At 46.3% G+C, this 283,660-nt stretch overlaps 1 protein-coding gene across 2 annotated transcripts; it reads left to right on the top strand.

Moving 5' to 3' along the window:
• Positions 1-53,582: 53,582 nt before the first annotated feature.
• ATXN10 (ataxin 10) lies at positions 53,583-226,618 on the top strand. Of its 2 annotated transcripts, XM_036906593.2 has the most exons (12): positions 53,585-53,818; positions 75,136-75,327; positions 79,756-79,838; positions 91,846-91,942; positions 94,422-94,580; positions 109,629-109,709; positions 125,461-125,626; positions 131,487-131,595; positions 133,036-133,205; positions 197,785-197,848; positions 225,641-225,828; positions 226,285-226,618. In XM_036906593.2, exons 1-12 carry the CDS (start codon positions 53,703-53,705, stop codon positions 226,285-226,287), a joined length of 1,428 nt encoding a protein of 475 aa, XP_036762488.1. In that variant the 5' UTR covers positions 53,585-53,702; the 3' UTR covers positions 226,288-226,618. The 2 variants fall into 2 exon arrangements, with proteins under 2 accessions (XP_057342272.1, XP_036762488.1); XM_057486289.1 differs by lacking the exon at positions 109,629-109,709 and having other exon boundaries at positions 53,583-53,818.
• The last annotated feature ends 57,042 nt before the right edge of the window (positions 226,619-283,660 follow it).

Here is a 283,660-nt window from a genome sequence, read left to right as displayed (position 1 = left end):
ATTACCATTTGGCAAAGGACAAGCCTGCGCCTCTGAAATGAAGGGACTCGCTGACTCGCACTCTTCCCCTGGAGCCCTCCTACATGCTTTCCACTACAAACAGAAAGGGAGGCCGTCTTCCATCCGGTTCTTGTAGACTCTGGCATTGCAGAACCAATCTTTACTCTTTGCAAACAATGAGTCAGTCATAATTCAACTTTACTAATAAAATCACTATATGCTTTTAGAATCCTAAGAATTAGCATATCCCTTCTTACTTTGGCTACTAGGAAGCTCAAATCTAAATTTAATAATGAATTGAATAGCACCCTATGGGACATTTAAAGTTTAACTTCTTGCCTTGTTTCGGATCTCCATTTTCTTACTCTATACTGTTCTAAAGCATGTTTTTTAAGGGAAGTCATCTCATATCCTTTTTTAAAATGAGGCACACATTAGAAATAATTTTGTAAAGGATGAAGAGAATATCATAACAGAAATCACCTGACACAATCACCAAACAGAGGAAGCAACCCCAGTGTCTATCAACAGATGAATGGGTAAGTGAAATGTGGTCTGTACATACAAGGCATAGTATTTAGCCTTGAAAAGGAAGGGCTTTCTGACACCTGCTACCTTGAGAACATCATGCTTGGAGAAACAAGCCAGTCAAAAAAAAATACTCTATGATGCCACTTATCTGGGGCATTATGCTCGAGGGGTCAGAGTCATAGAGGCAGGAAGCAGAAAGGTGGGTGCCAGGAGGTGGGGGAGGGGCAAGGAGGGCTGTTTGGGGGGACGGAATTTCAGTTTGGGAAGATGAGAGTCATGGAGATGGGCAGCAGTGACGGCCGCGCACGGTGTGAATGTACTGCACACCATTGAATCCCACACTTAACAGTGGCTAAAGCGTTGTTTTATATTATATGTATTTTGCCACAATAAAACAATTTGGCTAATAAAAAAAGAAATCACCTGAAAACGAACATCGTAAAACTTTTGTCTTAGCATGCTCTAGGCCAATTTCTGCTATATTTTTCTCAGTAGAGGGATAGGCTTCCCATTTTGATTTATCTACCCTCCAACCGAAGTTAATCGGGTTCCAGACCGCGCCAAGGAGGCGATGTCGTACAAGCGCTGGCCGGCCCCCAGGAGCAGCTAACACCATCCCGCCGTGGCCTGACGCGCACGCACCCCGGCCTTTGTCAGCAGCGCTGGGGCAGCGCTGGGGCGGTGCGGCCCCTCCCCGGCCCGCCGGCCTCGCCGGGAAGGAGCGCCGGGAAGGCAGGCTTTCAGGGGCAGCAGTAACTGTCATCGCTGTTTTATTTTATCTCTGGCCTCTGGGTATTCACACCGCTTCCCCGTTACTAGTCATATTATATCATCAGCCACAATTTTGCTTGTCAACGGCTGGGGGAGGGAGGTACCATAATAATATGGGGGCAGTGAGAAAGAAAAAACAGCGATCTCTCTCTGGGAGAGGAGGAAGACGGGGTGGGGGTGGGGGTGATTGTGTGCGCCCTGTGCTTTCACCCTGGCTGGTGACGGACGGGCCTGGAGAAAGGCTTCCTCTGGCCAAGGCCTCGGGGGGCCGTCCGTCGGCCTTCTGGGGGACCCTCCACACCCTTTTACTAAAGGTTGGCCGTTGACTTCGGAGCCTGCAGGTGCTTGAGCCTGACTTGGGGGCTCTTGTGGGCTGCTCCCTGAGTCGGGGGTTGAAGGTGGTCAGCCTGAAGCACAGCAGGGTCACCGTTTCCTTGGCTACTGACTCCAAAGCACAGCGGTGAAGAGCTCAGACTGTGGAGCCCCATTTCAGCCAGATGGCCTGGATTTCTGCCCGCTGCCACCGACAAGCTGTGTGATGTGGGTGAAGTTGCTAAACTCCTCTGGGACTGACATGGGCACCTTGATGCTATGTGTGAAAGCTCCTAGCATGGGACCTGGTACTTGGTCCCCTACCCCCTCCTGCCTCCCTACCAGCATGTGGTGGATATGGTCCTGCCGGTTTCCGTGACAAGACTCCTGACACCCTCCTGCGTGCTCGGCTCATCCCCAGACTTCCCTGCACCATGGAGGGCAGACCCTGAGGGACAGTGGCCCAGCCCCATCTCATAACTATCGGGCTGGTGTTCTGCAGAGTCAGATGGGCCAATTCCCAAGGGCTCAATGTGGATGTTCTGCTGTCCAGTCTCTGCTGGACTGCAGGCTGCAACCCAAAAAAGCAGGTGGAGGTGATAACAACGAGAAGAACAGATAAGTAATCAAGTCCCAAAGAAGCAGAGGCATGTGTGACGAGGCCATTCAGCTACATGTGTACTGCTTATGGCGGCGCCGAGCACACGGCCTGCAGTAAATACCAGATCCCTTCTGGGCCCCTTCTCTTCTTCTGGAATATGAATGACCACTTCCTACACATAAGAATTGGTGAGCACAGAGCAAGGAGAGGCCAAGGCCCAGCAGAACCAGCAGTGAGGAACAATGGGCCCTTTGGGGTTTGGACGGTTTATTACTGACGTAGACAGAGAAGGTAGAGTAGCCACAGGTACAAGCAACAACAAAAGAGGCTGGGTGCCTGCCACACAGATGAGAGGATGCCCTGTTGCTGGGGAGCCAGCTCTGGACGGCAGCTAAGGGTGTTGGAGCCTGCAGCTGTCCCCTGGGGGTCAAGGCAGGAAGTCTCAGAACATGGGAGGTAGGGAGAAAAACTGGATATCCAATTGCTTCACCAGCTGTCTCACAAGAGTCTCTTTGGCGGACGGGGTAGAGAGTGAGAAATGGTCTTGTATATCTCCACACAAACCTCCCATGCTCTTATGGTCCAGGAGGACCACAAGACGAAGACAAAGACCAAGCTGTGTCAAGTGCCTTGTCCATGTGACTTATGTTGGGTACGTTCTGAAGCTAGAATGGAGCTGTTGCCCTACAAAAATAAAGTAATATTACTAAAAACATACTTCATCAGGCTCATAGAATATCTTTTTTTTTTCCAACTTCAATAATTTCTTTGAAAGGTGATTTCCACACTTGGGTTGTTTTTTAAAGTGAGGTTTAAAGTACAGTGAAGTGCATAAATCTTAAGTGTGCAGCCTAAAGAATGTTTACATTTCTATACACTCATGTAATCATCACCCAGATATAGAACATTTCCAGTATCCAGAAAACTCCCCTATGGCCATTCCCTGTCAGTGCCCAGCCCCCCAGAGGTATCTGGGCTTCCGTCACAACTTGCTTATTCTTGAACTTAATATAAATGGAATTATGTAGTATGTACTCTTCTGTATCTGGCTCCGTTTATTCAATATTATGTCTGTGAGATCATCCACGTTACCGGGTGTATCAGGAGTTCATTCTTTTTTATTACTATGTAGTATTCCATGGTCTGAATAAACTGTAATTGATTTATTGTGCCCTCTAGGGGACACAAGCAACAATTTTTATTGCGCGTATATACAGGAGTGGAATTACTGGCTCAGTGTAGGCCAGATGGTTGGACCAGTTCACAGTGTTGTATGAGGGTGTCACTTACTCCACAGCCCCACTCCATGGCCATTTTCATTTCAGCCATTCAACTTGGCTGTATGACTTTGACTGCTTTCTTAACCAACCGAGTTGCATCTCATTGTAGTTTTAACTTGAATTTTTTTTTATGACTAATGATGTTCAGCTCCTTTTATTTACTTTCTGGTTGTTTTGATACATTTTTGGTGAGGTGCTTCTTCAAGTCTTTTGCTCATTTTTCATTGAATTGCTTATCTTTTTCTTATTGCTTTGCAAAGGTTCTTTATATATTCTGGAGATGAGTCCTCTATTGGATATATATTTACATTTTCTCTCAGTCCACAGCTTGTATTTTTCACTCTCTTTAATGGGTACTCTTAATGAACAGAAGTTCTTAGTTTGATGAAGCCCAATTTATCAGTCTTCTCTTTTACAGTGAATAGCTTTTATGTCCTGTTAAAGAAATCTTTGCTTACCTGAGAGTCATGCTGATATTCTCCTTTTTCCTCTGGAAGCTTTGTTGCTTTACCTTTCTTGTTAGGAACATAGATCATCTTGAATTTATATTTGTGCATGCTACGAGGTAGGGGTCAAGATTTACTTTTTTCCACATGGACATCTAATTCAGCATCATTTGTTGACAAGGCCATCCTTTCCTTTGCTGTTCTAAGTACTTTTATTGTACATTAAGTGGCCATATATGTGTGGGTCTATTTGTATTCCCAAAATATATCCCACTGTTTAATTATTGTAGCTTAATTATGGTTGCTTTACAGAAGAACCTGCTATTTGCTAAGGTAAGTCTTCCAACTTCTTGTTCTTCAAAATTGTCCCAGTTATTCTAGGTTCTTTCCAATATAAATATATTGCATATCTATCATGTAAATCAGTTTGTCAATATCCATTACAAAAACACCTCTGGGATTTTGGATGAGATTACATTGAATCTATGGATCAGTTTGGAAGATTGACATCATAACAGTAGTGAGCTTTCCAATCCATGAATGTGGTATAGCTCACCATTTATTTAGGTCTTCCTTAATTTCTCTTAGAAATATTTATAGTTTTCAGTGTAGGTCTTACACATCTTTCAAAAGATTTATTCCAAAGTATTTTATATTGTACTCCCATAATAAATTGTTTTAAATTTCATTTTCTAGTCATTTGTTTCCAGCACATAGAAATAAACTACATTTCATATATTGACATTTTATCCAGTGATCTGGCTAAATTCTTTATTAATTCTAATAGTTTGTAGATTCTTTTGGATTTTCTATGTACAAAATTATGTCATTAAAAATAAAAACAGTTTTAGTTTCTTCCTTTTCACTCTTTATCCTTTTTTTTTTTTAGCCTTATTGTACTGGCTAGGACTTCTAGTATCATATTGTACAGAAGTGGTATAGCAGATAAGAGGAAAGTGCTTGAAAGTTTCATTTATATTCATAGTGGGGCTTTTAATATATCTTCTTTATCAGATTAAATACATTTCTTTTTATTATTAATTGGTGGACAGTTTTTATCATGAATAAGTTGAATTTTATCAAATGTTTTTCTGTATCAGTGGGCATGATCATATGTTTTTTCTCCTTTATTCTGTTAGTATGACAAAAACATCAATTGATTTTCAAATGTTAAACCAACCTTGCTTTTCTGGAATAAGTTCTATTTGGTCATGAAATATTATCCTCTTAACATATCTCTGGATTTGATCTACCAATGTTTTGGTTAGGATTTTTCATGTATATTCATGGGACATATAAGCCTGTAAATTTCTTTTATTATAATGCCCTTGTCAAATTTTAATATCAGGATTTGGGTGGCCCCATAAAATGAGTTGGAAGGTATTCTCTTTTTCTCTGTTCTCAGTAAGAGTGTGTATAAAATTGATATGATTTTCACCTTAAATGTTTGGGAAATTACCAGTGAAGCCAACCTGAATCTGGCATTTTGTTTGTGAGGAGCTTTTTAATTACAGATTTCATTGTTTTTAACAGTACAGGATTATTTTGATTTTCTATTTCTTTTTGTACTAGTTTTGGTAAATCATGATTTTTACTGAATGTGTCCATTTCTTCCGGGTTGTCTTTTTTATTGGCATAAAATTGTTCATAATATCCTATCATCCCATTTAAAATGTCATCAGGATCTATAGTGATGGCCTTTTGTTATTTCTGAGATTGGGATGAAAAAATGTGTTTCCCTTGGTCAGCCCTGATGCGATCATCAATTTTATTAATCTTTCCAAACACCTAACTTGGCTTTGGTTATTTTTTCTGTTGTCTGGTCCCTAGTTCATTGATTTCTACTCTTGTCTTGATTACAATTTTCTTCCCATTTTCTTTCGGTTTGATTTACTGGGGGGTTTTCTAGTTTCATGAGACAGAAGCTCATCATTGATTTTCAACCTTCTTGTTTTCTAATGACTGCATTTATGAGTAAACATTTTCACTCACATCCTTCGTCAGCTGCTTCTCACAAGTTTGATTTGTTTATTTTCATTATCATTTCATTCAAAATATTTTTCAGTTTCCATTGTGATTTCCTTTTCTGACCCATGAGTTATTCAGAAGTGCGTTGCTTAATTTCCAAACACTTGGGGATTCTCTGATTATCTTTCTGTTGTTAATTTCTTGTTTAATTGTGCTGTGGTCAGAGAGCACACTCGGTGTGATTTCAGCCTTTGAAATCTGTTGGGACTCGCTCTGGGGCCCAGCACATGGTCTGTTTTGCTAAATGTTCCACGGCTCCCTGGTGCCATTGATACCATGCATTAGCATTTGGTCATTTATTATTGCTTTACAGGTTAATATCGCCCTATATTTACCCTTGTAAGTGTTCTTCATCTCTTCCTGCAGTTTGGTGCTTCCCTCCTGGAAGATAAAGGACCAGCTGCAGGGTTTCTCTTAGTGCTGATTGGCCGGTGACTAGTTCTCCGTAGCTTTTGTTTGAAGACCTTTTTGTTTAGTCTCCATTTCTGAAGAGTATCTTCTTCAAAAAGGTTGGCAGGGTTTGTTTTTCTTCTTTCAACAATTTAAAGAGGTTATTCCATGGTCTCCTTGATTCTGACAACGTGAAATGCTGCACACGCCTGCGTGTCTCCCTGGGGGGCCATGCCATCTTCTCACGCGGCATTCCGCCTCAGTGTAGACAGTGCCGGAACAGGCACGCAGCACAGTTTTCCAGACATTTATTTTTTTTTTATTTTATTATTTTTTTTAATAATTATTTTTTATTGAAGGGTAGTTGACACACAGTATTACATTACATGAGTTTCAAGTGTACAACACAGTGGTAGAACATTTATATACATAATTCTAGGTTCCAGCTATCACCCTATCAGGCTGTTACAATATCTTGACTATATTCCTTATGCTCTACATTACATCCCGGTTACTAATTTATTTTACCATTGGAAGTCTGTCCTTTTTTTTTTTTTTTTTTTGTGAGGGCATCTCTCATATTTATTGATCAAATGGTTGTTAACGACAATAAAATTCTGTATAGGGGAGTCAATTCTCAATGCACAATCATTATTCCACCCCAAGCCTAATTTTTGTCAGTCTCCAATCTTCTGAGGCATAACAAACAAGTTTTTACATGTAGAACAAATTCTTACATAATGAATAAGTTACATAGTGAACAGTACAAGGGCAGTCATCACAGAAACTTTCGGTTTTGCTCATGCATTATGAACTATAAACAGTCAGTTCAAATATGAATACTCATTTGGTTTTTATACTTGATTTATATGTGGATACCACATTTCTCTCTTTATTATTATTATTTTTAATAAAATGCTGAAGTGGTAGGTAGATACAAGATAAAGGTAGAAAACATAGTTTAGTGTTGTAAGAGAGCACATGTAGATGATCAGGTGTGTGCCTGTAGACTATGTGTTAATCCAAGCTAGACCAGGGCAATAAAACATCCACGTATGCAGAAGATTTCTCTCAGAACGGGGGGGTGAGGTTCTAAGCCTCACCTCTGTTGATCCCCAATTTCTCACCTGATGGCCCCCCTGCGACTGTGCCTGTCTTAGGTTGTTCCTCCCTTGAGGAATCTTACCCGTCTCTGGCTAACCAGTCATCTTCCGGGGCCATACAGGGAAATGTGAAGTTGGTAAGTGAGAGAGAAGCCTTATTGTTTGAAAAAGTTAGCTTTTTACTTCTTTGCATATTTATGCCCTGTGGCTTCTATGCCCAGCATTTGTCTTGAGGTATCTTTACCACTTGGAAGAATTATGATACTCGGTAAATTTGATATGAGGCACGAATTCTATTTAAGGGTTGTAATTAGGAAGGAAGAAGAAAAGCTATAGAAGTAGCAGGCGGAAGAAAACATGGGAAGATTGATTATTTCTTTGATATATCTTCTTGTAGAGTAACTTCAGCATGTATAGGTTTTAAGCTACTACTTAAATTGCACACACACCTTAACATAATAGGAGTATAGTTACATAACCAAAGCATATCTGTAATTACCAGCCATCTGCAGTGAAACCAAGAAAACCAGTTAGGCACCTTAGGCATTTGTGAAAACTTATCTATGATATGGTGGATATTGTCCAACTGAACTTGAACAGTCTGAGAGAAATCAGACAAATTAAAACAACCCATTCCTGGGGACTGTTCACATGCCATATGTTCTTTTAACAGTAAATAGTTTTTAGTTGTAAGACTTTGGAGCGCTACAATTTGCACTTCTCCAAATTCTTGGTTGAGTTCCAACAGTATAGATCCAGTCCAATTTTGTTGTTTTACTGTATGCACAGGCCAGCTTAGATATCTCCTTCCTCATTCCCATGGCAAGTCCAGGAACTGGTGGGATGAGTGCATCTACAGCTGTAGCAGTGCGTGGATCTTTGTTGGGGTTTTTTGATGATCATCTTCTGGCATGAGTCTTCCAGAGAGTGCAGATGTTGGAAGTTCTTTTTCATATCGTATCTTAGTTCATTTTCGGGGTAGCCCAATTAGGCTTTGATCCTCTGTATAAACACAAACAGACCCTTTGCCTACACTTTTATATGCCCTTTATACCCTTGTGTAGAACTCGTTGGAGGTTACCACACAGGAACTGCCCTTTTTTTTTTTTTTTTTTTTTTTGCTATCACTAATCTACACTTACATGACGAATATTATGTTTACTAGGCTCTCCCCTATACCAGGTCTCCCCTATAAACCCCTTTACAGTCACTGTCCATCAGCATAGCAAAATGTTGTAGAATCACTACTTGCCTTCTCTGTGTTGTACAGCCCTCCCTTTTCTCCTACCCCCCCATGCATGTTAATCTTAATACCCCCCTACTTCTCCCCCCCTTATCCCTCCCTACCCACCCATCCTCCCCAGTCCCTTTCCCTTTGGTACCTGTTAGTCCATTCTTGAGTTCTGTGATTCTGCTGCTGTTTTGTTCCTTCAGTTTTTCCTTTGTTCTTATATTCCACAGATAAGTGAAATCATTTGGTATTTCTCTTTCTCCGCTTGGCTTGTTTCACTGAGCATAATACCCTCCAGCTCCATCCATGTTGCTGCAAATGATTGGATTTGCCCTTTTCTTATAGCTGAGTAGTATTCCATTGTGTATATGTACCACATCTTCTTTATCCATTCATCTATTGATGGACATTTAGGTTGCTTCCAATTCTTGGCTATTGTAAATAGTGCTGCGATAAACATAGGGGTGCATCTGTCTTTCTCAAACTTGATTGCTGCATTCTTAGGGTAAATTCCTAGGAGTGCAATTCCTGGGTCAAATGGTAAGTCTGTTTTGAGCATTTTGATGTACCTCCATACTGCTTTCCACAATGGTTGAACTAACTTACATCCCCACCAGCAGTGTAGGAGGGTTCCCCTTTCTCCACAGCCTCGCCAACATTTGTTGTTGTTTGTCTTTTGGATGGCAGCCATCCTTACTGGTGTGAGGTGATACCTCATTGTAGTTTTAATTTGCATTTCTCTGATAATTAGCGATGTGGAGCATCTTTTCATGTGTCTGTTGGCCATCTGTATTTCTTTTTTGGAGAACTGTCTGTTCAGTTCCTCTGCCCATTTTTTAATTGGGTTATTTGTTTTTTGTTTGTTGAGGCGTGAGAGCTCCTTATATATTCTGGACGTCAAGCCTTTATCGGATGTGTCATTTTCAAATATATTCTCCCATACTGTAGGGATCCTTCTTGTTCTATTGATGGTGTCTTTTGCTGTACAGAAGCTTTTCAGCTTAATATAGTCCCACTTACTCATTTTTGCTGTTGTTTTCCTTGCCCGGGGAGATATGCTCAAGAAGAGGTCACTCATGTTTATGTCTAAGAGGTTTTCGCCTATGTTTTCTTCCAAGAGTTTAATGGTTTCATGGCTTACATTCAGGTCTTTGATCCATTTTGAGTTTACTTTTGTATATGGGGTTAGACAATGGTCCAGTTTCATTCTCCTACATGTAGCTGTCCAGTTTTGCCAGCACCACCTGTTGAAGAGACTGTCATTTCGCCATTGTATGTCCATGGCTCCTTTATCAAATATTAATTGACCATATATGTCTGGGTTAATATCTGGATTCTCCAGTCTGTTCCATTGGTCTGTGGCTCTGCTCTTGTGCCAGTACCAAATTGTCTTGATTACTATGGCTTTATAGTAGAGCTTGAAGTTGGGGAGTGAGATCCCCCCTACTCTATTCTTCTTTCTCAGGATTGCTTTGGCTATTCGGGGTCTTTGGTGTTTCCATATGAATTTTTGAATTATTTGTTCCAGTTCATTGAAGAATGTTGCTGGTAGTTTCATAGGGATTGCATCAAATCTGTATATTGCTTTGGGCAGGATGGCCATTTTGACGATATTAATTCTTCCTAGCCACGAGCATGGGATGAGTTTCCATCTGTTAGTGTCCCCTTTAATTTCTCTTAAGAGTGACTTGTAGTTTTCAGAGTATAAGTCTTTCACTTCTTTGGTTAGGTTTATTCCTAGGTATTTTATTTTTTTTGATGCAATTGTGAATGGAGTTGTTTTCCTGATTTCTCTCTCTGTTGGTTCATTGTTAGTATATAGGAAAGCCACAGATTTCTGTGTGTTGATTTTGTATCCTGCAACTTTGCTGTATTCCGATATCAGTTCTAGTAATTTTGGGGTGGAGTCTTTAGGGTTTTTTATGTACAGTATCATGTCATCTGCAAATAGTGACAGTTTAACTTCTTCTTTACCAATCTGGATTCCTTGTATTTCTTTATTTTGTCTGATTGCCGTGGCTAGGACCTCTAGTACAATGTTAAATAACAGTGGAGAGAGTGGGCATCCCTGTCTAGTTCCCGATCTCAGAGGAAATGCTTTCAGCTTCTCGCTGTTCAATATAATGTTGGCTGTGGGTTTATCATAGATGGCCTTTATTATGTTGAGGTACTTGCCCTCTATTCCCAGTTTGCTGAGAGTTTTTAACATGAATGGATGTTGAACTTTGTCAAATGCTTTTTCAGCATCTATGGAGATGATCATGTGGTTTTTGTCTTTCTTTTTGTTGATGTGGTGGATGATGTTGATGGACTTTCGAATGTTGTACCATCCTTGCATCCCTGGAATGAATCCCACTTGGTCATGGTGTATGATCCTTTTGATGTATTTTTGAATTCGGTTTGCTAATATTTTGTTGAGTATTTTTGCACCTACGTTCATCAGGGATATTGGTCTGTAGTTTTCTTTTTTGGTGGGGTCTTTGCCTGGTTTTGGTATTAGGGTGATGTTAGCTTCATAGAATGAGTTTGGGAGTATCCCCTCCTCCTCTATTTTTTGGAAAACTTTAAGGAGAATGGGTATTATGTCTTCCCTGTATGTCTGATAAAATTCCGAGGTAAATCCATCTGGCCCGGGGGTTTTGTTCTTTGGTAGTTTTTTGATTACCTCTTCAATTTCGTTGCTGGTAATTGGTCTGTTTAGATTTTCTGTTTCTTCCTGGGTCAATCTTGGAAGGTTATATTTTTCTAGGAAGTTGTCCATTTCTCCTAGGTTTCCCAGCTTGTTAGCATATAGGTTTTCATAGTATTCTCCAATAATTCTTTGCATTTCCGTGGGGTCCATCGTGATTTTTCCTTTCTCGTTTCTGATACTGTTGATTTGTGTTGATTCTCTTTTCTTCTTAATAAGTCTGGCTAGAGGCTTATCTATTTTGTTTATTTTCTCGAAGAACCAGCTCTTGGTTTCATTGATTTTTGCTATTGTTTTATTCTTCTCAATTTTATTTATTTCTTCTCTGATCTTTATTATGTCCCTCCTTCTGCTGACCTTAGGCCTCATCTGTTCTTCTTTTTCCGATTTCGATAATTGTGACATTAGACCATTCATTTGGGATTGCTCTTCCTTTTTTAAATATGCTTGGATTGCTATATACTTTCCTCTTAAGACTGCTTTTGCTGTGTCCCACAGAAGTTGGGGCTTAGTGTTGTTGTTGTCATTTGTTTCCATATATTGCTGGATCTCCATTTTGATTTGGTCATTGATCCATTGATTATTTAGGAGCGTGTTGTTAAGCCTCCATGTGTTCGTGAGCCTCTTGGCTTTCTTTGTACAGTTTATTTCTAGTTTTATGCCTTTGTGGTCTGAAAAGTTGGTTGGTAGGATTTCAATCTTTTGGAATTTTCTGAGGCTCTTTTTGTGGCCTAGTATGTGGTCTATTCTGGAGAATGTTCCATGTGCACTTGAGAAGAATGTATATCCCGCTGCTTTTGGATGTAGAGTTCTATAGATGTCTATTAGGTCCATCTGCTCTACTGTGTTGTTCAGTGCTTCCGTGTCCTTACTTATTTTCTGCCCAGTGGATCTATCCTTTGGGGTGAGTGGTGTGTTGAAGTCTCCTAGAATGAATGCATTGCAGTCTATATCCCCCTTTAGTTCTGTTAGTATTTGTTTCACATATGCTGGTGCTCCTGTGTTGGGTGCATATATATTTAGAATGGTTATATCCTCTTGTTTGACTGAGCCCTTTATCATTATGTAGTGTCCTTCTTTATCTCTTGTTACTTTCTTTGTTTTGAAGTCTATTTTGTCTGATATTAGTACTGCAACCCCTGCTTTCTTCTCACTGTTGTTTGCTTGAAATATGTTTTTCCATCCCTTGACTTTTAGTCTGTACATGTCTTTGGGTTTGAGGTGAGTTTCTTGTAAGCAGCATATAGATGGGTCTTGCTTTTTTATCCATTCTGTTACTCTGTGTCTTTTGATTGGTGCATTCAACCCATTAACATTTAGGGTGACTATTGAAAGATATGTACTTATTGCCATTGCAGGCTTTAAATTCGTGGTTACCAAAGGTTCAAGGTTAGCCTCTTTAGTATCTTACTGCCTAACTTAGCTCGCTTATTGAGCTGTTATATACACTGTCTGGAGATTCTTTTCTTCTCTCCCTTCTTGTTCCTCCTCCTCGATTCTTCATATGTTGCGTGTTTTGTGCTGTGCTCTTTCTAGGAGTGCTCCCATCTAGAGCAGTCCCTGTAAGATGTTCTGTAGAGGTGGTTTGTGGAAAGCAAATTCCCTCAGCTTTTGTTTGTCTGGGAATTGTTTAATCCCACCGTCATATTTGAATGATAGTCGTGCTGGATACAGTATCCTTGGTTCAAGGCCCTTCTGTTTCATTGTATTAAATATATCATGCCATTCTCTTCTGGCCTGTAGGGTTTCTGTTGAGAAATCTGACGTTAGCCTGATGGGTTTCCCTTTATAGGTGACCTTTTTCTCTCTAGCTGCCTTTAACACTCTTTCCTTGTCCTTGATCTTTGCCATTTTAATTATTATGTGTCTTGGTGTTGCCCTTCTTGGATCCTTTCTGTTGGGGGTTCTGTGTATTTCCGTGGTCTGTTCGATTACTTCCTCCCCCAGTGTGGGGAAGTTTTCAGCAATTATTTCTTCTAAGATACTTTCCATCTCTTTTCCTCTCTCTTCTTCTTCTGGGACCCCTATAATACGGATATTGCTCCTTTTAGATTGGTCACACAGTTCTCTTAATATTGTTTCATTCCTGGAGATCCTTTTGTCTCTCTCTATGTCAGCTTCTATGCGTTCCTGTTCTCTGATTTCAATTCCATCAATGGCCTCTTGCATTCTATCCATTCTGCTTATAAACCCTTCCAGAGTTTGTTTCATTTCTGCGATCTCCTTTCTGGCATCTGTGATCTCTTTCCGGACTTCATCCCATTTTTCTTGCGTATTTCTCTGCATCTCTGTCAGCATGTTTATGATTCTTATTTTGAATTCTTTGTCAGGAAGACTGGTTAGGTCTGTCTCCTTCTCTGGTGTTGTCTCTGTGATCTTTGTCTGCCTGTAGCTTTGCCTTTTCATGGTGATAGGAATAGTCTGCAGAACTGGGACGAGTGACGGCTGGAAGGACTTCCTTTCTTGTTGGTTTGTGGCCCTCCTCTCCTGGGAGAACAGCGGCCTCTAGTGGCTTGTGCTGCGCAGCTGCGCGCAGACAGGGTTTCTGCTTCCTGCCCGGCTGCTATGGAGTTAATCTCCGCTGTTGCTGTGGGCGTGGCCTGGCTCGGGCAGCTGCTCCAAAATGGTGGAGTCGCGTTGGAGCAGGAGCTGCTGGGAGGCTATTTATCTCCGTAAGGGGCCTCCCTGCTCCCTGCAGCCCAGGAGTTAGGGTGCCCTGAGATCCCGGGTTCCCTACCTCTGGATTAAGTGACCCGCCCTGCCCCTTTAAGACTTCCAAAAAGCACCCGCCAAAACAAAACAACGACCACAAAAAAAAACAAGAAAAAAAATTTTTTTAATTAAAAAAAAGGTGGTCGTTCGTTTTTCTTTATTCTCCGGTGCCAGCCTCAGGCCTCTGCTCACCGGTCTTTCTGCCCTGTTTCCCTAATATTGGGGTCCCTGTCCCTTTAAGACTTCCAAAAAGCGCTCGCCAAAACAAAGCAGCAAAAAAGCAAAAAAAAAAAAAATGGTCGCGCGCTTTTCTTATGTCCTCTGGCGCCCAGCCTCCAGTGCCTGCTCACTGTTCTTGCTGCCCTGTTTTCCTAGTATCGAGCGCCCTGCACTCTGGCCCGGATGGCGGGGGCTGGGTGCTCGGCAGTCCTGGGCTCCGTCTCCCTCCCGCTCTGCCTGCTCTTCTCCCGCCGGGAGCTGGGGGGAGGGGCGCTCGGCTCCCGCGGGGCCGGGGCTTGTATCTCACCCACTTCGCGAGGCGCTGGGTTCTCTCAGGTGCGGATGTGGTCTGGATATTGTCCTGTGTCCTCTGGTCTTTATTCTAGGAAGGGTTGTCTTTGTTATATTTTCATAGATATATGTTGTTTTGGGAGGAGATTTCCGCTGCTCTACTCACGCCGCCATCTTCCGCCCCCTCTCAGTTTTCCAGACATTTATACTCGTCCTCATAAACAGGACAAAACAGCCTTTCTTCAGCTTCTCTGTTAACTCCCTCCTTTAAATGAGGGGCAGGTAGAGTCCCCCACTCACCCTGGGTGCTTTTGTGTTTGTTGGGGGGGGCGGTTCCAGAAGGGCCACAATAATAATGCCCTCTTCCCTCACCCAGCTCCCCAGGAAGCTAAGTGGCGATCATTACTAAGCAGCCCTTTTAGTCTGGACACAGTGGCCCCAAGCTGAGGCAGGAGGGGGCTATTTGGAGCAGGGACACTAGGTCCCATCTAAGGAGAGCCCACCACATGCCCCGTACCATACCAGGCACATCCCACACACTTTCTCAGCCATCTCAGAACCCCCTCCCCTGAGGCCAGAACTACTATCTCCACACTGCAGACAGGAGACCAAAGTTCTAAGAATGAAGCAAAGGTTCCTGTCAAGGCATGTAAGTAGCCAGGCCGGGATTCAAATCCTGACCAGTCACAACTGCACAAAGTTTTAAAAACAGAATCGATTCTCAGTTCCCAACACAGGATTCACCACGTGGTGGGTCTGTTCAACGGAGAATATATGTTTACGTATACGAAATTATGGCATCAGGCTACCCTCTCCCTTGCTCACAGTACTGTAGCTACTCTGGCCTCTTTTCAGTTCCCCAGACACCCCAAGCTCTTGGCCTTGGACTCCTTCATGCTGTTCCCTCGGTTAGTGTGCTTGGCCTGGCCCTCTTCACCTGGCTGCTCCAACTCCTGAAGTCTTCCTTTAAATGTTCCTTGCAAAGCTGTCTATTTTGACCCATCTCCCAACTACAATCAGGTCCCTTTATAACTATATCATACCCCTTCATTTTGTTCTTTCTAGAACTTACCATACTTTGTAATCATATCGTAAGTCTTGTTATTTACATAACCTTGTAATCTGTACATGTTGCTTCTTTAAGACCATAGCTCCTGGAAGGAATGGGCGCACCGATTTTGTCCCTGGCCGTCTTCCCAGCCCCCACCCGAGTATTTGGCACTGCTCATATTTGCTCATGCCTGCCGGTCCTCCTCTGCCTCCATCCTCCACGCACATCCTCCTGGAGTTGGGGGGCAGGATGTAAGCCCTTTGCTTCTTTCCTTCTCTTCCGTCTCCTGATTCCCATGGAGACAAGCCAGGGAACTTCCTGGGAGCTGCACAGGTGAGTAGGGATGGGTGCCTGGCCTGACACCCAGCAGCCTGATAACACGTTTACCTGAGTCATCTTTGGCAATGCTTGCCAGGCTCCAGGATGGAACATGTGTGGGAAAAATACTTCTTCGGTGGCACACCCACCCCTCTTTAAGGTCAGACAGGGGAGGTGGGCGTGGACACCAGGTAAAGAAGCCTGGAGAGGTGAGGAATGCATGTGCCAACTGTGGGATGGGTTTCATTTTCAAGCAGCTTATAAGAAACCCCTGTTCAGGGTAGAATACCTCTTCCATATTCGTACTGTTTGATTTGTCTTAAGCTATGTCTTCAAAATTGGTTTCAGCTCCTTCCGAGGAAGGATTCTGTTATTTTTCTCTTCTGTGTCCCGCAAAACACCCGGGCCAGTGCCAGGCGGGTGAGTGCGCAGTGGAACAGGCCCTTCTCACACCCCGAGCGCTCCAGGGCGAGGGCGGTCACACGAATAACAGCAGCCGCTCTGAGCCGGGCGCTGCAGACATCCACGGACATAGCCTCTCATCCTCAGGACAGGTCCTGTTTTTTAATTTCTACTTGACAAGTGAGGAAACTGAGGCCCAGCCCTTGCCACATTCACACCTTTAGGGAGAGAAGACCCTGGACCCTGACCAGGTCTGAGCACAGCCCAGCTCCCCTGATTTACGGTGGAGGTATATAAATCGGGGAAAAACAAAACAGAAAAGGCCAACAACCTCAGAGGGCATTGAAAACAATTACTGAAGATAGCGAAATGTGACAGTTTGAAATTCTGTACCCTTCCTCGCAATGCCCCAGGCCTGTGAGCAGGATGAGGTGAGGCCTTGTGTGCTCTGCCCTCCCACCCTGTTGACTCCCCTGGCACCCATCTCTTATCTGCAAGTGCATCGGCCACAAACATTTCGTGGTGAGGGAGTGGCATCAGAGGTTTGCTTATCTGGGTAGGTCTCGCCCTTGAATTCCTTTTCTGGGACAGTATAAAACAAAACAAACCCCCAGACCTCTGATGAAATGGGATATAGCAGATCAATGAAAATACTGCAGTGAGGCGTGTTTGCTTCTGTAAAATATTTCCAGACACCCAGGCAGCTCCGGATCCCAGTGGCTGGTGCACCGCCGAGGTGGGGACTACTAGGGTTTTGTCTCCTCTCCAGAACTAGCCTGAAAATGACTCAGGAGACACTCAAAAGAGATTCAAAGGTAAATTAACTCACTTCAGCAGAACAGATCTGTGGCAATCACACTGTGGCTGCTTCGAGTTCAGTGATCGTACTTCACGGCAGGAGTAATTCAATCAACAAAACACACAAAAATCAAATAACATGACGGGGCAGCATGAATTGCTGTGACAACAGCGTCTGGGCCTCGCTGCCAGCGCACCCTAAGGTGGACTTTTTGGCAGCCTTTTTTTTTTTTGGTGAAGCTAGCATAGCTGTCGGAGGCACGTGGAGTAAAACTCGCATCTCATTAGGGAGATACAGCTGCCGTTGTTTAAACACGGCTCTCAGCGGGTGAACGGCCAGAGTGAAAACACGGAGACGTCAGACAGGGCGAGGCAGATCTGAGATCAGGCAGCCACTTACTTGATGGCTGTGTGGGTCTGCACAAATCAATTCAACTTTCTGAGTGTATTTCCTGGTAGATAAAGTGGAAATAGTGATGCACGCTCTGCACTGTAGGTATTGGATGAACAGCACAGAGCCTGGCCCAGAGTCATTCCTAAGTATGAGCTGGCTGTCCTTATGTGTAATCACAGCCGTGGTTATAATTTATTATATGCTCTCTCCATTTGAACTATGGACGTGGGCCTAACCAGAATTTTTACTAAGAATCTGTTAGATTCTGGGCAAGAGGTGAGAAAATGACATCGTCAGGCTGTTAAATGACTTGACTAAGGTCACAAAGCTGGTGAGAAGCTGGGCTGGAATTAAAAGGCAGTTTCTTTTCCTCTCTTTGTTGCTTAAGTGTTTTGAAATGCAACCTTTTACTCCACATGCTGTGGGACTAGCTACACCTAATTAGTCTCTCCAGGTGAGAGTGAGCCAGAGTTTATACACTTGACCTCGAATTACTGCCTCATAGATGACATCCCCATGCACACTCTGTTAATTTCATAGCATTTTCACACCTTCTCTGAGGGGCCCATGGGGAAAGTTACGCCGTTTGGGCTACTTCCTAACTGTAGGGAAAAGTGTGGGACTCATGGCTCCACGTGGCCGGGGTTACTGACGGCTCATTGACTGAATTTTGTCCTTGGCCCTCTTTCTCCCAGTTAAGCTGTGACATAGCCTAAAAATTCACATCTCTGAAATCGATTGTAGGGTATGAAGGTGGTGGAGTGTGGCTCTTTGATTCATTGATTCACTGGGCAGAGTGTGCTGTGAACCAAGGACCCCAATTAAGCTGTAGTTCAGTTAGACCCACCTGAGTTTCCAATTTAAAAGCTGTCTCAAAGAGAGGAAGCAGAGGGATGGCGTGGAAGGAAGCATTTGCCTTCCCAGGCACAGACCGCTGATGGCTGGAGCGAGAAGGGACTGAGAGGCTATGAGAAGCAGCAACCACCTGAGACCAGGAGGCGGGTGGTCAGAGCTGGGGATTCAACAGACAGGCACTGGGTTCCGGGTGTGGACTGGACCCCCTGGAGCAGAACAGCAGGTACTGCTCTAACCCATCCAGCGGCAACGGTGTGCTCAGTGCCCCGTGCTTCACGCGCATTGTCTCATTTACCGTCATGCGACTCCCAGAGGCCGTCCCAGCTGGTGGGAAGGAGTGATAAGAACGGGGTTCACTTGTCACCGGAGGGGTGCGGGACTCCGAGCCAGCCAGGAGTCTGGGGCATGCATAAAGGTCGCCAAGACCTGGTGGAGAAGCAGACAAAACAAGCAGGAGGAAACCACAGACCGTGGCTTCTCAGGGGGCCCAAAGCACAGCTGGAGCCAGACCCAGAATGCCAGGGTCTCCCCAACAGCCAGTGAGCCCTCAGAGTGCAGTTGCCCTGGCAACACAGTCGCTTAGGTTCAGGGAATTAGAATGAAGAAGCCACATGCAAATGAGGTAAATTGCAATTAGGGAGAATCACACGCGGTCTGGCCTTGAGGAAGTGGTGGGGGGTGCGGATGTCTGGGAGGGACCTGTGCAGCAGACAAAGGATGAAACCAAGAAGGGAAGAAGCTGGCATTGTGTAAAAGCGGCACACGCACGTCAGGTGCCCACGGGTCCCCTGGGTCCTGCAGACCTGGTGTGTCTCCCCTTAACGTGGGTGGTGGTCAGACAGATGAACAGTGCGCGTGGCAGTGTGGTGCCTGCCTGCATGATGCTACACAGAGCAGAGGGAGCGGGGTCAGCCACTCAGCAACTAGAATGACCGCCTTACAGACGGGAAAACAGAGGCTTAGGAGGTTTGTGACTTGCCCAGGCTGTGCTGGTGGAAGCAGATTGAGTGTGGGTCTCTTGGGGATCAGTTCAAACGTCTAGAACAGCCAGCCCCCCCACTTACTGAGAACCCTAAGTGGTTAGGTATTTGCCCCATACTCTCCCCCTAAAAACTGGTCTTCTAAAGACCAACCTCCCATATTCTGACGTGCAGGGAGCCACGGCGCGCCTGGGCACTCGGCCCTGCAGCCCTCCGGTTCAGCCGCGCCACCCGCAGAGGGCTCCACATCCGCTCGAGAAGGCTTCCTTGGGAAGTGTAAGAACCAGGGGCCACGGACTTGGAGGACCACCTCTGACTTCCGAGACCAAAGTGAACAAATAGAATTCCTGATAACCAAGAAGGAAGGGAACGGGCAGGAGCCAAACAGCAACAGCCGGTCAACAGCAAGCTCTGGTTGGGCCCCTTAGAGAGATGGGGGAAGACACGGCATTCCCCAAACAAGAACAGGTCATGCTGAGAAGGGAATGTTCCAGGAACAGGAGAGAGGTCCTGCTCACAGAGACATAAAGGAGTATTGCTAAAAAGAAGGAGGCAAAGGGAAAGAGGAGGAGGAGGAGGAGGAGAAAGGTGTGTGCAGAAGGGGGCTCCACACAGAGGCAGAACAGGAGCCAGGACTCCTGGGCAGCCCGGGCCTGGCATCCTCCCCGCTCAACCCGAGCACACCAGTCCTGCAGCAGTGGCCCCGGGCCCACCCCCGCCTGAGAAGTGCCCACTCTGTCCCTTTCCCTGTGAGTCAAGGGGAAGTTGTCTATTTTCCTCTGGCTAATACCACCTTGAAAGTGATTCTACATCCCCCAGGAAAGGCAATGGAAAAAGAAAGGCGTTGTGCTCAGGTTCTCAGCCTGCATTCCCTTCCATGGGGGCCGGGGATTGGGTGGGCGGGGGCACCAGTGTTTATTTTCCTAACTGAATGATGGCCTGGGACTGTGACCTAACTTCAAACCACACAAGCAAGAATGTGTTTCTATTGTTTTGTCTCAAGAAGCGACCTTAGCATGTAGTTCAGGGTCGACCCTGGAAAATATTAGTCATGGAAACCAAGACGTGATGAGGGACTGGACTGATGAGTGCCCAGACCTGAGAAGGTGCCAGCCGATCACTGCGTCCCACGAGCAGTGGCTCTGACACCCACTGAGTGAGACTGCACTGGAGAAATGTTCACAGTAAGACCAGCCTTGCTGACCCGTGGACGCCAGCTCAGTGGCCTGAAGATGGGGAGAGCAGGGCAGAGAGCCAAGATCCTACAACACAGACAGCCAGCTGATGGGGAAACTGAAGCACAGAAAGGTGGCTTCATGGAGCTGAAGTCACACATCAGTAGCAGCAGCGCCAGAATTTTCAGGTGGGTGCACCGGGGCCAGACTCTGCCCTCTGCTCCCACGCTCTGGGGCCTCTTGGTATTTTTTAAAATGCATGCTCTCAGAAGGGGTTTAATCAAGACACTATATTCTCAAACCACCTGCTTCGTTTACACTGGATCCTTCATTTTTGAAATGTCCAGTGGAAATTTGCACAATAAAAGTCCTTAAGAAAAAAAGTGAGGGTCCCCAGGGAAAACCAGAGATAAATGACTGGAACTCATGCTGGGCGGCTGGGGGCTGGGCAGAGTTATCCCAGCCAGGCTCCTGCTGTGCTTTCAAAATATTCTGTTCAGTACTTAGTCCCAAGTAGGCACTGATGACAGCGCAAGCAGGCCACAGACAGGCTTTGCAGGACCACGGGTCCCCCGTGCCTGTGTCATATATAGAAATGTTGTAGATCCGCATTACACAGACTTCACCCAACCAGATGAACTGCAGGAAGCCAAGGCGAAGTTCATTTACTGAGGGGTTGTGAGCAGCTGTTTTTGACTCTTCTTTACAAGCCCTTCGGAATATGTTCAGATTAGCCCAGCCTTTTTAGAGGCGACAGAGATGTGGGGAGAATTCTGCAGAATCACAGTCGGGTGAGAAGCCAAAACGGTAGCTGAGGCCAGTCTCCAGCCTTCTAAGGCCTTGTTCTTTGCTCAGTGGCTGAAGGTCAGACAGGGAGAGAGTCAGGTAATGTTTGGTAGGAGTGGACAGTCACATTCCAGCTCCCCGCCGCCTGTAGCCAGCTACTCTTCCCTGCCCGTTTGCCTGGTTCCTCCAGGCAGGTAACCTGCCCTGTCATGGAAACAGTGTCTAAAAAGTATCGGTCACATTTTTACTGGAAAACCTGAGCGTGTGAGAGTCAGGTGGTCTCAGGTTCCCCTACAAACATTCAAGCAAGCTGGACTCACTCCCTCAAGACCTGGGTCAGATTGTAGGCAAGCGAGGGCCACGTTTGGTAAAAACAGTGGAAAATTTTAGTGGTTTCTCATGGTTCGGGCCCTGGGCCAACTTGATTCCCCTGGAGAGGTCCTAACCTTCCCAGGCCAAAACCTCAGACCCCCAGTTAATTTCAGGAAACCAGGACACCTGGTAGTCAGTGAAATGGGCCATGTGGGAAGAGCTGCTTTTTCCCATTTGAACTCCAATCAGGAGACTTGGAGCTACTCACCCTGAGTTTATATCCCAAATACCTACGACAGCTGACCCATGTAGGTAGGAAGCGAGGGCTTTGTTGACCTTTACAGCCGTCTGGAGAGCGGCACATGGGGCACTGGGGAGCTGTTTGCCTCTGCTGAATTTTGCTAATGTGGGAAGGGAAGTGATGGTTTTGGAATCAGACATTTGCCATGAAACAATGTCATCTCTCCTGACTTGTGCACCGCCAGGGCCTCGCTCAGCCTCTGTGATGTCTTTTCAAACCCCTTCAGGCCAAATGCATCTCCACCCTTGTGTGTTCCCATCTCGATAACAGCACCCCATTTCATCCGTGTCTGGGGACCCAGCCAACAAGACCAGGGGTTTCCCAAGGCCAAGGGCTCCATCTTACCCCCTAGGACACCCTCATTTTGGTGCAAGTAATGACTCCTTCCTTGAGCCCTCTTACCACTGAGGCTCACCTTGACTGTGACCAGGACAGGGCAGCTACTGCTGAAAAGGGGCATCTATCAGATGAGAATTCTCCGCTGATGTGGGGAAGCTGTTCTGGCCTCCTAGGCATCTGCTTGTTAATAACATCGACTTCCCCTTTTAGTCCCCTGCCCCAGCAAGTGGGCTTCCCCTTCCCTCTCTTCCATTTCTTTTACAGCCCGTCCCCCAAAAGGGAAAGTACAAAATCCTCTTACAAGAATATTCTCAGCAGCAGTGGCAGATCAAAGAACATGCCTTAAGTTGGGTGTGAACCTTAATCTATATTCATTCCATTCTTAGCCATCTGAATTTGTCTGTCTAACCAGATTCCTTTATAAGTATTTGCACCAAGGAAATCTGACTTGCTGACTTTTGAGTTATTGTGGATAAATAGGCTTTTTACTCAGCAAGTCCAGAACTTTCCATCCTCATCAACCAACCCTTTGTGAACACTTACTAAGTGTGCATCACGGTCCTGTACCTGGGCAATGAGATTACTAAAGCTTTAAAGTCAACTGAGAAAATAAATCAACATTCATGTTGGTAAGTTGATGGCATATACATGTATGTGTGTGCGCGCACATACACACATACAAATAAATGACACAGATTTATTTGAGAGCCATGATATTTGGTTAAGACTCAAGGCATTGTTGGGGAGGAAAGTGGGAGGCTTAGGTGTTGATACAGTAGGTGTTTCAAATGTCAGATTTCAATGGTAATGGGAAGGAAAGGAAAGAAGAAAAATGGCTCTTTGGAATATATCAATTCATCATTTTCCCTTTTGCAAACACAGAAAAAAGCGAGAGAAGCTGCATGCCTTTCCTTGAGAGGCGCCCTTTGGTTCTCAGAGATGAAGTTTGGTCTGATGTCAAGGTTACTAAGGAAACGATGTATGCTTGTGAATAGCAAAGCAAATAGACATAAAACTTGAGTAAATCATTAATTCATTAATATTATTACTGATGGGATCTGGAGAGACTTACATATTCCCTCTTTATTCTAAGTTCTCAAAAGTTTTCTTTCATCGCAAGGCAAACACTCGGACGGCCACTTCATGGAGAATCATCCCCTCTCGGCCCCACTCCAGAGGCGGAGGAGGGCTCGCTCCCGGATTTTAATGGATCAAAGAAACTGGCACACCAGGCCAGAGAAGCGTGCTTTGGGGGGCTTTGTTTTCCATTGGCGGCTGTGGTTTTTGTAGAGAATGGAAAATGCATTAAGAACAGTTTGACTTAAACACAAAAGCACCTTTTGGTTCAACAGATTTTAGTAGAGGCAAAGCCACACTGCTTGACCCACGGTTATGTTGGCTTAAATGGCGCCTTTCTCAGTGGCCAGAGTTCGTGGCCCAGTGGCAGGGCTCAAAGGAGGTGGTGTGAGTCGCCAGCGGCAGGTGCTGCTGGGAGCAGACCTGGAAAGGTCCACGCGCTGGTGGAAAACCAGGGGGCCCAGGCTGGGGCCAGCGCGAGGCCAGAACGCCCCGGGAGGCTGCGCTGTGACTTCCTATGATCCCAGGCCCCAGTGAGTCAGCATTTTCTCTCTGGTGCCCACCAGGCCTGGGGGGGTCACTGCAGAGGTCAGCAGGGGGTGAACTGTCCCAGCTGGGTTTTGCCTCGGCCTTCCTCTTGAATCCAGACCCCCTTCAGAAAACCCTCCCCTCAGGAACTGCCTCCTCTTTCTCTCAGGGTTGCAAGTGCCCAGCTGAACTGTGTTCATTCACATCACTGCCCCCCAGGGAGCGTGAGGCTGGAGACAGGCCCCCGTCTGCTCGGCCAAGCCTGGGGCAGCTGGGAGTTTGAACGGACAGCACCCGCCCGTGGGCGACTCCTGGAGCTGCACCTTCCCAGCTGTGTGACCTGAGCAGGCTGCTTCACCTCTCTGTGCCTCGGTGTCCTCCCCCACGAGCCAGGGAGACACGGCACGTCCCCTGAAGGGTTATTGAGAGCATGGCCTGGGTGGATCTGCGGGTACTGCTGACGTTACTACAGCAAGGGAAGCGGAGGCCCACAGAGCTGCGGCCTGGCGGGCAGCAGCCCCCACCTGCCGTTCTAGGTGCACACCGCCTTCAGGGCCTCCACAGAACTTTAACTGAGGAGGCACCTTAGGCCTCACCCAGTCCATCCCTTCCCTTTGGGCCAAGGAGGATACACCCTGGGTTTCACATCACCCAGCAGATTTGGGGCATCTCCTCTGTTCTGGGGGTGAGCTCGCATGACCGAGATGAGGACCACCCAGTGAGATGCCTGGCCGGGAGATCAAGCCCTAAGTGTCTATTGTTTGAAAGGAAACAGTCGTCGCAGGGAGGAGCCATTGTGGAAGACAGGAAAGCCACAGCCACGGGCATGCGAGAGCCAGAGGTGCCTGGAACACCAGGTGGGAGCAAGAGGCACAGGCAGTTCATGCTGATGGGGCATGAGGGGCAGGACCAGGGAAGGCTTCCTGGAGGAGGTGGCTTTTGAGGCGGGTCTCGAGGAGCAACGAGAAGTTCCGAGAGGCCTGGGAAGTCAAGGAAGCAAGGCTGTGGATGTGAGGGTGCCCAGGGCACTGGTTTCCCCAGGACCCGGGGGCTCGGTGGGATCAGCAGGAGGGAAAGAGGGGGCCTCTGCTTCCCCTTCCCCCTCCTCCCAGTCATACTGTGGGTCCTTGGAGGTCTTTTTAGGAGAAAGCCGTTGTCAGACCCTAAGGTCTCTGGGGACAAACCCCTGGAACTGGGCCTGGGACATCCTGTGGGTTTTCTCTTCTCAGGATGGTGGGGACAGTGGCCCTCGGTGCGCTCGTGAATGTGGACTCTCAGAGCTTACGGTCCGTGGCCAGGATGTTGTAATGGGGCCGGGCAGCGGCGTCGCTGGAGGCAGTCCTGGGCGTTGGGCGGGAAGGGCTGTGGGAGGGGTCCCTGTCTCAGACAAGGGGGCTTGGAAGCGCTGGTGAGAAGCAGCGTCCCAATTTCCCTCCTGAGCACACCGGCCCCTGCCCTGAGACACACACGTGTGGCTGCACCTTTGAAGGCCCATATGGGGCTTGCAAGCTGGGGAGGCCCAGAATGCGGGACCGTGTGGCCCATGGAGTCAGACGGGGGCTTTGTGTTTGTGGCCACACTCAGTTTTGATGGCAACCAGGCATCATGTCTCCCAAGACCCTGGGGCCCAATACCAGAATACTGTCTACACTCTCCCCATGCAGATTACTGTCTACACAGCCCATGCCCAGATGGGAGGAGGAGAGCAGGAGAGAGGGTCAGCACCGCCCTCCCCTTCCCGAGGCCCAGGCATGTTCAGAGCACTTTCACCCTTGAGAAGAGGCCGAGAGGTGCTCCTTTCCCTGCTTTGCAGATTGAGTTTCAGAGAGGTTAACCAACACGCCCAAAGCAACACAGCTAGGAAGAAGCTGCTTGGGCCCCAGAACCACGCTCTCTAGTGCCCTGTGTTCCTCCCACTCGTGCTCCCAGCCGACCTCACGTACCATCCTGATGTCCTTCTCCTCCAAGTAGCAGAAAAGTCTGGGCTTAGTGGACCTTGCACATTCCGGGGCCACACTGGGTGAGGCCGGAGGGGTAGCGGCCCTGGAACCGGCGGTGGGTGTGCGGTCTGACCCAGGCCCCGTCTGTGAGATGGCGCTGTGGCCTGTGGGCTCGGACAGAGGGGCCTTCAGCAGTAGGTGGAGGAGACAGGGCGGGGGTGAAGTCTGTAGGAACGTGGCAGAGGTGGGGCCTCATAGGCTCTGTTGTCCTGCTCATGTAAGTCACAGATTCCAATCTGTGTTCTAATCTGGCACAGTGGTGGCATGGAGCCCCATGGTGTGAGGGGCAGCCACGTGGGATGGCCACCCCTGGATGAGGCCGAGGTGTGGAAGGGAAGGCTGGCTCCCGATTTGGTGAATGGCAGGTCAGCCAGGCAATGGAGATCCTGACTCGGCAGTTCGGGGTGGGCCCAGAAGGTGTGATCTCAGCCAACCCTGCTGGCGACAGATCCTGAGGCTGGTGGTCTGCGGACAGCACCCCAGGCCTTGATCCAGGGCTGGTGCTGTCCCTGGCGGTGGCTGTGCTGAGCGCTGCTGGGCCCGGGGAACAGGCCAGTGGAGTTCAGTGTGGAGACCACGTCTGGGGCACTGAGGAAGCAGTGCTGGGCTGTGGGGCTAGACGCCTAGTGAGTGCAGTTATCTTTCCTCCCCAAAGAGTCATTATTAAGGATTAAATTCCTGTTCATTGGCTGCCTGCTAGGCCCTTTGGTGAACCCATTCACAGCACATTCTCAGAGCTCCAGACACTTCAGAATCATAAATCACAGGGTTCTGCTCAGCAATCAGATACAGAGATCAAATCAGATACAGAAGCAAAACCCACTCCTTCCCTCTATCCCAGGAAGGCCTGTCTAGTGTAGACCCAAACGTAGATAGATGGAAATGGGTCTGTCTGCATCCTCTCCTTTCCATGAAATGCTTTTTACTTTGACTATTGTTTTTAGATTCAATATTTCCATTGTCCTGTTCATAAAAGTAACAGGTTCAAATCTGTGTTGTAATTTTGTGTAGCAAAAGCTCCCCTGGGTGGGAGTCCTGTGTTTTGCGCGGTCCTGAGAAAGGCCCTGATGGGTGAAAAATTAAAGATGAAGGGGGTAAACTGAGGAAACACTGCAGACCGCTCTGCAGAGGTCCCACATTCCGCCTGTGTTACTACCCACGTCTGTGTGTTGACAGCTCCCGAACAGGTTCTCCCCCAGGGGGGTCAGCCCGCACACAACATGAATGGGCTCGTTTTATATCAGAAGGCTGAATTTTAACTGACAAATTGGACAGGTTCCCTAAGGCAAGGGTTACTAGGTTTTGTCATTCTCACTAAAAATGTGATTTATAATATATTCTTATTTGCTAGACACTCCTGTTCTCAGGAATGAAGGCCTAGCACAGAAACAGGAGGTCTACTTAATATCTTGACCCGAAATAACAGTCTGCTCCTCCAGTCTCTGCAAGCATATAAACAGATGTGCATAAATCAAGATTTGACAGAGCCAAGTGAGTTTGATTTCATTAAGTTTTAATGGTAGTTTAAGCAAACATTTAAAATACAGAACAGAGCAAGTGTAACCCACAATTTCCTTTAGAATTTTGTATTCTAAAGGAAAGACCTAAGAATCTGGTGAAAGAGATTCTATTTCCTCTGCTTCCCATTTATAAAAATAAAAACAGCATTTGTTCCTCTTTAAATACTGTGATTTTTATGAATCCAGAATAAGTCGGATATCAGAGATCCATCCACGCATTCAGCCGTGCCTCCTCAGAGGTCCTTTGTGAGAACAGCACACAAAACCATCAGGGCGAACCACCTGGCTCCTTGAAAGTCAGAGTTAAAAGTTGCAAACTCATTTTGCCCGAGATAACCAGAGCTGCTCTAAGCTGTCTAAGTGGGCAGGAATGGATTTGATCTCTGTATCTGATTGCTGAGCAGAAGTCAAGAAGCCAATTTTTCAACAATGTCTCCATATCATGAAACTTCCTAAAAATCTTCAAGGGGGTAACCTGAGCTTGTGAAAAATGATCCTGAATGTCAATAGGACAAAGCTTCCCTTCCAAGATGTAATTAGGGGAGCTTGGAGCACGCCTTTCATATTTTACTTGACAAGCATCTTTTCTCTTTGTTCTGCCTGCTCTGGAGGGCTTCGGCTGGGCTTCACCATTTCTTTGTTAAGTGGAAAGGTTTTTTGAAAAAGTATGTATAGGAGAGTAATCATTTAAAACTGAATCCATTGCATAGGAATGTTCATTTTACCCAATATTTTGGGGTGTGAAAATAATAGTGGTTTTTCTAGGTAATACATGTCTTTTTTTTAATGCATGTCTTTTATTGAATGTGTAAGTTCTTTGTTCAGAAACATTTAAGGACATACTGACCATGTAAGCAAAGGATTGCTAGGGAGGCTGATGTCTTGTCATCTTTAGGTTGCACTAAGAGACATCCGGGGCGTGGACCCCAAGAGCCCCGGTGGACCAGGGCTGGTCGGGAGTTCTGCACCACGTCACAGCAGAAACACAGCAGGACAGCGCCGAGGAGGGTCCGCAGAAGGGACCCTCACGCGGGGCTCCGCAGCCTCGGCACCAGCGCGCTTTGGGGGGACGGTTCTTTGGGCGTGCGCGGTGGGGGCGGGCTTTCCCGAGCACAGCGCAGGGCGAGGCATCGCGGCCTCTGCCCGCCAGGTGTCAGTAGTGGCCTCCCTCCTCCAGGTGTGACACCGCCCAAGTGCCCTGAGGGGCAAAATCGTCCTTGGTTGAGAAGCACTGCTCTAAAGAATGCAGGAAGTTGGGCACATTTAGGCCCAAACGACAATATTTACAGGAAACATGAAAGCTCTTTGCAGGCATCTCAAAAAAAAAAAAAAAAAAAAGGATACTCTGAATTGCTTCAGAAGGCTGAAGCAAGACAAATGGAGTAAAAGTGTAGAGGCCAATTTTGACTAAGGAACACGGAGAACCTTCTAGAACTGTTCAGCTCCCATCCCCAAGGGGCTTATGTTTAGACTGAGCTGGCATTCAGGGCTTTCTTCCAACAGATCTTTCTTGGAGCTCCACTGCCAGCAAAGCATTGCTCTGAGAGCTGGGCATCCTGACGGGATTTAGGCTTCTGCCAGGGGCAATATCAAGGCTTCTTTACGGTGGGCTTATGCCCAGGACTCGGCCCTTCCTCCGAGCTCACGCCAGTTGGCTGCGGGGGCCGGAACAGTGGAGGCAGGGGCTGTGCCTGGTGGGGCTGGGGGCGGGCAGAGGGTGGGAATCCCAGAACGCCAGAGCGGAAGAGGCCTGTCCCCCGCTTCCCGGCAGACACACAGCTCCTGGCCTATCTCTGGGCTGGTGTCTAGCCAGGACTGGCACCCAGAGCCCTCCAGCGCGGAGGGAGGCGCGCCCCGGGAGGTAAGCACCTGGCCCGGGGCTCCTTGCTCTTAGTGTCCCGAGCTCCACAGAAGCGCCTCCGTGAGCCTCGTCTGCAGGAAACAGTTCCCCAGGTGTCCACTAGGTGTCACTCTGAGGTCTCGGATGACTGCTTGCTGGTGCCCCAGACAGAGAGAAGCTTTTTCAGACTTTTGACATTTTCCTCTCCATCTCCTGCACCAACATGCCAGAATTCTCCATGACAGATAGTATTACTTTTCTGCTAAATGGTCTTCTCTCCTCTCAGTGACCTTCCTCCCCTTTCTGGGGACCTTCCATCGCCAGTGTCCTGCCACAGTGCTCACAACCCTACAGTATGGCCCCGTTAAAGCGCCTGGAGGGTGCTGTGGAAACGCCCCCTGCAAGAGCTGGCAGAGCAGGGGAGGCCAGCCTGGCCTCGTGAGCCTCCCGGGCATGCCCCTCTGGCAGCAGCGTGGCCCCCGACCCTTCAGGGTTGGCCCCGGAACTCCTGCCCCTTCTATCCAGGAACCCTGGGTAGCTCCCACCTCCTATTCCCGTCACCACACAGCAAAGCACATGGTAGGACGGCGGGTGTTTGTGGTCGATGTCATGGAAGGAAAAGCAGCAAAAGAAACAGTTTAAACATAGATAACTGAGACCAGGGGACACTTTCAAAACCAATAACAATTCTAATCAAAACAGCGTAGAAGGCAGGGAGGCGTGTGTCCGCATAGGGGATGAATTTGGGTTGGCAAGGGGCTGGCAAGGGGCTGGCTTGGACGGCCTTGATGGGCCATAAGGGGGCTTGGAAGGGGCATGGGGGCACCCCAGGTGTGGGAAAGGCGTCTGCTGTAGCCCGGAGGCAGAGACAAGAGATGCCTGTACAAAGCAAATAGGGCCTTTTGGCTGGAGAGGGGCGGCCAGGGATTCCTGTAAGTTACGGGAGCTGCTCCAAACCCCCGCCTGCCCTGGTCTCACTTCCCATCCCACACCGTGTACCCTTGTCTCCTCTTCCAGAAGCCCAGGTAAAACAAATGGCTAAACCATCAATTACTTAACAGTTTTTCTGGGCAGTACTGCCTGTGGTGGTGGGGTTTGTGTGCAGCATAAAAATAACCAAAAACAAAGTTGGGAAGCACAGGTGCAGTGGAGGTGGGGGTGGGCTCACTCTGTGGGTGGGTGTCCAGGCTCGGGGGTGTGCAGCCCAGACACCAAGCTGCGTGAACATTGTAAGAGAGCATCGTGAGGGAGACAGAGACCTCTGCGCATTTGGGGGGAATATGTGGACATTTTTTAGGTAGTGGGGTGAATATGTAAGAGGTCTGATAAAGATAGCTAACATTTATTGAGCACTTAGTATATGACAGACACTGTTCTAAGAGCTTCCGCACTCTCTCACTGGACGCTCACAGTTACCAGATGAGGTGGTCCTACACCATTGTCCTTGCCCGCCTTTCAGCTGTGGAAACGGAGTCACGTCGAGGTTACATTACACATCCAGGGCGTGCGGCCAGTGGTGCTGATGGCAGAGTCTGGGCACAGGAGCTTAGCTCCAGAGCTGCTCTCCCAACCACAGTCTCTAGTGACACGCTGCACTGTGAAGGTTCTGAGTGATATGCATAAAACAGCATTTAAGGAAGAGTTTTCTCCTTAGACCCAGACTGAACGGGGTACATGCCGGCAGTAGGTACAGATTAAGAAGCCTGGGACAACAGTTAGCCAGCTTACTGGAGACTAAACGTCACCGTTTGCAAAGCATCTTCACATATGTAACCATATCTGATTCTCCCAACAGCCTTGAGCCATGGGCAAGACAGACATCAGTAACCCCATTCTACAGATGAGGGGAGTGAGACAGGGAGGCTAGCTGGACAGCCAGTCAGGGAGGGAGCAGGGCTTGCGCTGGCCCAGAGCCTATCCCACCTTCCAGTGCCCTCTGGGTAAGGCTGCAGCTGGAGGTGTCTGACCAGAAGGAACCTTGATCGCATGCATCGTGTGCCTACTATGCTTCAGGTACGATAACAGCTTATCTCAACCAATATTTACAATATCCCCTGTGAGGTATTGTTTTTCTCGATTTACTGAGGCGGACAGGAGTGGCTTGTCTGAGGGCCTCCATGGGGCTGGCAGAACCACACCGGACCTAGAACCCCCTTCAGTCTGACTGCGAAGTTGTGCTGTTTCCACCCCATCTATCGGTTTCTTCCCGCTTGCGTCCTGTGTACCCCCACCCACCATGGATTCAGCCCTTTCTCAACCCTCACTTTTCAGATCTGTGCTACCATTCATGGCTCTGAAAATTGCAAGAAGGGGCTTAGCTTAGAACCAGTATGGACAAAATAATTCATGAGGATTCATAAGAGACTGGATGGTGGGAGCAGAGCCAGCAAAGAAGAGGAGGAAGTGAATGACATGAAAAGTGGAGGATTGGGAAGACACTGAGAGGGTGATCAAACAAGGGAAGGACTTGGTAGAAAGGAAGTAAGTTCCACTTGAGAAATACTTAGTTGTCAGTGCTGGTGGGACGTCGTTCGCATGCTAGTGGAAGGCAGGGCACCAAAGGCGGGCCTGAGGGTAAGAGGCGGGCAGAGATGCACATCTGTGAGTCATCTGCGGGGGGCAGTGCCCCAGGAACTGGGCACCGAGGTCCCCGGAGTGGGGGACGTGCCTGAGCAGAGGAGATGGGAGGGGCTGCTGGTCTGTGCATGGCCCGGTGGCCTCGACCTCGGCTTCCCTCTGGCCGCCCACACCCCGGGCCTTGTCGTCACGTGGACTGCACCCTGGGTCCCACTCCCTGACCGCAGCTTCCGACACTGCCCATCCTCTCGCTCCTCTGAGCCACCACACCCCCGCTGACCTCAGCCTCACCTCCACTCCCCGGCCTTTCCCTCGTGGGCCAGCACTGCCTGCACCCCATCTCCAGCCTCCAGCCCCCACAGGACATCCTCCCAGCCAGCCTCCTGCCAGCACCCTCTCCCCTGCCCCCGTGTCCTTCCTTCTGCCCGTCCGGCCAACCTCGCCAGGGGATTCGCACAGCACCTGTCTGCTCCAGCCCCCACCGGCTCCTGCACCCGATGGAGGAAGCCCCGCCGAGGATGTCGGGCCCACAAAGCCATGGGGAGCAGAGGCAGCTGCTGACACCACGCAGCTCCAGCTCCTCCTCTTCTCGGCGTCTGTTCCAAACCTGCAGCATCCACCCCCTGCCTTCGGTTCACGCAGGAAATAGGGGAGCTTAGAGGACGCCTTGCCCCTGGGTCCCCCGCCTGTCGGGGCCTCCGCTCTGTGTATGCACATGCTAGGTGCTTCATTACTGTGTTGTCTCGCTGACCCTCGTGACAGCCTCCCTCCGTTCTCATTTTACAGATTAGGAACCAGAGACTCCGTGACTGGCCTCCGTTCCACAGCCTGTACGTGGTTAAAGGAGGCCTTGTGTCTTCGAATGTGTGCTCTTCCCTCACAGAGCCAGGGCCTGTGCTAGATGCTAAAGACTGGGCGGCAACCAGGAGAGGCAGGGCTCCTGCCCTCATGAAGCTAACGTTTTAGGACAGGCAGACAACAAGTAAATGAATTCAGACCGTGTAAGTGCAACAAAGGAAGATGCAGAGTTCAATGACCAGAGCTGAGCAGACTGACTTAGACAGGGTGGGCAGCGGAGACCCCGAAGGGAAGGGGGTCGTGGCCCCCCGTCCTCACTCACTATCGGCTTGTCCTCCACCTCACCCGGGCTCTGCATGGACACCATTGCCAGCCAACCAGCCCCCTGACACCTGGAGCAGGTGTGCTCTGTGTGCTGATGAGCTCAGGGGGCTGAATTAGTGAGGCCCTCACGTGGGAGGGTGGTGGGATGTGTGTCTAGGAAACAGGTTCCTAGAGGCTGGGCTCAGTAGCTGCCTTCCTCTGTGATTGGTGGAAAGATGACCCTGACTGCGGTGGGGGCGGGTTAGTTCCAGCCCCTCCGAATACGACTGCTGCGCATCCTGTCCCGGGATGGGTCCCAAGGTGCTGGCAACAGCAATCTGGGCACAGGAGGCTTACTGGGAAGTGCTCCTGAGATCAACGCCTGCAGGGAGTGAAGGAAGCAGGACGGGGGGAGAGGAAGACCGAACATTTGAAGAGGTGGTAGGCAGGTCAGTTTCCGCGTGTGGTTGCCCATGCATGGCCTGGGCCCTGCCCCGGGGTGAAGCAGCATGTGACACATATGGGCATTAGCACGGGACACAAAGCTCTCTTTTCTTGGTGCCCATACTCTTAGGTCCATTCGCATCTTCTTCCGCAGATCTTGTTCCCAATTTTCCAGTATTTCTTCTCTCAGACTGTGACCAAGCCGACTTCAGCTCATTAGTCTCCATCTATTCTAACCGTGGGTCACTCCTCTCTCTGCCACTCTAAGCTCTGCCCCTTAAAATTTCATCTCCCTCTGTCTTTCAAAGGTGCCCCTGGATGGTGCTGCACTACAGACACGTTCCACTTTAGGCTTGCACCTACCGAAGGTGGTGAGCAGAATAATGGCCCCCAAAAGACAGCCCCGTCCTAATCCCTGGAACCTGTGAATATGTTAAATTATATGACAAGATGGAATTAGGGCTGTAGATGGAATTAAGATTACTAAGCAGTTGATCTTGAGATAGATTTTCCTGAATTATCCAAATGGGCCCAGTGTAATCACAGGGGTGGTTATAAGTGAAGGAGGGTGGCAGGAGTGTCACAAGCGGGGGGCGTGATGGAAGCAGAGGGCCTGAGGGATGGCACCGTGAGAAGGACACTAGCCTTCAGCCCTGTGCTGCTGGCTTTGGAGCTGGAGCAGAGGGCTGTGGGCCCAGGAACGTGGGCGGTCTCTAAAACTTTCCTTGGAAAAGCCAAGGAAACAGATGCTCCCCTGGAGTGTCCAGAAGAAATGCAGCCCCGTCCCTGTCAGCACCTCGATTTTAGCCCAGGGATCCGTTTCAGTCTTCTGAATGCCAGAACAGTAAGACACTAAATTTGTGTTGTTTCAAGCCACTCGATCTGTGATTTGTCACAGCAGCCACTGGAGGCTAGGACCACACCAGGAGATCCCATCTGTGAACCAAGGTGGCTATTTTCTCCTCTCCATCCAATCAAAAGGGCCTCCTTCCATGTGGACAGAGATGATGAAAGCTTAGGGACTTATGGACAACCATGGTTTTCTTATTGTTGAATTTTTTCACTCGCTATCATTATATACCTTTTAAAGTGTATAGTTTGAACAGTTGTGGTGACTGTGTTTAGACGGGAACCACCACCACAGCCCTGACAGAGGACAGCTCCCTTACGCTGACACGGTTCCTCAGGCCCCTTCACACGCCCCCCTCTCCCCTCTACTTGCCACTTCTGTTGCTGTAGTTTTGCCTTTTCTATAATTTTGAAATTATACGGTACACAGTCTTTTGTGTTTGAGGTCTGTCACTTAGCATGATGTGTCTGAGATTATCCACATTATTGCTTGTGTTAATAGTTTGTTTTTTTATTGCTGAGTAATATTCCTTGTGTGAGTATACTATCATTTGTTTATCTATCAATAAATGGACACTCGGGTTGCTTCCCAGTCTGGGGCTGTTATGAATGCTATCAATGAACATTTGTGTATACATCTTTGTGTCGAAAGACATATACATATACTTTGTGTATATGGAGATGCTGGGACATGTTGTAAGTGTATGTTTAATATTGCCCTGTTTCTGTAAAGTAGCCAAACCCATCTGTGGTCTCACAGCAACAAGTAAGAGTCCCAGTTGTTCCACATCATCAGTGACTTCTTTGAACTTTGGTCCTTCTAATTAATGGGTGCATTGAGGTAGTTGTTTCCCCTTTGTCCTAATTAATGTGTGCATATTGGTATCTCACTGTTTCCCCTTTGAAATACTTTGATGCTTTTGTCAAAAACCAGTTAATCACATAAGTGTGGGTGTATTTCTGTGTTCTCTATTCCATTCAATTTCTATTCTACGTACCTGTTCCACACTGTCTTGATGAATGTAGCTTTAAAGTAAGTCATGAAATCAAATAGTTTAAATCCATCGACTTTGGTCATAGTTCTCAAAATTGTTTTGGATATTCTAGGTCCTTCATCTTTTCATATAAATTTTAAAATCAACTTGCCAATGTCTTTTTAAAAGTCTATAAAATTTTAATTGGAATTGCATTGAATCGATAGATCAATTTGAGGAGGGCTGACGTCTTAACAATATTAAGCCTTCCAATCTATGAACATGTCACATCTATTCACTTAGTTAGGTCTTTTTCAATTTCCTTTTGTAATTTTTTGTCATTCTCATTGTACAAGTATATACATCTTTCATTAAATTTAGTCCTAAATAATTTTGGTGTTATCATAAGTGAAGTCATTTATTAAATTGAATGTAATTTTTCATTGCCACTATATAGAAATACAATTTATTTTCATATATTAATCTTGTATTTTATAACTTTGCTATATTCACTTCTTAGTTTTAGTAGTGTTTTGATAGATTCATTAGGTTTTTTTTTCTTTATTAAGGTATCATCGATACACACTCTTATGAAGGTTTCACAAGAAAAACATTGTGCTTACTACATTCACCCACATTATCAAGTCCCCCCCATACCCCAATGCAGTCACTGCCCATCAGTGTAGTAAGATGCCAGAGTCATTACTTGTCTTCTCTGTGCTACTTTCTTGCTCATGACCCCCTACACCATGGGTACTAATCATAATACCCCCCAGTCCCCTTCTCCCTCCCTCCCCACCCGCTCTCCCCCACCCCTCCCCTTGGGTAACCGCTAGTCCCTTCTTGGGTTCTATGAGTCTGCTGCTGTTTTGTTCCTTCAGTTTTGCTTCGTTGTTATGCTCCACAAATGAGGGAAATCATTTGGTATTTGTCTTTCTCCACCTGGTTTATTTCATTGAGCATAATACCCTCTAGCTCCATCCATGTTGCAAATGGTAGGATTTGTTTTCTTCTTATGGCTGAATAGTGTTCCATTGTGTTTATGTACTAGGGTTTTTTATATACATGATTAAGGAGTCTGCAAAAAGGGCTTTTTTTCCTTCTTTCTTAATTTGTATGTCTTTCATTTCTTTTTCTAGCCTTGGCTAAGACTGTCAGTAAAATGGTAAGTAGACATAGCAAGAGCAGACATCCTTGCCTTGTTCTTGATTTTATGTAGAAAGCAATGGGTCTTTTATCATTGAATTTGATGTTTTGTGTCTGTTTTTTGGTAGATGCTCTTAATCAGGTTTTGAAAGTTCCCTTCTATTATTAGCTTTTGAGGAGCTTTTGCCAAGGAAGTATATTGAATTTTATGTTTCTACCTGCATTTATTGAAATGATCATATGACTTTCTCTTTTATTCTATTAATATGGTGAATCATATTGATTGAGTTTTGGATGTTAAACTAATCTTATGTTCCCAGACTATGCCCCACTTGATCCTGATGTATTATTTTTATATATGGTTTGATTCATTAATATTTTATTAAGGACTTTTATATCTATGGTTATGAGGGATGTGGTCTGTAGTTCCTTCTTCTGTTGAGGTCTTTGTTTGGTTTTGGAATCAGGGTAATACTGGCCTCATAAAATAAGTTGGAAGTGTAACACTCTTATTTTCTGAAAGAGTTTGGGTAAGATTGATATTTCTTACTTAAATGCATGATAGTACTTACTGAAGCCATGTCACTCTGGGGTTTACTTAATGGGAAGATTTTTATTTATAAATTCAATTCCTTTAATTGATATTAGGTCATTCAAGTCTTATATTTTGTCTTGGATGAGTTTTTGTAATTTGAATCTTCCAGAGAATTTGTCCATTTCATGTAGGTGGTCACAGTTTATCGCCATAAAGTTGTTCATAACATGCCCTTATTATTCTTTTAATGTGTGTAGAACCTGTAGTAATGTCTCTTTTATTCCTAATATTGGACATTTGTGTCTTCCTCTTTTCTTAATCAGTCCAACTAGAAGCTTATCCATTTTATTACTCTTTTCAAAGAGCTAGATTTTTCTTTCATTGATATTCCACATTGTTTTTTTCTATTATTTCATTTATTTTTTCTCTTATCTTTATTATTTCCTTCCTTTTTCTTGCTTTGGGTTTGGTTTGGTCTTCTTTTACTAGTATCTTAAGGTGAAAGCTTAGCTAATGTATTTGAGACCTTTCTTTTTTTACCAATCTAGATATTTAAGACTACATTTTCTTCTAAACACTGCTTTCACTTTATTTCACATATTTTGATATGACATTTTCATTATCACTCAGTCCAAAACTTTTTTTAATGTTTGTAATTTATTTTTTAATCCAATGATTACTTAGACGTTTAAGTTTCTCAAATACTTGGAATATTTTCCAGGTTATTTTATTTTTACTGACTTCTAGCATAATTCCACTGCAGTCAGAGAACATACTCTGTATTATTTCAATCTTTATAAATGTATTATGACTTATTTTATGGCCCAGAATATGGTCCTACCCACATGCACTTGAAAAGAATGTACATTCTATCATTGATGTCATTGTATAATATTAAGTAAAAAATGTTGAGAGCATTGTTCATATATTCTATATCATTGTTAATTTTTCTTTATTTGTTCTAGCCATTGCTAAGGGAGGAGTGTTAAAATTTCCAGTTGTGATTGTGGGATTGTCTGTCTCCCTTTAACTCTGTCAATTTTTGCTCTGTGTATTTGAAACTTTCTTATTGGGCAAATACACATTTTTGACTTTTTGTCTTCCTGAAGAATTTGCTCTTTCCTCATTGTGAAGTGTCCCTCTTTATCACTGGTAAAAAATTCTGTTTTGAAATCCATTTTTATCTAATATTAATATGGTCATTCTGACCTTCTTATGCTTATGTTTGCATGGTTTATCTGTTTTCCATCCACTAACTTTCAACCTGTCTTTATATAGTTGTCTTTAAAAAAATCCATTCCAACAATCTTCAACCTTTAATTAGAGTGTTTATTTCATTATCTTTTACTGTAATTATTGATGTGGTTGGGCTGGGTCTATCATTTTATTTTTGTTTTGTTTATCTCATCTGTCTTTATCCCCTCTGTTGCTTTTTTTTCAGAATGGTTTTTAGAATTCCATTTCAGTTTTCCCGTTGGCATCTTACTATGCTTCTTTGCATTTTTCTCAATTGCTGCCCTAAAGAATGCAGACTACAATATACAATACAGGTCAATATCTCCTCTGTCTCTTTGTTTTTGTTGTTACAGTTAATACACCTACATTCGTTATAAACCTCACAAGAAAATGATATACTTTTTGCTATAAACCATTATGTGGTTTATAAAACAATTAGGAAGGAAAAGCAAAAAGGAAAAAAGTGGTCATTTGCATTCACCAGATATTTATCATTTGTAATACTCTTTTTTTTTTTTAATTTTCCTTGACTTTTACTTTGTTCTTACAAGAACAGTACATAGCTACTATTTAACAAAAAATTCTCATAGTATATCCTTTCAAAGTACTGGATTAAAGCATTTTTAAGTTCAAATATACATTAAAATTTAAATAATTTTCTTCTTTAGAGACTTACTCAAATGAAAAATAAGGGATAATGTTATCTTTTTTTTTTTTTTGTAGATAATTATTTTTTATTGAAGGGTAGTTGACGTACAGTATTACATTACATTAGTTTCAGGTGTACAACACAGTGATTCAACATTTATATACATGACAATTCTAGGTACCAGCTATCGCCCTACCAAGCTGTTACAATATCTTGACTATATTCCTTATGCTATACATTACATCCCGGTTACTTATTTATTTTACCATTGGAAGTCTGTACTTTTTTTTTTTTTTTTTGTGAGGGCATCTCTCATATTTATTGATCAAATGGTTCTTAACAACAATAAAATTCTGTATAGGGGAGTCAATGCTCAATGCACAATCATTAATCCACCCCAAGCCTAATTTTCGTCAGTCTCCAATCTTCTGAGGCATAACAAACAAGTTCTTACATGGAGAACAAATTCTTACATAATGAATAAGTTACATGGTGAACATTACAAGGGCAGTCATCACAGAAGCTTTCGGTTTTGCTCATGCATTATGAACTATAAACAGTCAGTTCAAATATGAATACTCATTTGATTTTTATACTTGATTTATATGTGGATACCACATTTCTCTCTTTATTATTACTATTTTTAATAAAATGCTGAAGTGGTACATAGATACAAGATAAAGGTAGAAAACATAGTTTAGTGTTGTAAGAGAGCAAATGTAGATGATCAGGTGTGTGCCTGTAGACTATGTGTTAATCCAAGCTAGACAAGGGCAATAAAACATCCACATATGCAGAAGATTTCTCTCAGAACAGGGGGGGTGAGGTTCTCAGCCTCACCTCTGTTGATCCCCAATTTCTCACCTGATGACCCCCCTGCAACTGTGCCTGTCTTAGGTTGTTCCTCCCTTGAGGAATCTTACCCGTCTCTGGCTAACCAGTCATCTTCCGGGGCCATACAGGAAAATGTAAAGTTGGTAAGTGAGAGAGAAGCCTTATTGTTTGAAAAGGTTAGCTTTTTACTTCTTTGCATATTTATGCCCTGTGGCTTCTATGCCCAGCATTTGTCTTGAGGTATTTTTACCACTTGGAAGAATTATGATACTCGGTAAATTTGATATGAGGCACGAATTCTATTTAAGGGTTGTAATTAGGAAGAAAGAAAAAAAGCTATAGAAGTAGCAGGCAGAAGAAAACATGGGAGGGTTGATTATTTCTTTGACATATCTTCTTGTAGAGTAACTTCAGCATGTATAGGTTTTAAGCTACTACTTAAATTGCGCACACACATTAACATAATAGGAGTATAGTTACATAACCAAAGCATACCTGTAATTACCAGCCATCTCCAGTGAAACCAAGAAAACCAGTTAGGCACCTTAGGCATTTGTGAAAACTTATCTATGATATGGTGGATATTGTCCAACTGAACTTGAACAGTCTGAGAGAAATCAGACAAATTAAAACAACCCATTCCTGGGGACTGTTCACATCCCATATGTTCTTTTAACAGTAAATAGTCTGTAGTTGTAAGATTTTGGAGCACTACAATTTGCACTTCTCCTAATTCTTGGTTGAGTTCCAACAGTATAGATCCAGTCAAATTTGTTGTTTTACTGTATGCACAGGCCAGCTTAGATATCTCCTTCATTCCCATGGCAAGTCCAGGAGCTGGTGGGATGAGTGCATCTACAGCTGTAGCAGTGCGTGGATCTTTGTTGGGGTTTTTTGATGATCATCTTCTGGCATGAGTCTTCCAGAGAGTGCTGATGTTGGAAGTTCTTTTTCATATCGTATCTTAGTTCATTTTTGGGGTAGCCCAATTAGGCTTTGATCCTCTGTATAAACACAAACAGACCCTTTGCCTACACTTTTATATGCCCTTTATACCCTTGTGTAGAACTCATTGGAGGTTACCACACAGGAACTGCCCTTTTTGTTTTTGTTTTTGTTTTTGGTATCACTAATCTACACTTACATGATGAATATTATGTTTACTAGGCTCTCCCCTATACCAGGTCTCCCTTATAAACCCCTTTACAGTCACTGTCCATCAGCATAGCAAAATGTTGTAGAATCACTACTTGCCTTCTCTGTGTTGTACAGCCCTCCCTTTTCTCCTACCCCCCCATGTATGTTAATCTTAATACCCCCCTACTTCTCCCCCCCTTATCCCTCCCTACCCACCCATCCTCCCCAGTCCCTTTCCCTTTGGTACCTGTTAGTCCATTCTTGAGTTCTGTGATTCTGCTGCTGTTTTGTTCCTTCAGTTTTTCCTTTGTTCTTATATTCCACAGATAAGTGAAATCATTTGGTATTTCTCTTTCTCTGCTTGGCTTGTTTCACTGAGCATAATACCCTCCAGCTCCATCCATGTTGCTGCCAATGGTAGGATTTGCCCTTTTCTTATGGCTGAGTAGTATTCCATTGTGTATATGTACCACATCTTCTTTATCCAACCATCTATCGATGGACATTTAGGTTGCTTCCAATTCTTGGCTATTGTAAATAGTGCTGCGATAAACATAGGGGTGCACTGATCTTTCTCATACTTGATTGCTGCATTCTTAGGGTAAATTCCTAGGAGTGCAATTCCTGGGTCAAATGGTAAGTCTGTTTTGAGCATTTTGATGTACCTCCATACTGCTTTCCACAATGGTTGAACTAATTTACATTCCCACCAGCAGTGTAGGAGGGTTCCCCTTTCTCCACAGCCTCGCCAACATTTGTTGTTGTTTGTCTTTTGGATGGCAGCCATCCTTACTGGTGTGAGGTGATACCTCATTGTAGTTTTAATTTGCATTTCTCTGATAATTAGCGATGTGGAGCATCTTTTCATGTGTCTGTTGGCCATCTGTATTTCTTTTTTGGAGAACTGTCTGTTCAGTTCCTCTGCCCCTTTTTTAATTGGGTTATTTGTTTTTTGTTTGTTGAGGCGTGAGAGCTCCTTATATATTCTGGACGTCAAGCCTTTATCGGATGTGTCATTTTCAAATATATTCTCCCATACTGTAGGGATCCTTCTTGTTCTATTGATGGTGTCTTTTGCTGTACAGAAGCTTTTCAGCTTAATATAGTCCCACTTACTCATTTTTGCTGTTGTTTTCCTTGCCCGGGGAGATATGTTCAAGAAGAGGTCACCCATGTTTATGTCTAAGAGGTTTTCGCCTGTTTTCTTCCAAGAATTTAATGGTTTCATGACTTACATTCAGGTCTTTGATCCATTTTGAGTTTACTTTTGTATATGGGGTTAGACAATGGTCCAGTTTCATTTTCCTACATGTAGCTGTCCAGTTTTGCCAGCACCATCTGTTGAAGAGACTGTCATTTCACCATTGTATGTCCATGGCTCCTTTATCAAATATTAATTGACCATATATGTCTGGGTTAATGTCTGGATTCTCTAGTCTGTTCCATTGGTCTGTGGCTCTGCTCTTGTGCCAGTACCAAATTGTCTTGATTACTATGGCTTTATAGTAGAGCTTGAAGTTGGGGAGTGAGATCCCCCCTACTTTATTCTTCTTTCTCAGGATTGCTTTGGCTATTTGGGGTCTTTGGTGTTTCCATATGAATTTTTGAATTATTTGTTCCAGTTCATTGAAGAATGTTGCTGGTAGTTTCATAGGGATTGCATCAAATCTGTATATTGCTTTGGGCAGGATGGCCATTTTGACGATATTAATTCTTCCTAGCCACGAGCATGGGATGAGTTTCCATCTGTTAGTGTCCCCTTTAATTTCTCTTAAGAGTGACTTGTAGTTTTCAGAGTATAAGTCTTTCACTTCTTTGGTTAGGTTTATTCCTAGGTATTTTATTTTCTTTGATGCAATTGTGAATGGAGTTGTTTTCCTGATTTCTCTTTCTGTTGGTTCATTGTTAGTATATGAACAGAAATCTGATTTCTCTTTCTGTTGGTTCATTGTTAGTATATGAATGTTTTCTTCTCTGTGTGTTGATTTTTTATCCTGCAACTTTGCTGTATTCCGATACCAGTTCTAGTAGTTTTGGGGTGGAGTCTTTAGGGTTTTTTATGTACAGTATCATGTCATCTGCAAATAGTGACAGTTTAACTTCTTCTTCACCAATCTGGATTCCTTGTATTTCTTTGTTTTGTCTGATTGCCGTGGCTAGGACCTCCAGTACTATGTTAAATAACAGTGTAGAGAGTGGGCATCCCTGTCTAGTTCCCGATCTCAGAGGAAATGCTTTCAGCTTCTCGCTGTTCAATATAATGTTGGCTGTGGGTTTATCATAGATGGCCTTTATTACGTTGAGGTACTTGCCCTCTATTCCCATTTTTGCTGAGAGTTTTTATCATGAATGGATGTTGAACTTTGTCAAATGCTTTTTCAGCATCTATGGAGATGATCATGTGGTTTTTGTCTTTCTTTTTGTTGATGTGGTGGATGATGTTGATGGACTTTCGAATGTTGTACCATCCTTGCATCCCTGGGATGAATCCCACTTGGTCATGGTGTACGATCCTTTTGATGTATTTTTGAATTCGGTTTGCTAATATTTTGTTGAGTATTTTTGCATCTACGTTCAACAGGGATATTGGTCTGTAGTTTTCTTTTTTGGTGGGGTCTTTGTCTGGTTTTGGTATTAGGGTGATGTTAGATTCATAGAATGAGTTTGGGAGTATCCCCTCCTCCTCTATTTTTTGGAAAACTTTAAGGAGAATGGGTATTATGTCTTCCCTGTATGTCTGATAAAATTCCGAGGTAAATCCATCTGGCCCGGGGGTTTTGTTCTTGGATAGTTTTTTGATTACCGCTTCAATTTCGTTGCTGGTAATTGGTCTGTTTATATTTTTGGTTTCTTTCTGGGTCAATCTTGGAAGGTTGTATTTTTCTAGGAAGTTGTCCATTTCTCCTAGGTTTCCCAGCTTGTTAGCATATAGGTTTTCATAGTATTCTCTAATAATTCTTTGTATTTCTGTGGGGTCCGTCGTGATTTTTCCTTTCTCATTTCTGATACTGTTGATTTGTGTTGACTCTCTTTTCTTCTTAATAAGTCTAGCTAGAGGCTTATCTATTTTGTTTATTTTCTCGAAGAACCAGCTCTTGGTTTCATTGATTTTTTCTATTGTTTTATTCTTCTCAATTTTATTTATTTCTTCTCTGATCTTTATTATGTCCCTCCTTCTGCTGACCTTAGGCCTCATCTGTTCTTCTTTTTCCAATTTCGATAATTGTGACATTAGACCATTCATTTGGGATTGCTCTTCCTTTTTTAAATATGCTTGGATTGCTATATTCTTTCCTCTTAAGACTGCTTTTGCTGTGTCCCACAGAAGTTGGGGCTTAGTGTTGCTGTTGTCATTTGTTTCCATATATTGCTGGATCTCCATTTTGATTTGGTCATTGATCCATTGATTATTTAGGAGTGTGTTGTTAAGCCTCCATGTGTTTGTGAGCCTCTTTGCTTTCTTTGTACAGTTTATTTCTAGTTTTATGCCTTTGTGTTCTGAAAAGTTGGTTGGTAGGATTTCAATCTTTTGGAATTTTCTGAGGCTCTTTTTGTGGCCTAGTATGTGGTCTATTCTGGAGAATGTTCCATGTGCACTTGAGAAGAATGTATATCCCGCTGCTTTTGGATGTAGAGTTCTATAGATGTCTATTAGGTCCATCTGCTCTACTGTGTTGTTCAGTGCTTCCGTGTCCTTACTTATTTTCTGCCCGGTGGATCTATCCTTTGGGGTGAGTGGTGTGTTGAAGTCTCCTAGAATGAATGCATTGCAGTCTATATCCCCCTTTAGTTCTGTTAGTATTTGTTTCACATATGCTGGTGCTCCTGTGTTGGGTGCATATATATTTAGAATGGTTATATCCTCTTGTTTGACTGAGCCCTTTATCATTATGTAGTGTCCTTCTTTATCTCTTGTTACTTTCTTTGTTTTGAAGTCTATTTTGTCTGATATTAGTACTGCAACCCCTGCTTTCTTCTCGCTGTTGTTTGCTTGAAATATGTTTTTCCATCCCTTGACTTTTAGTCTGTACATGTCTTTGGGTTTGAGGTGAGTTTCTTGTAAGCAGCATATAGATGGGTCTTGCTTTTTTATCCATTCCATTACTCTGTGTCTTTTGATTGGTGCATTCAGCCCATTAACATTTAGGGTGAGTATTGAAAGATATGTACTTATTGCCATTGCAGGCTTTAAATTCGTGGTTACCAAAGGTTCAAGGTTAGCCTCTTTAGTATCTTACTGCCTAACGTAGCTCGCTTATTGAGCTGTTATATACACTGTCTGGAGATTCTTTTCTTCTCTCCCTTCTTGTTCCTCCTCCTCGATTCTTCATATGTTGGGTGTTTTGTGCTGTGCTCTTTCTAGGAGTGCTCCCATCTAGAGCAGTCCCTGTAAGATGTTCTGTAGAGGTGGTTTGTGGAAAGCAAATTCCCTCAGCTTTTGTTTGTCTGGTAATTGTTTAATCCAACCGTCATATTTGAATGATAGTCGTGCTGGATACAGTATCCTTGGTTCAAGGCCCTTCTGTTTCATTGTATTAAATATATCATGCCATTCTCTTCTGGCCTGTAGGGTTTCTGTTGAGAAATCTGATGTTAGCCTGATGGGTTTTCCTTTATAGGTGACCTTTTTCTCTCTAGCTGCCTTTAAAACTCTTTCCTTGTCCTTGATCTTTGCCATTTTACTTATTATGTGTCTTGGTGTTGTCCTCCTTGGATCCTTTCTGTTGGGGGTTCTGTGTATTTCCGTGGTCTATTCGATTATTTCCTCCCCCAGTTTGGGGAAGTTTTCAGCAATTATTTCTTCTAAGATACTTTCCATCTCTTTTCCTCTCTCTTCTTCTTCTGGGACCCCTATAATACGGATATTGTTCCTTTGGATTGGTCACAGAGTTCTCTTAATATTGTTTCATTCCTGGGGATCCTTTTGTCTCTCTCTGTGTCAGCTTCTATGTGTTCCTGTTCTCTGGTTTCAGTTCCATCAATGGCCTCTTGCATCCTATCCATTCTGCTTATAAACCCTTCCAGAGTTTGTTTCATTTCTGTGATCTCCTTTCTGGCATCTGTGATCTCCCTCCGGACTTCATCCCATGTCTGTTGCGTATTTCTCTGCATCTCTGTCAGCATGTTTATGATTCTTATTTTGAATTCTTTTTCAGGAAGACTGGTTAGGTCTGTCTCCTTCTCTGGTGTTGTCTCTGTGATCTTTGTCTGCCTGTAGCTTTGCCTTTTCATGGTGATAGGAATAGTTTGCAGAGCTGGGACGAGTGACGGCTGGAAGAACTTCCCTTCTTGCTGGTTTGTGGCCCTCCTCTCCTGGGAGAACAGCGGCCTCTAGTGGCTTGTGCTGGGCAGCTGCGCGCAGACAGGGTTTCTGCTTCCTGCCCGGCTGCTATGGAGTTAATCTCCGCTGTTGCTGTGGGCGTGGCCTGGCTCGGGCAGCTGCTCCAAAATGGTGGAGTCGCGTTGGAGCAGGAGCTGCTGGGAGGCTATTTATCTCCGTAATGGGCCTCCCTGCTCCCTGCAGCCCAGGGGTTAGGGTGCCCAGAGATCCCTGGATTCCCTACCTCTGGATTAAGTGTCCTGCCCTGCCCCTTTAAGCCTTCCAAAAAGCACCTGCCAAAACAAAACCCACCAAAAAAAAAAAAAGGTGGCCGCTTGTTTTTCTTCATTCTCCGGCGCCAGCCTCAGGCCTGTGCTCACCGGTCTTGCTGCCCTGTTTCCCTAGTATCCAGGGCCCCCTGGGCATGTACTGTGTCTGGGCCCGGATGGCTGGGGCTGGGTGTTTGGCAGCCCTGGGCTCCGTCTCCCTCCCGCTCTGCCTGCTCTTCTCCCGCCGGGAGCTGGGGGGGAGGGGCGCTCGGCTCCCGCCGGGCCGGGGCTTGTATCTTACCCCCTTCGCGAGGCGCTGGGTTCTCTCAGGTGCGGATGTGGTCTGGATATTGTCCTGTGTCCTCTGGTCTTTATTCTAGGAAGGGTTGTCTTTGTTATATTTTCATAGATATATGTTGTTTTGGGAGGAGAGTTCCGCTGCTCTACTCCCGCCGCCATCTTCCGCCCCTTCTCCATTTCTAATACTCTTCAGTTTTTCTGAGGATTTGAGCTTCTATTTGCCATAATTTCCTCAGCCCACAGAAGTTTCTTTAGCATTTCTCAAGGTGAAGTTCTGGTGGAGAGGAATTCTTAGTCATATTTTATCTTAAAATATCTTTATTTTGTTTTCATTCTTGAATGATGTTTTTTCTGGATATAAAATTCCTCACTGACAGCTTTTCCTTCAGTGTTTTCAAGAAGTTGTTCCACCGTTTTCTAGCCTCCATGGTTTCTAATAATTCAACCATTATTCAGATCATTGTTTTTCTGTATGTTATTTTCCCCTTGACATTCAATGTGGGTTCTTTCTCTGTGATTTGCAATCATGTGCGGTGTCTCGGCATAGCCTTGTTTGTATTTATTTTGTTTGGTGTCAGTTTAACATTTATATTGCAAATTTCTATCTCATCAAATTTAGAAAAATTTGGCCATTTTTTCTTCAAAGACTTGTGTGTGTCCTGTTTTCTCTCCTCTGTCCTTCTGTTATTGCAATTACACTTATATGTGAACATCTGATATCTCCTTTCAGGTCCCTGAAATTCTGTTTATTGTTTTTTTCCTCAATGTTTTCTTTTTCTGTTATCTTTGGAAATGTTATTTCTCTGTCTATCATCAGTCTATCATTGATCTGTTGATCTATTTAATGATGTATCTATCAATCTATTTGTCTCTTCTCAATCTCATTCTCTCTTCTGTCAGTCTTTTTCAGACCTACAATTTCCATTGGTCCTTTTTTACTGTTCAAATTTCTCTGCTGAGACTGGCCACTTCTCTCGAGGTTTTTATTCACTAAAGTCATGTTCTGTTCCAACTCATTGAGTTTTGTTACATTCGCCTTAAAAGCTGTTTCTTTCCATTCTAACATCTAGCTCATTGCACGGATGATTCCGTTGATTTTCTTTCCTCTTGAGAATGTGTTCCATTTTCTTGTTCTCTGTATTTCAGGTAACTTTTGCAGTTCATCCTGCTATTATGAATATCGAGTTGTAGGGATTCTGGATTGCGTTATTTTTTCTCTATTGAGTGTTTGTTTTAGCAGGCAGTTTTCCTGTGTGGCTTGAACTGTTTATAATGAAGGGCTCAATACCAGACAATGTCAATTCCAATGGAGGAATTCCACATTTAAGCAAGAGGAATGAAAATAATATTTGAATATTGTTTGGTACTGATCCACTCAATAAAGCTCATTTCATATAAAGCAGTTCTGGCCTTGCAGGTTGTTCTCAAAAGATTTCTCTTCCTTTCTATCAGTGTTTTTTCTTTCTTTTCTGACCGTCAGGGTTCTGTGATCTTTGCTGTCGGGAAGTGTGAAGCAGGCAACGAGATCTCCCTGCGCCTGTGCCCACAGAGGTGGGTTTTTTTTCATTGTGGCAAAATACATGACATAAAATTGGCTATTTTAATAATTTTAAGTATAGAGTTCAGTGGTATTAAATGCATTTTCATAATGTACAAACATCACCATTATTCATCTCCATAATTCTTTTTATCTTGTATACCTGAAACTCTTAAAAACAACTTCTCATTCCTCCCTCGCTACAGCCCCTGGCACTCACCATTCTGCTTTCTGTCTCTATGATTTTGACTACTCTATGGACCTCATATAAGTATTTGTCTCCTTTGTGAATGGCTTATTTCATTGAATATCATGTCCTCAAGTCCTCGGGTGTCATCCATATTGTTGCATATCGTCGAATTTCCTTCCTGTTTAAGGCTGAATGATATTCTGCTGTATGGATATATCACATTTTGCTTATCCATTCACCCATCAATGGACACGTGGGTTGCTGACACCTTATACCTGTTGTGAATAATGCTGCTGTGGACATGGGTGCACAGACATCCTTTCAAGACCCTGCTTTCAATTCTTTCGGGTATATACTTAGAAGTGGAGTGGCTGAGCCATATGGTAATTTCATTTTTGATGTTTTGAGGAGCTGCCACACTGTTTTCCACAACAGCTGTACCATTTTACTTTCTGCTCAATAGTGCACAAGAGTTTTAATTTCTCCACACCAATATCAGTACTTGTCATTTTCTGTTTTTTTTTCTTTTTAATAGAATCCATCCTAATGGGTGTGAGGTGGTATCTCATTGTAGTTTTATTTGCATTTCCCTACTGATTAGTGATGTTGAGCACCTTTTCATGTGCTTTTTGGCCATTTGTATGTATCTTCTTCGGAGAAATGTCTATTCAAGTTCTTTGCCCATGTTTCAATCAGGTTGTTTTTGTTGTTGAGTTTTAGGAGCTCTTTATTTATTTTTTATATTAAAACCTTATCAGTTATGTAATTTGCGAATATGTTCTTCCATTCTGTGAGCTGACTTTTTACTCTGTAGGTAGAATCTTTTGATGCACAGAGTTTTAAAATTTTCATGAAGTTCAGTTTGTTTATTTTTTTTTCTCTTGTTGCCTGTGCAGAGGTAGCATTTTGAGAGATCTGGGAGCATGAGCTTGGGTACCACAGGGCAGAAAGTCCCTGGGTGCTGTCATGATGGTTTAGAGCACAGCCATATGATAAATATTTCATTCATTATTTTAACCTGTGACACATTGTTGACTCTTGCTTTATGTTTTGGATGTTTGTTTAGATGAAGCTAAATGTTGACCATCTGTATTGCTTTTCATTCCTCCCTGTGTCTCTTACTTTCCACTTGGGATTGTTTACTTCTCTTACTCACACTCTTGTATTTCCTGAGCATGGGTCTTTTAGCAGTTATTTATATTTTGCAGAACTTTGAAGATAGCATTCCACTATTTTAATGTTTATTGTTTCTGTAGAGAACCCAATGTCATCAGATCCTCATTCCCTTAAAAATAAGTCAGCTTTTCTTCCCTGTGGCTTATCAGATTTTGTCTTTTTCTGCAATTTCACTGTGATGTGTCTTTATATAGATTTCTTCTTATTTCTTCTGCTGTGTATTCGTTGAGCTTGAATTTGTGGTTTGGAATCTTTCATCAGTTTTGGCAAATTCTCAGCTATTAATATTGCTTCTGTCCCATTTCTCCTCTCCTTCTTAGGCTCCAGTGACATGTGTTAGATGTTCTCAACCTATTTTCTGTGTCTCCTAGCAATTCACAAGGAATAATTTCTTCTGATGTATCTTCCAGTTCATTTATTCTCTCTTTAGGTCTAACCTGCTGTTAAATCCATCAAGTTCTTACCATGCTATTCTCTTTTTTTAATTCCAGATTTTCTATTTCTTTCTTTTATAAATATGCTGTTTCACTTTTTATATTCCAGTTTTTTGCTGGGACTTTTGAATCGTGTCCTATTTCTTTGGACATAGCAAATATTGTTCTTTCATTGTGTACATCTGATCATGCCATTATCTTAAGTCTTTGTGGGTTAGTTTCTATTGTATGTTGCCCCTGCTGGTTCTTCTCATAATGTCTTGTTTCCTTATAGACCTACTTATCTTTGTGCTATTCACTATATTTGAGGGTTATTTATAGGAATAATTTGATACCTAAGATGCCACCTTTCTCCAAAGATGGTTTTCATTTGCTTCTTTCATTTGCCATGTATCTAAATGCACTACCATTCTGGGTACTGCAGGTAGATACCTACCTGCTCGCTAGTTTTCCTAATTTGCTCAACTACCTAACAGCTTTCTACATTCTTGTCCACTTTATTTCTCCTATTTACTCAATTTCGTTCCATACATAGTTCAATGCTAATATTTATTGAGCTGAGCTAAATATATGATAGACACTGGATTGACATGGACTATCTCATCAAGTCCAACCAACCACCTGATTAAGAAGGTATTATTACTACTCCACTTTACAAGTGAAAAACAAAAAGACTTAAAGAGCTGGTTACTTGTCCAAGGTCAGGTGCTAAGAGATGAAAGCAGGTTTGTCTGATGTCAGATCTCATGCTCTTTACCAGAGATTGGCAAACCTTTCCTGTAAAAGACAAGTAGTTAATATTTTAGGCTTCATAGGTCACACAGTCTCTGTCACAACTACTCAGCTCTGCCACTGTAGCAACAAAGAAACCATAGACAACATGTAAATGAAACAGTTGCCAGTAAAATGTATGGAAGTAGATGGTGGAAAAGATCTGGCTCACAGGCTGTACTTTAACCATCCCTGCTCTTAACTACACTATTCTGGTATTTTTTTCCTTCTCTCTCCAAAGTTTTCAGTTCACCAAATATTTATAGCATTGCTTCTAAGCACAAGGCACTGAGATTGGTCCTGGATGGAATGAGGAAGACAGAATCCCTGCCTTGAGGGACCTCAGACACAGGAAGATGGTACATAAACACATCTACAGTATACAAGGTTGACTATGGAAAGTCAGTGCCAAAAGAGGGGCGTGGGCTGAGCTTTTCCGACTGACACATGGTGGAGTAGGTGGCACTAGCATGAACTCTCCAGTGAGAGGATCAAAAGCAGAGATGGAAGGAGAAAGTGTTAGAGACAAGGGCCCCACAAGAAAGAGTTTTCCTACCCGTCTGTTACTCATCTTCTATTCTCTTTACAAGTATCCACCTATTTCCTCTCTCTTTTCCTTGCCCAAACCATATGCACTTGGTCCAAACTTTTTTTGCCTTGCAATATACCAACTATCTCCCTTGCTTTTCTTTTTACTCCTTCCCTTATTTCCTTTCTTTTTACTTCTTGATTACTGAATCATTGCTGATCCAGTTCTTCTGTGGGCAGTTTATATCACAAATTTCATCTGAAGCTTAAGTCATGTATATCAATGTGGTGGCATGTCCATCTATGGCAAACAATCACATAACATCAAAAAATGCCATTTAGCCCAAGTGAAATATTAACTTAGCTCCGTCAGGTCCGTCAAGGTTGAAAATCCTCTAGCCAATTCTGGGCATTGAATAGCACTCACTCTTTGACCAATTTCTATCTTTTTGTTCCTCATACTTGTCAATACTTAAGTCTGTCCTATTAATCTCCTTCCTTATGTGTTTTTTCCTCCCTTCCCTCTTTCTTCTTTCGTACTTTCTGGATTGCTGTACTTCTGGAGTCATGCCATTTCCTTTCTCCTTTCTGAACGTATCTTTTAAAAATATCATTTGTTCATTAATTCATCTAAAATGTATTGAGCAATCACCACATAGTGGGTCCTTTTCTAGGTGCTGGAATACATTCTCACAGTAAACAAAATAGACCAGTAACAATAAACAAAATGGATAAGTAAAGTATGATTTAGAAAGTGTTAAGTGCTATGGAGAAAGGTTCTTGAGGATCAGGTATTTGGGTGTGGGTTACAATTTTAAAGACTCAGTAAGAGATCACTGGGGCGGACAGTTGAAGGAAGGAAGGGAGCAAACCATGCAAGTGTCTGCTGGGAGAGTGTGGAAGGTGTTCCATGTACAAGGAGGACACGCATGAAGTCTTGAAGCAGGAGGGTACCTCCCCTGGCTGAGAACAAGCAGCCCATCGTGGTTCAGCACAAGGGAGGAGTAAGAGGCCAGATTATCAGAGGCTGGGGAGGAGGAGGGAGGCAGGCTATTTAGGAACTTTTCCATTGGGAGAATTTTGGCTTTTACCCTGAGTGAAATGGAAATCCTTTAGAGAGTTTTGGGCACAGTGATATTTTGACTGATATTTTTAAAGAATCTGAAGTGTAGGGAGGCAAGAGTAGAAACAAAGAAACCAATCAGGATGATACTGCAATATTCCAGGCAATAAACGTGAATATTAGGGAGAATGTTTACTGGAAGAATTGCAGTAGTTACTTTTGTTTTACAATTGAGGACAGAAAACCAAGGCTAAAGTCTCGATCTATGACAATATATCTTACTATCCCCTGTTCCTCAAGGAAAAATTTGGGGATTTTGCTGTTAGTCTAAGGATTGATTGTTAAACGTTTTTAATTATCTTGGGTGCTGCTTGGTGATTTGATGCTGGGCACACAGAACTATTTGCAAAATGAGTGACTATGTAGTCAGGTCAATGGGTAAGGCTGGATTACATATCCTCACTTGGTGTGCCTGATCCATTTCTCTAGCGTACTCTATTGGTATTCGATGTCTTTAAATTGTATTTAACAAAGAACATAAAAAATGGCACATTATAAACACCCTCCTAGTCTTCAAATCTACATAGTATGTGTTCGCACATTTTAAGTGGTCCCACAGCAGTTGCACAGTCCTCCGTCACAGCAATTGTCACCTCTTTCAACAGGGCCTGCGTCCCTTCTGGGTGGGGAGCATCTCGCGAGCACAGGACTTGGCAATAATGCTTGTTCAAAGTATACGTGAGTGATAATGGGCAGGGGAAAGAAAAATGTGAGTTACCACTACCAGCCAGAGAACCTTGTCTGATTCCTAGGAAATACATTCATTTCCCTTAGAAAAATATTCTTACCCTCCTGCTGCAGAATTTAGCTCCTTGACTACTAATTTTATTTTAAGCCCTCGATGAGTTGGAGCATCGCGTTCTCCCCTACGTGAAGCGCCTGGGACGTGACCTGGCGGCGGTACGTGGTCACTAAGTACCGGGAACTGGGCTTGCGGGCGGAGACTCGCAAGCTGGTGGCAGACGCCCCAGCTCCCAGGGTGCGTGTGGGGTCACCGGCCACCCCGCACCCGCAGCAGGGTGGGCGTCCCAGCCCTCGGCTCCCTGGAGGGCCCAGCTCCACGGCCGCACCCGCCGCGCAACGGGACTTCCGCCCGCGCCGCGCCCCGCAGGCGGGACTTCCGTCCGCGCCCCCGCCCGCGCCGCGCCGGCCTTCTCCCACGCGGGGCGTGTCCTCGGTCTTCCGCCGGCGAAGGGCGGCCGCGGCGCGGAGGCGTCTGCAGGCGCGCTGCTACCGCGCGCTTCTCCCGCCCCCTCGTCGTCGCCCGCTCGCCCCGAGCTACAGGCGGCAAGATGGCGGCGCCCAGGCCGCCCCCCGCCCGGCTGTCCGGCGTCATGGTGCCCGCGCCCATCCAGGACCTGGAGGCTCTCCGCGCGCTGACGGCGCTCTTCAAAGAGCAGCGGAATCGGTAACGGCCCGGCGGCGCGCGGCGCGGGGGATCGGGCCGCCCTCCTCCTAGGACCCCGGGGGCGGAGGCCTCCGCGGGCGGCCGAGGGCCCCGGGCCGCGCATCCGGTCCCGCGCCGGGGCCCGGGGGTCTGACACCTGCGGCCCGCCCGCCAGTGCGGGCGTGAAGACGGGCGCGGGATGGGGACCGTGACAAGGGACCCCTTGGCTGCTGTGCGCCCGGTGTGTCACTTGAGCGCGCGGGTGGCGCCCCTGTAACGCGAGCTGCTGCTCTAGGCGCTGCTGGGCGCGGACCGCCGAGGCTGCCCCCGAGTCCCGGAGCATCTATTACACTGGGGCGGGGGGAGGCGCGGTGCGGATGTGCGCGGTGGGCGGTCGCGTAAACACCGGTCACCAAGCCCGGGGGCTGGATCGGCGCTCCACTCCGCCTGCCTGTCGGCCCAGGCTTGGCCCTCCGTGGGCCAGAGCTTTGTGGAGTGCGGAGAGTCACCGCTCAGGTCCCGCCGGCCGCTGAGAGGCCAGGTAGCCAGGTGAAAAGGTGCGCAGCAGGCTTTGGTCCCTGGCCTTACCAGCTGTGCATGACTGGCCAGTTTCTCTAAGCCTTAGATTTCTTGCCTAAGAACGTAAATATAATCCGTAACTTCGTGCTGGATTGTACAGAGGAATACATGAAATAAAGCATGTGAAGATATAAAGTATGTGACGCCCTCAGTCAATGCATGTTTGATTTCTGGTGTTCTCTCGGCCTCAGTTTCCTCACCTGTTAAATGGGGTTGACCAGTACCTCCCTGGTAGGATTAAATGAGGTATATTAAGTCCTTGGTGCATACCTGACACATAGTGCTAAGTAAATGTTAGCTGATACTATTATCATTTAGTACATTTCTCGATGGTCCCCCAGGTGCCAGGTTTTGTGCTAGGGGATGAAGTAAACTACAGAGTCCTTTACTGGGAAGTCCTGTTCTGGGGAGCCTGCAGGCAATTTTGCAGTCATGGGGGTATGTACAGAGTAGAGGGAGCAAAGAAGAAAGGGACAGCTAGGCTTGGATTGGGCACAGTGGTCTCTAGAGGTCTTCTGGTCTTTAGGCTAGATAGACTCCTTCATCTGAGCACTTCTGCCTCAAATCCCCGTAGAAGTGTTGAACTATTGAAAGTGCTTTAAGTTAGGACTCAACCCCTTGGGCTTTTTGGGAGATAGGTTAGTCAACGTGATACTCCCACGAGATGTGTTTCAGTTACTACTTCAGCACATCTGTACCATGGTGGGCCCTTCTTTTGTGCAATAATCAGTCATCCACCGTTTGTTGAGCATCTACTCTGAAACGGGTTCTTCGCTAAGGGCTGAGGGTGCAAAGATGAACGTGACATGATCCTGTTTTTTCAAGCGTGTTAGGGAAATTGCTGTGTAAAGAAATTGTAATGGGGGTCTAGACAAGAGGTGGTGACACAGGGAGCTTGTGGATCTGCCGGATGGGTTGGCAGGCCACGAAAGGCTTCAGATTGCTTGGTTGTGTGGCTCACAGACAAGGGCTAATTGCTAAGATCAGTATATGCAAAAGGGCCATATGCTGTTTCTTTCTTTTTTTTTTTTTTGGTGGGGTCCCTGAGGATTAAGTGAAACAACACAGGTAAGGTGTCTTGTACAGAGGAGAAATTCAAACATCAGACCCCTGTTTATAACCTGTAGCATAAAGTCCCAAGACCCTGAGCCAGTTTACAGGCTTTGAAAGTCTTTTATGAGGGGAGTTGATGGGGAACCTTGGAAGTTTTTTTCAAGGGAACAGCATGTTAAGATCTACATATTAGGTCTCTGGCTGCCATGGTGAGGGATAAATTAGAGGCAGGGGACTTTTTAAAAGCTGATGTAGAAGCCCAAGTGAAAGAAATGCCAAATGAGGACATTGTCTATGGGGATGGATAGGAAAAATCCTGAAAAATTACCTGCAAGGTGGAATGGACAGGATTCAGGGACCCATTGAATTGCTGGGGGAGAACAGGAAATGAAGGCGGTTCCCACGTTGGGCTCAAGCTTTTCTGGGATAAGGCCCTTGTTCAGGCAGACCGTGGAGACCAGGGAAGGTGAACTGATGTGCAGGTCTTGGGATGGGGAGACATAGTTGTGTGGTGGTGCAGAGAGCTGTTGAGGGTTATTAAGGACTAGCTTCCAGTCCTGTCTGCTACTGCTTCTTTGTGTGTCTTTGGGCAGACCGCCTGCCGTCCCTCAGAAGGGTCTCCTGGGGCATCAGGCCAGAGTCCAGCGGCTCTGAGAGGACCCCGCCAAGGCAAATGGACGTAGACGGAGGGTGGGCCAAGACAGGAGCTGAATGGGGCCTAAAGTGAGGCAAAAGGAGGCCTCAGAGTGGCAGGCAGAAGACACCAGACAGCAAAAACAGACTAAGGAAGGTGAGAAAGTAGCTGATGGAACAGAAGATAAGCATCTTAGCTGAAGTAATGTATTTTGTAGTCCTTCCAGATGTTTGATGCTACAAAATCGGCTGCTCTCTGCAGTGGCTGGAGTAATAGGAGGAAGTGGCAGGGAGTGGAAGGAACAGTGGGCTCGGGAATCAGCTAGACTAGGACAGGAGTCCTGGTTTACCTCTCTGGACTTCTGATTTCTCATCTTGAAAGTGGGGATGAAGCTGCCCACTTGGCAGGATCATCGTGAGGATCTGTAATGTTATATGTACAGCCCTGTGTTTTATGCGTAGTAGATGCCATTGATTTAACACCTGCTGTTAAAAAGGAACAGGGCTGTAAGCGACCAAGAACCCAACTGTGTTTAATCTCCTGCCTACAGGAGGCAGTGGAATCTGTATCAGAAAGATGATGATTTATTCTTATATTTGGGTTTCCAGGGCAAGGGATCCCAGGATCTCATTACAATTTTTAGCAACCCCCAAGTGAGGGGAAATTCTCATACCCCGTTGTAGTGGTCTTAGATATGTCCCTAAATCCTCTGATACTCTGTCCTTTGAGAGGAGGAGGTTAATTCCTCTCCCCCAAGCGTGGGCTGAATTTAATGATCTGCTTTTAAATAGTAGATTTTGCCAGAAGGGACAGTGTGTGACTTCTGAGACTGGGTCCATTGAGGCGTTAACAGCTTCCTCTCTGCTCTCTCTGGGTCACTCACTCTTGCAAAGCCAGCTGCCATGTTGTGAGGACACTGAAGCATTCTTGTAGAGAGATCTGTGGTGAGGAACTGGGGCCTCCTGCAGCAGCCATGTGATGAATCGTCATGGAAGCGGATCCTCCCAGTCCCAGTCAAGCCGTCAGCCATGTGTGCAACCTCATGAGACCCTTTCCAGGACTGCCCCAGTCAGCCAATCCCAGTTTCCTGACCCTCAGACCTGTGTGAGACCACCAGTGGTATTACTTTAAACTGCTAAGTGTTGGCATAATTTGTAATATAGCTATAGATCATTACTTTACCGATCTAAATTCTTTGTGGTCTGGATCCTATAACGTACTTCTTGAATACTATCGTAATCATTAAAATCCGTAGAAAATTGCTTATGGTGATAAATTGTCAGTACTAAGATACTAAGCTATTTTTTTTTCCTGTGGAAGATAATTCTTTTAATTTTAAATGTGTTTAATTCTTTTTATTTAATGTACATATTTGCATCTTTAGCATTTATTTAACAAGTGATGTTTTTTCTTGCTGTGCTGTGAGTCTTTTCAGGTCATGTTAAATTCTTTCCAGACAAATATTACATTAAAAATCCTACTTTTGGCCTTTTCCTGTAGGTTTTTCAGCCCTTTAGTTACCTTTGTGATATGTCTCTCTGTCATGTCTTCATGTTATATCCAGACCTCCTGTTAAAGTGTAGAGCCGAGTGAGATGGTTGTCATACTGTATATCTCTGCTGTCCGTTAAGTAGCCACTAGCTACACATGGCTATTTAAATTAGAAATAAGTAAAATCAATAATTCTGTTCCTTACGTGCACCAGTCACGTTTTAGGTACTCAGCGGCCACATGGGGCTAGTGGCTACCTTACTGGACAGTGCAGAGATGGAATAGTTAACTGTAGAAAGCTCTTTTGGATAGCACTGCTCTGTAATTTATTTTTTTCTGTAGAGTGGATTATGTTCTGGTTCTTGAGTATTCATGAAATAATGCAATGCTTGGATGCAGCTCTCTATAAAGTCTTCTCATACTTACCCTGATATTGCCTCACTGCTCTTCCATCTGGTAAGCTTCCTTAATAAAGTGAGCTCAGCACATTCACTGTATCCCCAGCATCTAGCATAGTCTGATAATTGTGGGTGTTCAGCACATTCTTGTGGAATTGCTGTCTGTATAGCTCGTTGCTCATTTGCATGCTTGGTCTTTCTCTTCCATTCTCATGTAGGCAATAATTCTTTTCAGCTTCTGTCACTATGGTTTCTCCTTTAGTCTGTGTTTAGTCAAACCACGTTCTTCTGTTGACTTCTTTCAAGATTTTACTCATCTTAATAAATAGTGCAAATACTTCTCTTCATATTTCTGAACCCCTTTACCATGTAAACTTCAGTTTTGTTTTTTTAAAAAAACAGAGTACATTCCAACATCCTGTGTAGTTATTTATGTATAGTTCCAACATACGTTATTTATAGTGATTTCTTACTTATTTTCTGTCTCCTTCCAGAGTGGATTGCCCATGAAGACAAGAGATGTTTGGTTTTTTGTTTGGATTATTCTGTTTGGATAATCCTTACTGAATTTGATGTTTTTATCAGTTGGGGCAATTGTTAGCCAGTATTTCTTCAAATACGGCTTTGCTCCTATTCTTTCCTTCTAAGACTCCAATTACATGTGTGTTAAACCTTTCAGTACATTTATGTGTCTCAGAGGCTTCTTTCTGTATTTTACATTCTCTTTGACCTTGTTTGAAAAATTTCTACTCCTCTGCCTTCTAAGTCTCTAGTCCTCTTTTCTGCTAATCTACTCCATCATCTACTGTCATCCATTGTCAGTATCCATATGTCATCCGTTAGGTATTATATTTTTGAGGTAGTGTAGAATATCTGTTCAATTTAAAAAAATAGTTACTCTGTTGAAATTCATTTTGTATTTAGCATAATAGTGTTACTTTAAAGAATTTAAAAATATAGTTGCTCCAAAGACTATACCTGGTAATTTTCCATTGTCAGTTTTGTCCTCTGTATTTATTCACTTAGTCCTTGTGGGAATTATATGGAATTTATATATAAAGTATAAAAATCATATGTATAAGCACTTTTGCCTTGATGGTTTGTTTATGGTTCATGGTTGTAGTCAAGACAGAAACAGTAGCCAAGACAGAAAGAGTTTCTGTGTTCGTTCACCATGAGGATTTGTTTGTTATTCTTCAGAAGGTGAAACTGTTGAGAGTTGGACTTGATTAATGATTGTGCACGGAAACCCCAATATTGTTGTTAACAACCATTTCATCAATAAATATGAGAGATGCCTTCTCGGCATGACTCTTGCGCTGTCACGCCTTGAGTCCCCTGGCTGGTCCTTAAGATCTTCGATGAACAATCGCATTTCTTCCCTCATCTGCGGGTCAGAGACAGGGAAGGGACCCAACAAGCTTTCAGGTCCCTGTTCGGGTGCCACTTGTCGGGTTTAAAAATATAGTTGCTCCAAAGAATATACCTGGTAATTTTCTATTGTCAGTTTTGTCCTCTGTATTTATTCACTTAGTCCTAACTTTTTTATTGAATGCTGAATGTTGTGTATAAAAAATTGAGGCCATTTCCAGGTATCTTCCCTTTGCACAATATTTGTAAACTCAAAACCAAAATCAGTCTAAAAACTTTCACCAAATGATGGTAGAACAATTTGGTATCTAATTGGAATAAGAGAACCTTGACCCATACCTCACACCATTCACAAAAAAAATATTTCTACATGGATCATAAAGGCTAAAACTATAAAACTTTAGAAGAGAACATGGGAGAATATCTTTGTGACCTTGAGTGTAGTTAAATATCTTACATAACACCATTCAAGAAAAAATTGACTTTATCAAGCTAGACTTTATCAGAATTAAAAACTTTTGCTCATCAAAAGGCACTGGTAAGAAAATGAAAAGGCAAACCACAGACTGGAAGTATTAGCAATACATAATTTCACAAAGGACTTGTTTCAGAATATTTGAAGTGCTCCTACAACTCAAGAAGATAGCCCACTTTAAAACTTGGGCAAAAAACTATGTTTTACAAAGGAAGGTACAGTACATAAATGGTCAACAAACATCGGATAAAGTACTCAATATCTATAGCCATTAAGGAAATTCAAATTAAAATAGCAATGAGTTACTACTTCGTACTCTTTAGGATGCCTGTTACGAAAAAAGAAAAAGAAAAATAGTCATTGGTGATGATGTGGAGGAATTGGAACCCTTGTACGTTGCTGGTGGGAATGTAAAATGGTGCAGCTGCTATGGAAAACAGTTTGGTGGTTCTTCAAACAGCTGAGCATGGACTATACCGCAGCAACTCGACTCATAGGTGCGTACCCGAGAGAGCTGAAGCAGGGACTCCAGGTATGCCGTTGCTCACTGTAGCATTCACAGCAGCCAGAAGGTGGGAATAAGACAAGTGTTCAACAGATGAATGGAGAAACAAAATGTGTGTGTGTCTGTTTGGAGCACTATTTAGTCATAAAAAGGAGTGAAGTGCTGATACATACACAATATGGATGAACCTTGAAAACATGCTAGGTGAAAGGAGCCCGACATAAAAGGAAAAAACTTGTATGATCCCATTTGTATGAAGTATTTAGAATAAGCAAATGGAAAACAAAGTAAGTTAGTGATTACCAGGGGTTGGTGGGGGGTGGAGGGCAAGGGGTGGGAGTAGGGAGGGAGTTACTGTTTAATGGATACAGTATTTCTATTTCCAGTATCAAAAGAGTTTTGGGATTAGCTAGTGGTGATGGCTGTACAAATGTGGCAAAATTTGTTGAATATACACTAGTCCCCACTTATCAGCCAGGGATATGTTTTACTACCTGCAGTGGATGCATGGATCTGTAGATAATACTGAACCCTATATACTATTTTTTTTATACATATACCTCTGTGATAAAGTAATTCATACATTAGTCACAGTAAGAGATTATCATCAATAACAAGTAATAGAACAATTATAACAATTCTGTAATAAAAGTTATGTTAATGTGGTCTGTTTTTTCTCTCTCAAAATATCTTAACTGTACTCACCCTTGTGATGATGTGAAATCATACAGTGCCTGCATGATGAGAAGTGGGGTGAATGACGTCATGAGGTGTTAGCCTACTGTTGATCTGCTGATGATAGGTCAGAGGAGGACGTATCTGCTCCTGGACCTCAACTGACCATGGGTAACTGAAGCCCTGGAAAGCAAACAAAGGGGGACTACTGTGTTTACAACAATTTAAAGAATTAATAATGCAGTATATCAAAATCCATCAAATTATACACTTTAAGTGGTTAAATTGTGTACAATGTAATTATATCTCAAAGTTGTTAGAAATAAGAATATAATAATGAGCATATAAAGTAAATAATGGGATACCTCTACACATCCATTCAAATGGCTAAAATTAAAATGACTGACAGCACTGAATTTTGGCAAAGATGTGGAGCACCTGGAACTCTTACACTTGGCTGGTGGGAGTGTAAATGGTGCAGCTGCTTTGGGAAACACTTGGCAGTTTTATAAAGTTAAAACATACACCTGACTACGACTTCAGGTATTTACTCAAGAGAAACAAGAACATAGGTCCACAAAGACTTGTAAAGGAAGCTCAGAGCAGCTTTAATAACAGCCAGATCCTAGAAACAGTTCAAGTGTCCGTCAATGAGGGAATGGTCAAAACCACTCATGGATTAAAGTGAATGAACCACCAGTACACACAGCAACAGGGCTGTCTCAAAAGCATACTGAATGGAAGAAACCAGACACAGAAGTATGTATGATCTTACTGTTAAGAAGTTCCATAGTTGGCATAGCTAATTAATGGTGATACGGATCTGAATGGTGGTTGTCAAGGAGGTTGGGAATTGTTAAGAAGCAGGAGGGAATTTTCTGGAGTAAAGGAAATGAATCTAGATGGGAGCGCTGGTTGCCTGGGTGCATGCATCTGTTACAACTCCTTACATGTTTATGATACTGTGTCTTTATGTAAGTTACATCTCAATTTTCTGCATATAAATTATTACCCTTCTCACCTTACCCCCCAAAACTTCTTTCAACCAAATCTCACTAGCATGAGGAAATACCACTGGCCTTTTCTGCTCACTGTTTGAGTTATCACTCCTAAGACAATGTTTCGAATTGTAAAATTTTCTGTTAAGAGAGAATTAGGCTTTGCATTCTATAGGGAACTAAGTGGTTTTGTTTCCGCTTAATCTATGCCAGACAGTGCTGTCCATGTTTCCAGATCCTGAGATGAGCCAAGGTGAAATGTGAATGAATGAAATGTCTAAGACCAAATTAGGAAACAATGGAAGTAATCCAGGAAGGACGAGGGGAGCACATAGATGCGGCTGGTGGAATTTCAGTCCAGTCACTGAGGGGTGCAACTTAAGGGTGCTTTCGGGGTCTTGCATGGCAGGGATTGCCAGAGTATCTTGTCACCTGACTGGTTTGGGATCTGAGATCTTTCTCGGGGAATTTACTGCAGCTTTTTGTGACCTCTGAATAATACAGACCCCTGTGGGTTTCTTTTATAGAGTGACTGAAATAGTTTGTTTTTTTCTTTGAGCAATTTGTGTTTTGTGGGGATTCTTCCCCTTCTCCCTTTTTCCCTCGGAAACACACCAGTATGAAATACCGACACCTTTTTGGATTCAGGCAGTGAGTTTCAGGGGAAAAAGGCTTTTGTGAGGGAAGGCTTTTCTAGTTTCACATCCAAGTATGACAACTCTCTAGCTGTATGAACCGGCAAATACTTTAACTTTTCTGAGGCTCAGTTTTCGCATTGGTAAAATGGGTACCTTTTAGAGTTGATGTAGGTATAGAGTGTGCTGTGTATGTAGAGTCCAGAATGGTGCCTGGTAGATAGTCTGCCCGGCAAACAACAGTGTTATGTATGATTGCAGGCTCTAGTCAAGAGTCAGGAGTGAAAAGAAATGAAATGTGGATTGCCACATTTGTACAGCCATCACCACTAGCTAATCCCAAAACTCTTTTCACTCTGGAGTTTTGCATATTTTAAAATAGTGCTCATAGAGTTTTCAATTTCATCTCAGTTCCATGATCAGGTTCTTGTTTTAATAGCCTTTTGGAACTGTCTCTGGAATTTTGGGATAAAAACATTTAACTCAGTCGGTGTAAGAAAAATGGTTTTTCAGTAATTTCTTGCCAAAATTTTAATTCCTTGGTAGAAAGGTATCTTAGCAATATTAAATGATTTTAAAAAGCTACGAGTTTCCAATAAAAAAAGTGAATACTTGAAAATAAGTGTGTTGTGATTTGAGCAGAGGAATACAGATGACTTTGCATGAAATGACTGTTTTAGGAACTGACATTTTAAAAAACCCTGTTTGTACACTCTAAGGAAAAGGAAATTGAGGTTTTTCATTAGCTTTCATCCTAGTGTTTTTGTTGGCTTGTTTGCTTATTTTTAAACTTGACAAATCAAAACCACAAATATTTAGTAACGTTAATGCCTTTCCTGAGTATAACAGATGATCTCACAAGCACGGAGGTATTTCATAAAATCAACAAATGTTGAAGTTTTGTCTCGTTCTCTCAAAATCGAAACATTACTGATACTGTTAAAATCCTCTGTATTTGAACAGATTACCCCACAAGTTAGCAGCTTAAAGACACACACATTTATTATTTAACACAGTTTATGAGGGTGAGGAATCTGGAGTTGCTTAGCTGGGTGGACCTGATTAATGTCTTCCATGAGGTTGCTGTCATCTGAAGGCCTGACTGGGGCAGAAGGACTGATTCCAAGCTTGAGCATGTGGCTTTGGACGGCAAGCTTCAGTTCCTCACCCTGTGGACCCCTCCCTAGGGCTGCCCATGACACAGCAGATGGCTTGTTCCCAAGCGAGTGACCCAAAAGAACGCTCAAGATGAAAGCTGGAGTGTCTTTATAATCTTGGAAATGACACGCCATCCCTACTATGTGTTCCAGCGTCACGGGAGGGGAGACCCCAGGGGTCACACACAAGGGTGGGAATACTGGAGACAGGGATCATAGTGGGGGGCTCTTGTCACTTCCCGACCCCAGTCCTCCCTCCTCCATAAGTGCTGTGCTGTATGTTTTATGCCCTGTGCTCTGCAGTTTGCATTTTTTTATTTGCGTGGTGTTTTTGAGTGCTGCCAGTTTGCATGCATAGAGAGCCAGATCATTCACTAAAGCTGTTGTAAAGCACTTCGTTAACTTCAACTGTGAAGTACACCATCCTAAGCATACATCATCTTCCCCTTTTTCTTCCTGATGAATATTTGGATTGACTTGAATTTTTGGTGATTTGAACAGCACTGCAGAGACCATCTTTATACCCATCCCCTTGTATACCTGAGTGTTAAAGTTTGTTTTTTCCCCAAAAGTAGGATCTGAGATAAGGACTTGGGTGAAGTAATTTAGTTGGAGGTAACCCCAGCAGGAGAGGTGAAGGTTGGCACCAAGACCACCAACGTAAGGGTGCCCGAGTGAGCTAGTGACCACGGTGGGCACCTGGGACCCAGTTCCCATGGGTGTCCCTGAGGGGAGGGCCTCAGAATTATCTGAGCATAGGGACGCCCCAGGGGTTTGTTACAGTGCGCTCCTCTCGCCTGACCCTGTCCACTCTCCCTGGGCTCTTCAAGGTTGTAGCCAGTTGGAGTCTAAAAGAACAGACCCGGGCGGGAGTGTCAGGGCAGCAAGCCGTAGTCCCCACTGCGGCAGGCGTCCCGAGGCCGCACTTGGTAGTGATCGCCCCTGTTCTCCACCCTCCGTTCCAGATTTCCCTTACTCTGCCAGCACTCTAGGTGGGCTCTGACGCTAGGGCTTGTGAGCCGTTGGCTGCCTGTTTATGGTATGTCTTAACATGGAAGTACTGAGACATCCCCCTGATCCCCAAGTCCCAGATCACTCCTCCCTGTCCCCATCCTGCATGAACAGCCCTGGCTCCCCTTGGTGAGGGCCTCCTGCCAATGGAGTAATTCCTTTCTTTGCCTGCTGGTCACACGGGCTTGAGGCTCCCCAAGTGACCATCCTGTGGCCCCAGATCAAGGTACACCAGATCCCTTTCTGTGGTCCTGATGGGTACACTCTTCACCTCGGACCCAGGACTTAGTCCAGTGCAGTCCAGCGTTGTGGGGCTGGGAAGCGCGAGTTCTGCAGGTGGGGCCCTGGGAGTGGTGAGGAGAGGGGCCAGTTTTATAGGGTTAGTCTTTCTCTCTGAACCTTTACTTTGCTGGTTCTCCTTGAGTGAGAGATTTGTTGTATTTTCTCCTTCTCTGGGATCACTCCTGTATAATGGCTTTGCATTTTCCTCAGCCTGTCTCCCCAGTGACTAGCCTAGAATCAGCTCTGTTGGTGATTCACATCGGTGCTACTGGGAACATTTTGTGTCTGGTAGTTAGGCTGGCCAGTGTCTCAGACCAGGTCTGTCTGTGCTGCTGACTTGGCTTCCTGCTGACGCTGGGGACTCACAGTTTACGCAGAACCTGTACGCCCGCCTGCGCTGCGTGCAGCTCCTCCTTCAGGCGCGGGAGTCTGGTCCTAGCGGCGTTGTACGGAGCGGCCCTGACTGCCACTGGCTTCGCTGGGTTCCTGTCACCCTGGCAGAGTTGAACTGCAGGGGCCACTGCCCATGCTGAGCATGTCCCACTCTGGATTTCAGACCTGATTATAGCTGAGCTTCTCCATCCCATTCTTGGTGTATGGAGATATTTGCCTTGTTTTAAAGTTGAGCTGTATGTATTTATAATTTTTAACTGTAGTCATGTACTTGCATTGTTTGGAGTGGAGGGGAGGTGTGCAAGGTATGAACTCTTTCACCCCACTGCTATTTCACAGTGAAATAGCGCCTTGCATGTCTTTCCCTCTACTTGATGGTGACTTTGTGGAGCGATGGGGCTGTCTTCATGGCACTTTCTAGCACAACTTGTGGTGCACTTTGGGTGCTCAGGACACGTTGACCTGGATAGAGCCACCAGGAGCCGATGGCTGTAACGAGATCACCTCTTAGCACTGTGTGCTGTGCTCTGTGCTTAGTACTGCCGCTGTAGCTGATAAAAGTATATTTAGCACTAAAGTGGGAATAGTTCAGATGCTGTGGTATTAAACTCATAAGTGCCTCCTGCCTTCATTCCTTTGCTCATACACACACTCCTGGCTTTCCCTCAAGATTTAATACCATTTCACCTCCTCTGAAACCCTTTTTGGTCTTCTAGGTGCCTGCGCCCTGTATTCCCTCTGGCACTTTATGCTTACCCTGAAGTAGTGTAAGCACGGACCCACCTATCAGCCCCACTGGAATGAGAGCGACCGAGGATTCTTACTTACCTCAGTACTCTCAGTACCCGTTTAAGACCTAGCACGTAATGAGCACTTGATGATTATCTTATTTCCTTGAATACTTAATTTTCTTGAGTCATTAGATGTAAAGTGAAAGCATAGAGGAAAGACTCCAGTAAGGAAGGCATAGGAAAATTACCAGATATGACAGATGACTATGATTTTAAGAGGTAAAAAAGTCTTGGTATTCTTAATTGCTTATATGAATATATTGACTCACTTTCATAAAGAAAGGGAATAGATTGAGTACTGTAGAGGTCAATATACTGCAGAACTCAAAAATAAACCCATCCATCTTGTGTGTATACACATTCATCCAGGTTTTCCCCAAACATTACTGAGCTTCCGGCCAAGAAGTCTTTACACCAAAAACAAAACAAAAAATGAAAACGAAAATCCCCCAAAACCCACATGAGTTTTCAGCTTAGCTACGGGTGCCAAATGGCATCCTGACTCAACCATGATTCAGATCAACTTTGTTGAAGGAGAACATCAATTAAGTTAAAAAGTAACCTTTTAGAGTGTGATGATAGTTTCCTTTATTTTTACCTATGCTGTGAGCTGGAATACCACATGGAACTATTTGGTAAGGGGTCCTGACTCAGTTTTCAAGTACAGATGTGTGGTCAGTCAGTGTGAGCCTCCCCTCACATTCAATTAACTTAAAAGGACAAATAAGACAGGAACAAGTCTGAGCCAGCAAATGGAAAGAAGTAAGGTCAGAGCGCAGCCAGCAGCCCCCTCAGAGGGGTTTCTTGGCTCTCACTCTTGCAACCTTTTGTGGTGGCACCCAGACCCGGGGTGTGGCCACTGGACTGTGGGCGGGGAAACTCGATCAGAGGCCAGGGACCCCCGCACCCCACGAACTCTGGGCTGAGTCAGCTGCCTGGCGGTCGGAGCCTACACAAGTCATATCAAGGTTAGGACGTCCTGTAAGTAGGTGCTACTCCCATTACATTGCTTAGAAAGTGCCTTGCATGTCATAAGCACAATTTAAGTGTTAGTGGCTAACATTCAGAATATTATAAAACTTTATCAAACGATATTAAAGAAGACACCAATGGAAACCTCGATAGCATAAAGACATTAGTTCCCCCCCAAACTGACCTGTGCTTTCAGTGACATTCAAAATAAAATTTCAGCTGGGTCTTTGCTAGGAATTCACAAGTTGATTTTCTAATTTATGTGGTAAACTCCTTGGTTTTCTGTTATTTCCTGACTCCCTCAAGGCTTTGTAGGGGTCCTTTCCTGTCCCCTCCGCCCTTTGCCCTCAGCCAAATTCTCTATGTCCTCATCTTCTCTGACCGCTCACCTTGGTCCCAGTGAGACATGGCTCACTTCTGAGGTCACGCCTTTCCCAGGGCTGTACAGTGAAGGCTGTTTTCTGTCCTGCCTCTAACAGACTGCTTGGCTTAAAGCTCGGCCAGTCTTTTCCCTGATTGTCATCCCTGCTTCCAGACCTGTTCCCTCCAGCTCCTCGCCTGATGCTGTCCGTGTGCCACCTGCACCGGGTTTGCCATTCACAGCTCTGTGGGTCACTCCACCTCCGCCCTGAAGAATTTCATTCTAGTGTGCTGTGGACTCTGCATTACTTCTCCTGTCTTAAATCTTAGTTATTTCACTATCTACCTAAATTATCCTGCCAGTACTCTGCCTTTTAGCTCCTCAGCTTTCCCTCAGTGAGCTCGACCTCCACCCCATCTAATGGCACACGGCCACGTGCTCTCCAGACTTACCATTCATGATACCTGCTTTGCCTCCACCGTCTCAGTTCAGGAGTCCCACTCTGGCTACCTGTCCCATCTCCTCTCTCTCGGTCCCCTGCCTCCACCCAGGACCTACAGTCTAGTCACCCTGCCACTCCCTATTTACTGACCCTCCTATTCCTCATATTCACTTTTCCCTTTTAATCCAGTTTACATGTGGGGATCAGTAATGAAAGTATTTCCTTGTATACATCCTCAATTCTCTTGACCCTTAACTTTGTTATGCTTTCTGGGTAAAAACTCTAGTTAAATCCAACTTGCTGTTTCCTTTTTCCTGCCCCCAAACAACTGCACAAGGCTGAAGAAAAACTTTATAACCGTGCTGCTCGGTTTCACTGAAATTGATTACTGCACAGCCGCGCTGACTGGCCTTTCTTTAAATTGATCACTAACCTCGGGTAGGCATTTAGAGCTGCCTGGTGATCCTACTGTATTTCCCTGGTCCATTTAATCTCCTGCTTTCCTATCCACTATTCCATGCCCTTCTCTGTCCTTAAATCTCCATTGCTGCTCCCTCTTCCTTGCTTTCTGCTTCCGATTTTCCTGAGAAAATTGGAGCAGCCAGAAAATTTCCAGCAACTCCCATGACCCTCTTGACTCACCTACCTGATTCTGTGCTAATAACATGCCTTCCCTTCTCTTAGTGTGGACGAACCGTGTTGCCCTCCTTGGGTCTGTGCTAAATCCACTCCCTTTTGCATGCCTTGCTCCAAGAATTCTCTTTTTCCCCTCCCTCTCTTTTTTAAAACATGAAATTTACTCTTTCCATTGGATTATTCTCATCAGTTTATAGATCTGTAACTTTTCCCATCCTAAGAAAAATCTCTACCCGCATTTCCCTGAACCAGAATCCCTTTTTTCCTGTTCTGTTTTATAAAGCTTCTCCAAAGAGTTTTTCACACTCACTGACGAGGGCATCTGTCTTCTCCTAGCCCCCTCCCATATCGCCAAGCCCCGCGGCCTTCATCTCAAATCCTTGGCTTAGTTGACCTCTAGCTGAGTTTGATGTAGCTGATGCCTTCTTTCCCCTTGAAGCACGTTTCCCTTGGCTTCTAGAAAGCCGCCGCCTCTGACTCTCCTCTCTGATGGGCTGTTCCTTCTCGGGGTCCAGAGCTCATTCCTCAGACCTCGTCTCTCTTCTACCTGAAGAGATAACTTACTTAGCTATTTAGCCACTTAGCTGCTTTCATTTGGCATTCTTACTCCCGTGGTGACCTCGTTCAGCCTAGCGGCTTTACTACTTTCCATTTGCTGGTGATGGTTGTATTTTTTTCTGGCGGACTTTGCTTCTGAACTCCAGGCCTGTCTGTTCACTTCCACTGTTTCTGATAGGCGCCTCACATTGAACCAGCCCCCACTGAGCTCCTGACCCCCCAGGCAGTCCTCTGTTTCAGTAAATAGCAAGTACCCCTTTCCATTTATTGTTCAGGCCGAAGTTAGGGAGTCATCCTCAGTCCCCTTTCTCAGGCACCCACCATGACAGTTCATCATCAGATGTCATTGGCTGTATCTTCACCATGTGTTCAGAGTCCAGTCTCCGCTCACTATGTCTGCTGTTATCGCTCCAAGAATAGAGTCCCAGCTGGTCTCCTGCTGTCTTCTCTTCCAGCCCCTCTGGTCAGTTCTTTACAGAGCAGCCAGGGGATCCTTACAGAGGAAGTCAGAGGAGGTCACTTCTGTCCTTAGAACCCCCCCACCTCCTGCCCCCCAGAGGACACACACGCCTGGCCTGGCGTTGGGAGAAAGGTGAAGGCCTGTCAGCCTGTGCGGCTGGGCTCCGTCTCACCTGGCCAGGGGCTTCCAGGATAGTCCCCGTCATCTTGTGCCTTCCATCCAAGCTGTTCTCCCGGGAAGGTACAGTTTGCTTCATCGCCGCCTTTGGGTCTATGCTCCGATGTCGCCTTCTAAGTGAGGTTTTTAATAAGGTTCTTAATAAGGTGTAATATACAGAATCTTTCTCAACTTAAGAATTTTATAAAGACAGTCTCCATCTATTTTCTTCCAAAGTTCTATAGTTTTGGCTAACATATACTCCTAACCCATCTGGAGTTCTTTTCTTTGTGTGGTTATTATAAGTAAGGATCCAATTCAGTTTTTCCCATATGGATACCAGTTGCCATAGCACCGCTTATAGAACAGTCCAGCCTTCCTGTCATTCATCAGGTTTCTCTTCATACCCACTTCTGTTCCCAACACTTTCTAGTGGGTTATTTTTCTGCCTCTATGCCATTTTCACCTTTTCTTTGCTTCTTTCTTTTGGCATAATGCATTTGAGTCATTTATTTTGATGAGAGATAAATTTTGACCATGGAGGGGACAGTGGGAAAGGGGGATTATTTGGGAGTGGGGAGAGAACTAGTAGGTTTGGAACTCTTTAAGGGAGGGGTCCCCAAACCATGGTCCGTGGGCTAAATCTGGCCTGGCCACTCACCTTTTTGTTTTTTATGGCCTGTGAGTTAAGAATGGCTTTTACATTTTTAAATGGTTGAGAATGGTAAAAATTTTGTGGCACATGAAAATTACATGAACTTTAATTTTCAGTGTCCATAAATAGAGTTTTATTAGATGCGCCATGTTTGTTTGGTTCACCTTGTCTCTGGCTGCTTTTGTGCACGACAGCAGAGTTGAGAGGTTGTGACAGATTGTCAGGCCCTCAAAGCCCAAAATAGTCACTCGCTGGACCTTTACAGAAGTCTGCCGGCCCTGCAGATGGATCTGTCCGCCTGTTAGGGGCAGCTGGACGGTCTGGATGTGACAGGAGGGGAAGAGAGTGGAAGGAGTTCTGAGGTCTGCAAAGACGAATTTCAAAGTTTTGCCCTAGGCCATTTCTGGCAGGAGATGATAATGTGCGTATTTTCTGTTTTTGTTGAATCCAGCCCAGTCAAGTCTGTAAGCAGGGCTTATGGTTTTGAATAGCAACCAGTGATTGTTACTTTAATCTCCACACTTGTGTGTATTCTAATAGTTTTTCTTAGTGACAGTGGTTAAACTACTCTAAACCACAGATGCCAGTTTTTAATTAAATCTAAGGTATTAGAATAAATCTTTTAACAAGTATGAAAGTCTTAATTGTAGCATTACAATGGCTAGCATTTAGTTTCCTTTTCAGGAGGAGGTCCTACCTGATGAGTTAACTGTAAAATGTGTGTAGATGTTGTGTTCTTCTAACCTGTTACATATAATCACGGGTAGTTTAATTTTACTGAAATAGACCTGCCAAGATTAAACCTACAGATCTGTTCAAACTTGAAAGAAAAGAAATTCTACCTTTTGTATAATTCAAAGGCGCTTTTTTGTTGTTCTGCAATGTAACATTTCATCTATACGTTGTCTTCAGGGTATACATTCCTGTCTAATAGGAGTGTCTAACGGTTGAATTTTAATTGTCCTTGTAAGTACTTTCTGCCTTCCGTGAATGAAGTAGCTAAGCTTTTAAAGTCTTTGTGAATATTTTGTGTTAGTTTGGTTAAAGCAGAAATGACAGCGTTATTGTTAATAATAACATTTGTAACGTAGGAACAATTGACTGATCTTTACCAGCTATTTCACTGTTGTTAATCGTTACACATACGTATTTAGCTGCATAGCTGACAGTGAACATAGAATTTACAGACAGAGTGCATAGGACTCCTTCGGATCTTAATGCCAAGTAGCTTTCTTTCCCAGCTATGGGGAAGGTAGAGAAGTACAGAAGACAGTTAAATGCTTTCATAGTATTTACTGTTAGTAAGTTAAAGCCTTTTTGTCCTTAACTGATGATAGTTGTTAATGTGGTATATATAAATAACGTGAATGAATTCTGTATTTATTTATTATGTGGCTCTTGAGGAAAGGGTTTTTTTCTCCCACCCTTTATAGAGGGATTCAGACATCTAACAAATAGACTCTGCTCTCAAGAAATTTAAAACATGGTTAATTGGGTTACCCCCACCCCCCACAACCACTGCTTTTATCTTATCCATTGTGTCATTTAGTAGGGAAGGAGAAATTAGATGTTAAATGTCAATCATAAGATATCTACATCTTAAAATAGGACCACTTTTCAAGTTTCTGAGTCCAGGATATGTGGACTTGTCCGTGTAAGTGCCCAGGGTGCGCAGGTGGCTCGGTGTCTCCCTTTCTCCCGTTGCCACTGCACAGATAACTGCTTCGTGGCCCACATCAGGCCGGGCACCTGCTCAGGGCTGTGCTCAGGGTTCGGATTATGTAACGAGTACGTGAATAGTCCCATCACTGTTTTAAACTTGAATTGAATGAATACAGTTAGTGAATGCCAGTTCTAGACCCTAGAGGTAGAGTAAAAAATACATTTTTCCAGGGTTTTGTAGGCTAGCTGGGGAGATAGACGACATAGATGAGTATAATCTGATGTGGGTACGTGTTAGTTCAGTCTTACAGAGACGGACTTCCAGCATAGCACAGAGATGGGAACTGGCTTACCTTGGCTACTGGAGGAGTTTCATCAGGGCTGTGAGCTTTCAAAAGGCCTAAAGGGAGATGCAAATTCTCCAGGCAGAATCTTGGGTGGGGATGGTATGGAAAGGGCATTCTGATGGGAGATACACGTTTGAGCAGACACAGGATTGCAAATGCTTGATGTTCTCAGGAATCCAAGGGTATATGCAGTGTGGGGAGAGCAAATGACAGTGATCACAGTCCCAACTTATTTTCTCTTTGTTCCGCAAATGTGAACTGTGTGCCGAATAGATGCTGCCATGGTTACTCTTTAGTAGCTATTACTGGTTATTGGGATTTCAGGAATCTTGGTTGGCCTTAGCTCAGTCAAACATTTTTCTTTTGACCAAAGTGTGAGAAAGGAGAAATGCATAGTGCATACATATATGACAGATCAACAGGTAACGTTGGGCATTATTCACAGGGTGGTTCAGGAATTTGCTAATTGTTCAATGGCTGGAATATCAGTATCCAGTTTTCCTAAGAACAATGCTTTTCTTCTGTTTTGTTTAATCTACCCCATAGTTTGATTCCAAAGCTTTTGGTGTGTAGATGTTAATATTGAGTCAAACAGGTGTTAAGATTTCAACTAGTGACATCAGGGAAGGCCATTCACAGTGGGAAGATGCTGCCCTTGGGAGAGGTAGACTTCGAAGGGCCAACGGAAAGAAATCATAGAGGCATTCTTATCACAGGTGCAAATACACATGGTTTAGCCGTCCTCGAAAGAAGGGGCATTCCTGTAGATTATTCAAATTGTAGAGCTCTCCTTTTACTTGACTGTAGATTAAATAGTGTTATTAAAACTTCATGTGATGGGGCAGGTGGAGGTAATTAGATTTATTCTTTGTTGTAGAAATCTTCATTGTCACTCCTGGCACGCTTCAAAATGTTTTAAACTCTTGGATATTTTCTTAACGTATTACTGTCTGCGCTATATATAGTACTCCTTAACATTATCTTGGGTGTGTTGGTAGATGTCTTTTTTGTGGCATATTGTCACCAAAATGATGCACACTTGTTTCATCTGGTTATTGAGGCAGGATTAATGCTGTCCCCTTGAACTTTCACCTTTGTATGTGGTCACTCAATCACAGACACCGAGTCAAAGCTTCTTGATGCACATTTAGAGCTGGTTGGGGGAGATGGTCTAAGTTATTTTATCTTACGTGTGATTTCCCAATTTTATGGGATGAATTTATACTCTGCCTCTTTTCAAAGCCTAATTTGAAGCACCTTAAAAAATAAATGCAGTTAAATAGAATAAAAGATAAGGAAGGAAATTGGAGAGAAGGGAAAACAGTCAAATAGGAAAAATCAGGTTAGCGCTCAGAGTCAGGCTGTGGGTTCAGTGTTAAAGACAGGTCCTAGGTTTGACTCCAGACGGAGAGGAAAACGTGATGAAAGATGTGACTCACATAGTCTTTCCATAAGATAAAACCCCAGCACTTGGAGCGTGAGTACTCATGGTCCTGAAGTGCAAGGAGGGGAGGGGCGATGGGCAGTAACTCCCTGAGCAAGCACAGTAACTTGGGGTGACTCTGTCAGTAGTTCTGTGTAAACGGGAAGCTCCCTGCTGGTCTAATTTATTAAGCCAAGGATGGAATGTAGGTGCTTTGTTTCTGCAATGAGAGTAAAGGGAGAGCATTCATATTGTCAGAATTGATCTGTGAGAATCTCTTAATTGTCCAACATAGCAATTTTTCTTTTATCATTAAAACAGACTGCTGTTTCTTTAGGCGATTCACAGAATGAGGAAGTTGGCTTGCATTTAGGTGCCATGTTGCACAAAAAAATTCTTACCTTCACAGCTCTGGAATGATAGACAGTGAATGCCAGCCGCGCTCCTGGCATAGAGGTATGTGGGAACTGGGATGCCCGGAGGGAGCAGCCGCAGGTTCCTTTTCTCCCCTGGGCCTACATGTCGGTGGGAGAGGGCTCTCGCTCAGCCCCTCTCCCCCAAAGTCTCGCGCTGTCAGCCTCCCTGCCTCCTCTCTCTCTTGTCTATGTAGTTGGATATATATAAGCTCAGAGCACATGTTGCTGGCTTCTGTTTCTAGAGAATGGATAGTATATTTGCCTCTCCGGCAGTCTTTCATGAATATTATTTTTCATAATTGTACTTTAGATACATATTGGGTGACAGGGGACATGGTTATAGTCTCCATCTAGAACACGATTGCAGCTGTTCTGCTTTGATTAAGGACAGATCCATAAGCATAAACAGTCATCTGAAACTGGAACTTGGGTTGTTCTAGGGAGTGGCGGTACTAAAGTCAGACTGCTCGGTTGGAATTGGGGTCTGCCAGTTACCAGCCCAGTGATACGGGCAAGTTACTTAAACTCCTCTGCTTCAGTTATCTTTAAAATGGAGATGACAGAATGGGCTCCATAAGGCTAATGCAAAGATTAAATGAGATAATACGTGAAAAGATTGATAAGAAGTGTCTGGCTACATGCACAATATATGTAGCTCTTTTATTTGGTGTTGTGAATTAAGGAGCCAGAACAGACAGGCTAGCCTACCTCCCCACAGAAAAAGTGTAAGCGGTGTTCTGAACAGGCCATGGGGAAATTAGATTCTTTTTCTCTGGTGTGTAACAATTTTATCCTTTTTCAGAGAAACCGCGCCCAGGACTATCTTCCAAAGAGTCCTGGATATCTTAAAGAAGTCTTCTCATGCTGTTGAGCTGGCCTGCAGAGATCCATCCCAAGTGGAGCATCTGGCTTCCAGTCTGCAGTTAATAACAGAATGCTTCAGGTGTCTCCGAAATGCTTGCATAGAGTGTTCTGTGAACCAAAATTCAATCAGGTAGTGTTGTTTGTAGTTACAGATATACCTTTGATCCTGTTTCTTTGTGTATGTTCATGTGAGTTCCATCATGTAGTTGACCTGTTACAGATTGCTTTGGCATTATAGTAAGATCACCCATTTGTGTTACAAGACTTTAGGGATGTCTCCAGGTGAGAAGTTCTCTGCAGGTCTTCCACTGGAGAATCTTAGATGAATATCTAATGGCACAACATTTAATAGAGTCTGCTTAACATGAGGGGTTATTTAGGTTTGTATTTCTAAAATGTTTTGAGGTATTTGGTTTTCTATGTAACATGGCAATTTGAACTTAATTTTGATTCTGTGACCCTAGATTCTGCCTGCCTAAATGCGTATGCATTTCTGGACCTCACTTTTCTTAGCTGTAAAAGTTTTAGTTTTATTTTACTGTTTTAATTAGCTACCCTGTGTTTACTTTGAACAAAGAACATCTGTTTTAAATTTCTAAGATGATCTACCTCAAGATTTCCTTAAGATCGTGTAAAGTTGCAAGCTGTATTTCCACCTGTTTTATAATGTGCACATTTTTAAAGGTAGTTAAATATATGAGCAAGGGGGTTGCTAAGTGCTGTTCTTGTTCTTTTACATGTTACTCTCTTCTCCAGAACTGAGCACCTTTCCTTTTTGTCTTTATGGAATCTACTTCTCATTAAAAGTTTTAACTTGCGAAGTCAGAAGCCACAAAGAGCACGCTCGCTGTTCTTTCCTGGGCTTGGGTGGAGACAGAGCCTCTGGGCTTCGCGGTCACTCCTGTGATGGGTGAAGGGGGCCTGATCCAGAAGCCATCTGGGGGGGTCCCTGTGCCGCCTAGACAGTCTTATACCTGAGGTTTTGATATGATTAATGAGGTTTTTAAGATCAAAGGAGAGGGGGAAAAAGCTAGGGTTGTTTAATTTCAATAGTGAATGACCTGCCATCCATTTGCAGAAAAATGGACAGAAGCAATCTTTATCTTGATAATAATAGTTAACATGTAAAGAGCATTACTAGTTACGTGCTAGAAGCAGTGGGCCAGAGGCTAGTTTATTTTGTCCTTTTCCAGGCAGGGAGGCCCTTTAGAGTGGCGGGGGTGGGGAAGGAGAGCCTCAGCACGGAAGCCTTGCCCGTGGGCTGGCAGACTTAGCTCAGTGCTCTGCCAGCCTCCTGGGGAAGGAAGCGAGCATTCGGTGAGCCCACCCTACGCACCAGTCTTTGCCCCAAGAGCTTGACTTGTTGTATCTGGTTTAATGCTTAGAACAAACTCAAGACATAGCATGTCACAATTTTCCCATTTTCACAAAAGAAGACACTGGGATGCAGGTTCAAAGAGCTTGCCTGAGAGTCACTCATTCAGTAAGTGACAGAGCCTGGGGACACTGTCTCCCACTCCAGACTGCCGGGCTCTGCAGCTGGGCCCAGAAGCAGTCTCCATAACTACCCCCAGACCCACAGTGGCCCCGCTGAGTGTGACTTCCCCATCCCTGACATGTCATGCGGCCCCGTACACGGGCCTTAGCCTTTCCAGGTACCAGTTTTGTCTGTAAAACAGGGTAAGCGGTAACTTGCACACAGTATTGTTGTGGGTTTTAGATCAGGTCACCTGTGTGAGATGCCTGGCAGTTCCCGTGCGCAGTGCTCAGTGACGCTGACTGTCTCCGCCCTGCCTCAGGAATGATCGTGCAGTAAGGACTTACAATTTACTTTCTTTGAAAACAATTCACTTTTATTTTCTGTTCTGAGTGCAAAAATAAAATGTAAACTATAAAAATTGAAAGAGCACAAAATAAATCGTGGGAAAGAAAATACCAGCTATCTCCTGGTAGGGCCATCCATGTGAAGACTTTTTTGTGGTCAGGGCAGCTTTTTCTTGCACGCAACTTGGGCTGAAAGGAAAATGAACATTTAAAAGTGTTAGTTTTTCTCCCTCATACCTTCTACGATTGTTTTATTATTCACTGTTGATCTTAGGGAGAAATTCCAACCATTTGTTTTTTTGGCTCCTGGAAAAAGCATTTTTCTTGTCAGAAATACAACAGGGATTCTAGTGAGGACTTTGAGGCCAATCTTAACTGAAGCCAGTGTTTCTGAGCCTGTCAAGATTCAGATTGCAACCAATATGTATTTTTCTGGTGTTTTATTTTATGTTATTAAAGAGTTAGTCGGAAGGTAAGATGCTGTTAAGTCCTAGATCTTTTTACGTCTTGTGTCTGATCATTGCGCTCTGTGTGGACTGGGCTTACATTTTGCTGGGATGTATGAAACTGGGTATAATACTGCAAAGCAAACAGTCTGAGTCATAGGAGATTTCAGCAAATACTCCAAGTGCTCAGAGCCATCGCTCTGCATGCAAGCATAACCCTGTTGTGGGGGTCACTGTGCTTGTGCTGTAAAGAGCCAGACAGATGGCTCAGGCTGTGTGATCCCTGTCAGAATTCCTTCGTTCTCCTGTTGCAGTGTGGAAGCAGCCACAGATAATATGTGAGTGAACGTGTGTGGCTGTTTTCCAATGGATCTTCATTTGTGAAAGCGAAATTGGAATTTCCTAAAATTTTCATGCCATGAAATTACATTTTTCTCAAAAAGTTTGGCCATACAGAAATAGGCAGTGGCCCCATTTGCCTGGTAACCTGGTGATCTTGCCTGGGTAGAGGCAAGAGCAGGAAGAGAGGTGGGGTAGCCTCTTCTCTCCTGGGTAGCAGGTGCAGACACCAGTCTCATGCGAAGGCCACGCAAAGGCCATGCGAAGAGGAGCCGTGGCCCAGACCTCCACAACCCTGGCCCACTTTTTCTCTAGGAGTAATTATCTTGGCTTAATTCTGATTCATGTTGAGGGGAAGTAAAGTGAGTAGGGAGCTGGATTAGTATCCTTTGCTGTTACAACAAATTACTGCTCCCTTAGTGGCCTAAAACAACATAAATTTATTATCTCAGAGTTCTGGAGGTCAGAAGCCCAAAGTCAGTTGCACTGACCTAAAGTCGGAGTGTCAGCTGGGCTGGCTCCTTCTGGAGCCCCTAGTAGAGAATCTGTTCCCTTGCTTTTCTATCCCCTAGAGGCACCTGTGTCGCTTGTCTCCAAAGCGACACCATAGAATTTTCCAGTCTCTCTCTGACACTGACCATCCTGCATTCCCTTATAAAGACTTTTATGATTACCTGAGGCCCACCCTGATAATTCAGAATAATTCCCCTATCTCAAAATGGTGAACTTAATCACATAGAAAAAGTCTCTTGTATTTTCTGACCAGTTCTGATTCTCCCACACCAGCTGGGTGTCCAAAAATTCAATTCTGGAGCTAGCAGTGTTAGATTTCATAACTTAAAAGACTCAGTCCCACAAGGTAGCCCCACTTAAGATGCCAGCTGCAAATGGGGTGCCCAGGCTACCCTTCTGGCCATATGACTACAAATTCAGGGGTCTCCATGACACTGCTCGGGTTTGATAATTCAATAGAACAATTTCCAGAACTCAGGGAATCACCTGATGGTGAATATTCCAGTTTTAGCAACTTTAGCAATCTGGATAGACAGACTTTTACATATCAAGACTTGGTTCCTTTTTAATCACCTTTATCTCAGTTTCTTGCATTTTATTACATGCAGCAAGAAGAAATCAGGTCACACACCTTCATGTTGCTTAGAAAGCTAGTCAGCTAAGTATCCACATACATGGTTTTGCAGCACTTCTGCTACTATATACAAAGGGTATACTATATACCTGCCCTCTTGTCTCTTGTCTCTAGTAACATATCCCTCTGAGCCTCACCAGCAGTGCTTTCAATGTCCACATTTCTAACAGTCTGTTTAAGGCAATATAGGCTATTTCTATTACAGTCCTTGAAACCCATTGCCAAGTTCCAAAGCCAATTCCACACTTTTAGTGTTTGTTATAGCAGCACCCCACTTCTGCTACTCAAATCTCTATTAGTTTCCTCTTGCTGCTGTGACAAATTACCGAAAACTTAGTGGCTTAAACCAGTACACATGTTTTATAGTTCTGGAATTCAGAAGTCTTAAAATGGGATTAAGTGGTGGAATTCCTTTGGAGGCTCTAGGGCAGAATCATTTACCTTGCCTTTAAGAGTTTCTGGAAGCCACCTACTTTCCTGGGCTCATGGCCCCTTGCCTGGCTCTGAGCCTCTTACGTTTGTCCTAAAAGGACCTTTGTGAATACATTGGGCCCACCCAGTTAATCCAGGGAAGTCATCCCTTCTCAAGATCCTGAATTTCCTCAGGACCGTAAAGCCCCCTTTGCATGTGAGGTATATCCATCCACAGGTTTTGGGGATTAAATGGGGACCCCTTGGAGGGCCCTTGTTGTGTCCCCATGGGAACCAGTAGTTGAAGCACCACCCAGTGTGGCACCATTTGAAATGCAAGTTAAAAGGAAATAATGTGTCTCCCTTTTCTTGTTTCTACACCCTCATGCAGGAACTTGGATACAATTGGTGTGGCTGTTGACTTGATTCTTCTCTTTCGTGAACTTCGAGTGGAGCAGGAAGCCCTCTTGACAGGTAATTTACAGTGTGATTCATGGATTATTTGTATCTTTGAAAAGAGTTTAAGAACTAAGACTTTTGGTATTACATCATCATTAAAGCAGGTGTTCTGTATTTCATGATTCAGAGAAACTTCATTAGTGATATTAAAGAATTACTGTAAAAGGGAGTTGTCACAAGTTCCTTTCCTCCCTCTGCCGTGGGCTCAGTTTGTGCCCCCTCATCCATACACTGAGGTCCCAACCCCACCTACTCTAAATGGAACTGTATTTGGAGACAGGCCTTTAAAGGGACAGGATAAAATGAGGTTGTGTGGTGGGCTGTCTGTTATGACTGGTGTCCCTATAAAGGGATGAGATTAGGACACAGACAGGTACAGAGGGGAGACCACGTGAGGACAGAGGGGACAGCTGTCGGCAAGCCAAGGGGCGAGGCCTTCAAAACCAACCTGCAGACACCTTGGTCTCGCATTCAGCCTCCCAAACAGTGACAACAGAACTCTATTGTAGTACAGCATCGACGTGTGTGGGCGTGGCAGGCCCTGCTCCACGTGTTGGGTGTGGTCAGAGCAGTGACCCAAGCAGACGGGCACTGCCCTCAGGGTGTCTGCACTGCGGTGAGAGGAGCCTGAGACTGACCCTGTTAAGTGAGTCAAGTACACAGCGTGACCGGGTAAGCGACCTCTGATTGTTAATGGCTGTTGTAAGGGATTAAGAGAAAAAGTTTCTTAATTTAAAGATCAGGAATCTTTCCTAGACTTTTTTGAACATTTTTGCTTCTTGAACTCTTAGCACGAACCGTTTTCCTTTGGACAGAGGTTAATCGTAACATCATATTGAAAAAACATAGAATTCTAACATGATCTCTCTATCCAAGGAAAGGAATTGAAATATTTACAGATAAACTTAAGTCATTGAAGAAGAAAATCTTAATGTAACTATCCAACATACAAGAAGATGTACTAGATTATTGGTCAAAAAATTCTTTTTAATAATAATTCAGCAAATATTTCCCTTTAAATGAGAAATCCCCAGCTGTATTTAAAAATACGATTTGATTTATAAAATTGATTTATACACAGTTCTTAATGTGTAGACTTCTTATGTAAAGTGCGGCATCCTTGTCTAAGTGTTACTACATGCTGCTGTCAGAAGGCAGAAGGGTGGGTGGGGGTGATAGTCTCTGTTTACAGGCCGAGAACCAGGCTAAGTGAGCTGTTAGAGCTGTTGCCGCGCTCGGTTCAGTTCTCATTCTATCCTGTGACTTCTTAGTGTTTTCGCACACAGACTGCTCTGTTTTTTGTTTTTTTTTTTGAGAGGGCATCTCTCATATTTGTTGATCAAATGGTTGTTAACAACAATAAAATTCTGTATAGGGGACTCGATGCACAATCATTAATCCACCCCAAGCCTAATTCTCAACAGTCTCCAATCTTCTGAAGCATAACGAACAAGTTCTTACATGGAGAACAGTGCAAGGGCAGTCATATCACAGAAACTTTTGGTTTTGATCACCCATCATGAACTACAAACAATCAAGTCAGATATGATTATTCGTTTGATTTTTATACTTGATTTATATGTGGATCCCACATTTCTCCCGTATTATTATTGTTATTATTATTATTATTATTTTAAATAAAATGCTGAAGTGGTAGGTAGATGCAAGATAAAGGTAGAAAACATAGTTTAGTGCTGTAAGAGGGCAAATGTAGATGATCAGGTGTGTGCCTGTAGACTAAGTATTAATCCAAGCTAGACAAGGGCAACAAAACATCCACGGATGCAGAAGATTTCTCTCAGAACAGGGGGGGTGAGGTTCTAAGCCTCACCTCTGTTGATCCCCAATTTCTCACCTGATGGCCCCCCTGCGACTGTGCCTGTCTTAGGTTGTTCCTCCCTTGAGGAATCTTACCTGTCTCTGGCTAACCAGTCATCTTCCGGGGCCATACAGGGAAATGTAAAGTTGGTAAGTGAGAGAGAGGCAATATTCCTTGAAAAGGTTAGCTTTTTACTTCTTTGCAGATTTATGCCCTGTGGCTTCTATGCCCTGCATTTGTCTTGAGGTATCTTTACCACTTGGAAGAACTATGATACTCGGTAATTTCGATATGAGGCACGAATTCTACTTAAGGGTTGTAATTAGGAAGGAAGAAGAAAAGCTATAGAAGTAGCAGGCGGAAGAAAACATAGGAGGATTGATTATTTCTTTGACTATCTTCTTGTAGTGTAACATAAGCATGTATAGGTTTTAAACTACTAATTAAATTGCATGCACACATTAACATAATAGGAATACAGCTACATAACCAAAGCAGACCTACAATTACCAGCCATATCCAGTGAAACCAAAAAAACCAGTTAGGCACCCTAGGCATTTGTGAAAACTTATCAATGATATGTGGATATTGTCTAACTGAATTTGAATAGTTTGAGAAAAATCAGACAAATTAAAACAACACATTCCTGGAAACTGTTCACATCCCATATGTTTTTTTTAACAGTAGATAGTCTATAGTCGCAAGATTTTGGAGCGCTGCAACTTGCACTTCTCCCAATTCTTGGTTGAGTTCCAACAGTATATATCCAGTCAAATTTGTTGTTTTACTGTATGCACAGGCCAGCTTAGATATCTCCTTCTTCATTCCCATGGCAAGTCCAGGAACCGGTGGGATGAATGCAGCTACAACTGCAACAGCGCCAGGATCTTTGTTGAAGTTTTTTGATGATCATCTTCTGGAATGACTCTTCCAGAGAATGTTGATGTTGGAAGTTCTTCTTCATATCGTATCTTAATTCTTTTTCTGGGTAGCCAAATTAGGCTTTGATCCTCTGTATAAACACAAACAGACCCTTTGCCCACACTTTGATATGCCCTTTATACCATTGTGAAGAACTTATTGGAGATCACCACACAGGAACTGCTTTTTTTTTTTTTTAAGAGAAAGGAATATTATCAGAAAAATGTATTTCCATGGCTGATCATCTGACATCCTTTAAATGATCAAAATTAAGGATATTTAAAACATGCATTAATCGTTGATTTACAGTTAGTTTTATCCTATCAGGGAGTAATCCCCCTTTCCTTTCTTTTTCTTTTTCTTTTTTTTTTTTTTTTGTTATCATTAATCTACAATTACATGAAGAATATTATGTTTACTAGGCTCTCCCCTATACCAGGTCCCCCCCACAAAACCCTTTACAGTCACCATCCATCAGCATAGCAAAATGTATAATCACTACTTGTCTTCTCTGTGTTGTACAGTCCTCCCCTTCCCCCCCCATTATGCATGCTTATCATAATACCACCTTTCTTCTTCCCGCCCCTTATCCCTCCCTACCCACCCATCCTCCCCAGTCCCTTTCCCTTTGGTAACTGTTAGTCCATTCTTGGGTTCTGTGATTCTGCTGCTGTTTTGTTCCTTCAGTTTTTCCTTTGTTCTTATGCTCCACAGATAAGTGAAATCATTTGGTATTTCTCTTTCTCCGCTTGGCTTATTTCATTGAGCATAATACCCTCTAGCTCCATCCATGTTGTTGCAAATGGTAGGATTTGTTTTCTTCTTATTGTGTATATGTACCACATCTTCTTTATCCATTCATCTACTGATGGACACTTAGGTTGTCTCCAATTCTTGGCTGTTGTAAATAGTGCTGTGATAAACATAGGGGTGCACTGATCTTTCTCATACTTGACTGCTGCATTCTTAGGGTAAATTCCTAAGAGTCGAATTCCTGGGTCAAATGGTAAGTCTATTTTGAGCATTTTGAGGAACCTCCATACTGCTTTCCACAATGGTTGAACTAATTTGCATTCCCACCAGCAGTGTAGGAGGATTCCCCTCTCTGCTCACACCGCCATCTTGGCTCCACCCTCCAGACTGCTCTGTTTTTTGAACAGTAGTAATTTCTTGAGTATTCTCAAGAAATTGATAAGTGTAAGATTTAGTTGGAAAGTGTTTTTAAGGTGTTCTGTATTTAAAAATATTTTTTGTAGCTCCATTTTCTAATAAAACAGAAACCTCAGTTCTCCAATTAGGGGATCAAAATTCAGCAATAAAATAGCCAATTTCACTCTGTTGCATGGCAAGACAGCTGTTTTTGAAGTCTGTGTGTGGTATGGTAATTCTGAAAGAGTTCAGAATGTACTACCTTTTATACTGAAAAATACCGACATGGTGGATACTGTGTCCCTGGCAGAGCTGCAGGGCCGTGTGGGCAGAAGTTGGTTTCTCCGGTAATGATGGATTCCCAAATAAGATGCCAGAGGAAGTGCTGTGCAGACGCTGTGATTAAATGACTATCAGGGCAGAGCGGCCCTCCCCGTGGGCCCGAGTACCTCCCCCACGTGGCGGCTCAGAAATGCTCCGCCTGAAATTATCCTCTTCCTGTCGGGCAACATCACTTCTCCCTCTTGTCGTTTCGTCAGCATGTAGTATGTTCTCCTCTTTTCCACCGTAAGCATATCTTCCCTTGACTCCATGTCCCCCTCACTCCATCATCCCTTTGCTTTATCCCAATTCTACTATAAGAGATTTCTTACTTAGTGTTTACGATAGATGATAAAGAATATTTCATCCTTTCTTTTTCACAGGATTAATTTTTTTCTTCACTGAACCAAGCAGATGATCTAACAAATTTAAAGGAGCAGATTTCCAAAACTTTTATTCATCAGCTTGTCATTCGTGAACGAATTGGTTGGTGGCCTGACTATTCATCGGGCTCCACCAGTCAGAGGGTAGAGCGTTGTGGACCGCCTTTATGTTAGGTGTGTTAAGAGCTGTTCACAATATAGGTAGCTGCAACTGTATCAGTTTAATGTATATGTGTTTTTTTCTACATGAGATTGGTACAACATAAAATTAACCACTTCAAGGTGAACACTTGAGTGGCGTTTAGTTAGTGGCACTCACAGTATTGTGCAGACACCACCTCTGCCTAACTGTACATATCTTCACCCCAAAAGGAAACCCTGTACCCACTGCCCTGAACCCCTGGCTACCACCATCCCACCTCTGTCTGAGTGGATTTAGCTCTGCCGGATTTCTTATATAAATGGAGTCATAGAGCTAGTGATCTTTTGTGTCTCACTTCTTTCACTTAGCACGATTTTCAAGGTTCACCTGCCAGTAGCATGTATCACACTTCCTTTCTTTTTATGACCAATACTGTTCCCTCATGCACGCGCTGCATGTGGTCACCCCTCACCTGCTGATGGACATTTGGGTCATTTGCCCCCTTCGTCTGTTGTCCCACCATGTGGCCCTTTAGAATAGTGCTGCTGTGAGCATGTGTGCACATGTGCTTATCTGAGTGCCTGTACTCAGTTCTTTTGGGTGTATACCTCGCTGTGGAATGGCTGGGTCGGTTTTATATTTCAGCTTTTAAGGAACTGCTGAAATGTCCCACAGCAGCTGCGCAGTTTTGCCTTTTCTCCAGTCAGGCACACGGTTCCCGTTTTTCTGCATCCTTGCCGACATTTGTTTTCCTTCTTCTGGACTGTAGCTGTCCCAGTGGGTGGGAAATGGTATATCATTGTGCTTTTGTTTTTCATTTCCCTAATGACTGGTGATGTTGGCCGTCTCATGTGCTTGTTAACCACTTGTAAGTCATCTTTGGGGAAATGTCTAAGTCCTTTGTCTAGTTTTTAATTGGGTTGTTTTCTTTTTGTTGCTGGGTTGTAAGAGTTCTTTATATATGGTGGATGCTAAGGATTACGTTGAATCTGTAGATCGATTTTGGGGAGAATTGCCATCTTAGGGATATTGAATCTCCCAGTCCATGAATATGGAACATCTCTCTGTTTATTTAGGTCTCCTTTAATTTTCAGTTGTATCAATTTCAATTAGATGACTTGTATTTAGGCAGAGTTGGAAGGATACAACTGAGGCAAGAAGGAATATACACATTCTTCTCAATGTGTAGGTAGCTGCAATTGTATCAGTTTAATGTATATGTGTTTTTTTCTACATAAGATTGGCACAACATAAAATTAACCACTTCAAGGTTTTCTTGAGTGGCCACTTGAGTGGCATTTAGTTAGTGGCACTCACAGTATTGTGCAGACACCACCTCTGCCTAACTGCACATATCTTCATCCCAAAAGGAAACCCTGTACCCACTGCCCTGAACCCCTGGCTACCACCATCCCACCTCTGTCTGTGTGGACGTAGCTCTGCTGGATTTCTTATATAAGTGGAGTCGTAGAGCTAGTGATCTTTTGTGTCTCGCTTCTTTCACTTAGCACGATTTTCTCACGAGCTGCTTGAAAAAGGCAGTTGACGATGTTACTTAATTTTATGGAATTCAACAGTGAAACTTGGATTCAACAAAACAACTTAAAAAAATTTTATAGTCTGTTAGTTCAAACCTAATACCAATCTTTTAAAAAGCATTCTGGTTCCTAATAAAGTGCCTATATTGTGTTTTGACTGCTTCTCTGTGAGAACATTATTCTTGGTAGGTTTTTAGCAGGTATCTGTGCCAGCTTTTTGTTACCACTCTTGAGGTAAAAACTATAATTACATTGTCAAAATAATATTTAGAGTATTATTTTCAGAGAATAATTGCAGTGGTGTGACGAATATATTATACTCATCAAATTTTATGTAAACATAAGCATGAGTTATTTTAATTGAGTTATTGGTGTTGTTTTTGGCCTTTATTCTTTTTTATTCTGTAAAAATAAGGTTGGGATTTTTGAGGGGCTTTGTTACATTTGCAATATTTACATAAAGATCAGTCGATAAGCAGCTTGGTAAAAGTAAACTGTCATTTGTACTTGTCTGGAGTTTTCTTTTCTTGTGTCTCGAATGCTTCAAACCTTTTCCTTCCCAGAACTGTGCCCTGATTCAGAGTGCGAGCTTCTAGTTGCTTCATGAATTGTTGGGTGGGTCACTTGGTTTTCAGACCAGCTTATATTATATTGTTGCTTTTTTGTGTGTTAAATTAATTTAACAAGGATTTGCATGCTAATATTCAGTAACAATATAAATGTCATTTTAAACTGAATTAAAAGTGAAGGTTTTTTTATTAGAAACATTTTGTATAATTTCATTTTAGGGCAGTTTTTAAAAACTCAGAAAAGTGAATAGAAAAACAACATTGCCGTATGCAGTCTACATTAGATAAACACTTGACTTTTTTTAAGTCATTTTTCAATACTTGTATGTATAGGAATTCATGTGTACTTGCAGTTTTGTCTTCTTCTTTATTTTAGATTATAATATGAACTTAATTGAGTTTTGAGGTTCTTGGTTCATCATTTTCTTTGTATACTTTTTTTTATCTCAGTGTTTTGATTTTTGGCCACACCACTTGTTGAGCTGCTGTGAGTGAGTAGCAGAGGCGCATAACACGCTTGTCCTTTTTATCTTTACAGCCCCTGCCTCTGAGGCCTCGGAGCTGCAGCCTGCCCTGCACTCGGCCAGGGCTTGAAGGGACGGCCTAGATCCCGGGAAAGTCTGAGAATGGGGGACGGGACCTGGGGGCTGGATCTGAAGGCCACCCCTTTCCTTTAGCAAAGCAGAGGTCTAGAAAGTTTAGGGCTTCAGAAATCCTTTTGCCCTTACAAATGCCCCCGGGTCGCTGCCTGGTGGGACCTCCTTTAACGGAGCCAGAGCTTCCGTTTCATCTCTCTGGCCTGTGGCCTGCTTCCTGTCCCTGGGGAGGAGCTGCCACGTGTGTTTGCCAGCCTTTCTTCCACCACTGACAAGCTTTGTGCCTGGGGCGAGTTACGTGACCTTCGGAGCTTTGGTTCACTGCGGTGCCAGAGGAGAAATGCGTGCCTGCCTCGCGGGTTGTTGTGGGGATTAGATGAGCGAATGCAGTGATAACACAGTGCCAAGCACCTGGTAAGGTGTTTGAGCAACAAAACACTTTTGTCATTATTACCTCTGCCTCCTCTACGGTTCTCCGTGTGGGGTCCATGCCGGTGTTAATCCTCGGAAGTGTCTTGCTCTGTCCGCTCAGCATCTCATCGCATGCTCTTCCCTCTGCGTGGACTGCCTTGGCCCCAGCAGGACCACTTTAGAAAGAGTTAGCCAATGGTGGGGTGTAGGTACCGACCCCTCGGCGTGGACACCAGGCAGAGCTGGGGCAGGGCCCTGCAGGGCTGAGGCCTGGTCAGGCCCTGGCCTATTAGATGTGGGGTGTGTCCTGAGGAAGGGGCAGGGCCGGGGGTGGGCACGCCGGGATTCATGGCGGTTCTGTGTACCACGAAGTGCAGCAGTGTAGGAAGCGGTTTATGGGTCACGTCGCCGTCCGCGTGGGAACTGGCTGAGCACTGGCCCTCCTTCCAGTGTGCTGCAGCGGTCAGGAACCTTGCCCTCTTCCCTTTGGGCCCCGGTTCTAAGGGAGGGGGCTGTTTCCTGGAGCCTTAATCTCTGTGTCACTCAGCTCAGTGTTGCGTTTTTAGTTTAGCTGGTTATCATATTCAATTTTTTCTTTGGTTAAAATAACTAGTTTGGTTTCCATTTGCCTGATTTGGTGCTGATTAATCTAGCTATCATCATTTTCTAAGGCCTGTGCTTGGTGCCTTCTCTGGTTTTCTCTGCCTCCTCCCCCCTTCCCTTCTTTCCCTCTGCCCGCTCTGCCAGCTGGGGTGCAACCAGGAGCCGGAAACCACACTGTAGCCATTGTTACAGTGGTATTGGTGGAACTTGCTGGAAATCGATTCTAACCCCTTCTATCCTCAGATGACTAGTTTTTCTTTTTAATTACTAATGGGTGTTAAATCTTCTCAAATACATTTTCTACATTACTTGAGATGATCATATGATTTTGTCCTTTACAGGTTAATGTGGTCAGTTATAAATTTTGATTTTCTAATGTTAAAGCAGCTTTCAGTGCAGGTATAAATTCAACTTCATCAGGTTCTATATTACCGGATTCATTTAGTTAGCATATTTTTAGTGTTTTTCACGTGAGCGGTGTCGTTTTCCTTTCTCATACTGTTTGTATTCTGGCTTGGGTATCACAGCTATGCTAGCTTTGTAAAGCTGATTTAAGAGCCTGCTCTCTTTCTATTCCCCGGACAAGTTGTATAAACTGGAATTATTTCTTCCTTGAATGTGAACTGGCCGGTGAAGCCATCTGAATCTAGGATTTTCTTTGTAGGAATATTTTTGACTACCAATTTAGTTTCCTTAGTGTGTTACCTAAGTGGTTTACAGAGGTTTTACAGTCAGTTTTTGTTAGTTATTTTTTAGGGTTTTGTTCATTTCATTTAAATTTTGAAACACATGCTATTTTAGTATCTTCTTGTTTTCTTTTCTGATGTCTGTAACATGTTTTTTTTTCTGATGCCAGTATCCTCTCCTCATTTCTGAGAATTCAGTGTCTTTGTTATTGTGCCTTTTCTCATTTTTGATCAGTCTTTCCAAAGGTGGTCAGTATTGAGATTTTGGAAGACTGGAATGTGGGATTTGTTGAGAGTCTTCATTTTATATTGTTTTCAATATTAATAATTTCTTGCTCTTTATCTTTATTTTCTTCATTTTTTTGGGTGGTTTTGCTAGTGTTTTTGTAATTTGTTGAAGCAAATGCTACACATATTTATTTTCATTGTTCTACTTTCCCAACATATGCATTTTAAAGCTAAAAGTTTTCCTCTGTGTACTGTTTTAGCTGCATCTCAATAGTTTTGGCTTGTTACATTTCTGTTAACATTTGTTTTGAAATATTTAATTTCCATTATGTTTCTTTTTTTGTTCCTATGGGTTACTTAGAAGTATATCTTTTAGTTTTAAATGGTAGATTTGCTAGTTAATTTTAGAATTTATCTCCTCAAAATAATTGCATATAAGCATAATTGCAATCTGGTAAATGAACACTATCTGTATATCAGTCCTTTAAAATTTGTTGAGAGTTGTCTTTTGCTCCAATATCTGGTGAAATAATTGTTTTACAATATGCTCTATGTCCTTGAGAAGACTGGATGTTCTGGTTTTTAAAATAATTTTTTCCTTTTTTATTAATAACTTCATATATAATTACTAAGTAGATATTCTGATAAGCATGAGACAACACTCTTACCATATTGGATTGAGACAATCACAGGGGTAAATCCAGAATTGTGATACTTTATAAGTGTGTAACTTTGGTCAGATTACTTATAACTTTTGTGAGTTTTGATTTCTTGTGCTCTATCTAAGGACAAAAGTACCTGTCTCAATAGTAAGATTCTTAGTAAGGATTTATATAGTAAGCAGTCAAGGTTTCCATTTACTGTCTCTGACCACAGGAGCAAACACATATTTTCATTTAACATTTGGAAACCTGGCGTTTTAGATTAGTATTTATCAAGTCCATATTGTGTACTGTGCTGGTAAAGAGAGTGGCCAGAGGAGCATTTGTGTTCCCTGCCGCGTGCTCAGCCATGTTAGTGAGCTCACATTTCATCCCTGCAGTAACTCTGCAAAATAGATATTATCTGAATTTTATGGTGAGGAAATTGGATCTCACAAAGGTTAAATAACTTGCGCAGGTTCACACTAAGTTGGGAATTAGCTTAGATCTTTTTTGGGGGTCAATAAGCAGTTTTATTTTACTGTTGTATGTGTTTTTTAAACAGACTATTTCTTAGAGCAGTTGTAGGTTGATAGCAAAATTGAGAAGAAGGCATAGAGATTTCTCAGGTGTCTCCTACCCCCACATATGCACAGCCACACTGACTGCCAACCTCTGGTGCCAGCGCAGTGCATTTGTTACATCACAGTTGCCCGAAGTCCACAGTCTGCGGGTTTGGACAAATGTAATGACCTGTGTCCACTGCCCTGAAGCCGTCTGTGCTCTGCCTAGTCATCTCCTCCCCTGCTCCTGGCAACCGTGGGTCTTGTTTTAGCGTCTCTGCTGTTTTGTCTTCTCTGGAATGTCACCGAGTTGGAATCCCACAGTATGCAGCCCTTCAGTTTGGCTTCTTTCACTCAGTAATATGCGCACCTTCTTCCACGTCTTCTCATGGCTCGATAGCTCATTTCTTTTTAGTGCTAAATAATATTCCATTGTCTAGAGACCACAGTTTATCTGTTCACCTGCTGAAGGACATCTTAGTTGTTGCCAAGTTTTGGCAATTTCAGATAAAGCTGCTATAAACATTCACATGTAGGGTTTTGTGTGGACATAAGTTTTCAGTTACATTGGGTAAATACCAGGGAGTGTGACTGCTGGATTGTACGCTGAGAGTGTGAGCATTCCTGTTGTTCCACATCCTCGCATATAGCATTCTGTCAGCATTCTGGATGTTGCCCAATATTCTGCAGCTCTATTTGGTGAAATATTCCAAGTATGTCAATTATGTTGTCATTAAATCTTACTCAAGTCTTTTAAATGTACTGATATTTTTGTCTACTTGTTCTGGAAGTTACTGAGAGAGGTGTTATTACCGAATTTAATTGTGAATTTTTCTGTTTCCGCTACACTTCTGCCAGTTTTTCTCTTGTGTGTATTTGAGGCCATATTATTAGGTGATTCCAATTTTAAAAGGTTGTATCTTTCTGGTGAGTTAAGGTATTCTTAAATGACTTAAAAAAAATCTCCAATAATACTTTTTGCTTTAAGGTATATTTTGTCTGGTTTTAAGAGGGGTGTGACCTCCTTTTAGGCTGGTATTTGCCTAGTATACCTTCTTACATTCCTTAGTGTAGAATATTTCTATAGCCTTATGTTAGATACCTGTGTTAAATGGCATGTAGTTAGTTGGGTTTTTAAAAATCCAGTCAAAGAGGAATTCTCTTTCAATTGGAGCACATATTCCAGTTGTGAAATACGAATTACAGGCATATTCGTCTTTACATTTACAACCTTTTTAAGAAATTCTGTGTAGAACGCACTGATGTGGTAAGGCATTTTAAATTGAATGTCATGCCCAAAGTTTCATTGTGGAAAAAGACTTTTATAGTTAAAAGAAGATAATGGAAATGTCCTGCTTAATAAAACATGAAATAGTTCTTATTAAGATGCATTTCTTCAGTGTGTTAAAAACTGTTTTAATCAATGTCATTTTTGCTTTTGTGAACCCTCAGCTTTCCGTTGTGGCCTGCAGTTTGTAGGCAACATTGCCTCTCGGAATGAAGATTCCCAGTCTATTGTCTGGGTGCATGCTTTCCCAGAACTCTTCTTGTGAGTAAGAGTTTTTCTACCTTTTCTATCATGGTTATATCATGCCATTCATATCAAGTCCAAAACCAGGAAAAACTACCCTTTGGTACCAAAATTGAGGGTATTGGTTGTTCTTGGTGTGTCTAGGTTCAGTATTGGCTGGGAGAGGATGTGGGGGAGGCTCCCAGGGTTCTGGGAACGTTTTGTACCTTGATCTGGGTGGTGGTATATACATATCTAATAATTTATTGGGCTGTACACTTAAGATTTCTGCCCTTTGGTATATGTCAGTTTTACTTTAAGAAAATGAAAGTTTGGGTTAAAGTAAGAAATATTGTTAAGGACGTAAAAATTTATAAGAAAAAAGTTCCTAAGAAAAAAAGCTGCCTGTGCTTGAGCTACAAGGCTGTGGTTTAAAGCAGTTTAGACACAGATCTAGGTTCGTTTCCCTGCTTTCACACACATTAGATATGTTTGTTTACGTATGCAACTGATGTGTTAGTGCCATCATAAATTTATTAGGCTTTTTATTTTTGTGTACTAAGAGAGAAAACTAAAAAAGGACATAGGGTTAAAGTACATTATATTTTGTTCAAGACTGTGTTTGTAATGAAAAACAATTTCTCATTCAAAAACCATTTGTTGACTATAATAGAATAAAAGCATCCAGTTGACAAGAAAAAGCCATAAAACATTGAAGTCTGGGCAGTGAATTAATCATTATTTATTCACTGAGTACTTATATTCTCAGCACAGGGCTGCATGTTTTGGTAGATATGGAGAACTGTAAGATGTGGGCAGCCCATCTGTTTATCTACGTTGGTTCATTGTACTTTTCCCAGTGGTTTACTGCTTTGTTTTGACCACTCTGTTCGTTCATAAGAAATCGAGCATTGAGATTAAGGGTGAGCAAGCAGGTAGGTAGTAAGAAAGGCACTGTCTGGAAGGAGGAAGCCTGGCTTCTCCTTCAAGCCAGGCTCTGTTGCCAATGAATGGGGTGTCTCTGTTGGGGGCTACAATATAAGCAGCAGAGCAGGAGCTATTGTTTGAATGCCCTGAGCTGGGAATTTCTTGTATATTATCCCTGGCCTGTGCAGCAGCTCTGCAGGGCGGCGGTCCTGTCCCTGTTTGGAGAGATTACTGCCAGTAAATGGTGTAGCTAGAATATAAACCCCCTGCTGCTGTCTGGATCCAAAGTCCACACTCTTTTTAAATACCAGCTGCCTAAATTCTGTGCTGCCTTCCCTGGTTGTATAGGATTTCTGGGCTCACCTGTGAAGTATGGGTTAGGATCAGGTAAACTCTGATGTTACCTCTAGCTCACTGAGTCTGTAACTGACTCAAATTCCTGTACATAATTAGAGTTGAAGGGGTAAAATCTTTATGATTAACAATAAGAGCTTAAGTGGAAGGGAAGACTTGTGGAACTCAGGCTAAAGAAATAGAAATTACTCATTTTTGAGAATTAATTTCTTTAAAACATTTTGCACCCTGCTGTCTGTCAGGTCTGAGCTAGATGGGTGTGGAATATGGATCATTTAGATATATTCATCACTCCCCAAAAGCCCATGCTTTGGTGGGGAAATAAAGGAACAGGTAGGCACACTGTAGTGTAAGAACTGACCTGACTGGGATAAATTCAAGTGTCATGGAAACCAGAGGAGAGGCTTTGAGCAGGGCAGTCAGAGAGGTCAGGAGGGTTTGCATGGTAATTTTACATGCATTATCAAATCTGAGCCCCCAGAAGCCTGTGAGACAGGCTGAGGAGGTCTTGTAATTGTATTCCATTTTCATACCAGAAAATGCTGAAAGAGGTTATGTGACTTCACTCTATATGTGTTCATAAGACAAATATAACCAAATTTGAATTCCTGCTTTGGCAGGAACTGGCTTTTTGCCCTTGGCCAAGTAAAGTCAACACATTTTTATCTGTAATATAAGGATAATATGTACTCCAGAAGAGTATTATGAAGTATAAGTGGAAAAAAAGCAAGTCTAATTGACAGTCAGTGTATCAGTGGCCTTTCGAAGATGACACAGCTGATAGGTAGACAAGCTAGGACTTACCTTGAGGCTCTTGACTCCTGGTTCTATTTCTTGCCCTTAGGCATTCTGTCCCTTATAACTATTAAAGGAAAGAGGTATCATTTAATGCCTTTTGATTTTTCTTTTTTAACAAGAATGAACACTTTAACGCTTTATAAATATAATCATTTTATCTTTTTCTTTAATCAGATATTTGTTTTTTTGCTTCTGAGTCATATGTCAACTGTAACTTTAATACTGAATACTTTGTGTTGCAACTGACTTTAACTGACGTTATATTTGCTATTTTTACAGTAAATAATGTGCTTGTTTCAAAGTGTTCTACTTCTTCATTAGGTCCTTAAAAATATCTGTATGTGCTGAATTTGTTAAAGGGATTATTATTATTTATGTGTTATAATCATATTTTATTATGTTGCTAAATTGGGCTAATGCTCATTTCTTTATTTGGAAGGTCTTGCTTAAATCATCCAGACAAAAAAATTGTTGCCTACTCATCGATGATTTTGTTCACATCACTTAATTCTGAAAGAATGAAAGAACTGGAAGAAAACCTCAATATTGCAATTAATGTCATAGAAGCTCACCAAAAGCAGCCTGAGTCAGAATGGCCGTAAGTATTTTGCTAGAAATTTGATTGCTTAAGAACATCCTGACAGATCACTTTCCTGTGGAGGTTTTAAGTGAAAGATTGAACTATAATAATTGAGTGATATGTTAAAAGTTAACATATGTTGACACAATAAGAAGTGTTTCTCAGTTTTCTCCGCGGAACCTGGGGCCCTGTGGAAGAGGTGAAGTGAGGTTTGAGCTGGGCCTTGAAGGATCGGGAGTGTCCTTTAGGTGGGTGAGGAAAGGAGGGTATGCCTAGCGCAGGACACCGCACAGCATGAGAGCGCACAGGCACTTGTGGAGTTCACCGATCACACTGCCGCGGCTGCGGTAGGTGGGACGTTCACAATCTCAGATTGGTATGTGTCTTGTGGGCATCTGTTTGGAGGAGAAATTCCCCAATGTTCCAATTGTACACATTTACATTATGCATCATTTTTCTGTGGTTGCTTATAAGATTCTTCCCTGTCTGTTCAGAAGTTTAATTATGCTGTCTTGGCATGGATTTCTTTGGGTTTATCCTATTTGGGGTTCTTCAGCTTCTTGAATCTATCAGTTCATATCTCCACATTTGGGAAGTTTTTGGCCATTATTTGTTTTGAATACTTTTTCAGCCCACACTCCTTCTTCTCTCCTTCTGGGACTCCATGTCAGGCCACAGCAAGGCCAAGGCTGAGGGTGACTGTGATCATGAAGACACAGCAGGCTACTTTTAGACTTAGCCAGCTTGTCACTTACATGGACAGGGAAGAGAAGAGTAAGCCACGTCCCTGTGATCCTTGTGCCACACTCCAAAAAAGGGGCTGGATGAGTGGAATGATGTAAGATGCCCTATTGCTGAAGGGCCACTTCTTGATGCTTGGAGCTGGGGTGGGCTGGAAAGCCCCATGTCCCATCAGGCCTGTCTCAGGACAGCCTTCCAAGGGGCTAGGAGAGCCTCAGAAGCCTTAGAGCACCATCGTCTCGAGTTCCGGGAGGCTCACCAAGTGTGGAGCTCCTGCCTGGGTGGCCTGTGCAGTTGTGCGTGAGGTTGGCGGGACGTGGTGGAGCAGTGCCCTGTGCTCTGCTGGTATCAGGGCTGCTCTGCTGTTACCCCAGAGGTCCCTCAGGCTCTGCAGTTTGTTTGTTTGTTTGTTTGTTTTGCAGTCTGTTCTCCCTCTTACACCAGTACCACCTCACTGCCTTGATTACTATAGCTTTGTATAACTTTTGAAATTGTGAACTCTGTGTCTTTCAGTGTTGCTCTCTTCCAAGATTTTTTTTGGCTTTTCTGGGTCCCTTGCATTATGGACTAATTTTAGGTTCAGCTTTTCAGTTTGTTCAGAAAAGCAGCTGGAAGTTTGTTAGGGAGTACATGAAACTGTAGGTCAATTTGGGGGATATTGCCATTTTAACTAGATTAAATTTTCTAATTGATGAAAAGGGGATATCTTTCCATTTACTTAGGCCTTTAATTTCTTCAGTGATGTTTTGTAAATTTTTCTAGTGTTGTAAGTCTAGCATTTCTTTAGTTAAGTTTATTCTAAGTATTTTATTCTTTTTGGTGCTATTGTAAAATGGAACTATTTTCTTAATTTCATTTGTGGATGGCTAATTGCTAGTTTATAGAAATACAATTGATTTCTGTATATTGATTTTATATCCTGTAAGCTTGCTGAACTCTTTATTAGTTTTAATAGGTTTTTTTTAGGATTTTTTTTTGTATACAGGATCATGTCATCCGCAAATAGATATAGTTTTACTTTTTTCAGTCAAGTTGCCTTTTATTTCTTTTTCTTATCTAATTGCTTTGACTAGAAATTCTAGTACAATGTTGAATAGAAGTGGTGAGAGCAGAAATCTGTGTCTTATTCCAGTTCTTGAGGGCAAAGCTCTCAAGTCTTTCACCATAGAGTTTGATGATAGCTGTGGGTTTTTCATGGGTATCTTTTATCAGGAAAAAGAACGTTCCTTCTACTTTTAGTTGTTGAATGTTTTTATCCTGAAAGGGCATTAGATTTTATCAAGTGCTTTTTCTGCATCTATTGAGGTTTTTGTTCTTTATCCTATTACTGTAGTATATTACAGTGATTAATTTCGTTTTATTTTAAAACAACTTTTCATTCCCACTCTCTTATGGTATATAATCATTTTTATATATTTCTGAATTAGCCTCATATTTTGTTGGACATTTTTTTGTCTATGCTGATAAGAAATACTGATCTGGAGTTTTCTTTTTTTGAGATGTTTTTGTCAGGTTTTAGTATCAGGTTAATACTGGCCTTACAGAATGAGTTGAAAAGTGTGCCTTTCTCTTCTGTTTTGCCTTGTGTTACTTTTGGGAGGAGTTTTGAAAGATTGGTGTTAATTCTTTAAATATTTGGTAGGCTTTACCAGTAAAGCCATCTGGTCCTGGCATTTTCCTTGTGAAAGTTTCCTGATCACTAATTTAGTCTCTCCTTGTTCGGGGTCTGTGCAGATTTACTTCTTGGGTCAGTCTTGGTAGTTTGTGTCTTTCTAGGAGTCCATTTGGCCTATGAGTCTAATTGTTGGCACACAGTTATTTATAGTATTCCCTTAGAATCCTCCTTATTTATGTAAGGTTGGCAGAAACTTACGTAAGGCTGCACTCTTCATTCCTGATTTTAGTAATTTTAGTCTTCTGTTTTGGGGTGCTATAGCTAAAGATGTGTCAGTTTTCCTGCTCTTTTCAGAGAACCAATTTTTTATTTCATTGATTTTTTAAATTAATTTTTTATTCTGTATTTTACTTATTTCTGCTGTAATTCTCATATCGTTCCTTATACTTTGGGTTTAGTTTGCTATTTTTCTTGTTTCTTAAGAGGTCTTCCTTTTTTATATAGGTGTTTATAAATTTCTTTGTAAGAGCTGTTAGCAGTATCTCGTATTTTGGTATGTTGTGTTTTCATTTTTATTCATCTCAAATTATGTTCTAATTTCTCTGGTGATATTTTGTTTAATTCATTTAGGAGTTTGTTGTTTAGTTTCTCAGATTTGTGTATTTCCTAAATTGTCCTTTCGTTACTGGTTTCTAATTTCATTCCACTGTGGTTGGAGAACAGTAATTTCATTCTTCTCGAACACATTGAGGCTTATTTTATAGCCTGACATCTGGTCTCTAATGGAGAATGTTCCATGTGCACTTGAGAGCATTGTGTGTTCTGTTTTTGGTGGAGTGTCCTGTAGATGTCTGTTGGGTCCACTTGACTTATTGTGTTGTTCAAGTCTTCTATTTACCTGATGGTCTTCTGTCTAGTTGTCTAGACTTCATTACTGACAGTGGATTATTTTGTTTATCCCTTCAAGTCTATTAGTTTTTGCTTCACTTATTTCAGCTCTGTTGTTAGGTAATATATGTGTTTGTAATTGTTACAACTTCTTGAGGAACTGACCCTTTTATCATTATAAAATTCATCAAGAGTTTTGTTGTTTTTAATAATGCTTCTCTCCTGTTTTAGTTAAAATCTGTTTTTATGCATGTTTCCACATAGTGGTCAATGGGTTTAGGGCACAGATGGTCAACTGGGTGGGATTCACTTGCATTTCAAAGGCGAGGTAGGAGCTTTTAGTTTTGGCCTTTCAGTGTAAACTTTATTGTTCTGTTGAAATTATACCTGATTTTAAATAATTTATTTTCTAAACATTCATTTGTATTTGAATTACCACTTGCACACAAACAGAAGTTGGTACATGAAAATATGATAGCGTGCTTGATCTAGAAGACCTCCCTCAGTATGCAAATGTTTTGTAAATATGAGGGATGAATCAGAGTCAGCTTGCTTAGAGAAATTTTCTGTAAGTAGCAGAATTCTGTTTCATTCTGTTGAGTACCTTGGATGTATATTTTAACCATTTGCAATTTTTTAGCAGCAGCATTGTATAAAGGGTAAAAGGTCATAAAGGGCAGAATTTTCAATCTACTTCAGGATAGCTCAAGTTAAAATATCCAAGGTCACTAGATGGAATTAGACAGGAAAAGGGGTGGAGGGTAGTAATAGTCAGCTGATGTCTTCTGCAGGCAGGACCCTGAATACTTTGATTTATCTGAGAGGAACTCTACATTTGGCAAACAAAAACGGGGTCACAAAATATCTAGAGGCTGCCAACAAAATTGTTACCTTGCTAAATATGAACCCTTCCCTGAAAATTAGAGAAAGCCTACTTTTTGCCATCCCACTTCCTAACTTTACAGGGTAACTGTGACATCAGCACCTTGATTTGTAAGCGTTGCTTTTCTATAATCACATTTCAATGGTGAATTCCAAGATTAAACCGAGGCGCTCTGCCCCTGGCTGCTGGGGTGGGTCAGTTCTGGCCCCAGAGGTAGAAAGTAGTAGATGAAAAGCCAGACCTCCTGTGGCCTTCGCGAGGGGGCCGCGCGCACGTGAGACGCAGGATTTAGGGAAGTGCCATACTCCTCGGGTTTTCTTTTTGTAAAATAAATGTGTTTCTCTAACCCCCCTTCCACCCTGACTTCTGCCTTTGATAGATTCTATTTGCATCTCCCACAAACATTTTCTTCTATTTTCCATAAAGTTGGAGTATTATTTGAGTATTACTTATAGTCTCTAAATGTCCTTGTGGCATTTTAGGTTTCAGATTAGTGGAAGGAACCCCACCTTCCCCATATAATATTAGCACATAATTTCTGAGTTTACAGATTGTAGTTCTGCGAAAGAATTTAATCAATATTTGAAGTCTGTAATTTAGAGAATATTGAACATAATTGGGTCTCTTCTCCTTATAAATATCTTCATCTTTGGTTTACCTTGAGTAGATTTGGTAAGAAAGTAAATGCAATGAATTCTGTGTGAAAGTTGAGAATTTACTTGTAACTTTATGCAGCCCACTAGAATGGAGTGTATATTATATTTAGACAAACAATCCCAACAATTAGCACATAAAAACTTAGACATAATTGACAACATTTAAATTACCATCTAAAAGTTGCAAGAGGAAACCTACCTTCCATTGGCTGTCCATCATTATTGCTTCATGCGTGTAGTATTATTTGTTGTCAGTGTTACATATTAAATGTATGTTATAGGTCATCACACAAAGAAATCCAGTTGTTAGTATGGATATCTACACAGGACACCTTTTTCTGCCTGTGTTTGTAAAATGGATATGAGTGACAGTTGTTCTTATCCTCTAAATAGTTCTAAAGTTAATGTGAAAATGGCACTATCTTTACCCACTCAGCATTGTTCCCTATTTGCTAAATGAAAGGAAGAGTGAGGGAATTTTACCCCTCATCATTTTGAACTGAAGGCAACAAGCAGAGTCAGACCCTCACTCAGGTGTTAAGTCTGCCTGAAACTTCTTTCTAGAGAGGCTGCTTGCTCAAAGGGCAAACTTTAAATAGGGTAACATTCTAGGAGGAACCATGGAAGTCAGGAAACCGGGTGCTGGTTTTGGCTTTCAGGTTCCCTGGGCCCAGTGTGTGGGGTGGTGGGGAGAGAAGGGCAGGCAGGGGAGCTGTTTGGGTTTGAGGAGCCAGGTGGCGGGGCAGTGTGGGGCGCTGTGCTGGGGCCCTGCTCGGCTAAGGTGCCAGCGCACACCTGCACAGGAGCACCTGGTGGTGCAGCATGCCAGCGGCAGCGGGGGAGGCCTTCCTGGGACCGAAGGGGAGGGGGTAACCATGCCCGAAGGTGTTACCAGGAAGTCCAGCCGGGGGGATCTCCCTGTGCACGAGGTGAGGCCTTAGCCTGAGAGAGGGTTCTGAACTCTGACCAAGAAGGAATTCATGAGCAGGTACAGGCAGAGAGTAGTTCACTAAGGCAAAGTCTGCACTGAAGGAGGGAGTGTGGGCGTGCTCCAGAGGCGAGCAGCTGGTGGGGCCCGGGTTGGGTGGTCGAAAGCCAGAGTTTCAGTAGGGGTGGAATATTCATCAGGATGGATGGGGCTTTCTCAGAATAGGGAAGGGATTTCTGGGAAATAGGGTGATGCCCTCTTTTTGTCCTTAGATGCTCTGCCTTGGAACTGTCATAGTGCCAAGGGGTGTGATTTTTAGTATGGTAATGAGTATATAATGTATTCGGAGGTGAAGTCAAGGTCAGCTTCTCTGTATTGGAACCAGCCAATTTTGGCAGGTCTATTATCTACCCCCTCCCTCCCCACATCCCTCAGAACAGTTTACAGGGAATGGTTAGAATGTAAGTAAGCATCTAGCTCAATGTAAACACCAGCCAAAGTCCCCGGCCCCCTCTCTCTGCTCATGTCTGGTCATTTACCTGCTGTAACAAAGGGGCTGGGGTGGGAAGAGAGTATGAGGCAGGCCCGTGGGGAGGAGCCTCCCTTGGCAACGTTTAGTCTGTGACGTGATCTGAGGTGCTGGAGCCTGCATTGTAGGTTTTAGAGAACCTGCATTATTGGGTCCCTGAGTCGCCATGATAGATGGTGACATTAATTCATCTTTTGTTTCTATTTTCCCTTACCTGTCTGAGAAGAGAGGCAGAGATCTGTGATTCGGTGTTTTGGAGGAGTGCCTGGACTTGGCCCACCCAGCTGAGATGAAACTCACCCACTGTCCATTGCAGACTGATGAGCCAGGGTTACCCAAATGGTTGTCCCACCAGCATGTGGCAGGATGTCTGTTAAGCAGAAATACATTTGAGATTAGTTTGCCTGGATATATTACTTAAATTGCAAATTTAAATTTGTGGGGATAGCTAATACATACATATAGTTCAGGTACCAGAATGTTTTTCCCTCCACTGTCCACCTGGTTCCTCCAACCCCATTCCCTAAACAGGTAAGCTGCTGTTTCTTCCTTCCCACCGCACTGTTGTGCCTCTTGCTTTGTTTCACTAGATAATGTATTTTGAGATCTTTCCATACCAGCATATAAAGTACTTCTCATTCTTTTGTCTTCCATTGTATGAATATACCATGATTAATTTAATCAGTCCCTTATTGGTGAACATGTAGGTTGTTTCCAATGTCTCATAACTACAAACTGCTGCGGTGAATAGCTTTGTTCTTACATATGTCATCCTGCCTGTGAGCAAGTGTGACTGGAAGTAAACTCATTAGTGCAGTCACTGAGTCAAAGGGAATGTGCTTTTCCAATTTTGACAAACATGTCCTAGTTGTCATTCATAGACGTGATACCAATGTACACCCTCACAGACGTGGTACCAGTGTACACCCTCACAGACGTGGTACCAGTGTACACCCTCACAGGCGTGGTACCAGTGTACACCCTCACAGATGTGGTACCAGTGTACACCCTCACAGACGTGATACCAGTGTACACCCTCACAGGCGTGGTACCAGTGTACACCCTCACAGACGTGATACCAGTGTACACCCTCACAGGCGTGGTACCAGTGTACACCCTCACAGACGTGGTACCAGTGTACACCCTCACAGACGTGGTACCAGTGTACACCCTCACAGATGTGGTACCACTGTACACCCTCACAGGCGTGGTACCAGTGTACACCCTCACAGATGTGGTACCAGTGTACACCCTCACAGACGTGATACCAGTGTACACCCTCACAGGCGTGGTACCAGTGTACACCCTCACAGACGTGGTACCAGTGTACACCCTCACAGGCGTGGTACCAGTGTACACCCTCACAGACGTGGTACCAGTGTACACCCTCACAGACGTGGTACCAGTGTACACCCTCACAGATGTGGTACCAGTGTACACCCTCACAGACATGATACCACTGTACACCCTCACAGACGTGGTACCAGTGTACACCCTCACAGACGTGGTACCAGTGTACGCCCTCACAGATGTGGTACCAGTCTACGCCCTCACAGACGTGGTACCAGTGTACGCCCTCACAGATGTGGTACCAGTCTATGCCCTCACAGACGTGGTACCAGTGTACACCTTCACAGATGTGGTACCAGTGTACACCCTCACAGATGTGGTACCAGTCTTCGCCCTTACAGATGTGGTACCAGTGTACACCCTTACAGATGTGGTACCAGTGTACACCCTCACAGATGCACCAGTGTACACCCTCACAGATGTGGTACCAGTGTACACCCTTACAGATGTGGTACCAGTGTACACCCTCACAGATGTACCAGTGTACACCCTCACAGATGTGGTACCAGTCTACACCCTCACAGATGTGGTACCAGTGTACACCCTTACAGATGTGGTACCAGTGTACACCCTCACAGATGTGGTACCAGTCTACACCCTCACAGATGTGGTACCAGTGTACACTCTTACAGATGTGGTACCAGTGTACACCCTCACAGATGTGGTACCAGTGTACACCCTCACAGATGTGGTACCAGTCTACACCCTCACAGACGTACCAGTGTACACCCTTACAGATGTGGTACCAGTGTACACCCTCACAGTTGTGGTACCAGTGTACACCCTCATAGGCGTGGTACCAGTGTACACCCTCACAGATGTGGTACCAGTCTACACCCTCACAGATGTGGTACCAGTCTACACCCTCACAGACGTGGTACCAGTGTACACCCTTACAGATGTGGTACCAGTGTACACCCTCACAGTTGTGGTACCAGTGTACACCCTCATAGGCGTGGTACCAGTGTACACCCTCACAGATGTGGTACCAGTCTACACCCTCACAGACATGGTACCAGTCTACACCCTCACAGATGTGGTACCAGTCTACACCCTCACAGATGTGGTACCAGTGTACACCCTCACAGATGTGGTACCAGTCTACACCCTCACAGATGTGGTACCAGTGTACACCCTCACAGATGTGGTACCAGTCTACGCCCTCACAGACGTGGTACCAGTGTACGCCCTCACAGATGTGGTACCAGTCTATGCCCTCACAGACGTGGTACCAGTGTACACCTTCACAGATGTGGTACCAGTGTACACCCTCACAGATGTGGTACCAGTCTTCGCCCTTACAGATGTGGTACCAGTGTACACCCTTACAGATGTGGTACCAGTGTACACCCTCACAGATGCACCAGTGTACACCCTCACAGATGTGGTACCAGTCTACACCCTCACAGATGTGGTACCAGTGTACACCCTTACAGATGTGGTACCAGTGTACACCCTCACAGATGTACCAGTGTACACCCTCACAGATGTGGTACCAGTCTACACCCTCACAGATGTGGTACCAGTGTACACCCTTACAGATGTGGTACCAGTGTACACCCTCACAGATGTGGTACCAGTCTACACCCTCACAGATGTGGTACCAGTGTACACTCTTACAGATGTGGTACCAGTGTACACCCTCACAGATGTGGTACCAGTCTACACCCTCACAGATGTGGTACCAGTCTACACCCTCACAGACGTACCAGTGTACACCCTTACAGATGTGGTACCAGTGTACACCCTCACAGTTGTGGTACCAGTGTACACCCTCATAGGCGTGGTACCAGTGTACACCCTCACAGATGTGGTACCAGTCTACACCCTCACAGATGTGGTACCAGTCTACACCCTCACAGATGTGGTACCAGTCTACACCCTCACAGACGTGGTACCAGTGTACACCCTTACAGATGTGGTACCAGTGTACACCCTCACAGTTGTGGTACCAGTGTACACCCTCATAGGCGTGGTACCAGTCTACACCCTCACAGATGTGGTACCAGTCTACACCCTCACAGACATGGTACCAGTCTACACCCTCACAGATGTGGTACCAGTCTACACCCTCACAGATGTGGTACCAGTGTACACCCTCACAGATGTGGTACCAGTCTACACCCTCACAGATGTGGTACCAGTGTACACCCTCACAGATGTGGTACCAGTCTACGCCCTCACAGACGTGGTACCAGTGTACGCCCTCACAGATGTGGTACCAGTCTATGCCCTCACAGACGTGGTACCAGTGTACACCTTCACAGATGTGATACCAGTGTACACCCTCACAGATGTGGTACCAGTCTTCGCCCTTACAGATGTGGTACCAGTGTACACCCTTACAGATGTGGTACCAGTGTACACCCTCACAGATGCACCAGTGTACACCCTCACAGATGTGGTACCAGTCTACACCCTCACAGATGTGGTACCAGTGTACACCCTTACAGATGTGGTACCAGTGTACACCCTCACAGATGTAACAGTGTACACCCTCACAGATGTGGTACCAGTCTACACCCTCACAGATGTGGTACCAGTGTACACCCTTACAGATGTGGTACCAGTGTACACCCTCACAGATGTGGTACCAGTCTACACCCTCACAGATGTGGTACCAGTGTACACTCTTACAGATGTGGTACCAGTGTACACCCTCACAGATGTGGTACCAGTCTACACCCTCACAGATGTGGTACCAGTCTACACCCTCACAGACGTACCAGTGTACACCCTTACAGATGTGGTACCAGTGTACACCCTCACAGTTGTGGTACCAGTGTACACCCTCATAGGCGTGGTACCAGTGTACACCCTCACAGATGTGGTACCAGTCTACACCCTCACAGATGTGGTACCAGTCTACACCCTCACAGATGTGGTACCAGTCTACACCCTCACAGACGTGGTACCAGTGTACACCCTTACAGATGTGGTACCAGTGTACACCCTTACAGTTGTGGTACCAGTGTACACCCTCATAGGCGTGGTACCAGTCTACACCCTCACAGATGTGGTACCAGTCTACACCCTCACAGACATGGTACCAGTCTACACCCTCACAGATGTGGTACCAGTCTACACCCTCACAGATGTGGTACCAGTGTACACCCTCACAGATGTGGTACCAGTCTACACCCTCACAGACGTGGTACCAGTGTACACCCTTACAGATGTGGTACCAGTGTACACCCTCATAGGCGTGGTACCAGTCTACACCCTCACAGATGTACCAGTGTACACCCTCATAGACATGATACCACTGTACACCCTCACAGCCATGGTACCAGTGTACACCCTCACAGACGTACCAGTCTACACCCTCACAGATGTGGTACCATCTACACCCTCATAGACATGATACCACTGTACACACTCATAGATGTGGTACCAGTGTACACCTTCATAGACATGATACCACTGTACACCCTCACAGATGTACCAGTGTACACTCTCACAGACATGGTACCACTGTACACACCCTCACAGACGTGGTACCAATGTACACCCTCACACATGGTACCAGTGTACACACTCACGGATGTGGTACCACTGTACACCCTCACAGACGTGGTACCACTGTACACCCTCACAAACATGGTACCAGTGTACACCCTCATAAATGTGGTACCACTGTACACCCTCACAGAGGTGGTATCACTGTACACCCTCACATACATGGTACCAGTGTACACCCTCACAGACATGGTACCAGTGTACACCCTCACAGACGTGGTGCCAGTGTACACCCTCACATACATGGTACCAGTGGATACCCTCACAGGTGTGGTACCACTGTACACCCTCACAAACATGGTACCAGTGTACACCCTCACAGACATGGTGCCAGTGTGCACCCTCATACACGTGGTACTACTGTACACCCTCACAGAGGTGGTATCACTGTACACCCTCACAGGCGTGGTACCACTGTACACCCTCACAGATGTGGTACCAGTGTACACTGTCACAGACGAGGTACCAGTGGACACCCTCACAGATGTGGTACCAGTGGACACCTTCACAGACATGGTACCAGTGGACACCCTTCTTGGCAGGTTTTGAGAGTGCCTGGTGTTCTCCGTCGCTGCTCACAAAGTGTGCTCTCAGAGTTTGGATTTGTCAATCCTGTCAGCATTTAAAATCGTGTCATTGTAGTTTTATTTTGTTTTTTTCTTGTTATGAGGTTAAGCATCTTTTTTATGTTCAAGAGCCTATTTCTTTATGTGCATTCTCGTTTTCTTTACCCATTTTTCTATTAGGATGTCAGTCCTTTCCTTATTTATATGTAAGAATATTTTCTTAATCAGAGATATTAGCCCTTACTTTGAAATAAGACACAGGTTTTTCCCCTACTTCTTTGTCTTTTGACTTTGCATATGGCAATGGCTATAAAGGCCCTTTTGGGGGCCTATTTTTGGTAATAGCTATAAAGGCCTTTCCTCTACCAATGTTGTCTTCCAGTATTGTATCATTTCAGTTTTGATGTGTAAGTGTTTGACCCATTTGGAATTTATCTTGCGTAAAGGTCAAATATGAATACACTTTCCTTTTGCTCCAGATGATGCTGGTGGTCATAGCAAAAGAGCACCGTAGTGGCTGTGACCTGTTTCTCTTCTTCCCTTGCCCCATCCCGGTGCCCTCACAACCCCTCCACGTGGAAGACTTCAGTTCCACCTCATTGGCACACATTCCAGCCTGAGAACGTGCTCCTTCCTTCACTAAGCGTGTCTCTCTCTGCTATTAGGCATTAAGGATTTTATAACTATACTGATCAAATCACATTTATCACACATTTATTAGGATATTTTATTTGTTTAAGAAGAAATTCCCTAAGTGCCTTTTATCCCCACAACCTGATTGACTTGGGTTTATGGTCCAGTGTTTGAAAATTGTTTCTTTTATTTTGTCTGCTTTTATAGGTTTAAGGTAGGAGGGTAAATTGTTAGTCTGTTATGCCCAGAATTGGAAGTGATACTTGGAGATTTAAATACTGATATTTATAGAACATTATGGCAACACTTACAAAATCCATCTCATTTTCAACTGCATGTTTTATGTTCACCAAGTTAGACCATAGTCTGGGCTATAAAAAAAGAAAGAAATCTCAGTAAATATATGAAAAAGATAGAAAATGTACAGATATGTTCTGTGACCACAATACTTAAATTAGAAAACCATAACAGGATGATAATCTAGAAAAATTCCAAAATTTTGGAAATTAGCGCATCTAAATAATTGATTTCTCAAAGAAGAAACGATAAGGCAAATCAGAAAGTCTTCTGAAGAACACAATAAAATACAAAATTTGTGGGATAAAGCTAAAGCAGTGCTTAGAGGGAAATTTATAGCTTTAAATGTTTCTATCAGAAAAGAAGGCTGAAATCAGTGACTTAAGGTTCTACTTTATGAAAATCGAGAACACAGTAAATCCTAAGTAGAAAGAAGAAAGTAATAAAAGATAAAGGCAGAAGGCAATGAAATACAAAACAGAAAAACACTAGAAAAACTTAACAAAGGCAGAGTTGGTTTTTTAAAAAGATCAACAAAACTGATCAAGAAAAAAGAACGAGGATGCTAATGACCAGTATCATAAAAGAAGGCTTGGCCACCACATCTGTCTTTTCTAAGCTCCTGTGTTGGTTGAAGCAGCTTCCTGCAGGGGACAGTTCAAAGGAGGGCTGGCAGCTGGGGGCTGTTTGCCAGTAGCATTCAAGGATAGACGCCTTCAGTCTTGAATCCCTCTTTATCCATTCATCTACTGATGGACACTTAGGTTGCTTCCATATCTTGGCTATTGTAAACAGTGCAGCGATAAACATAGGGGTGCATCTGTCTTTTTCAAACTGGGCTGCTGCATTCTTAGGGTAAATTCCTAGGAGTGGAATTCCTGGGTCAAATGGTATTTCTATTTTGAGTTTTTTGAGGACCCTCCATACTGCTTTCCACAATGGTTGAACTATTTTACGTTCCCACCAGCAGTGTAGGCGGGTTCCCCTTTCTCCTCATCCTCGCCAGCATTTGTTGTTGAAAACCCTAATAGTATTTTATAGTTTATAGTTCCCTGAGTTTCCTTCATGCTGTTTCTGAGTCCTTTTTTTGTCACTTCGAATTTAAATGCTCCCCCTCCTCCTTCAGCTAGGGTTTTACAGAACACCTACTGTAGCCTCCTGACCTTCATCCCAGCTCTGCACCAGCCCTCTGGTTAGGAAAACTGTTGTTTCTATAATCCACAATGTGTGTCTGCATGTTGCACCTAAGACATTTTTCTCAAATTATCTATGTATGGGTTTTCCTTCACTGTTAGAGCTTGGAGTACTTGGGATACAGTACTTGGAATATTGTGTTTTTAAATGAATGTTCCTGTGGGGAAAATGTTTTGAGCTCCAAATAGCTGAATTATGAGTGAGCTAATTTAGGATCACAATTTTGTGTACCTGGCTTGAAATGCATGAACTTCTATTGTTGCAGTTTGATGACCTACCTAAATTGATATGAAAATTGTTCGAGAATTTTAAGTAACATTCATTCTTGTTAGAAATATTATACATCAAAATGTTGATCAGTTATTTCAAAAGTTGTAGAAGAAATAGATAAATGTTTAGATTTAGTTTTTATATGAAGTGACCAGTGTGTTGTGGTAATATGCTTTGTTCTGTTATCATACTGACAGAAATACTTTTGTTATATTATTTGATGAAATGTGATTAAATAAACTGTGATTGTAAATATATTTAATGCTTTACAGTCACTCTGAGTACTGCAGCCTTGGTTGTAAACAGCGTATTGGCGAATTCTTTAGTTCTTCAGTTTTCAGATGCCCTCTGGCAAATAAGACTCAGAATTAATTAATAATACTATTCAATCTTTTTAAATGTCACAGTGGTCCTTTGAAGAAATAGGCTTATAATCTTGGCCTCTGGGTTTCCATAAGTTGATCTCTAAGTTTAGATGAGTGCGGTCGCTTGACAGCGAGGATGTTTTCTTGGAAACCTGAGAGCTTTTAAAGAGCAGGTAATCAAGCCAGGCTGCATCACCGTGTTGCTGGCATATGTTTAAGTAAAAAGTATGACATGCCCATTTCTCTGGTTAAGTTTACCACTTGACTAAAACAATTTAATATGCTTTCTTTTTATACCTGAACCTGTAGCTAAATTTCATTCTACTCCTTGAACTATTACTGAAGTATTTTCCTTTCTCCACTTAGACAAAAGCTATAGTACGCCCGTTGAATCATTTCAATAAGCTTTTCAGAAGTAAAACTGGAAAAAAGTGTTTTGAGGATTTTTATTTTCTTTGAGCTGCCAACAGAAAAACAGGATGTGAACCTCTTAAAACATCTTAAGATTATAGTTAATCAAAAACGCAATAAAAAGGAGTGACTTTATGTGTGAGATATGCCTATAAAGTAGGTAAAGCCACGTCTATTTTACTATGTCTAGTAACCAAAGCTATTTTCTCCTTTTTCCTTAGGTTCTTGATTATTACAGATCATTTTCTGAAAAGCCCGGAATTGGTAAAAGCCATGTATGCCAAAATGAGCAATCAAGAAAGGTAACCCCCAAAACCAGTGTGGTTTTGAGTATTTAGCATTCCATATAGAGTATCCTGTACACATGACTGGAAAACCATGTGGTTTCTTAGTTGGCAGAAAATCTCTAAATACATGTTTCTGTGTCAGTAATGGTTTTAAATTGGTTGGGTAACATTACAGCTTAGCCACAACAGGCTATGATTTATGTAGGGTTGCAGAATCCAGGTTGGCGCCATTATTCAGTAAAGGCATATTAAAGTATGTTAAGAACACAATGGTGTGCTTATCCCTTGATTTTATAATAGTAAACCATGCAACTGTATATTACAGGTGCATATTTGAAATGTGCTCATTTGTTCCTGTCTCTGGTATACTGATTTGGGATATTCCCTCCTAGGCTTGTAGTTTTCTAGTAGCTGTTTTAGACTGAAAGAGGATCAGTATCTGCCTGCAATCTCATTGCCACTGTAGTAGGAAGAGCAGTGCCCTCTGAGCCCAGGGCCCTGGCTCTGTGCCTGGTGATGGTCATTCTTTATGTGACCGTAGCCAGTTTTTCACCTTGAGTGGATTCAGTTCCTGGACCTTTAAAATTAGAGGATTGAATAAAATCATTCACAGTATTCTTTCCATTCCAATAGTATATGTGTTTCCTAATCCAGTTGGAAATGTTGCCTTAGGAAAATAAAACCTACTCAGAAGTCACAAATCTGATGACAAACAACTTTAAAAAAATGTTAAATCTTGTGATTGTAGTCACAATTTTTGTAATTGGCATGGTTTTGAAATTCTATGTATTTGGATTCCAGCAGTTCAGCTTTATGCATGCCTTTATAGTCTTGTTAAGTAGTGTTTTTTTCTTCTTTAATATCTTTAACAAAAAGTAAGTTCATGCTCTTAAAAGTCTCTTTAAATATCATGTTTATCAGTCCAGTGCCGCTTGCCATCACCACCATATGTATACTTCTGTCCCAGAAAACAGAAGCATTTTGTAGTTTTTGGACCTAAAGTAATATGAGGGTAGTGCTATACATTAGTGAGGTGCTTTGCAATAAGATCACCTGAGTATAAGAAAAATACGGTTTCATTGCATTTTAATATTCAGGTTTCTATTTTCCATATTCCTGTCAGAGGATCTATTTCTGGACTGATCCATGACCTCACCAAATGAGGATGACAGACTGAACATTTTCTGTTTTTCTTTATAAAAAATGGGAGCTGTTGCTTCCCTACTTCATTCAGGTTTCTGCTCAAGTGTCCACTCTTCCACATCTGCATTTCTTCCAAAGGAGAATTGCTTTCCTTTCATCACATCATTTATTGTGCACTGTATCGTGTCACATACCTGCTTGCTGTGTTATGACGCTGCCATTAGATTGTTAGCTCTGTGAGGGCAGGATTTTCTTGTTGTGATTTTTTTGTTCTGTGATGTCCACCTTTTCCAGACAGTGTTTGGCACATAGCAAGTGCTAAAAAAGGTTGTTTGAACAAAATTAATTTTCTTACTCATGAAAAGTTTATCTAGTATGCTAATTAGTGTACTATCATCTCCTGAGTTGGAAACCTCAGCGTTACTCTCGGCTCCCCCCTCCACATTCCGGGTCACAGCGGTCACTCGGCACATTCACCACTGCATCAGCGTGGTGGGAATTCCCTGGTTTGTCTCAGCTCTGGTTTACCGTATGTCATCCTTGACTGCCCTTCAGCTGTATGGCCTTTTACAGAATTGTGATGCAATAAGCATTTTAGTTGTACAGTTCAGGAGTGTTAAGCATATTCTCATTGTTGTGCAACCAAGCTCCAGCACTTTTTCTTCTTACAAAACCCAAACTCTTCCATTGAACAACTCCCTGTCTCCCCTCCCTGGCCTCTGGCACCCACCATCCCACTTTCTGTCTGGGGATTTGACTCTTCTAGATGCCTTGTAAGAGGCGTCACATAGTATCTGTTCTTTTGTGACGGGCTTATTGCAGGTGGCATATGTCCGTAGGGTCCGTCTGTGTCGTAGCCTGTGTCAGGATGTCCTTCCTTTCCAGGGCTCAATCCTATTCCATTGTATGGATCGGCCGCGTTTTGTTCATCCGTCGTCTGTCGGTGGACACTTGGGCTGCTTCCACCATTCTGCTGTTGCGAATCATCCTGCTGTGAACACGAGTGGGCAACAGCCATGTCGGCTTGTTCTCTCTGTTGTTCGCCTCCTCTGTTATTTGATCTCGCCCTGCCATTTCCGCGTGTGACCTGTCGCAGGATGCAGTTCAGTTCCGCGGTGTGGCATGGTGTCATCCCTGTCCCCTCCTGCTCTCCCCGGTCACTGAGGTAGAGCTGCACAGTTCCTCCCAGTGCGCCGGTCTCCCTGCTGTCTCACACGCATGTGTGTGACCTTGCCTCCGCCGCCCCGCCGCCTGGGGCCTGTGCGCTCATGCTCTGCAGGCCCTTAGAGGCCACCTGCCTTCTGTTGGCTTTTCTGACTTTACTCCACAAAAGCCTTCACGTCCTCATCTGCAGGTTTATCATAATAATTTGCTTTTCTTTAAGGACAGAGACTGAATTTTGTGCGTCTCCATCATTAATACCTGCTGGAATCAGTATGGGAACAGAATTCTCAACTAATACCAAACACTTACTGAAACACAGCCTACAGCTGTACCTTTGTCAATCCGTCAGACAGCAGGTGGCTGGCCGACCGTGACTAGGTGGCTTGCAGCCGTGGGCCTGGCTCAGCTCGGCAGCTCTGGCTCAGCTTGGTACAAGGACTGCGCCAAGATAATGTCTCTGCTCAGCGGCCGCGCTGAGCTGAGCCTGCTGCTTCTTACTGTAACCACCAGCTTGGCCGTGCCTGGCTCTGCTTCCTTGTCTCAGTCGTGTTCTGGGGAAATGGTATCAGACAGTGACTTGGGAATCTCTGGGTTCCTGACACCTGGAAACTTGCTAAAAAGAGCTGCCAGAGGAGCAGGGGCGGGGACGGAGGAAAGCCCTGACTGTCACCTTGCCTGAGTCACAAGCAGAATTTGTGGATGGGGCCCTCTGCCTTAAGTCTGCCTTTTATTTGGTGACAGCCATTGTGCTATAGTTGCTCCAGTAGAGTAATCGCCTCCAGAGTGGGGTGTGCAAGACGAACCTGCTGAGTGTGGCAGGAATATAGAAGGACATCTGCTTGTATTTTTATCTAAAAATGAGGAAGCAACTAAACTTTTGTAATATTCGCAATCTCGTTGACAGTTGTGGGTCATCTATAAGTTATATATATTGGAGGTGTATGATGAGATTTCTTGTGTTGGTGATAAAGCTTGGAGAATACTGAACCCAGGCGTGCTGTTGCTGGATTCTTTGTTCCCGTGGAACTTCATCCTTTCACTTTTAATTGAACCTGCATTCACCGAGTTTCTGTCGTGTGCTGAATGCTGAGAACACCAAAGTGCCCAGCGCACTAGTGTCCAAGAAGGAGACCCTGCTTTTTATTTTTCAGTAACGTCATTTTGTCACGTAGGTGATAGCAGTGTGATCATTTTGGAGTAACTCTGTCAGGCAAAAACCATTTCACAGTCCCCGATGTTTTGGGGCAGCAGAGGTAGGCCTGGGTTGGTGTGTTCTGTTTGCGCTTGAGGCCAAGAGCAGGTCAGAACTCCTGGGAGGCACCACGAGGCTGTTTCAGGATGGAAGGGGAGAGCTTGGACTGCTGGCATTCAGCACCAAATGCTAAGTTCCGACCCTCCAGGCACAATGAGGTATTCAGGTGGTATTCTAGGCTAAGACCTTGCTCTTTTCAAGATGCTTATTTTAGGTGAGAATATCTACCTATTGTGTGCTGCATTTTGTGCTGTGGTGATGAATTGCCTCTAATGTGAATGTGTTATCGGTGAAAGCAGTTTAAAATTTTTTCTTTAATGCACATGTGTACAGCTTTGGTTATGCAAGCCAGGCACTGTTCTAAGCCCCTTACAAATATTAACTCACTCATTGCATCAACCCTAGAAGATCGTCCTGTTGTTGTCCCTATGTTGTACACGTGTACACTGAGGAAAGGAGGTTAAGTGACTTGCCCCAGGCCACATAGCGTGGGGATGGCAGAGCCAGGATTTAGTCCAGGCAGGCTGGCTGCGGAGGCTGTGCTGATCCTCTTGCACTGGGCCTCCAATGGCTGACGGCCATGAAAGGCAGATTACACTGGCATGATACCCGAAAAACTCGACACCCGTCAGTTCACTGTGTGAACACGTGCCGATTGAATATGAAATCATTCTCTTCATCTGCCTGTTTACTTCCCCTCAATGTCCACTGATGACTGTATTTCCCCGATATTGAGGTCCCATTGAGCACGGTGGTTTGGATGTCATGATCAGCCAGCAAGTGTTCACTGAGTGAATGAAGACCCGAGTGGTGGCCTAAGCCTTCAGTTTCACTGGGAGGTAGATTTTTTGGGATGTGGGTCCCATGGTTACATGGCCTCAGCAAGACTTCCAGCAGCAACCCTAATTTCTAAGGAACATTGACCAAAAACTACACTTTTTACCCCTCTGTGGGCTTAGTTATAGCAAAATTCCTTTGATTTGCTTCATTCCAGTGAGTTGATTCCTTGCTCAGAAGAGGGCATGATCCTGTGTTCCCTGGGGAGATGCCCAGGTTACTCAGGCGCAGAGCATGACCTCTGGACCAGAAGCCTTCCTGTGAACGTCACGAACACCCGGGAGGGAGAGGGGAAGTGAGGTTCCTCATAACTGTAATGCAAAACCTATTTGGAAGGTGCCACACGAAGGGGACAAATAGAGGGCTTCGGGGATGGGGAGGGAAGGGACAGATACCACTTGTGGCCTTTGGAGTAAGGTGCAGAGGAGGTAGCATTTGACAGACCTGTAGGTCAGCAGGATTTTGCCAGGCATGTGTTAAAAAGACAATGTGGATGTTTTCCAGTTGAAAAAATGGCAGAGATGTGGGATTGTTGAGTGTGTTTTGGGGAACATCGAGAAGTTGAGTGTGCTTGGAATAAAGGATGCTCATAAGAGAGCAGGGGGCAGGAAGGCCAGGTTTAGGCTTCGCTTTAGGAATAAAGTGTTTTGGTTCATTCAACAAAAGCTTACTGAGTGCCTCCTCAGCGCACCAGACGTGATCCCAGCCCTCATGGAGTCATGTCTGGTGGCGGGTGACGCTTGACGAGCTCTGCCAGATGCGGAGGCGTGTGAAGCTAGGAAGGGGGACTGGGTGAACTCACTGCTCACAGAGCCGTCTGGGGTTTCGCGGTGACCTGGGGCCCTGAGCTCGCAGTTGAATGAAGGGCCCAGTGGGTTCAGAGCTGGCGGGGTCTGTGCTGGTGTGTGGCGGTGGGTGGAGGACTGAGAAGGAGGGCAGTGGGGTCCCTGCTGATTCCTTTCCTGCAATGATGGACATTCCTGTGGCCAATGCTGTATGTAGGCAGGTGAACAGGTTTGAAATAATTCGTTTTTCTCAACAGGGGTATGTGATGAGTTAACTTCTTGCCTGTGTGTCTGGAATGGTGCTGTGTGCTTGTGAGAACTGAGGGGACAGTCACCCGGACTGTTTGTGTGCCCTGGGTTGAGCTGGGGAGCTTCCCTGGGGAACGCTGGGGACCCACGTCTGAAGCAGCTAAGCTACCGTCAGCCTGAGAGGGAATGTCTGGATGGGTTCACCACCACTATATCACAGAATGTTGGTGGATTGTCCGAAAAACAGCGCTGTACTCACTGAGCACCTGCTGGAGGTCCTCTGGGCGCAGCAGCGAGCAGGCAGGTGCCGCCCCTGGTTTGGACGGGTTGCGGGGTGGGGGGCTGGCTTGCAGATGCTCAAGCCCGTATTGCGTGGCTTCTCCGAGTTGTCACAGGTAATTGACGCCTTCGTGTTGGTGATTTATTGGGCAGATTACTTGGTGAGGGGGTTTTGGATAGACTCAATCAGCTCCCGTGGTATGATTCAGCAGCCATGAGAGCCCACATTTACACAATTTTCTGGTCCCCTTTGCCAGTGAATTGGAGCAATATTAAACTAGCTGCTCCTGGAAGGCAGCTTCCATCATCGCTGGGTCTGTAATCTGCATAGCAGAGTGATTAGCCCCGGCGGTAGTCGTGCCAGCCACTGCTCTGGGTCAGTTCCTCCGCTTCTGGAGCTCTGTTTCTTCCGCAGAATGGGGATAATTGTTTCCACCCCCTGAAATTGTTGTGGAAATATGTGTAACTAATCGAAATACATAGAAAGCTCTTGGGTGGAGGGGCTGGCATGTGACTGTCCCTCCTGAGTGAGTTGCTATTTCTGCCGCTACTACAGCTGCTCCCCGGACGCCTTTTCCTCCCGGTGGCAGCACTGCTCTGTTGGGAGGAGCCTGCAGCCACGGCCGCTTAATCCTCAGAGTGACCCTGTGAAACAGGCCTCGCTCTTGCCACTTCCACGTCGGGGATCTGAGGCTTTATAGCTTCCGGGATTTGCCCCAGGTTGCAGAGGTAACCGAGGTAGTATTTGAACTCAGTCTGATGCCAAGATCAATGATCTTATTCGCTGCAAGACACTAACTTTTTATATCTGTAATTTATTCAGGGACCAATGAGATAAATTCAGCAAGAGCTGTCTGCCTGCATCGTGGTGAGCTTGTCCAGGTTAATAGGGTTTTGGCCGTTGTGGCATGCTGTTCAACAAATTTCACATGCGGAGTAGTTCAAACATAAATTCAGAATTTGTTGGAGATGTCAGTCCTTGAATTTGAATTGAAGATATTTTATTTCCAAAATAACAGAGTATTATTTCCTGTGCTAGAATGCTCATAAAACTTACTCTTTTCCCTTCTTTGCCCGTCACTCCAATCCTGTCATAAAAAATTACCCATTTCACGATGGAACACGCATAGTTTTTAAAATTGTAGCCTGCATCAATTTAAGTATAACTTTAAAATACAAATTTTGCTGTAGAATTTGCCCCTAAAATCCTTCACATGTGCATTGCTGCCTATGTTTTGACCTGTTTTGAGGCAGAGTATGTAACTGTTTAATCATAAGTGAATTAGATGCTGTGGGAGAAAATGATAGAAGCTTGACTCTGATCGAGGGGTGTGTCTGGTGAGCCTGAGGCAGCCTGGGTGATGATTTCTGGGTTAAAAGAAGCAAGACTTCCACACTGATGGGTAATAATTTTAGATAACTAGTCTCTCTGACCTCTTTAACTGGGTCTTTTTGCTTTGTGTCCTTTACCCCTGGGTGAATACATCAGTGAGTGAGTAGCATTTGTTAGACCACTTCTGTTCCGTTATATTTTTAAGGAAGTATTTAGTGCGGTTCCCCCGCAATTGGAAATAGGACATTCCACATTGTATCCCATTTTTCCCTGATTACACAGTACATTTGTTCAGTGCACTTATGTTTTCTGGCATAGAAATGGGGTTAGCAAATGTAATGCATGACTGAAATAAATAGTTTTGAAAAAAAATGTCCTATTTGAGTTTTATGTCTTGTGTGTGATTTGTATTTTACAAGAAGGGTGGTTTTTGATGGTGGTTAGAAATAGAGGGAGTTGGAGAGTTAGGGGGCACTCCGGTTGGGAGGGGCCTGTAGGGCAGACTGAAGTTTTGGGACCTACTCCTTAATGGTGGGAGCCAGTGGGAGTTTTTCCTGGCAGATGACTTACTATAAGGAGGGTCACTTAGTGAAGTGTAATTTATTCTCAGGTGATATTCGAGGCTGGTTTATATTTTTGAGGTCAGTTTCTGACTTTCCCCTCTTTCCCTTCAGAAGCACTCACAGCCCTCTCCTCAGCTCGCCTGTCTTGCCCACATGGCAGAGAGGAGGTTCACCCACCAAGTCTGAGGGAAGCGGGGCTCCAGGGAACTTGTAAGAAGGTGGCATCTGCTCTTACCTTTCGGCTCCGGCCAGTGTGTCCCCTGGGCCTCCTCGGCCTCCTGCCGCTGCTGGGCAACCTTGAGGCTGCACCCTGTGGCCTGCCCTTTCTGTCCTGGCCTCTCCTGGCTCCTCCAGGGCCTGCCCCGGATTTTGGTCCTCTTCCCCCGTGAGCTCATTCCTCTTCACCTGGTTGTGAGTAGCAGTACACAAGGTCCTCAGTTCCCTTAAGTCAGGGGTCATGACTTCCTGCACTTAGCAGTAACTGTTGCCTCACCCCAACTTAAAAGGAGCATTTGTAGAGCAGACATTTGGGTTCCTCCTCCCAGCATTCCTGGAGAGTTACCCTGCTTGGGGAAATTGGAAAGCCTGGTTTTCTGGCCTTAGAGGACCCCATTCATTTTTTTTTTTTTTGGTATCATTAATCTATAATTACAGAAAGAAAATTATGTTTACTAGGTTCCCCCCTTCACCAAGTCCCCCCCACATACCCTTCACAGTCACTGTCCATCTGCATAGTAAGATGCTGTAAAATCACTACTTGTCTTCTCTGTGTTGCACAGCCCTCCCTGTGCCCCCCATGCACTATACATGCTAATCGTAACGCCCCCTTTCTTTTTCCCCACCCATATCCCTCCCTTCCCATCCATCCTCCCCAGTCCCTTTCCCTTTTGTAACTATTAGTCCATTCTTGGGTTCTGTGATTCTGCTGCTGTTTTGTTCCTTCAGTTTTCCTTTGTTCTTATACTCCACATATGAGTGAAATTATTTGGTACTTGTCCTTCTCCACCTGGCTTATTTCACTGAGCATAATACCCTCTAGCTCCATCCATGTTGTTGCGAATGGTAGGATCTGTTTTTTTCTTATGGCTGAGTAATATTCCATTGTGTATATGTACCACATCTTCTTTATCCATTCATCTACTGATGGACATTTATGTTGCTTCTGTATCTTGGCTATTGTAAACAGTGCAGCGATAAACATAGGGGTGCATCTGTCTTTTTCAAACTGGAGTGCTGCATTCTTAGGGTAAATTCCTAGAAGTGGAATTCCTGGGTCAAATGGTATTTCTATTTTGAGCACTTTGAGGAACCTCCATACTGCTTTCCACAATGGTTGAACTAGTTTACATTCCCACCAGCAGTGTAGGAGGGTTCCCCTTTCTCCACATCGTCACCAGCATTTGTTGTTGTTTGTCTTTTTGATGATGGCGATCCTTACTGGTGTGAGGTGATACCTCATTGTGGTTTTAATTTGCATTTCTCTGATGATTAGCGATGTGGAGCATCTTTTCATATGCCTGTTGGCCATCTGGTCATCTTTAGAGAACTGTCTCTTCAGCTCCTCTGCCCATTTTTTAATTGGATTATTTGCTTTTTGTTTGTTGAGGTGTGTGAGCTCTTTATATATTTTGGATGTCAATCCTTTATCAGATCTGTCATTTATGAATATGTTTCCCATACTGTAGGATACCTTTTTGTTCTATTGATGGTGTCCTTTGCTGTACAGAAGTTTTTTAACTTGATATAGTCCCACTTGTTCATTTTTGCCTTTGTTTCCCTTGCCTGGGGAGATATGTTCATGAAGAAGTCACTCATGTTTATGTCCATGAGATTTTTGCCTATGTTTTTTTCTAAGAGTTTTATGGTTTCATGACTTACATTCAGGTCTTTGATCCATTTGGAGTTTACTTTTGTGTATGGAGTTAGACAGTGATCCAGTTTCATTCTCCTACATGTAGCTGTCCAGTTTTGCCAGCACCATCAGTTGAAGAGACTGTCATTTCCCCATTGTATGTCCATGGCTCCTTTATCGTATATTAATTGGCCATATATGTTTGGGTTAATGTCTGGAGTCTCTATTCTGTTCCACTGGTCTGTGGCTCTGTTCTTGTGCCAGTACCAAATTGTCTTGATTACTGTGGCTTTGTAGTAGAGCTTGAAGTTGGGGAGCAAGATACCCCCAACTTTATTCTTCCTTCTCAGGATTGTGTTGGCTATTTGGGGTCTTTGACGGTTCCATATGAATTTTTGAACTATTTGTTCCAGTTCATTGAAGAATGCTGTTGGTAATTTGATAGGGATTGCATCGAATCTATATATTGCTTTGGGCAGGATGGCCATTTTGACAATATTAATTCTTCCTAGCCAGGAGCATGGGATGAGTTTCCATTTGTTAGTGACCTCTTTAATTTCTCTTAAGAGTGTCTTGTAGTTTTCAGAGTATAGGTCTTTCACTTCCTTGGTTAGGTTTATTCCTAGGTGTTTTATTCTTTTGGATGCTATTGTGAATGGTATTGTTTTCCTGATTTCTCTTTCTATTAGTTCATTGTTAGTGTATAGGAAAGCTACAGATTTCTGTGTGTTAATTTTGTATCCTGCAACTTTGCTGAATTCCGATATTAGTTCTAGTAGTTTTGCAGTGGAGTCTTTAGGGTTTTTTTATGTACAATATCATGTCATCTGCAAATAGTGACAGTTTGACTTCTTCTTTACCAATCTGGATTCCTTGTATTCCTTTGTTTTGTCTGATTGCCATGGCTAGGACCTCCAGTGCTATGTTAAATAACAGTGGGGACAGTGGGCATCCCTGTCTTGTTCCTGATCTCAGAGGAAAAGCTTTCAGCTTTTCGCTGTTCAGTATGATGTTAGCTGTGGGTTTATCATATATGGCCTTTATTATGTTGAGGTACTTGCCCTCTGTGCCCATTTTGTTGAGTTTTTATGATGAATGGATATTGAATTTTTTCGAATGCTTTTTCAGCATCTATGGAGATGATCATGTGGTTTTTGTCCTTTTTGTTGATGTGGTGGATGATGTTGATGGATTTTTGAATGTTGTATCATCTTTGCATTCCTGGGATGAATCCCAGTTGGTGATGGTGTATGATCCTCTTGATGTATTTTTGAATTCAGTTTGCTAATATTTTGTTGAGTATTTTTGCATCTACGTTCATCAGGGATATTGGTCTGTAGTTTTCTTTTTTGGTGGGGTCTTTGCCTGGTTTTGGTATTAGGGTGATGTTGGCTTCATAGAATGAGTTTGGGAGTATTCCCTCGTCTTCTATTTTTTGGAAAACCTTAAGGAGAATCGGTGTTATGTCTTCTCTGTGTGTCTGATAAAATTCTGAGGTAAATCCATCTGGCCTGGGGGTTTTGTTTTTGGGTCGTTTTTTGATTACCGCTTCAATTTCGTTGCTGGTAATTGGTCTGTTTAGATTTTCTGTTTCTTTCTGGGTTAGTCTTGGAAGGTTGTATTTTTCTAGGAAGTTGTCCATTTCTCCTAGGTTTTCCAGCTTGTTAGCATATAGGTTTTCATAGTAGTCTCTAATAATTCTTTGTATTTCTGTGGGGTCTGTCATGATTTTTCCTTTCTCGTTTCTGATTCTGTTGATGTGTATTGACTCTGTCTTTCTCTTAATAAGTCTGGCTAGAGGCTTATCTATTTTGTTTGGTTCTTGAAGAACCAGCTCTTGGTTTCATTGATTTTTTCTATTGTTTTATTCTTCTCAATTTTATTTATTTCTTCTCTGATCTTTATTATGTCCCTCTGTATGCTGACCTTAGGCCTCATTTGTTCTTCTTTTTCCAATTTCGATAATTGTGACATTAGACCATTCATTTGGGATTGTTCTTCCTTCTTTAAATATGCCTGGATTGCTATATACTTTCCTCTTAAGACTGCTTTTGCTGCGTCCCACAGAAGTTGGGGCTTAGTGTTGTTGTTGTCATTTGTTTCCATATATTGCTGGATCTCCATTTCAATTTGGTCATTGATCCATTGATTATTTAGGAGCATGTTGTTAAGCCTCCATGTGTTTGTGAGCCTTTTTGCTTTCTTTGTACAATTTATTTCTAGTTTTATACCTTTATGGTCTGAAAAGTTGGCTGGTAAGATTTCAATCTTTTGGAATTTACTGAGGTTCTTTTTGTGGCCTAGTATGTGGTCTATTCTGGAGAATGTTTCATGTGCACTTGAGAAGAATGTGTATCCTGTTGCTTTTGGATGTGGAGTTCTATAGATGTTTATTAGGTCCATCTGTTCTAGCGTGTTGTTCAGTGCTTCTGTATCCTTACTTATTTTCTGTCTGGTGGATCTGTCCTTTGGAGTGAGTGGTGTGTTAAAGTCTCCCAAAATGCATGCATTGCATTCTATTTACTCCTTTAATTCTGTTAGTATTTGTTTCACATATATTGGTGCTCCTGTATTGGGTGCATATATGTTTATAATGGTTATATCCTCTTGTTGGACTGAGCCCTTTATCATTATGTAATGTCCTTCTTTATCTCTTGTTACTTTCTTTATTTTGAAGTCTATTTTGTCTGACACTAGTATTGCAACACCTGCTTTTTTCTCTCTGTTGTTTGCATGAAATATCTTTCTCCATCCCTGGACTTTTAATCTGTGCATGTCTTTGGGTTTGTGGTGAGTCTCTTGTAAGCAGCATATAGATGGGTCTTGCTTTTTTATCCATTCTATTACTCTGTGTCTTTTGATTGGTACATTCAGTCCATTTACATTTAGGGTGATTACTGAAAGATATGTACTTATTGCCATTGCAGGCTTTAGATTTGTTGTTACCAGAGGTTCAAGGTTAGCTTGTTTACTACCTTACTGTCTGACCTCACTCACTTATTGAGCTGTTATAAACACAGTCTGATGATTATTTCTTTCCCTTCTTTTTCCTCCTCTTCCATTCTTCATATGTTAGGTGTTTTGTTCTGTGCTCTTTTTAGGAGTGCTCCCATCTAGAGCAGTCCCTCTAAGATACCCTGTAGAGGTGGTTTGTGGGAGGCAAATTCCCTCAACTTTTGCTTGTCTGGGAATTGTTTAATCCCTCCTCCATATTTAAATGATAATCGTGCTGGATACAGTATCCTTGGTTCAAGGCCCTTCTGTTTCATTGCATTAAATATATCATGCCATTCTCTTCTGGCCTGTAAGGTTTCTGTTGAGAAGTCTGATGATAGCCTGATGGGTTTTCCTTTGTAGGTGAACTTTTTACTCTCTCTGGCTACCTTTAATACTCTGTCCCTGTCCTTGATGTTTGCCATTTTAATTATTATGTGTCTTGGTGTGGACCTCTTTGGATCCCATCTCTCGGGAGTTCTGTGTGCCTCCGTAGTCTGAGCAACTATTTCCTCCCCCAGTTTGGGGAAGTTCTCAGCAATTATTTCTTCAAAGACACTTTCTATCCCTTTTCCTCTCTCTTCTTCCTCTGGTACCCCTATAATACGGATATTGTTCCTTTTGGATTGGTCACACAGTTCTCTTAACATTGTTTCATTCCTGGAGATCCTTTTATCTCTCTCTGCATCAGCTTCTATGCGTTCCTGTTCTCTGGTTTCTATTCCATCAGTGGCCTCTTGCATCTTATCCATTCTGCTTATAAATGCTTCCAAAGATTGTTTCACTTCTGTAATGTCCCTCTGGACATCTGTAATCTCCCTCTGGACTTCATCCCTTAGCTCTTGCATATTACTCTGCAGCTCTGTTAGCATGTTTATGATTTTTATTTTGAATTCTTTTTCAGGGAGACTGGTTAGGTCTGCCTCTGCAGATCCTTTCTCAGGTATAACTATCTTGGTCTGGACCAGATTTTTTTGCCTTTTCATGGTGATAGCAGAGGCTGTAGGCAGGTCGCGGGTTTGTCAGCTGGGAGAAGAAAGTCCTTTCCTGCTTGATGGATGCCTTGCCCTTCTCCGCTGCCTGTGACGGCTACCTGCACTCCTGGAGCAGCCACCGGGTTAGTCCCCTAAGCTGCTGTGGGCGGGGTGTCCGTCAGAGCAGCGCGGAGCCCTGCGGGGAGTGGCAGGCACGCCAGGTGCGCTCCTCCGTGCTAGCAGTGACCCTGCCAGGCAGCTGTATGGCAGCAGTGGCCTTTGGGTCTGGCCCAGGTGGCTGTGCGTTGGGGTGGGATTCTGGTCGGCTGCTGGGAGCGCGCCTGCTCCCTCTGGCTCCGCTGCAGGTTCACATGGGGCTCTTCCGCACAGGCTTCTACCGGGCTCTGGCTCCACTGCTGCCTGTGCAGGTGAGCCACACCCGGGCTGTTCGGTCGTGCCGCTGCGGGCTAGCACAAGCCTCTCCTGCGGCGCACGGATTTGCTCTCGGTTCCTTCCGGCGCTGCCATCTCCAGCGCACGCTGCTACTCTCCTGCTACTGGGCCCATGTGTCAGGGTCCGCGCCAGTTGGAGGAACGACTGACAGGCCGCTTAGTGCCGTGAGGGGCTTCAAAGCTGCACTGCCTCCGTTTAGGGCGCCTGAGTTTCCCCAGTATTCCCAGCTGCCGGGACAACTTTGTCCAGCTATGGGGTCCCTGTCTCTTTAAGACTTGCAGAAAGCACTTGCTTTTCTTTTGTCTCAGGGGCACCGGTCGCGGGGACCTGCCCACAGGTTTTGCTTTTCCATTTCTCTAATATCCAGCACCCCGTGCACCTTGTGTCTGCGTTCTGGGTGCGGATTTCTAGAGCTGGTTGTTTAGCCATCCTGGGCTTTCACTCCCTCCCTGTTCCGACTCCTTTCTTCCTGCCAGGTTTTGGGGTGGGGGGGTGTGCGGGTCCCGCCTGGCCGCGGCTTGTATCTTACCCCCTTCGTGTGATGCTGAGTTCTCACAGATGTAAATGTATCCTGGCTGTTGTACTGCATCCACTGGTGTCTCTTTTAGGAATAGTTGTATTTATTGTATTTTCATAAATATATATGTTTTGGGGAGGAGATTTCCTCTGAACTACTCACGCTGCCATCTTCCCATGATCCCCATTCATTTTTTAACATTTTTTGTGAATAACAGAAAACAATATCTTAATACCAAACTATTTGTTGTTTTTTTGTGCTCAGCTGAGCGAATTATTTGTGTGTTTTATTTTCAGTTAGTAATTGCCATAAGAAATCTGAGGTTTTAGCAGTTTTGAAAACTGCTACGGTCTGTGGGTGATTTTTCTAGACTGACGATCTTTCCCATCCTGTGGCCATAATACTAGAAGAGTAAAGTATAGTTTTAGTTCCTACTTGAAGCAGTAAACAGTTCCTATTTTTCTTTTGGTAAGAAATAATCCCTGCCCAATGTAAGTGTATTTTCCCACACTTACTAAGCATTTTAGATATTCGTATCCTTTGTGGTATAGAAATAAATGGGAATTACACATACAATCCCAAATCAAAAATGTGGTTTTGAGAAGCATCCGCTTTGGTTTACACTGGCTCAAGTGCCCTGGGCATGGTTTGTTTTTCCCAGGAGAAGGAAGGAAATTGTTGAATAGAAATATTTACGTGATGATTTAACTGTTGTAAAAAATGGTATAGGTCTGGTCTTCAGATCGGTGTTTCCATAAACTAAAATCATGGAACAAATAAAAAAGCAGCCTTCACGAGAAACACAGTAAATTGAGTGGCTAAGGCACCTGGCCCAGGAGTGAGAGACTGTCCTGTGCTTGAAGCCTGACACGGCAGCTCAGTGTATGTGACACTGGCAGGTAAACTATCCTCGCTCTGCTGGGTTTACCGCCTTTAATGTGAGACAATGCCAGTGCCTGCCTCATGGAATTTTTGTGTGGACTAAGTGAGATAATATATGCAGAATGCGTAGCTTAATCCTAAGTAGTGAGTAAGTGTTAGCACCCTTAGCTTTGCTATTGTTACTGTAGATGTCTTATAAAACTTAATCTGACAGCATTTCTGAAATGTATTATTTCAGTGCTCAAACTAAGGGATATAAAAGTTGCTCATTCCTGTAGCCAAGTCACATCAGACAAATCAAGATTTAAAAAAATAGTAGTCTATGATTAATTTTATTCACCAAAAAATACATTTTGCCTACCTAGACATTATAAACAAAGTAAGGAATTTGAAAATGAAAATGTTCTCACAAAGAGGTCTCTATAAATATTTTTAGCATTGTACAATTTCAATATTCCTACTCATGTAAACATTTGTCATGTTTTACAGGGTTACATTGTTAGACCTTATAATAGCCAAAATAGTAGGTGATGAGCCGCTAACCAAGGATGACATCCCTGTGTTTCTGAGCCATGCTGAGTTGATTGCAAGCACTTTTGTGGATCAGTGCAAAATTGTGCTAAAACTGACCTCCGAGCAGCATGCTGACGATGAGGTAAGAGGACAGTTTTTATTAAAAACTCAGATGAGAGAGAGAACAGGGATGTTTTCTAACTCAGCTAGGTCCTCTATGAGCATTCTTTTTTAGAAACTTTAAAAAATATTACCTAAGTATCTGCTATAGGACTGAATGGGCACAACCTTCCCACCCCCATTTGTGTGTTGAAAGCTTTAGTTCCCAAGCTGATGGTTTTAGGAGGTAAGGTCATTGGGAGATAATTAGGTCATGAGGGCAGAGCCCTCCAGAATGGGATCAGCGCCCTTATCAGATAGGCGCTGGAAAGCTCCCACCATGTGAGGAGGACACAGGGAGAGTGGGCCATCTGTAGCCTGCAAGAGAGCCTTCATCAGAACCCCACCGTAGTGGCACCCTGGGCTTGGAGTTAGAGCTTCAGAGCTGTAAGCAGTGAACGTGTGTTGTTTATAAACTGCCCAGTCTGTGGTATTTTGTTGTAGGAGCCCAAATGGACTAAGTATCCTTATTTTAGAACAATTAGGAAAATACAGACAAGGAAAAACAGTGCCCCTATTTCTACCATTCAGAGTTAACCTAAAAAAATTTCTAATTAACATATTTTTTAGGCAGAGAACATCAGATATATTTATGCATACATGCACACATGCATAAACGTAACTATATTAAAGATGGAATCATTCGTTGCTGTCTGTCTGTAACTTCCTGTTTTTTTCTTCTCCTGAATATAAGCGCCATGAGGGCGGAAGTTCGGACTGCTAAGGTCATAATACTGTGTAGGTCGTAGACACTCGTGTGTATTTGTTGATGAACAAAACAGTATATTGTGGATGTCTTTTTAAAATGCCAGTGTAGCATTCTAAATAAAGAATTCACCATAATTCATTTGTCCAACTCTCTATAGTTGGACAGCTAGTTTGTTCTTATTTCTTTTTATTGTAACTAGTGCTATGGAACCTGTCTGCGTGGTTACTGCTTTGTATGTGTCTGTGGTTATTAACCTAGGACATAATCTTACAAGTGGAATTGCTGTGTATAAAGTATGTCCAGTTTTAAAGCTTTTGATATGCATTTCTAATTGCCTTCCAGAAAGTTCTTTCTTCTGTTCTCATAGGAGATCTCCAATCATATACTATCCTGGTTTGTTCCTTCGTGTATGTTTTTATCGTCAAGTCTACCCTAGATCTTTCAGGGCTTTTCTTCACTTAGGGGATGAGCACTAGCTTACTCTAAAATTTGTTTCCTTCCCTTTCACTCCAGAAATTCTTTTTGTGTATTCCTATTTCCTTCCTTCCCTTCTGTCTTAAATAAGAATTGTTCTTTCTCTGGAATACTACTCAGCAGTAAAAATGATGTATTCTGATTCAGCAGCAGAAAGAACATATTTGTGATTCCCTTTTTGTGAAATTCTATAGCAGGCAAAATTTATGGATAATAAAGCAGATCAGATGTCACCTGGGGCTGGAAGTGGAGGTGAGATTGGTTGCAGAGGGAGACGAGGTAACATTTTGGGTCATGGAACTGTCATTCATGGCTGGTTACATTGACACAACTCTGCAGCATATCCTTAACATGGATGTATTTATTGCACGTAAGTTATTTCTCAGTAACGTTGATTTGGACATGTTCAAAACATATTAGAGAAGCCATTTCCGTGCTGCTAGGAATGATGAGTAGAGGGGGAACCCGTGAGAGGGACCACCCCTCGACAGGAGCCACCGTCTGCAGGTGGGAAGGTGGGGGGTGCCGACCCTGATCACAGCACTTCCTGGAGAGTTGTGTGGGATGCCATGAACTTCTTAACTCTCATTTAGGCCGTGCTTGTGACTGTTCTACCACGAGAAGTGTGATTCTTTCTTTATGACTATCCTTTTTTCAAGGTGACTTTGCTGTTGGTGTTCTGTGTTCTGTCATACAGACCATGTTAAGTCGCCCTGGTGGTGCCCCGAGTTCTCTTCTCATTTCTGTGCTAGAAGAGGGGGATGTCTGCTCCCTTTCTGGAGATAGATTTGCCTCTGTTTCCAGCAGGAGGAGCAGTGAGCTGTGCTCCAAAAAGTTTTCAAAATTAATTTTGTAGGAGACAGAGAAAAGGAAGGAAAACTTATTTGTGAAATCACAGCTTTAAACCTTTTTGAGGCACTTATATGGTAGATATTTTATATTGTAATAAGTTGTTACCTGATGTAACTTTTTATATCTAGGAAAATTTATATTTTTCCTCCAGTTTCTTCTCTAAGGTTCGAAGAATTACTGTATATGTGAATTTTTTTTTTCATATTAGGTTTACCTTTTAAAATATATTTATTAATGAACATTTTCAGAAAATTAATCTTATGTCACATATGTAGGAAACGTTTTACCCATAGTTAATTTTTGTTTGAATTGATTTATGGTATTGGCCTTTTAGAAGTTTTAATTTTTATTTTTAAACGAATTAAGTTGTTTAATTTTATCCCCATGGTTTTTAATTTCTTTTGTTGTTGCATATTTAATAAAACCATCTCCACTTAGATTGTGGAAATATGCACCTATATATTCTAGTTCTTTCAGTACTTTGTCCACATTTCTGAGTAACCTCGATTTATTTTGGAGTGAAGTATACAGCCAAATGAATTTTTTGTCTCAGCTCTCCAAGATTATAATCTTTGGTGGAAGAGTGCTAATTCTAAATCTTGATCTTCTATTCCTGGTGTGTGGTCTTTGGAAAGTCACTCTTTCTGTGCTCCAGTCTCTCTATCTGCAAAGTGAATTTATTTTAATACAAGCGCTTGGATGTGCTGACTGGTACATAGCTAATGCTCCCTAAATGTTAGCTCTTAATTATTGTGTCAATACCACTTAGTGAATAGTGAATAATCATACCTTTTCCACTGATTTTAATGCTATCTGTCTCATATATTAGATTCTTAGATATTTTTGGATCCATTTCTGGATTTTTGACTTTTTACAAAGGGAAACAGTAAGATATTAGCAACTGTCAGAGAATTCCAAGAGCCCTATATTTATATGCAATAAAGGAATGCTGAAATGAACTTACAAATAATCAACTGTGCTTCAATAAAAAAAATAAACTATACTTCAGATTTTAAGAAATGAACTTACAAATAGATGCAAACCCTGGTCTATGTACGAGGCAATAATTAATTGCATTCCAACCAGATATAACCAGTCTGCATTTCTATAGACTAGAATCATTTACATTTTTAACAATTTTCTACAACTAACAATGTTGTAAAAGAGCTCAAAGACAATAAAAGGTGAAGTTAACCCAGATGATGTAGACAGGAGATGGATCATTTTTTCTCTCTTTTGTCCATGTCAATATCTTGTTCCTTTGACTTGCCTATGTTTTTTCCCCCTAGTATCTGACTGAATAAATAGTTTTGTGATACAAATACTGGAGGACATCACATTCATTACTCTTATTTTTAAGAGAATAATTTTTCCTGGTTGTTATTTCATTGTTAGTTTCCAGAATCTCATTAGACACTTTATTAGTAAAAGAATTCTAGTGATTAAAATTGAGGAGTATTAGGTGGTGATAGATTTAATATTCTTTTGGGTTTATTTCAATTAATATCCTATAATTTAGGAGCTAGAAGGAAATTTTTAGGTCATCTCTTCCAATACTCATTTTATTTTTTTCTTTTTATCATGGAAAATTTCACACACAAACTAAGAGACAGAACTTACTGAAACTCCATCACCCAGCTTCAGCAGTTAACTATTCATTAACATTCTTGTTTTGTCCCCAGCCCACCTCGTATGCCAGTTCCCTGGGTTGAAACAGAGCTTGAACATATTTCATCAGTGAACTATTTTATGTGTGTCTCCAGGACATAAGGAGCCTTTACATATACATAAATTACAATTAGCACATCTAAAAAATTAACAATACAATTTTAGTATCAGATAAACAGTATTCAAAATTTCACCATTGTCTAATAATTTTTGTTTATTTCTTTGACTCAGGATACGGGTGGGGCATTGCCATTAGTTGCCATGTCTCACACCCATACTATGCAGACTCCCCTTCCTTCACCTCTCCTGTGTCTTTTTTTTTTCCCCTTGGCTAGTTCTTTGTTGAAGAAACTGGGTTGTTTTGTCTGTAGAGCTTTCTGTAGTTTGGATTTTGATATGTATATCTCCATTCTAGTGTTTAGCATTTTCTTTTCCTTGCGTTTCCTGTGAATGAGAGCTAGTTCTAGAAGCCTATTCAGATGTGGGTTACTTTGTCTTTTTTGCATTATGCTTTGGTGTTGGGGATAATGCACTTTCATCAAAAGGCATATAACCTAGATCCATGAATTCTTTAGGGCCTGCAAAATCATGGTTTTTGACTATCTTCATTTTTTTATTAATTGGATTGTTTTATAAAGAGAAACTTCTAATCACCTATTAGGTTATACAGGGTACATTCTGATTAAGAAAGGCAGAATAGATGTTTGATTTTCCCTTTTGATTACTGATCTTCAAAGTAATTAGTTGGTTTTGTGGCATCATCCAAAGATGACCAGTGAGTCATTTTGTTTTGATTTAATCATCGTTATGAAGTCATGGCTTTGGAGCCACTTGATTTGTTTTCAGTCTATTTTAGTTGTAGTTCTTCTCCCTGATGTTCTAAGGTGCCGTTGCTGGGCGGTGGGAGCCCCTTCAAGCTGCCTCCGATCCCTCCTGGCGTGATCCAGTAGTCTCTGAAAGCTCCCTTGCCATCTGGTATGACAAGATGTCTGGGATCATCTTATCTGTACTTGGCCCCCAGAGCTAGAACCGGGCAGCTGTTTCTTTAAAGAGAAAAGGCATCTGGGGGCGACAATCTGGGTGACTGCGCATTTAACAAAGGAAGATGCTGAAGCCATGTAAAGTAATGTATTTGCTCAAGAGGCTTTTTAAAATGGTACTAATTTCAGATCTCTAATCTACCTACCTTTTTTTTAACCCTAATTTAAAAATTTTACCTTAAGTAGCACATGAAATCTATTAAATAAAATTAATACAAGGGATTGAAAATATAAGTTGTTTCTGCTATTTATTTTAAGATTTCAGAATGCTATATTAAAATATTTAAATCTTATAACTAGAGAATAGTAAGTACACTTTTAGAATTAACAAAAGGAATAATTTACTTTCCTTTTGAAGAATGTTATCTTTATTACTTAAATTCAGAGTATCTACCACATTTTGTCAGATAATGTATACTTTAAAATTGAGGTTCAAAAATCTGTGCAAGAATTGCATTTAAAAATTTTGTTCAGACTACCTCCTATTGGTAGTTTCTTGATCATGTAGTCTATTTGATAATAAATTATTTAGCAGTTCTATGAACTGACATTTTCAAATAATAATATCTCTTCAACCTACCAAGATTCTGCACGAGTTTATATTTACCCAGAAATAATGCAAGTTCTTGCAGCCAGAGTTTTTTTTGACCACAGCATTTTTACAGGATTCCTGTGGACAAGAAATTAATATATTTCATGGGATATTTGTATCTCTAAAGTAGAACTTGCTTGCTGGAAACACTTTAAAAAGAAAGTATTTGCATAAATGTTATGTACGTAGCTAGCAATTTTGAACATTTATTCCACTGTTGGAAGGTCTTTTTGCTTGAATAAGAACTTTTCTGACTCTCTGCTCCAAGAAGACATAAAATGACACATAGTCTTGCACTTTGATGGCAGATGTTGCTCATGGTGAAAACGATCATTCATGTAGATACTTAATACTCTGGTTTTGGTCTCCATAGTTTTGCTTCTCTCTTTGGATGTGTTACAAGCACTGGCTCTTTAACATTTATTGTACTGTTTCATTCTCTCACAGTTATTTATAGCAGTCAAATCATTTAGCTTGACTTAAAAGCCAGGTTTTCTTTTCTTTTTAGGAGGCACTGGCTACAATTAGGCTTCTTGATGTCCTGTGTGAGATGACTGCTAATACCGATTTGCTCAGCTATCTGCAGGTTTTTCCTGGTTTGCTGGAAAGAGTGATTGGTGAGTTTTTTATTAAGAAATCTTTGACTGGTCACTGTAAGATAAGTCCAAATGCAGATCTTTTACTTTCATTTTATTGGTATATCTTTGAGATTTTTTTTTGGAATATTTCTTCTTGAGAGGAATCATGGTGTTTTGGTAAGAGCTCACTTACCTGCTGTTTAACTCAGGATGCCTGCTCGGTGGGTGAGGACAGTAGTGCTTCTAAAGCACAGGGCACATAGTGGATGTTTTATGGGTAGTAGTTGGGATGATGGGGGGGTTCGGTGGTAATGATGGCAGTTTTTATATTACTATAGTTTTACCAAATTTGTTAGCGAATTTTTCCCTGTTACATTTGTGGGGCATGAAATATAGTACTTTACACATAATAATGATGTATTCGACTCTTATAAGAAAACTTTTAAACAAGAAGCCATTGTTTGGGATATTACCGTCTTTGCTAAAAAGCTGTTTGCAAAATAATTAAGGTAGAACCTGTTTCTTGTGTTTACACATGCTTCTTATGGTGGTGTTATTCACTATTTGCAATTTTGGTCTTTAAAAAAAGATTGTACTTATTTTGGAGACCCATATGCTAGGAAAGATGGATTTGTGAGGTGAACGTTATAACCACTACACTACGAAAATGCCACCAGAAAGCTGAATTGTATCTAGATGGGCAGACGCTTTAGCAGTGAGCTATGGGACATGCTTAGGGTTTCATATCAGTGTTTTCTTTTGAATCGCTGTGGGAAGAGCATGTGTTTGGAGCCAGAGCAGACACGGGTTGTCATCCCAGCTCTGCCAAATCACTAACTTCTTTGAGCTGGATTTCTTTATTATAAAATTAGAAAAGGAATATCTGCCTTTAATAGGTTTGTTGGGGTAAATGAGATAATGTAGAAACACTTAAATTCAGCTCCTAGAAGACTGTCCATTTGCATGGGCTGCCTAGAGGCCTTTTGCAGAGTATAACAATGTAGAATTATTTCTTCTAAATGTAGCCAAAATAGGCCCATGGAGAATGCACACTGCCTTCTGGTTACCTGGACAATGAGAAAAAAGTCAACGTGCGTCTTGGTTTCTGCCATACGGCTCATTACAGATAGGTATTGCATTCAGACTTAGCGACTCTAGTTGTCACATGAGTTCCTTCGTTAAGAAGTTGGAATTGGAAACATTTTTCCAAGAAAGATGGTGGAAAATATTTAGCTAACTTTTCTTTGCGGGTAAGTAGAAAGTCCAAGTGAGGGCAATACTATGGCTTACCTCCCCAAACTAGAGTCATGTGTTAATTTTTAAAGCAAAAGGACTTCTAATTATTATTTAAAGAGAGTTTTCAGCACTCTGCCTTTCTTGTTTTATTTTATCAAAATAAATTAGATCTGTTTATGAAAACTAAGACAAAATACTAAATATTTTTCTATGGAAAATGAAGTTTATTCTTCTTTGTTACAGACCTTTTACGACTGATTCACGTAGCTGGCAATGACACCACAAATGTCTTCAGCACCTGTGGGTGCATAAAAGGGGAAGGTCACGTCTCCAACATGGCCGAGGGGTTTAAGTCTCATCTCATTCGTCTGATTGGAAATCTGTGTTACAAGAATAAAGATAACCAAGACAAGGTAAGATTATTTCTCATTCATACATGATATATACATACATGGCTTCATTTAGAATATAGTACTTAGAATTTAGAATGTGTTCACTTTTTTGGAATGAAAGCTCGAGGTGCTTAGAAAGCAGCCAAGGTTTATGTGTATGTATATATTCCCCCAACAAGCACAGATTGTCATATTTGTTTGTATTTTTGTGATTTGCATTGCATTTGTCTTCAGTGTGTTTGAACCAGTCTCCTTTGTTATGAATTACCAGTGCATTTAAATACACTCTTATGTCATCCAGAGAACTTGATAGAAACAGGCATTTAAAGAGCCTAGGAATGTTCAAAGATAGGGATAATTACTGACCTCTCGTTATCATTGACCCTTATCTACACAAAAATAAATCTTAGATCTGTGCCTGTTTTTGGATGATAGCATCATAAGCATTTCTTCTAGGCATTTTAAAATGGACATAATATTTAAGTATTAAATCTTTGGATACTCAGTAGACTGTCATTAGAAAACTCTTTTGTGCTGAAGCACTTAGAGGTAGTTATATTGATAGTATGAGAGCATGATAAAGAGGGTGGTGGGAGAATTGGACCTCATGCTTCACATTTAACCAGCCTGCCTGAATCTTCCCAGAGTTGTCCTTTGGGTGGCATTTGTTTTGCTTCATCAGATATTGAATATACGTGTGTCGGATTATATTTTTTCAAGATGGCGGTAAAACCATCTTTCATTCTGCATGTATTCCTACAAGGTCACTTTGCCACTCCTCCGTCAGGGGTCGGCGTTTTATTTCTCTTCCTCTTGAATCTGGAAGACTACAGCACTGTGACTGCTTTGAATAATAAAATATGGTGGGAGTGATCCTCTACCAGCTCTGGGATAGCCCCTGACTAGTTTGGCAGGTTCCGTTTCTAGCCTCTTCGAATCTAGGCACCACGTAAGAAGTACAGATTCCCTGAGATCTCTGTGCTGTGAGTGGCCGAGTCTACATGGATAAACACTGGGGGATGAGACGCAATGAGGAGAGAAAAGACCGTTCGGGGAGTGTCACGCACCAGGCGTGTGCGTGAGAAGCTGCCTTGGAGGTTCTTCAGGTAGTTGCTCGGTTCCTTGGTTCCAAGCTCCATTTCCTAGTTGCCCAGCAGATGCCAAATGAATCAGGGACAGCCTGCCCAGCAAAGCCCTTTCTGAATTTATGACCCACAACATTGGGAGGAGAAGTAAAATATTGGGCAAAAAAGTCGTGGAGATTCTGCTTCTGTTAATGGTCTTGGAAACTACTATTGGACCAGTTCTCCTGCAAATAATTACAAACTCGGGACAAGAGGCAGCTATGGAAAGACACTCAAATTTGACACAAACAGGCAGATTTTGGAATCAAATCAACACTTGGAAGAAGGGAACAGCATGGTGTGTGCCATGCAGGGCAAGGAAAACTCTGGAAGAAAATCTACAGTCCTAGTAGATTCAAGAATCAAAGAAGAGTTTGGAGCAATCACAGCCACTGGAGAGTGTCACAGGGAATCCTGGAAAGGAGATAGCAAGCCCCAAATTCTGTGTACCAGCCACTTAAACTCTTGCTGATGCCCAAATCACACATTCAGCAGACAGGCCCCAAGCAGCCAGGGTAATGACAAAGTAACTGTACTGAGATTTGAGCTGCCACCCTAGAGTCTACAGCTTAAGTCCAACCAAGATAATTGCCTGCTAAAACAAAAATAACATTCTTTTGAGGAACATACTAGAATCCAGTGTTTCCACAGCATAGCATTCCCAGTGCCCAGGATACAATCCAAACCTACTTGAAACACAGGAAAATATGACCCATTCCCTAGAGAAAAAAGATGCTGGAGACTGTGCAATGTCACAGCTGTCAGGTTTGGCCGAAAGAAAGGATTTTATAGCAACTCTGTGCAAGGATATAAAGGCAGATATCCTTTATATATGCTTCTAATGAATGAAAAGATCACATATCTCAGCAGAGAAATAGAAACTGTAATGAAGAACCAAATGGAAGTCCTACACTGAAAAGTAGGGTATCCAAAATGAAATTTAAGTTGTACTGAATGAGCTTAACAACTCGATAGAGATGACAGAGTAAAGAGTCATTGTACTTGGAGATAGAAAACATTGAACATAGAACAGTCATCCTAAGATGGTAAATTCTGGGGTAGTGTGTTCTGCAGCGTGGGTAATGAATGATTCCTGCAGGATGTGGTATAGACCAAATGCTGGATAATACTTGCTCCTCTGTTACACATGTTGTATCACCATTTTGATTCCTCCTCATCTTCGTGCAGATATGAGTAGAAGACTGCTCATCCCCTTGGAAAATGACTGGACTAATTTTTGTGAGAGAAAACAACACTACCTTTTTAATGGCCAAAGCTGCCTTTCTCGGGGAGCACAAAAGAGGTAGTTTTTCTTGTGTTGTTAATTGGGGTTGGCCTCTTATAGGAACAGAATGTAGTAACCCTTAAAAGGCTTATGAAGTCAGTCGTTGAGGTCAGGGTCAGATTGCACCCTAGGCAAATGCGGAGCGTGCAAAGTGCTGCTGTGGGAGGTCACTGGGGCACAGGAAGTCGCTGGCGTGTTCCTTCACGTGTGCAGCTGCTAATAGCAGTGCTGACTTCTGAGCAAACACTTTCAACGGCATGAAGGAGCTCATTAAGAATGCCCCTCGTTCTCTGCTTTCTACCTCTGCCAACAAAAGGCCTTACCTAAAAGCTTTACCTCTGAGATTTTTTTTCTCCTTCCAAAGAATCTGACACAACCTCACAATCTTATTGTGGATATGCTAGAAGCTTCTTTATTCTTGTAGGCACTGACTGCCACTGGGTGGGACACATACTGGCCTTGCTCACTGTTGCCTCACGGGACGGAGTTCACCAGCCCCCAGACGACTTTGGTGACACTTTGGAGAAATGGATGATGAGGTAGATGACTGTCACCTGGCTGTGCACGCTCATCGTACCTTTTTAGCTGGGCTTTCCCACTTCTCCCCAGATTGGGGCCTGAAGGGAAATTTGGATCTAAGACTAAACGTCTGAGTTAGACAAGGCTTTTGTGTCATCTAGCCTAGTTTTTAGTTTATTGTTCACCCAGAAGGAAAAAGGGACAGATGATTTGTTCAGTGTCTATTCTGTCCCAGCATTGTGCTTAGTGAATTACATGTTATCAGCTTTAATCTTGTGTCAGCCCTGCAGAGCAGGTCTGCCAAGCACATTTTAGGGAGAGGCCATCCAGTTAGTGAGTTGCAGAGTCCAGAGGAGAACTGGATTTGACTGATTGTGAGCTCCTGGGCCTGGGCTCTCTCCCTGTGCCATGGTGCCTCTCCTTTGGGAGCCTTCCAGGGGTTTGGAGGAAGAGGTTTACAATAGACTTCCTGAAGGACTTGAGACTGGATATTCTGGAGGCTGGGAAATGTGGGTCACTGAGGCTGGCCAGATCCCTTAGGCCTCCTCTTTGGTTCAAATCTGGGCCCCCTGCTGGTGCCCACCTGTCTCTGATGCATCCGTTCATCCAATGGGAGTGTTCCCAGCCCTGGGGACAGGAGGCTCCTCCTCTGAAGCTTCTTCTCCAGGGGCACCTAAGGACCATCCTTGCCTCTTAGAACTATAGCCCCCAGATTATTGTCACACTTCCCCAGAGTTTTGTGTACTACCTGATGGCCCTGAGGTTTGATCAGAAGACATTTAAGCCCACTGGGTCTCTGTGCTTGTCTGGTTCAACATCATTCTTTGCATTGAGCATGGTGTCCACCTCCTGGGTGGCACCCGACAGTTGCGTGGCCTCTTCCCTCCTACAGTGTTCTCTCCTCTGCATTAGTTCATCGGCACCTTATGACACCTCTGTGGGAAGGGCTAAAGGACAGTATCATCATTTTCTAAGTGAAGAAACCAAGACTCAGCGAGACTTAAGTATGATTTAATTCAGCTGGATGGGAACTACCACATGTTGCTTGCTCTGGAGAAAGTCACCTCAGCAGGTGTAGCTCTGGGAGTAAGGGGGTTCTCTGCCTGGGGCAAGTTCTCTATGAATGTGATGATACCAAAGGGGGATAAGGGGAAGGGCATGTTGGGAGAAAAGGTTTTCACTGCTCACAGCTTGCTAGGGTTCACTAGCCAGCCCCTGCTCTGTCTGTCCCTGCTGGCCATGGTGCGCTCGCTTCCCCATCCGCCCCTTCTAGCAGGAATTCCATGGGTGGGTCCCTGGTGACAGGCGGGCACCAGACCAATTACACATGAGGAACAGAGGGAAGGAGAATGGCCACCACTCTCTACCCCCTACTCCGTATCCACCGGAGGCTTTGCCGTGGTAAATACCCATTGCTGTGCAAACAGGCCAAGGCCAGGTGGGAAATTCGGGGTGAAAATGTCCATTTACCCCATAGTAGAGGACATGTGCCTGAGCAACAGTAGCACTAACACAAGTGTGTGTGGGGAGGCCTTTCAGAGAGGAACTGGTGGGTGATGTGGTCCTCTGGGCTGGGTGCCGATCCCAGCAGGGGTGGGCACCACAGAAAGAGGAGGGCTGGTGGCCTTTCCGTTGATGCCTTTGGGCTGCCTTTATTTTAGAGAGTCAAGGCGCCTGGCTTCAGGTTGAATCTGCTCGGAAAGTGTCTCACCCGTCTTCCCATGAGTCTTGAATGCAGAGTCTGTGCACATGACAGATTGTAGTGCTTCCTGACTGGCGAAGGAATCACTGGACTTTCTTTGCCAAGTCATGGTGGGGAGATTCTCTTATTACTAAGTGACTTATAGTCTTACCTTGTTATTGTGACGACTTACATGGTTTTTCCTTGCTACATCTGTAGTGATTAGTTTACTTTTAAACCTTTGTGGGCCTGAGGTGGAGACTGCGTTTTGGTTTTCTGCTGCCAGAGCGCGTGGGTACTAATGGCTGCTGCTTAGAAAAAAGAATGTGTGGTTTACTTGTTTCTTCCCCATTCTTCTCTCCTTTGCTATTGTCATAAATTCTTTAAGTGAATGCTTTATTAGAAGAAAAACCGAACATGGAATCTTTTTTTTTTTTTTTTGTAAAGCTAAATGCAGTTTTCAGAATGGATAGGTAAGTGGTCTAGCTTACCCACCTTCTTCTTTCCACAAAGATGTCATGCCAAGATGGGTCATCTGCCATGCTGCCTGCTGAATTCATTCTGCTGAAGGTTTTGTGGAGATGCTGCTCAGCTTCTCCTCTTCCTTCTCTTGCCTTCATACATGTTTGATCTCATGTGTTCAAACATAGGCACATACAGAGCTTTTGTTACAGGTATGACTTCATTTTAGAAATAAATCTGTACTATGTGGAAACATTCAACAGGTAAAGACGCTAAACTATTGGCCATTCCTCAGAGTTACCTATTAAAAATGTAGGGTTTTTTTTATCTGGCTGACTTGTCAGTTGCCCGGATCATTAGTGGAGTGAGTGCCCTGCAGAGAAGCAGATGCGTGACTAGTGTTACACTGCTGTGAAATGGGTGTGTCACATGGCCCTCGGTGCCCCATCCCCACTCTTGGCCTATCCTGGGACTGTGTAGGCTTCCCAACGTGTGTGCATTACCTGAATGACCTTGACTTGGCCTTTGGTACTCAAGGTCACAATGTGTCTTCTCTAGGGGACCTTCTCAGGTCAATGCAGACAGGCTTTCTCTCCCCTGCTGCTCACGCCCTGTCCATCTGCTCTCTGCTCCCCTGCCCTGTACTCTACCTGTACCCTCAGTCTGTGTGCAGGTGCATCAGTGCTTGTTCATCCTGGTTCATATTGCAGTATATGTTTGCTGTTGTTTTTACTTGAGGCTTTACAGTGACGCACATGCATGACTGACCACTGGCATAGCCATGACATATGCAAAATCTGATTTGGGTGTCACTCAGTTTAATGTACTAAGCCTGGTTCCTTCCTGGGCATCCCACCACCACCACTTTTTCCCTGCTTCCCCCCTGATGATTAGTCTTTCATGAAACCCCTCTGCCTGGGTCTTCCTGGTTGATAATACCTTAATCTGCCCTCTTTCCCAGTACGTATTTCTCCATTTTTACAGAAAGCTTTAATCCCATTACTCTGTGTCTGACTAATTGGGGAATTCCAGGTAGGGTATTGAGAACACCCTAGTGGTGGGCTCCCCTGTCACTGCTCGTCTGTCTTTGCTTGGCTTATAAGGATCCATCAATATGTACGATGCTCACGGAGGAACCTTACAGCAGACAGAAGGCTTGGAATTGTAATAGTACATAGTCCAGATAGAACTTAGATTTAGGTAAACCCAGATTTGCCTCTTACAAAACATCGCTCAGCTGTGTAAATTTGGACAAGTAACTTAACCTCTCTGAATCTCAGCATCTTCATGTGTAAAATGAAGACTGTTGTACCCGCCTTGCAGGTTTGGAAGGATTGAATGTGATCACGTGTGTAAAGTATCTACTAGATTACATGCCCTCTCTCTCCACCTCCTTCCCTCACCCACTCTTCCCCACCAGTCTCACTGTGAACAAGGAGATCTAGTTCATTTCTGATCTCCCCTTTGTGTATATTTTAATAGAAATTGTAGACAACATTTCACAGCTATTTACAAAGTTTAAAGTAACCCTATCATTCCATTTTCTGTGTTTATTTTCAATAGATGAGACTTGGAGGAAGTAAAGTGAAAAATGAAAACAAGTGGGGGACTTTCTTTAGGATGAGAATCTTTTTTTTTCTTGTCAGTTTTTATGCCAAATGCTTTCCGAGTTGAATTTCTCTTTTGTTATTATCTAGCAAAGAGCTGAAGTGTTTCCTACGTGGATACCAAAATCTGTTCCAGCTCAATTTTGAGAGCATGTTAAGGAGCTTTTAAATTACAGGTATATGGCCTGTGTCAGACTGTGTTTTCCCTCTGTCAGAAGCAAGTTGCACAGAATCCCAGCTTATTGATTTGAGGATTGAATGTATAGGCAAGATCTGGCTTGCTTAGAATTCCACTTCTTTGTCACGTAATCCCAGTTCAAGAAATATGTCAAAATTCATAAATCAAGCTGTCACCATTAGTGTCCTGAACTTACAGTTGCTGTTACAGTAAATGAACTTAAAATTCCTATGTAGAGGACACAGATCGTGGTTTCGTTTGCTGCAGCTGTAAAGGTTTTCTTTTTAAAGGCCCCCAAGCTCATTTTGTGTCTTGTCATAGGGTGACCAGCTTGTTATTTTGTAGAGAAGGTATAACATTATTCAAAAGGAAGCATCAGACTAAATATATAAAGTGTACCAGTTTACTGTCATTTCTTTTATTACTGCTGTGTACTAACGAGGCTCCGGGCCCTGTGCTCTCTCCCTGTGAGTCCCACCACCACTCTGTCCTCACTAGCTGAAAGGGCGGGACATACCGTGTCTGGTGGAAACCTGGTATGTCCCACAAGGCATTCACGGACACGGGTGAGTGCCCGGTTTACTGGTTAATCGGCCTAGAGCAGTCCAGTTACGTGCTGGGAGTGATAGCTGGCCGAATTCTGATTCCAGATCCCAGCTTTTCCTGATGTATGCCACCACATCCACCTTCACCAGGAAAAGAGATGTTTGAAGCTTGTCCTTTGAAATCCTTGACAAATTTTGCATGAATCCTCAGAGTGGGCATCTTCTGTAAGACAGAGCGTGGGGGACTGACTTCAGATGTCGTTCTTGATGGGGCTGCATTCCGTAGTTCTTGTGGACTTGTTTCCTTTGTGGTCCAAAGTGTTCTAGTAGCATGGGACTTCCTGGAGATTAGCGTGCAGAACTACATTTCTGGGGCATGCATATTTCTGAGAAGTGTAATTTACCCATATCCTAGATAACAAAAGGAAGACATTGGGGAAGTAATTTGCCTATGATGACTCAGCAGTTGAAAAGCCTGGAATTGAGTTTTTTTAACTGCTACTCCTTTTTCTTTACTGTGCTGTATGATCATGATTCTAGACAACAGAGATTTTAAATGGATTTATGTTTAATAAGAAAAACAATTATTTCACAGTATCCGTAACAAGAATCTGAGACTTAGGTGAAAGAAACCAGCTACATAAAACTGACAGCTCTCTTTTGTTCCTAAAAGGGAATATGGAATATTGTAAAGAGAGCATTTGTTTTTGACTCACTTATCTGTTTATTGCTAGGCTAATTAAAATCCCACTGAGTGGAGTAAAAGCCCAGAATTTTGACAAAAAATGAAAATACTTGGGAACTTGTCCTAACAACATTAGCATATATTTTAAAGCTAAAATAATCAACACTGTACAGAAATGGATAGTTAATGTACTTTAGAAACAGACTTCTGAGAAGTTATAAGAAGTTAACATGTGACAGGGATAGTCCAACAGCCCTGGAGGAAAAAGGAAAACCTGTTGTAAAAGTGAACAGGGGTAATTGGTTAACTCTTTGGAAAAAGCTAACTTCACCTATAGCAAACACCAAAATAAAATTGTGATTGATTAAAAAGTAAGATGGAATCATGGAAACCTACAATATTATGTAATTGATTTTTCGGAATGACCGAGGATGTTTTATGGATTAGAGATGATGAAGATTATCAAAGATACGACTATAAATAAATGAAGAGCTCAGGCTCTAACCAGCCAAAATAGATTTAAATCTGGGTTCTGCTACAGAATAACTGGGTGACCTCAAGCAAATCATTTAGCCTCTCTGGGACTCAGTTTACTCGGTCAAAACCAAAGTATTATTAATAGTTTTGGGAAAGGCTAGTTGTAAGGAGTAAATTAACCCTTGTAAGACATACGGTAAGTGATTAGCTTTATTTATACTTAGGTTTATTTCAGCATTATTGCTAGTCTACTTTTCTATCAGTTGGAAATGTTTAAATAAATTATGGTAATTTGTATATGGTTATTTGCCATAAATAAAATATGGTAATTTTCGGAGGATGTTTACTGTATTGCTACACTGCTCATGATGCCATCGTCAGTGGACATAATACTGTATCTAATAAGTCCCTAGCTTTATATATTTTATATCTATGATAAATATGTATTAAACATAAATAAATATATATGTGCATGGCAGAATCACCCAACAGAAATGCACTATAATATTAATAGCAGTTATCTCTGGCTGGTAGAATCAAGGATTAGTTTCTTTTTTCTCAAATCCTTTTTTTAGTCTTTATAGGTAACGTGAATTACTTTAATAAGAAGAAGATACTATTTAAAAAGGAAAGGGGCACATGTCTAGAATTCCTGTTTTTCTCTGCAATAAGAAGAGAATGTGCTTAGTTCATGACTGAAGTAATTCTTTATTGTATTTCATAGTTGTACAACATCTTAACCCTTCCTTAACCTGGCTCTGCGGGCTTTAACAATTACAGTTGCAATTATATTTTTCATTGAGAGATTTTAAAAAGTAAAACATTAGGGTAGGATTTGGATAATTTTGCTGACAAATAATACCTGGGACAGGAGTTGTAGATGGTAGGTAAAGGCAATGGGGGAGAGAAAATGCAAAGGTTACCTTCCAGTGTGTTAAATATTTTTTTTCCCTTAAAAGGAATAGGAATTTGTCAGGTGTTCTGATTTGGGTACATCAGCTTTTGCTGAGCGCCTGAGTGTTCAAGATTTTTATTACATCCCTCAACCTAATGAAAACCTGAGCACTTTTTATGTTGGCAATTTCTTTGTATCTCCCCAGGCTTCATTTCTTTGGTTTAATGAGAGGGGTGCTCTTATTTCAGATGTTGGAGAATGTTCCCTTTTCTAAGAAAACAAAACGGAACTGTCTGTCACACATGTAAAACAGCTTTGATCTTCAGTGTATTTGGTGTTTTGGTTTTTTTCTGGCAGCAAATGAAAATTAAGAGGATCAAAGTCACATTCCTATAGGACTCTTCTTCGCCAGCACTTGAAGTCACTGTCGGACTGCCCCCATTTTAAAACCTATTGCTTATCTTACTCTGATAGAATTTAATTTCACACCCATCACATCCTAATGGACCAAAAGTGATATTTAGTCTCAAGCTGTAGATTTTAGTTTGAATTTAAGTCTGCTGTATTGCAGTTGAGAGTCAAGTCTGGAATAATTTTGACTCCAAATATGAACGAACGCGCTGCTTGGCGCCGTGTTAGGAGCGCTCTGCTGAGCCCAGCACACGTGTATCTGCCACGTGCTGAGTCTCTGCCAGTGCTCTCGACACTGGGGGTGCAGAAATGGATTTGGCCTCGTGTTTACCCTCTAGGAATTCACAGGGTGAGGGGAAGACGGGTGTAAAATTGGATCATGTCAACAGAGTGGAATAAGTGGTGTGTGAGAAGTATTCAGAGTGCGTAGTAGAAACGTTCTCCGTGCTTGGATGGCTCACCGCGGAGCTTTGAGCAGAGCCTCAAGGACCCGGGCCTTCAAGGACCAGTGAGGAGGAGGCAGCAGGTGCAGGGGAGGGTCGGTCTCGCTGGCAGAAGAGCACCTGTGAGCAGGTGTGTGGACCCGCTGCTGTGTGCCAGCCCTACCAAGGACCTGCGGGGTGGCAGGCAGGGGGTGGGGCTGCCAAGGGCTTGCTGGCGAGGCCACGTGGGGCCGTTTGCCAGGCTGACGGGCTCTTGGCTGTGCGGGAGGAGTTGTGAGTCTTAGCACGGTTTTAGTCTTTGTAGCTTCATTAAAATCTCTGAGTGGCCTTTGCTGCTTTTTCAGATCCACTCTTCCCCCACTGTGCTTGTTTTCTCTGTCACACTGTGTAATGGTTTCTGGTCAGAGGATGTAATCTCTCTCCTTGGTCTCCCCTCCCTTGCCCTGTCCTGTCCTCTCCTCTCCTCTCCTCCCCTCTCTGCTCCTCTTCCCAGGGATTCTTGCTGCGGGAGTCACACTGCAGTCTCACCTCCCATGGAGATAGGTTTTTGGTAGGAGTCCCTGGGCCCGGGGTTGTGGACTTGTCCTCAGAGTGAACTGCTTTTGTTCTGTCCCCTTGGGTCCTGGAGGACCACAGCTCCCCACCTTTTACCCGTTTTCATAGTAACTGACCAGGGATTTCAGTACCTTACCCATAGTGTGCGTGTCGGCCCAGGGCCGGCGTGTGGCCTCTGGGCAAACCACAAGCCTTACTGAACTAGTGGGCAGTTTTTCATGAAGGGGCAGCCTGTGGTGGGGCCTCACTGTAGACTGGAGTTTTTCATTCCCTGTCACTGCCCTGGGTAACCTGAAGGCCTGCACCCTCACAGTGGCCCTAAAACCCCAGCTTCCAGGGGCTTTGTCCTGCTTGGATTCCAGATACCGCACTCTTGGCTGCCACTCTAGCTGTTGATTTCTGGCATCTTCAGTGATACAAAGGCCGCCCTGTGGCAGAATGACGCCCAGGTCCCCTGAACCCTCCAGGGGTTAGGCACAAAAGTGAGGCCTGCCAGCCAAGCAGCGCTGCCGGGAGATGGTGTGAGCCCCGGGCTGTGGGTTTACCGGGAACGCCCCCCCACCTGCCTGCCCCTGGCACCTTCACACCCCTCCCTTCAGCACAGTGCACAGGGAAGTTTTGATGTGGGGGAGTGAAGGTTTAGGTTCCAGATTTTGTACTTACTAACAAGGCAGCTGTGTGTGTGTCACCTAACTCCTCAGAGGCTCAGTTTCTTCCCCTGTGAGGTGAGGTAATTCTGCCTGCGTCACGTTTGCTGTGGGGAGCAAGTTGTTAGTGACGGCAGTGGCATTAATAGCTGCCTCCTGTGAGGGCCTCTGTGTGTACTGGAGTGGGGCATTTTATAGACGTGTATTATTTTACCCTGTCTGATCCCACAGCCCATGTCTGCTATGTCATTCTTCCTGTCTGAGGTCAGTGTGTAGGAAAGGCCAGGCTCCCAGAAGGTAACCATTCCTGTGGCTCTGGGAGCAGGGCCTCAGCCTCGCTGAGCAGGCTCCTGAGCAGGCAGCACCCATGGACGGGAGCCAGAGAGGGAGAAGGCCGGGGTCCATGCCAGTTCCCTTCCCGCCGCGAGCTGCCATATGGCTGCGCCCTCCCTCTGCACAAGGACTGGCTGCCTCTCTCTTGCAAAGCAGCATCAGGAAGGCTGGGGGCCAGGGCCCTGAGGAAGGCCACATGCAGTGCCCTTCTGGGTGAGCCTCAGAGCAGAGCGGGGCGAGGTCTACTTCAGGAATTCTCGCACTTACACAGTGCTTACAACACCTGTGCGGCGCTTCCCTTCTGGTGGGCAAAGGGCCGCCTGAGTCCCCATGGCCCCCTCCATCTTCCCGGTTTCCATCTTACTAGGAATTCCATTATTAGCCTTTCATTTCCTGTCATTCAGATTTATGTTGAAATGCAAATACATCTTGGAGGGGAAGTGATCTCAGTCTGCATCGTCTTTTACATACTCGTGTATGTAGGTCTGTCTTTCCTGAGGGCAAACTCGGTAGCACGGTTAGGAGAGGCCGAGGCTCCCTCCCCAGCCCAGCCTGCCGTCCCTGGAGGCCGCGCCATGCTCACGCTTTTGGTGCTACCAATAGAGGTAATTTGTGGGCAGTTGGAAGTGACCTCCATTTTCTTTTGGAGAAAAGACATTAGTTACCATGGCCACTTATTTAGATTGGAAAATAAAATTTTAAGCCTTATTCAAGACCCTAGAAAAGTAAACTACTTCTAGAGTAATAATAATCCCAATATTGGGAGCACGCCTAGAGTAGGTAAAATTACCCCCATCTTATAAATTTGTAAATGTTGGCCCATCGGTTAAATAACCTGCCCCCGGTCACACATGGCCAGTAGTCAAACCAACCACTTAGGAACCCAGGCAGCCTGGCTCCGGACCCACACTCTTGACCAGGCAACATGGCCTCCCAACTGCCTGTTTCTCGTAACGTGTTTGGCCTGGACTCAGCATGGGCCTAGTCTGGGATAGTTGTCCTCTGGGGATATTGTTAGCCAGATGAATCTTCCAGTTTTTTATTTATGATCACAGATTCAGTTTCTGCTTTGCAAGTCAATGCATGCAGAATATGCAGTATCAATCTCTCAGGTGTGGTAGGAGTAAAGATGGTTTTTGTAAATTGTATTTAAAATAGGGTTCTCTCTGCTTATCCAGGCAGTTTTTAAGTAATCTTTTGAGTACAGCTTCGAAATATTGACGTTTCCAAAGAGGTACATTTTTTAAGGGAAACTTGGTCTACTACTACATACTATACATATGGTTTATATGTATACACATATACATACATAAGAAGAAAGAATATATGTTCTTTGATCATTTAAAGAAAAATAAACTTTGGCATTAAAAGAAAGTAGCTTAATTGCTGTGATGGACTTCCTAAAGGATATTTCCAATTTTTGTTTGCCTGGCATTTCCTGAGGAGGCCCTTCGGCAGCATTTCCAGCCCCTCTGCTGAGCACCACGGGAACCCGCGTTCCCCTCCTGAGCTGAGATGGCCTCTCAGAGGGGGTGGGGTGGGGGGGTTGCTGTGATTGTCCTTTTCAGGTTGAACTATTTGTGTTGTTTGTATTATTGTACATCTTGTGTTACAAATCCTTCCCCAAGCTGTGCTTAGCTCATGTTACTCCTGGACATTTGAATAATTGGTTTAACATGAGACTAATTGCTGGGAATGATTCAGTGCTGTTTACTTGGTATGATTTAGTGACAATGTTGAATTTACCCACTGGAAAAATCCAACAGGAAACTTTAAAAATAAGTCCTGTCCATTTTAGAGCTGGGGACAGGAGGGGTACTGGAGTTGAATTTTCATCTTTTTAATCCTGTGCGACTGGTGCATGAAAACAGAGGAAGAAGGAACCAGACAGAGGCAGGGGCTAAGATGAGAAATACAGTTTCAAATGTTTCCTGAGGCTCATCATGCCCTCCTCCTCCCTGCGGCAAGGAGTGACTTCGGGTCTGCACCTGCAGCTGGGGAGCAGAGAGCCGGGGGGTGGGTGTGGGGAGGAGGGCCGGGAGCCTGAGCAGGGAGGTGGCTGGGGGTGCTGTTGACAGGAACAATCCGCTGTCAGGCCTCTGGGAGGGGTGCGGGGAGGGCGTGTCCCTTGTCTGCTGGAATTTCAACCCTGACAACTTTCAACTACATCCTCCTCCCTCCCCCAGCCAAAAACAAAACAAAACAAAAATATCCCGGTGCTCCAGTGGGAGAGGGGCTGTACCAGCTGATGTGTGAAGTGTGGCTGAGCAGTGGGCCCCCGCCCCGCCTGGCGGTCTGCCCCATCCCCGCAGTGCCACCCAAGTGCTGGCAGAGCCCAGTACTCCTGGGGCTGCAGGGTGAGAGCCCTGGCTGGGGCTGGGGTCCCCCTACTACGTCACTGGGATAGGGTTTTGCTGTTCCCCCTGGGGCCCCTGGAGAACCTTCCCAGAAAGGAGGAGTGGGTGTCTCATTCAGCACTTCGAAGGGAGAAAGAAATCCGTCCTTCTTGTATTCTCTGTAGACAGGTAGGTTTTTAATCCTGAAAAATCATCTCTAGCAGTTTTAGAAGAAAGAACATTAGTACAGCATTGGGTAACAGGATAGGATTTGTTTAAATGTTTTTTTTCCCACATGCACATAGGATTCAAGGAATTTTTAGTATACTGACCTTGCAAGTCAAATTGTTTTGAAATTTTAGTTATTAAGGCCATATTGTGATTAGAAATTCTCATGTAAGTTAATTGGTACTTTCTTCTCTTTTAAGGGTTGTTTTCTTTTAATAGTTTTTATAAACAGTTGAGCTTGGCTTTACCGGAACGTGAACCACTGGGGCTGCACTTGTTAGTGGCATTTAGTAGATGTCTGTGTACATACACTGTTTATTAGTCTTATTTGAACTTGTAGAAAAGAAAACACAGAGTTCAGCCTTTGTGATGAGATGTACCAATTCAAGCTCCAGTTGATGTTCCGAGTTTGTAAGCAGAGGCTGACTTACCCATTTGTTCTGTGTGTTACTAGAAGAGCAGCACGAGGCCCCTACAGTGGTGAGGGGTCCTCTTGCCTCCCTGTCGGCCCGCCTTCCTAGGCTCCCTGCGCTCCGCTGACCTCTGCATGTGAAGGAGGCCCGATGACCCCTTAGTGCTGCTCTGAGAGTTGCCTGAACCCCTGTGTGTCTTGCCTGTCAGTGTCTACATGTAGCACTGCAAACCTTAGGGCATTTTGAATCTATGTAGAAGCTCAGAAAAAACAAGTTTTCCTTTTTTGAAATTATGTATTCATGGCCTGAGATACACCCACTTTTAGTGTTGGACATTCCTGGTTCAAAACATTAGATTCGAACTATTGATCTTAAAAGCTGACGTTTGCTATGGAATAACACACCTAATTTCAAGATTGCTTTTGGTGTGTTACTGTGCCAGTCCACAACTTGGAAATTCTCAGTTAGTGCAATGTTTCATGCTCTGACAATTATCTTTAAGATGTTTTTAGGTTGCCAGGTGTTAATTCAGACACACGCAGGCCTGTGTGCTTGTGCATGCACGCATGCCTACACACTCACAGCTGAGTGCCAGGAGCTGTAATTTAAAGTTGAATTGATAGAACAGTATGTAATGTTTCATATTTAGGGCAAGTTCCTGGTGTACAGCTTCATGTGACATCTCGTTTTTTAAAAGCCTGAGGCATCAGTAATCTTTACAGCAAGACTCTAGTGCTGTGTTATGCATTCCAGGCTTACTGTCTATTCTGCCCAGTAAATATATGGCTTTTATGGACTTATAAATCATGACAGTAGGATTCATACATATCCCGAAAAGAAGGGATTTAAATCTTTACAGAGTTACCAAGATTTAATGTAATTTAGACATTATTCTTACTCAGAATAACATTCTTATCTAGGGCAGTATATTTCCTATCTTTGAAGGTAACTTTAAAAACATACTGCCGGAGAAACAAGTGTTTATTAAGAGCATACTGTGTGCCAAGCATTAGGCTAAGTGCTGGCAAGAAGAAGGGAAGAAGTGGTCCTAGCCCTTCATTAACTCGCAGCCCGAAGGAAGGTGCTGAAAAGGGAAAGAGGCCAGAACTGTCTGGAAAGTTGTGTTTTTATGACAGAGCAAGAAGGGAGTCCTGTGTGGAGGGGGACAGAGCGGGCCGGCAGAGAATTCCAGGCCCTTCGTGTGGGTCTGAGCCTGAAGGAATGGCTTGCCGAGGGCGTGGACACTGCCGAGCTCCCAGGACAAGTGGTGTTTCGTGGTGTCAGCAGCGGAGGCCGGGCTCGCCCAGCGGTTCATACATTTTTCCCTCCTTGCCTTCCTAAGGCTCTAGTTCTGGGGAGAGCTGGAAGCTAAGGAACCAGAAGGTCGGTGGTGTCCGAGGCTTGCTCCTCTCTCTCATTTGCATACAACAGATGCACACATTGTTAACGAGTGGTTTGGTAAGGGTGACGGATATATACACCTGTGTAACTATTGCCCAAATCAGGATGTACAGAACATGTTCATCACCTTCGAATGCCTGCGCAGCTTTGTGTGGGGGGGAATAATGGCCCTGAGGATGGAATGAGGAACAGGGCGGAATCCTGGATTGCATTCTTTTCCTCTGCTGGAGATAGACGTGTGCTAAGCCAGCTGCATTCCTTTGCTTACACTCCCTGAGAGCAGTAGCCCAGGTGCTGGTGGTGCTGGTGCTCCTGGCTCACATGGAGGCCTGGTTCAGGTCTTAGAGCCGTGAGGCTTTCCCGTCCACAGATGATGTGCCTGACCCTCGTCTTGAGATTTTGTCAGGTTTCTTGCAGCCCAGATGCTGCCGTGAGTGTGTCGTCATTGACAGCACTCTCCACGTACATCCGGCATGTGCAGGGTTATTCACTGCTTAGCTCACAGTCACTGAGTGTCTGCCACGTGGCAAACTGTCTGTTAAGCTCGGGTTCAAAAATTGAGTCGATGCAGTCTGTACTCTCAAGTCACTTATGATCTAATAGGGGACACAGACGGTTAAACAGGGAGCTGCAGCAGGGTCTGGCCAGGGCGGGACAGGGGTAAGCACAAGGCTTCTCTTCCAGCTCCCCGGGAGCGACAGGAGCAGTAATAACGGTCACCACTCACTGAGTGCTTTCTGAGTACTTACCACCTAACTCACTTAATCTCTTGATACTGTTTTTCCCATTTTGCAGATGAGGAACCAGAGGGTAGGAGAAGCTGAAAAATGAGCTGTGCTGCTTCACGCCCTCGGGGTTTTTCGCGTTGTTTGTTAGCTGCAGCGTGCATCAGCCTCTGCTAGCTGACGGGTGAGAGCAGAAGAGCTTGGAGAGCCAGCTAGCAGGTGGCCACAGGCGCCTGGAGCTGGAAGAGCTGGAGGCCTGGAGAGGAAGGAGCGTGATAAGACTGGAGATAAAGGGACAGATTGGAGAGGAAAGAACCTGAGGAAGACAGGAATGCAGGAGGGCGTTTTTCTTTTGGTGGGTCTTGTGCTTGGTTATTACTCTTTTGGGAAAGAAGTTAGCTCTTCATTGTTGCCCTACAATTTTAAGGACTACCTTGGTATTTTAGCATATTTATATTGGGGATTTTGAGCGCAGATTAAAGTGACGCCTCAAATGCTACGAGGCAGCCCCTGCCATGCCTTTTTGCTCGTCCCCCTCTTTTCTGCTCCTGGCACATGCCTGCCCAGGGTGAGTGCTCTGTACATTTTTAGGGATGAACAAATGAACGTTCTTAAGTATAATTTTTTTTTAACAGTTAAACTTCTCTAAGCTCTTACTTAACACTGTGTTTGTTTAACGTTCATTTCCTTCTAACATTTATAGGAAAACTAGGGACAAAAAATGATTATTGATAAAATTGTAATAGAGTATAATACATGCAAACTATTTTTAAGAGGTGAAAATTAAATGTAATATTGTAATACAGTTGTGATAGAAAACACCTCTTTTTTTTTTAACTTTCCAAATACAGTGAATGGGACATTTTATACAGGCTCTTTAATTTTTTACCATAACACCTCTTCCCTGCTGATGTCTAGGCATTATTAGTAATTAGATAAAAATTTGTCTTTTTCAGCTACTCCCCAGGGAATGGCAAAAGTTGGTTGCTTGTCTAAATGGTCTTTAATTAAAGCTGAAAAAAAATTAGGCCATCATGATAGAGATATTTTTAAATGTTGGCTTGAACAGAAGAGGATGATTTAAGTGCAATCAGACTGAAGCTGTTTGTACTTCAGTGGATTAAAGTATAATTTTTTAAAAGTATAATTAAAAAAAAATCTGTCTGGGGTGTTGCAGGTGTGGTCCTAATTTTAAGCAAGTGACTGGACCAGGTCAGCCTTTAACAGTCTTCTGACTCCCTAGTTTTTCTGACTTTAAATGTATTTTCTATTTAAACACATGTTTTTACTTCACTTTATGGTTTCAATGAGATGAACAACAAAAATTAAACATAAAAGATAGTAATATAATCAGAACAATTACAGAAAAGGGGAAAGGCTTGACGGTAAAAAGTAAATAAATTTCCTCTGTCTATACTGGCTTCTGTCTAGGCATTTTGGAAGCTGTTTTTATATTATTTTCTCTTTGTGTGTCTCTCTTGACTGGGCCGTATTTCTTTCTTGAGGAGCAGGTACCTTAGCTTCCTTTTCTCTGTATGTAAATTTGCCTAGCAGAGGGCCTGGCTGAGAGTAGGTGCCAGATATTCATGAACCTCCCTCTGCTAGACGGGAGGGATGACTGTTGCTTCTTTATCTTTATAATAACAGATAACAGGTGGAGCAGATTATTCCAGTCAAAAGTAAATGTAAGCAGTAGTCTTGTTGGCTATTGTATGTTCTATGCTTAACATATGCACACACACTTGGAATGTGACATCTTTGAATGTGTCTGCACTTAACCCCGATTTGCTCAGCTGTAAACAGAAGTGTGCCCCTGAGCCTGCAGGCCTCCCTGTGCACACCCAGGCTTGTCCCGCTCAAGCCTCTTCCTTCTGATTCCTCTCAAGCGGGCTTCAAAAATGCTGGGCCGGAGCGTGTATTTCAAGGGTGCATTGAGAACATGGACTCCTACGGCAGGGACTGAAGGCCTCCAGGCCCTCGGAACTCTGCAGCCATCGGGAGCCAGAGCCACCCAGTGGCCCCTCAGAGGCCTCACCCTCTGCGTGACTGCGTCAGCCTCACATCACTGCTGTGGAACCTACAGCTGGCAGGTAGTGCCCTCTGCGCCTTGGCTCCAGACGATGGCATGGCTTCTCCTGGGTCAGCTTCCGTCTCTGTAGGTCCCTCACTACTTAGGGTCCTGACCCTGGACCAAGCAGAGAGGCACCCTCTGGGGCTTTGTCTGAAATGCAGAATCTCAGGGTCTACGTCAGACCTGCCGAATCAGCACCTGTGCGTTGACAAGGTCCCACGTGATTGGAATGTCCAGTAAGTTTAGGAAGCACTTGTGTAGACCATGGTCACTCATGCGCACAGAGCAGTGAAGAAGTTTCCTGGAGCAGGAGGCTTGACCACAGCGTTTTAGTTGGGAAAGAAACCTAGAAAATGGTCTGCTGGGACTGTCCTCCCCTCCCTAACCCACGTTGGTGACTGTCCGCTGCGGGAAGGTCAACCATGGGTAGAGTGTCCTGGGTGGTGGGCAGGAAGATGGGGAAAAGCATATTCAGGTAGAGAGGCTCAGTGCAGACCTAGCAGCGGGATGGCCTGGTGTGTGCATAGGAGAGCGACAGGCGCCTGGCCTGGCCGGAGAGTTCTTTCTGCGGTGCTCCTAAGAGACAAGGCAGGGATTTGGCCAAGATTGTGCAAGGCTTCACGTGTCAAGTGGCGGACTTTGGACTTGATCCTTCTCGCCCTCTTGGCACCGACCCCAGGCAGTCCTGCTGCCCTTCCTGGTCCAGTTCCCACCTGGAGCCTTCATGCTTACTCTTCTCTCTGCCTGATTCTCCAGAAAGTTGCCAGCTCCCTCCCTCCTTTCCTTCAGGATCCTGTGAATCCTGTCAGAGGCCTTTCCTGCCCCGCCCCCTTTAAACTGTAGCCCCCCTCCTTGTTCCTATTCCTTTGGCATCCACTTCCTTTTTCTCTGTCACATTTACTGCCATCTGTCACACTGCAAATTTCTATGACATATGTTTTGTCTTCTCCCCATCCCCACGTGCGCTCTTTGAGTGTAAGTACAGTGAGGGCGGGCCAGGACCATGTTCCTGTTCTTTGCCCTGCGCCCAGACCAGCATCAAGCAGACAGCAGGCCCTCAGAGCAGACTGGCCAGTGAACACGGATCTGCAGGGAGCCCTGCAGGGCTTGGGACGCCAGCAGCGGTGGGCCCCTTCCCACCTTTGCCTCCCCCAGTGTCCTGCAGGCCCCCTTCTTCCTCAGGTGGCCACGTGTTACTGGAGAGATTAATGAGTTCCTTTCCAAAATTTTGCCAACTAGCTTTCCCCAGGCCTTCCCAGTGGCCTTTCTCCTCATCTCTGATCCTGTAGTGCCTCAAGTCATACCGCTCACCCAAGTCACTCGCACCTTCTGCAGAGCATGTGCTTCGTATCGAGGCTGTCTGAGCTTCGTCTGAATCTGAAGTCCCCTCACGGAGTCATCGTTCCCTTTCACTGCATACAGGGGAATCCTTCCCCTTGGGGGCCAGTTCCCGACGTCTCCCTGTCCCCGCTCCAGCCAGCGCCTGGTGCTCCCAGGCTTCTGCAGGTCAGCCCAGAGCCAGGGCATCTGTTGGGTGTAGTGGGAAGGCTGCTCTCAGCAGGCTCCTTCCTACAGCACGTGTGCCCTTGTTCTCCCCTCCGTCCCATGCCCTTCACCTGGGAGTCTGAACCCCAGGCAGGTGTCTCCTCTGCAGGTGGTTAACCCAGGTGTGCTTTGCCATCTCCGACTCCACAGTCCGGCCTGCTGGTTGTCACCCTCGGTCTTCCCCAGTAGCAGCTCAGTTGACTGTTTCCCCATCACCCTTTGTGGGTGGGTTTAAGATGAGGTAGGGTTTCTCCTTTTCTGGTATCAAACCCTTGCACACTTTGGTGAAGAGGGTCTAAACAAGCTTTTAAGCAACCAAGAAATTTATTTATAATGGTTCAAACAAGATTCTCTGGATGGAACAAGTAACAAAATTCCAAAACCATACATAAATTTAGTAAGCTGTCGAGTTATTTGAAATGCACTGACACTTCTGTTCCTTACACGTCGGTCTCAGTCAGACACAAAATGTCAGCCCTTCTCCAGTGTACCAGCTACCATGGGAATTGTCTGTTTTTGGATTTGGTTATGAACAGCCTCACATCCTTAGTATATTCTGTTCATTTATCATCAGTTAATGCTCACCAGCCATGGTTTTCTGTAATCCTGTTTTTTTACAGTTTAAATGATCATAGGCTAAATTTTCTATTTCGTAAATGATAAAAACCCTTTTCAGGAATTTTAAAGAGCTGTGCTGATAGGAAAGCAATGTCAAGTTAAGTAGAAACACGGCAGGGACCCCAGGAGATTATCCTCCTAGCACTGGGTCCGTTCTTCCCAGAGCAGCTGCAGAAGGAAATCTCGACTCAGTGCAGGGATGATGGAAAGCGGCAGGTTGTGGCTGATCATCAGCCTCACAGACAGAAACTCATAGAGGCTCAGACCTGAGAGCCGGTGGCAGAGGACCCGGAGCTGGGAACCCACAGGCTTTCCAGTAAAGCCAGACTTTTATCAGTGCTCTCAGAGAGAGGGTTGGCCCCCTCACGCAAGCTTCTCTTAGAGAACTTGGGGCGCGCGCATTGTAATTCCTCTGAACCCAGTTGCAGATCGCAAGGTGTTGCTCTGAGGCGCAGACTGGGGTAGAGGGTCTGAATGCTGATCTGTTCCCTGCCCTGCTTGCATCCTGGCAGTGCCCGAGTTCTCCCCTGTGACCTGTCACTCTTCAAACATAAGTTATTTCCCAGCAGTTTGCAAATCTTAATCTCGCTGTTCAAAATAGTTTGTTGCATAAAGACATGACTAGAAGGGAAGCCCCCCCCTGAAAACAGCCCTGTTCACCCGTGCTTGGGTCAGAGGGCTCCGTTTCATGCAGGCGGCCCTCCTCACCTGAGTGCACGGACTGAGACTAATCTCAGTAAATGCTCAGGCTTTCTTCTGCAGCTGGGTAAGTTGATTATAAGGTTTATTTAGATGTCACCCTCGGTCGTCCCTGTTCATAAGTGAACAGTTATAGCCAGCAAAGCATCTGAAAAAGAAAAAAGACCAGGAGGTCTATCAGATACTAAAGCATAAAGCTTCCACAACTAAAAACACTCTGTTATTGATTGGCACATGAAGAGACAGGCTAATAGAACAGCATAGAAAAATCCAGAAATAGATACAATTGTTTTTGGAAATTTTATATATGATAAAGAAGGCATCTCAGATCATTGGAGGGAAAAGAAGGGCTGTTTAATAAGTGGCATAGGGACAAGTGGATATTCGGTGTCTTTTTGATAAAATTGGACCCACCCTTACACACTGGTTTAGATTTATTCGAAATGGCGGAAGTATAAATGTTAAAACACCTGGATCCTACAATATTAGGGGAAAACATGAATGAATTCCTTTAAAAACTGACAATAGAGAAAATTTCCTATGTAGCTCAGTCTGAAAAGCTCAATAAATTTAAGTATACTTAAAATATACCCAAAAACAAACCCTTTGTGAATATGAGGATTGAACTGCTGACAGGAAAAACCAACAACAAAGATGTCACTTAGGAAAGTATAGTCGAGGCTAGAGGATGAGGGAAAAAATAAATAAACCCTCTGCATGCACAAAAGAGTTAGCAGAGCAAATGATAAAAGACAAAATGGGGATGACATTTACAGCTGAAGTCACAGAGAGCCAACATCCATGTTACATGGTTTCTAAAAATTAAGACAAAAACCAGCAGCCCCAAATAAAAATGGATAAAAAATATAAACAATTTACAGAAAAATCAATTCAAAGGACCCTCAAACCAAGGAAATAATGCTCAACCTTGTCCTTGAAAAAAACAAATGCTTGCAAAACTATACACTGAGATGCCATTTCTCACCTATTTGACAATAAATGTAGTGGCAAGACTGTGTGTGGCAGAAACGGTTCTCTTCATGTTGTGGTGGACATATGAAATGAAGCAGTCCTTGTGGCTAGGCATTTGGTTGAGTCCAGCAAAATTAATGTGCATTTATTCTGTGACTCAGCAATCTTGATTTTAGGAATCTGTCCCAGAGACCGACCAGCTCAAGACTAATTATTTAATTGCACTGTTGTTTATAATCCTAAGCAATCAGAAACAACCCAAATGTTCCTCAGGAGAGAGTTACAGTATACAGTGAAATGCAGTGCTTTGTGAAGGTTAATGAAGCCATCCCCATGTGCTCTGTGGAGTGGTCTCAGCAGTGCATCACTATGGGAGCACAGCAACGACAGAAGGCTTTCACAGTGTGCCCTGTGGTCTGATACAGGGGGAGAAATATGAATGGAGGTCACAGATGTGTATGTACACACACATATTTCTCATATGTTTTCAAAGAAAAACCATTGAAGAATAAACTGAAAAACTAATTGTTAAAACATTAAGAGGAGGGGACAGGAGAGTAGACAACAGATAGAAACTAGAATTCTCTGAAGGCATCTGCTTTATAGTATTTACTTCAAAATCATGTGTATGTTTTACTTAATTTAACAAATCAAAAAGAAAAATCTTACAAATGCAGTCCCTTGAATGAAAGAGAAAAAAGGGAGAGAAGAATCCAACTATTACACATGATAATTATTTGAAGTCATTTTTTTGTTTTTTTTGCAGATGACGTATTTTTTTTATTGAAGTGTAGTTGCCATACGATATTATATTCGTTTCAGGTGTGCAGCTGCAGCATGGTGGTTCAACAATTACATGCATTACTAAATGCTCACCGTGATGGGTGTAGTCCCCATCTGTCAACATACAAATACACTACTATATTACTATGTTCCCTATGCTGTACTTTCATCTCTGTGATTAATTTATTTTGTAATTGGAAGTTTGTCCCTCTTTATCCCCTTCATCTATTGTACCCATGCCCTCACCTCCCTCCTCTGTGGCAACCACCAGTCTGTTCTCTGTTTATGAGTCTATTTCTGTTTTGTTTGTTCGTTTTGTGAAGCGATTTTTTTTTTTGTCACATTTTGACTGTAGTACTAGTGGGATATATACTAGTATCAAAAGAACCATGGAGAAATTAAGGCCTGTGTTCTGTTGTTAGTAGCAGTATTGGTAATGGTGTTCTGAAATATTTATTTACACACACACAGATGTTTACACACGTTTGTACATGCCATATACTTTGCGTTTAGGATGAAGAAAATAAGAATTACGTTTATGCTGTTAAGAAGCAAGATTTTCAGCATGAAAGATAGAAATATAAAAGCAAAGCAGTTATAAAGTTTGAGCTGCAAATAGCAGTATGAATTCATGATTGGCAGTTTTTCCTCCCAGAAAGTACATATTTCCTAGCTATGTTCACTGCAAAAGACCAAAATCAGTGAGCTCCTGTGGCATCCAAATTGTGTTTCCTTAATACCATTTCTCTCTAAAAGGAACCAGGGCTCCTCGGTTCTAGATAGGGCAGGAAATAGGGAAGATGTACCTTGGACTAACATGTGTGCAAGAAAGTTTTCAAAGGTGACTTGGAGCTCTGTCACAAGGACACAGGTGCCTACTTGAAGGGTTGTCCACTTGCCAAAGATGCAATGGTTTATGGATTAAAGAAGAAAAATACAGTGGATTGAAAAACATCAAATTCATAAGAATATATATGTTCACAACCTAAGATGAAATGCTAAAATGTAAGAATTCTCTTCCATTACTTTTGAAGATTACTAAGGCACCAGTTCACTACTATGGAAATTGATAAATAAAGGGCAAGAGTCAAGTGTTTACCCTGCCTTTCAAGTCTGAAATCAAGCAGTTGACGAGAGACACTGCTTTATAGGAGAACTCCATCTGAGTGCAGGAAGGAATAGAGTCGTGAGGAAGTCCTCCTTTTGCAACCCTTAAAGAAATACTGGGTTTGGGTAGCCGTCAGCAATAACTGCCAACACCCACTAGGGTGAAAGTTGGCATGGAATTCTGTAAGGGATGTATCGGCCCCCAGCCCTAGAGCCCACAGATGGGCCACTGAAAGGGAGAAGCCAGACTGTACTTCCTGGGGTTCTGTGATGTTTTCTTGCGATAATGAATTTTATCAAATTCATTTCAATTTATCAAAACAAAGTCCCACTCGAAGACCATATAGGTGCCAGAGAGACTAGCGAGCTCAGCCAGCTGTGCAGAGGTGAGGACATGTACCAGATAAACAGCCAGCGTCTTCATGAAAGCCTCACGTGAAGAGGGAGGGGAGGACCGATGGGCACAGATGTAAGACAGTTTCGGAAGCTGACCACCCAAGGGATCCAGGTAGGCCTTGAGGGTGGCTTTGAGCAAACCGGTTGTAAAAGGATGTTTCTGAGATGCTTGTGGATACTTGCACATTGGCTATTAGATAATATTAAGGAATTACAGTTGATGTTACAAAGCAAAATAATGGCATTCTGGTGGTTTCTGTTAAGGTGATATATTAGAAATACTGAAGCGTTAGCCAGTGAAGTGCTATGGTGTCTGAGATTTATTTTAAATACTCTTGGGGAAAAAAGCCCAGGAAGAGGACAGATGAAACAAGACGGGCGACTTGTTTGTGAGGCTGGGCATTGGGTGTGTGGGTGTTCATTAGACTTCCCACTCTACTTTGTGGTATGTTTGGAAATTTCCATCTTTTAAGTTGTTTCTATTGTTGACCTTCGATGGCAAGCCCTTGGTGGGCAGGGGGAGTCCGTGGGACATGGAAGTCGGCTTCACCCACAGAGCAGAGTCTGGTAGTGCAGATCGGTGCCCCCCCGCCACACACACAAAATGTCTGTGTGTTTAAGTGTTATATGTATAGACAACAGGTATTCCCACACCATCTGTTTGGTGCAGGGCACTGGCAGGTTGGTAGGGGAATCAGGATGAAAGGCTAGCCTCCTGCCCCATGAGTAGGACAGAAGGCTGCAGGCACCACAGTGTAGCCACAGCAGAGACTGACGGGAGGAGGAGATGCTTGGGGAAGGGTGGGTGTCAGCTATGTGGCAATAGAGAACATTCAGAAGGAATGCATTACCAGTGAAGGTACAGAGAAGAGTAAAGAGTGAGTCGCAGCTTGGCTGCAGCCAGGGAGAATCTCGAACAGACTTGGTGGAGTAGTGACCAAGGCTGGGTTCCGGAGGACTGGGGAGCCGGTTTGGAGGGCCTCCTGGCCTGGAGCCGTGCCTCCTTTGTTTGTCTCCCTGAGTAGCCTGGTACAGTGCCTGCTAGGAACTCAGAAAATATTCGATGAATGATTACTCTGTACACAGCCTACTCTGAATAAAAAGCTTGTGTGAGTGTCAGGGAGTTTAAAAATAGCAAGAGTGTTCCGATGGGACACAACGTATAGATCTGTTGGGTGAATGAGAAGTAAACTTTTGCCACAAGTGCTTTGCCACTCTGTAAGTACATTTCTAAATAAGGATTCACGGGTGCAGTTCACAGAGCAGGCTGCATCCCAGATGGTGAGACTGAGAGCCAGGGAGGCAGCTTTCAGGGTTTATGGGCTCAGTGCTGCCGCTCCTCGCAGCTCCTGTGTGTCAGGCCGGCAGCTTCACGCGTCCGATTTACCTGTGGGAGGGGGTTACCCTGGTTGACAGATGAGGAACCAAAGTCCTAGAAGTTATTTGCCCAAACCAGCTGTAGCAAAGTTTAATTGAAACTGAGATCTGTTTTAATTCCTTCTTATGCAGAATTTTTTGAAAAAATGTGTAAATTGCAACCCTTTAATGTCAAATAAAACCAATGAAATTGGACAGAGCCAGGATCTTAAAAAATGAGATAGGATAAAATGGAATAGAGAAGGTTTCATGGATCACGTGAGGATTTAGCTACACACGCTGTGATAGATCATTGTGGCCAGCTGGAACAAACGCTGCAAGAGGGTGGGGAGGGTATGTGATGAGTACGTGCAGTGACTGTATGTCCCCACATGTGTATGTTTCTGTGTGAGTTTGTGTATGTGTATTAGGTTCAATATAAAATACATTCCTTACTGTGGGACAAGTTCAGAAAATTTAAATAACATTGCAGAGGGCTGTCCAAGTGCGCTGGAAGGTAGTCAGACTGGGTTCTGAAGTGTCCTTGAATGTCCGGGATACCGGGGCTCTCCACCGGGCATGTGTCCGACATGGGAAACACCCAGTGAAGCCTGGCCGTCGTGGGAAGGCAAACATGGGAATGTGAGAGTGCACTGCTGCCAGGCCTGGCCCAGATCAGAGGGCTTCTCCAGGGCAGGGACGCTAAGGGCCAGGAGCCAGGAGCCTCACTCTCTCCATCCCTTGCCCTGACTCATTAGCCAGTGAGTTGTTTCAGTCGCATGGCCTGGGAATGACCTGCTGCTTCTCTCACTGCTCCATGTGGCCTTGCATACACTGTTCACTTGGAAAAAGAAGGCAGCAACCTTCCCAAGCAGTACTGTCCTCAGTCCTGGGAAAGTGCTGGGTCAGCTGCTCTGGCTTGTCAGAGCGACCTTTTTCCCACTCGCTCGCTAGCAGAGTTTGGCCACCTCTAGAGGACCCCAGTCTCCCAGGCCGTCTTCTCCTCAGCTTGCCATTGGGGCTGTCACCGCTTCCTCCTGGGAGACTTCATCCCTGACCGGCCCCATGGGCCAGTCCAGCCACCGTGGCAGCTTTCCCGAGAAGGCCTCTGTGTCCAGGGACCACAGCCATTTCCATGGTCTCTGGAGCACATAGGTGGGCCGATGGCCTACTGTTTCCTGCATGATGGGCACCGAGGCCCGTCCTAGCGGGAAGGTCAGCACTGAGGCTCTGCCTGGGGGAGGAGTTCCAGGGGACCGGTGGTGGCTGCCCCCTGCAGGTGGACCTTCCCATCTGGCTGGTGCGCCTCCTGCAGTCTAGCCCCCTGAGAAAAACACAGACGCCCACTTTCTCCGTCTCCTTAGAGCTCTGCCTTCTCAGCCTTTTTCCTTTTTTAGTTATTATACAGTAAAACTGACTTTTGGGGATGAGTTTAGAGTGCTTTGAATTTTCTTATTTGCATATGGATTCATGTAACCACCACTACCACAGTCCCACCCCCCCCAAGAAATCTCTCATGCTGTCTCTTTATAGTTACGCCCTTGCCGTAACCCCTGGCAACCAGTGATCTCTTTCCTACCCCTACTTTGATCTTTCTGGAAGTTTCATATAATGGTATCATATAATATGTGACATCTTGGAACTGACTTCTCTCACTCCTCATAGTTCCTTGGAGCATCATCCAAGTCGTGAAGCTCTGATTCCTTTTTACTGTGGGTGATGCTCCATGTGCAGACGTGCTGCTGTTTGTCCATTCTCCCACTGAAGAACATCTGGGCTGTTCCCAGCTTCCGGTTCTCACAAACTGCTTTGAACATTTGCATATAGGCTTAAGTTTTCATTTCTCTAGGATAACTATCTGGGAATCAGACCCCTGGATTTTATGATAGTATGTGTTTAATTTCATAAGAAGCTGCCAAACCACTTTCCAGAGCAGCCGTACAATTTTGCATTTTCACCAGCAATGTATTAGAATTCCAAGTGCTCCACATCCTGATTAGCACTTGGTATTGTCAATATTTTTATTTTAGCCATTTTAATAGGTGTGTGGTGGTATCTCATTGTGTTTTGGCTAATGATGCTGAGCCATTTTCCTAATGGCTAATGATGCTGAACGTTTTTTCCTGTGCTTCATTTGCCATCTTTATCTCTTCTTTGGTGAAGGGTCTATTCCATCCTTTGCCCACTTTTTTTTTTTTTTTTTTTTTTTTTTTAATAATTATTTTTTATTGAAGGGTAGTTGACGCACAGTATTACATTACATTAGTTTCAAGTGTACAACACAGTGGTAGAACATTTATATACATAATTCTAGGTTCCAGCTATCACCCTATCAAGCTGTTACAATATCTTGACTATATTCCTTATGCTATACATTACATCCCGGTTACTTATTTATTTTACCATTGGAAGTCGGTCCTTTTTTTTTTTTTTTTTTTTTTTTGTGAGGGCATCTCTCATATTTATTGATCAAATGGTTGTTAACGACAATAAAATTCTGTATAGGGGAGTCAATGCTCAATGCACAATCCTTAATCTACCCCAAGCCTAATTTTCGTCAGTCTCCAATCTTCTGAGGCATAACAAACAAGTTCTTACATGTAGAACAAATTCTTACATAATGAATAAGTTACATAGTGAACAGTACAAGGGCAGTCATCACAGAAACTTTCGGTTTTGCTCATGCATTATGAACTCTAAACAGTCAGTTCAAATATGAATACTCATTTGGTTTTTATACTTGATTTATATGTGGATACCACATTTCTCTCTTTACTATTATTATTTTTAATAAAATGCTTAAGTGGTAGGTAGATGCAAGATAAAGATAGAAAACATAGTTTAGTGTTGTAAGAGAGCAAATGTAGATGATCAGGTGTGTGCCTGTAGACTATGTGTTAATAATCCAAGCTAGACCAGGGCAATAAAACATCCACATATGCAGAAGATTTCTCTCAGAACAGGGGGGGTGAGGTTCTAAGCCTCACCTCTGTTGATCCCCAATTTCTCACCTGATGGCCCCCCTGCGACTGTGCCTGTCTTAGGTTGTTCCTCCCTTGAGGAATCTTACCCGTCTCTGGCTAACCAGTCATCTTCCGGGGCCATACAGGGAAATGTGAAGTTGGTAAGTGAGAGGGAAGCCTTATTGTTTGAAAAGGTTAGCTTTTTACTTCTTTGCATATTTATGCCCTGTGGCTTCTATGCCCAGCATTTGTCTTGAGGTATCTTTACCAGTTGGAGGAGTTATGATACTCTGTAAATTTGATATGAGGCACGAATTCTATTTAAGGGTTGTAATTAGGAAGGAAGAAGAAAAGCTATAGAAGTAGCAGGCGGAAGAAAACATGGGAAGATTGATTATTTCTTTGACAAATCTTCTTGTAGAGTAACTTCAGCATATATAGATTTTAAGCTACTACTTAAATTGCGCACACACATTGACATAATAGGAGTATAGTTACATAACCAAAGCATATCTGTAATTACCAGCCATCTCCAGTGAAACCAAGAAAACCATTAAGGCACCTTAGGCATTTGTGAAAACTTATCTATGATATGGTGGATATTGTCCAACTGAACTTGAACAGTCTGAGAGAAATCAGACAAATTAAAACAACCCATTCCTGGGGACTGTTCACATGCCATATGTTCTTTTAACAGTAAATAGCCTGTAGTTGTAAGATTTTGGAGCGCTACAATTTGCACTTCTCCTAATTCTTGGTTGAGTTCCAACAGTATAGATCCAGTCAAATTTGTTGTTTTACTGTATGCACAGGCCAGCTTAGATATCTCCTTCCTCATTCCCATGGCAAGTCCAGGAACTGGTGGGATGAGTGCATCTACAGCTGTAGCAGTGCGTGGATCTTTGTTGGGGTTTTTTGATGATCATCTTCTGGCATGAGTCTTCCAGAGAGTGCAGATGTTGGAAGTTCTTTTTCATATCGTATCTTAGTTCATTTTCGGGGTAGCCCAATTAGGCTTTGATCCTCTGTATAAACACAAACAGACCCTTTGCCTACACTTTTATATGCCCTTTATACCCTTGTGTAGAACTCATTGGAGGTCACCACACAGGAACTGCCCTTTTTTTTTTTTTTTTTTTTTTTTGCTTTGTTTTTGGTATCACTAATCTACACTTACATGACGAATATTATGTTTACTAGGCTCTCCCCTATACCAGGTCTCCCCTATAAACCCCTTTACAGTCACTGTCCATCAGCATAGCAAAATGTTGTAGAATCACTACTTGCCTTCTCTGTGTTGTACAGCCCTCCCTTTTCTCCTACCCCCACATGCATGTTAATCTTAATACCCCCCTACTTCTCCCCCCCCTTATCCCTCCCTACCCACCCATCCTCCCCAGTCCCTTTCCCTTTGGTACCTGTTAGTCCATTCTTGAGTTCTGTGATTCTGGTGCTGTTTTGTTCCTTCAGTTTTTCCTTTGTTCTTATATTCCACAGATAAGTGAAATCATTTGGTATTTCTCTTTCTCCGCTTGGCTGGTTTCACTGAGCTTAATACCCTCCAGCTCCATCCATGTTGCTGAAAATGATTGGATTTGCCCTTTTCTTATGGCTGAGTAGTATTCCATTGTGTATATGTACCACATCTTCTTTATCCATTCATCTATCGATGGACATTTAGGTTGCTTCCAATTCTTGGCTATTGTAAATAGTGCTGCAATAAACATAGGGGTGCATCTGTCTTTCTCAAACTTGATTGCTGCGTTCTTAGGGTAAATTCCTAGGAGTGCAATTCCTGGGTCAAATGGTAAGTCTGTTTTGAGCATTTTGATATACCTCCATACAGCTTTCCACAATGGTTGAACTAACTTACATTCCCACCAGCAGTGTAGGAGGGTTCCCCTTTCTCCACAGCCTCGCCAACATTTGTTGTTGTTTGTCTTTTGGATGGCAGCCATCCTTACTGGTGTGAGGTGATACCTCATTGTAGTTTTAATTTGCATTTCTCTGATAATTAGCGATGTGGAGCATCTTTTCATGTGTCTGTTGGCCATCTGTATTTCTTTTTTGGAGAACTGTCTGTTCAGTTCCTCTGCCCATTTTTTAATTGGGTTATTTGTTTTTTGTTTGTTGAGGCGTGTGAGCTCCTTATATATTCTGGACGTCAAGCCTTTATCGGATGTGTCATTTTCAAATATATTCTCCCATACTGTAGGGATCCTTCTTGTTCTATTGATGGTGTCTTTTGCTGTACAGAAGCTTTTCAGCTTAATATAGTCCCACTTACTCATTTTTGCTGTTGTTTTCCTTGCCCGGGGAGATATGTTCAAGAAGAGGTCACTCATGTTTATGTCTAAGAGGTTTTCGCCTATGTTTTCTTCCAAGAGTTTAATGGTTTCATGGCTTACATTCAGGTCTTTGATCCATTTTGAGTTTACTTTTGTATATGGGGTTAGACAATGGTCCAGTTTCATTCTCCTACATGTAGCTGTCCAGTTTTGCCAGCACCACCTGTTGAAGAGACTGTCATTTCGCCATTGTATGTCCATGGCTCCTTTATCAAATATTAATTGACCATATATGTCTGGGTTAATGTCTGGATTCTCTAGTCTGTTCCATTGGTCTGTGGCTCTGCTCTTGTGCCAGTACCAAATTGTCTTGATTACTATGGCTTTATAGTAGAGCTTGAAGTTGGGGAGTGAGATCCCCCCTACTTTATTCTTCTTTCTCAGGATTGCTTTGGCTATTCGGGGTCTTTTGTGTTTCCATATGAATTTTTGAATTATTTGTTCCAGTTCATTGAAGAATGTTGCTGGTAGTTTCATAGGGATTGCATCAAATCTGTATATTGCTTTGGGCAGGATGGCCATTTTGACGATATTAATTCTTCCTAGCCACGAGCATGGGATGAGTTTCCATCTGTTAGTGTCCCCTTTAATTTCTCTTAAGAGTGACTTGTAGTTTTCAGAGTATAAGTCTTTCACTTCTTTGGTTAGGTTTATTCCTAGGTATTTTATTTTTTTGGATGCAATTGTGAATGGAGTTGTTTTCCTGATTTCTCTTTCTGTTGGTTCATTGTTAGTATATAGGAAAGCCACAGATTTCTGTGTGTTGATTTTGTATCCTGCAACTTTGCTGTATTCCGATATCAGTTCTAGTAGTTTTGGGGTGGAGTCTTTAGGGTTTTTTATGTACAGTATCATGTCATCTGCAAATAGTGACAGTTTAACTTCTTCTTTACCAATCTGGATTCCTTGTATTTCTTTATTTTGTCTGATTGCCGTGGCTAGGACCTCCAGTACTATGTTAAATAACAGTGGAGAGAGTGGGCATCCCTGTCTAGTTCCCGATCTCAGCGGAAATGCTTTCAGCTTCTCGCTGTTCAATATAATGTTGGCTGTGGGTTTATCATAGATGGCCTTTATTATGTTGAGGTACTTGCCCTCTATTCCGATTTTGCTGAGAGTTTTTAACATGAATGGATGTTGAACTTTGTCAAATGCTTTTTCAGCATCTATGGAGATGATCATGTGGTTTTTGTCTTTCTTTTTGTTGATGTGGTGGATGATGTTGATGGACTTTCGAATGTTGTACCATCCTTGCATCCCTGGGATGAATCCCACTTGGTCATGGTGTATGATCCTTTTGATGTATTTTTGAATTCGGTTTGCTAATATTTTGTTGAGTATTTTTGCATCTACGTTCATCAGGGATATTGGTCTGTAGTTTTCTTTTTTGGTGGGCTCTTTGCCTGGTTTTGGTATTAGGGTGATGTTAGCTTCATAGAATGAGTTTGGGAGTATCCCCTCCTCCTCTATTTTTTGGAAAACTTTAAGGAGAATGGGTATTATGTCTTCCCTGTATGTCTGATAAAATTCCGAGGTAAATCCATCTGGCCCGGGGGATTTGTTCTTTGGTAGTTTTTTGATTACCGCTTCAATTTCGTTGCTGGTAATTGGTCTGTTTAGATTTTCTGTTTCTTCCTGGGTCAATCTTGGAAGGTTATATTTTTCTAGGAAGTTGTCCATTTCTCCTAGGTTTCCCAGCTTGTTAGCATATAGGTTTTCATAGTATTCTCCAATAATTCTTTGCATTTCCTTGGGGTCCGTCGTGATTTTTCCTTTCTCGTTTCTGATACTGTTGATTTGTGTTGACTCTCTTTTCTTCTTAATAAGTCTGGCTAGAGGCTTATCTATTTTGTTTATTTTCTCGAAGAACCAGCTCTTAGTTTCATTGATTTTTGCTATTATTTTATTCTTCTCAATTTTATTTATTTCTTCTCTGATCTTTATTATGTCCCTCCTTCTGCTGACCTTAGGTCTCATCTGTTCTTCTTTTTCCAATTTCGATAATTGTGACATTAGACCATTCATTTGTGATTGCTCTTCCTTTTTTAAATATGCTTGGATTGCTATATACTTTCCTCTTAAGACTGCTTTTACTGTGTCCCATAGAAGTTGGGGCTTAGTGTTGTTGTTGTCATTTGTTTCCATATATTGCTGGATCTCCATTTTGATTTGGTCATTGATCCATTGATTATTTAGGAGCGTGTTGTTAAGCCTCCATGTGTTTGTGAGCCTCTTTGCTTTCTTTGTACAGTTTATTTCTAGTTTTATGCCTTTGTGGTCTGAAAAGTTGGTTGGTAGGATTTCAATCTTTTGGAATTTTCTGAGGCTCTTTTTGTGGCCTAGTATGTGGTCTATTCTGGAGAATGTTCCATGTGCACTTGAGAAGAATGTATATCCCGCTGCTTTTGGATGTAGAGTTCTATAGATGTCTATTAGGTCCATCTGCTCTACTGTGTTGTTCAGTGCTTCCGTGTCCTTACTTATTTTCTGCCCAGTGGATCTATCCTTTGGGGTGAGTGGTGTGTTGAAGTCTCCTAGGATGAATGCATTGCAGTCTATATCCCCCTTTAGTTCTGTTAGTATTTGTTTCACATATGCTGGTGCTCCTGTGTTGGGTGCATATATATTTAGAATGGTTATATCCTCTTGTTTGACTGAGCTCTTTATCATTATGTATTGTCCTTCTTTATCTCTTGTTACTTTCTTTGTTTTGAAGTCTATTTTGTCTGATATTAGTACTGCAACCCCTGCTTTCTTCTCACTGTTTGCTTGAAATATGTTTTTCCATCCCTTGACTTTTAGTCTGTACATGTCTTTGGGTTTGAGGTGAGTTTCTTGTAAGCAGCATATAGATGGGTCTTGCTTTTTTATCCATTCTGTTACTCTGTGTCTTTTGATTGGTGCATTCAACCCATTAACATTTAGGGTGACTATTGAAAGATATGTACTTATTGCCATTGCAGGCTTTAAATTCGTGGTTACCAAAGGTTCAAGGTTAGCCTCTTTAGTATCTTACTGCCTAACTTAGCTCGCTTATTGAGCTGTTATATACACTATCTGGAGATTCTTTTCTTCTCTCCCTTCTTGTTCCTCCTCCTCGATTCTTCATATGTTGGGTGTTTTGTGCTGTGCTCTTTGTAGGAGTGCTCCCATCTAGAGCAGTCCCTGTAAGATGTTCTGTAGAGGTGGTTTGTGGAAAGCAAATTCCCTCAGCTTTTGTTTGTCTGGGAATTGTTTAATCCCACCGTCATATTTGAATGATAGTCGTGCTGGATACAGTATCCTTGGTTCAAGGCCCTTCTGTTTCATTGTATTAAATATATCATGCCATTCTCTTCTGGTCTGTAGGGTTTCTGTTGAGAAATCTGACGTTAGCCTGATGGGTTTCCCTTTATAGGTGACCTTTATCTCTCTAGCTGCCTTTAACACTCTTTCCTTGTCCTTGATCTTTGCCATTTTAATTATTATGTGTCTTGGTGTTGCCCTTCTTGGATCCTTTCTGTTGGGGGTTCTGTGTATTTCCGTGGTCTGTTCGATTACTTCCTCCCCCAGTGTGGGGAAGTTTTCAGCAATTATTTCTTCTAAGATACTTTCCATCTCTTTTCCTCTCTCTTCTTCTTCTGGGACCCCTATAATACGGATATTGTTCCTTTTGGATTGGTCACACAGTTCTCTTAATATTGTTTCATTCCTGGAGATCCTTTTGTCTCTCTCTATGTCAGCTTCTATGCGTTCCTGTTCTCTGATTTCAATTCCATCAATGGCCTCTTGCATTCTATCCATTCTGCTTATAAACCCTTCCAGAGTTTGTTTCATTTCTGCGATCTCCTTTCTGGCATCTGTGATCTCCTTCCGGACTTCATCCCATTTCTCTTGCGTATTTCTCTGCATCTCTGTCAGCATGTTTATGATTCTTATTTTGAATTCTTTTTCAGGGAGACTGGTTAGGTCTGTCTCCTTCTCTGGTGTTGTCCCTGTGATCTTTGTCTGCCTGTAGCTTTGCCTTTTCATGGTGATAGGAATAGTCTGCAGAGCTGGGACGAGTGACGGCTGGAAGGACTTCCTTTCTTGTTGGTTTGTGGCCCTCCTCCCCTGGGAGAACAGCGGCCTCTAGTGGCTTGTGCTGCGCAGCTGCGCGCAGACAGGGTTTCTGCTTCCTGCCCGGCTGCTATGGAGTTAATCTCCGCTGTTGCTGTGGGCGTGGCCTGGCTCGGGCAGCTACTCCAAAATGGTGGAGTCGCGTTGGAGCAGGAGCGGCTGGGAGGCTATTTATCTCCGTAAGGGGCCTCCCTGCTCCCTGCAGCCCAGGGGTTAGGGTGCCCAGAGATCCCGGATTCCCTACCTCTGGATTAAGTGACCCGCCCTGCCCCTTTAAGACTTCCAAAAAGCACCCGCCAGAACAAAACAACGCCCACCAAAAAAAAAAAAGAAAAAAAAAATTTTTTTTAATTAAAAAAAAAAAAAAGTTTTTAATTAAAAAAAAAAAAAAAAAAAGGGTGGTCGTTCGTTTGTCTTTATTCTCCGGTGCCAGCCTCAGGCCTCTGCTCACCGGTCTTTCTGCCCTGTTTCCCTAATATTGGGGTCCCTGTCCCTTTAAGACTTCCAAAAAGCGCTCGCCAAAACAAAACAGCAAAGAAGCAAAAAAAAAAAATGGTCGCGCGCTTTTCTTATGTCCTCTGTCGCCCAGCCTCCAGTGCCTGCTCACTGTTCTTGCTGCCCTGTTTTCCCAGTATCGAGCGCCCTGCACTCTGGCCCGGATGGCTGGGGCTGGGTGCTCGGCAGTCCTGGGCTCCGTCTCCCTCCCGCTCTGCCTGCTCTTCTCCCGCCGGGAGCTGGGGGGAGGGGCGCTCGGCTCCCGCGGGGCCGGGGCTTGTATCTTACCCCCTTCGCAAGGCGCTGGGTTCTCTCAGGTGCGGATGTGGTCTGGATATTGTCCTGTGTCCTCTGGTCTTTATTCTAGGAAGGCTTGTCTTTGTTATATTTTCATAGATATATGTGGTTTTGGGAGGAGATTTCCGCTGCTCTACTCACGCCGCCATCTTACCCCTTTGCCCACTTTTTAATTGAATTGTTTTTTAGTTGTTGTCATTGACTTGTGAGAGTTCTTTATATATTCTGGATACATTCTCTGTTGAATAATGTGATCCAGAATATTTCCTCTCAGTCTCTGGTTTGTCTATTTTCTTAGTGTTTTGGGGCAGAGCAAGAGTTTCATCATTTTGATGTTCATTTTATCAGTGTTTTCTTTAATGGATCGTGCTGTCGCTCGAAGAACCCCGCCTAAGACAGAATCATGAGGGCTTTCTCACACATTTTTACCTTAGAGTGTCATGGTCTTATGTTTTACATTCAGATCTTCGTTCTGTTTGAGTTAGCCTTTGTGCTCAGTATGAAGTTCAGTGTGCACGAAAGGAGGTTGGCGTCTGACCCATCAGGATGCCTCTTTGTGTTCAGCTGGCAGCTCACTGGCTCTGAAAGGCGGCCCTGGGTCCGTGTCCCTGCACTCACATTCAGGACCTCACATAGGGACTGATAGCTTAAGGGCTCTGTTAGGTGGCTTAGTTGAGGTTTTATAAGAAATTCAGACTAAAGTTGGAAAACACAAACAGCGTTTAAAGAAGAGGTGTGCACTTGCCTAAAGCTTATAGTAAGTTCATATTTAGCTTTCTTTATTCTGTGCAAACATGTACTTTTTTGCTTGTTGAATCATATTCAGAAATACTCTGTAATGTTTCAATTTTATTAAAATTAATTAATATTGGAAAATATGGTTAGAATTTGGTGACTGCCAAAGATGGCTTTGGGAATTTTAGTCCGTATTAATAACACGGTTCTCTCTTTGGTGTGACTGTTTATGATGCAAATATGACTTGGAATACTGTTTACGAGGAAAGCTTTGTGAAATACAACATCTGAGTAGTTTCCGTGCTTAAAGATTTCATCTCTTCTTTAGTGCTTATGGGAGAACGTGCATGTTCAGCTTATTTGACACAGTAATACAAACAGTAGACACTGTCAGTATATCGCTCAGCCCCTCACAACAAGCCTCCTTAAGCTACAGTAAGATCAGTGTCCCTTTGTTGTTGATTAGAAACCTGGGGTCGGGAAGTGAAATGGGGCTACGTGGGCACTGACATCAGTGACTCCACAGCTAGGGGGCTCCATCCCGAGCCTACACATCGCCCCTCTGCCTGATCAGAGCCCAGGGCTGTCCATCTTGTGCATGTCACACGATCTTTATGAATTTTAGTTTTCATTTCATGTCATGTCCTTAAAATCAAGATGTGATGTGCTGTACAATCCTGTGGTAAACAGGTGATACTCTGCAGAAGTACAAACACCCACAGTATAAAGGCTGCAATGTTTGTTTCCATTTTTTCCATCTAAAACTTAAGAAATATGGACCGTGTTTTACCTTAATCTTAAATCACCCATTTATTAGTTCAATGATAACTAACCTTTTTGCAGTACATTGCATGTCATAAAGCACTTTTACATGTACATCACTGAAGAAGGTTTGCAAAATAATTGTCTTTGCTTAAAACACATTCAAGAATCGTGGTGTATATGAAAAAATATCAGTGGTTGATGGGAGTATTTGAGTGGTTTGTAGGTTCCTCACTGCATGGTGATGGCCCCTCTGGATAAACCAGAGAATTGTGAAATTTTCTATTTCTAGAAAAGCAAGCATAAATGTTTCCCAGTTAGTAGACCATTTTGCAGAGTGTCTGTCTTGGGACTGTGACTCATGCATGTGTACTGTGTATTTCTCAGGCTGAAAGTGAGAATGGACAGTGCCTGCCATTCTGGTGAAAGAGCTGAGAGTCTGTGGGGTTGGGTTATATTAGAGCATTTCTGTTCTTATGGTAAAAGAAGCAAGGATAAATCACTCTTTTTTCAGAATTGCATGAACCACTGGGAGCCATAGGTCTTTGAAAGGGCTCACAACACCATGGTGACATTTTCAGGGTTGATACCTTTCATCTGACCGTCCTTCATTTTTTTCTTCTTTAGAAATTTCCATTTTCAGGGAAGCTCACATACCATAGTGTCAGACACTTTGCAGGGGTCCATGAGCTTCCTGAGACCTCAGGGAGTTTCTGGACCTCAAAGTTGGAGCCTTACTGTGAGGGAATTGAACTGCTCACAATGTAGAAGGAAAGTGTGGACTTGAAGGCCAGGCAGACCTGGTTTTAACTCCTCCAGGGGCTCAAGAGCAGTGGCTCTGGTAGTTACCAGCTGTGTGGTTTGGGGCAAGAGTCAGTGAACCCCTGTTTCCTCAGTGGAGAAAAATAATACATGCGTTATATCCTGCAGGGTTGCTAGCAGCATTTAAGACAATATATGTACTGTACATCAAGTGACACTTGGTATATGACAGTCACCCAAAAATACTAACTGCTACTGCTACTAAGCATTTATATTCTAATTAAATAGGTTTTTGTGCCAGTGTGTCTGAGAAAAATGGGAGTTTTTAAGCATGTCTTGATGGGAGAGACTGGGCTGTTTCTCAGCTTCTTGTTTTCACAAATTTGCACGTAATTTCTCAGTAAATGTGTTGAGCTGAGCTTTTTGAGCCAAGGAGTATTTATGTCAGTCGAATAATGGACAGCATTGAACTTGAATGATTATACACACACACACACACGTGTGTGTGTGTGTGTGTGTGTGTGTATATATATATATATATATATATATATGTGAGCAGTAACCTTAAAGCAAAGGCTTTTAATTTTGAGGAATAATTAATTTGGATTTTTCTGTTTATTATGTTACTCCTAAGTGATACCTTACTTACCAAGGTTGGCCAGCTTTCAGAAGTTTGTCATACTTTGTTACATACTGAATAGCCTATAATCATCAAGATTATCCAGTTAGCATAAAGTGCAGTTTAGTTTTGTTATGTAGTTGTTACCATAGCTGGAGTCGGGTGGGTGTTTAAACCTTTGTGAACTCAAAATTCTTTTATAATGATGGAATATTTCATGTTTTAATACTCTTGGTGTAGAGTATGTGTTCAAATATTTCACCAGGTATGTGTTTTTTACAGGTTCATATAATATATAAAATGCATTTCTGTTCCAAGAAAAATATAAGTGGTAAACAGCTGGGAGAGAGCTTGCATATTTTCCTTTATTATCCTGTCTGATGATTAATGCATTCAGCTATGTTCAGCCTCACGTTTAACCAGGTTAGTGTTTAGTTTTGGTCAGGCTGTTTTCCTTAGGAGAACAGGAATGGCCAATCCTGTGCCCTGCCTGTCTTCCAGATGGAGGCTTTGCATTGTTGCCAGATCACGGTGCTTAACGTGAGGTCAGATTTTCTTGTGAAAACAGATTTTGGATTAACTGCGCACACCTCTCCAGACCTGTCTGTGCACTTGAGCTCCAGCAGCCTGCCGAGGCCACGGTTCCAATTTCAAGATGCAAAAGAGGTTCTGCTCTGTAGCTTAAAATTGCAAAAGCAAGTTTTTTAGTGCACGGTAGATTTGCAGGCCTCCCTTTCCTAGAGACTCTGAGGTTTAATGGGAAGAGCATGAACTTGCTGTCCGCTGTGTGACCTTGGATGAAGCCCTTAATAGCTGAGTCGCTGGTTCTCATAAATCTGCCTTGATTGATTATTGTGAGAATTTAATGCAGGGCTGGCAGATTATAGCCTGCAGGCCTCTTTTTGTAAATAAAGTTTTATTGAGACAAGCCACGTCCATTTCTATGGCCTTATTTATGGCCATTCACCCACTACACCAGCACAGTTGGGTAGTCGTGACAGAGACGACCATGTGGCCTGCAAAGCTTAGACTATGTGTTTTCTGTCCCTTTATGGAAAACTGTGCTGACCCCAGATATTGAAAAAAACTGGTTTGAGTCTGAGCTCTGGCACTCAGTGACAAAGTGACCCTGATCATGTTCTGTAACCTCTTCCTACCTAATTTTTCCTCTGTAAATGTCATTTATACACTCCTTCAGTGACTACTGTGTGCCTGTCATGTGTCAAGCACTGTTCTAAGCTCAGGAAGTGCAGTAGTGAGCAAAATAGACACAAATACCTGCCCTTTGGAGCTTACATTTTAGTGACCTGTTCAGTGGGGACCATGCTAGTGCATACTCACAGGGAGGCCTAGATGAGTGAATGCTCGTGAGCACATTTCAAACCTTGACACAAGTAGAATACATGCCCAGTGATGCTAGTTATTTTTATAATGGTCCGTATAGGGGGGTTAATGTGGGAAACGAAGTAGAACCTCAGTTCAGGGGGGCACCCTTAAATTCCAAGTTTATGGTCACTAAGGGTTTACTGAACGTGAATAATGAACAGTAGTGAGGAGTATACAGGATCATACCTGGTGTATAAAGACAGGATGGCTCATGAAACTCTAATCTCTGCAAAGTGAATGAAACAGCAGCCCTGCCCGTTGAGCACAGCGCGAATTCAGACTCTTCTTGGTACGGAGGACTGCTCGGACGGAGGTGACAGCAGGAAGAGCAAAAACCCCGATGCCTCTGATCCTCTGATACATAGGCGTGGAGCTTGGAGTTGACTCCTGGGATCTTATGCTCACTCCATATTTTAAAATTCTCATTGGACTTTAGATCCCTTGGACTTCTGAGGGTCTTTGAATCCATATAGGAAGGAATGGGAGGAAAGGTACTCAGGAATGTAAGGATAGCTTAGATTAATATTCTTTGGGGGTAGTGACTATGTTTTAAAATGGAAGTTTGAAAATATGAAATTAATGCTAGCTTCTTTATATACATTAACTATCCTATATTGATGACCTAATTAAATTGGAGTCTGTGCACAGGGTCCTAGGACCCGAGTGCTCTGCCCCGCGGGGCTCGGGCTCTCACAGGAGTGGAGTAGAGTCAATGGGGAGCAGAACGAAGACACCACGGCAGAGGGCCTGGGGACCCCTGATGGTGTGACTGGGCGGAAAATAACTTAACTTTGCTAATGTTCTCATTCCTAAGGTAAGGAGAGTGGACCAAGATTCTCCAGGTCCTTTTCAGCTCTAACAATGTGATTTGTGAATCTTCTCTCTGACCAGATGCCCCGAAGTAGAGGCCTTGTGGCTGTTTTTCTCTCCTGCTAGAAACTGTTGCTTCCCTCTTCGCATCGCGACCCTATGCCTTTGCGTCTTTGTGTCTCTCGGATAGAACGCGTGACACTGGAGTAACGGGGCCCTGCTCTTCTCGTTGTCAGTCTGCGCCGTCTTACTCGGGGTAATTTCCTTTCGTAACCCGTCCCTGCGGGTGAGGGTGTAACTGATGGGCCCCATGATTCCCTGAAGCACTTTTCAGTTCTGTCCGACTTCCTAAGAGTCTAGAGTATGATTCAGAAGGCTGGAGATGGACTGGGAGGAAGAGGGCTGTGTTTGTTTTGTTTTGTTAAGGTGGAAAAGAAGGGAAGCCTCCAATCCTGGGAGCTCAGCTGCTGATTTCAGATCTTGGGGCGTCGCTGCTGCGGTGGTTCTGCAGTATCTCCTTTTCCTGTCAAGCTCTCCATTTGGCAAATAACTCTGTAGGAAATGTTTACACCTGAAGGAATATCTGATGTGAAATGACCAATTCAAGATTGCCTGTGTTATAGGCATGAAAACTAAGACTTGAAATCTATAGTTTGTGGTTTGTGACCTGGCAGAGATTAAATAAAATTCATATACACTTTCTGCAAAGAAAAAGAAAAAAAACATTTATACTTTATTTGAAAACATGCCATTCTTCTGGAACTTTCACTTTTAGGGTATTGAGTAGTTAAAAGTGAGATGTTTTTGAAAGATCACCAGTTAGTAAAGAATTGACGTGGAAAAATAGACTCCAATGAATTTACCAATCGGGAGTCATTGCCCTTAAAAAATTAAAGTTAATATTATCTATGACTTTAATACCTACAGTATTCCAAGTACATGAAATTCCACCTAAAGGGCCTGTATGGGTACAGGGTCAGACAGTATCATTTTAAGCCGCCGCTGCTGAGCCTGTGTTTGTATTGTATGTTTTGAAGACAGGAAACAGGGTGTGAGAAAAGGCCTCCCTACTGCCCGTTTTAGAGGGTGGCTCACGGGGAATGGCGCCAAGGTGGTGTGATGGTCAGGAGCTCTGTTTCTAGGGTCAGAGAGATCCAGGTCCAAACCCGCCCCTGCGATGCACAGCGGAGTGACCCTGCTTCCCCTCGGAAACGGGGGTGACGTGAAGTCCTACCTCAGAGGCTCCCCTAATCTTGGGAAGATTCGGTCAGAGAGTTCACGTAACGTGAATAGTGCTGGGCTATGACTTACTTTGTATTAAGTGCAGTCATTTTTGTTAGCACAAGTGCATCCTGGAAATCTAAACCCGGGTCATCAACTTCCTTCTCTGCCTCCTAATGGAAATCCTTTGGCACCTTTAAAAACAATGTGTTGGGAATTGGACTTCCGGTTCTGGATCAAAATGGTGCTGATGTATTCCTCCTGCTGCGCACAGCCAGGATCACCTGGCTGTCCTGTGAAACAAACTCAGGAACATTCCGAAAGGCAAGAGAAGAGGGCAGCCTGCCCAGGGACCCGGGGACTTGAGGGAAGGCCCAAAGGTGACTTTCCTGGGTCTCCTTTTCCCCCATAGATCTCCGACTGGACGTCAGAGAAGCCGTTGGTCCAGAAGGGCCTGTGGGTGCAGACGCAAAAAGCCCCTGGGACAGCCTGCTCTTAAAGCAAGACAGACCCTTAGACAACGCCCGCCCTACCTCAGACGAACACTGCGGGGGAAATGTAGCCCCACCCTTACCGGCTAAGGCCAAGTGAGCAGGGACGCACACCTTCCCCTGGACGTACGGAAGCACCCCTCATCCCTCGGGGTGGTGTCAGAGAAGACTGGGTGGGGGGCCAGGACTTCCATCCCCACTCAGAGTGACAAGGCACCCTCCCTTCTCTGCCCGGCGGCCAGTGGAGGCCAGGCGCAGGACCGCAGCTCCCACCTGTTGGAGAACCGTAGGCACGAAGCCGTGGCTCAACCTTCTCCCCAGCAGTGAGGAGGCACCCTTCCCCCACCTCACATCTCTGGTGTTAAAAGAGGCCGAGTGGGGGACCTGGATGGCCCCCCAACATGGCAGTAGCAAGATGGCCCCTTGCCTTCCATTCCCATTTCCCTGGTTAGAAGAGGCCAGTAAAGGAGATTTATTCAAGGCTCACAGTCTCTTGGCGTTAAACCCTAAAGGTTTAGAATAGAATTAAGAATCATGCATTATACCAGGAACTGGGAGCATCTCAGCTGGAGTGAGGAAGGCAGCCCACAGCTTCCCAGCCTGAGTGGCCTTCAGGGCAGCCAGCGTGGAAGGGCTCCGGTGAGCAGTATGAGCCCTGGACGTGTGAAGCACTGGAGAAGCTCGGCAGGGACACGGAAGACAGAAAAGCCAAAGGGAAATTTAGGGGTGGAAAATACAGTAACTTGAAATGAAATTTAAGAACTCGGTGCATATGGGCTCGGTAGCATAGCGGAGGGGGTGAGCGGGAAGAACCAGTGGACTTGAGGACAGAATGCAATTATCCGGTGTGAACAACAGAAAGAAAAAGACTGGGAAGAATGACAGCCTCAGGGAAGGTAGAAGTGTGATAAATGGTCTGACCTTCTGCCCTCAGAGTCCCAGAAGGACAGAAGAAGGAAGGTGGGTCTGAGAAAGCATTCAAGGAAACAGTTTCCCAAATTTGGCAAAAACCCTACCCAGATTTAGGAGGGCCAAGGCTTGGGTGCATTTCCTCGGACTGGCTTGTGGATAGTAAATGGGCCACCTCTGGAAATTTTTATGACCCATTAATGCATCCATCCTATTGAAACATGGAAGGATCTTGTTTTCAGTCTTATTCTCTCTGACCAAGACTCGCTTGCTTTATCTTAGTCTGGGTTACATCTGCCAGTGTTTCTAATAAAACATAAGAAGATGATAGTTTTGCATATCTTACACTTTCCTAAACCAGCAGCCACCTTGGCATGTGACCGGTGGAAATGAGCACGTATGTCCACCTGCTGCTATGTACATGGGTGTTCACAGCAGCCCCATCATACCAGCCCCAAGCTGGAGACAGCCCCCCTGCCTGTCACCCGCTGAACGGATGCGTCCACTGTGCCGTGCGCACACGGGAGCAGTGCCCACGCTGAGGACGGACGAACTGCTGTGATAGGCGGCAGTGCATTTGGCAAAGGGACACAGAGAGCGCGCTGTGTCTGTGTTCACCCCAGACTCCAGGAGAGGCAGAAGTAACCTAAGAAGATAGAGGTGAGAGTATCAGTTACATGAGGACTTGTCAACTAGTAAGGGACACAAGGGAACCCCTGGCGCTGGAATATTCTCTACCTCAATCTGGGTGGTGGTTGCACATGTGCATAAATTTTCTGTAAGCCATGGGCTGAAGATGTGTGTACTTCACTGAAGTTAATTTTAAAATAAAATATGTATGTGCTCTGAAACACAGATCTCTCTGCAAACTCTTCCTCTTGCCTTCAAGGTAAAATTGAAACTCATGAGTGTGGCCTCCAAGCCTGCGACCTGGTCGGTCAGGCGTGTTCCCTGCTGTGTCCCGTGGTGCTTCATGCCCCTCCAGACCTGGAGAGGGGGGATGTTTTCTGCTTGTCTCTAGGGCCTTTTCTCTCTCCCGTGTCCGCCTCCCATCCTGACTTCAGTAAGAGCAATAAGTATGCCTGGTTTGTCCCCTAGTTCCCAATACAAGATCTGTCACAAAGTAGCTTTCCTTTTACATTTTTGTCAAATGAGTAAATGGTTGTAGATTGAAATTTTTTCAGGCCTTCAGCTGCTAGCAAACAGAGAACTCAATCATGGAGAAAGGGCCGGAGAATGATGCCGTTGTGCTCACGCCACGCTCACGGTCACGTCCCGAGGGAGGGCACTGAAGACATGGGCAGAGTTCCTTTCCTGCTGGTCGGGGCTGGTGAGGCCTGGCTCTGGAGGCCACTTCCTGGGTCTGCTGAGGCTGGCCCCGTGCCATCGCCGTGTCCTGACTGCTCCAGGGCCTGGCTACGGTGTCACGGCCCAGGACCGTTCATTGCCCCACTCCCCGCAACCCTGAGCACTCTCACCATACACTTTGAGGCTTTCCAGCACATTTACTGCTATCTAAGCCCTTATCTCTCCTCCAAAGATTAGAAATATCCTCCTATAATTCTATGGTGTGATTTTTAAAAAGTGTGCATTTTTTAATTGCACAGCCCTGGGCTTTGCGGCTCACTCCCTCTCTACCGAGCAGATGGGTTAACCCTTGCAGAGCTCCTTCTCTCTGTGTGTCACAAAGGGGCTCCAGTTCTTCCTCAGCAAAGCGGTCATGAGCGCCAAATCTTCGCGTGTAAACGTCGGCATGAGAAGGCATTCGGCGCGCTCCCTTCCTTCCCGTTTCCCAGCAGGGCTCACCTTGCTGCTGACATGTCATCTTTATTCACAGACACATTCCCCTCGTTGTGATGTGTGCCTGCAAGGTGTCCAGGGGCGTCCCCGTGACACTCCAGGGGCTGTGATGCTGTCAGTCAGCTAGTCAGGCTTCGTAGTTGGCAGAGAGGGGTTTCCCTCCAGTCACCTGCTGGCCTCATTCCTCCCTGTGCACAGATGGACGCGTGTCCTCAGGGCTGTTCACACACACTTCCTTCCAAGGGCTGATGTGTGACATGAGACTGGAGCTCCCAGCAAGTCTCTTAATGCCAGGGGCAAGTTGATAAACAGTTTCCAAGGCTACATTTATTGGTGGCAAGGAGCTCATCGTAATACAAGCAGTTAAGGTTCTGTCTGCGGGTTAAAAATTAAAGACTGAATGCACTCAGGACAGGATTCTGTTTGTTTAGGCACTGAGGTGCGACGTTGTGTTTGATGCATTATGGGTGGGGATCGCCCCAAAGTAGCAGGGGTGGAATGCATATTTTTGCAGACTTGCTATATGGGATATTTTTGTTCTAATGTAGCTGTGCATGTTAGCACAAATATGCCAAAAGAGCTTTTCTGAGCTGCTTTGTTTTCTCTGCCCCTGACACGGTTTACTGATCCCTTCCTGGTACGACTACGTTCTCAAGCCGTGTCTTGTGGCACTTCAAGGAGGCGCTACCTGGGGTGGGGCTGGAGTCGTGTGCACCCCAGTGAATCAGAGACAAGCTCACCTGGGGATTCGTATATTCCCCTGCTTGTGCTTAAATCAGAAGTCTGTCTTCTTGCTCTTCAGATATTTCACTGGTCAGCTTTTGACATTTCACTGGATTAAAACTTTTAAAGAAATTATTGTAATGGAAAAGTAACACTGTGCTTATACTTTTTTTTCTTATGATTCAGCTAGTTTAAAGTTCTTTAAAAAGAATGCCACACAAATGCCTTTAGTAGAGCAGAGATTATATTAATCTATTGTTTTATTGAGCACTTTCTAGAAGCCAGGTGTTGTGCAGGGCATGCCCTTTTCTCACCGTCTGCCTAAACGACACCCTCTGCTTTGCAGTAGAGCCCCTTGCCTGTTTCCAGTGAGACCGAGGTGCCTCATCTAAGTGCACGTGGCTGAGCGGGTGGCAGTGCCAGGGTCCTACTCCAGCTTCCTGCCGTTGCCCCATGTTAGGTGGGAGTGTGAGGAAGGTGAGGGGCCGGGAGCAGGGGCAGTGCTGTGCAGAGGGGGCAGCCTCCTGGCAGGGGGATGTGCCTCTGGACAGAGCCCTGGGGGATGTTTTACATTCCAAATCAGTTGAAAATACCTTTCTGACATGCAGCCCCAAGGTTTCTGGTTGTTGTGTAATTGGTAAGTGTTGAAGCAGATACATCTCGCAGCTATGCAGTGATTTAACATTCATTCACCAGATATTCGAGTTTCTACCATGTGAGATCCATTCCCTTTTCACTTAAAAACAATTACCTTTTTTTTTTCAATCTCATAAGCAGAATATAGTAAGCTTCTTTAAAACCAGCTTATTGCATTCAGCCTTTAAACAAAGATTTTATCTGCTGGCTGGAGAATTCCTGAGAAAATGGCACCAAATTCAGAGGCAGATGTCTGCTAAAGTAAGTTCATCTTCCTGGAATCTGGTAGTAACTTAAAGAAATAGTTTTACTGATCACCTTGTTCTTTGCACTTTTGATGCATCAAGAGTTGCAGTGTCACTTCTCTTGGAAAGCTTCTTTGTTGTTCCAGAAGCACTTCGAGAGCACCACGGCTTTACCGGGCTGTTGCTCTGGGCCCTGCGGTACCGCTCCCCTGGGTTCTGCTCTGAGCTGCTCCATGGCTCATTTTCATGTGTTCTTCCTTCTACGGTGCTCGGCCTTGCAGTGTCTGGGGCGCAGTTAGCTGATGAGATGCAGCCTCTGAATGTGTGGATCCCTTCTCGGCCCCCCGCTATGTCCCTGCCCTCGGTGCTGTCAGCCCTGTGCTGACGTTAGCACTGAGGTGCTGCCCTGTCTCCATCCTCCGTGGGAAGTGGGGCAAAGACTTGTCCCATAGTTTGTTTCCTTTCCTGCCAACACATTAGTTCACCCATTGGAAGAACTATTAGTTCCTCCTTACTCGGGTTTCAGAACACACTCCAAGTACAGACAACTCTACGGTGCATTGTAGCTGGTCAACAAGATATTACTATTAAAGGCCTTTGTCTCCTAAAACCTCAGCTTGCAAAACTTAGATGGAAAATGCTCAGCCTTTCTAATAAGAATAAGAAGGAAAAATGCTCAGCTTTTTTAGTAAGAATAAAGTAAAATCTGAAAATAGCCACATGAAGGTAGCACAGAGCCTCCCTTGTCACTCCCTAGTTGATCGTCCTGTTCATTTCCTTTACAGGAATTCCCACCATCTGTAAATATGTTTATTTGTTCACTTATTTCTCACTTATACCCTCCCAGGTGTGCCCCCCACTCCTGCTAAGTTTCTTGAGCACAGGGACCTGTTCACCAGTCTCCTGGGGGATGTGTGGATGGGGTCGGTCATAGGAGCTATTTTGCTTCCTTCACATGCATTTATTTTTTTTCAGCAAATAGCTATTGACAGCTAAGGTCAAGGCAAGGGATGCAAGAATGAATGAAGCATACAGTTGGAAATCCCAGAGTTTAATGAAAGAGTCAGATATGCAAATAAATAGCTGTTGTATATACCGTGGACTACATGCAGCCAGACTCTCTCACCTGGCCGTCCCCGTCCTGGGAAGGAGCCAGCCGAGGACCTAGAGAAGCCAACAGATACCGTGTTTATAAAGTTCTTCCCACAACATGGAGAGAGGCGAGGAATCTTCCACCCCTCTCAGAATTCCTTTTCTTATTGTTCTGCTCATGTAGTAGCCCAGGGCGGGCCCCTTCTTTGGAGGGAAACTTGGTTTTTCAGGCCTATTCTGCCCCCACCTTGATGAGGCCTACACCCGCCTGTACCAACCACTCTTCCTGTGTCTCTCTGAGCCACTGATGGGAACTGGAGATTTTGCCCCCAGAAGACTCTGAAGTGGGTCAGACCAATACATGCATCAGATTAACTCCAAAATCACTTTGACCTCAGGGCAGAAAATTTATTCCATATTAAAATACTAAATTCATTGTAGTAACAAAATGCCCATAAGAGATACTCTATATTTGAATATTAATTCTATCTCATTATCAAATTCCCAGGGAGATTGTAAATCCAAAGATTACATTTCCTTTTAAATTAAAGTCCAAAGACATTAAAGCCAGATTCTGTGCTCAGATGAGTTAAAATTCAAAGACCTTGAAGTTCCGAATGTATCCTCCCCAGTCTCTGATTCTGCTGGATCCCAGCTGGAGGGGCTCAGTGATGCCTGTATGGGAGTCAGGGGTCTTCTCTGCTGGAGTCTGGGTTGGTGGCCTGCAGTTTCACAAACCCTAATACCAAATCTCTGATAAGTCTCCCTTAAAAAATGTAAAAAGGTTTACAGAGCCACAGGTTCATCAACTCACTGGCCTCAAAGGAAGAAAAAATGCCAGTTTGCAGCCTCCCAAGTTAACCCGAGCAAAAGGATGTCCCCAGACGCCAGCACCTGGCATCTGGTGCCACTAGCACACCACAGCAGAGAGGCTCGGTCTCTGCTTCGCCAGCATTTCCCAAAGTCCGGACGGTTTGGTAGCCTGTGACATTTGGGAGCAGCCTCCTCACTATTTCTTGGGGTGAAAAATCCCCGTGAACCAAGGCCATGCTTCTCTCCCTCGCCTGGGCGTGAAGGGCCCCAGTCGCAGTTTCTGCCCTAGTAACAACTAGTATTTTCTAAAATTCCCTTTAGGAACAGTTAGGACTAGATGCATCTTTATTCCCCTTTTAGATGTTTTTATCCTGACCGTCTAGGTAATTATTTTCCATTTTATTTCTGGGTAATCCATCCTCTAAGGTTGCAACTTTTGCCCCTAAAAATGAAAAGTCACTCTTCCTTCACCTAAATCAGCTCGGTAGCTGTCTTTTGTTTTCATTCTTTCACTGCTGCTGTTCTGATAGTAAAACAGAGCCACTTTGCATACCACTCTAGCTTTTTGATTTCCTGAGCAACTCTGGATTTTAGAGACAGATTGCTCCAAAGACCTTTTCAAATTGAAGTGTTTCCCTGAGTTAATTTTCTACATTAGAATAACAAAACACTATCCTTGTGTTTTTCTGGTCTTGGAATCTACCTAAATATTCTCTTAGGTGTGATATTTACTACAGGTTTCTGGCACATAATCTTTTCCAAGTTAAAAAAGTTCTCTAGTTTTCTGCAAAAAAAAAAAAGATCATAAATAGGTGCTGAACATTATCAGATGCTTTTTCTGTGATATTGAGATAATTATTAGTACAAATTAGGATAATTACAGGTTTTCTGATCTACATTAAGCTCAGGATGAATTTCTCTAGCATGTTTAATTGAGTTAATTTAATAATACTCCAGGAATTTTGGGGTGGGGAGGGGCTTGTCTGTGTCCGTAAGGTAAATAGGCCTGCAGTTTTCTTGTACTGGTCTGTCTCTTGCCCTGGTTTTGGAACCAAGTCATAGTAGTCCCATAAAACGATCTGGGAAGCTTTTCTCTCTTTTTCTATGGTTTTGGAGCAACTTATATACATAATACGTTACCTGTTCCTTAAAAATTTGATGGCACTCGCTTGGAGTGCTGTCTGGGTCTTTGACTGTTTTTATATGTGTCTTGGTCATTTTCATATTTTTAAATTATTTAAATATAAGTGTTTAAATTATTGTTCTGGTCAAGCCTTTTATTGTGTCAGTGTTGACATTTTCTACTTTTCTCAGAAATAGCCATTGCATCTAGATTTTTAATTTTTTTCCTAAAGTTTGTAATACTACTTTATGTGTGTTTTCTATACCTATTTGTCTCTTTTCATTGTATTCTTTTTAAACATTCTCTCTCTTTTCCTTCCCCAAGCTGGAGTTTTTCCTTTCTATTAATGTTTACAAAGAAACAGCTTGAGTTTGGGTTGAGTAGTCTTCCCCACTGTGTTGTTCCTCTCTAATTCCCTGACTTCTGCCCGCCAGTCAAGAAGAAAAAGAGTGATCGCAGCCTTCTCTCCGGAAATCACGCAAAACTGGAGTCAGAAGGATAACATCTTCAAAATGCTAAAAAAAACCCTGTTAATCTAGAATTAAACATTCAGCCAAAATATCCTTCAAAAATGAGGGCCAAATAAAGACATTTCCAAACAAGCAGAAGTTGAAAGAACTTGTCTTTCACAGAACTGCTTCAAGAAGAGTTAAAGGAAGTTGTACAAACTGAAGGAAGATGACACCAAGTGAAACCTGGTTCTATACAAACCAAAAGCACTAGAAAAGTTAGATATGTGAGTAAAAATGAAATGCCTTTGTCCTCACTTTTAAATTTATTTAAAATACAGTGGTCTCTTTGAAGCAATCATAACAATGTATTTTGAGGTTTATAATGTATGTAGAAGTGAAACATACAAGAGCAATTGCCCAGATGTCAAGAGGAGATTACAGTTGTAAGATTCTTATGCTGCATATGAAATAGTATGATTTGTAGATAGACTACAAGACCCGTACTCTAAGCCCTGGAACAACCACTTAAAAACAAAAAAAAGGAGAGAGAAATAGTTAATAAGTCAATGGTGGAGAAAATAGTGAAATATTAAAAAGTCCTTAGCTTAGAAGAAGCCAGGAAAAGAGGAAAAGGGAGCAAAAAGCAGTTTAGGACACATAGAATACAGATAACAGATAATAAACTTAAACACAGTTGTACTGATAAGTACATTAAAAGCAAGTGGTTTAAATACTCCAATCAAAAGACAGAGACTGTTAGACTGGGTTCAAAAGCAAGACTCAATTATATGATGTCTACAAGAAATACATTTTGAGTGTAAAGATGAAGATAGGTGAAAAGCAAGAAAATGAAAATAATGCATTATGCAAACACTTACGAGAAAGCTGGAGGAACTTCAAACAGGAATGTCCCTAGATGCACAGAGGGATAATTCGTAATGTTTAAAGGACCAGTTATCAAAAAGACATAACAACTTGTGTATGTGAGATTCTGGAAGCTATTTGTGTATGATAATCTCACTTAAAAAATAAAACTTTTGCAGTTGGAAAAAAAAAGGCATAATAACCTAAACATATATTGCTTATAGCACTATCTTTATTCATAAGTGAGATGGTGTGTGTTAAGGAATTTACAAGAAAGTTATTGTGATAAGGGAGTTTTGAATGGTCATAGGATGTGTGCATGTGTGTGTGTGAAAATACATATAAATATATAAATAAAACACACATACAACTTAGCTATATTATCTAGACCTAGTAAAGAATAATTAGAAAAACAAGTTTTTTAATATCTCTACAGTAGCATCATAAACCTCACATGCACAAAGCAAAAACCAACAGAACTGAAAGGAGAATTGGACCTATAATTGTAATGAGAGATTTCAACACTTAAGCAAATTCTAGAACAAGAAGAAAGAAATTCAATAATATAGGAAACTTGAACACTGTCAGCCAGCTTGAACAATTAAAACTTGCAGAACCCTGTACCAGCTGCAGAGTATACATTCTTTGCAGTACCCATGGAACATCCACCAAGACAGGCCACGTGCTGTGCCATAAAACAACCCTCAATACACTTAAGTGAATTCAAATCAGACAGTACGTTCTCTGACTACAGTAGAAATGAATTAGGAATCAGTAGCCATAACGTATCTTTAAAATCCCAAAATATTTGACAATTAAATAGTGTACTTCTAAATAGCCTGTATGTCAAAGATGAAATCATATGGAAATTAGAAAATATTTTGAACTGAATGAAATGAAAACACAGCATGCCTAATTAGTGAGATGCATGTAAATAGTGTTTTGGAAATTACTGTTTCAAATACTTATATTAGAAAACAAAAAAGGTTTAAAATTAGTGATCTCAGTTTCCAACTTAAAAAGCTAGTAAAAACCAAGAACAAATTCAACCATAGTAAGTAGAAGAAAAGAAATAATAAATAGGAATGGAAATCATTGAAATAGAAAGCAGATACAGGATAGAGAAAATCAGTACAATCAAAAGCTGGCTACTTGAAGAGATCAATAAATCTGCCAAGAAAAAAGATACAAATGGCCTATGAAAGAGGGGCCCATCACTACAGATACTGTAGGCATTTAAAGGATAATAAGGGAATATTATAAACAACTTTATGCCTAAACTTTTGACAAATTAGATAGCATGGAAAATTTTCTTGCAAGAGGCAAGATACCAAAACTGAATTAAGAATAAAAAGAAAATCTTCATACCCTATGTTTTTAAAAATGTACTTAAAAACTTTTCCCACAATAGGATCTTGAGGCGTACACAGTTCAATAGTGACTTTTAATAGCACTTGAGAAATAAAGAAGAGCTGGTCTTTCTCTTTAAGAAAATAAAGGAGGAGGGCTCACTCTCCAGCATGTTTTATGAAGCCAAAAACACTCTTGATATCAATATTCCGACAAAAGCCTTACAAAGAAAAAAGAAATACAGAAACATGAACATGAGCAGAATCGTGAAATGAAACACAGAAAATTCTTTTAAAAATATTTACTGAATCCTGTACTATATAAAGTGATAATGCTTCATGAATAATAATACTGTATCTCAGTCATGTACTGTTAACATTAGAAAATTGCTGTATTCCCCCATATTAACAGAATAAAAGGGAGAAAGATGAGATTATCTCAATAGATAGAGGGAAAGCATTTAACAAAATTCAGCACCCATTCATAATAAAAATTCTCAGCCTGCCAAGAGTAGAAAGGAACTTCCTCAACTTTATAAAGGGCATCTACTAAAAGAAGTTCACCAGCTGATTTCATACTTTGTGATGAGAGACTGACTGCCCCCCCACCCCCCTTAACAGCAGGAGCAGGTCAAGGATGTCCACTCTCATCACGCTCATTAACACCAACCGGAGGTCCTAAGCGATCCACTGAGCACGAAAAAGAAATAAGAGACATATGTATTGAAAGGAAGGAGTAAAACGATCTCTATTCACAAGTGAGATGGTGTGTGTTTAGGAATTTACAAGAAAGTTACTGTGATAAGGGAATTTTGAGTGGTCACAGGATGTGTGCATGTATGTGTATGTGTGAAAATATATATAAATATATAAATAAAACACACATACAATTTAACTATATTATCTAGACCTAGTAAAGAAAAATTAGAAAAACAAGTTTTTTAATACCTCTATAGTAGCATCATAAAACATGAAATACTTAGGGGTAAGTTTTAACAAAATATACATAAGAATATATGCTGGAAGTCATATTAACACTGGTCAGAGAAGTGAAATGACCTAAATAAGAGGTCTCCTGTATTCATTTCAGGGACAATTTAACATTGTTAAGATACCTGTTCTCCCCATGTCTATGGAGTGAATGCTATATACCAGTCAAAATTTCAGGAGGCTTTTTTTGTAAAACCTGACATGCTGGTTTTAAACTTTCTATGTAAATGTAACAGACTTAGAATAGCTTTTAGGGAAATTGTGTCACCCAGAAATTCACGTGTGAAGTGCTAACTCCCAGTTGTTTAGAATGTGACCTCATTTGGAAATAGGTTGCTTCAGATGTATCAGTTAAGATGAGGTCATACTGGGATAGGGTGGCCTCTAATCCAGTGTGACTGGTGTCCTCATTAAAAGGGGAAATCTGGACATAGAGACACACACAAGAAGAATGCCGCGTGAAGATGAAGGCGGAGACAGATCTACAAGCGAGGAAACACCAGAGCTTGTCAGCAGACCACCAGGAGCGCAGAGAGAACGGCCCTCAGAAGGAACATCCTGCCAACACCTTCATCTCAGATTTCTAGCCTCCAGACCGGTGAGAGAGTAAGTTTTGCTATTCAAGCCACTCAGTTTGTAGCACTTTGTTACAGCACCCCTACCAACCAATATAATAGCCAAAACAACTTTGAAAAAAAAGGTGGAGGATTTTTCTTCTTTCATGAGTTACTACAAGGCTAATTAAGACAGTCATATTGGCATAAATATATACATAGAATGGAATAGAGAATCCAGAAATAAACTGATGGGGAAATGATAGTCTTTTCAACAAATGGTACTGGAAAAATTATATATCCTTATAGAAGAACAAAGAAACCTCAACCCTAAACTTACACCAAATTCGAAATTGACTTAGATGGAAATGTGAAAGCTGGAACTATAAAACAGAAGAAAAAACGTTGTGGACATGGTGGCGCAAGCCATGATTTCTTAGGAGACAAAAAGCAGTAGTCACAAAAATTGGTAAATTGTTCTTCATCTAAATGAAAAAGTTACACTCTTTGAAACACACTATTAAGATAATGAAAAGACAAACCACAGACTAGGCGAAAATATCTCAATGCAGATAGTACTCATGTCAAAATTATGTGAAGAACTCTAAGTAAGAAAGAACAACCCAATTAACAAAATAGGTGAACTGTTTGAACAACACGTTATAAAAGAAGACACAGGAATGTTCCATAAGTGCTTGAGATGATGCTCCGTATCGTGTCATTAGAGAAATGAAAACTAAAATCACAATGTGATACCACCTGAAGTCTGTTGGGAAGGATCTGCAGTAACTCAGTTACATTGATGGAGGGAATGTGAAATAGTTCATCCCATTGGAAAATAGCTTGGCAGTTCTTACAAAGTTGAACATGCACTTAGCAGACGACCCAGCCATTCTACTCAGTATCAGCACATCTACAAAAATGACATGGATACGCGTATTCAGAGCCCCTCTGTTCATACAGGTAAAAGTGGACCAGCCGAAATGGCCCTCCACGTGTGAACAGATAAATAAGTGATGGTATATTCCTAACCACATAAAGAGAAACAAACCCCTGATACAGATAACAGCTTGGATTAATCTCAGAAACATAAAAGACCTTTTTGATATGGTCTCATTTGTACTGTGGGACAGACAGAACACACTGAGAGGGACAGAGCAGGTAGCGGTTGACAAGCAGGAGCAGGAGCAGCCTTGGTCGCCGAGGGGCCCAGGGAGCTTGGAGGGGTGACAGAAGCGCTCTGTATGATTTGTCGGTGGTTGCATAAGTGCAGGCATGGTGCACTGGGTATAAGTATATCTCAACAAAGGTCATTTTGGAAGTAAAACAGCAGAGGGGCTGGTGGGATGTGAAGGGCAGCGTGTTCCATTTGCAGAGTTTCTTTTAGGGTTCGCAGCAGCTCTCACAGACTTCAGCTCAGGGGGTGGTTTGGGACTGCGAAGTCCGGAGTCCTCAACTCACTGGCTTCTCAGAATCACCCGAAGAGCTTGTCCAAGACAGTGGTGCCCAGGCTTCACTCCCAGAGGTGCCGATCAGCTGTTCCGGGCTTGGAGCCATGGCTGTGGTACTCATTGAATCCTCTCCTGGCGATTCCGTCGAGCCAGAGTTGAGAACCACTGGCCCCGACTTCTGCCCTGAGCTCTAGAGAAAGACCGTCTGCAGTGCACAGGCCATGTTACTCCCTGAGGGACACCGTCAGTTGTCTCTCTGGTTCTGGGAACAGAAGTGGTTGCTCAGTCATGAAATATCCAGTATTACGCTGCACACAACACCATGGAAATAAATGCAGTACAGAGATAAATGATGCGGTATTTTTGTGCGACTTTGAATGGTCATGTGAGGAAAAGCCAGCAGAGGAGTACAGATGGAAATCAGTAGCCCAGAAGTGCACCCAGCTCATGAGAAAGTCGAGGAAAACATGGCACTAACAACTTAGGGTATCTACAAAGTTGCTGTGATTGTAGGAGTAAATCTTGATGTAATTGAGCTTCGCTGAGGGAAGACGTGGTTGGTAAAGGATTACTCTGCCCGGCCCTTTCCAAGAGTTTGTGGTAAAGGAAACCTAAAAGCTCAGAACCAAGTGAAAACAATACTGTCCTCATGTGCCGGCACTGTGCCGACTCATGTAAATGCAGCCCCATGAGGTGGGCAAGGCCCGCTGCTCACACATAAGAGAATATAGACTTCGTCAAGGTCAGAAGCCTCCTCGAGGTTGCACAGCCAAAGGATGATCTGGGATTCCCTGTAGGTCTGCCTCTCCCCAAAAGTGCCCTTCTTCCCTCTGCGTTGTTGGGAGTTGAGTCCGTCCTGCAGGCAAGTGCTTGCGCGTCTGGTACCGGATGGTCCGTTTCATCCAGCATCCGCCCCTACGATTGAGCCCTCTGTGTCAGCTGTCAGCACATCTGGGATGCTTCGTCCCCATGGGAACCTTGTGGGAGCGGCCGCACCGTCATCACCTACTCCCTTCAGCAGAACTCTGGTGATCTCTTTACCTGTTTGTGTGCATTTGTTTTGAGGAGCTGTGGGTGAACACGGTTTTACACATGTCAGGCTTGATTCACTGTAAGTCTGAGAGGAGGTTCGGCCCGCGTTGGTATCACACCCTTGCCCTTCTTCAGGTTTTTGGATTTTTGCGTGTGCCGTTCAGTGGCAGAGCAGCCAGACAATTGAAGCTGTTTTCTGTCAACCTGCTCTTTTCCCAGAGGAGCTCAGGTGTTATGAGAGTTGGGCCTGCACCCCTTACAGGAGGGGGTCTCTGAGATGATTGGCTGAGGTGGGAGAGAACAGTTAGCAAATTAATTAGGTGTCCTTCTGTTTACTCTTTATTTCCCGGGGCTAAATGTCAGTTTGTTTAGGCCAGTCGTACTGTCTTGTTGAGCAGTGTTAAGGGAAAGCATTGACTGAGGTTGGCTCCTGGTCGTGAACTATGACTTCTGACTCATTTGTTAAGGGTCTAGAATCAGTTCCCAACATGTCAGGTAACAAAACAAACACTTCCCTGTTTTATGAAGTGCGGACAGAAGGAAGGTCGTTAGTGCCCTGAGTGTTCTCTGTGCCACAGGCAGGAGCTCGGGTGGCTGCCGCGGGGACCTCGCGCCTGGTGGTGACGCTTCTCAGGGGCTTGCATCCGTGCGTTCTTCTCAGGTGACCTTAGCCTGTGTTCCTTCTTAAGTGCACAGTTAGGTATTTGTCATAATGCTGCCGTCGTCCTTGTCTAGAACTGATCATTTATGTTATAAACATCTAGCGAATTTCTGTGAAAATGTGTTTATATCATTTCATAATGCAGTGTGGTGTGAATACGAAATGCCTGTCTAGGAAAGCATACCCTCAATTCAGTGACAGCCCGAGTGTACTGTGATTTTCAAGAGCTCTTTAATGCACCCTTATTGCCTGCTTAAATTTCAGTTTTTAGCATGTGATTTTGTTTCCTTCAAAGAAAATCCTACTCATATAGCATATCTGAGAATTCTATTTCCCCCCTCCAGGAAAAAAAATTTTGTTTGCATTGCATAATAGATCCTGGATACTTTTATTTCTCATTTGCCAGTAAAACTGGTTTTTGAAAGTCAGTTTTCAGTTGTGCCTAATTCAAAGTAGGACTGTAAACTCAGCCATGTGAAAGTTACCTGCCATTCCCTTGTCCTTCCGGAGCTGCCCCTCAACTCCTCACCCTGCCAGCTAAGCTTCCTGTGACCAGCGTGGAGACAACTGGCTGAGTGATCTGAGCAGCTACTCTGTGTGGCTGCGCTAGAAGCCTGTTCTGTGCTCAGTCTCCCTTTGAGGTAGCCCCAGTCCTCCTCATTTTACGGGCGGGAAAACTGACCAAAAATTTAGGTCACGTGCCCAACGCCACCCTCTCATAAGTGCTGGAGAGCCAAGCTGTGACCCCGTGCTGCGTGCCCTCACCCTGCGTCCCTCAGCTGCACACCGTGCACCCCTCCACTGCGCACCCTGCAACCCCCACTGCACACCCCTCCACTGCGCACCCTGCAACCCCCCCACTGCGCACCCCTCCACTGCGCACCCTGCAACCCCCCACTGTGTACCCCTTCACTGCGCGCCCTGCAACCCCCCACTGTGCACCCCTCCACTGCGCGCCCTGCAACCCCCCACTGTGCATCCCTCGCCATGCACCCTCACCCTGCATCGCCCCCCTACACTCAGCATAGCCTCACCCTGCAACCCTCCACTGTGCATTCCTCTGCTGCACGCCCTCATCCTGCAGCGCCGCCCTGACCCCACGCACCCTCGCCCTGCATCCCTCTGCTCTGTTGCCCCTGGTCCTTGAGCTCTTTGTGTTCCTTACTTCTGATCTCCCAGCAGTTTGCACATGTTCTCCCTGAAACGTCCTTCACAGCCCCCTTTTTTTGTTATTTAATTCCTGTTTATTCTTCTCATCTCAAACTAAATGTCACGTCTTCGGGGAGGCCTCCCCTGGGAGCCCCGTGCTTTGTGGTCCCTTAGCTGCACCGAAATCAGCCCAACACCCGGCACACTCCTGCATGGAGACGCACCGTGCTGCAGGAGGGTTTGAGTTACACCCTCGCTGACAGCTGGTGAAGATCTGTTGATCTTCCTTCCTCTCTGTGCCAGCCACCAGGCCCTGCTCCTTTACTGGGTCTCTCCTCTTCACCCCCAGGCAGGTGCATCTGGCCACAGCTCTCCTTCACTATCGGGAGACTTCATTGTTAACCCTGTCCTACTGGCAGGTGCATGGCCGGTTACTGGGGGAGAAGTGGGGTGTGAGGGCTGCATCAGGAAGTTGTGAAGACAATCTCAGGTGGAACCACAGCAAGTCTGGCCATAAAAGCTTCCTCTGTGCTTCTCAGACACACGGTCATCCCTCCCAGGTCCCTCAGGCGAGTTCTAACCTCCCTGCCAGTGCTTCTCAAACAGCTACAGTGAAGAGCCAGGTACCTTTCCGCCAAGGCGCCCTGGACCAGTATGTTTATAAAATATGATAGAAAGGAATACCAGAAAAATAAAATTTTAAACTAGACAAAGAGCATTCAAGCCTAAGTTTTGTTACAAGACTCTGCAGACAGAGCAGAACTGTTAAGTCGTTAGTACAGTTTCTCACTTTTTCCCCCGTCCTTGCAGACTGGCAGTGGCCTCCAGACCTTACTCTGGGTAGCACTTGTTAGTGGGGTGACAACAGGGAGGGCACCTAACTTGTGAGCCTTACTTCCTTGATCTCTGAAATGGAACCAATAATACCCTGTTGGGATTGAAGGGAATCATTTAAAGTGTCTGCACTAGATGTCTATCAAATAATAATTCATGACCCACCCGACCTCCAATTCCTAGAAGAAATCATAGAAATTAGATTTATTCTCTTCTCCCCTGCCTTGGTGAAACTGAGAACCGTCAGTAACAGTGACTCTTACACAAGCCTGTGCTCGCCGTCAGCTGGAAACCTGGTTTCTCTCAGTGGGATGGGGCGTGTAGACTACAGACAGTCCCTGACTTATAATGGCTCAACTTAAGCTTTCTTGACTCTGTGATGGTGCAAAAGCAGTATGCACTCAGTAGAAGCCATACTTCAAATTTTGAATTTGGATCTGTTCTCACGCTAGTGGTTCATGGTACAACGCTCTCTCGTGTTGCTGGGCAGCAGCGTGAGCACAGCTCCCAGTCAGCTGCGCGATCACTTGGATAAACAGCCAATACGCCGACAACCATTCTGTCACCCGCTTTCAGTACGGTATTCAATGCATCACATGAGATACCCATACTTGATTATGAAACAGTCTTTGTGTGAAATGATTTTGCCCAACTGCAGGCTAATATGAGCATTCTGAGCTCGTTTAAGCGAGGCTGGGCTAAGCTGTGGTGTTCAGTGGGTTTGACATATTAAATGCATTTTTGACTTAAAATATTCTCAAGTTACAAGGGGCTTATCGGGACATAACCCCATCATAAGTCAAGGAAGATCCATAGTTGATCTCATACTGGGAATGCTCCCTGGCTGCTGGCTTTCTGCTTCTAGGCCTTTTCAGTAAACAGCTAAGGAATAAGTATTTTTTAGAAAGAGAAAAGTACATCATGAAATCATGCTGATATTTTGAACTTAACTCTAAAATTAATGTTTGATTTGACACTTCTCTTTTGAGGCTGGAAATCTCAGTTCCTAATGACATTAATTACCCATTTGCTTTAAGCTAAATATCTAAATAATGGTTCAAGATAACAATGCTGATATTATTATGTGGAGACAACTGAATGCAGTTTCCAGATTTCTGTGCCGCTCTTTACGAGCCTAGGGTCCATCTCACCAGGGCATAAAGTCAGAGTGCTGTTGTCATTCTGCGAAAGGATTTTTGTTTGTATGTCATCAGATTAATTTGTTTCTATTGGCTGTTTTTATAACTTTATAAATATAATTTTTAATTGAGGTGTAATTGACACGTAAAATTATATTAGTTTCAGGTGTACAGCATACAGACTTGATATTTGTAATTCCCCTCCCTGGGAGTCGTGCCATTTAGCATTCCCTCTAACAGTGCATCGAGGTGGCTGTTTCCCTGTTGCTTGTATATGTTGTGAAACTTGGTTATTTGCCCTTCTGACAGGTGAGAAATGGTATCAGGAATAACAATAAATTGCCTGCTTTTCATTTTATGAGCAAGGTTGAACGTATTCTGGTATCTCTATGGTCCATTTGCATTTCTTTTTTTCTGTGCCATTTCTGTTTACATATTTCATTTTACTATTTACTATTGGTCTTTTCTCAATTTTTATAAGTTCTTTATATGTTAAAATATTAATCCTTTTCCTGTGATATTGTACAGATAATTCTCCCAGTTTTCATTCGCCTTTTTAAAAAGTATAGTCAAATTTTAACACCTTTTTTCTATTGTTTCTGCATTTTGAATTGTATGAGAAAAACTTTTCTTACTTGTCTCTTAGGAAAAGAGTTCATTTACTAGTACTAGTAAACTCTAATGAACTCAGATCCATTTGGAGTTTGTCCTGGTGAACAATGTTAGGAAGAGGTCCACTTTTATCTTTTATACGGCTACCCAGTTGCCCCAACATTTTTGCAGAAAGGTGAAGAGAAAAATAATGTTTTTAAATATTTCTGTGTGAGTGTAGGTGACTCAGATACAGATCTTCCCCTGCTATGCAAAAGTAAAGCGTTTTCTATGAAACCTCTTGTTAGCTGAAATGGCATAAAGTGAAGAAGCAGTTGCCGTTAATTTATAGGGACAGATTCTTGAGCATTCCCAGGCCCAAAAAATAACCTACCAGATCATGCCAAGTAACACTAACATGCAATAAAAGCAGGAATGATGTGGTAAGTACACAGCCTGTAAAAGTGGAGATGATGTGTGTACCGTGTGGTTTCCTGGGAAAGGGTCAGGGCTGCGGCAAGCCCCCTGGAAGGCTCAGAGCAGGTGGTGATGGGGTTGGGATTCTGGGAGGTACAGGACACCGAGGTGCAGGAGAGAGAACAGAGGGGTCCTGTGTTAACATCTCATCGTTGTCTCAGCACCTGAGGGCAGGCAGGTTGCAATGTGCACACCTTCTGCCTGCCTGCCTCGGTGTCCACGGGAGAGGTTTGTCGTCTGCTACGGCTGACATGGCTGCTGTGGAAGGCCTGAAACATGGCAGTGTGCTTGACTGCTTAGCCTCACACCTTTTTCTGTCTCACAGTCTCCAAAGGCTCTCAGACATCCTGCAGACCTGCCCTGAAGCTCGTGCCCTTTCAGAAGGAAAGGCATGCTTTTCTGCAATCTTCACAGGCAGCGCTGGTAGTCGTAGCAGAAATCTCACACAAGGGATCACGTTCAGGTCCCGCACAGCTTAAGCTCCCTTCCAGGCCAGTTTTGATTTGTGTCCTTTTCTCTTGCAGTCGCCTCCGCTCTTTTCTGCCAGTTCTTGGCCACAGATCCAGAGCCGCCTCAGTGTCATCCCTGTTGATTTCCCAGAGCCAGTCTCCTTAGCCAGCGTCACTGCTGGCACATTTATTGTTGTTGATTCGAAGCCTTTAAAGTCGTTCACTGCATCAGGACGCAGTTCCCTCCAAATGCCATTACTTACTGAGACTGTTAGCCTATTGAGAGAATCTCCAGGGGCTGGTGATTGCCAGTTTTATATGGTCTTTCCAGATGTCTCTAAAGATGCTGTGGAGGTGCCCACTCTGCACGCACAATAAAACGCATCCCACTTTGCATGTAATGAGCCTTAATTGCGGCTGTTAGGCCTTGGGCATACAGTGGCAGCAACAGAGTAGTGTTTGGGGTAAGAATGTGAAACATGTTACCGCTGTGCTTGGTAATGCCAGGTGGGCGGGTGGCACAGTGATTGACAATCAGGGGACACTCACTGCCAAGGTAGTTTCCTCTACATTATTTTCAGCAAAAAAACCAACAGCTCCAAACTCAGTACTCAGGGGCAAAGAGCTTGAGTATTCCAGCCGCTTGGACATGAAGGAAGCACCCTCCAGCGTGTGCCCCTGAATTTCCTGAGTGGCTCATGAGGAGAGGCCGAAGCGTCACCGAGGTGCTGATGGTAGGCAGTAGGGTCAGCCTGCCCCGTGAGGCTGTGTCCCTCAGCCTGCTTTCCTTCTATGGAAATAAATGCCTTGCTAGGCATTTTCCCCAGTAAATTGTAGTTTCATCACAGTTCAACACTTACTTCTACAAGTAACTGCTTTCTGCAATTACTTTCTTCAGATCTGGGAACTTTCTGGCAGCTTCAGTATCAGCCACAGCGGTGTCACCAGTAACTTTAAGCTGTGAAGCTGCCCTCGCCTAAGAACCCGTCAGACCTGCCATGACCCCCTTTAAGTTCCACTCTCATGAGACTTCCAGTGCCGTTGTCCCATGCCTCCCTCTCAGCTTGTTACAAAGACTGGATCCGCTTGAGTGTAAGGCAGCATCACAGACACCACCCTCTGCACGCCCACCAGTCCACTCCAGCTGCACTTCTGTTTCATCCACTGTTGGGTGCTGACCAAGGGGACCACTCTGCTGCCAGCGGAACCAGTATAGCTCCGGCAGCTCTCGGGAGCCGTTCGCTGCGTGTGTAAATGGTACCAACAGTGGATGTGGACAGCTTCAACGCTACCCAGTGTCATGTCATTCGCCACTGTTGACATGCTTAACTACAGCCGGTTACACTAAGTGTAACACCCTTACAAGCTCTCTTACGGCTTTTCTGATACCTAGGACCCGTGTTGCTGAAATAAATCGAGATTAAGTACAGCTGCTCCCAGACAGTCCAAAACTATGGAAGCTGGACACTGACGTGCCGAGCGTGGCTCCCGGGAGGGGAGCTTGCTGCTGCTTTAACGCCCACTGCAGAGCAAATACTGGACACTAATTTGGCTTTTTGCCTTTTTTTGTAAAAGCAAAATCCTCTTTAGATTTTCTCGGTTAACAAAGCAGGTACTAATACGATGACACAGCATGAACTTTTGAAAAGTGGGGGATACCTGTAATTGCACAAACAATATTCTAGCAACAAGTAGGGAAATAAAAAAGGGGGAAAATGCTGTGCAGTCTCTGACCCCACCCAGGCCGTGTTCACTGTGTAATTTGTATCCTCCTTCTCTCTAGGTAAATGAACTGGATGGCATTCCCTTGATCCTGGACAGCTGCAGCATCGATGACAGTAACCCCTGTATCCTTGCACGTGACTCACTAAGCATCCGTTCACAGTCGGGGGGACTTCCTGGTATTCATTTGCAATGTGTAGTGGGCTGGCTTTCTTGTTCGCTTGTTTTTAAGAACTAAGCCACTTTCTCAAAGTCAGGGTGCTGGAGTGTCACTCCTGCAGCCTATGCAGTGTAGTGAGCTCAGGTTTTCTGGGTGAATGGGACCCTCTAATCCAGCATTCCTGCAGAAAGTGCTTTAAAGCTCTGGGGCACAAACAGCTCATCCATGGCCCCTGTGTGCTGCATGTCACCAATGTCACCTTTTTAAACTGTGTACCTATCCTTGGAGTGTATGTGAAGAATTTTCTTTTTTTGCTATAGAGAGTATACACATCCAGTCCTACCATTTTAACAGTGGTTTGGCCTCATAGAAACAGGAGCACTCTGACCCCCAGGAGCAGGGAGAAACGTTTCAGGGGCCCTCGATTCTCGTTTTTGATGGTCCTGTGTTCCCTGCCACTTCACCAGGCAGTCGTACTGTCAGAAACTGATCAAGTACAGTGGTGAGGAACCTGGGACAGGGGTACCGGCTAGCAGGCTTGAGAAGACCTTCCCCAGTGAGAAAGCCAAACTCAGCCCAATTGCTTGCCTGGCTCTGCATGACCTTGCGCTGATTGCCTGTGGGGCGGGGAGGGGCTTGAGTAAGGGCCTTGGGAGTATGACCCTGTGGGGGACCGTGGGGAGCCCATCCTCAGACCAAGGGACAGAGGAGCAGGGGCATTTAAAACAATTCCCCTCGCTGTGTCTGTCAAGAGCAGAGAAGGAGCTGATGAAAAACATGTGTTTCAAAGTAAGTAGATTGAGAAACACTTATTACTGTACCAAAGATGCTGTCACTCAGCTGATGAGTGATGGAGGAAAGTCTCCTATTTGAAAGAGCGCGATAGCTGACAAGCTCGGGGAAAGACAGCCTCAGAAGGCTCCTCTCCAAGGCGACAGGGTTGGTTCCCTGCGCTGCACGCTGTGTTGTGATCAGACACTGCAGGTCCCCAAAAAAGGAAAGGGAGGGAAAAGCTCTTAGGAAGGAAGGTTCTGGGGCAGCTGCAGCTGCTGCATTTCCTCATGAAAAAGATGACTTACTATGAAAAATGAACCAACCCCCAGTTTTACATTCATATTCCCTGAATTGACCTTCTAGTGAAAAGGCTTTGTTATCACTGGTCACTGACTATTGCACAGGGCACATCGCAGCTCTGCAGCCAGGCTGCGTGGGAGTCAGACGTACAGGGCTTTGCCTGGGCTGCGTCCTGCCAGCGTCGTTCGTTCATTCCCGTCTTCCCTCACAGGCATCTATCGAGTCCTTCCTCTGTTTACACACCTGCCTTACTTAATCCTGACAACCCCACCATGTGGGTGCTCTCATCATCATCCCCATTTTTTAGATGAGGAGATAACTGAGGTGAGACTCCCAAGGGCCTGTCCTGAAGTCAGACCCAGAATTTACGCTTGCCGTGCACCAGACTCTGAGCCCCTTGCAATGCTGCCTCCTTAGAAGTCACTGGGAGGGGGCAGAACACACACAGAGAAACCCCAGGAACATGCTCGTGTGGCAGAGAAATCATTCAAAATTATAAATGGAGAACATTTAAGTGGATAATCTGGTTTTTAAAACCAGATAACTGGTTTTTATAGTGATAATGAAACACTGCAGTATCACGGAATCTCCTCTAAATTGTCAAGAAAAGTTAAAGTATTACATTTAGTGTTGTACATATTCAGTAATTCTTTGGAGTTTTATTTGTTAAAGCCTACCAGGTTGAAAAGGCATGTAAAATATGCATAAGATAGGAGATACATACTAAATTTTCAGAGAAAGGGAGAATGATGGAGAAAGGCCAGAAATGAATAGCATCAGAGCCTAGGGATTCGGTTTTTAGGTGTGAGCCATAAATCAGACCCTGCCTTTCCTAGTAGCCGGAGCGCGTGGGGACCTGCAGGGGTCACAGGGTAAAATCACAGCACGGCCCCCCAATGCTGTTTCTCCGCTCCTGCCCACAGGCACGGTTTCTGAAGAGCTACCTGAGTACCCTGACCCTGCCTCACCCCTCATTCACTTATTTCCCTCTATTCTTATATTTTATCCTGCCCTGTATTTTTTATTCATCGGTACACCTTTTTAAAAATGCCACCAGCTGTTGATGGGGGAATGCCATCTCTGGCTCCATCCTTTATATTTTTCAATTCACTTTCATAGCTCTTTTTTCTTACAGTTGCTTATATATATCTAAGTAATACGCTTTGCTATTATTGTCTTTGTTATGTCTCTTGATATATCAAATTTTGATATTATCAAAAGAAATATTAAAGAAATAGTTTCCTACCTCAGATCATGATGATAATCTGTACTGTCTTCTTAGTACCATCTAGTTTTACCTTTTATATTTTGGTCTCTAATTCATTTGGAGTTGATTTTTGTGTATGGTGTGAGTTAGGGGCATATTTCTTTATTTCTCCATATGGACACAGTTATCCAGCCAGGTTATTGAAAAAAACATGGTTGCTGATGGTGCTGCCACTTTTATCATAAATATCCGTAGATGTGTGGGTCCGTATTTGGACTCTGTTTACTTTTTCATCGGTCTCTTTGTCTGTCCCTGTAATACCACAATTTTGAGTACATTGCTTACTAACATTTCTTGGTATCAGTAGAGTCTTCTCTCTTCTAAGAGTGTTATGCATATTTTTGGTTATTTATATTTTCACATAGAGGCTTTAGAGCCAGCTTGTCAAATTCTGCACATTCGTGCTTGTGTGCTTATGTGCACACATACACATATTCACATATGTGCACACGTGAAATCACTCCAGCAAAAAGTTTAAAATCCCCACATATTGAGCTATTCATTGATACTACGTTGACTAAAATCAATTTGATGAGAACTGACATCTAAACAATACTGAGTTTTCTACCCCATGAACTTTGTGTGAGATTATCTTGCCCAAATCTAGGCTAATGTGAGCATTCCGAGCCCATTTAAGGTAGGCTGGGCTCAGCTATGGTGTCAGTAGGTTTGACATATTAAATGCATTTTCAGCTTAAAATATTTTCACATTACAAGGAGCTTATCGGGACATAACCCCACCATACGTCAAGGAAGATCTGTAGTTCATCTCATACTAGGAATGCTCTCCGGTTGCTTGTCTGCTTCTAGGCCTTTTCAGTAATCAGCTAGGAATTAAGTATTCTTTAGAAAGAAGTATGTCATGAAATCATGCTGGTATTTTTTATTTAAATGTAGAATTAACTTCTTTGATTTAACACTTCTTTTTGATGCTGGAAATCTGTTCCTAATGACATTAATTACCCATTTGCTTTAAACTAATTATCTAAATAATGGCTCGAGATAACTACTGATATTATTATGCAGAGACAACTGAATGCTGTTTCAAGTTTCATTAATTATATCTATTTAGGATGATTAATTTTCAGCTTTACACACACACACACACACACACACACACACACACACACACACACACACATTTTCAGCTCCATTGCATGGATTTGGGTATGCATTATTTTGGTTACCATACATTTAAATTGTTTTCTAATTTTTATTATGGCTTCTTTCTGATCCATGGGTTATTTAGAAATGCATTTCTTAATTTCTAAACAAATAGTATTTCCTAGTTATCTTTCAGAGATTGATTTCTAGCATAAATGCATCATGATCAAAGAGCACATTCATAATGTTCTTCATCCTGTGAAATCTTATCAAGATTTGCTTAATGACCGAGTATATGGACAGTCTGTATGTGTTTGGAAAGCACACCTATTCTTCAGTACAGTGCAGTATTTTATACATGTGCATTAGGTCAAGTTTGTAAAGTTTTTATATTTTTACTGATGTTTTTGTTTACTTTGGTTTATCAGTTACAGAGAGAGATGTTTTAAAACATCAACCTATGATTATAAATTTGGGCATTTCTCTTGTTAGGTACATGCATTTTCCCTTAAATGTCTTGAAACAATGTTATTAGGTAAAGGTGTATAATAGGTCCTGAAAAATGGCCCTGGTTCCATTAGGAAGTGGTTTTCTTTACCTCTAAAAATTATTTTTGCCTAATATTAATATAGCTACTCTAGATTGCTTTTGATAGGTATTTACATGATATAACGTTTTCAGTCCTCTCGTTTTCAATCTTTCTATATCACAGGTGTTTCCTGTAAACAACGTATAGTTGGTCTCTTTCTTAATCTAGTTCAAAGATGTTTGCCTTTTAGCTATTGCATTTAGCACATTTATATTTAATGTAATGACTGATTGACTTATAGTTCATCCTTGAACAACATGGGGTTAGGAGTGCTGACCCCCTGCACAGTCTAAAATCCATGTATAACTTTTGACTCCCCCAAAACTTAACTACTTAGCCTACTGTTGACTGGAAGCCTTCCTGATAACATAAATAGTCAGTTAACACCTATTTTGTATATTATATGTATTATATACTGTATTCTTACAGTAAAGTAAGCTAGAGAAAAGAAAATGCTTTTTAATTGTCTCAAATCTCCATTTTTTCAATGTATTTATTGAAAATAATCTACATATAAGTGCACCCAGGCAGTTCAGACCCATGTTGTTCAAGGGTCAGCTATAGGATATTAAACCTTTCTATTTGGCCTTCCTACTTTATTTTCTGTTCCTCTCTTTCTTGCTTTCTTTTGGGTTGCTTGTTTTATATAATTAAATGTCTTTTTTTAGTTTAAAAGTTCTTTATTCTTTTAGTAATAATTAATAATAATAATAAATAATAAGTTTTCCCTTCTGTTAATAATTCCCTGGGAAAATACAACATACATCCTTAACTTGCCTTAAAGGAAAGTCCAGTGTTCCTCAAAACTACCCCCTTCCCAGATAACACAGGACCTTTTAGCATCCCCCAACTTATATGCTTTTATTGTTGTACATTTTAGATCTGTTTTCAAACCCCATAAAATATTGTTGTTCTTTAAAGTCGGTGTTCATTTAGATCTATTCACATATTTAGTAGTTTCCCTGTCCTTCACCCCTTTTTCTTTATTTCCATTCACATATCAGGGATCATTTTCCCTCTGCGTAAAGTCCTTCTTTTAAAATTGCCTTTAAAAGTGGAGCCATAGGTGGAGAACTCATAGAGTTTGTTTGAAAATGTGTGCCTGATGCCAGTATTTTGTTGGGATAGCTGCAGGATCTCAACATTTCAATATATATACATTGATTTAATTCCACTATTTCTAGAATGGCATCTGCACCCTCTGTAGTGTCTGGTGTCCTCCATGCCACAGTGTCAGCTGTGGCTTCCTAGCCCCTCTGGCACCTTCTGCTCTTGTGTCCAGGTAGTCTTTGATTCCCACCCATTCAGTGTGGTCTTTTAAAACCAGAATGGGATCATTCCTCTGCCTCTTGGCTCTCCCTGTGCCTTCACCCCAATGACTGCCCAGTGTCCTTAGATAAATCGAAAGTCCCTAGCACACCCTAAAAGGTCCTCTGTGATCTTGCCCCTACCTGCCTCTTCAGTTTTCTCCAATGTTTTATCTATGTTATCCTTTTTGTTGAATTAATGAATCTTATTTTCTGTTGATGTTGACATGGGGAAATTAGGGTCTACTTTTTAAATTTGCCATTAACTCTTCAATTTAATTTTCACCCCTACCTCCCATTAAAGAAGCGAATCCCCCGAGTTTTGGGGGCACAGGGTCAGCTCTCTGGGGTTGGCTAAGCTCGTTGCTAGAGCTCCTCGTGTGGCCATGAACCACAGCCTTGTTACTCGTCAGCCTTTTAGCATCCGAAATTCTTTTTGTCCTTGTGGATTTGTGCTTTTTAAAAAAATCCAGTGGGGCTTCAAAGGAGAGTGTAGGTAGATGAACGTGTTCATAAGCTTTTCATTTGCTTTTGTCACCAGTCTCCCTGTGTTGCCAAAACCAATGAATGCTCTGTAGTCACATGTCACAACTCGGACCAATAGAATCAATCGCTTTCCCCTTAACACACTGCTTCTCTCTTGGCCGCCACGGTGGTACCTTCTCTTGGTTTTCCTCCTGTGTCTCTGGCTTCTCCTTCTCAGTCTCCTTTGTAGCTTCCTCTTCTACCCAGCTTGTAAATGTTGGGGTACTCCCAGGCCTTCCAGAACTAAGGAGTCCTCTTCTCAGTGTGTGTTGTCTCCTGATAGAATCCCACCCATTTTTTCCTTTATTCCTTTGTTCCCTCTGTTTATTGGGTGCCTGTCATGTCCCAGGCACTCTTCCGGGCCTTTGGAATGGCTGAATCCCGCAGGGATGCTATCCTGATCCCCCAGGCAAGAGATGACAGTGGCAGGAGCCAGGCTCATAACTGTGGAGATGGTGAGATGGAGCTGTATTCTGGGTATTCTCATGGCTTTAAATATCATCTGTTCACCTGTAGCTCCCAACATAATCTCTAGACCGAATTCCCTTCTGAGTCTCAGACTTATACCTCTCACACCCTGCCTAGCATGTTGCTTGTATGTCTTCCTGACATTGCACACGTAACATGTCCAGAGTTAAGCTATTAATCTCTCTCCATAAAACCGTCCCGTTATTCTCAGTATCTCAGGAAAATATCTCCATCCATCCAGTTGCTCAGTTCAGAAACCTGGGAGTCACTCATGATGCTGTTTCTCTCCCGCCTCTAAAGTGTCAGCCAGTCTTGCTGATTCTCCCTCCAGAGTGGGTCCCAATCCATCCACCTCCCTCATGTCCAGGGCCGCCAGCTACTTTGCACTTTAACCACCTGGCCTGATGTCAGCTGTGGCTTCCTTGCCCCTCTGTCACCTTCTGCTCTTGTGTCCAGGTAGTCTTTGATTCCCACCCATTCAGTGTGGTCTTTTAAAACCAGAATGGGATCATTCCTCTGCCTCTTGGCTCTCCCTGTGCCTTCACCTCCATGACCGCCCAGTGTACTTAGAATAAATCGAAAGTCTCTAGCACACCCTAAAAGGTCCTCTGTGATCTCGCCCCTACCTGCCTCTTCATTTTTCTCCAAAGTCCTGCTCCCCCTTATTTACCATTCTCAGACACTCTCTCCTTTTCATTGCTCAGATGCGGCTGGTTTCTTCCCTCCAGGCAGACCTCCTTCCCTGAACCACTCTGCCCTGGTTGGGCCCTCCTTACTTCATGCCCAGCTTCCTTCCTCTCAGCCTCATCCAAGTGTCTGGAGCCCAGTCGAGGTGAAGTCGCTCCTGTGAGCACCTCCTCTTCCTGCAGTTTGCACAGTCTGTCATTAAACATTTGTGCATTTACATCTTTATCACCCTCTGGACCAAGCACCATGAGGGCAGGACCATTTTCTCTGCTTTCGCCTTCATACCATACGCCACTGTCCAGCACATAGTACATGTCCAACAAGTATTCCTCAGACGGACAGATGAATGAGTGAAACAATGAACAGATAGCAGCTTGGTGGAGTGTGCGTGTTTATTTTGACAGGGGAGTGGTTGTAAGCACAAGAGAAATGTCCCCCGTGGGTCTGTGATTCCTTTGTTCATTAAGCAAGCTTGGTTTGGCAGTGATATTATTTCAGGCTTGTTTGGTTTTTAACCCCTTCTTCTGATAATTAACACCAGCCAAGCTTTTCATGAACTTCAATTTCAATATTTTGTTTTAAAGAGAAATAGATATTTTGGATATGCTTAGACTAAGGATCGGTGCTGATGTTAAATATTAGTTAATAAAAAATACCTCCATCCTCTGATCACTGTGGATCAGTCGGCCATGTGCACGTACAAACGCCGTCCACGGGATGGGGGTGAGGGCTCGCAGTGCCTTCGGGTGGCAGTCCTTGCTGTCCATGGGAAATCCGTGGTTAGGACCCTGTGAAAGACTTCTGCTTTCTCAGCCACCCTTGCAAACAGGAACTTCTGGCCGGCAGCTCAGAGTAAACAAGAGGAAAACTCCCCCAATCAGCAGCGAGGCTGGGAGGCTTACTGCCCCATTTCTTCGGGGAGCTTGTAGAGGCCAGCAGGGATTTCCAGTTTCAGGGAAAACCAGCATGTCGAAGGGGTGCCTACCTCTGGAGGAGCCCCTTGGCTACTGCGGCCGCTGCTTCCGGGGGCGCCAGCCCAGCTGTTCACCCGCCCGCTCACTGTGGGTCACCCACAGTAATGACATAGTAGCAGCCGCCTTCGGAAAATTCCAGCACCCCTACCACGGAGTCAATTTCTTATTTGTCAGTTTATTGTGGCAAGTGGGAATTTTTTCTTGTTGTTGTTTCCAAATAGAAACAGCTGAACTTTATTTGAAATATTTTTCTTTCATCCTTGTTTGATCTATGTTTTGATCAGCTGTCCTTGATGTGGGGTTTTTATATTGTTTTTATTGGAAGGGGGAGGGGAGGGATAGAATGAGAGTGCAAAACAAGGCTTTTTTTCCTATTCTTTTCTTTTTTCCTTTCTTTCTCCTTTTTTTTTTTTTGCAGGGGGTGAGGAGGATGTAAGACCTCATTTTGAGGCTTCAGTTGCATACAGAAACGTTGCAGGTTATGGGAATAATAACCAGTATTTTTCCCAGTGTCCTATGTTGAGGGAATATGGCAAAGCAGCAGGATCATCAGCTCTGGCGCTAAACAGACCCAAGTTCTGCCACTTATAACTTCCATGCACTTCACTTAACCCATTGAGTTTTAGCTTCTTTGTCTGTGAAACAGGGCCCAGCCCCACAGGCTATGGTGAATGTGAGATGTCATATTTGTGAAGTGCCCAGCATATACTTTCTCAACAAATAAATGTTCTTGTACAAATATCCTATTAGAGCTCCTAATCCCTATGAGAAAGGTGAATTTTCACCTGTGATTGTACTGTGAGTCAGTGGTAAAACTCACAGAGAATTCAGAAACAGATTCACACACACAGCAGAGGCCCACTGCAGTTCAGGAAGAAAAGAATGGTTCTTTCCATAGTTGGTGCTGGACCAATTCAGTATCCATAGTGAGGAAAAACCCACCACCCCTACCTCACACCATTCACAAATGCTAATTCAAGATGAGTCATAGACTAGATGTGAAAGGTGAAACAAAAGAGGAGGAGTCATAGGGGAACATGGTTACTATCATGGGGCAAGCAAAGATTTCTCAAATAAGACATGAAAGTTGTAACTGAAAAATGCTAACTCTGAGAGACTTGGAAAAGACATCTGCATTACTGGTACCTTAGAAAGGACTCATATTCATGATATACAAAGAACTCTTACCAAAAACAAGGAAAAATCCTTCAGTTTTTAAAAATGGACAGAAGACTCACAGCAGTTCACAGAAGAGGGAATCCCGGTGGCCGATGAGCACAGGGGAGGCGCTCAGCTCACTGGTCTGGGGAATGCAAATTTAACCCGGAGTAAGGGGCCCGGCAGAATGGCTGACAAGCGGCATTGGCAAGGAGGGGGAGCAGCCTGGGCTCTAATACGTGGCTGGTGAAAATGCAGATTGGAAAATCCCTTAGAGAACTTTTGGCAGTGTCTCCTAACACCAACCACACACCTGCCCTGCAGGCCTGCAGTTCCACCCCCGAGCACCTCCCCGAGAGGAATGCATACATGTGGCTACCAGGGCGTGTGCAGGAGCGCTCACAGTGGCTTTATTTATAATAGCCCCGAGGTGGAAACTTCCCCAGTGTTCATCAGTGGTAGAGCATATGAACAGTGTTAGGTCCATACCATGGGTACTATACAGCACGGAAGAGGAGTGAACTGCCCTGTCAACCAATGGGTGGGTCTCATTAACATTACTGAGCTGAAGAAGCCAGATTCAAAGCGAGTAAATACCGTGTGGTTCCCTTTACAGGAAGCTCAAGAACAAGCTAGATTGATTTGTGGTGACGGAAGTCAGCCTCTCCTCCCCTGAAGGGGAAGGGACTGTCTTCTGTTTATTTGTGTCCCTTTATTAAACAGCTGATAAACCCTCACTGATCATTTCTTCAGTTGTTGAACTGATACTAGTTGAAAACTAGAAAACCTCTTAATGCTGTTTTGCTTTAAAAAGACAGACTTTGGGTTTGGCTTCCCAATGGTAAAATTTGTTTTTTTTTTTAAGCCTCTCGTTGATTTCCTTACCCCTCACCTAGTGCAGGTGAAGATGGGCAAACTCTTCCCCCCCAACCAAAGCAAACCAGTGCACACACAATTTCTCCCGTTAGCAGCGGCCTCCTGGGGCCCCGTGTGCTGTGCGCCCAGCGTGGGGCTAAGGATGGGGTGATGCGTGGGTGCAGCACCACGGCAGGACAAGTACCTCAGTGCACCACACACATGCACATGCAGGTAGAGGGCTCACCTGAATAGACCCATTCAAAGTGGCAGAAGGAAGGAGACCTGTTTTATGTAGCAGTGATGGTATCCTAGCAACTAGCTCCCCAGGCCCTGAAGCCAAACATTGGAGTCGGATGTAACCTGTGGAGGCTTTCACAAGAGGGGCTCTTTCCTTGTTCAGGTGTTTTATTTAGCAAATAGTCAAACTATTTTAAAATTAGACTGAAATGAAGCGCTTCAAATTGTACTTCTTCAGATTGTCAGATTGTCTACTTAGCTTTTAGTTACGTGTCTCACATTTTCTCACGTCCCTAAAATCAGACAGGCTGGAGATAAACAGTATGGCAGCGCGCCACGAGGGCTGCCGAGCAGCAGGAGGTTCTTCCCAGGAGCACCCTGGGGGACCTCGAACAAGCCACAGAGTCCTTTGCTTTGGCTTGCAAAGCCTGGTCTGCTCAGCCATTCCCCTGCCTCTGAGAGGCCAGAGTGTATCAGGTTCTGCTTTATCTTTTTTGCACTAAGAACAAAATTGCTTGAGACATACTCTCACTTAGGTTAGAAAATGGGAGTCTGTCCTTTCCCAGGGTAAGTGCCCAGTATGAACGTGGTCTGCAGTGGCCCTGTCACTCTCGTTCTCGTGCAGCCTGAGTGGGGACCGTGGCAGGGCTATACTTACCCTGCAAGTGGCCTTGGAAGCTGCCTCCTTGGACTTCCTGTCACTAGCCATCTGGCTTTGAGATGACACAGTGTTATTTTAATTTTACTTCTCAGTGGTTACTGTTAATGTTTTAGGTGCCACTGTGTAAATTCATTTGAAACCAGAAACAAAACTTGATGCAAACATTTATTGCCTTTAATTCTCAGTGTTTCGGATCAGCTCCTCATGGCTGGTTAATTTAAGGGAATCTGTCTGATGAGTACAACTTTAAGGAAACTACGTCCCTGGGAAAACATCTAGAAATCGTTGCCTAAATAATTTCACCTTAATAGTCCTTCCGTGGTAGTTGTGAGTTTGCTGACCTAAGAAAGTATTTTTAACTTGGAAACAATAAAAAACTACATGAAATATTTGTTCATTGTTACATCATTCTGATTTTTTTCCTCAGTGTTGTGGGTTGTTTTTTTTTTTTTTGGCAAAAGCTTTTTATTTATCATAAAGCACTGTTGGGGATTTTTGGGGTTTTGTGTGTTTTTTTTGATATCGTTAATGTACAGTTACTTGAACAACATTATGGTTACTAGAGGCCCCCTATTATCAAGTCCCCCCCACATACCCCATTACAGTCACTGTCCATCAGCATAGTAAGATGCTATAGTCACTACTTGTCTTCTCTGTGCTATACTGCCCTCCCCATGCCCCTGCTACATTGTGTGTGCTAATTGTACTGCCCGTTTTCCCCCTTATCCCTCCCTTCCCACCCACCCTCCCCAGTCCCTTTCCCTTTGGTAACTGTTAGTCCTTTCTTGGGTTCTGTGATTCTGCTGCTGTTTTGTTCCTTCAGTTTTTCCTTTGTTCTTATGCTCCACAGATGAGTGAAATAATTTGATATTTGTCTTTCTCTGCCTGGCTCATTTCACTGAGCATAATACCCTCTAGCTCCATCCATGTTGTTGCAAAACATAGGACTTGTTTCCTTCTTATAGCTGAATAATATTCCATTGTGTGTATGTACCACCTCTTCTTTATCCATTCATCTATTGATGGACACTTAGGTTGCTTCCATTTCTTGGCTATTATAAATAGTGCTGCAATAAACATAGGGGTGCATATGTCTTTTTCAAACTTGGCTGCTGCATTCTTAGGGTAAATTCCTAGGAGTGGAATTCCTGGGTCAAATGGTATTTCTATTTTTAGTTTTTTGAGGAACCTCCATATTGCTTTCCACAATGGTTGAACTAGTTTACATTCCCACCAGCAGTGTAGGAGGGTTCCCCTTTCTCCACATCCTTGCCAACATTCGCTGTTGTTTATCTTCTGGATGCTGGCCATCCTAACTGGTGTGAGGTGATATCTCATTGTGGTTTTAATTTGCATTTCTCTGATGATTAGTGATGTGGAGCAGTTGTGGGGTTTTTTTAAGACTATTTTTTAAAAGCAGTTTTAGGTTTACAACACAATTGAGAGGGCAGTACAGAGATTTCCCATATTCCCTACCCTCACGTGCATGGCCTCCCCCGTTACCAGCATCCCCGCCAGATGATTGGTACTTTTGCCACAATTGGTGGACCTACATTCACATGTCGTGTCGCCCAAAGTCCATAGTGACCAGGGTTCACTCTGGGTGTTTTACAGTCTGTGGGCTTGGACAAATGTGTAATGCCATGTCCACCATTGCAGGGTCACACAGAGGGTTTTCGCTGCTCCAGACCCTCTGTTCATCCCTCCCTGCCCTTCTGACTGACTCCGTAGTTTTGCCCTTTCTAGAGTGTCAGATAGTTGGAATCACACAGTGTGTAGCTTTTTCAGATTAGCTTCTTTCGCTTAATAATAAGCATTTAAGTGTCCTCCATGTGTTTTCATGGCTTGATAGCTCATTTCATTTCTAGTGCTGAGTACTAATTCCATTGTCTGAATGGACTAAAGACTTGGTTTTCAAAGGTGTTTTCTCAAGCAGTGTTTATATCATAGTCATTCTGAAGTCCTCCCCAGGGTCTCTGTATAGTGTGAAGTATAGTATAAGGAGAGCTTTTACAGTTCTGAACATTGTATTTCAGAAATTTTACATCTAACATATAGATTAGACCACAAAGGAGTAAGTCTGAAACAGCCTGAAATTCACATGCATGACAGGTTCCTTCAAACGCTGCCCTTGTGCGGCCGCACTCCCAGTGCAGAGAGCCTGTGTGCACAGAGCGTGCTGGGTACCCATACCTTACGTCTGTCCTGAAATTAGCATTAGTACGCGTTAGTACGCAGCACCTTGGCAGGTCCCATTTGCCGTTGTCCTCCCGACGGCTCAGGATCCCAGCAGTGCTGAGGATGAAGCCCTGCCTTCAGAAGAGCTGCGAGTTTGGGACCGACGTGTGCCTGCCTAGGGCTGTGCTGGCACATGGTGTCTGCTGACTTAGTATCATCATCATTATTAGGTTGTGTACATTTTCTTCTAAACTTAATTATTTGCCATTTTTCCTTTTACATTCACTTTATTAAAAAGCAGTGGCTTTTGGATATGTTTAGGATGTTAATAAATAACTTTTTAAAATTGACGTACTTAAATGCCATTGCCACACAGAATACGTGTTTCCTAAGAAACTTGAGAGACTGGGTTGCCTGGTTGTGGCATAGAGAAACATGTTCCTGCTAACCCTGACTAATGTCAGTATTTTTGTCTAAAATGACCTTAGCCAAATTTAGCAGTGACAGAAGAGTGTCTGGTCAAAACATCAGTGTGCCAGAACCGTCTCAGCCCTGTTAAACAGTAACTCCCCGGCTGTTTTGTTTGGGGATCATCATTCTTAGCAGGAAGTACTGTGTCCTCTGTACCACTCATTTTTCTGTGAGTTTGAGTGTTTGAGTCCGTGAAGGAATGAGCTCCGTGGAGCAGGCGCTCACCAGCCCTCTGAGTGAGTGAAGGAGCCGTGCGCCGAGCCCGGAGCCACAGTGAAGGCCTGAAACCTGCCCACAGGCTGTGGGAGGCGTCTCCGTGACCGGGTGCAGTGGGCTGGGCCAGGGGCCAGCTGGGGGGCCGCAGTAACCTGGAGGAATGAGGGGCGTGCTTCTGCCTGGAGTCGGCAGCCTCACATGGGGCAGCGGTGAGGGGAGGGAAGCCTCCAGTTACTTTGGGCTTTCTTCCCCTTGTGGTTTTGTAGATCCACACAATCCCTTCACTTAGACATTGGTCACAAATCCAGAAAATGTCAAAATAAAGCTAAGTTTCAGATATACTCACCCTTTCCACTCTGCCATTCTCGGAGGGAGAGACAGGGCTTGGACCCCAGGCAGTGGTCAGTGCCGTGTGGCTGGGAGAAATTGCCTGCCCCTGTCTGACAGCGGCAATGGGTTTCCGTGAGCTGCCCGCCAAGGCTGTTTGAGGAACGGACAGACCTTTTCTTCAGGGCTAAGTGAGTGCAGCTGAGAACTGCCCGTGCTGTGTGAAAGCCCCATTGGTGGACAGAAACCAGGCAAAACTGGAGGTGGGTTGCGGTTTGCCGAGGACCAGCACGGCCCTTAGGTTTCCGCATGAGTGCGTTGAGGCTGCTTTTACAAGGGATGCTTGTCGTCATTTTTGTTACTGGCCTAATTCCACATTCGCATAGAGGCTCACAGAGTAATGACTTGGTCAAGTGCAGATAGAGAGCCACACTTTCCAGTTAATAGTAGGAAACGCCAGTAACAAGCCAAAACATTTTCCCAATTTTTGAGAGGAACAAATATGTCAGAATAAAAAATTCTTCTGTCTCTCCTAAAGCATCCTTAGAAACAAGGACAGGTACTTCCTCTGGGCATTAGTAGAAAGCACTGGAAACCCTAACAGGTCTTCATGAAGGAAATGATGGGGAAGGCCACCACCCCCCTCCCACCCAGCCATCGGATACCTAGATGGCAGGGGCGGTACATCCTGGGTGATAGTGGGGAATCAGCAGGACAGTGGGACCCACAGAACCAGAAAGGTTTGAGGTGTTGGGGGCAGCAGTTCCTAGCGCCATCCGGGTGAGGGAACACAGGACCGGCATCTGGCCAGCCAGCTCACACTCAGGTCTCAGTTCAGCCCTAGCCCTAGTTTTTTAAAACTGCATTTATCTTGAAATAAAAGGTTCATAGCAAAAAGCAGAAAGAGCACATATGTGCTGTTGCAAATAATTACAAAACAGACATACATGTAACCAATGCCCAGGACAAGACAGAAAACGGGCCTCCCAGCAGAGCTCTGCCGAGCTGACGGGCGCACGCCCGCCCTGCACTCCTCGGCTCCAGTGCACACGTCCCCGCGGTGTGCCATGGGTTGGCCTCTTTTGAAATTCAAGTAAGTCGAATGATGGCTTGCACCGTTTTGTCATCTGTCTTCCACAGTCGTGATTGTGAGATGCACCGAGGTAGGTGGCTGTGTGCAGTTTGCCATGTAGTCCATGGCAAGGACACTGAGCATTTTACTCATTCCCTCGGCTGTTGGTGGACATTTGCTTATGTCCACTTTGGGGCTGTTGGAGTTACTGCTGCACAGCGCACAGATCTGGGCACGTGAGCATGGGCTTTTTCCTAGTTACAGAACTTCTGTGTTGTGGCTTCTGCATCTTCAACTTTATTCTAGGTGATGACAAACTTCAAATTCGGTTGTGCCCATTTATACTCCACCATCAGTGTGTGAGAGTTTCCTCAGCTCCATGTTCTTGCCAACACTTGATGCAGTTGGTTTTTAACTTTTAACCATTCTGATGGGTTTATTATGTCATTCATTTGGTGGTGGTTTAATTTCTCCAATCACTAATAAGCACATTTTTTTGTTTTGTTGACCATTTGGATTTCCTGTGTCATGACAAAGCTGTTCAGATTTTTTTTTTTTGCCCATATTTACGTTTTCTGACTTTTTATTGGTTCATAGGAATTTTTTCCATATTCAAGTTATAAATCCTTTATTCATTCATGTATATTAAAATTAGTCTCATCCAACCATGTTTTGTTCTGTTTTTATCTTTTGTTTTCCTTTATGGTATCTATTAGTATCTATTATTCTTGAGATGTAACTTACAGTACAATATGGAACTTGTCACTGAATGTCCGAGTGCATGTATGTGCCTAGATGGAGACCGAGAACCTTCCTGCCCCCCAGGAGACCCCCTTGCTCCTCTCCTCACCCAGCACCAACCCCCAGGCCTAACCTCTCTTCTGGCTTCTGTGGTGTGTGATGCATTTTCCCCTCTGTGGTTAGTGGTTTCTGTGTCTTGTTGAAGATCTGAGGTCATAAGGATAATCTTCTGTATTTTCATGTGAAAGCTTTACAGTCTAGCCTTTCCCGTTTGGATCCAAAGTATCTCCCAGAAGTTAATTCTTCCTTGTGGTGCACAGCAGGGGCTCAGTTTTGTCCCCTCTGTGGCTATTGGTTGTCCCAGTATTAAAAACACCTTCCTTTTGCCCGTGACTGTGCAGGGCCACCTTGCATAAGTCTTTGTCCTGTGGGCATGAATGTATTTCTGCTCTCTCTTCTCCATTCAAAATGTTGTGTTCTCTACCCTGTGTGATACTAAACTATCTTCATCACCACGACACTGTCATCTCCATACCAGGTAGAGCGCATTCCAAAAGCTGACGACCTCCCTCGTGATCCGTTCCCCGTGCTGATGGACACAGCCCACTGGTGTCCTCATCACCACTTTCGTCCACTCAGCACGTGTTTCTTGAGTATCTGCTCTGTTATGTGCAGCCACTGTTCCAGCTGCCGGGGAAGCAGTGGTAGCCCAGGAGAAGATGCCGTCAGCACTCGCGCAGAGCCTGCAGTTCTTGAGGACGGGCACATCAGCTTCTCTGGAGCAAGCAGCCCAGGCCTCACCCTCTGGAAGCCTCTGGTCCCAGAGCCCAAAATGCCCTTGCTAGACCCACCACTTATGCTTGATTACAAGCTCCCTGCAGGCAGACCACACCTAATCTACTTCATTTTCGGTGGTCCCTGGCACAGGGGGCAGGTAGTGAGTGCCGGCTTGCGTGGCCCTCCCCGATGGCTGTGTCCTGTCCCATGTCCTCAGCCCTTCCAAGCCTCCCTTCTCGTCCACCGGCTCCTCAAGCTCATTGCACCCGCCACGGGCACTCACTGCTCTGCCTGCCATGTCCCCGTCTACACCGGCCAAACCCTCCTCATTCTTATTTGAGAGGAGTCTTCCATGATCCCAGTTCAAACAAGGCCTCTTGCATTATTTCATCTTATCCATCTTAACCTTGCAGCAGTTACAGCAGTTTGTAATTACATGTTTATTCCTATTGAAAGTTCCAGGAAGATCAGGGCCGCTGCCATGGGCCTTCCATGTCTCGGACGCTTAGCTGATGCCCAGTGAGCAAACTGGTGAATAAGCACAGGCCCGCCCACAGACCTGCCGCCTCCCCTTTACCTCTGCCTCTTCACTGAAAACTGCCAAAGGGGGAATGCAGCCCTGGTGTCCTGCCTAACGAATCTGCATGTGGCTTCAGGTGCTGGCTGGGAAAGTGACTGATAAGAAGCGTAACCAGGCCGCGTCCCCTTGGGTGGCATGGCAGCAGCCAGAGAACTAATTGGCATGGATAACCGAATAGAATATTGACCTGGCTTTTTCTGTGTTACCCACAATCCATAGCCCAGCTTTGCTGACCTCAGTAAATCTCTAACAATAGCAGTAATATCAGATCTGTGTGTTTAAGAAGAATAGCTGATGTTATAGAGTGCCTCTTTGATGCCTGGCATTGTGGCTTTATTTAAGGTTCATGACCATTCCGTGAGGTGGATACTATTATCCCCATTATAAAAGAGGAAATTGAGGCAGAAAGGCTTTGTAAACGGCATGGCCATGAGCTGGTGAACAGTAGGAATGGCAGTTTGAACCTGGACTTTCTGACTTGAGGGCCCAAGGACTTAATCTCTCTGTCTCCTGCCATCATTTGACACATTGGGAAGTCGTTTGCCTCCCCCTTGTTCAGATGAGGAAACTGAGGCGAAAGGGAGTGAAGTCCTGTGCCCAGCTGGGAGGGTTCTTAACTCTTCAGCTTCCTGGACCCAATTCCAATGTGTGTTGGTGGGGAGGGGGGTTCTTCCCACATACACACCACCAGGGGATTCTCCGACACCAGCAGGGTGTCCGCGACCTCAACTCGATCTGATGCTCTCTGCCCGGAGACAGCGCCAGATACCCAGGTTAAGGGCTCCGTCCTACGAGACTGCCCTCCACCCCCACTCCAGACGCGAGCCACAAGCCCCAGGCAGTTCCCTGTGCTTCTGACCTACTGGCCACAGACTGGAGGTTCCCATCCATGACCTCCCCCTTAGGTGTGATTAATTTGCTAGAGCAATTCACAGAACTCAGGAAAACACTTAAATTTACCAGTGTAATAAAGGACACAAGTTAGCAGCCAGATGAGGAGAGACATAGGGCAAGGTCCCAAATAAAGGAACTTCTAGTTTGGGGCCTGCCTCGGTGGCACATGGGAGCATTCTGTCTCCCCAGACATGGAAGCTCTCCAACAAAGAAGCAGGTCCAAGACAGCAATGAGATCTCAAGGGGTTTCGTGAGGGCTTCATTGCATAGTCATGATTGACCAAATTATTGGCCATTGGCTGATTCAACCTCCCCTGCCCTTGGGTGGGGTCCAAAAGTCTCTCATTAACATGACCAGACACCCATTTCACCCTTAAGATTCTGCAGTATCTTCAGAGCTGTGAATGAAGGCCAAATATACCTGGGAAATACCTACTTGGTCATCCGAGTGACCGAACAAGCATTTCTTAGGACTCGTTGTATGGCGGCAGCAGAGGCGCCGGGGCTTCCTCTGCAGCTGCCCAGGCCCAGCTGGAGCAGAGGCTCCTGCACCTCTCAGGTGTGCCGAGTGCTGTGTGCCAGGCGAGACATGACTAAGGTCCCCTCCCGTCACCCTCACACGCGACCTGACCAGGTGTACCTTGGTGAATTGTATAAATTGCCCAAAGTCACAGAACTTATAAAATGATAGAGTTGGAATTTGAGGCCAGGTCTGTCCTATTCTAAACCTCCCTCTTGCCGCTGTGTCTCCTCAGGAGGCCCCAGCCCCGCCCCCTCCACCCTACAGCCTGAACCTCTGGAAGATGTGACCTCGGCCCCCCTTCACACTGCGCCCCACACAGTCCGCTCCAGCCAGGCGCTCGCCCCTCCTCTCCCGCGTCTGGGCCTCGCATGGCCCGCGGCACTGCCTGCAGTCATCTTCCTGCTTGCCAGAGGACCACGTTCTTTCCACCCAGTGGGCCTTCACTCAGGGTCCCTCCTCAGAGAGGCCTTCTCTCCCCATCCTGGGCCAGCGTGTTGCCCTGCTCTGACTGTGTTTTAGCACATGACCCACTCAGGTTTTGCCATGTGGTCTAGTGCCTGCCACCTCACCAGGGTGCAGATGCCACAGGCAGGGGCCTGACTGAGCTGTCAGCTGTGTTCCCAGCATCGAGCATGGTGCCTGTTTGCTACATGAGTGAAGAGATCTTGAAAGACATTCAGATGTGTGAGTAACAGTTTAAGCTTTTGCTTATATCTAAACCCCTTGCTGTAATTCCGCTACAAGAATCAAGAAGCTTATTGTTTGTGGAGAGGGGGGCAAAACATGTTAAGGGATTAGATTTCTGTAGCTGAGCGAGTTTTTCCCCCAAAGTGAAATACCCAGTAGTTCAGAAGTTTTAAGAGAGGTGTCAAGAAGAGCTTTAGAAGTTAATGTCACCACTGTGACCAACTTGATTTTTAAAGTTAATAGTGTTCACTTCCAGTTTGTGTTGGAGTTACAGTTCTCTGCGTATGGTCAGTTTCTGCTGACAGTTGTGACTTTACAGTGGGTACTGCAGTGCCCCTCCCTTCGTGAGGATAAGCGAGAATTACAGGTATGCGCTGAATTCTGGGTGCACCTGTTGCTAACAGAAATGGAGGCAGACACAGAGAGTGAGGACCACCGTCTCTTCGTGTTTACCCCACAGCACAGAAGAGATGCAGGGGCACCCACAGCTGCGGGTCGGCCTCTCCACACCTGCAGCCACCCACTCTGGGTGAGGGACTCCGGGAGCCGCTGGGAGAGGGTGGGAGGAAGGGAGCAGAGACCAGCCAGCACTGCCATGGGGCCCCACGTAGCAGATCCTCCCAGAGGATGGTGACATTCGGACCAAGGACACTGGCAACAGGTGCTCAGGTACCTGGTCCGTGCAGGTTGAGCTGAAAGATCCCTGGCTCTTCGGTACCTGCTGCTTCTTGGTGGTCTGAAATCCCCCTGGAAGCCCTACACTATTTGTGTCCTTCATTTAAAACTTTGTATCTTAGAACTGTTTTTGACCCTTGGTTATGCTGTATTAACTTTGTCATCAGTGCCAGACCAGCACCAATCGTCTCTAATTTAGGTGAGATTACTTACCTTTTGGATTAATTACTCCAAATTTTCATGTCCCTTTGAACTGTTTATCGGCTACTCCGAAGGTATTTTGCAGAGGTGGTCTCTCTATCTGGTATCTTATCAAGCTTATTTTGTCCTTTGGGATTTCTTTGAAAGGAAAGGGACCGGATTTCAAGTATGAAAACCTACCATTCTTTATAATTGACTTGTAGGCGTTACCTTGGAAGCTTGCAGTCAGGCCGACCGGGGGACGCGCTGCTCTGCCCCTCCTGCAGGGGGCTCCTTGCCACCTGGCCAATGAAGGGCACTTAGAAGCAGGATGGCAGAGCGGTTAAGAGGGTGGAGGTGCAGCCTGCGTCCAAACCCTAGTTCAGCCACTGCAAGTGTGTGAATGTGGACAAGTCCTTAGCCTCACTGATCCTTCGTTTTCTCATCAGCACTGTGAGGATAGTACCACCTACCGCAGTGTGTTTCTATGAGTGCCTAGAACAGCCCCCAGCACATACTCTAGTCCTGGGCATATGATAGTTGCTGCTAATTTATTATTACTATTAGTATTTTATGCAGATAAACTGACAGTCTTGGCTTATGTGAGAGACTTAATTCCTTTTGCTGAGCTGTGCTTACATTGAAGGCAGCTGTGTACTCTGTGAGTAGGAATTCATTCGAGCCAGCCTATTCATCGGATAATGCCCTCATCCCAAATCATCCAGCGAACTTTGCGAACATCCTCTCGCCTTGCACACGGGGCCTTGAGCTTTCCCAGCGGGCTCTCCTGTGCCCCCATGACGCAGTGGCCTCAGCTTACCGCACCCTCTCCTGCTGCCTTCTTGGCAGTGAACCTGGGTGTGCACTGAGGCCCTGGGGCAGGGTCGTGTCCTTTAGACATTTATTGGGTCCATATGCCCCTCCCTACAGCATGAAGGCTGACACTGTAGAGCACTGTGTGTCTGCGTGTGTTTGTTAAGTAGCATCTCACCGCCGAGATCTGATGAAAGAAGAGGGGGTGCCACCCCTAATAAACAGAAAGAAGCCAGGCCCCAAAGGGCGTTCGTCCAGCAAATACTTAATTAAAACTTTCCTGTTGTGTATGCCAGGCGCTACAGTGGGACAGGAGTCCAGCGTGCAGGAGCACGTGCCCTGTAGAAGGTGTCGGGATGCCACGTGTGGTACGGGAAAGGAGGGCCACAGAGCAAAGGGGCCCAGCAGACTGGCTCTGGAGGAACTGTTCCTGCACCGTTCGGTCAAGCATCTGCCATGTGCTGGACACATGCCAGGCTCTGCCAGCACAGTACATGCAGCAGCTCGCTCAGAGCCTCAGAGGGGACATTGGAGCGCTGCCCCGAATACAAACGGAACTGCTTCGTGGCCCCAGACCTTCAGTGCGGTTTCAGTCAGAAGTGGTATTGGTTGTGTCTGATCCTGAGACCTGTTATGTGACACAGATGCCAGACTGACTGCTTCGTACCATGCTGTGCTTTTAAGTAATTGGTAAACTGACTCCAGGATATGTCAAGTAGAAATGAGTTTTGGTGCTGTAGGGGTCTCTGCCACCAGAAAACCCCGTGGCTAGGAGGTGCCAGCAAGCACGGCCCTTGTTCCCGCTCTTGGGGTGGGGGGTCCACGTGGTGACTGGACATGGAGCAGGGTGTCGTCATCCCGTTACTTCACCTCCAAACCAACAGCCCCCTGCTCTCCTGTGCTCATCTTGGCAGCTGGCGCTTCGTAAGCTGGGAGCCCACTCCCAGCCAAGGTCCCGGCCGAGGACGGCGGGTCCGCATCTTTTTGCCCTTGCCCATGCCGTGTCGCCGAGGGAGGCGAGCCTGGCAGGAGGGGAGTGTGTTTTAGGCCTCTGGGAGGAGAGGGGGCAGAGGCCCTGGCATCGTGGATATCTCATCTCTCCCTTTCAAAGGTCTGTTCATGGAAAGTAAGTTGTGTGTACAGAAGCCAGCAAACATGGCCTTTGTTTCAAAATCATTAAGAAAGCGCGGGTGTGGGTTCTGTGCAGAGATGCGGTGTCTGGGTGACACCGGGTGCCTCGTGGTTCCGTCAGAATTCAGCAGGGATCTTACTGGGCCTCGTACTCTAGCTCCCGAGGGTTTTGCTGCCCAAAAAGCAGCCTCAGCTCTCAGGGTAAAGGTGTTCCTGAGACAGCTTCCCCCCGTGGAGGCGGAAACTCACTCCCCGTCGTAGCACATACTGAACTCAAGCATTACTTCATACTCTTCAGTAGTTTACAGATGCTGTAATTTACAAATCTGGTGATTATTTGTTCCCACCCTCTTCTATTCGTTGTTTTGTTTTTTCTTACCACTTATTAGCAATTAACCATTAATTGGTAAATTAGAGAGCATGCACACCTTTATTTGTAAATGCTGTTAAGATACAAAACCTATAACAGGACACATCGGCACAGCGCTAAATGCTGAACTACAGATAGTCTCTCATATTTAAATACAAAAATGTGGAGGGAAGTTAGATACCAGATACACCAACAATTTGGAGAAGGAAGAGGGGCCAGAATGGGTGCTTTCATTAGTTATTCATCATACTGTTTTCCAGCCTCGTGCAAGGAGCCCCTGTGTAGAATCTGTACAGTAAAGATCGCTGCTTAAATTTTCGGAATGAGAAGAACATGTAGGTGACTGAATGACATAAATGAGAGTTAAAGCAATAAATAATCTACGAGATGAAAGCAAGATGCCAAATGAACTTTGCAAAGAAAGCAATGAAATCTCCCTTGACACTCAGGAGTCAGTGGTGCAGGAAAACTGTGTGGCACTTTGTACAGGAACAGTAGCTGTATTTTTCAGGTTTATTTCCTCTACGAGGCCCTCTGTCCCATCTGGCCGCCAGCCCCTTTCATGTCCAGAGGTGAACTGCTGTCCCTCTGGGGCTCTCTCCCTGGGAAGGCCTCCAGGCTGTGAGCTCTTCCTGCTTCGCCATCTCCTTCCCACCCTGGTCTGGTGGAGGCTTCGTGTCCTCTGTGGTTTGGACAAGTTCCTCTTCCTCCCACAGCAGAAGCCTCAGTGAAGCCCAGGGTCCCCTGGGCAGCAGTTTGGGAAATGCCTTTTTTCTCCCTCAGAAAGGAAGCACCTCGAGTAGGGCTGAGGTTGGTCAGGACTCCTACAGGGGTCAGGGACCTGGACAGGCTGGGGACACACCGGTGACATGCTTTCTGTGACTGCGTGGCTGGGAGGAAGGAAGGCAGAAGTGTATTGAGCCAGCAGGCAAGAGGTCACCCTTTCTATGCCATGTCCTGGACCTTTTCTCTTTGGCCAACAGAAACTGGCATATTTAGAAGTATTTTGGTTTTTAGCAGTGTAAAGCATTTTAAAATTTTGAACAATTTTAAAACTGAACTACTTCTTTGCACTCTGAAAATTTATGCAAATTGACCAGAGTCTGAGAAGATACTAACTAGTTTAGATACAGAAGTTATATAGTAAACATCCTCATCTTTAGGAAAATTACATGGTTTTGTAATAGTTACATAATTACAGATAATTTCATGGTTTTGTGAAAGCCTGATGCAGTGGACTTGTCTAGTATTGAACATCCTCCTCAGACCAATTTTATAAAAGGTTTCTGATGTACACTCTGTGCCCTGCTACATTGTGCACTTTGGAAAGGTTAGGCAGTACATAATTCCCTTGCCATGGTGGGTTTGTGGTCTACAAATAACTTCTTAAAATATATCCTGGAAGCAGAAATTAAATAAATATAGATGCTATATATATATATAGTATATTTATTTGTTATATATATATCCTATATGTGACATTAAATATGTGTACATTGTGCATCTATAAATATATAAAATATAAATATATATAGTGTGTATACAGTATATATATATATATGTAAAAAATAAATACACACATACACACATGTCCTAAAAAGTCAGTAAAATATTTTTAACATATTTAAATTGTTTTAACTTAAATAATGTTAAGTTTTTCAATGCCAGTACTTTTTAAAGCTCATTTATTCATTCAGCAAATATTTATTGGTGCCTTTCGTGTTCTAGGCTGGTTTGGCAAACTTTTTCTGTAAAGGGTTAGATTTAGTAAATATTTCACTAGCCGTACCATGTGCGTTGCAACTACCCCACTTAGCCTCCGCAGCGTCACAGCAGCCATTGGCAGTAGGTAAATGAATGGGCACGGCTGTGTGCCGGTGAAACTTCATTTATTATGGGCACTGAAAGTTGAATTGCAGATAATTTTCATGTGTCACAAATTAGTATTCTTTGAATTTTTACCCCTGCCATTTAAAAATACAAGAACTGTCTTGAACTTGGGGCCCTACAAAACCATGGGCCATAGTTTGCCAGCCTCTGTTCTCAGCAGGCTTCCAGACGCAGAGGTAGGGCCATGACCAGAGCAAAGTGCCCGTCGTCTCGGGCCTATGACCTAGTTTTCTACAGGGCTTTACTATCGTTGCTGATGACTGGAAGAATGTTGTCTTTCTTGGTTAGATAGGATCTTTCTCATCAGACAGTTCCAATTGTAATGTGCTAACTCACCTGATTACCTTAAAATTTAATTTGGCACATGCATCTGCTGCTCAGTAGAATCCTTGCTGCAAGATTCTTTCCCATACCGTGTGCCTCCCAGCGTACGTTTGTCACCTGACTTGCACAAGGCCCCAGGGTTCAGTGTTGAGCCAAGGCTTTCTGGACGCTGCACGCCGCGGCCTCACACAAGTGCTCCCGGCCCTCGGCTTCTCACTTCCACCTTCCCAGGCACGGCAGTCGCGGGGTGCGTATCGCCACCGTCATCTTTCTGGCCTGTCGCAAGGCACCAGCGTGCTGTGCTGTCGTTGAAGAGCTGGTCGGCCCTTGGGGTCCGCATTCTAGCGCCCATTGCAGGATTCTTTCAAGGCCTTGTTTTGTAACAAACAGGCTCACGCCTTCTGTTTGCAGTAGCTATGGAAACGCCAGCAGCCCTCCTCCCAGAGCTGAGTGCACAATAGAGCACTCCAAGTGTTGGTAGGATTAGAAGCTTAGAAGATGTTTAATTTTCTCTCCCCTTCTCTTTTTCTTTCTGTCTCCTTAGAGAGGGAACAGGAGGGCAATGTGAATATTAACCAGCCCGCTTTAATCTCCCTTGTGGCACTTGAGGCTGCCCAGGGCCCTCAGCCTTTCACGGCGGCCGACAGGGATGGTCTTGCATATTCATGAGCCGGGATGCGCGTTAGACGGCTCACAGGCGCCGGAGTTTCAACTCAAATTTTATGAAAGGGATAGCCGTTAAATTTTGTTGTTTCAATTATTATTGTTCAGTCAGAGGCCCTAGACAGAAGTGCTGAAATGTCCTCCTGGACACGGACAGACAGGAGCGCCTTTCCGTGGTATCTAACTCGGACCGAGGGCCCAAACCCAGGGTCGAGGCGGACGCACAGCCGCCCTGTCCGTGTGCCCAGCTTAGCCTGTGCTGGCGTGGCACGGCCTCAAGGCGGGAGCGGGACTGCTCTCACTGACGGCACCGGGCAGGAAGCCACATCTAAGTGGAGAGAGCTGGGGGCCGGCACTGCCGCTTGTCTGCTTTTCCTGGTTCTCCAGGTGCTGCTGCGGCCCGGAGCCCCCAGCGCCGCCTGCCCCTCCGGCACACCTCTGCCCTGCGAGTTCCCGTTCTGCCAGCAGACAAGCGCCATCGGGCTTCAATGCTGCTTCTCTTAGGTTGTCCACCCAGCGGCTCTGCCGAGAATCTGCACCTCGTGAAACGCTCTCCCACTTTGTTACTGATGGTGCCGGCCCAGCTAGGTGAGGCTCCTGGGCGCACACGCTCCGGTCATCAGGGAAATACTCATCAATCTCATTCTTTCCCTATACATATAAAATGGGGAATGTAAGTTTTCCTACAGAAATTCACTACCATGCACTTCAAGGGAGAAATGTTACTAAAATACCGTGACAAATTTTCACAGGGTGTGGTAGGAGCCCCTGAACATGATTAAAATCCACCCTTCTGTCTGTCCACAGGGGAATTCTGGTGTTTTGTTGTCATGGACCTTTTGCTTACACAGTCCAGCCCCCTTGCTTGGATTGTATTGATACTGGTTTACTTCCATCTCATTTCTCAACCCAGCAAAACCCCAAGTCAGGAAACCACGTGGAGGACAGACAGGAAAAGCACAACGCTGTGGGTCACTGTGGTGCCACCACGTTGGCTGGGGTGCCAGGAGGGCCTGGGCAGGAGTGCACACCAGCGGGCGTACCCTGGAGGGACAGAGACAGAGCAGCCTTGTACGCCCATCCTGAGCACGAGGCCTGTGTTTGCAGCGCTTCAGTCTAATGTCAGTGGCTCGTGTTCACTGTTTTCCCTTGGGGTCATCGAACTAGGGAAACAGTTTGGTCCACTTGCTCTGTCACGCCGAACCCTTTCTCTGTGGCTTCCTGCACCAAGTTGAGGGAGCAGTGCCGCCCACCGGCCTCCCTGCTGTGCCGGAAAACTAGGATGGGGTCGTCAGTGGTGCCCACAGCTGGAGGGCCTGACCCTGTGTGGGGACACAGATGCCCCAGTTCCGGCATCAGAAATGCCTGTGTGGAAAACATCTGGTAATCAGGTGAAAGGCCTCATTTTTCCCACTGCCTTCCATGTAGCACGGACCTCTTTTCCTTGAAAGAGAAACAGAAGGTGCCAGGACTGCCGTTCTTGGCTTGTCCTCTGTGTCCCTAGATCCGCTGCTGCAGACCCGTTGGTCCCTACAGTAATTTAATGCTTTCAGGAGGTTTACACAGCTCTCGGTAAATAAGTGAAAGCATTTTTTTTAATAACACAGTGATTCTGATTTTTTTCCTAAGCTGTCTTCTGTCTGCTGTGGAGGACACTGTACCAAACGTTTAAAATTAGGGCCGCGGCCCAGTAAGGCTGTGAGGGTGAGATGCCTTCTCATGAACACAAGTATTCAAAGTAAACACAGCAAATCTTTAAAAGACTTTCTAGCTTCATCTTTAAAATTTCGAAATGGGGGAAATTCTGTGGTGACTCGTAGGAGATCCTTACTGTTCACTGGGCTACTTTAAACAAGATTTTTGTGTCTGCTTCTAACCTGGCATCTTTGGGACTAATTCTTGATTGGTCTTACTCTTTCCCTGATGACTCAATAACCTAATAGTCCAGCGTGTGTATGTGTGTGTGTGCGTGCGTGTGCACATGCATTCTGGTGTTCGTAAACTTCAGGTGTGGTTACTCTAAGCCTTTACTTCCTTGTTCATTCATTCAACAAATCCTGGTGAAGTACCTCTGTGTGGCATTGCTGTACCTCACACACACACACACACACACACACACACACACACACACATTGAACATACATGTGCATATGCATGTGTTGTCTTTCATTTTCCCCACTTTGGATGTATATTCAGAACATATCCACAGGAAAAGCTTGCTAATGGATCCTGGATCTGCAGCACTGCCGCGCCCCGTCCTCCCCTTCCAGCAGTTCTAGAACTGGAAGTTCTAGAACAGGAACTTACGTCTGCAGATTCCTTTACTCTGCTTCCAGTTCTGACCCAGTGGGCAGTGTATGCCATCCGAAACCTCACGGAAGACAACAGCCAGAACCAAGACCTGATCGCAGAGATGGAGGAGCAGGGGCTGGCAGACGCATCCCTCCTTAAGAAAATGGGTTTTGAAGTTGAAAAGAGGGGTGACAAGCTGATTCTGAAGCCTACTGAGGACACCCCTCAGCTGGTAAGTAGGCGAGAGTGAATGGAGGTGCCCTTTCAGTCGCAGAGAGCAGCTCCCCCTTCCCCTCCATCGTGGACTTGAGAACATGGATGGAAGCATTTGGCCTTCTCAAATGGCAAAGAAAGCCCTCACTTACAAATGTTTTTGTTTGTTTAGGCTTTTGCTGCCATTCCCCTAAAATAGTTAAAATTTCAAACTTGTTCTAGGGGAGAAATTTAAAAGCATTTCAAAAATTTTACATGGTCTAAAAGTTTCTGACGGGAATTTGATTTTCTTTAAAAGCTAATGTTGATTGCAATAAAAGGGGCGGAAAACCCTTTGTATAATATTGAATGAGTTGTTTCAGCTTTCTCTGTTATTTCTGATCATTGACCAAAACTCTCTGTATTTCTTTTCCTTTGTTGATTCTTGTAAGTAGATCCTGTTATATCTGCAACATTATTTCATTTTTCTTCCTAGTGAATGAACACTCTCCATCCAAATATCTGAAATCCTGGAATCTGTTTCGTGGATTTTTCATCCTCTGCAGTGTGTGAAATCGCAAGTGTTTCAAGATTTTTTAGTTACAAATCCAGGAACACATGGAACCTTTTAGGTTATAGCGTTAAATGAATAAGCTTAAAAGTGAAAGTACATGAGTATTCTGTTGTTTCTTTGCTTTAAAAATGTGACCGTCTGGTTTGCCTCTGTCCTCATGATACAATGTGCATTTACGTGTAACATACTGTACTCACCGGCAGCAAATAAATCCTCTCAGTTGAGGGCACATCCCTCACTTGGCAAAGACTCGGAAGTGCGCTTGGATTCCATTTGTTCCTTCGGATGGCACGTCAGCTTCGTCCCTTTTCTTTTCCTCTCCTCGCTGGGTTTTCTGAGCTCTGGCAGGCAGTTGAAGTAGTTTCTCACTGTGATTAATTCTAACGCTCTCTTTTCACCCCTTCTGCCTTTCCAAAACATTGACAAGACTCATTTCCAGTTAATTAATTCGAGAGATGCTGAAGAATAGAGAAGCTCTCCCTCCTCCTTTTAGGTCCTGGGCTGCCTTGCCCCTGAGCCCTGTCCCTCTGGGAAGCAGCAGGGAGGGAGCCAGGGAGAGAACGTGCAGTGATTAACTCTTCTCAGTCCAAACCTGCTGGAAGCAGAATTCTCAAAACCCCTGGTGTTTAAAAGCTGCCGCCTGCCCCTCCCCTGTGGCCACACCTCTGTAAAGGAGGAAGGAATACCTGTGGTCAGCCCCGTGCGTGTGCAGGGTGCTCTGTGACTTCTTCAGTTCAGGAATAGCGCCAGTTCTCGTTAAGGCAAACCACTCCGTGTTGGCCCGGGCTTCACTGGGATTGATTGCACAAGGAGCTTTGGGGAGCGGCAGTGAACCTGACCTGTATCTGTCTGTCTGTTTATGTCTATCTCCCTCTCCATGTACTCTAATATATTAGAGGCAGAACTGGATTAAGTGAGCGCTAAATCTCGGTAACCACCCAGATCATTAATGAGCAGAAAATAGTGGCAGGTCATTTTGTGACTGCTTAAAACATGCAGTCTTCTTCAGCAGCCCTGTTACTAAACTGTCTAAAGGTTTTGCACGACTTGTGTTGACCGTTCCAAAGTAAAACAACTAAGACCCAACCAGGAGTTTTACAGAAATGCCAACTGTTCCAAAGTAGAGTGCCTCTCTAAGTATTTTGTAGCCATACTTAAATTGCTTTGTAAAAACAGCTTAAGCATGTTAAGAATGAAATAAAAGTCTCCACTGTGGCATCTAATGTGCTCTGTGTAACCGTGAAGAAGCGTCTAGGCTTGTGGGGATCTGAGTCACATATTTTTTCTCTCACTTATGACATTCTGTCAGTAAAGAAGCCATTGCAAAACTTAAAATGCTCCAAGAAGGCATCCTCTTCTGGGACACAAAGAGTTAAAATCCTCTTCTCTGAGTAGAAGCTTGGCCCAAGGGAAACCCAGTGGGAGTCCTTTTTCCTTTTAACAAGTTTGCAATAGACACTTCTTTTCTCCTCTCTCAATAGATGTGTGCACACCAGTGGGATCGCACAGACTGTTGAGATAAGCCATCTAATAACAAACACAAGTAAATAAAAGGGAGCCTTGTGGGAATACAGAATGGGGTAGTGGCTCTGTGTTTCTTAAATAGGAAATGTGGGGCTTGCAGAGTGAAAACATGCTGACGGCTGCATTGAGGCCGCTTTTGATGCCCTCCAGTAGATTGATTCTTGAGCACAACAGCTCCGCTGTCCTCCACCAGCGGACTTGGAGCCTCTGAGAACCTTGTTTTACATGCTACAGAGGATTAAATCACCACCTCAATCAGTCGTTTAGAAGAAGACCAAAAGACACAGGCCGGCCTTAGGAAATTAGTAAAGAGGCAGAATGGTCACAGCGAGTTTCTGACCATATTATTGCTTTCAAGAATAGCCTGGCAGAGCACTTCCATTTTTTAGCCTGCTTCATCTTACAAGATAGCAGGGGAAAGCTTTGGGGCTGGACATTGAGCCCAGTATCTGCAGAATGATTTTTTTTAATACCTTAACAATGGGTGTTAATATTTCAAAATATTTATCTTCACTGTTTTAGTAATAAGCTGTTAGAATTTGTCCATATTATGTGTGTGTGTGTGTGTGTGTGTCCCTATTAGGTACATGTGTGTCCATTTTAATACATCTCGGGGTTTCCTTTGGAAGCTAATACTGAGATGTTTGTCCAGGACCTTCTGAATTTAACAGCAGGGCTTTTGAAACCACTAAGTAATGTCCATTTTGCAAAATGAGACAAAGAAAAATGATTGAGGTCCTCTGGGCTACCAGTTAATTTTAAATCAAAAATCAATATTTATGTATGCATATCTTATGTCCACTATCTTTTGAAGGCATCCAATATGCTCCACTTATAACAACACCTGGAATTTAAATGTTATTTTTGATTTTTTTACATTCCTTTAATTTCTATCCTTTAATGAATAAATGAAGACATTGCAACAAAAATGCCAGCCAGCCTTTGCAGGAGGAAGAATTTGTAAAAATAGGTATTCCATCACTGGTACATTCTGCACATAAAGGAACCAATTTTTACATAATAGGCAGTAGGATTAAAACAGAATTTTAAAATGCAGAGAAGTTGAGGAATTCATATATATATCTAATATAAAGCCAGTCCTTTGGAGAAAAACCCTCCCTCCTAGTGCTGTCCAAGGTTCTGATACCTCCAGCAGCAGTGGCCTGGATATTGGAAAATCAATTAAAAACCTTGTTTTCAAAATTCACAACTTTCTCTTTGCACTTACATGGTTATCCCGTTTTCTTCTCCCCTATACATTTTTGTGTATGAATTTGGATTCTTTAGGTCAAATCTTGCTTAGGTGATATTTTACAATATGAATCTGATGTACAATCTACAATATACATGAATTTTAAAGGTAAGTTTTTTCTGTCAATGTAGCAGTTGTGTTAACTCGGTGATCAGACTTTCCTCATCACAACCAGAGACAATTACACCAATGGAAATGGCTTTTTAAAGGTTTTGGTAGTTGTTTATTCTTGCTTAAATTAAAATCTTAGATTAGAAATATTGAGTTAAGTCTTCCTTTTTGTTTAAACAACATAACATTCTTCATTTACACAGAAAGTTGCATCATGCTTACTTTCTATCGGCCAAACAGGAGCTTATGTGACGTTCTATAGCATGGACGGAACGGTCACCACCGCTTTGTGCAGTGTGGTGCCTGAGAGCTAGACTTGGAGGCAGCTGGCCAGTTCCAGTCCCTGCTCTTCCCCCTGAATAACTGGGCAGATCCCATAAGCTCTGTGCCTCCACTGACTTATCACTAGAGTGGGGCTTGTAATACCACCGACCTATGGGAGCGTATGTGGACCAGAATAAACGTATGGAAGTGCTTAGGAAGTACCTGCACTTGGCGAGCGCTCACTAACCCGAGTTACCCGTGCTCCCGCTGTGGCCCCGCACTTACGCCCTGCCTGCCTTCGTTGTGCGCGGATCCTGTGCAAGTGCGTGGCGCCTGCATCTCCTCTCCTGCTTCTGACACTGCAGTGCTGAATGTACAGGAGGTACTCACTAAACGTATTTCATTTCTTTAGCAGATGCTTGTATAATGCTTTCTGTGTACCAGGCAATGTTCTAAGCGCTTTAAAAATATTCATCATTTATCCTCAGAGCAACAGTACAGTCTCTTCTAGTATTAACCCCATTATATGGATAAAGAAGTTGAGTTGCAAAGGTTAATGCCCAGGGCCACACAGCAGTAAATGCTTAACGACTAATGGCTGTAGTTAATTAGAAGGGAGTGAGTGCAGGAAAATACAGCCTCCTTCCCCAGAAGCACGAGAGTAAGTGCAGCAGAGATGCCTGGAGTGTGGCTCTGGACATAGAGCAGGGGAGTTCATGGGAAGAACATGGGCTTCACAGGCAGAAAAATCCCAGGTTTAAATCTCAGCTCTACTTCTTGCTAGCTGTGTGGCCTTGAGCAGCTTGCTTAACCATTCTGAGCCTTTGTTTCCCCCTCAAGCAGAGTGCCAGGCAAGCACTGGGGATACAGTATAAACAAGACAGACAGTCTGTGCTCTGGGAAGCTTGCATTCTGATGAGAATGACAGAATGTTAGCAAGTAAACCTAAAACAAGAGCATCATGTACTATAGTCAGCGCCATGAGAATAAGCAATGTGACGTATACAGATGGTAACTGGGGTGTCCTTTCTGAGGGGGTCACATCTGGCCTGAGGGCGGAAGGTTGAAAAGGTGCCTGCTGTGCAGAGAAGTGGGAAGCCCTGAAGATGAGAGTGCCCGGCCCGCAGAGGCGCCGGAACCGGCTGAGCTTATGGTCAGGGCCAGAGGGAGCCCCTCCAGCAGCCGGGGCCGAAGAACGGCCCGAGGGTGACCAGGTCCGGGGTGGGCAGGAGTCTGAGCGCACCTGCCCTCCGGGAAGCAGAGAGCCTTGGAAGTGGCGGGGTTGTGTGAGGCCCGGGACTGAGCAGGCCCACCCTGCGTGTTCCGACAAGCACGCCGGCTGCTGCGTGGAGGAGGGACTGGAGAAGAAAAAGTGAAAGAGAAGTCGTGTGGGCTATTGATGGTGATGATGTAGACAAGCGTGGTGGCCGTGTAAATGGAGAGAGAGTGCGTTTGATGCGTGTGTTGGAGGTTGAACTCATAGGATTTGCTGATGGATTCCTTGTTGAGGGTGGCGGTGAATGAGGTAAACCAGACTGGCTCCTAGATGCTGCCGAGCCACCAGGTAGGTGATCGTACATCCACTGTGGTGGGAAGGTTTGACGGGCAGAGTAATTCTAATGTGTTTTGTTTAGGGCAGAGAGAATGGAGAATCCTCTTTTGGATGAATTGAATTTGAGATGCTTTTGAGGCTTCCAAGTGGAGGGGACTTGAAAAGTAATTGGATGTACAAGACTAGACCTCAGAAGGCAGGTCAGTACCGGAAGCGCATGTCTGGAGTTAATGGTTTTACATGTAGATACTGTATGAAGCCTCGGGAATAAGAGATTGTCTAGACAGAGTGGAGCTGGAGAAGAGAGCCAGGCAGCCCGCGCTTCGGGCCCACACAGACGCCGACACCTGACGGTGGAGCATCCGGTCTTTCCACATGTTAAAAACGCCTCATAAAAAGAATTGCAGTGGCTGCTCCAAAACGGACTTACCAGTGTCGGTTAGACATTCTGTGTTCGGTTTCTCGTTATAAATGCTGCCATGAACGTCTTGGTGCATAAAAGCTTCATCTCTGTTGAAGGCTGCCTACTATAGGAGGTCAAGGAAGAAAAGTAAGTTTAGGAGCTAAAGATTTTCTCAGAGAATTATATCCATTTGGAAAGAGAGGGTGCTTCCAGATCCAGGAGTGGTCAGTTCCGGAATCGACCAAACCTCCCTGAAGACAACTAAGAAGGCCAAAATATTTTAAAACTACGATTTGAACGTACTGGGAGCTAACAAGAGAGTGAAAGGTTGCAGGCCAGGGTCTGGGGATAGACGGGCCAGAGACGAGCCTGCGCCTGGGCTGCCTGTCCCCCAGTGGTATTTCTCTTCAGAGGAAACAGCAAGGAGGCTAAGCGGCGGAGTGCTGCTTACAGCAGCCGCGAGAAGCCAGGGGATGGGACCTTCTGCCTGGTAAGCCTCCTGTCTTCAGGTTGGGAGCCTGGGCTGCCTCGGAGGAGGCACAGTGCACCAGAAATGGCTGCTCCCAGAGACTGCACTCAGGTTCAAGCACTTTCAGTCCCAGCAGTTCCGTCTCCATCCTGGAGTATTGCTGTCCCAGGCCCCGGGCAGCATAAACCCTCTCTGGGAAAAGGTAACATCATCGTAGGTCTCAAATTATTTGTTTGATTTTTCATATATGTTCTCTAGCCCCTCAACCAAAAATAATCTGAGGTTGCAAGACAGATACAAAAAAGCAACCATCACTAATAGAAGAAACACACAGAAGGGCTCCAGTTACAGTTATCAGACCAGATTAAAATTTGACCCTGAAAATGCCAGCAAAAGACAGGACATGCTCAGAAAAGGGATCTAATGAAAACTCATGAACTGAAGAAAATGCGACCAAAATCAAGAAATTAATAATTGAGTTTAGCTACAAATAGAGGAATTGTAAATAGAAAACAGACCCATTGAAAATACCAGAAATGAACCACTAAGAGACAGAATCATGGGAAGTACAAAAGACAGGGTAAGAGACATGGGATACAGTGAAAAGTCCCCATGTCCATATTTAGCATCCAAGGAAAAAGAAAATGGATCTTTTTTAGTTTTTGACAGTGACACCTGAACATCAAAACTGAACATTAGGTTTGAAATGTCACCACGAAAGCAATAGCAAGAGAAAATTCCCATGAACACCACTTGGCTTGGACCGATGATCCTCCTCCATCTGCAGTAAAGCTGAGCGGTACTTGCGGGCAGGTGAAGGGGGGGCTGCATCCCGGGATCGGCAGCCTTTCTCCCTGTGCCTCAGCCTCACCTGCTCCCACCCCGTGTGTCTAGCGACCCCTGCTTCCAGATAATCTGGCCCCACTCCTCAAAAGGGCTGGAGTCACCATATGGTTGCCCTCTTAGTGAGTGATAAATAAGCAGACAAAAATAATCATAGGCTATTGAAGATTTGATCAATGCAGTTAGCAGGGTTGACCCTAGTTGACATATAGGGAACATTGCGCCTGGCAGCAGCACATACACGTTCTTTTAAGGAGTACGTGGAACCACTTGCCAGCGTCGATCTCTGCTGTGCCATAAGACAAATCTCAACAGATTTCAAAGGGCCAAGATCCTATGTAGTGTGCTCTGACCCAAGTACAAGTAAGCCACCTATCAACACCAAAAAAAACCAGGAAATCCCTACAATTTTAGAAATTAAACACTATTTCTCAGATACCGAAGGGGCAAAACAAATGAAAATGAGAAAATACTTTTAACTGAATGTTAATGAAAATACTGCGTATCAAAGTTTGCGGAATGCAGCTAAAGCTACTCTTAGATGAAAATTTATTATCGTAAATTCAGACGTGAGAAAAGAAGGAAAACCAGTAGCCTAAACATCCATCTTAAGTTTTGAAAAGAGTTTAAATCCATAATTGAAGGGGGGAAAAAGAAGGAATAAATATGACAGCAGAACATAACTGGACAGGAAACAACCGCAATAATAATTTTTTTAAAAACAGGAAAGAAATACTCAGAAAAAGATAAAGCCAAAAATTGGTTCTTTGAAAAATGTAGTAAACTCATGAAGCTGTGGTGAGGTCACTGGAGAAAAAAGGGCATCCGGAAATCATGCTCTCTAAAGATCGTGAGAACATTAGACATCCACAGGAGAATGCTGTATTTTATGCTAATAAATTTGAACTTTGAGATGACATGGACAAATTCCTTTTAAAAAAAGTCAAAAATGAAATAAAATATCAAATAATATTTTAAATAGTTAATCTTTACAACTTCTGAGAAAACCCCAGGCTCAGATAGTTGCAGCCACAGATTCTAGCAATATTTGAGGAAGAAGTGCTGCTGATCACACACAAACTCTTTGAGAAAAAAGGGAACACTTCACAACTCACTTTATGAGGCCAGCATAACCTTGATATGAGAACCTGAAGAGTTGTATTAGAAAAAAGAAAAAGCAAAGGCCAGACTCGTGCATGAACATAGATCCAAAGAGTCTAAACACATTTAACAAACGATAGGGATGCAAGATCGGTGTGACATTCGTTAGAAGTTAAATGAATGTCACCTCATTTGCAAATTAAAACAAAACCATGATCAATTCATGCAGAAAAAAAGTTGAAGATAAAATTCAACATCCAATCATGTTGTTAATAAAAATTCATAGCAAATTAGGGATGAAAGAGAAGTTCCTTATTCTGATGAAGAGTGTCTACAAAAACCCCTACTGCAAATACTGGACTTGATGCAGAAATGTTGAACATTTTTCTTTTGACCTTAAGAATGAGGCAGGGTTAATCACAACTCACCAGTTATATGGAAGGACGAAACTGCCAATGAAATACATTAACAAAGAGAGGGAATGGTAATAATTGGAAAGGAAGAACTCAAACAGATAACAGGATCGTTTATATACCTAATGCAGAAGAATTCCATGCATAGAATGTGAGAATGAATACATGACTGTATAGCAAGGTTACTGAATATTAATGACATAGAATATTAACATACAAAAGTTCACTGACCTTTCACACATCAACAAAGACTTAGAAAATAAAATTAAATAAATTCTAAAATGTATAAGGAAATGCAAAAATCCAAGAATAGCCAGGACACACTGAAAGAAGAATAAGATGGGTATCAAAACTATTAAAAAAGCAAGATAAGTTAAAACAGTATTGGCACGAGAGTAGATAAATAGGCCAAAAAAACAGCATATAGAGTCTAGAAACAGACGTTCATATATGGACACATGATATATTTTTTAAAGTGGCCACGCTCTGGTTGGGTGGCCATGTGGCCCCCTCACAGTGTTCGTGGTCCCTGACCACAGGGAGAAAGAGTGTGGGTGTCAGGGACGGTCAGCAGGGCCCGTCAGCCCCCGAAGCGCTGTGAGCACCAAGCCCCATGTGGTTGCTGTCGGGAGGGACAGAGCCCTCCTTTGTACTGTCACCACCTGCTTTGTGTGAGGGCTGGGGGCTCTTTGGGCAGAGGGCCTTTGGCTTAGTGCGCAGAGGATAAGGCCACTACCCTGTGGGTGCGTGCAATCCTGTGCCCAGAGGAAGTGCCAGGGGCCAAGCCACCACCAGTTGGAGAGCTGAGCGAGTCGGGAGCAGGAGAGGAAGGCTGTGGGCAGGGGCTGGGCCAGCTCGGGAATGAGGAGAGGCCAGGCAGTGGGCGGGAGAGCCGGGTGGGGGACGGGTGGGGCAGAGGCCAGTGTGCCCTGTCCTCAGGGAGAGGCCCTGTGAGGGCACCCCTCCGCCTGTGGGGGAGGCCACGCAGCACCTCCGCAGGGAGCCTACACTTGTTCCGGCGTTCCAGTCAGACCAGGGTCCGGGCCTTGGGGTCAGGACGTCCCCTGCCGTGGTCGCTCTGCACAGGAAAGGGAGCTTTAGAAGTCCTTGTTTGGAACTGAGTGTGACCAGGTCAGGGATGGCAGACCAACTAGTCCAGTGAGCAGCTCACTCCCCAGGGGCCGAGGGGAAGAGGGCCCTTGGAGCTCAGGAAAGGAGTGCCGGGGCCTCCATCCCCCGGAGGAAGGCCTGTGGGGGGTCCCAGTGAGCCCCCCACCCAGGTTCCCTGTCTGTAAAGCGGTGAGGATGGCACAGCACCTCTGTATTAAAGTTCTCCAGACCCAGAACTGATAGGATGTATGGACAGATACAGAGAGTGATTTATTGCAAGGAATTGGCACATGTGTTTCTGGAGGCTGACAAGCCCCAAGACCTGCAGTCAGCAAGCTGGAGACCCAGGGGGCTGAGGCAGCCCCAGGCCGAGTCAAAGGCCTGCTGGTTTGGCCCCCAGGGAAAGCCAGTGTCTCAGCTCCAGTCTGAAGGCAGGAGGAAAACTGATGTCCCAGCTCAATTCAGTCAGGCAAGAGGACATTTTGCCCATCTCAGGGGAGTGTCAGCCTTTTCGGGCTCTTCATGCCTTCAGCTGACTGCATGAAGCCCACCTTCTGCTTTACTCAATCAATGTTCATCTCACCCTGAGTCCCCCTCCCAGACACACCCAGGATCATGGTGGAACAAATGTCTGTGTCCCATCCCCCCTCCGTGGCCAGTCAAGTTGACACATACAATGACCCATCATACCTCTGGGGGCTTTGAGGGTGCACGGGCTGGTGGACGTGCAAGCACCTTGTCCCTGTGGAGCTCCAGCACGGGAGCAGGAGGGGGAAGGGGAAGGGGCAGGGGCAGTGAGAAAGGGGGCCCCTAGCTGGCACTGCTGCCCCCTGGTCGGCACCTGCTGTGGGCTGGCAGGCCGTAAGAGCAGGGGCTGTGGCTGATGTCCCTTGTGCATTTAGTACCACTGCCATGCCCACCACCACTATTTGCATGTTGAAGCCCTAACCCCAGGGCTCCAAATGTGCTGTATTTAGAAGGGGGTCCTTTAAAGAGGCGACAAAACTAAAATGAGGCTGTTAGGGTGGGCTTGATCCTATCTGACTGGTGTCTCCCTGTAAGAGGAAATTCGGACATAGACACCAGGGGTGTGCATGCACAGGGGGACACTCACACAGAGGCAGCAAGAGGGTGGCCCGCAAGCCACAGAGAGGGCCTCAGCGGAGACCAACCTGCGTCACCTTGACGTTGGACTTCTGGCCTCTGGAACTCTGCGAGAATGGATTTCTGTTGTGTGAGACCCCAGTTTGTGGTATTTTGTTAGAGCAGCTCTGGAAAAATAGCACAGATACACTGTGCTCAGTATTTGCTAAAAGCCAAATCAATAAATTGCTGTCACCTCTGCCCTGGGTGAGCTCGCAGACAATGTACGGAGGCAGATGCCGCAGAACTGGGCGCCAGGCAGTCAGAGGGGCAAAAGGGTTCCTGGGGGCTGTTCTAGCGGCAGCTCACACGGCAGGTGCGTGCTGGCCGGCGGCTGGCAGGGAGCCGGCACGTGCAGCAGCTGGGAGCCAAGCAAAACAGCCACTTCTGGGAACCTCCCGGTACTCGCCAGTGCTGTCACCTGTTTGAGGGGAGACCATGGGGAGCCTCACTCTGGCAGCTGCAGGTGTTGGACAAGGCAAAACGGCAAGCGGCAGCCTGGCAGAGGAGGAGGTGCAGACTGAGACTATGTCCCCAGCTCCACCTCAGAGCTCGGCAAGGTCCCGGGCGTCTCCGAGCATCAGTCTGCCTCCTGCCCATCAAACAAGCACAAAGGTGAGGATTCAGCTGATTGCTTATTTGGGGGCCTTGCTCTCAGAGGATGCTTAGCACACAACAGCTGTCCTGGGGCCCCAGCAGGGTCGGGGTGGGGGGTAGAACCCAAAGAAGCCAGATCTGAGAGCAGAGAGGAGAGCCCACGAGGCTTGGGGTTAGCTCTGGCCCCTGCCCTGCTTCCTTCCACGGGATCCAGGTCAGCCCTTTCTCTCACTGCTCTCCTCCTCCTAGTGCTGCTGGTTCCTCCAAGACCTACCCCCAAAGCCCTCCTCCTCCAGGCAGTCTTCCAAGGACTTGGGTCCACCTTAATCTGCACCTTCTGTACTGCCTGGGTTATGCTGCCACTGCGGCAGATTGCCTCCTGTGTCAGGACCGCTGACTCAGACTAGGCGCAGGGTGGGGATGTGAGTCCAACATCATCGGGACACAGCCAGGGGGCAGCTGCCGTCTCCGAAGTGGTCAGGGCCACTTGCCCTGCCTTTCAAAAAAGCTGTGCTCCAGTGACACCTGGCCAACTTCCATCCGCTCAACAAATAGCAAGTGCCAGCCCCTGCGCAAGAGCTGGGACTAGATGGACAGTGCCCCCCGCCCCGTGCCACTCCGGTTTGCTGAGGAGACACCAGGCCCGGGAGTGTGCACAGGCTCCATCAGACCGTCAGTGGCCCTGTGAAACCTAATTCTTCCCAGCTCCCGGCACCCCCATCTCCCCTCGCTCTCTGCTTCACCAGGGCCTTAGGGCAGGAAGGTGTCACCCCAAACTCTCACGCCGTCCTGCATCCGCACCCTCATTCCTCCATCCCTCCCATTCAACGAGAGGACCCACCTTTCAGGGCACCTAGGGCCTGTCCCACCCCATGGGGACGTGGCCCTAGGCCGCTCTGCAGCCTCTGCCTGCCGCTCCCTCTGCAAGGGCCCAAGGCGTGCACATCTGGGAAAGGAAATCCCCAATTCCAGTTTCCCTTTCATTCAACCTTTAGCCCAGTTGTCTTCAAACGTTTTGTTTACCTCTTCCTAAAAGGTTTTGAAAAAAATCTGTACTGGCGTTTCAAGTTGATATCTAAATGTTTTCATCATAAGTCTTTTAAGTTGGACATGATATGATTAGCAACAAATAGTAGCCATACTTTAAAATGTATGTCACTCCTTTCAATGATTTCAATAGATTTTAAATGCAGAAAAGTGTGGTACCCACCACAATCCATTTTAAAAATGAAAGTGCTTTTTGTTAATGTTAGGAAATACTATTCTTTTTCTTCTGGGATCTGCATTTCTATTTCATTTCACTTACAGGATGTTACCTTAATATGGCATTGTTTGCTTGGAATCATACCGATTTAAAATCTATAACAAAAAGATGCCTGGAAAATATGTGGATATTTGGAAATTAAAAAGCATACTTTAAATAACCTTAGGGTCAAAGAAAAAATTAAATTTAAAATGTTTATATGCATGACAAGGAAAGCAATGTAAGAAAATGCTTGAAATGTAGCTAAAGTAGTGTTTAAGGGAAACTTGGGGCTCTGAAATGCTTTGTTAGAAGAGAAGAGAGATTTAAAATCAGTAACCTAAGTTTCCACCATAAGAAGCTAAAAAAGAAGAACAACTGAAACACTAAATAGGAAGTACACAATACCAATAAAAGCAGAAACCAATGAGACAGAAAGTGGGCCCAAAATAGAGAAAATCAACGAATCCAAAAACTGGTTCTTTGCAAATATCAGTAGAAGTTGATAAATCTCCAGTGAGACTGCCAAGGGAAAAAAAAACAAATTATCAATACCAGTAATTGGAAGATGGGACATCACTACAAATCCTACAGACATTAAAAGGAAAATGAGGGAATATGAGGGAAATAATGAACTTTATGCCAAAAAAAATCAATAATTTAAATGAATTATTTCTGTGAAAGACATTAATTTATCAAAATGGGCACAAAGAGAAATAGAAAAATCCAAATGGCCTCTATCAAAGAAATTGACTTTGTGACTAATCTTTCCACAAAGAAAACCCCAGGCCGCACCTGGCAGCCAGAATGATCTTTCCAGAACATGAACCTGTCACGTCATTCCCCACGCAGAGTTCTTCAGTGGCTTCCTCCCTAATGTGACATTCCAGGCGGTTTGACCCTGGTGCTTCCCGCCCCCCGGCGCCACCACCGCCCCGCATTCTGCCCCGCGCCCCGGAGCGCAGCCCCGGCTTCCCCGGTGGTAGTACTCGCCGCCCCCGCCAGGGGGCGCCCCGGAACACGCCTGAGTTGTCAGTCCGTGGGTCTCGGTGACATTTGGTGGGCAGGGGCGTCAAACATGCAGCAGTGCTGGAGCGGGCCCCACAGTGAGCCCGGAACCCCGAAGGACCCGCTGAGTCCGCCCCTGGGGAACCGGACCCGCCGCCAGCTTTGCCGGGGGCTGCCTTTCACCTCTTCTCTCACCGGGCTAATCCTGGCTCAGCTTTCGGGGCTCTGCGTTCATGTGACTTCTCGGGGACCTTGCCAGCACGTGCCCAACAAATTTACGGAGTTGAATTTGCCTCTCTGCCTCCACCCTTTTATTAAATGGGAGTGAAGTTCAATTCCAGGGGCAGAGACTTAATTTGAATATACTCCGAAAAACATTCAGAGGGGGAAAAGGAAATCCTAAATACGCGTTGGCCCTAAAGGGGGGTAAATCCTCCCCACCCTTGGAAGAGCGGCTCTGCCCTGGTCTTCGTTTTCCTTGCCTGTGCGCGGTTGCTCTGGGAGTGCCGGCCCACCCCCAGGCTTGCACCGCGCGCCCTGCCCCGCTCGCCTCTAACTCACCCCCTCCAAGCTCTGCTGTTCATCTGATCTTCCTCACGAGGTGGGGCTGGTGTGCAGGTTTCGCCCTCTGCCCTGGTAAGGGAGCCCCTCTACCTGTGGGCCCCCCATCTCCAGGGCAGCCCTGGGGGAGAAAGCTGAGCATCCATCCACACCACAGACATGGCCGTCCTGCAGCGCCGTCCATCTGCCCGGACCTGAGGTTTGGTATCACGTTGTAAACCCTCTGCGTTGGTGGTTAATTGAGTCGTGGTCTCACTGAAATCTGAGAGCCCCGAGGACAGAGGGCAGTCTGCCCTGTGCTGCAGTCCTTGAATCTCTGCGTTTTTCTGTGTATGCCTGAGTCTGAAGGCCTGTCAGTCAGAGCAAGAGGATTAGCCTCACCCATGTGAAGGGAAAATTGGGAAGAAAAAAAAAACCTTGCCTGAACTTGAAAATAAAAATGCTGATGCGCTTTATTCCAGAAACATATCTTACTGATTAAGAGCATGGAGAGCTACGGGCTCGTGGGTGGGCCGGGCCGGGCCAGGCTCGCCAACCACAGAATGTTGGGGCAGGCGGCTTGCATGCAGCGCCCAGTGCGCCCCTTTCCTGATGGGCACGGGTGTGCATGCGTGCACACGTGGCATCCCCGTGTCCCCATTAGCACAGGGCAAGCCCCTTCCCTCAGCTTCTCACCTTCCCACCAGGGTGGTGCAAAGACACAGTCACCGCGAAGGGAGTGGGCGCGGGCTCAGGGTGGGCTTATCCAGCACCGTCACTTACTAGCTGAGGGACCCTGAGCAGATGACGAGCTCTGTGAACCTTCCTTTCTCATCTGTAAAACGGGCAACGGTACCCACTTGGCTGAGGCTGATGAGGTAACATGCAGTGGCCACTGGCCAGCGCCACACAGAGCAGGTAGTCTGTGGATGGTGGCCATTCCGGGGACTAAGGTGGTGGCATGTGGCTGACTTGAAACTCTCTCCCCTTCCCACCTGAGGAACTTTCTGTCTGGTTTCTCGGCCGTGGGTTTGAGCTGCAAGGAGTGGCGTGGCGTCGGCCCTGGTGGTCCTCAGTTTCCATGACTGAAATGGGGCTAATACCTCTGCACACTTCCACCACACAAGGCTTGTGGCTTGGCACGGCCACAGAGGCCACTGCCAGGAAGGCAGCCTTCGCCCAGGGCTGGGCTCCACAGCCCGGCCCGCCTGGCATTCCCTGCCTTTCACAGGGCTGGGCTGTGGAGCGATGGCAGCAATTGATAATACCATAATTGGGGCGACTGGGGATTTTCCTAGGCTGCTGCTGGTGACTCACGGTCTGTAAGCCAACCTCCACCGTCGCCGAGCATAGAAGACGGTTAAGTACCTGATCAGGTGTTCTGGTTTCACAACTGTGGTGTCTGAATGTGAGGTCCTGAGTCACCCGGAGACTCCACACCTCGGGAGGTGGTTATGAGGAGCTTTTGTTCCCAGTCCCTCCCGGATGGGGTTTTCTCTGAGGCCTTCTGTGGGCGCTTAGAGGGTTTCCAGCCGTGATGTGTTCCCAGCAGTTAGTACCCTGTAAATAATAAATCTGCCCCGGGGCCGAGCCAGCGGGGCCCTCCTTCCCCTTGCGGGCCCTCCGGTCGCCCCTCCACTCTTCCCCTGCCCTCTCGTGATCTCCTCTGGTTTCTGCAGAGAGGTGCTTGCCCCTCTGCACCCCATTCTCCCTGCTGGCTTTCCGCACGCTCACCCTCCCCAGGGCACAGGCCCCCGGGCAGTCGGACCATGTTGGCAATGAGCCATGACCCAGGGAAAGACAGGGGATAGCCTGGGACACGGGGTGCCACCGCAGCCCTGAGCACCCGGCAACCCCCTGCCGTTCATCAAGGGGGAGCCCCGCAGAACATAGGGTTTGGCCTGAAAAGTCTGAGGACTGCACCCTCCTGGGGTCACTGACGCCCACCTGCTGCCCGCTGGGGGCTGCAGTGCAGGAGGGGCGAATCCTAAGGTTGGTGGGCAGGAAAATGGCCTCTCTGCATGTGCCAGAATGGGGTTCGCTCCTCTCCCTGCCATGCCTCCTGGAAACACGTGGGCAGTCCTGGGTGGGGGATCCTGTCCACGGGCAGAGGTGGTCAGGAGCGCCCGGTACGTGCCAGGCCCCTGCTCTCCAGGAGCCGATGTCGGGGGGTGTGGGGCGGGGGCGCCTTAAAGACTGACACAAGTAAGTTCCGTGATTACAGACGATGAGGGAAAGAGGACGGGGCCCCCGCTGCCATGTCTGCCTTGTGCCCGTCCCTCCCTGAGCCGAGGCTCTGTCTGAACCTCAGCACCTCCCTTCCCAGCGGCGCGGCCTCGGGCAAGTTGCTTGGCCTCTGGGGCGTCCTTCGCTATAAGAGGAAGTAATGGAAGCCACCTGGCGGGTGCTGGAGAAGCCCCACAGGAGGGCCTTCCGCAGAGCCGCCCGGAGCAGCACACTCAGCCTCTGCTTTCAAGGCGAGGGAAGAGAAGAATGGAGGGGGGGCCGTCGGAACAGAATCCAGTCCAGGCAGGCTGGCCCGTTTGCAGGGCCTCCAGAAAGTTGGCTTCCCAGCCGCGGGGAGACTGCGTGTGGCCAAGAGGTGATCCTGCACTGCCCTCTGGGGGATGGCCTTGCAGGGATGAGGAGGACAGGCCTGCAGGGCCTGCCCGGGAGTGCCTGCGGCCCGGACCCCCTGCTCCTCCCCGCCCAGGCCCCCACCCCCACCCCCGGGAGCCCTGGCAGCTCTCTGGCCTTGCAGTGGGGGGAACAGCCAGCACCATCCCATGCTTATGATTAGCCCTGAGAACTTCCCTGCCCCGCACCTTTCACCCTCGGCAATACTCTGAGCGTGATGTCGTCCATTTCACAGATGAGGAAACTGAGGCACGGAGAGCGGCCCAGGGACCTCACTCAGCCCTCTCTTGCCAGGCCCACTGACAGCAGTCACACAGCTCGGTCCCATTTTGGGTGCATCCGGCTGCTCCCCACAGTCGGCCGGTCACCCAGGACGTTACGCGGCCTCACCCGACTAAGGGGGGCTCCACAGGTGTCATGGGGGTCTGTCCATCTGGCATTACCCACCTGGCTCGGGCCAGCCTCCTGCCCTGTCCAAGGAGGCACCCACCCCACGGGCATGACTGGCCTATTACCCTCAGCGCCTCTCAGCTGGGCGCTGCCTCCCCAGCTCTGGGAACAGCAGCTACCAGGAGACACCTGTTGTGGGGCCTGGCGCCGAGCCCCCTTTCCCAAGGCTGGACCCCTCCCCACCGCATCCTACACACGGGGGGTCTCTTCCTCCTCCCCTGCTGTTCCTGCCCCGACCCCGCCTTTGCCAGCTTATTCTCATCCCCCATCGCTGCACCCTGGAGCTCCCGTGGGTATACTTGGTGGGGCCTCTCTCCTCTGCATCTACCCTCACTCCTGGGAAATCTATCCAGTGTCAGCTTTAAACACCAATAATACTCTGGCACCCCAAACATGCCCAGCCCGGAGCACCCTCCAAGCTCCAGACCCTGTACCCAACTCCCTTCTCCATGTCAGCGCTCGGATGGCTGGCAGGTGTCTCACAGGCAAACATCCACCGCAGCTCCTGACCTCTCCACCCCCCGACCTGCCCCCGCCCGCCTTCCACACTCAGGAAATGACAACTCCATCCTTCTAGCTGCTCAGACCAAAATCCTCAGAGTCATCCTGGGCTCCCCTCTTTCTCCTACCCAACATTTAATGTCAGCAAATCCTGCAGATCCAGCGAATCTACCCGCCAGATGTGTCCCCAGTGTGGCCACGTCTTACCACCTCCTCATCTAAGCCACCGTGAACCACCACCGTTCTTCAGGACTGTGACAACTGCCTCCTCACGTTATTCTTCTGCCAGAAGCCCTCCGGAGCCCTCACCCCGCTCAGAGCGCAGCCCAGTGCTACCAGGGTCAACAGCTGCTGCCCTGGCTCCCTTCCTACAGCCGTGCTTCAGCCCCGCAGCCTCCTCGATGCTCCTTAGGCAAGCGAGACTCCTGCTCGAGGTCTGTGCACCTACCCTTCCCTTTGCCTAACTGCCCTTCCATCAGACCTGCTGGCTCACTCCCTCACCTCCTCCTGGTCTTTGCTAAAATGTCACTTTCTTAGAGAAATTGCACCTGCACCCTCCACTCTGCAGGAGCCCCACCTCCTCTTCCCTGCTTCTTCCTTGTCTCAAATGTACAGCCATCTAGGCAGCCCGTCTATTTCATGTATCGTCCGGTTCACAAGGACCGGGATTTCAACCTCTCTGCTCACTGCTGCATCCGCCAGGCCCAGAACTGCCTTGGCCCCTGGTGGGTGCCCAGTATGCATCCATCCAGGGAATGGCACAAGGAAGGCCTCTGCCCTCACTCAGAGCCGGGGGCCCCAACAGGAAGGTGCCAGGGGCAAGTTCTCTTCAGTCCCAGGGCAGCCCTGACCCCTGCCCTCCAGCCTCGGGGGCAGACCCACATTTGGCGTTTCACACAGGGCCAGAATGGGTGGTCCCGACCCTAACACCCTGAATGCTCAGTGGGGCAGCATCAAAGTCAGATTAGCCTCCTGCTTAACTCCAGCTGACACATTCTTGTGACAGTTGTCGGCTGGGGAGATTCAGCAACCCCCGTCTCAGACTTGGACTCAGACCCCAGATACTCAACAACCTGTGTCAAATCACATTTCAGTCTCTCTGCTGAAACCTCTATAAGTTTTCCCACTCCCCTGCACCCCACCCTCCTACCACCAATCTTGTTATCCCTTGTGGGGTAAACTTGTTCTCAGAAGAGGGTTGACATTTTGTCCACCTTTTCCTGGGATCACACACCCAGCAAGGAGGAGGTGGCTGATACTTGGTTTAAAAAGAGGGCGTGCACCTGCTGCTGGCCCAGGTGGGGTGACAGACTGCACTCAGCCCCACCTGAAACAACCAAAGAACCAGACAGGGTATGTAGCAGTTTTCAAGACACCGGACAGCAGGCAAGGAAATGAAACAGCCTGTGAGAGATGGAAACAAAGTGAGCCTACAATTGCCCCAGCTTCCTGACCTGAGGGAGTTCCCGGGCCACGGTACAGTGAGGAGGAACCCAGGCACACCCCAGAAAACTCCCTGAGTTGCAAAGATGGAGGAAGAGTCCAGGAAGACCCAGGTAACTAGAGTTCATGACATCGTATCAGAAAGAGCTTTGCACAGAGAATGCTAGAATGTGCAGAGGTGTTCCCCAGAGTGCTGTCCACTCAAGTGAGCACACTGCTCAAGGTCATGACACTCGAGAATCACCTAGAAGATTAAAAGACACCGTGCCTGGTGCTCTCATAGGGCTGCAAATAATGCCTATTCCCACCAGCTAGCCTGGAAAGAGTTATAATTCTGGTGGGACATTCTGGCAGAGAAAGTCGAGTGTTCAGAAAGATCTTACCTCTAGTGGAGAATAAACAGTCCTAGACTGAGCACTCAACCAAGCCCATCTAATACATCACGAGAACAAGACCCATAAGGATCAAACTGATTCCAAGTAACTGAACTGCATCTCAGATCAGAGCTTAAGAATGTGTATTAGAGTATAATAGTATCCAGTGCCTAAAAAGTTAAAATTTTACATATGCCAATCATCCAGCCAATGATTATGAGGCACAAAAAAAGCAGGAAGCATGATCTATAATGAGGAAATAATCTATCAAACCTGACCCAGAATTCACATAGATGTTAGGATTAGCAGAGAAGGACAACCTAACTGTATTCCACAAGTTCAAATAATAGAGATAAGGAGGATAAAAAAGACCTAAATCAAACTTCATCAGAACTACAATGCATAAGATAAAAAATACAGAGGGAAGGAATAACAGAAAGTTACACATTACAGGAGAAAAGATCAGTGACCTTGAAGACATAGCAACAGAAATGATCCACAATTAAAGCACACAAGAGGAAAAAGAACCTCCTTCCCCCACCCCCAGTGAGCAGGGGTCAGCTTATACACGTGTGATTAGAGTCCCTGAAAGAGACGATGCACAGAAAAAAGATTTGAAGAAATAATGACCAACATGACAAAAATCTGTAAACCCGCAGACCCAAGAGCTCGACAAACTCCAAAGCCGTGAACATGAAGAAAACTACACTGACGTCTATCATAATCAAATCGCTCAGAAACAGTGATAAAGAAAAAATCTTAAAAGCAGCCATGGAAAAAGACGAATTACAGAGAGAGGGAGAGAGTAAGACCGACAGTGCGAGCGGGAGGACAGTGAGGCTGCCGCCTCTTTAAAGCACTGAAAGAAACCCTGTCGTGTATACGTATCCTTAAAACAAAAATAGCTTTCAAAAGACAATTTCAGCAAATATATACCCAGTGAAAAATATCTTTCAAAAGCAAAAGTGAAATAATGACATTTTCAAACACATAAAAGCAGGGAAAAATTCAGCAGCAGCACAGCCGCGCCACAAGAAATGTTAACGCAAGTCCTTCATGCAGAGGGCAAATAATACCAGCTGGAAATACGGGTCTAATAAAGGAACTAAGAACGCTGGAAATGGTACTATGTGGGTAAGTATGTAACTTTTAAAAAATTTAAATCTCTTTAAAAGATCACTGGGGAAAAAAACTAAACAAATGGAACAATATATCATGTTCACGGGCTAGAAGACTTGATATTGTTAAGATGGAAATCCTACTGAAAATAACCTACAGATTAAATACAATCCCTATCAAAATCCCAGCAGCCTTTTTGGCAGAAACAGAAAAGTCAATCCTCAGTTTCATATGGAATCGCAAGGAGCCCTGAATAGCCAAGACAATCTTGAAAAAGAACAAAGCTGGAGGACTCACACTGCCCAATTTCATGACCTACTACAAAGTTAGAGTGATCAAAACAGTGTGTTACTATCATGAGGATGGACATAAAGACCAATGGAATATATTTGATAATCCAGAAATAAATCCATACATCTATGGACAACTGATTTTCAACAAGGGTGCCAAGACCATCCAATGGGAGAGAACAGTCTCTTCCACAAGTGCAGGGATATCTGGATATCTACTTGCAAAAGAATGAAGTTGGACCCCTACCTCACACCATATACAGAAATTAACTTAAAATGGATCAACAACCCAAATATAAAAGCTGCAACTACAAAACTCTTAGAAGAAAACATAGAAGTTAATCTTCATGGCTTTGGATTTGACAATGGATTCTTAGTTGTAACACCTAAACTATGATGAACAAAAGAAAAAAATAGATAAATTGGAATTGGTCAAAATTTAAAACTTTTGTATATCAGAGGCCATTATCAAGACAGTGACAACCTACAGAATAGGAGGAAATATATGTAAATAAAATCTCTAATAAGGGTCTAGTATCCAGAAGATGTACATAGCTCTTACAACAACCCAATTAAAAATATGGCAATGGACTTGAATAGACATTTCTCCAAAGAAGATATACAAATGTCCAAAAAGCACATGAAAATATGCTCAACATCATTAGTTCTTAAGGAAAGTGCAAAATCACAGTGAAATACTATTTTATACACTTCACATGACCATGGCTAAAACAAACAAACAAAAATAAGTGTCGACAAAGATGTGGAGAAATTGGAACACTCATACATCATCTGTAAAAATGCTCTGGGAAACAGTTTGGCAGTCCCTCAAAAAGTTAAACACAGAGTTACCATGTGACCCAGGAATTCCACTCCTAGACATATGTCCAGAGAACTGAAAACAAGTACAATTTAAATCCTTGCACATCAATGTTCACAGCAGCAATATTCACAATAGCCAGAACATGGAAACAGCCCAAATGTCCATCAGTGGATGAATGTATGAATTGTGGTCTATCCATAGAATAGAATATTATTCAGTCATTAAAAAGGAATGAAGTGCTGATTTATGCTACGATGTGGATGAACTTCAAAAACACGCTAATTGAAAGAAGCCAGACACAAAAGGTCAGATAGTGTATGATTCCACTTATGTGAAATATCCAGAACAGGTGAATCTATAGAAGTAGAATGTACATAAGTGGTTGTCAAGGGAAAGAGGGGGAGTGGAGAGTAACTTCTTAATGAGCACAGGGTCATTTTGCAGGGATGGAAATGTTTTGGAACTCAGTAGAGGAGACCTCTCCATTTATGTACAGACTTCTACACAAACTTTCAAAATATTAAAGAAGAGGATGTATTTCCTAGCTTACTCCATGAAAGAAAAAATGGAGACATAACAAGAAACTATAGAACAATATCTCTCATGAACAGAAATGCAAAAATTCCAAATTCTTTAGCTAGTTGAACCCAACAATCTGTAAAATCAAACCCAACAATATAAAAAAAGGATAATACACTAAGGTTTACCTAAGGAATGCAAGGTTGGTTTAATATTAGAAAACTGATTAGTGTAATTTACCATGTTAACAAAGTTAAGAAGAAAAACTATATACAGTCATCTCAATAGATGCAGAAAAAGCATTAGACAAAAATCTATATCCATTCCTGATAAAAACTCTCAGCAAAGTGGAAATAGAAAGAAACTTCCTCAATCTGACAAAAGCCATCTACAAAAATCTTAAAGCTGACATCCTATTAATGACGGAAGACTGAATATCTTACCCCTCAGACAAGGAACAAAATGGGGATGTCCGCTCTCATCACTTTTATTCAACATTGAACTAGAGGTTCTAGCCAGGGCAGCCAGGCAAGAAAAATAAATAAGAGGCATCTAGACTGGAAAGAAGTACAATCGTCTGTATTCACAGATGACATGATCATCTGTGCAGAAAATCCCATGAATCTACAGCACAGCTACCAAAGCTAATAACTGAGTGTAACAAGATTGCAGGAACAAGATCAATATACATAAAGTGATTGTATTTCTATATATTCACAATAATGAGAAGTTGAAACTTCAATATTCTATTTACAGTAGTATCAAAAAATATGAAATATGCAAAGATAAATCTGACAAAATATATGACCACTTGTACCCTGAAAACTACAAAACATTGCTGAGAGAAATTAAAGATCTACATACATAGAGAGGTATCCTGTGTTCATGAGTTAGAAGGGTCAAATATTGTTAGGATGTGCCCCCCGCCCAGATGATCTGTAGATCCAGTGCCATGCCAGTCAGAATTCTAGCAGGCTTTTTTTCAGACACTGACAAAATGACACAAACATTCATGTGGGGATGCACAGAACCTAGAAGAACAAAAGCAACTTTAAACACGAGGACAAAACTAGAGTCACACTGAATAATCTCAAGACTTATTATGAGGCTACGCTAATCAAGAGAGTGTGGTATTGGTGTGATGACAGATTAAGAGGTCAATGGAACAGGATAGACAGTCCACACATTATGGGCAGCTTATTTCTGACAAAGTGCAAATGCAGTTCAGTGGAGAAATGGCCATATGATAGTCTTTTTAACAAGTGCCATTGGAACATGTGAATATTTGCATGCAAAAGCAAAAACAAAAAAACTGAAGAGCAGACTGGCTCCATATACAAAAATTAACTAAAAAAAAAGACCCTAAACCCAAATGGAAAGCCTGCAAGTATAAAAGTTTAAAAGAAGACCTTTGTGATCTTGAGTTAGACAAAGATGTCTTAGATATGACACCAAATGCATGATTCATAAAGGGACAAATGGACAAATCGGACTTGATAAAGTTAAGCATTTTTTGCTCCTTGAAAGACACTGTTAAGAGAATCAAAAGACAAGCCACAGACTGGGAGAAAACAGTTTCAAAGTGTATATCTGATATAGGACTTGTATCCAGACTATACAAAGATTTATCACACGGAGCACTGGGGTGCGGAGATAGATGCTACAGTGTCCCAGGTGGCATCCAAGCAGGTGTGCTTCTGCCCATTTGTGGGCTCGCAGACCAAGGAAGAGATGTGCCCTGGGCCCCACCGAGGGCCGTGACATGCGCCTTCCCCTCCACGCTGGACTTGCAGTCCTGGGGCTCCATGCCTGCGGCCAATGTGCTCACCCACCTGTCAGTGGAGAAAAGCCAGAGGCACGTGCACGTGGGTGTTTTCCATGAAAATCTCAGAATGCAAACGCGTCGGCTCAATCACAGGAGAGGCGGCACGATGGGGAAGTGAGTCCCCTCCCCTGCTGACCATCAGTCGCCGACCTGCAGAGTGCAGGCAGGCGCTGGGCCCCAAGAACACTGAGGAAGCCCAGCAGCTGTGACGCAGGAGGGAGGCAGCCATTGCCAACCAACCCTCCCCCTGGTGTGGGCACTAACCTGCTCACTGCGGAGGCCACGTGCAGCTCCAGCTCTGGGCACAGTGATGAGCCCCATCCCTGGCTGCCTTCTAGCCCTGCCCTTGCCTAGCTCACCTGCGACCCTCAGCACAGCTTAACCTCTTGACCTCAGTTTCCTGCCAAATGGAGATGGTGGTGCCGCCCCTGGGGGCCCCTTGTGCAGGCTGGGACAGTGCTGGCACAGCTTTTAAGCCAAAGGCCCCATGTGGCTGCCCTGTGCCAGAGACCAGGCTCCAGGTAGCTGCCTTCTGCCAACTCCAGAAGCCCTTCCAGGTGTCGCAAGGGCCCAGGCAGGTGTCCATGGCCACCCTGCTCTGGAGTGGGTCCCAGGCCAAGGGAGGGAGGGAGAGAAGACTGGGGGTACCGACTTCCCTTCCCATTAGAGAACGTTCCCATGGCAACCGGGCTGGGGCCTCAACCTGGCAGGTAGCCCTGTTGATGCCTTCACACAAAATGCTAAAGATGACACTTGGCCGGCCTTGCATCTGTCCCTTCTCACCCATCCCTCAAAGGCGTGCGTCTGTTTTTCCTACCCTTGGAATACGTCAAACACGTTTGAACAGAATCACTAACAGCAACATCCTCAAAGCCAGCACTGAGGCGCAGACACCCCGCCCCCCAAAGATACCCAGAGGGCCTTTCTGCATAAAAGGCTCCCCTCCTTTGAGATGAGTTGTGCTTCTGGGATCCCGCCCGTCCCGGCAGGACAGATGGCCTTGGCGGTCCACCAGGTTCTAATTAGCACTAATTGGTGCCTTGGCGATAGGGGAGACAAGTCACCTGTAGCCAAGCTGCCCGCCAAGGAGCTGAAATGGTTCCCGTTGGTTCAGAGCATCAAAGGCAAGTGAACCAAAGCCGATGGTCCCATGAAACTCATGGTATTTCCTGCCCCTTCCCACTGTGCCCCCTCGGACCAGGCTCCTCCCCAGAGGCCGCGGGGAAGGTGGGGAAGGTGGGCTTGTGCAGCAGCCAGCCCGGGGCTCTCGGGCAGCTGGGTCCTGGCCCCCCAGCCAGCTGTCCTGTTGGCTACTGTGACTGCGAGGCTGCCACTGGGATGGGGCACTGCCACAACACTGCAGTGGCAACCTCAGGAGAGCCCCGCGGCCCCTTCTTGGGGATACTCAGCACACAGCCGAGATGACAAGGCTGCTGTGGGGCAGGAGCTGAGGTCCATCATGCCCTTTCTGCGTGCCAGTCTGCGTAGGGCTGGAAGCCCACAGGGGTGTGGGGGGGGCTGGGGGAAGTCAGAGTGCCAAGGGTCCTGGGTCAACACGGGCCCCAGCCCTTCTGGAAGAAGGGACCACAGAGGAGCTGGGGTGAGGGGGCATGGCTGGTGGCACCCCCACGGTCAGGAAAGAGCAGGTGCAGAGGCCCAGAGCAGAAGGCACGCGCACTGTCGCTCTGCCACGCAGGTTCAGAAAGGCACCGTCTCCCTGCAGCCGACACCCTGGCTTCCCCCACCTCCCTCTCTTCCCCAGGGAGCTCTAGGTCCTGGCCCAACCCACCCATTTCCCCGAAGGGGTAACTCAGCAGCAAGGACCTGCCCCAGCTGCGTTGAGCCTGAGGGGTGCAGAGGGAGTGACCAGAACCCAGATACTGGGCCCTGGCTCTGCGCTGCTGGTGGCCCCCGCCTCCCTCCGGGGCCAGAGGGCACCTCTTTTTTTAAAGCCTGATACATTTCTCTTCTGTTTAATACTGGAATTCTGAAACAAATTGGCTCTATAGGCAGAGTAAGTCTCTGGAGACCATGTGGCATCTAGAGATGAGAGAGAGGACACTTCGGTGAATCCTCAATTCTCCTCCAAAGAAGGCTGCACGCAGGCCCTCAACGAGGCGGGTGCCTCCGTCAGCAGCTCTGGAAGGCTCTGGGCCGGTTCACGGGGTGGGGGCTGCTTTTAGTGACCCTTGGTGGCTGCTCAGGGATGATGGCTTCTTGGGGCCCTGGGAACAGCCTGGTGACAGAGGCTGCAGCGAGAGGCAGGCCCCCTGGCGCAGCCACCTGCCGTGACTTCCTGTGTGCAGGCCCCAGGCCACGCCGGCTGCTTCTGGCGGCTCTGGGCAGCAGCCAAGTCCCCGCAAAAAAGCGAGGAGGCGCAGAGCGGCGGGGAGATGCTTCTCCCCTCAGAGCCCAGTGCACCCCTGACCCCGCTCGCGGTCTGGCCCAGGAGACAGCCGGGTCAGCCTGGCCCCGCTCCTCTGGGGGCAGGCTTGCTTTCTCACCGGTTTGTGGGGCAGGAGTGGGGTCAGGGGCTGGCGTGAACCCCATCTGTACTCCCCAGGGGCCCCTCCACCCGGCCCCCCTCGGCTGCGGGAGAGAACATTCTGGAGGCACCCTCTGTCTTTAGGGAGGACACCGCACGGGATCCATTGATCTCATTGATTTGCTAGGGGTGTGAATACATTTCTCTCCTGAAAGTTTCTGTCAAAGCCCCATTTGGCTGGGCTTGGGTTTCTTCTTTCCTAATTGAATTCCATTTGTGTGGGAGAGAACAGGAAAAATACTGTTGGGCTCTGCCCGGCTCCTCCCCGTGCGGTTCAGACGGCCCAGGAGGAGGAGGGCGATGGCCGGGAAGGGCCTCCCTTCAGGCCCGTGTGAATGAGCAGAGCCGTCCTGACCCCGTGTGCCCGCGGGGGTGGGGCAGGGGGCCCCGGGACCATTCCCGCAGGCCCGGGCATCCTGTGGGTTCTGGGAGCGCCCTGGGGGAGAAAGCTAGAGGCAGCCCTGGGTCCTGAGGGGCGGGTGGTCCCGCAGGAAGCCCCCCAGGGGAACGGGGCCCCCTGCTGAATGAAGTCACCGCTCACCGTGGCCCTCGCCGTGTCCCCTGCGGGTGCGCTCACAGACACCCAGGGGGGTGGGAGAGGCTGCAGGCACAAAGGCACGTGGGCCTGGTGCCGCTGGGTTTGTGTGCAGAAGCCAGTGAAGCGAGGGAGGCCTCTGCTTAACTCAAGGGCCTGGCGGCTGGCGCCCAGCAGCCCCTCGGGGGCGGGTCCCACGACGGCTGGCAGTAAGCCGAGTGAGCCTCTGGACCCCTGGGACACCCCCAGGAACAGCGCACGGGCGTGATGTCGGAGTGACAGTGACGGCCCCCTCCGCACAGCGCTCTGCCCGGCGTTGGCTCGTATCTGCCAAAGACGGACATGGAGGCTGACCTGTCTCACCTCCTCCTTCGTGCAGCCCCTCGGGGTCCGGCTGGATCTGAGCTCAGGCCTCTCCACTGCCCTGCCTTTGTGCTCCCCCGACTCTGCCCCTTGAGTGTCCCTGTGCCCGGCCCACATGGCACATGCCTCACGTAGGGGCCTGGACAGCCCCACTGCTGCGGCCGAGGCCAGGCCCATCCTCCCAGGGGCGTGTGGCCGGTGGAAACCACCTGCCTGCCCCGCTGTCTGACTGCACCGCACGCTCTGTATCTCACTGCCCCGGTCAGGCTGCACCAGAGGCTTAATTAACAGGAGGAAACATCGCTCACTGGAAACTGGCAAACACCCCTCCAGACTCAGGCCACATTCCTGATCTTGGGAGGGCCGCACCCTGCTGGTGCTGCTGAAGATGTGGGGAGCACCCAGCGTGAGCCCTAGGGCAGCCCCTCGTCCACAGCCCTGCACTGGGGCAGCTTGAAGTCCAGTGACCCATGGACCGACCAGCATATACTATGTTAGTGGGCTGGCCAGGGCACCTCAGGGAGCCTGGGTGGTGGGTCCAGGGCCCCACCTCTGGCCAGGGGTCAGGCTTCGTCCCCAGTGCCAGCCCGCCCAGTGCTCGTCAGTGCTAGAGCGCCAGTGATGCTGACTGAGCTCCCCCGTGGGCGACAGCATCACATGACGGATGGAGAGGAACTGGGGACAGAGAGGTTAACTACCGCTCCTGGAGTCACACAGCTCTAAGGAAAGAGCTGGCTCCAGCCCACCCTCGCCAGGCTCCCTGCAGCAGATGGAGGAATGGAGGAAAGGAGGCCCAGAGACTGCAGCTCAGAGCTGGGGGGAGGCGGCCGGTTCATGGGGTGATGCTGGCCTGGGCCCTCAAACTGGGGAGGCTGGATTTCCAGCTCCTGTTCTGTAGACAGAGGAAGAGGAGGGATGTGCCCCTGAGTGCAGACCAGGGAATGGGCATAGGGGCAGGGGTACAGCGGGGCTGGCTGTAGCTCCACTCCAGGTGACAAGGCCCAGCTCCAAGCCCAAGGGCACGGCACACTGGCAGGTCCCGGGAGGAGGCTACCGCCCTCCAGAGGCGCCATGCCTGGCAGCTTCAGGGCTGAGGAGACGTGCAGACGTGAGACCAGGGGCCAGCCATGCCTGGGGCTGGCCTGTGCATTGCACACCCATGGAGCCAGGAGGTGAGAGGAGCCTGCTCAGGGTGTGTGGCCAGCGAGAGCCGGGGCACTGGGAGATGCGGCCACAGCCATGCTCATCATGTTCGTCCTCAGGCGCCCTGTGTGCGTCCCCGGCACAGGGCCTCACCACGCAGCTCCCCCTGACGCCTACTACTTGCCCCACAGGGATTTGCTTCTACACCTACGGAGAGCTCGCCTGACATCACCCATGTGGCCCTGCCTCCCTCACTCCCACCAGTGGTCTTCATGTGGCCAAGAACAATAATGTCCCTGATGAGACTAGTCATCGCCACCACTATGGGGCATGTGGGACGCGCTGGACCCTGTGCTGTGATGTGCCTGCCCAGGCTCGCTGCCTTTTGCCCTTCTCCGTGCTGCTCTTGTCCCCAAAGCTCCTCTGGGTGCTGTTTGCTTCGAGTGGGCCCTGGGGTCATTTCCTCTGCTTGCAGCAGTGCCATCCCTCTGTTACAGGTGACAGGCCAAGGCACAGAGAGGATAAGAAACTTGCCCAGGGTCCCAGCGCTAGTGTCAGAGATCCAAACCGCTACAGAGGTCATCAGCGCACCTGTGCTGCCAGGTGCCAGGGCACGGTGCCCGTCCTCAGGCACAGTGACCCACTGGTGGAATGGGTGAGGCAGCCTGGCAAGGACCTCCCTCCTGTCTCCAGGGGTCCTGAAGACTCCTTTGCCCCAGGAGTACCATCCCAGAGCCCCCCTTGATGGCCCAGGTATATGGCACCCCTCCCTGGGCAGAGCAGCCCCCAGCTGCAGGGCCCTTTCCCACCAAGCTGTGGGCACACACCAGACCCTGGGACCTGCTGCTCTGTAATTTCAGATGTCACTGGGCATGTGTGTGTTATTGGGTGGTACTTAAATCCTAAGCTTTTCAAAAGCAAACCCAAGTAAGTACATACTTGGGAACCATAATTCTAAGCTTGGAGGAGTCCCTGGAGGCGGACAGGGGGCATGGCATCATGGCTGCTAACTGGGCCCTCCGTGTCCCTTGATTTGACAGCATCTGCATCCAGTGGGACGGAGCCCCTGATGCCAACATCTGTCCAGCCCTTGGTCCAGCCCTGCCCTTTACAGAAGGGTCCAGTGGGACTCCCAAAGCACAGCCTCCAGAGCAGTGCCTGGCCACCGGCCAAGACCAGGGCACCAGAGCCAGACGCTGGGTGCAGGTGACACATGACCTCCATCCCTCCCCGAGCCACAAGCACTGAGATGCCCAACAGCCTGTGCCATCAAAGGCCCCACTGAGCGCAGGTCAGGGACAGCGGCTGGGGAAGCCTGGGGAGGCCTCAGCCCCCAGCCAAGCCTCAGGGTCTGATGGGGACGCCACTGAAGGCCCCCACGCTGCAGGAAGAGTGTGGGAAGCAGACAGTTGTCAGCGGCATTCTGGGGGCAGTGGGCAGCTAGGGGAGGTATCTGACATTGCAAAATGTGTTTAGGAAAAAATAAAAACAGCCTATGAACGCTAGCAGCTTACAAAGGTGTCTCCACCCGCATCTCACAGTGTAGAGGTCAAGGGCATGGCTCCTGGGCCCAGCCTGCGCCGTACCGAGGAGACCCTCAGCAAGCCACTGGACCTCAGTGGCCGCACTTGTTTGCTGTACGGTGTGGGGATGGTGGCGCCTGCTCTGGGCAGCCAGCCGAGTTGGGGAGGATGGGCACCCAGAGCCAGGGGGGCAGAGGCCGAGCTGAGTCCCCGGCACAGGGCCGTCCCTGAGAGGCCACAGCAGGTGTCTGTCACTGCCCCTGTCATCGACGCTGGAGAGAATGGCCTGACTATGAGGATGTCCTGGACAGGGGATTTGGTGATGGGAGCCCCTGCCTGGGAGGAGCTCTGCCCTGGCCCAGCCCCATGGTGACAGGGAGGCCCCTCCTGAAGCCCCAGCTTCCCTCCCAACTTCACTGCACCCTCCCCAGGGGCCCCCCACCAGTTTCTCATCCGGCCCAGTTCCCGGTCCCCGCCTGCCTGACCCAGCCAGCTGCCTCTGCCCCACTGCAGGTCCTGCTGGCCCCGTCTGCTCAGAGGGTCCCGAGGGGGCCCCGGGAGTGGACAGGGGAGCCGGCGGGAGGCCAGCAGCAGGCCCATTAGGCTCCTGCAGCCTGAATGCCTCCAGCCTCCCCAGAGCAGGGGGATCCTGCTTGGGGTACACCTCTCTGAATAAAGCCCTGGAGCCCCCTCTGTGAGGGGGGTGTGCAAGGCCCCTGTCCCAGTGAGGAGGCTTCTGGGCCTGGGGACATGGCCGAGGGGGGCCTCAGGCAGAGCGGTGGGTGCCACCACGCACAGCCCTGCTCCCCAAGCTGCTGGGCCTCCTGGCCCCCCTGCTCCTCATGCTCATCCTTCAGCGTGTCCCCTCTGTCCCCAGCTGCCCCACCACCGGCCTCATGGCCACAGTGGGGATCTCCCTGCCTGCCTGCTCCCAACCTAAACTCAGGAGCCAGGGCAGGCACCCCTCCTGCACTCGGGGAGGCCTGCCTGGGGTTTTGGGGAGCCCTGCCCCCGAGTCTGAGCAGGAGCTGCCTGACTGCTGACGGTGGTGAGGCCCCGTGACCCGCAGACTCCAGGGCCCAGAGGCCAGGAGCAGAGGCCGGGCCGGCAGTGACCCGCGGAGACGGAGCGCCCCCTGCCACTCGCTTGCTCTCTCCGAACACATCAGTGAGCTTCTTGGAGATTTACTCTCCCCCCAACCCTGCCTTCATTATCCATGACACGAATGCCATTCCCAGGTGGCTTCCGTCTGGTGGGCTGAGCCCCCTGGGAGCCCGTGCTGCCATCTGCAGATTGAGGGAGGGGCTGCCACTCCCCATCCCCAAGTGGGCACGGAGGGCCACTCACCCAGAGGCGTGCGGGTCCAGCTGCCCCTCAGAGGTCGTCTCTGATACCCTCCGCCAGGCCCCTGGAGCTTCTGGACTGTTCAGAGGGCAAGTTACCTCTCATTGAGCACCTGCTTTAGGCCCCGTGCTGGGCTAAGGAATTTGTATAAATGTCCTCATTTCCCGCTGTTCCCAGCAGGCTCGTGGAGTCTGGACCACCGTCCTCACTTCCCAGCTGGGGAAAGAGAGGCCCAGACGGGAGGCACACTTGCTGAAGGACACTGAAGCCCTGCAGGAGCTGAGACCTGGGCCCAGGATGTGTGATGTTGGCCTACCAGGGTCTGGGTCGGGCCTGAAACCAGGCTCGCCTCCCAGGCCCATCCTGCGGTGGAGGCAGCCGGCCGGGACCTGAGTCAGAGCCGCACACACGCACATACGCATGCAAGCCCACTCACACGTATGCACATACAAGTATTTGTGCCTGACCTTCCCGATGCCCACCGGGCCCCACTGCGGCCCTCCAGCAGCCCTTAGAGCTCAGCCAGGCCTTCAGTCACATCCTGTGGAAGACTGTGGCCAGGGCCTGGTGGCCAGGGCTGGGTGGGGGCCTGGGTGGCCTTCCCGGGTACCACCTGATGGGGATTGGGTCAGCCAAGTTGCTTCCTCATCAGAAACGCACCCTCCCTGCTGGGGCGAAGCCAGGCCTGTCGGCAGCAGGCCGGGCCCCTGTGGCTGTTTTTCATACTCCCACGGACACCACATGCTCTTGGCCGAGGGTGAGGCTGATGGGACCCAGATGGGAATGGGGCAGGCCTCAGAGGGCAGTGCGGGCTGGGTGAGGCTGGGGGCCCCACCTCCTGGTTTAGGGGCCCTGCTCTGCCTGGATGAGGATGACGCCAGCCCTGGCCAAGGCCCAGGTGTCTTCCCAGAAGGCCACATACAGGCGTTGGGGTGTGCTCCATGGGTCCCCAGGGAGTCTGTGCTGGGTGATCTGGCTTCACCTGGGGGGACAGTGCAGGCGCTCCCCTGGGCTGGCACAGGGGGTCTCAGGCCAGTTGTGGGCTGAGACCGGTCACAGCAGCTGCCGGGCATGGCAAGGAGAGCCCCCCTCAGTCCCGGGCCTGGCTCTGTATGCCAGTCCCTTTGTCCTCCCTGGGTGTAAATGGGGCATCACCAACCTAGTAGTTCTGAGGAGGTCATGGTGAGGTCATGGTGTGCGAATAGGCTGTCCCAGGCCGCAGTCAGACCCTCGTTTCTGCAGTCTGCTCTTCTCGAGTCCCGACGCCCGGGATGGCCCCCTGCTGGTCCCAGACCCTCCTTCCCGCTCACTCAAGGGAGCCCCGGCTGCCACCAGCACCACAGCCACGCCTCACCTCCCCGAAGCACAGCTGAACCGCCCACCCTGATTCGGGTCTGGCCGCCCCACCCCAGCTCATTTTCAAGGGCGCCTCAAAGGTTTCTCCAACACGGGAATGATGCCACCACTCCATGCGCTCCTTTCTGGTGGCAATGCCACCTTCTGCCTTCTGTGACTGCAGTGCCATGGGGCTCCCCTCCATGCAGAGCCCCTGCTGCGTCTGCCCCTTCCACTCTTCCTTCCCTGGGAGCCTCAGCCTCAGGAGGCTCCATCTTCTTTGCCCTGCCTGCCTCCTGAGGCTGGCCTGAGGCCCACTGTGAGCCCAGGGGCACAGGGCACAGGTGTGGGGCTGCCTGCCTGCCCATCCGCCCGGAGCACAGCCTCAGATTCTCAGACGGCCCTCCAGGAGCCATGGCCACTGTGGCCCGGCCAAGGGTGGCCTAGCCTTCTGCCCTCCTTCACCTGGGGGTCTTCTCCCCTCTGGGTTCTCCCCAGCCCTGCCCTTTCCTGCCTCCCAGGCCTCTCTCGGAGCCCCTGCAGACCTGACATTGGCCTGTGGTCACTCCCTGGCCGCCCGTGAATGAGGCAGAGCTGGGCGCCAGTGAACAGAGCATGAGGGCAGGGGGCTCCCAGCCCCAGCCTCCGTGTGCCTGTCATCCTGTCCCCGCAGGCTGCAGCCCCCAGAGATGGTTGACTCCCCTCCACCCTGCCCCAGTCCATCCCCACTGCACAGACTTTTTCTAAGAGGTCAGTTTCAGCCAGCTGCTGGCCAGGCTCTTCTGAAGGGTCACTGACTGCTGGGCTGGCGAGGCCTTGCTCACCCAGGCGTGGTGAGTCCAGCCATGTGCCGTCCGGGATGTGCGGCCAGGCCTTGGGGTCAGACTGGGTGGGTGCTAACGGCCGCGGGAACCTGGGCGGTCTCTGGATGCCCCTGTCAGGCCTCCTGTGGGGATGGGCTGGCCTGGGGCCCCAAGCCCTGAACGCCCCATGAGGACGGCTGGGCCTTGCCGTCCTGAGGGCTATCCTAGGATCCTAGGGCGGCAGAAGCCATCAGCAGGTCGGCCCCTGCCGTTCTGTCCCCAGTCTGCCTGCTCCCAACAGGGCTGGCTGGCGGGAAGCTCTGGTGGGGGCCCCTCACCCCTGGCCCCTCCTGCCAGCCCTGCTGAGACTAAAGCCTGAGCCCCCACCCCCACCGCATTGACTCCACGGAGCTTTATCCGCCGGGCCTTTGGGCCTTTCTTTCTCTGCCGGACCGTGGAAAAGGCCGCGTCAGCGCCTGCTTTTGTCTGGCCCTGCACAGCACTGCTGTTCTCAGGACGGGACAAAGCCAGCTCGTTCGCAGCCGCCTGGGCGGGAGGAGCGATTCAGTGTTTGGATAATTCGACCACAAAAAGCATGTGGCCCTTTCGCCTCCATCAGCTGGACGCCACACCCCCACCCCTCTGTGGCCTTTCAAGACTCTCCGGAGAGAAAATTCCCACAGGCCCCAAAGGCAGGAGCGAGCCCTGGAAAAACAGTGGCTTTGGCCTCTGACACCCGCTGTCCAAACCCTCTGGGGCCTAGGGCCCGTTACTGCTGCTCCGAGCGCCAGTTCCCCATGTGGACATCAGGGTGGGGGCCTCCCCCTGCAGATGAGGGCCTACAGGGCCAGGGGGGTGTTCTCCTTGTCAGCCAGTGGGGGACTCTGGACAAGTCACTCCCTTCAGCTTGTTTTCTAAACTGGCCTCAGCTTCATTTCTAATGGACAAAAATCTGGGCAAAACCACATTTGCATCCCAGAGTTTTGCAAGGCCTAAGTCAGGTCACCAAACGGCCAACACACAGTGTGACTAGGAGACGGTGGCCCTTCCGCCCCAAACCACAGGGCTCTCTGTGCCCAGGGGACAGCTCCAGAGTGCTGGGCGTGTGTGGGTGGGAATGGAGGAGACACGCTGGGATGCATGTGGTAATCAGGCCGCCGTGCAGAGGGAGGCGGACACCTGCTGGGCCCCAGAAGCTCAGGCCCTGTGCTCCCTCTCTCAAGATCCCATCAGACTGAGACCCGCTGTCGGCCCAAGACCACATCTGTTTCTCCAGCAAGGACCTCGTCCCTGAACTCGCACCCCCCACTGCGCAGACCCCAGCCCTCCCCGGACTGCAGTTCCCCTCGGCGACGGGGGCACTGACCCTCTGTCTCCTCAGCCACCCCCTGCGCTGGCACTCTGAAGCCCTTGTCATGGCACTCCTGGGTGTGGCCCATCCTTGGGGCCATCCAGACAGCCCTTTGCAGCTCCTGTTTCTGCATGGAGAGACCCAGGCCCCGAGAAGGGGAGGGCTGGCCTGGGCCCCCGAAACCCCAGAGACCCCTCAGCCCCCCAGAGAGCCCTGGCTGGGCCTGCATGCAGTGTCCTCTGGGTGGCCCAGCTGCCGTGCTCGGGGGGCCTCTCTGAGCAGTGTGGGGCTGGTTCTCCTGCCCACCCCAGGGCTTCCCCGTCTGGACCTGCCCTGGACAGCTGTGGTGTGAGGGCTGCAGTCAGCTGGACCTGGGCTCCGCCGGGGGAGGAGCCCAGCAGGGAACTGCAGGTTGGGTGAGCAGCGCCTAGGCTTGGCAAACTCGACCAGGACTGTCAGGAACCACCTGTCCCTTCCTGCCCTGCGTGTCCTAGGCCCCGGGGCAGTCAGCTCCCAATAGTAGGAGACAGGGCATCCTGAAGGCCAATCACCTCACTGTACAAGTGGGGAAACTGAGGTGGGGGGAGGGGCCGGCAGCAGGTCGAAGAGGGAGGCAGCAGTGATTCCATAGCTGAGAAACCCGCCAGCTTCCCTGTGGGCTGAGCTCTCTGCTGGTCAAGACCACACAGGTCCCGGGAGGGCTCTCACTGCAACAGCATTGAATGCAGGTATTGCCCAGTGATTCCCAAACTGTGTTCTATGGAACCCCACAGGGCAGGAAAGCTTGGCCACAGAAGGGCTCAGTGGTCTGCAGGGTCAGAAAACAGCGTGGAGCACAGAGCCATGAGCATGGGGGGCCACGATAGTGGGGTGTCAGGCTATGAAAGAGGTGGCTTTGTGTGGGGACATCCCCAAGGAGCCACCACTTCCTGTCAGGGTGCTGCTGGCCCCTTCCCCAGCATCACTGTCCCAGTCACACCTTCGATCTCACCCCACAAGGCAGGTGCCACTGACCCTGGGCTCCGTCCCTGTTCCAACCCTCCTCCCTGGCTGACCCGGATGACAGCTTCGGCTTTCCCGCCTCTTCTGAGTCCCACTCCTGTCCCCGTGTCTGGGGGCGGCTATGAGGCAGTGACAGAAGCCTGGGATGTCTGCACAGGGCCCACGTCTCAGCCTCTGGCCCCCCAGGCAGGGCACCAGGGCCTCTGCAGCCTCGGGCTGCAGGTCCGGAAGCCGGACGCAGCGCGCGTCAGTGCCAGGAGAATCCTGGGGCGGGGCTACAGCCGCTCTGGACGCCTGGGGGCGCTGACAAGCCCCGCCCCTGGGACACGGCCAACAAATCGCCAAGTCCAAGGGCAGACATTTCCACCCATTGTGAGACAGATGCCCCGTAAATTCAGCTGGAACCTCAGCGCGGAGACAAAATCCTTTCTTCTTCCAGGGATGATAGCGACGCAGAGTCTGCTGGTAGAAACAGGGCTCCTGTTCCCTCCCAGACCAGTGGAGCCAAGATGTGTGTGGCTGGGATGCCCACACGATTCATAAGTGCAAACTGCAAATCGCGAGCCGAGGACCCCAGCCCCCGTCAGTCTGTCGGGCCCGGCCAGGGCCGAACCGGCGCATTTCTGTGGCTTCCCAGCGCTGCGCACGAAGGAGCGCCTCTCGCCGTCTGCGGGGGCTCGGGGAGGCCTGTGGAGCAGGGCTTCCTCAATCACCCCAGGACCTATGTTGGTCATGGGTATTTGGGGAGATGAGTTCTCTAAATTTCACTTGCAATTCATTAAAAAACAGCTAGACATCTTTAATCAAATGTCCTAGTAAATGGAGCACCAGAAAATTTGATCACTGGAAGCCTTTACAGAATTGCAGAGGCTGAAAGCGCAGCTTGCAAACCAGAAGCATTAAAATTCATCTGTATAAAAGCAAGGCAGGAGCTGGCAGCATTAGTTGGTGAGAGCGCAAGAAGTGATGAGATTTCATTCTGAAATCATACAACTGCTCCCGAAGTAGCAGTGCAAATCATCTACTGATGGGGTTCCTATTTTTCACTGGGGGAATTATTCTGGACTGAAATGGGATCGAATCAAGAGGGCCATGGTTTTACAGATTCTCTAAGTTGAAGAATCATTTCAAAGAATCATCGAGAGAACTTTTTTGATGAGATCTGTCTTTGACGATTTGTCTTTTATTGTTGCATATTTGCACCCAAAAGGGGGGGGGGCCAAGAAATCGTACCTGTGAGGACATCTGGGCTGAAATAATTACACATTTCAGTGCATAATATTAGAACTGAGAATGCCCTCTGCTTACAGCACTCACTCTGAGCTCCCCTGGTCCCGACCCTGCAGAGATGATCTCGGTGAGATGCTCTGATCTGCAGAGCAGCCGTCAGAACTAACAACACACTCACATATGGGGGCCATCATAAGCCATTTTGAAGGTTACAAGAACATCAATGGAAATAAACCTTAAAAATAATAAGTCCATATATAAAAAATCCACTGTGTAGGGGAAAACCAAGGACAAACTGAGACAGGACCAAGAATCGATTTTCTACATATGTTATTTTATTGTTCAGGTAATCAATATATGAGAGAGGCTTATTTTTTAAATAAGCCTTCATGTGCACTGATGCATAAATTACTTCAGAAATAATTGTATTGATTTCAAAAAGATTTTAGATGTAACTATTTTATAGGTCCACCAATATAATAAAACTAATTTGCTGGTCAATAAATAAATATTGACACAGCTGATAATTGAAATTGTTTTTAGTGCCCAACCCCCATCCTTTTGCTCTCAAAAGTGTCCCCGTTTGGATAAGAAATTATTTGTTCCCTTGTAGTGACCAGCCTGCCCAGGAGTCCAGCCCCACCAGCTGGTCCCTCCGCCCTGCCCTGGGTCTAGATAGACAGCTCCTTTTCCTGATCATTCCATGGGGCTTGTGGGCTCTCGGTCCCTCCTCTGGGGTCTCTGTCCCACCCTGGAGTCTCTCTCTCTCTCCCCTGGGGCAGCGCCAGGGACTTAGGGGTTCAGAGCTGCATCTGGGGGTGGAGGCAGCATTCTGCCGTGTGGATCTGCTCCCTGCATCGCCCCACAGCCCCTGGACCACACGACGGTGAAGCACCATCGCATCGCCACACATGAGTCCCTGTGACGTCACCCAACAGCCTCATCGCCCAGCTCCGTGCCACCAGCGTTTACTATGCCAGCCCCGGTCCTAGTGCTTGCCCTGTATTGACTCATTTGTCCCCGCAGCCTGGCCTAGGCCTTACACCCCTCCTCTGGCAGAGCACAGAGAGGTTGATGACCTGTCTGAGGTTGTGGAGGGAGGAGGGGGTAGAGCCAGATGTGAACCAGCAAGGGCTCCAGAACCCCTTTCTCAACCACTTCGTTACCCTGCCTGTTACCACAGAGACGTGAGTGGCCAGCATCAGGCCCACCTTCCATGGCACATATGACGTGGCCCTGCACCCTCCAGGTCCCTCCAGATGCCACGCCAAGGGGCTCCCAGGCCATGTGACGCCATCTTCCCCTACTCGTTTATTCACCCATGCAGCCATCAGGCCAGGCCCCGACCATGTGCCGGGCCCTTGGACAGGATTCAGCCCAGTCCCTGTCCCCAAGGGCCCCCCAGCCCGGAAGTAGAGGTGACAGTATAAACCAGTAAACGCTTTTGGGGTGTTAAGGGCCCCTCAAGAGGCCCACCTGACTTAAACCTCTGCTCCACCATCACCTCCTCCAGGAAGCCCCCCTACCCCCAGGCAGGGCTCTCGTGGCCCAGGGGTCCCACTTACCAGGGCCCTGCCCAGAGGGGAAGCAGGAAGGGCTCCCCAGGGGAGGGGATCTGGAGTCTTGGGAAGGTGAGCAGGAGTCAGCCTGGCAGAGAAGGCGGGGACATGGGTGGGGTCTGCAGTCAGGCAGGTCAGCCAGGGCACCGGGGCCCTGGTGCAGACGGAGGGCTGCAGTCTGTGCTGCACTGAGGTCAGGGGCGCCTCTCCCCGCGGCAGGCCTGGGAGGGGGACCCCTCTGAAGTCCACGAGGGAGGGGCAGCCGGGCACCCCCGCTGTCCTGCTGGCCTTGGCCCTGCCCTCCCCCTCTCTCCCAGGACGATTAGCTCAGCCTCGAGGCGCAAGGGAGGTTTCCATACCAGATCTGACTGCAGGAAGGGCTGCGAGAAAACTGCCCGACCCAGGTTCTGAACAAAGCTTATCAGCTCAGCCAGGAGGACAGGGCCCGTGGCCACGCTGCCAGCAGGGAAGGCCGGGCAGACTGAGAGCGGGTCATGCACCCTCATCCTACAGATAGGCCACGGGGACCCTAGAGCCAGGCCCAAGGAGCCCCTGTGGGCCACGGGCTGGGGGTCCCTCCAGCCCCCACCCTCCTGGCTCTGCCCTTCACCGTGGGGCTGCCTCCTTAGCCCACCAGTGAGCAGAGCCACTCCTTCTGCCCCTTGGAGGGCACTGACGCATGACTGGCCAGGACGGGGACCCCAAGGCCCTATCCAAACGGGTTCTGGGAAGATCCATTCCTCTCAACTCCATGTGACAATGAGGGAAACAGGCCCAGGGAGAAGCACCTGGCTTGCTGGAGACCTCCGGGAGGGCAGCTGCTTACCTTGACGGCACCCGGGTCCCCCGGCACCAGAGTGAGGAGGTCCTTGGGCAGAGGTTGGTGGTGGCCCTTCCTCATGGGGTGGGGGCCTGAGATGGAAACCTGAGTGTGGGGACGAGGTGAGGCCAGGTCACCCACAGAGAGAGGCCCTCGTCTGACCAGGCCACCCTGGGGCTGCCGGCAGTGGCTGAGCTGGGCCCGGCCACCCGGCCTCAGAGGGCGAGGAGGCACGGAGGGCACGGTTTCTTGTAAAAACTGAAGGGCCAGCTGCTGGGTTGGTAAACTCATATCTGCAACCGGTTCAGCCAGTTTTGAATGCCCTCTTTGGAGCCTGGGTTGGCTCATTCCCCCAGACAAGCAGTTTCTGCCAGGCCTACTGTGCGCTGTCTGTCCTCAGGGGAAGGGGCTCCTCCGCGGATGGGCCTGGCTTGATCTCCAGGTCTGTGAGATGAGGAGTCATCCCGTCACTGGGCACCCTGCCAGTCCTCACGTCCAGGGACATGGCCTGGGCACAAGCCCCAGAGAAGGAACCGACACTGACTCCTCACCCACCACGCGTGCAGCGCCCACTAGGGCCTCACATCCTTTGGCTTCCTGAAGCCTTGCACTGGCCTCTGCTGGGGTGACTTCCCCTTAGTCAAGGGAATGGATGTCCTGAGAGGGTCGTGTAACTCATGGAGACCCAGATGAAGCCACTAGGGTGATCTCTCTCCAACCACCCCTCCCCCAAGCTCAGGAAACTTCCAAGGCACCCCACTTCCCAGAGAACAGAGTCCAAAGCCCCAGGCCTGGAGTTCCATGGGTATCAGAATATACACCCCTTCCTTCTTCTCCCATCTTACTCCCTAAAATGTCCTTAATAGAACACCAGCTTCTGGGCTGCCTGGGCTGCCACTCTGGAGAGGCGTTGGACCTGGTGGTGTTCAGCCCAGGGTAGGGGAGAGAGGCCTGGGGTGCACCTGCTGAGAGTAGAATGCTGTCTGGCGGCTGGGCCGGGTGGGGGCTCAGAGGCTGGTGAGTCGGTCTGGGCCTGGGAGGGGCTGTAGGCCTCAGGAACAGAGGCTGGACAGAGGCGCCGTCACCTTCAGTCCCTGGCAAGTGGTCAGGCAGCCAGACCCCAGGGTCAGGGGCTCTGAGTTCAGCCTTCACCACCCCTTTCTGGCTGGGTGGCCCTGGCCAGGCTACTGGGGAGTGCTAAGCCTGCTTCCTCACACAGAAAATGGGGGGGACAAGACAACACCCCCCTACTCAGACTGAGGCCCCTCGAAGGTTCTTAAGGAAATGAATGCATGAAAAAAACATCAGTGGGAGGCAGACAAGAAGCGGTTGTCCAGTCTTTCCAGGGACCACGCTGCCCAGGGGCTGTCTGGGCCATATGCCCCATTGGTCTGCACAAGGGTCAGGAGGTCACAGTGCCAAGGAGGGTGGTGGGGAGGGAGGTGGGGAGCGGGGCTCCAGGCCTGGGTGGGGTCACTTCTCCACTCACCACAGCCAGTCAGTGCCTGGGTCCCTCCCCTGCAGCGCAAGTAGCAACGGGGCCCACCCTTCCCCCGCCCCAAGGAGGGGATCCGAGGGGCAAAGATGGGAGGGTGGGGTGCGTCAGTGCCGCACGGAGCGATCTGCTGCCTGGATGTTATTTCGATCTGGTCAGTGATGGACAGCTCTTCAGGGGGGGATGGCCTGGGAGAGCGTGAAGCCCTGAGGCAGGGAGACCCGGGTCTGGGGCCTCCCATACCTTGTGTGCCTGGTGAATCACTTCCCTCGGGAGCCCTGTTCCCTCCGCCTGTAAACTAAGGACAGAAAGCCCTGCTCCTGGTCCATTTCCATTGCCTCCTCAAGCTGCTCCCAGGAGCTCCAGGCAGCCCAGCCCATGGTCCTACTCCAGCTGACCTTGACATTCACAGGTCTGCCTGGCACTTTACAGTTTGCACAGGGCTTTCTGCCCATTGCCTAACCTTGTCTCACTCCCTCTCTGGGCAGGGCTGGGTCCAATTTGCTGATCCAGTGTGAGGAAACAGGGGCTCAGAGATGAGAATGAGCTACCCAAGGTCCCACGTGGGCTCAGCTCCCCTCCCCTCCCAACGCCCGCAGCCGTGGCACTGATGGGACTTCTCTCTAGGACAGCTGTGGGAAGCCAGCAGTGGGAGATGTCCGCCTGGGGGAATAGGGATTCCCACCCACGGCCACGAGGCCTGGTCTGGCTGGTGAAATAGTTAATACTCAAACCACAGCAAGGAATTCCCACCTCTCCCCTCCCCTATTGTACACACCATCACCACAAAACCCAGTTACCAACATTGGGGAGATGTGGGTGGGTTACCAACATTGGGGAGATGTGGGTGGGTCCCCAACCCCTGCCCACCCTGCCTCCCAGACACCCACTGGGGCCTAGAAAGCATTTCTACGGACCACAGGGCCAGCAAAGGAGATGCCCAAACAGTGGGCAGCTGCAGGCAGAGCCCTTTCCACGTGGCATCTCTTCAAAAGAGCATTGGCCATTTTCTTAATTTAAAAATATTACACAAGTCTTTTAAAACTACAGTAGTACACAATACCTAAGACTCTACAGCTATAATTATCAAGATAGTGTGTGTTGGTGGATGGGACAAAGGAGAGCCCAAAAACAGAGCCACATAGATACAGTGAGCTGATCTTTGACAAAGAAGCAGAGGCGATGCAATGGAGCAAAGACAGTCTCTTCAACACGTGGTGCTGGAACTGCTGGACGTCCACATGCACAAAGTGGATCTAGACAAGACAGGCCTTACGGCCTTCACAAACTCAGGCTCCGACGGGATCACACACCTAAACTTAAAACACAAAACTATAAAACTCCTAGAAGATAACATAGGAGGAAACGTAGATGACCGCGGGTACGGTGATGACTTTTCAGATACAACACAAAGGCGTGATCCGAGGAGGAGAGAGTGACAAGCTGGGCTTCATTAAAATTGAACACTTACATCAAGAGAATAAGACAAGCCACCAGGACTGGGAGAAAGTATTTGCAAATCACATCTGATAAAGAGCTGTTATCCAAAACATACAAAGAGCTCTTAAAACTCAACAATAAGAGAATAAACAACTCGATTAAGAAACAGACAAAAGGTCTGGAAAGATTCCTCATCAAACATGGTAAGTAAGCATATGAAATGGCTTATTTCATAGCCCATTTATGACAAATAAGCACATCAACAGATGTTTCACTAGGCAATCACGAATTAAAATGACAGTGAGATTCCACTACACACAAGTGGCCAAAATCCAGAGCGTCGACAACACCAAAAGCCAGTGAGGCTGTGGAGCAACAGGAACTCTCGCTCACGGGTGGCGTGGCAGTGGCGCCGCCACTCGGAAGACGCCTGGTGGTTTCTTACCAAACTAGACTCACTCTCACCATAGGATCTGACAACTGCACTCATTGGTATTCACCCAAGTAGTGGAGAACTTATGTCTACCTAAAAACCTGCCCACACAGATGTTTATAGCAGCTTTATTCATAATTGCCAAAACTTGGAAGCAGCCAAGACATCCTTCAGTAAGTAGATGGATACACTGGTCCCTCCAGATGATGGAATATTACTCAGCATTGAAAATAAATGAGCTATGAAGCCATGAACATGGAGAAACCATAAATGCATGTCACTAAGTGAAAGAAGCCAGTCTGTAAAGGTTGTATAGTGTGTGATTCAGACTCCACAACATTCTGGAAAAGGCAGGACCATGAGACAATAAAGGATCAGTGGCAGCCAGGGGTTAGGGGAGGGAGGGATGAAGAGGAGGAGCACAGAAGATTTTAGGGCGGTGAGACTATCTGTGTGATACTGTGATGACAGATACATGTCCTTACGCATTTGTCCAAACCCACAGGGCACGATACCAAGAGTGAACCCTGATGTCAACTATGGACTTGATGGTGTATCACTACTGGTATGTCAACTGCGGCCAATGTACCACCCTAACAGGAGGTGTTAATAATAGGGGAAACTTGGCAGGAGGGAGTAAGATATATAGGAGCTCTGTACTTTCCCCTCAAATTTTTGTAAACGAAAACTTCTGTGAAAAAAAACGATTTTAAAAAACAAAGAAGTATTACATGCGTTACAACCACGCACAATAGGGTAGATGAATCTCACACACAATTTTTGTTTGCTTGGTTACACATTCTTTTCTCCCAGCTTTATTGAGGTATAACTGACCTATAAAAAGTGTATCACTGAAGATGTACAACATAAAGTTTTGATAATGTAAAATGTGCAAAATAATTACCATGATCAAGCTAATTAACGTCTCCCACCTCACAAGTCGGTTTTTTTTTTTTTTATATACAAACAATGTTGAATGAAGAAGCCAGACAGACAAGAGGACCGGCTGTGTGCCCTATTCATGTGAGATACAAAGCAGGCAGGTCGCACGCACAGTGGGGGTGTCCAGAGCACAGCCCAGCGTGGCTGGTGGCCAGGGGCCCCGGGGGATTCTGGGAGCTGGCCGCATTCTGTTTCTGATCTGGTGCCGTTTACGTGCAGGGTTTGGTTTGTGAAAATTCATCAGGCTGTACACGTCTGTGTCCACTTTCCTGTGGGTTATACTCCATTAAAAAGTTCCAGAAAAAATAGCGTTTGCAGCAAAAAACTGGAAATCCCACAGCAGGAGAAGGAAAATGGTTCCTCTCGCCTATACTCCTCACCCTGAGAGGGGTCCTCAGCTTGGGAGGCTCTGGAAGGGGGGCATCTCGGAGGCACAAAACAAGCTACTCTCACTCCTCTCCTTGGGCCCCGAGCCAGGCAGGGGTCTCCGTCCTCACTGGGCTGGTGCCCCGGGCCCGCCAGTAGGAGGGTCAGCGGTCTTTGGGACGGCCTCCCAGGATGGTGAATCACTGCATCTTGGAAGGATGTTCTCTTGGTTCAGGAAACACCCCCTCGATGCCACTGTGGCCGGCCCCAGAAGCCAGGAGACCCAATCCCCACCTCCTGGGGGCTCCCCAGGTTGGTGGCGCTGCCAGTGGGGATCTGGGTGTTTGGGGGCAGGGAGTCCCAGGGCCGCACTAGGATGGGCACCTGGTCCTCCCTGGGTCCCCACCGCAGCAGCGCTGAGCAGACCCTCGAGGGGCGGTGGCAGGGCCGGGACCTGGGCCAGGGCTGGGGCTGGGCCGGTGACATCATGAAGTCAACCTTGCCAGTTCCTTCCTGACCTCGGAAACCCCAACATCCCGCTCCAGGAACTAGCCTGTGCAGTTGGCTTGGCTGGCTGCCCCAGGAGTGTGGCGGGGAGGCCCCAGCCCCGAGTCCCCCCAGCAGCCAGTCGCTGAGGCCCTCCTTCCCTTCAGGGGCTCCCAGCAGCCTGTGCCAGTGTGAGAACCAGCAGGGTCAGCTGCCTCCAGCCCCGCCCCGCCCCCTTAACTGCAGGAAAAATAAACAGCTGTCCTCTCTCTGCACTGAAGCCACCGCAGCCCACAGCCTCAGATGGAGCGTGGGGCTGACTCACAGTCCGCCAGGGAAGGGGAGCAGGAAGGGGCCCAGGGCTGCCCCAGGAGCCCTGTGGTGACCTTGGGCCAGGCCCACCCCTATCTGGGCCCCCCACTCTTCACTGAACCACAGGGACGGGGGCCTCGCCACCCCGCCACACCCTGGCTCTCCCAAAGCTCCGCGTGTGACCAGCGACCCTGAGCGCTGCGCTCAGAAGCCTTGTTGCCTGACCAGACGCCTCTTGCTCTGTCCATGGTTGTGGACAGTGACGATGGCAGCTGTGGCTCTGGGGTCCACCCAGGGACCATGCCCGAGAACAGCCTCACGCAGCAGGGCGGGGAAAGGGACATTTCCAAATGACTTACACAAAGGTGGAAATGAAAGTGGGCCTCCCTGTGAGCCTTGCCCAGCGGGGGGCTGGTGATCCTGAAGGCGTCATAATCCGACCAGTGGCGCTGACACCCCCTTTGTCCCATCCCTCCCCCCTCGCTCCTCCCCCGCCTCCTTCCCCCTCCATGACCTCCCAGTTTCTGGGAGCCCCCAGCCCCCTGGCCCCTGGCTGGGCTGGCCTCATTTACACCTGCTTGGAGGCTCTGCCAGGCACCTGGCAGCCTTCAGGGCCTCCTCCATGCTGGGCCTGGGCTGGGCCCTAAGCCTCTGGAGATGACCCCAACTCTGCCTGGGGACAGATAAGGACAGGGACGAATTGCAGAGATGGACGGTAGCCCGCGCGGCAACCTCTGTGAGAGCCCTGTGGGTGGGCTCTGGGGCAGGGACAGGTCTGGGAGCAGCTTGGCGGTCCTGCCCCCTGGAGGAGGAGCTGTCCCGAGGCCAGGTGTTGGCGCGGAGCGGGCAGGCCGAGCAGGGCGTGGGCAGCCCCCGCAGAGGTTCAGAGGTGTGCTGGGCCAGGGGGTGGCCCCAGGAAAACGTGCTTTGGGACAGTGCTAGGCGCTTGCCTAGGGCCGCGGGGGCTGCAGAGAGGCCGGCCGGGCTGCTCCAGAGCTCATGGGCTCTGGGGGTGACGAGGGAGGAGCCAGGGGGCTGAGCAGAGGACCTGGTGGGTCAGAGGGCAGCCGGAGCCCCTGCTGGGTTCCCACGCAGACAGCGGGGCAGGTGTGGCCTCGGGGTCAGGGAGCGGTGGGAGGCTGAGTAAAGCTGGGGTGTCTGGCCTGGCGGCAGGGCAGGAGCTTCCTCCAATTAACCTGCCTTCGCCCAGGGAGCTGCTAAGAGGATTTGCCTTTTGTCTGGCTAATTATTCTGCATCTACACTTTTCCTTTCCTGGGGAGCCCGGGCCCTTTGCAGAGCTTTAATTAAAAGGAAGCCGCTTTCTCAATTACCCCAAGGATGGGGCTGCCAGCGAAAACCCCGGGGGCTGCCCTCTAGGCCCAAGCAGGCCCCGGGCGTCTTCCCAGGGCCTGGCCGGCTCCCACAATGCAGGTGGGGATTATCTGCCCGCAGACAAGGAAACTGGGGCCCCAGAGGGGAGCTTCTGTCCCAAGGCCGGAGGCCCCCAGCGCTAGGTCTCTTGGCCTGGCTGACCACAGCCCGCCAGGGCCCGCAGGACTGCCGCCCCTTCCCCACCCCTTTAAAGGCGGAGGCCCGGGCAGCTCGCAGGGGCAGAGCTGCTGCAGTGCTGAGGTCCCACAGACAGGACCCAGGGACTCTCCCAGGCCCACGACAACAGAGCCATCTCCTGGGCCCCACCGAACCTGAGGGTTGTGGGGCAGAAGGGTGCAGCTTGTGAGCCCCCCACATGCCCTGACCCCATCCCCACTGGACAGCCAGAAGGGTCAGAGAATGTCCACGGCTTCAAGGGCCCGACGCAAGGCCACGGAGATCACATGGCTTCCCTGTTAACACCACTGCAACAGCGGCCTCCGTGGGACCTCCTGGGACATGTCACCCTGCAGGGCAGGCACATGCCCCATTTACAGATGAAGAAATGGGCCCCATGGGGGTGAAGGAACCACCCAGAGTAGGGCCATCACTCTGTGTCACCCGGGGCTTCCCTGGGCACTCAGGGACCCCAGGCTGACTAGGACCCTGCCCCCAAGAGTGGGCTGCAGGGCGGGAGCTGTGTGTGTGGGCAGCAGGGTCAGGTGTGGGACGAGCCTCCTGGGGCCGGCGCTGGCTGCCGTCCCCTCCCCCCACGAGAGGCCGGCACACACTCTCAAGTTCAGTGCGTCTCTGGGGTTAACTGTCCTGTCATGGCCGCCCTTCTGCAGTGAACATGAGGCCAGGCTCTTCCTTTCACCGGTGCCAAGCCTGGCAGGCTTCTTTACAGGGCCATTTAAGCCTCATGTGTGTGAGATGAGACAACCCTCATCACAGAGGAGGAAACTGAGGCCTGGAGAGGTCAGGCCGCGGGGACCCAGCCAAGGCAGTGATGAGGGAGCCGGGAAGGGACACAGGCCACACCCGCCTGGCCAGGCCCCTCGCCTGGTCTGCCCCCTGGTGAGTTGTGCCTAGGAGTCCTGTGAGGCAGGGCGCCTGGGGCTCTGCTCGGGGCGTGCCATGGCGGGGCCCGGGGGCTGGTGCCAAATGCCACTCAGGCCCTGGGATGCGAGGGCCCTGGCTCGGTCCCTGGAGCCCCTGTCCTGCCCTGTTTACACAGTCCTGGGGGCTCCCCTGGAGAGGTGACATGTAACCCGGTCTTGAAGGATATACAGGGGTTTACCACAGAGAGGACTGGAAGGGGCCCAGGGGCAGCGGCACCCAGGAAGGGAGGGGCCTGAGGTGCCGTGGGTCTGAGTGTGGGCCATATGGCTGTGTCCACAGGTGCTGTAGGGCCCCAGAGAGCAATCGAGGCCCTGGGGGTTGGGGCCAGGCTGGCCCATCTGCCCTCTGCCAGCCTGGTTCTCCCTGCGGGGCTTGCTTGGCTCACTGCTCCACTCTCCCCTGCATCCACTCACCAGCTGTCCTTGTTCAAGAGCCCACCCTCTCGCTCCTGGCCCTTGGGAGGCCTGGGGCAGGTGCTGGGTGGGGGGCCCACAGAGGAGAGCTCTCCTGACCAACTGAGAGTCAGCAGTGACAGACATAGCTGAGAGCCGAAGGCACGCGGTCTGAGAGGCTGGACCCACCGAGCTTGACCCCCAGAAGCCACTAGGCCCTGGCCCAGGGGGTTTCCATAGCTCTTGGGGGTGGAAGCAGGCAGTGGTCCAGGCTTGGCATTCAAGGCCCTGCACACTCTTGACCCCAAGCCTCTGCTGGCCTAGGGACCCTTGGCCCCCAGAGCTCTCCTGGCCTCCTGTGGGTGCCCGGTGCACTCCCACGGCCCTTGGGACAGAACCCCGGGCTGTCCTGCCCTCAGCCTGGCTCTGCAAGCCCCTCATCCATCACACCAGTCAGGTCAGAAAGGTGGGGATTCTGCCTTAGGACGCTGGGTGGTAGGAGATGGTCTGCCCCCTCTGAGCCCCAGGGCCCCTCGTCCCAGGCACTTCTCTCTGGGCCCTGGGTTCTCGTCTGGTCGCCTTGCTGGGCCGTTCCTTCTGGCAGGGCCACACCTTCCTCGGTCCACAGGGCCCAACCTGGAGGCCTGAGGCAGAGGTGGCGGGTATGGTGATTGCACTGCTGCCTCGTGAGATGGGTGAGGCTGAGCCCTCGGCCCACCCCGGGGCTCAGGTGAACTCCGCCAGCTTGCCTGCCCAGCCGGGACCTCCCCTCTGCACGCAGCCAGAAGTGGGCAGCAGCCTCTGACCTCCTGCGAAATGGCAGGTGTGTCGCCCACCATGACCCCAGGTAAGGCCGCCTGCACCCCGTGACAAGGCTGCCTTGTGCTGCCTGCCCTGCTCCACGGCCTCAGTGACTAATCAGCGTGCCTAAAAGCTCTTGAAGCATTTCTGGAACTTGCCTTTCTTGTGACAGTTTCGCTTAGGAACATTGAAGCACAGACTCTCCTGGCCTCGGCTTTTGTCCAGGACTTTCCTTTGGGATCTCTGGCTGGAGGTGGGGTGATTGGCACCCCGTTGCTCTGTCCCAGGCCACACCCCGGGGTTAGGCTTGCTTTGTGACTTTAAAACATCTTTAGTAGCAAGACCCCTTTGTCAAATGAATGCCTCTGTGGAACCCCCAACTTACAAAACTGGTCACAGCAAAGCTGCTCTGTAGAGGTGGGTCTGAGGACTGAGCTCCTGACCTGAGCAGCCCCTGGACACCTGCCCGAGCCCAGGACTCCAGAGAGCACGGAAACAGCCTCACAGGACACCTCCCAGCGCCCACCCCGCCCAGCACCCCCCAGGGAATGACTCCTGGGTCAGTGTCCACCCCTGGTCAGCCAGGCCAGGCGGCTCAGGCCCCAAGCCCTCTCCCATCAAACATGCTTACTGTGGGGTGGGAGAGGGTTTGCGGCTTAAACCACTGAGAACACTCCTCGGAATGCTGCCCATTGTGTGCCTGAGGACATCTGGGTCTGTCTCAATCCTTCCGTCTGATTTGTTTCAAAGGGGTCACTGAACCCTACAGTGTGCCGGTCCCAGGACACCATGACAGAAAGGTACGACCTCCCATTCTGCTCCAGAAGCATCTTTTGGACCTGAGGATGGGCTTGGGGTCTTGTGCAGGTCCCCCGGGCCAGGAAAGTCCCTGATCTGGCATTTAGTACTCTGTTTACCAGGCGGTCTTGGCATGCACTGGGCATACAATAAGTGCACGCAGCGGACGAAGGCTCCACCTGAGTTCCTAATCTCGTCGGAACCTGAGCCCAGCCGGAGCCTCAGGCCCAGACCCCTCATGGCCAGAGGGTGTGGGGCCAGAGACCTCACCATTCTCGGCTTGCTCAGCATTCTGGTGGCCCCATGTTCACCCAACTGGCTGTTTGGTTTTTCCTTAGGAATTGTTTTCTGATGTTTATGGCATTTTCTCATCATTGAACTAATGTCAGGAAAACATCCATCCACTGGGTCAGCAAAGCATTGCTGTGTTCTTGCTATGCCCAGGCCCTGTTACTGGGCCACAGTGGTGATAAGCCAGCAACAGTCCCCCCCATGGGGCGCATATGCCATTGGAACCAACCAGAAGCCTGGGAGCAAGCTCCAGGGAGAGGCATCCAGTAACGCCGTGGCCTGTTCTGTTTGCAGCCTGGTGCCTCTGTGAGGAGAGCGTCCCAGGCAGATCGGGGGCCAGGAGGGATTCCAGGGTCCTGTGCAGACCCTGACCATGGTGAAGGTGAGCCGTCAGTCCTGGGCAGGAGGGGCTGGGCCAGGACAGGGCAGAGTCACAGGAAGGTTAAGAGCCAGCATTTATAGGACATTCACACTCCTCACACCTTCCTGCTGATGCTCCTGAGGGGAGGCCCATGGAGGAGCCGACCAGGAAGACAGCAACAGCCTCAGGCCCTGAGCCCCATGTACCCTTGGGTGTGAGCCCATGCGAACCCAGGCCGCTGCACCCTAGGGTGGCCCTCACCCCCCACAGCAGTCCTGCCTGGTGGTCTGAGGTGCAGCAATGAGCTCTGTGCCCCCAAACCCAAGGTCTGGACACAGCAGCCTTGGTGGCATCCCCCCACCTTTGCCCTCTTTCCAGAAGGAGCGCCTCTAGGGGGCTTTGCAGAGTCAGCAGCCCAGGCCCACTGTAGCAGGCTGCACTGCAGGGCCTCCCAGACAGCCAGGTCATGGGAGATGGTCCTGGGTCGGCCATGGGCCCTAAACGCAATCACATGTGTCCCGAAAGCGAGGCAGAGGGAGCTCTGACACACGAAGAGGGACAGAGAGAGATCCGAAGAGGCTGGCCCTGAGGGGCAGAGTGATATGGCCGCAGGCCAAGGATGCTGGCAGCCACCAGGATCTGGAAGAGGCAAGGAACAATTGTCCCCTAGAATTCCAAGGGACACAGCCCTGCTGACACCTCGACTTTGGACTTCTGGCCTCAGGACTGGGACAGGGTAAACATGTAAGCCACCTGGCACAGTCACCAGTTCCAGCAGCCCCGGTCAAGAGTGCCTGGCCCTCCTTCCCAGCACCCAGGGAAACCCCGTGGCCATCCTCAGCTGCCGCACAAACCTTCCCGTGCCTCTCTCCAAGGTCCTGTGCACCATGGGTGCTTCCTCAAGTCAGCTTCCCCCGGACACAGCTCAAGGGCCCACTCAAGAGGCACCGCAAAGAGGGGACACCTACCCCCCACATGCTAATGGAGGGCCAGTGTGAAAGCCAAGGGGAGTCCTGCGCAGGGGAAGACTTGGCAGAGGAGGCCTTAGGGTGCCCAATTTCCAAGGCCACCCATGGGGGAGGGGCAGGTGTCCGGGCAGGGGGGTGGCCTGCTGAGCCAGCTGGGGGGTGGGAAGTCACCTGGCTCTCAGACCATGCTTGGGCGGGCGGGCGGGGACCCTGGGAGGCTCCTGGAGTGGCAGGGTGGGGTCGCCTGGAAGGAGTGCTGGGTGGGGCATGTGGGGACAGACGAGGCTCCCTCTGAGCCAGTGTGGCTCAGCCAAGCGTGTGCTTCAGGCCCCAAACCCACCACCCCGAGCCCTTTTAAGAATAAAAACAAATATTTGGGTTGCATGTTGTGTGCGCTGGGGTTTAGTTTTCTACTGAAGGCTAAAAATAGGCACCTCTCTGCATCCCTGTGGGGATTCCTCTGCCGGCGCCAGGCCTGGCATTGTGCAAGGCCTGGCCTGGCACTCTGGGTCTTGCGCCAAGTTTTGACTTAACTGCCAATGACAGGAGTATGAAGATATCAGATAATGATTACGGGGCTAAGGTGCCCATTACATCAGTGCTAGACAAGGCCACACCCAGGCAGGCAGGCGGCAGGACCAGGGCACCACAGAGGGGCTGCTACCCTGTACCCGATGGTAATAATAACACCCCCACCCAGCCTGAGAGTAAGCAGACCATGATAACATAGCCTGGTGGGGGTGGCACAGGGCACCTGGTACAGACCGGACCTCCTGGAAGCCAGATGTCAGGGGCACCAGGGGAGTCTCAGCCAGAGGGAGTGGGTGAGGCCAGAGGACCCCCAAGGGGGCTAGTGAGGGAGGTGCTGGGGACGGGGTGGGGGAAAACCTTCAGACCTGCACAGAACTGGGGGGAGCAGGGAGATGTGAGACCCGTTCAAACCGCCTGAGAGGGGTGGGGGGGGGCCACCCAGGCCACATGGCCACGTCCCAGGGTGCAGCTGGGGCATGAACCTGGGCTCTTCAGGCAGGGTGTCCGCCAGGCTCCGGGGAGGAATCCTGTGCGAGTGGCCCCAGGGGGTCCCCAGAGGGCCAGGGGCAGCTACGGGGACAGGTTGGGTGCCACCCTTGGGAGCTGGCGGTCAAGGAGGTCACTGAGCACATCAGCCAGGGAGACAGATTGGGGATTCTGACAGCTTCATGGCTAGGAGGGCCCCAAGGGGGTGTAGGGAGGCTTCCCCAGGGCCCTGAGGCCCAGCCTTGGTCAGGACCCAGCCAAGGGAGGGGTACCAGCTGCAGGGACCCCTGAGGGTGAGGGGAGGCTGCGACTTGGGACTCCCAGGCCCTAAGGCCAAGCCAGAATGTGGTCGTGAGGGAGGTCTGTAAACTGTAGAGTGCAGTGGGCACACGAGGCTGGGCTCAGGTTATCATCCCAGATTCCCAGATTTCCCAGCAGCTCCATGCCTGTGGCGCCTGTTCTGGCCAAGCCGGGCCGGGACCAGTGAGGGGTCCGGCCTCAGGCAGAACTCCCCGGGGAGTCAGGGCTACTCTCAGGAGAAGGGAGGGTGGGGAGGGGCCTGCCTGCCCCCACAGCACCCCTCCAGTGAGGAGCCCACCCAGCGGAGGCGCACCGAGCAGGACACGGGTTGAGGGGCTTCTCAGGCTAATCCCTGGTTGCCTGCTGGGGGCAAGTCCGCTCTCCTGGATGGCACCGGGAGGGAAGGCTGTTACTTCCTGCTGAGGGCCCATCATGGGCACCGCCCTGGGCATTCCTCCCAACCCCTAGACCGAAGCTCTCGCTCTACAGGGGGGAAACCGAGGCAGAGCGGGGCCAAGGCCACACGGGCAGGAAGTATTAGACCCCGAGCCCCGGGGAGGCCCCAGGCTCAGCAGGCCCCTCCCGTGACCCAAAGGCCACACAGGGGAAGGAGGGCAGGGGCTGCTTCCTCCCAGCATCCCCTCTGAACAGGAGGCTGGCCAGCGTCCGGCTCCTGCCCAACCCCATGTGCACCGGGGCAAATCCCTCCCGCTGCTCCCGAGGGACGGCTGGCACGCTCAGCCCGGACATTCCTCTCCCAGGGGGTCCTGCCCAGAGCCTGGTCCCCCCTCAGGAAGTGCCACGGCTCTGCCTGCAGCACAGGTCCCCAGTCCCCCAGCTCTCCCGGCCACTCCTGCCTGGGCCGGGGCAGCAGCCTCCTCGCCCCGCCTCCTCGCCTCCAGCCCCGCCCCTTAGACTTCACAGCGCGGCTGCAGAGGGATCCTGTTGGAACTGAAGGCACCGTGGCCCTATCTGCCGAACACCTTGCAGCCCAGGTCCTCATGGGGCCCCTGAGCCTGCTGCCTGTCCAGCCGCGTCTCAACGACTCCTTCCCTCCTCTCCAGCCACACTGGCCTCCTGCAGCTCCCCCAGCCCACCCACCTCTCTCCTTGGGGCTGTGGGCTGCAGTGTGGCCTGGGGCCTGCCCCCTGCCGGTCCTCCTGGGGCTACCCCAGAGCTCCCTTCTGAGAGGCGCTGGCGGACTCCGACGGCCCACAGGCCCTCTGCACTAGCGGGGGGCCCTTGGAGATAGGGAGCGCTCCTGGAGGTGGGCATCCCCTGCCCCCAGAGGCCGTCCTGGTGACTCAGCCCCGTCACCACCAGCTTCCCTTCCACTCCCAGTGTTTGCGGTTGAGACTGAGCTGTCTTCTTCCCTGGGAACCCAAGAGGGGACGCAGACACTGGTCACCCCACACATCCGGGACCCATCCACAAGGCCATTCCCACCTTCTCAGCTGGCAGGGCTCCCCCTCCCCAGCTAGTTGACAAGGAGAAGCGCAAAGCCCTGGAGTTGGCCTCGCTGGTTCAAAGTGGGCAGGCATGGGGAGCCTGGGGCCGGCCTGCGCAGTGCCCGCCCGGCCTGGGCCCATCCTGGGGCCGACAGGATCCTGGCATCAGCCAGTCCACGTAGGGCAACTAAGACCCAGAGGACTACGGACGCCTCTCCTCAAACGCTCTTATTAGACTGGTGGGACCTTGTAAAACAGTCCAAAGCCTGTCAAACCCTCGGGTAACTGAGAGCCCCAGCCCCCAGGCCCAGCAGAGGGATGGGTGCAGGGGTGGAGGGGAGCACCCACGGGGGGCCCAGAGTTTAGCCCTCACTTCCCACCCCTCACAACCTGAAGACTATTTCAGACACTTCTCTACTGGATACTGGGGGGCTCCAGACACTAGTGAGTGTCAGAGAAGCCAGTTGGCACGCAGGCCTTCCGCCCAGAGGACACAGGACTGTGTTGGCCACAGGTGGGGATGGGTAGAGGGCAGGGAAATTTCCTGCCAAATGCTACAAACTAAGAGTCTCAAGTGCAAGGTTCCCCTGTTCTTCCAGAACATTCTGGAACCTTGTCAGCCACAGGTCTCCCCATTGCCCAGCCCCCTAAACTCCATGCTGTCCCACTGAGACCCTCCCTCACCTCCACTCCTGTCCTGAGGAGTCTCTTTTCCTTCTGCCCTCCCTGCCCTTCCAGGCCTCAGCAGAGATGCCCACTCCTCCAGGAAGCCTCGACGGAGCTCCCAGGCCCTACTGGCCTCCCCTGCTGCCTCAGGTATGGGTGGGGGGGGCCTGTTTGTTTATCATTCCCTTCCCCACCCTGGCCTGGTGTTAGGTAAGGGAAGACCTCATTTCAAATTCAGCCCTGGGACCCCTCAGTGCCGTGCCGAGCGCCAGGTACAGAGGAGGTTAGCAGCGACAGGTTAGGGAGCAGAGAAAGGTATAGGAATGAGTGGGAACAACACCCCATCCTTGATGGGAAAGGCAGGGTCTCAGGAGCCAGAAGTGAGGGCAGGAGCCAGAAACCAGCAGAGGGACCTTGGGCAAAGCCTCCCAGCCAGCTCAGGGGCCGTGGAGTGGGGCACTCAGGCTGAGCAGGGGAATGGCCCCAGTTGTGGCCCAGCCCCAGCATCTGGGGCAGGGGGCTTCCAGAGCCGCAGACACCAGAGCTGCCCAGAGTTGCCAGCCAACTGCACCCCCCCTCCACTGGGCTAGTCCTGGAGGGACTAGGATCCTGAAGGCCACCTTCAGGCTTCAAGGTGGGTGGGCTGGCCACCCAGCAGACACCAGTATTGCCCCAGGAAGGTCACCCATGTCCAGCACACGGAGGGTGTCCCAGCCCCGTCCTGCTGGTCACTGGCCTCTGCCTGCAGGTGGAGGAAGAGGGCTCCTGATCCTGGGTCTGCGGGACCTGCAGCCGGGCTGTTCCCAAAAAGGCCAGAGGGCTGTCCACTGTGTCTGTCCCAGGTGGCTGCGGGTTCCAGCTGTGCTCAGGGAGGCGCGTAGCCCAGACCACAGGAGGGCGGGCCCGGCGGACGGCTGGCTAAGCAGTTCTGGCCTGGGCCCTGGCCCCTGCCACCCGTGCATTTGGCTGACCCCATCCCCCAGGGCCTCTGCTGGGCTCCGCTGGGACACCCAAGCCAGGTGACTCTGAGTGCCCAGGTCCTGAAAGGTCACGGGCCTGATGAGCAGGCAGGTGGCATCGCAGAGAAGGAAGGTGGCTGCAAGCAAAGAGCCAGAGGAGGGGAAGGGGCCAGGCCAGCAGTGAGACCCAGGCTCCGGGTGCGGCACCTCCCAGGAGGGGCTCTGGCCGCTCTGCCCCTGGGACAGCACGCTCTTCCCACCCGCCTTTGTGGACGGAGCTCCAGCATCCACTCACCTCTCTTCCCCTCCTGGCTAAGCCCCAGACCGCAGCCCTGCCTGTCCCGCCCCTCCCCACCCGCAGCCCTGGGAGTTCGGAAGTCCGCCCTGATGTCTGACCCAGACCCTGCCGGCTGCTTTTTAGCTCAGTGTCTCCTGTTCTGCCCTTGGTAAAGGGTCCACCTGCTCCCTGAGGCTCCCCTCAGCCATTTCCTGCCTGCTCACCACTGGGTGGCCTTGGACAAAGCCTCCACTTCCCCTGGCAGGAGGGGCCCTGTGAGTTGGGTAGAAGAAAGACTCCGGAGGACCTGAGTTCAGATCCTGGTTCTGCCTCTCACTGGCTGTGTGACCCTGGACAAAACTCTAATCTTTGTGCCTCGGTTTTCCCATTTGTAAAATGGAGCCCACACTGACCTGTTTGGGAAAGGGGCGTTGTGAAGCCTGTGGGTGCCTGCAGCCCAGACCCGGTGTCTGGAATGAGGGGTGCTCAGCATTCTACAGGCCCGCTCACTTCCAAGAACCCTCAGCCTGCTTGGAGGGCAGGGGAAGTTGCTGCAGTGTGACCCCTGCCCATCGGGGTGAGGGCCAGGGTGGAGAGCGAGGGAGAGAGCAGCGGTCCCCTTGAGCTTGCAGGGGGAGATGGGCTGGGGGGTGGACAAGAAGGGGCCGCGAGCCCTGCTAGAGCAAAGGCAGGCGGGGGTGGGGTGCAGCATGATGGGCAGTTCTGGGGAGCAGCGGCCTGCCAGCAGGGCAGGGGCTTTGCATGAAGTGGGGGTGGAAGTGGGCTACAGGAGATGGGGCAGAGGGTCAGGAGGGACCCCGAAGACCACTCCAGGGAGCAAGCCTCTGCCCGCCAGGGCCACAGGGCCCTCTGGGAGCTTTAGCCGCCAGGCAGCAGCTGAGTGGACAGACGAGGTAGGAGAGGGGTGAGGACCTGGAAGCCGTGGAGGTCAGGGCCAGGAGCAGGCGAGAGCCACAGCACCCCCCTACCTCCTCTCCCCAGGGCGTGGCCTCCCGCGGGGCTGAACAAGCAGATGAGCATGTGAATGAATGAGAGAATGGGTGGTAGAAACGTGCCCCCAGGGCCTCAGGCTCTCCCCTCCGGGGTCCCCAGATCCCACCCAGCAGAGACCGGCCCCTGCGCTGGTGACCTGTGCTCCCAGAGCACAGAAGGGAGGCCGGGGAGAAGGAGCAGCCCTGGCAAATGGGGAGAGGCAGGAGGGCACCTGGCATGCCCAGGGACCAGCTAGGAGCAGGGGGTCCAGGGCCAAGGGGGCATGGGGGTGTCACTCTGAGGGCACTGAGCCTTGGCTGGGGACGGGGCTGCCTGGGAAAATGCTTCTGAGATCCCAGCCTCAGAGGTGGAGCCTGGAGCTGGGGGTCAGGCGGGCCCCCAAGACGGGCCAGGCAGTGTGGGCCCAATGCCTCGGGCAGGGCCCCTCAGAGGATGTGCTGGGCGGCCCTGGGAGGCGAGGGCTTCGGTTGAACCGTGGCCAAGAAGTAAGTACAGTCTGGGCACTGGGGCTGGGGCGTTCCCAGAGCTCCTTCCTCATTCCTGGCCCTGGGAGGGTAGCCGGACCCGGTGTTCCACTGCAGCCGCCACTGCGGGCTGCCTTACCGTCTCGTGGGGAACAGGGGCCGCCTGCCAAGCTGCCTGGCCCAGGCCGGGGCCCCACAGGCTTGGCCCTGGCCACCGCCTCTCTCAGATGGGAAACAGAGGCCGCGTATGGGAGCACCACCCCAGAGGCTGCGCGTGCCTGGGCATCAGGGAAGGGTGGAACTTGGACTCCAGCTCCAGGGTCATTTCGTGTCTGTCTCCCCCAACCCACCTGGGAGGAGCAAGCCCCCTCAGAAAGCCCGCCTGTCCTGTCCGCTGGGATCGGGTCTCAGGCCAGGCTCTGTGGGTGCCCAGGTGGGCACAGCGTGGATGGGGGCTGTTTGATCAG

This window comes from Manis pentadactyla, chromosome 10 (assembly GCF_030020395.1).
Source record: "Manis pentadactyla isolate mManPen7 chromosome 10, mManPen7.hap1, whole genome shotgun sequence".
Taxonomy (NCBI): Eukaryota; Metazoa; Chordata; class Mammalia; order Pholidota; family Manidae; genus Manis; species Manis pentadactyla.
The sequence above is the reverse complement of the archived record's forward strand: the minus strand, read 5'-3'. Positions and strand labels throughout refer to the sequence as shown.

Coding starts and splice junctions, on each gene's coding strand:
- ATXN10 (XM_036906593.2), top strand. CDS start 53,703: ATGGCGGCGCCCAGGCCGCCCCCCGCCCGGCTGTCCGGCGTCATGGTG. Junction 94,581..109,628: donor CAGCCTGAGTCAGAATGGCC/GTAAGTATTTTG, acceptor CTTTTTCCTTAG/GTTCTTGATTATTACAGATC. Junction 125,627..131,486: donor AGCAGCATGCTGACGATGAG/GTAAGAGGACAG, acceptor TTTTCTTTTTAG/GAGGCACTGGCTACAATTAG.